The sequence below is a fragment of the Phoxinus phoxinus genome (assembly GCF_949152265.1).
Source record: "Phoxinus phoxinus genome assembly, chromosome: 25".
Classification (NCBI taxonomy): domain Eukaryota; kingdom Metazoa; phylum Chordata; class Actinopteri; order Cypriniformes; family Leuciscidae; genus Phoxinus; species Phoxinus phoxinus.
Genome location: NC_136900.1, coordinates 12,506,317 through 12,750,109, shown reverse-complemented (window position 1 = coordinate 12,750,109; position 243,793 = coordinate 12,506,317). Strand labels below are relative to the sequence as shown.

Below are 243,793 nucleotides of genomic sequence, written 5' to 3'. Positions count from 1 at the left end.
AATTAACACTTTTATTCAGAAAAGTATGTGTTAAATTAATAAAAAGTGATAAACTTATATTGTTAGAAAAGATTTATATTTTGGACAAATGCAGTTCTTTTGAACTTTATTTATCAATGAATCCTAAAAAAAAGTATCATAGGTTCCAAAAGAATATTAAGCAGCACATCTGTTTTCAACATTGATAATAAATCATCATATTAGAATGATTTCTGAAGGATCGTCATGTGACACTGAAACCTGGAGGAATGAGCCCAATTCAGCTTTGCATAACAGAAATAAATTATATTTTAATGTATATCAAATTAGAAAACCATTATTTTAAATTGTAATAATATTTCACTATATTATAATATAATATCATATTTTTCTGTATTTTTGATCAAATAAATGCAGCCTAAGTGAGGATAAGGCGACTGCTTTCACAAATATTAAAAATATAACTTTACATTTGTCTTTACACTTATCCATTTTACTGTAGTATTTCAATTTTTTTTCTAAATTACTAACAGTTTACAGTGTGGGTCTTCGGTTCTACTATTCTGGCGAGGCGAACGCGCCACAGCGCAGCACAGTCCCACTTGATGACGTCGATCAGTTTCCGCTGTCAGTCATTCCCCTCCTCGTGCCTCCTCTACTATAGCTAGAAGAGTCGCTCGGGCGAAAAAAAAGTCCGACTCATCGACCTACGGACTACAAACTTTCTCCTAACACCAATACCTCGAAGAAATGGAGCTGGGATTATGGAATTAAAGCCCGGAGCGCTTGCGATGGAGATTTTATTGCTGGAACTGCTGCTTTGTTGTAGTCTGACGGTGATTCGTGGTGAGTAAAATAGTTTTTGTGAAGTTTTTTTCCTACGGCTCTGAGGTGTTGAAGTCATTATATCACCGAGAACAATGTGATACAAAGTAAAACGCACGAGCGCGAAACAAACTAGGGCACGGTTGGTCTCGTGCAGGTTTTTGCCTAGTTTGTTTTGTTTCGCACGAGCGTGTATTTTCCTGAAGAAATGTAGTAGTGCAACAATAGTTTGAGAAGCAACTTTAGTGAGTTAACGTACGTCTGCGTTAAGTTGAGCTGATTTGATCTAAACCATAGTCTGCGTCGGCTCTGTTAACCCAGATGTGCACTTCTGGAAGTTGAGTTGAAGCTTATAAACAAAAATCAACATTTTGTGATGACTGCTGTAAGCATTTGACATGTTTGATCGGAGTTTTTTTAGCTCCCAGGACGAGTAAACTGCTCTGGTTGTGTGTTATGGAGGGCCTCGGTGGTGTCGGATGTCAAACAGCGAGAAAAGAGTGTAAAGTTATTAAGTGGGCTTTTAAAACTTTTTAAAAGCTTGTTGTTTTACCTGACGTTCATCTGAATACTATTATTGCCTGTTTAGCGGATAAACTAACGTTACGGTTTCAACGGAAACACTGCTGAAGTTCAAGAGTAAAAAAGAAAGACTCTCAGCAAGCCCAGATACCTCCTATATAAAGAGCCAGATTTGTTTTCTAACACATTTTTAATAAATTTATAACCTTAAATAACATTACTTGTGCATAGCAGGTAATTCGTCTGAAAGTTAATTGGATAGGATACGTTTAAGCCTATTGGTGTGTTCATATTTTTTTTTATTTGAACGTATATTAATATTATGTCTGTCTGTAATAGTCTCCATTTTCTAGTTTAAAATGTACCTGCATGGTAATGCATTAATTTTTAGAAGTAGTCTAAAAATTATATGATCAATGAGGTAAAAAAACATGTTTTTACATTGCTTTAACTCATGTAAATAAGTTGAAGTTATACAAGAATCAACTTCTTTTTATGTCAGTTTAATGTAATTTAAGTTGAAATCACTTAACATTCAAGTTGATTGTACTTAAATATTTAAGGCAGCAACTTTAAAATAGTAAGCAAAATAGTTTTTAGTGAAGTATATCAAATTTTTGAATGTCAACTCCCTTTTTGAATATACATATCAACTATGCTATTGGAACAAAACCTATTAATTAAATGTCTATTTAAAAAAAGCCTGGACACATGATTAATAGATGGTTTCATAATGTTATTGAGCAGCATTGCTGAAAACTTTGCTGTTAAAGTTGCTGGTGAGAAATGGGCGTTCAAACAGGGCCTGTGCTTAAATATTTATAGTTTTAGCACCATGTACTCATTATTGGTTTGCTGGGATGTTTATATTCACTCCTAGCAAGAGCGAGAGATTGAACTCTGGTTTGGTTTTATTTCTGGGGGAAGCAAGCAGAACCGTGTGAATATTTTAATTCAGATTCATTGAGTCACTATATGCAATGCAACAACTCCTCTATTTATATTGTATTCAAACTTTCTTAACTTTTACCAGCCACTACACATAGTCCTTCTATGTAAGACTACTAAACCATTCCAACAAACTTAATTGCTTAAATGATGCTTAAGATTATCAGTTAATATACAATTAGAAATGCTTTGATTTATTCAGACTTAAATGTACATGAACATTTGAGCAAATAGGTTTGCAAAAGACTTCTTATTAAAAGTTGTAATATAGTGTTACCAAGTTGTAAAAACAAATCTAGATTCTAGTCCATTCCAATCATTTAAAAAAGTAAAGATACAGATCTAAAACCTTTTGGAAAACCTTTAAGTTCCACAAAGAACAATTTGCTTAAAATTTCTTCATTGTACTATAAGGAAACCATAATTGTGTGCTTTTAAAGGGATGGTTCACCCAAAAATGAAAAATTTGTCATTACTTACTCACCCTCAAGTTGATCCAAACCTGTACAAGTTTCTTTCTTCTGTTGAACACAAAATATATTTTAAAAAATGTTGGTAACCAGAGAGTTGACGGCACCCATTGACTTCCATAGGAAAAAAATAATATGGAAGTCAATGGGTGCCGTCAATTGTCTGGTTACCAACATTCTTTAAAATATCTTCTTTAGTGCTCAACAGAAGAAAGAAACTCATACAGGTTTGGAACAACATGAGGATGAGTAAATGATGACATCATTTTTTGTGTGAGCTAGCCTATCCCTTTAAAGAACCCATAAACCAAGATTATAATAAAAAGCAAAATCAAGAATTTCCTGCTGCAAAGTACCATTGCAGAACCTTTAGTTTTCAAGAGTGAGGAAACAAAACCTCCTCCTTCTTGGCTGAAATGTAACTTAATTATAACAAGCTACTTTGTTTGTATTGTATGCTATGCAGCCGTTGTTGCATTATTGCAAGCTATTATATTGCAATTATGAGAACAGACCGTCATGTTATTTGTTCTTTTAGAGTGTGGGCTCGGTGTTCTTAAATGTTTGGAGGAAAACCTGATTTTATTCAGGTCACGTCAATAGCAAGTGGTTCATTTGTTGACATGCCGCTATGTAAGGTTGGTAATGTCTGCCAGCAAGCATCACTGCAAATGTCAGAGCCTCATCTCTGTAGTTTTTCTAGTAGTATTAATTCAGATTCAATAAGTATTAACTACTTATTTTGTTGTTGTTGTTATTGTGTATTCTAAGATAAAAGCGATTGAGGACAATCTGTTGCATGTATTGCTAATTTAACATGCGTGAACAACAAAAGGCCTTGTTACATTTTTGCATTACAATAACCACAAAACTTTTGATGCAGTTGTTAAGCTCCTACTGCCGATGCTAATCACTCCTTAAGCTAATTAAACAAGTTTGCATATGAATAAAAGGAGTTATGGGGGGAAAATGAAGGAAATGTAGCATCCAGTCCCTGTTTTTATCTTCTTATGAGTGTGTGTCTTTGCAGGACTTTTGTGTTTTAATGTTATTTTTATGTAGTTTAAATTTTTTTGTAGACTATATAAGATAGATAGATAGATAGATAGATGGATATATTTTTAAAAATGCATTTTGAGAATTTAAACATGTCTTTAAGTGTGAGTTATTTTATTAGGATCATAAGAAGGTGTCACAGAGTTCACCTTGGGTTTTTTTAAACGCTTTGCGTGTTTGCATACTTGCATGTTTTCCTTAACGCAATCTCTTGGCTTTACTGTATGGTCTCTTGCTGATATGGGTTGGAGGAAGTGAGCGACCGGGTTTTGATCATAATCAGACAGATCAGGTAGGTAAAAGGAGATTGAGGACAGAGGAAGAAAACAGATATGGTGAATGAGCTGCTGAGCAGCTTTTCATTTGAAGCTCTTTTACCCACTTTCCAGGATTCTTCACGTGTTCGTAAACCTCTAGCCGCCTTTGTGCTCCTCCCTTCTGTAGACGGTTAATTCTGGTGACAAGCTCAGACTCCTTCAGCTGTTTCTTTGTGCTGTTCCTCTACAAAGGAGGAGCCCGGTGGGCCCAGGTGCTCTCAACAACCCCTCCTGGCACTACAAAAGTCGGAGAAGAGCGGAAGTTCCTAAGTCATATGGGTGCTTGGTTATAGAGTGGAAATGAGTTCTCCTAGGGACGTCTGTTTAGAGAGATTAGCGATCTTCACGCTGTGGCTGAAATTTATTGCTGGACTTTTGCTGGATTTTGTTTCCTCTAGTAAGCCGCAGTGTTTAAATGTCCATTGAAATGAGACCTGCTTTGCTTTTGTTTTGTCCTCTAGATCTCTGGCCCGTTGACTCTAAAACCATTACGAAGTTTCTGGAGTTCATCTGTTTTCCCTTTTCATTCTCATAGTGCACCTCAGATGTGCACTGGGTAAAAGATTTGTGTCCACGGAAGTGCTGAACTCCTTAAACAAATCTTTGAGTGGCTTCTAATTATGTTATATCTGTCTATCTATCTGTCTATCTGTCTGTCTGACTGTCTAAAAGGAATTCTCCTATGGCTAACTTTCTTTATCATCACAAAAAAAGAAAAAGATTAAAAAAAGAAATCAAATGCCTTACAAATAAATCAAATTAGGCTATGTAAAATTAGGCTATCTAAATAATGCAAAAAAGTCATTGAATAGCCATTGAATAGTCATTGAAATTGAATAGCCTCTGTGCGGACAATAATTAAATTATTTTAATTTATTTAACCATATTGTTTATGAAAATTATGTGAGAAAAATAAAAGCTGAATGAACACCGGGAAACTGAAGTGCTTTGTTAGCGGGTTAATTAACCAAACGCATCCTATATAAGATTAACCGTATAGGATTTAGGGCAGGCTATACAAAATAAACATAATATTACAATTATATCTGCACAAAATGGCACAAATGCAAAAGTGAACTTGAACTAAGTTACGTGTTAGTTAGAATGTGCAACTCCTGTTGTGGATGCGCTCTTCAATGCACTGAAACACCGCAACTAACTAACCCAAAGAATTCACACCGTTTTTATTACTATAGTGCTTTAAATGTTATGTATTATGATGACAGTCCCAATCGTAGTTATTAATGTGTGCATTGAAGCTAAAGATGAGCGCCGATGCGCTTTACTACCGCGTTACTTCCTAACTAAATGCATCCTGTATGAGATGCATCAAATGTGTATACACACAAAATCCCTACTTATACTGGACCATTGAACAACCTTTATATTTTGTAATAAAGGTTACTCACAAGGGCTCATAATCTAATTTTCTTTAAATAAAGCCTAGCTATCCTTCAACTAATGTGTTTGATTTAGTCCATAACTGAAGGAAACGACACGGGGTGAGTAATCTCGTCTGTTTGAGTAGGAGATTGTGCTGGGTAGCGGGGGTGGTCGTGGTTGTTATATGCATCATGCTGGTGGCGGACGGTGGTGTATTTTCTTGCGCATTTGGGGCGCAGAGGTCTGTGTGATCTCATAAAACAGTGCAGCTGTTGGGACGAGGGTTATCTTTTTAATCCCCACTGCTCTGTGCTCGCCGGGGAAGGAGGTGGCTGAATCCTCCCAGGCTCTAGTGGACCATTCCAAAGGCTTTTCTGTGCAGATTGAAGCACATGCTGCAATTACACTGCTTGAATATGCATCGCCAATAGTCCCACCTAACTAGGGCTGGGCGATAAAACGATAGCGATAATTATTGCGATTTAGTTTTCTATTAATTATAACACAACTGAAAATGGGTCCTATTTCCTCTGTTGGTGGCCCATAACATCTGCTGGTGGTGGCAACTTTATTTCCAACTACTGCGGTGAGCCTTCAAAATGGGAATTTATACCATCTTGTCCTATGTTCTCAAATGAATGACAAAAGCTCAATATAATGTTTATGCACTATGCAGATAATGCTGTGCATGCTTGTTGCAGACCGTTGCACTGGTGATAATAACCCACATGCGCTGCCATTTCTGTTGCATATGATCAACATTAAATGCCAAAAGCAGAACGAAACAGAGCTGCTCGTTTGAACCACGCGCCACATGGAACATTTATCAGCTTGGCTCAAAACACACCACAGCGTGAGCCAAGAGCGAATGCATTTACTCGCTGACCATCTCAATCACACGACCAGTTAACAGCGCTGTGAGATCCTGTGAGAAGCATTCGAGTTCGGTGCAGCAAAGTTCTCCCATACAAACCACAAATGTCTTGTAATTTTAACCACTTTAAAGCCAGATGAAATGGCGCTGACTTTCTGAACAATACTGACACGGAAAACAGGGGAAACATTGAGCCAAAAAACCGATAGATGCCTTTTAAATCGACAAGTCGCCAACTTTTACCATGATTTACTATAGTAACACTAGCTGAAACAACGAGATTGTGGCCGAACTGTGGGATATTCATACCTAATTTTATTAAATTATTAATATAGACATTAAATGAGTAATGTAAGTGCAATGCGAAATATGGAGGAATAAGTCCTGCCTTCTAAAGAAAATCAACTGATATGAACATTTTTATCATGATGAGCTTTTTGTCCATATCGCCCAGCCTGACACCAAACTGTGTAATATGTAAATGGTTAAAGAAACTAACTGATAAGAAGAAAGAATAGACCTGCATCTCCTTTTCAGAGTGATTCGAGTTGGTTGGTTGGTCTCTGACTTTGATGTAGTTGGAAAGCTGGAAGAAAGGAGTTGAAGAAGTGGACCAAATGACTGAAGGAGCAATCTGTGGGCCAGGCGAAGTGAGGACAGGGGTTTTTGTTTGATGTCTGGGGTCTGTTGTTGCTTACAGCATGTGTACTTCACGCCTCTGTCACTGTTTAGTAGACGAAGTGCTGTGTTTGTATGAAGTGTATACAACTGTAAATCATGCTAAAGTTGCGTTTACACTTGCCAAATAATTGCAAGACACTTCCTGTGGTCAATGCCGGCCACACAAGTTTGTGAAAAACTGTACGGAAAGATCAGCTTAAAGCTGTTGTTTTGGATCATTTTATGTTTACAGTAAATTTGTCTTGAATAGTTTTATATAGCCCAGATTAGAGAGAAGGATTGATCAAATCTGGCTTCCTAGAGTGCTGTATATGGCAAATTACTAACTTTTTAACTTTTTTTTTTTTTTTTTAAGTAGTATTATCTTAAGGAGTTATGTTGCAATTATGTGGCTTAAATTATCTTCCTTTTATGCTCATCAATGTTTTACACACTTTTTAGTAAATCATATTAATGGCTTATTTATAGTTGCCTATAACTTAAAAGACCTTGTTACGTTATCCCTGCTGACTAGTGAAAAAATAACCCTCAAGCCCAAAATTGCTGCGGTGTTTGCTTTTAGATAGCACCAAATCACACATCGTGCGCTGTTTAGTCTCGGATGACTGCTTTCTTAGCGGATAGCATCACGTGATGGAAAATGCCACTTGAAGGACCATTGAAATCTTGAAGTAACAAATTGCTATTACTTTTGCTCGTACTTTAGATTGGCATCTAAACAAACCTCTAATCACAGGAATTAAACTTTGGCGTGTAACTCATCCTGCAAAGTTTTGCTACAGACTTGAGTGATATAGCTATCTGAAATCATTCAATTTGTTGAGGAGAGGCTATTAGCCTAAGCGATCAGACTTAGTTTTTACCTGGGTGAGGAAAAAACCTGCATAAAAAGTGTGCGTGTATATTTGTATTATTATTTTTAATGGAACTGTTTATTGAACAAAGGGCAAAGGATATAATGCAATACATAGATGAGAGCTGTACAAAAGGTTACTCAAAAGTCTGATGTATCATGTTTGATACTCAGTTTAACATGATATTTCTAAAAATAATGTATGGATAATCAACTAAACCTAAGTGGCTTCATTCCAGTCAGTGTTCGTTCACCTTGAAATATTACTGACAATATAAAAGTTATTCTTACATTTACGTTACAAAAAGACAATTATACTAAAAGGCCTTTTTTACTTGCTAAAAAAGTATAAACTATCAATCAGATGACAGAAGGCATGTAATAGATTATTTACAACAGGTTTTTCATGTTGCTAACTTGGAAGCCTTCGAAATTTGCGTATCAAATATGATAAAGTTGGCAAGTTTATAGGGTTAATATTAATCCTTGAGGAGTTTGAAGTGTTATTATTAATAGCATTACCACGAACATCAGAAACCCGCAGTTGCTTGCCGATGGTGACATGGTTCTTAGTAAAGCGGCATGCTGGTAAACCACAGCAGGACGTCCCAACCCTCAGCACACTCGCCATAGCCATTGTGTCTGCAACTAATGACATCATATGTCCTCCCCCCCCACCCCCTAGAAGTTATTGACTGCGACGTGAGTGGCACTTGCTGGCACATGCGGACGGGTGCGAGGTGCCAACTGGCAGTCCCGTGGAGATATCTGGGTGCCAAAATGAAGGGCAGACATTTCCGTTGTTTCCTCTGATATCCTTTCCCTAGAGAGCGTCACATGTGCCTCTCATTTAGCTCGATGAGTTTATGAAAAACACTGATTATTTAGAGACCGGGAGCCTGGATTGCTGCAGACAGACAGAGTGGATTACAAGCACGTTTTTTGAAAAGGCAGATTCCTTGGTAGCAAAAATGCAGAGTCATAATTTGTAACGAAAATGTTATTGTCTTGTTCCAATATTTTTTAATGATTTAATTAAATGAAACCTTGCCTTTGGTCACATCTGAACTTTCGCCACCAGGTTCTCCTTTGCTGCTCTTCGCCAACCGGCGGGATGTTCGTCTGGTGGACGCGGATGGGGGCCGGTCGGAGTCCGCTGTGGTCGTCAGTGAACTTGAGGATGCGGCCGCAGTGGACTTTCTTTTCTCTGAGGGTCTGATATTCTGGACGGATGTCAGTGAGGAGGCCATCAAACAGACCCACTACAACCTCACTACTATCTGTAAGATCAGTGTTTTTTCATTTGGAATTACTGTAGATGCCAATCAACTCACTCACACTGACGAAGGCAAAGAGACGAAACGTTTGTCAACTTTATCTCCTGTCTGTAATAAAATAATTTATTTTTTGCATTTTTTTAATTACTGTAGATGGCAATGTAGATATTGCTATTTTTTAAAATATACTCAGCCATGGGTTTTTATTTCTTTGAACACAATGCTGTTTTCCATACTACTAGTTATGCACTGATACTAACATTCTGGATGATACCGATAAGCTGATAAATAGAAATGGATATTAAAAAATAAAATGCATTAAATAATCAAAAGGTAATAAAGCAATGTTGTGATGCTTAAGTGAATATAGACATCACAACATAGACTACTGTTCAAAAGTTTAAGGTCAGTAAAAGTTTTAATGCACAAGCATTTTACTCTTTGGCTCACGAAGGCTGCATTTATGTGTTTAAAAATGCAGTAAAAGCAGTAATATTGTGAAATAGGTTTTCTATTTTAATATGTTGAAATATAACGCGATGCAAAGTGGAATTTTCAGCATCATTACTCCAGTCTTCGGTGTCACATGATCCTTCAGAAATCAAAAAATCTAATATGCTGATTTTTGGTGCTCTTATTATAATACATTTTTCCTGCTTAATATTTTTGTGGAAAGCATGACACATTTTTTTAGGGTTCTTTGAAAAATAGAAATTTCAAAAGAACAGCTTTTATTTTAAATTGATTTTTTTTTAAATAACTTAAAAAAAGTCTTTATTGTCTCTTGTGATTCATTTAGTGCATCCTTGCTGAATACAAGTATTAATTCCTTTTTTTTTTTATCCTACCCCAAACTTACAAATGGTAATGGATGTCTAATAATATTGAAATGTCATTGTTATAAAAGTGGTGGGAGCTTGTTGTAGAAAAGCTCTCTTTTTAAGAAATAGGACTGTTTTGGAGTTAAATATTTGCCATAATCTAGTGCTCTAGGTTAGCAGTAGATGATGACAAAAGTAATGTGAAAAGCAGTTACTAATAAATACAATTTTACAATAATTTAAATTAAAAAAATTGGCCAATAACTGCAATATAATCTTTCATGGTTCCACATATTCAAAAATGCATGTGATTAGTTTTGAGAACAACCGAGAATCAATGCTGTTTGGCATCATTTCTCAGTCAATTAGGACATTATTTGAATATGAATACATTTTTGCTGGCTGCAACTCTGCACAGCAAAAATGTTGGACCATTATCTAGAGGCAGAATAAAACATTTGAGGAATGCTTAAACTGATAATACTGTTATGGAACTGAATGGACGCCTTGTTTTTCAGCTATAAAGGAGGCAACACTGGGCAAAGGGCAGACGGTGGTGGTATCAGGTCTGGATTCTCCCGATGGCTTAGCCTGCGACTGGCTCGGACGCAAACTCTACTGGACCGACTCTGAGACGAACCGCATCGAAGTAGCCAACTTGGACGGCACCTCTCGTAAGGTGCTCTTCTGGCAAGATCTTGACCAGCCCAGGGCAATAGCGCTAAACCCTGCTCATAGGTGAGTTCCTTCCTCTCTGGTCTCATTTCCTCTTTTTCTCGTCCTCATTCTCCATTCAGTGGGTGGTCTTCGCATGCGTCCTTCCACCCTTGACCCCCCAGCATTCATTAATATATGCCCTAGTTTATTTATAGGCCATTACAACTTCTCCCCTAAAGGGAGATTGGGATGCAACGTAGCGTTCAGGCTGTTTCCTGTTGTTGTGTGGCGTGTAGATCCTGCATGACAAACCTTCACTCTTCTGGTGCCGTTTGTTCACCCCGAAGTAGATTCCACTTGTGTGTCTACTCTGACTTAGCTGGCGAGTTGGTTTGTTTATATGCAACATGGAACTTGAGTTCTGAGAGATCGCTCTCACTTACATTACTTAAGCCCTGGCTTAGCATGTACGCACGTACTTGGCTTGAGACATGTGCGGTAATGTGAGTCACAGTCTGTGCCATGTCTTATAGTTGGAGGATTGTAAAAGTTTTAAGAATATCAGCAAATGTACTTTTTTTGAGGATTTTTTTTTTGGGTGGGGGACTAAAACAACACAACGTACATTCACATCACATGTTAACGCAGAGGTCGTAAAGTGACAGCAGCCTTATAAACCTACTGCCGTTTGTTATTAATGTTAATCAAACAACAAAAGACAAAGAGAAAATCACTTACTGCTCTTCACTGCATAACATCAGTAGCTTTATTAAGAATCAGTGTATATATCATTTATACAGTAAAGTCTGTTGTGTTTGATTTTTACATTAGTTTAATTTCTTACTTGAATACTACTGTTAATACACCTACTGTGAAAAAAAACAAAACACTGTTTATTTCAAAATAGGGAAATTAATTTGGCTGTACAGTACTGCTCAGTCAACTGGAAAATATTAAAACCAACATAAAAAAGTAAAATCGTGAATAGTGATTTTATATTAATGACCCTAATATGAATTACTTTTGGGCTTTTTATATTTCTGTCAAGTTGTTTACCTGCATTTATGTATGTATGTAACATCATTTTATTTTAAATATATATAAATATAATATATATATATATACTTGTATAAGAGAGACAGAGAGAGAGAGAGAGCAGACAGAGAGAGAGAGAGACAGACACACAGAGACAGACATAGACTCTGGGCTGTTTTCTGCCGATTAAATATCAAGGTCATTTTAATCGTGACAGCTCGAGTCTAGGTTAAAAAAGCTAAATGCACTGCTGCTGAACTGTGCTTTTCACAATTTTATCATCCATCTAGTTGCTAGCCCAAAGCTTTTAGCTCATTGTGTATTTATGACACCCAAGAGCTAGGACATTTTTCCCAGAATGCATTTCACTTTGTACGGTGTATGATGAAGACATTAAAAATGGAGCCAGACACTGTTCCTGGCCTGTAGCCTAAAGAAACACCTCCATACCGCTTACTTTTTATCAAAACATTAGTTGCCTGTTTTGTAAAGTTCATTGCATTTGAAAGAAATTTTCAGAGTGAGAGATCCGTTCTCCAGCGCAAAGATCCTGTTATTTTGCAATCCAAAAAGTTAACGTCTGTTAACATTTTTGAGCAGATATATTTAATATAAGCTTCGTGCACTTTTATTTTCTTATTGTCACCGCCCGAGAGCTTTGAGTTGAGATTTACCGTGGAGATCCAAGACCTCTGTCGGGGCCCTGCTTCAGATCACTGAAAGGGGGCTCTGCTTTTCACAACCCCCTCAGAGTGAGAGCAACCGCATGCAGGGGCCCCTGAATTATGTTTGTCTGTTCTCAAGACACGTTCATTGTTTTCACATTCTCCAAAAGAGGCTTGGGAGGAGTGAAAAGATGAATTGCCATCAGATGAAAAGAATGGGTGTTTTTTTATTTATTGCCATGCTAAGTTTGCTGACTCTTCTTGAATTTTAAAGTATGACCAAAAAAATACAGTTTTTATTGCCAGACAGACATGGCACATCCAAATATCTGACAGAAGTGTTTTATTTGGAGTTATATAGCGATGAGGTAGGCCTACCTGATATTTAACATTTGGAGCCATTGTTCATTGGGTGGCTCCAGTCGATGTTCTCTGTTGCGTGGCCAAGCGTCAGGTTTATAACACAGACAAAATCACAACAAACTCGTTCCCACGCACTCCAGAGATACAGACGCTGGTTGTTTGTCAGAGACTGTTTCTTTAATGTGATATCTGGTTTTGGTAGCAACCGCACAAAGAGACTCAGCATTGTTATGGTACTTTACCTTTCTTCTGCAGAGTAAAATCTCTAGAAATGTGGTTATAAATATGGTCAAATATGTTAAATGGACATTTGAGTAATGCACTTCTTTTGGTAGCTAAACACATTAGCGAATTAGCTTTCAGAGGAGTTCTTATCTGGTTTTAAGCAGGTCTAAAACTGTAGGTTTAAAAAAAAGTGCTGATAACCATAGTAACATAAAATATATACATAGTCAGTCACATAGTAACATATTCCTATAAGTGTTACACTAACCTCTGCCAGACTTGCGGCCATGTTAGCGAAATCACAGCAAAAAAGGTAGTCTATCAGGGCTCCAGACTAACTTTTTTCACTAGGAGCACAGTGGCCCCCAACTGAAAATTTTAGGGGCACAACCAGAAAATTTAGGAGCACACATCGTAAATCAACATACTAACCAAATATTCACATTTCTACTAATTTCCAGTGTATTACTAATAAATATTTAGATAATAGATGCAGAAATTACAATGGCTTTGCACTCTGATTTAACGTTACATCCTCTTGTCTTCTAAAAGCAACCGGCAGTTGATTTATTAACATGTCACCGCCTACTCTGTGCTTGAGGCTAAGATTGTGTTTAACTAGCGTATTGCGTTTAAACTGTGAAGTGCCTGCACTGTCGGCAAACTTCGTGTTCCCCGCAGTTATGGGGTAGCGACTACAACATTCACAGTTCATGGAATTTGTCTTCTTACAGCACTACTACCTCAACCAGCTGAATTCTCGCAGCCAGTCTTCCAGAAGATGGTGGGTTCGGCCTTTTTCGCCACTAAAACCTCTCACTCTGAATCATCATCCGACTGTGACACTGTAGGGCTGCAACGTTTCAAATAGCTCACGGACACGGTTCAGTTTGTATCACGGTTTTAGGTTCACGGTTTCGGTATGATTCGGTATGTGCTGTGTTCAGGGGAAAAAAAGACTACTGTAAAAAAATATTAAAGAAAATAAGAACAAATAATCTAACCACTAGCAAAAGCACAAATAAATGCAATAGAGCAAAGATAGCCTACTAATAAAATAAACTATGCTTTTCAGGTAGGTCTAACATTAGTTTTCAGGTACAGAAATTGAATAAAATAATCAAATGTAAAATAACATTGAATATTTGACTTTATAAATTAAAGATTAATCCTTATTAAAGTTACAAAAGCTATTCAATTCAGAGCTGATTCTGTAGGCCTACCCGATACAGTGATAAATGTTCACTTAAGGCATAACTATAGGATACTCATCAAGACGGACATGTTGACATACTTTTTGTATGAATTTGTCCATTCAAGTGCAAAACTTGAAAGATAACTCAATATTTGCGCGCTGTCTGACATGAGTAGCCTATACGCATACACACACAGACACGCGCGTGCACGCACACACTCACGCGCGCACAAATCTAGACGAGAGTTCTCTTTCGCGTCTTCCTCTTGAATGTTTACATTGGCAAAACATAAATGATGAGTTTAGTTTAAACATCGATGGTAACGTCTGCAGGTCAGGTCTCGTCTGCGCTCGTGCGCTATCAACTCCCGGGTAATGACGGCGTAAATGACAGGTCGTGTTTGAGCATTTGGCACTTGCATTGAACCGTGTTTACAAAGAGTAATCGTTTTGTTCTCTGTTGTAATGTATTATTTGGGAAGCCAGCAGGTGAATTTAACTGGCACACTAGCCGCAGAACGAGTCAATAGTTCGCTTGCTCGTTGCTCAGACGCACATAGCAGGTTGTGATATTTGTCTCCGTCTCCTTCCCACAGACGTTTAAACGCGCGCTCGATTATCTCTAGGACCCTCCCCCTCCACACATTAGCCACTTACAGTGGCCATTCCCTATTCTTCTCGCACTCATTGGCCTGTGTGCGACTGGATGTAAAATTCAGTCGCACACACTCAAATTTTGGTCGCAAAATGCGACCATTTGGTCGCAGTCTGGAGCCCTGTCTATTGTTAGTGTAGCGATGTATGAACCACGGATTGAAAGTTACTTTCAAACTTTCTGTTGGTAACCTTGGCAAGGTCCACGTGGGGAAATCTTTTGAATTCCAGATAACATGGATTCCTATCGAAATGACTGGAATTTGAAAGCACAAATTTGTTAAGCAACAGTAAATGCGACCACGTTTCGCAGCTGAATCAGACCACATGATTTCTCTTATTTGATAGCTGTAGCAATGGTGTTTGAAGGCCATACATTTAATTTCTCAGAGGTTTCTTAGATGGCTAGTCAATTAGCCTACCATTGTGAGTGACTCATCCCTAGCTAATAAGTTGCTAAATTTGAAGGCAAAGTCCCAGTTATAAACCTCACTACAGATTGACATTCGAAGAGTTATTGTCCTTGTTACTGCCTTCTGCAAAACCATTGTTCAACCGCCTCTTTGTTCTGTCAGCCGTCAGATTTCGGCTGTGGTGTAATGCTAAAGTTCCTAATTGAGAAAAATACAGCACAACCGTTGGAGCCACAGGCAGGCTAATAGGATGCATCTCAGGGGAGGAAGGGGTGGTTGAGTTTTCACGCTTGGTCTCCCTGCTGGCATGAGGCTTGATAAGTGTTTCCGTTGGCGACACGCTCGCTGTCGTAGCTTGTACGCTACAAGTAATCACGGCTTCTCTGTTCGAATGCTTCCCTTTTATGCATTTTTTTTCTTCTTGTCAGTTGTCTTTTTTTAATCATTCCCCCTTGTCTTCATTCTCTTTTCTCCCCATTGGCTTTTTTTGTGTTGATTAGAAAACTTACATTACATTTTGACATATTATGGATGTAGTTTAGCCACACAACTGTAATATAACTTTTCAGATTCCCTGTTCCCTCACAAATAGGCTAATAGGGTATACTTTTGGATTGCGTGATTTTTTTTTTTTGTGTGTGTGTGTGTGTGGATGATTTTGATTTGCAAAAAAATTGCTGTACTTCTTTGTAGGGCTGTACAATTTGGCTGAAAATGTTGCGATTTATTTATCAATATGTCTAAATGAATATTATTACTAAATAATTATGAATCAAAATAAGAAATATTCGTATTGTAATATTTCACGTGAGGAGCAGCATGTGCAAACCGAGCTTCCCTTTTTTGGTATAAATGTTATATTTGACAGGTTAGTATAGCTAGTTTACGATCTTTTTTGTTTTCCATGCACATTTGAATTGACTGCTAGTATTTCCTGAAGACATAAAAAGGCTTTCTGCCAGCAAAGAAGATTAGAGTTGTTGAGCATGTGCTTAGGTTTGGTTGCTGTGTTGTGTTTCCCTCATATGAAGTGTTTCAAGCGAGACAGGCTCTGGCAAATATAACGCTGATATGATTTGCTTTGAAAACAGCCTGCTCTTGAAACGTTTGTTTAGTCTAACTCCAAATCCATGTTGCCTAACCTTGAGCAGCTTCCAGTCAATATGTAAACCGTTGCAAACTCAATGTCCCACCATACTTGCGTGTGTTTGTTCTGATTGCATGTTATACTCCTTGCAAATAGGGATGTGCAAACTACATATTTTCATCGTCTAGTCGGTGGGTTTTCTGAGTGACTGGTTGACTAATTTTGACTTTGTTTTCTCTCGGATAATGGAATCCAGCTGACTGACCTCTTTTCTTCTCAGGTACATGTATTGGACCGACTGGGGGGAGGAGCCGAGAATAGAGAGGGCGGGAATGGATGGCACCAATCGACAAATCATTGTACACAACCAAATCTATTGGCCCAACGGACTGACCATCGACCTCGAGGAGCAGAAGCTCTACTGGGCAGACGCCAAGCTCAGCTTCATCCACAAGGCCAACTTGGACGGAACGGCTCGGTCAGTTCCCTTATTCTTTCTCTCTTATTCTCAATTCATCTCCTTGTATTTCTTTCCCTTTACCATCCGGTTTGAAGCTGAATGGTATGGCGTCTGTGGCCCAATCCAAACACTCCCTGTTTGTAGGCCCTGCTCGGGACCCCCCACCCCACCACCACCACCACTTCCGCCCACTCTTAACTTGAGATGACCTCCGTGCCATATACCACTGTAACCCGATCCTGCTTGGCATTATGGGTATGATTTGGGCCCCAAAGCCAAAGGGTTACATTTCCTTTTGTGTATGTAGGATTTTGTAGCAACTTCAATAAAGAAAGGTATGTCGGACCCTCTGCTATGTTGAGATTTGCATTGCTAGTCGATCTGCCAGAGTCATATGGTCTGACTAGGCCTGTAGTTCAGCAGACGTCATTGAAAGAGGAAGCTGACCTATATCTGGAGACCAGAGTATTATAGAGATGTATGTGAATTTAGTCCTCTATATGACAATTGATTCCTTCATTTTTTTTTTTTTATGGTCTTCCATCTTTCATTAATAACCTAATTATTGAATAAAAATAACCTAATCATTTTAATTGAATAATATAAAGTTTTTTTAAAAGACATTAATAAACTTTAGGTGGCATTCCTGGTATTCCAATAATATTTATATATATATTTTTTTATTTGTTTATGAATAAATGAAGTGGCTTTCCTAGTTTGCATTAAGTGGTGCTTCTATTAATATAAAAGACAAATCAATTTAGTGGTTTAATTTTCAATGTTGATTATAAAATGTAATTTTTATTCAATTTTAATTCATTTAATAATTGATTCATAATTTTTTTTAATGCCATACCCAGTCTTACATTTATCAATTTATCAATCTTGAATTATTAAATTAATAGCTGGCTCCCTCATTTAAGTGAATTCCTTATATGCCAAAAAAGACAAATCAATTAGAAAATGTATATTTTTTTATTATTATTTTATAATTTCAATAAATAAGTTCATTTTGAAATGCCATTCCCAGTCATAGAGTTGTCAGTTTAAAAAGATTGTTTGATTTAAATTATTTTTCAATTATTATATTGCTAATTGGTTCCTTCATTCTTTTTAAATCGTATTCCATAATTTATGTACCGGTAGATGGATTTTTTTTTCTGTAAATTGCATGCTTTTTTCTATCCCTACTCTGTCATGTTTACTTTCAAGTAATAATTTACTCTGCTTGGTTATACTTTGCCCACATCAGAGTTGTGTAACAGAGATGGATGATTTGTTGTGTAACCTGGAAAACACCGGAGAGCATCTAGTGTAATGCTTTAAAAGGTATTTTCGTCTTACAGCTGTGGATCAGTGGTGCGCTCTTTATTCCGGTTTCTCAATGACACACAATCCTCACACTGAATTGGCTGGAGAACAGACACTTTGTAGGGATTCTGCTCACTGTCACATCTTAATTTAAAATGGTCAACATTTCTCTTTAAACGTTTACCCTTGTTTGTTTTTAAAATAAAAAGCCCTTCGAACACCTTCGTTTAGTAGGTGTTACAGATTGCTTGCTTCAAACGTTCCCGTTACTACCAAGAGTGCGTCAAAAGCTGTGAAAAATCTGGTTGTAATTACGTTTTGAGAACACTGACCCCCACACCACCACCAGCCCTCCCCTCATTCTGCTGTTCGTCACACGCTATTAAAATCGGGAGGGTGAACAACATGTCAAGTCTAACTCTTCCATGCACGCTCACGCACACTGACTCCCCCGACCTAACCAGGAAAATGTATCCACTCTCGACCCACTACAGCTTGATGATTGATGAACGGCATTTGTTGGAATGGCAGCATTATGGTTCTGAACACTTGTTGCTTTGATCCGCACCCGTTTATTTATTTCGGGTGGTTCAGAAGGCCATCGTTCGGCTGGACAAACGCGACAAGCGGCGCTCAGATGAACTCTGAAGGGAACTTCACTTAATAAGGGCAGCTGTACAGTTCGAGCACGGGGATGACTCCCTACTAACGACCGAAACAGATGTGGTCTTACAGGTCGATGACAGCCTGATTTGTTTAATTCCCCCCCTCCTCTTGGAAAAGAAGTCCTATGGGCCCCCCAAAGGGAGGTGGGAGGGGGTTCGGTTTCGCATGAGCTCCAGATTTCCTGAAGGGTCTAAAAAAGACTTCAGTCCTCGGTTGATGTTGTTGGCTTCTTGTTGTGGTCTTAAATTCAGGTTCTATATGCCTTTTTGGAAAGGGTAATACCTGTAGGCCTCTTATGTCTTTAAAATTGAGACATGTAGGACAACCAGAGTCCCTAACTTACATTTACTGGAATTATTTCCCATATAAAGAATTCCGACTGGATTCATAAAGCATGCTGGCTTGGAATGCGTGTTCCCTGCTGAAAAGACCAGCTTAGAGCATGACACACAAGCTGGTCCAGGCTAGTTTGTACACATTAGTGCTGGTATAACTGGTGAATCTTGGTTGACCAGCATGGTTCTGAACACATGAACACAACCTGGAAGTGTTGCAGTTTACATGGACACACACACACACACACACACACACACACACACACACACACACACACACACACACACACACACACACACACACACACACACACACACACACACACACACACACACACACACACAAACAGAGTCATCATTTATTGAAAACCTCATGTTGTTTGAAACTTGTATGACTTTGTCTTCTGTGGAACTGAAGATGTTATAAATGTTTTTGTTTATACCGTCAAAGGCAATGGGGTCCAAAACAATGGAATTTTCATATTATAATATTTTTTTATTTTATCAAAAAAAGTTTTTAAAAGTCTCTTATGGTCACCAAGGCAGCATTTATTTGATCACAAATACAGTAAAACAGTAATATTGTAAAAATATTTTTATAAAATAACTTATCTATTTTAACATTTTAAGATGTTATGTATTAATGTTTTCTCTCACTTGTGATCAATTTAATGCATCCTTGCTGAATAAAAGTACTTTCTTAAAAAAAAAAAAGAAGAGACCCAAACTTTTGAATGGTGTTCAAAACACCATTTGACATTTTCAAAAATGTCTATTGTACTTTAATAGCTTTAAACGTCCAAAATGCAACATATGTTGGCCATTCGAGCGGGCTGTCTATTTACATTTATCTGTTGACGCTTACAGAGAGGCCGTTGTGGAGGGTTCTCTCACTCACCCATTCGCCCTTACTCTTTATGACGAGACGCTCTACTGGACCGACTGGCAGACCCGATCCATCCACGCTTGCAACAAACACACCGGAGAGAAACGGAGAGAAATTCTTAATGGCATTTACTCACCGATGGACATCCAGGTGCTGGGCCAAGAGCGGCAGCCCAACAGTAAGTCTACACATCACAAAAACTCACAACAGTTGTTGATAGATAGTCTGGGGGTTTTTTTCTTTCTTTTTTTGTCAAACCAGAAGAAAATACTAATTTTTATCCCAGGGCTCATGAGTTATGTGCTGGCCCTGAGATTCAGACTGTTTTGAAGCTCTAATGCACAACAAATTTTAACAAATCATGATTGCGAAGGAACAGAAATGTTCAGTGTTGCGCTCAGGTCAGTTTCCCTCAAGAGATCCTTCACATTCCATGTTTCATTTTTTTTGTCCTTCTTTCAACACTTACTGTACAGTCTCTTTGTAAAAGTTTCAGCCTTTTGGCCCATGAGGCAATCTGGGTAGAATAGTTCTCAGGGACTGAAATTTTTCAAGTGTCCTGCATTCCACTCTGAACAAATAAACACAGCTCCTCAGTGGAGACAGGGAACAGTCCCAGCACGATCCCACCCCCACCTTAGTCTGTGTGTGAGGATGTGGGTGTGGATTGCTCCGAAACATTTAACAGCCTGCAAAAAGCCCAACTAAAATGTTTGTTGTGTTGGAGGTAAGATAATAAAGAAAGGATATAGGCAAGGCAACCATCATGCAAATAAAGAATGAAGATCTAGACCAGTGAAGATTGATATATAAAGTATATACACAGACATACATGCATACAGTATATATTAATTTAATTATATATATATACACACACACACATTATGTAAAAACAAACTTTTATGTCAGATGCGATTTAATCGTGATTAATCAATTTGACTGCACTAATTATGACTGTGTGTGTGAATATATATATATATATATATATATATATATATATATATATTTTATATTTTTTTATTATTATTTATTTATTATGCAACTGTGTCTTTAGTAATGCAAATAAAAGTCAATCGTTATTCTTTGTCCTTAAAAGTGTGCCAGTATCAATATTTTGTGAATTTCCTCACATGTCCCTGAACTGTGGACCGGTCATCAGTCAATGTGCTGCGTAGACACCACATCTGCAAGCAGCACTGAGAAGAGGGGGGATAACAAGTGTTGGGTCAGGGCCGCATGTGCTTTCCTGATGGGAGTAGATGCATTTTCTGAGAGGCTATGGCGAGCGGAGCGTGACCTGGTGGAAATGGGAAAACCTGTTACAGGAAATAAAATGTTTTTGCTGCCACCTGCTATTGTTCAAGGGTTGCAGTTTTGTTTAGGAACTGAGCAATGCTGCTTTTTCGAATCACAGGTGAAAAGGAAGTTCATGGCCGTTTGATACCAAATACTCCATCATATGAGGAAAATCTCTAGAGTTCCCCAAAAATAACATCACTTTTCAAACAAGTCCTACTGTAGGAAAGGAAAATCACAAATTTGATCTCTTTATTATCTGAATGGTTTCTCCTAGACATAAATGTAATTAAACTTAGACTGTTCCTTAAATCATCTGCTTCTGATATTCTTCAGATTTGCTGTGATAACCAGTTGATGTATAAATTAAGCAAAACATTACTACGAACACCAACAAGTCTCCTGAGCAACCTTTGAGCAGGGTTAATCTGTTCAACCATGGTTATTTAAATACCAGACCTGTATTTACAACATAATTCGCTGCTCTAAAACATTAATCGCCCTATCTGATGAACTTTCTCAAATATTGGTGAGAATGTGGTGAAACATTCACACATTCTTTGGATCGCTCTGTTTTCTGGTCATTTTTTAACCTAGAGGTCATTGCTCTTTGCAGTAATGTCTAATAAACAACAGTTTTATAGCTTTCCTCTTTCCCTGCCTTTGCTCCACAGTTCAAACTCCATGCAGTGAAAGAAACGGAGGCTGTTCCCACCTGTGTCTCCTCTCTCCCGTGCCGCCCTTCTACAGCTGTGCTTGTCCAACAGGAGTTAAACTCCAAGAGGATGGAAAGACTTGTCGACCAGGTAAAAAAAATAGATAGATAGATAGATATAGGTCTTTTAGGAGAATGGAAGGGTTGTTGTATTTATAATTTTATTATGATGTCCCTGCTCTCGAGCGTAAAATTAGATTTTTATGAACTGTGGCCTTTCATGGGCTGGTTTTGGTATGAGGATTGGCATACTTTGCATCTATAAAACATTTGCATGCCGTCCCGCGCAGAAAACTATGACAGAGACTAATGTTTGACAGATGGCGGCCCCTTTGAGTTCATCATTCAAAATCACTCTCCTCTGATTAAGCAATCATGAATCATAACCTTGTTCCATAACATCTGAACAGTTTCCCTCCGTTTTCTCATTCTCATAAGATTTTTAGCCTAGAGTAAGAGCTAGTAAACCAATTTTTGGGCTTTGGTGGTCCTGTGTCAAGTTAACCATAAGGGGGTGACCAGGTTAGACCAAGGTTAGTTTGAATTACTCAGGGGTTTGTATGTTCCCACGTCTCCACACAGTGCCCCTTTGCTCATTGTACAGCGCGTTTCAAAAAGATGGACCCGATTTGAAATCGCTACATCTCTGCAACCACGAACCACCCATGAATGAAACTCTCACCACTTGAAAAGGCGGGGCATAGAGTTTCAATGGCCACCACTAGATCCCTCTCCCAGCGCATCAACAGCCTCTAGCCTCAGTTGTTTGTAAGATGGTGAGATCTTTTTGAAACACCCTGTTAATTGTTGATTAAGTCATCATGGGGTGCTTGGAAGTAAAGGGAATTTCAAAATGACATTTTCCTGGTCTGTAAAAATCATTGAAATGGATAAAATCATGGGATTTATCCGTTTAAATTTGTTATTTTAAACTTAACTAACTTTTAATGAAAAAAAAATCTTATTTCATTAGTGAAATTTAGTCATTATAACAAAGTAAACTGTCAATAGCAGAAAGATCAAGTTGCCCAAAAATAACTTTTTCACAAAAGTAAAATGCATTTGACTAATTAAAATGAATGAAATTGTTATTTTGTTCTTGATGAGGATGTACATTAAGCATTAAGGGCTACTCTAAAATCAGGCGTCACCCCTGGCTTGCTTAAGGGTTTTTTTTCCCAGCCTCTACAGAACAGACTCATCCATTGTATCTGTGCACCCAGCCTGTTAACAACAGACTGCTCTTTTATTAGGAAAAAAAAGATACATTCGCCCCTTCCCAAGTTGCTCTGCCTTTCTACTTGAATTTATAACTCCTTCAAATTTGAGGTAGTGTATTCCCAGGCCAGGAAACAATAAGATGTATTCTTTAAGTCCTCATTCCAGTGGTGCAAGTGAAACATGTAGCTGTCCAGAATTGCGTTAGTGGAGGACAGGGGAGGTTGTCTGGCCAAATGAAACGTATTCCCACTGACCTCAGGATTAAGCAACCCTCCTGAAAAGTTAGACAACTAATCAGAACTCAAACAATACCCCATTGTACTGGACCTTGATTAGTGGCAAGGGCACAAGCGGGTCCAGTAGGACAAAGGATTAGCATGAGCAAACTTCCACACCTTGTACTTGTTTAGCTTGGTTGGCTAAATTGAAGGCATTTGTTTTGGTTTTGTCAGACGTCCACTCACTTTGATAACATGCAAGGCAGAACGAAGGACAAATTAAAACCAAAAGCAGCAAAAAAAGCACAAGAAACCCTAGAGGAGCTGTTTTTCCCTCTTCTTATTGGTGTCAGCGCTGATGGATGTCACTACTTATTGGGTGCCGTGGACCGCAGCTGGTGTTGTGGGTACTGAAGCATACTCGGTTACAAAGAGAGATTAAATAAGGACAAGGTTGGACCTAATTGCTTCCACAGATTGGGTCTAGACAGATTCTACTATTGGTATTTAAACCTGGCATGCGTTTTTTGCTATGGAGCAATGCGATCTCGCAGTGCAACGTCTGCAGGGAAAACTCTGCAATTCATGCTACTAATTGCTATTGTCAGCCTTAGTTTTCTTTGACGAGTTGAATTCATGCCCTAGGCATGGTAGTAGTCTTAATATACATCTTTGTAGACCCTTTTGCATGGTTTTACTAGATCCTGTCATCCTAATTAATGTAGACAGTGTAGGTCAAAGGCCACAGCATCTCTGGTACTTGAATTTGTTGCAGGATGGACAAAAGAACAGAAGTCTTCATTGTTCTCATGCTCAACCGTATGAGCAAATCTCTATCTTATTCCCAGGGGCAGAACAGGTGCTGCTTCTGGCTCGCCGTACGGACCTTCGGCGGATATCCCTGGACTTACCTGACTTCACGGACATAGTCTTACAAGTCAGCGACATCCGGCACGCAATCGCCATTGACTATGACCCGGTTGAAGGATATGTCTACTGGACGGACGATGAGGTTAGGGCCATTCGCCGCGCCCGAATTGATGGAAGCGACGCCCAGACTCTAGTCACCAACGAGATTAATCATCCAGATGGAATTGCGGTGGATTGGGTGGCACGCAACCTCTACTGGACGGACACTGGCACCGATCGCATTGAAGTGACCAGACTCAATGGCACTTCTCGACGCATCCTCATATCTGAGAACCTGGACGAGCCACGAGCCATCGTGTTGGATCCAATAAATGGGTACTAATGTTATGCACTTAATTTAAGGTAATTTCTGAGATTTCTAAGGAGATTCCCTTTGAAATACCTATTGATTCTGTTGTACAGATACATGTATTGGACTGACTGGGGGGAGATGGCCAAGATCGAACGAGCAAACCTGGATGGCACTGACCGGGTCGTGCTGCTAAACACCTCTCTTGGTTGGCCCAATGGTTTGGCCGTAGACTATGTTGCAGGAAAGCTTTACTGGGGCGACGCCAAAACAGACAAAATTGAGGTAAGTCAGCTAAAGTTTTACTTTAAAGGAGAATTGCTGTGCTGTGGTGTCACATTGTTGCGTGGGTTACTCAATAGATTTCTCTTTACTAAAATAATATACGAGTAGCAATGAGTAGTTCCATGCTCAACAAGGTGAATTGAGACTCTTGCTTTAGTGCTGATTGAATAGTCTGAATATGTGGAGTAATGAGAGGGGACCTGAGAACTGGCAGAGAATCCAAGGGTAAATACCTTGTCGAAAGTGAGCAGCTAGTCCTTCAAGTACTTCCTTGAAGTGATCATCGTAATGGCCTTGTCGAAGGCTCTTTCTCGAAAACATACAGTTGTTTATTTGAAACTACCATTTGAATTCCACCCCTATCCTGCAGTAAGTGAAATTGCAGGAATAATCTAAAGAGAGAGTCTTGAGACTTGAGAGTGCATTAAGTGCACATTCTCCATTGACACTGTCAGTTTATTAAGCTGTTTCAATGTGAAGTGGTTTTGGAATCTCAGACTAGTTTTGTAATATCTTAAAAAAGAGGGACACCAGACATCCGGTCAGTTCCCGAACTTTTGTTTTTGTACGAAAACCCAACCATTGTGTATATTTGAAAGGATTTCCTGTGTAAGGTTTCATATTTAGATGGATTTTTTTTTCTGTTTTAGCATTCTAACTCAGGCCTCAGTCCAAACATCTTGATTTATTCTGTCATAATTTTTCTCTGTCTGTTTTTGTTTCCTCAGTGTCTGTTCTTTTGTGGCACAGGCTTCTTGGTTTGGGCGTTTTCATGGTTTTGGCATTGTGCAATTAGTCAGCTACCTGTAGGCACAGGTCCCTGGGTGTCATAATACAGATTTTTTTTCATGCCGTCAATATGCCTGAAAGCCTGTCTTGTAAACACAAAAGAAGCAAAGGAAACTTCCCCCTCTTATTTTCTCGCGCTCTTTTGCTTTTCTCACGCTGACTCTCAACGATCTTTCCAAACATGCCTCTCAATATATTTCTATACTTGGACTAATATTCTCTTATGAATTCCATTAATATTAAATTTATTAACAATAGTTAATGCATTAGGTATCATAAACTTACAATTAACAATTTTACAGCATTTATTTAGTGTTAATTTATAAATAATTACTGTTAATTTATATTTTTTCCTAATATATATTTTATTCATAATATTTACAATATATCTAATGTTATATTTTACAATTTGAAAAATGTGTTTGTATGTGAAGTTAATATTAACCTAGATTAATAAAATAGTTGTTTGTTAGTTGATGATGCCTAATGTATTAACTCACATTAACACATTTTAACAAATGGAGTGCATTATAGATCAATCTGGAATTTGTCTATATAACAATACAGTCAATTACATGTTATGTAAGCCCATAAACCTGTTAACCTAGGTGTGTGGCAAGTTTGTGTAAGAGCACTCAAACTGTGCCTTTAAAGGGTAGGTATTATTTATTGATACACTGACTGAACTCCCAGCGAGCAGCCTGCTTTGGATGTTTTGGTGACACACAGCTAGCAAAATGCCATCACAACTAACCTGTTCGTAACCCAGGACTTTTTCCAGTCTGCCAGGTTTCCTGCTGTGGCGTTTTAAGAGAAGGGGCAGTAGGACAGGCGGGCCAAGGGTGAACAGCAGGGCAAGGGCGGCCTAAAAATCACCACGACACTGCGCGAGTCCCTGTTTGCGTGCACTCTGCTTTACTCTCTCTTTGAGATGCGGAGGTGTTTTCTGTGGCCGTCTAAGGGAGGAGCTAGGTGGTGTTTTCCTGTGTTAAAGCCAAGCTGAATGAGTTGAGGATTAGGGCACTCCTGCTGACAAATCGAGTTCGGTAAAAGGCCAGATGCTCATTGAAGTCCACTTGCAACACCTTCTAGAATAATTCTCTCCAAATCATCGCAATGAAGGACTACTGAGCACTGGTACTCTTTAAAGCTGTGTTTCCTATAAAATATATATATTTTTCCCCTTATCCAGTGGTTTATTTTTTTGTCTGAGCCGATAGCCTCGTAGGCAGCGCTCCGACATATAGCACGGTTGCGCTTCGGGCGACCCGGGCTTGAGTCTTGGTCCTTTCCTGATCCCGCCCCCCTCTCTCTCTCCCAATTCACTTCCATGTCAGACTTTTACACTCTCCCATCTCAAAGGCAAAAATTTATCTAATTTTTAAAAAACACGCTGTTTTAGCTGAAGTTTGTATACTTGACTGACAGTTTCATCGTGTTGCTCAGAGGTTGCCATTTTATACATCAAGAGTTGAGTTATATTTCATTGAAGTTACAATCTTGTCTCATATGTTTCTTCCTTACTTTCTTGGGAGAAATAAGAATAAAACACAAATAAGATATTTTTTTACTTAAATAAATGCAGGTTTCTTGGTAGATCTGATTGCAGTGTGAGACATTGTTGAGATCTTCTCTGAAACTCTGGAGGAGACTTGTAAGATTACTGTGGCCTTTCTTCTTTGAGGCGCAAGCAAATGTCTCAATCTAATCTCATTGCTGTAAATGACAAAAACGGTTGAGTTATTGCTCACGTTACTCTTTTATTAATCTTTACCTTAAATGTTTCAACTTTGTCTTAAATGTTACTCCTTAAGATAAATACAAAAATATTTTTTTTAAACAAATGAGACAATTGCTCAGATAATTAAGTACAGAATTCAGCAGTTATCTTGGCAGATCTGAGTTCTGCATGAGACATTGTTGAGATTCCTTCTCATTGCTCTGAGAAAGAGTTGAGACATTAAATAAATCTCATTTGTGATTGTTCTTTCCTATTGGGATCGTCACCCCAGTGGAGCATTATTATTGCTCATTTGTTGCTCTTTAATTGCTCGGTTATTTATCATTTAAGGCACAGTTTTTCTTTGCAAAGGTTTTCTCAGTTAATTTCATCTAGATGAATTTGATGAGAAATGTTTGAGGTCATACTGATATTTCTGACTTTTGTTTGCAGACTTCAATATCTTGGCAGGTCTGAGCACAGTTTGAGACACTGTTCTGTTGATACTCTAGAGGGGACAGGGTTGTTTTCTGAGGAGAAAAATCTGTTTAAGCAGAATTTAATGTCATTAATGTGTAGGAGAAACAATTGAGATATTAAAGAGTCCTCTCGTCATTAGTGATTTTTATGTTCCTTTTGAAAGTGTTTTGAAGGGAGATTCGGGACACACTCTTTCTCCTGCCTGGCTGAGGAGGGAAGCCCTGTGGTCATGTGTTCAGAACTGACCCCCCGCGTACTCCAGTACAAAAGCCGCACAGAATAGAGGCGAAACCTCGCGGAGGTCCTCCTCAATCCACGCACGCCACCCCACCCCTGCACCAGATGCACTTTTTGGGTGGCTGCACCACATTCCCCAGGCTCCAAGCAGCTGACAAGTGTGTTCTGTTCTCTTTTCTCACAAGGGTTCTTCAGATTCACCTTAATGGAGGCGGAGGCCATTCTTTAGCTGGCCCACTTACCCTCTGAAAGGAAGAAAAGCCCTTGAAGTGCTAATCGCCGGAGTTGCAGGACAGCCCGACCATCAGTAATTTCTCATTAAAGATTATCTTTTTTGCATACTGATGCTCGCTTACCTCATTTCAGCTGCCCTTTTTGTTTTGAAAGGGCCGATTCTGGACTGCCTCCGAACAGAGTCACATTTACATGTTACTGTTTGCCTTTTCTTTTTTTTTCTTACCCGCTTGGTTCCTTTTGGTTGATGGTGGGTATGAGGGAGGGCGGTTCTTTTTTAGGAGCTGAAAACAACATTAAGTTTTAAATGAGGAGTTTTGAAAAGTGCCTTCTGGCATTTGGAATGTGGCTGTTCACTGCCTGAATGGTTATAAATAGAGGAATGGAGGCTTTCGGGTCCTCCTCCCTCCCTCTTGCCTTCTTGCCCCCCGTCCCCCCCCTTAATACGGCTGGTGATAGGCCATGTCTGAAAAGGCCATGTCTTTTTTTTTTTTTTACCTTCCTCCTTGAAAAGTTGAATTGCATTTGGGGCTAGGGACATTTCCATTGTTCATTTTTCATGTTTGTGAAAGGACGATGTAGCAGTTTCTTCAACCTGTTTTTGAGACATGATTTTTAGGTTTGACAGAGTAATGTTTCTGTTAAAATAGTGTTATGTTTTTCTGTCATATATGGCTGCCATAATTGGCCTTATAGGGATAATTCGCCCAAAAATGTGTATTCTGTCATAATTGACCCTCATGTCATTCTTTTTTATTTTTCTTCCCGTGTTCTTCCTTTTTCTGAAATAATGGTGAGAATACAAAAAATTTATATATATATATTACAAAAAAACACAACAGAATACATTTTAAACACTTGACGCTCACTTTTTTCCTTGCAATTGCAATTCAATCGAGCATCGAAAAAGATGCAAAAGCACCATAAAAGTAGCACTCGTGCACTCGTCTTCTTAAACCATTTGATAGCTTTGTGTGGGAAACAGACATATATTTGCATTACTATTAACTGAAACTATTGAATAAATTAGGATTGAAGCAATTATTTATTTATTTTATTTTTGGTTTTATTATTGGTGATTCATCCCCTTTAAAGCATCACTGCTACAATCATGCACTTTCAAACGGACATCCGAGCTTCTCCTTGTGTGTTCATGAAAGCAGCTATCTTCAAATCTATCTTCACTTCACTAAGTGACCCGATCGCCCAGCAGTTAACAGCTCACTGAAGATAGTCAGTAAATAATATTGACTTAAATATCCTCGGACAAAGCTATTGACTTCAAAAGACTTGGTATGTAACGCATTAGTATTATGAACCACTTTTATGATGCTTTTGAAGGTATGATGCTTTTGATAAAAGGGTTTTTATCCTTACGTTTGACTACACTGAAGCACATCCAGGGACCTTTGCGTTCACAGTCAACCCCCTGGAACGTCCTCACCTTCACGATACAGAGCTGCAACTGGTGTTTCAGGTTCATGGGACGTTCTCTTAACGACCGTAGGATCATTTTGAATAAGTGCCAAGAGCATCCTCTTTCATCTCAGGTCCTGCACGCCTGAAAAGGAGGCTTGATTATTGGCACTTTTCACTGGAAGGTTTTTTCTTAAACCGAATGGGAATTGTGGGGCTTTCATTTCTGTCGCTCTCTCCGTGTGTTTTCGCCTATTTACTGTGCAGTCAAACTCTCCCCCTTCTTCACACCGCCCCTTTGAACCCTTTAGATGTCGCCGCAGACCCCCTCAATTCACCCCCTCGGTGTAGAGATGTTTAAGATAACTCGTTTGACTGATGTGCCGTCCTCGGTTTAGTAAGTCCCTTGCTTTGTGGGGCAGTTATGTAGATTCTGCTTTCACAGAGTCTTTTGTGACCCTGATTGTGCAGTGCCATGGGTGCCTTCTGGGTTCCCATAAAAGCAAATATGTAGAACAGAGTAAAGCAGAACTTGCGCAAAACAGGAGGGCTTTTTTTTAGGATTGTCTCAAGAGGAGATGCGGGTATTGTTGTGGAAAACTGTTTGTACACTGGTTTGAAGAGGATATCAGAGAGTAGTTTGCAGTAAGTTAGATTAGTTTATTTTATTTTAATATATATTTTTAATGGTATCAGGTGAGCCTAAAACCCATATATCTGTCTACTACTCGGTGGGTTGCCTAAACGGCTAGTGGACTGATCAGTCTTAAGGAAACTACGTAGTTTTGCACATACCTAAACCTAAATTTTTTTGTACATTTCTTGTGCAGTCTAATGATAAATGAAATGATTGTATACCAGTCCCTTTGCAAAACATTTTTATTCCGTTCTGTATTGTCTATTTGCCTTGCTTAAATAGCCTGTTAAGTCTTAATAGCTACGTTTTCCCCCTTTTCCCTTCCCTAAAAGTCTTAATTTTCCTCTCAATAAAGCCATTTGACTACAATGGTTCTTGAAGTGCATTTTGATGGCCCTTCAGTATGGCAACACCGTGACAATGAAAAGCAACAGCTTGAAAGAGGGCTTTTATTTGCAGCAGAACGATGTGAGGTGGCCGAGGGCTCGTCTACTGATGGATGCTGGCAAAAAAACATAAGTGTGAAGAGGATCAATAATGCTTTTCTCTAAAGTCCCCCAAAGCGTTTGCTCCAATGGCCCTGGCACATTGTGGCCGGCGGGAGCCGTGAAACTTGATTTGCACAGGGTTTTTCCAGCAAGGGGCCTCTCGCTAAAACATTGGCCATGCTAATGATAGTTCTTTTGTCTATGAGTTAGCGGCACATCCAAGGCCCATCAGAGTGAGGGCTGTTTTGATTTGGACGGTAGTGGTCTAGAATAAGCTGTTTTGAAGAGGCTGTGAGCTTCAAATGCATCTCCGTTTACATGGAGTTCGTACAGGTGATGGATGTCCCACACAGGTCTGGCAGACTGCCAGAGAACTTCCTTCCCAGCCAGGAAGTTGGCATGTTTATTTGTATACTATATTATTATACTACATTCGAAATAAGCGATATATAGCTAATTTCAGATGTTAACCTAAACAGTCATATAGTTTATTAGTTTTTTTTGTGTGTTGTTCTTAGTAGTAAACTAAACTTTAAATTAGCTTTTATTTTTGGCAAGTTTAAGTTGAAATCCTAAAATTACTAAAACTGAAAAAAAAGACTAAAGCACAGAACCATATTACTAAAACTTAATGTGAATTTAAATAAAATAAATTTGCACTGGCTTCCTGTTGAATTTAGAGTCCAAAATAAAGTTTTGACCATGGTTTTTAAAGGTTTGCATGGTCTTGCTCCGGAGTATATAGCACGTCTAATACAGATACAGCATCATTATTCCGCATTACCCCTAAGATCATCCCAGAGTTTGCTCCTACATGTTCCCAAATCACGGTTGAAAACCAAAGGAGATTGTGCATTTTCTGTGGCAGCCCCGCGTCTGTGGAATAGTCTTCCTCTGTTTTTAGACATGTACAGCACTTTGGTCAACTTGTGTTGCTTTTAAATGTGCTTAACAAATAAATGTTGATTGATTGATTTGTAACTGCTTGTATATATGTTAATGACGCAATTACACGTGCTTCAGGATTTTATTTACATAGAATCGATGCCCACCATGTAGGTACGATTAGTGGTCTCTGCTTTAGTTTTCTCACTAGAATCTGCTCAAATGCAACAGAATTGCAAGTTTGCGCCTTTGTGCGGGCCAAATCCAGCCAGTGGTAGTCCAAGCCAAACAGCACTATAGTTAATTGCCTGGTAACAGTTTGTTGCTGTTGCTGGCTGTTTCACCATTAAACTTTGATGTTCCAGGCTCCAAGGATACACGGTTTCACTTGAATTATAGGGGTATAAAAGACACCTGACTTTCGTAATATTTTCCATCTCCTGTGGCCAGCTCTGCGTGGACAATCCAGCAATTCTTTCACTCATGCAGTTTTTTTAGAAATTGTTTGAGAAAACAAAAACGCTCAAATGTAATATTTTTACAGGGGAGCAGGGCTTTGACCGACTGCAGAAATGCTTGAGATGGCTCTTGGTCATAATGTAGATGAATAGATGTTGTGTGTGTGTGCATATAGTGTCTTATGTGCTTAAATGGTAATAGTTGTTTGAAAAACATAACATTAGATTTTTTTTTCTTTATCTATGCACATTACATTGTGTTTTTAATCTGAATCGTCTGCTCTACAATATGCTATTTCCAATATTCTGTTTGTTTCATGTAGTAATAAGGAAAAACAACATATTTGGATTTTTTGGACCAATCATGGGGTGTAATTATCATATTAATAAATGGACAAGCATATTGTACCTATTGCATTACACTGTGTTGCATTAATCCACTAAACATGCACTTTTTAGAGCTGGTTTTCAAAGACGTGTTTAATATGCTTATGTTGTATTAGATAAGCCCTTTCTAACAATGTATGACACTACATTTCTTTAATGTTTTTATTACCTGTTACTGATATGATTATCATATTTTAACAGTAACAGGAAATTCACAATTTTCAAAATTAAAAATGTTAGATATATTGGGTCTGATTGTAAGCATAGTAAAGTCCAGTTTCTGAGCTTTCATGCAACACTGAAAGGGTTAAAATGCAAAAAGTAAATGAATCAGTTGTCTTACTGACCATAAAATGCTGTTTATTGTCAGTTATAATAATTTGCCTAGAAATGCTAGATGGGTGCTTCATGCTTTTGCAACCGGTTACTCTTTCCCTGTCTCTCACATTACAAGTGAGACTTGTGAAAGTGTAACGTCTGCCACCCTTGGCCTGGTTTCACTCAGCTGTCCTAGTCATTCCTGTCCTGTAGCTTGGTCATTGTCACCGCAATCCATCTCATTTCCTGAGGGATGTTCGCCACTGTCCCACATCTGTCAGCGGGAGGGTGGTGAAGGGGGAAGTCGCCCAGCTCTCCGCTCCTGTTCTGGAGATGTTCACGGATTATTAACATAATACAGCAGCAGTCCCAAAAACACAGCAGCAGCAGTGTTGTGGTAAGCAGTCACCGGCAGCTGTCGACTCTGCTGTCTGCTCACAATGCATCCCATATGTACCCCAGAGAAAACACATTGTTTCTGAATTTACAGCCAATTGAGACTTGTAGCTTTCTGCTCGGGTTAGATAAACCTTTGGCTGTCCCAGGCAGAACAGCATACTACTGTAGACAGATCAGCATGGGAACATTTAAATGTTTACGCGAGTCAAAGAACATTACGAATCCATTGATTTCAGTGGGAGTTTGTGGAAATGATGTTGGGTGACCAAACCATTACGGAAACACACACTGCTTCATCAGGCTAATAAGCAACTAGTTAATAGTGAGAATCTGACCCTAAACTAAAGTGTTACCAAATTATTTTTGCCAAAGAGAATATGAGTCACTTTTATTGTTTCTGCTGCCTTATTGCTGTCTATGAACCTAAATGTAGCATTTGTGACAGTTTTGGTAAGATGAATACTTTCCTCTCGACTGTCTGACCTTCTCATCTTACTGCTCTTTGTCAAAACATAAGAGCTCCACTCCCCGAGTCTGGGTGTGTGAGGGTTTTTTTCTCTCTCAAAGAAGCGTTAGGCATCTGAAAGTAATGGCAGATATCCACCGGATGTTGATGCATTTACTTATGTTGGCCTGTTTATGAATCGGGTAAACAGGATACAAACATTTTTGTGAGGTTGGTCCACGTGCCTCCTTAAATTCGGAGATTGTGCCAGCAAGATTTAAAATCATGAAGCCCAAATGAAAAGTGCCACATACTCAATAAAACTAGGATTCAACTGTTAATTAATGTTAATTTATTTAAACTTCTGTATTATGTATATGTGTGTATATATTTACAGTATTCAGTGTATATATATATATATATATATAAATATAGTATGTGCATATATTTATTATTTACAATTTATTTACATTTGTCTCAAGAATGTTAGAACATCTTATTTGGCAAGAAAAAGTATTTAGAATATCATTTTAATATCACTTTTATCTCTCAAGACGTCTAAAGATGATGTCTCAAATGTGGCTCTTATAATAAATATCCGAGTCCGACTGTTTAACATGCTGGTTTCTGTTGTATGCTGTCAGTTAAGGCCATGGGAATGATAACTTCCCTCTCAGGACTCCAGTAGCCCGTGGGAGTCGTCAGTAAGCGCATGACCTGCAGGAACATGAGTCAATATTTTTGCAATTTCACAACCGTCAAGTCGCATCTTTCATTCACTTTTTGATCCAGCAGCATTTCTCAGCGCTTGTCTCCCCGAGCTCATTCAAAGTCGGAGGAAGTGCAGACGCAGCGCCGAGCAGAATGGCGAGACATTTTTTTTTTTTTTTTAAGAGAGAAGCAGAGTGGCCGATCATTCTGTTTGAATTAGGGCAGTGCTGTTCTTGGCCCAGACAAGCAAACAACAGATAAAAAGATAATATCATCCACAGCTGAGGCGGCCTGTCAGAAGAGGCGGCCAAACCTCAGGTGAAATCGTATGATGTTTCAAAGCTCACGCAGAAAGGGGAGGTTATTTAGCAGGATTTTATTCTTGACTGGGTAATTGAAAAAATCTGGCAGGTGACTCCTCAGGGTTTGGCATCCAAGTGCAGATGTGTATGTTCTGTTACAAGGTTTCACATTTAGCGTCCGATCGTTTTGATGCGTGAACTCAACACACACTTTAGTCCTTTAGACAACAAAACTGATGTCTCTCTCTTTTGTCAATTGAGTTTATCAAGAAATCTTTTTTTTTTCCTCCAATGGAATATTTTGGTATACAAGTTATTTTTCTGTTTCTCTATCTGTCTGTCTGTCTGTTTCTCTATCTGTCTGTCTGTCTGTTTCTCTATCTGTCTGTCTGTCTGTTTCTCTATCTGTCTGTCTGTCTGTTTCTCTATCTGTCTGTCTGTCTGTTTCTCTATCTGTCTGTCTGTCTGTTTCTCTGTCTGTCTGTCTGTCTGTTTCTCTATCTGTCTGTCTGTTTCTCTATCTGTCTGTGTTTCTCTATCTGTCTGTTTCTCTATCTGTCAGTCTGTCTGTCTGTTTCTCTGTCTGTCTGTTTATTTCTCTGTCTGTCTGTTTATCTATCTGTCTGTCTATCTATCTGTCTGTTTATCTACCTGTCTGTTTATCTATCTGTCTGTCTGTTTATCTGTCTGTCTGTCTGTTTATCTGTCTGTCTGTTTCTCTGTCTGTCTGTTTCTCTGTCTGTCTGTCTGTCTGTCTGTTTCTCTGTCTGTCTGTCTGTCTGTCTGTCTGTCTGTTTCTATCTGTCAGCTGTCTGTCTCTCTCTCTCTCTCTCTCTCTCTCTCTCTCTCTCTCTCTCTGTAGCTCTCTCTCTCTCTGTAGCTCTCTCTCTCTCTCTCTGTAGCTCTCTCTCTCTGTAGCTCTCTCTCAGTAGCTCTCTCTCAGTAGCTCTGTGTTTTCGGAGGCCATGCTGTCACCTCACTCGCCTACATATTGAATTTGCTTGGCACCCTGGTGCCAGGACACTTTTTACAATCTGGCTTTGAAGAAACAAACCCAGCATCTTGACTTTTTGTCATTATTGATGAGATTTTTGGGGGGCTTTGTTGTGTTCGTTTTATGTTTTCCTTCATCAAAATTAGGGTTCGCACTCTCTATTCTCAGTGCATAATTCTCAGTGAAGTGGAAAGAAGGCCGTCAAAGAGGAAAAAAAGACACACCCTTCTTTCAGTTTCGATGGCCATGTCTAATTGTCTCTGAAAATTGAATAGCATTTTTGTAAGCGAAAAGAAAGACTCCCGCTGACGGGAGGACCATCAAAGTGCAAGTTTTTGTGGTACGATTTATTAGCCAGGGCATGAAATTAGTAGTGTGAGAAACAGAATATTTTGTAATTACCGAATTAAATTTTTTTTTTAAATTGTATTATAATATTATACATTTTAACATACATGTATACACTCTACCGTTCAAAAGTTTAAAATGTGTAATTTTGGGGGGGATTTTATTTTGATATTTTGAAAGAAGTCTCATGCTCACCAGTTCTGCATTTATTTGATCGAAAATACAGTAAAAACAGTATTCTTGCCAATGTACATTTGCTTTAATTTATATCCTACACTGCAAGCACATTTAGCTTCTCTGTAAGTGTTCTGTGTACTACTAGTTTTTATCATTGTATCTAAAGCCTTCAGTCCCCTCAGCATTTGCTTTTGTGTGTTTGTGTGACCTCAGAGACCTTCCTGGCTTTGCTGGGGTCTAAAGGGGGTTCGGCAGCTGGCCGCTCCTTAAACACACACAGCCTCTGTGTGCACTGGCAGCCATGCGTTTCTATAGGCCTACAGTTTCCCCTCATTTCACTCTCCCATCCCCCCTTAAATACTCCAGGAACTTTGCTGGGGTTCCAGATCGATCAGCTGCAAACTTGATCTCTTGAGCGAACATACATGGTTTTGCCAGAGATCAGCGAATTAGTTTTGTAGCACTCCACCCTTTCCCTTTCACTCAACTCCCGCTGAAACAAGCGAGCAAGTTTGATTTCATAGAACGGGATTTGAGGAATGCTGCTGGGATGCAGTGGTGGAGTGGACAGGAGGGGTCAATGCAAGAGGAACAATGTCCAATGCTGCGCAGCAAAGGGGAAACAGATGTCGGCAAGGTATGCCATCCAATAAAACTCCTGATTACACAAGTGGAAAGAATTCCTACCTCACTCTAAGGCGGCCATGGGAAAACTGGACCAAGCCTCTTTTTTTCTTCTTCTCAAGCTTAAGAAATGAATGTTACGTGTTTAAGACCATATAAACTGTATAAGATTGTGTATCCTGTGCACGTTTCGATTTGTTACAATTTCTTTTTGAAAGAAGTCTCACCAAGGCTTCATTTATTTGATCTAAAATACAGTAAAAACAGCAATTTTGTGAACCACACAAGATGCCTGATGGGCCTCCATGAAGGTCCATGGGTGTGTTTTGTGTCTCCGCTCTGCATTGGTGCCATAGAAACACCATTTTGTCACGTCATGTGTCGACGGCTTTGTGAAGGAGGTGGGAAAAACCAAACACTTTTGTAGTCTGGGGCCCCTCCTCCGTTGAAAACCCTGTTGTGGCCTTTTCAGAAGGCAGGAGGCTGCTTGAAACGCATGTTCATATCACCTCCTTTTGGAAATAAAGTATTGTGGTGGTGGTACTGTTATAGTTCTCAGATGCATAGCTGAGATGCGTCAAAAGTCCCGGGCCTGGCCCATCACATCGTGCTTCTCTCCTTCATGCACTGCTGTAGGCCTCTAACCTTTCTCCAGGGTTGAGAAAAGTCTGCATCCCGCAGGAAGGCGCCCGGGTTAAACCCTCGAGACGTCTATGTGCTAGGAGGAGTGTAAGAAAAATGCACCATTGTGGTTTCAGCCCACTGTCTGTGTCTGTTAGCATTCCTCCAGAGTGTCAGTGCCTCCGCAGTCTCAAACTGTGAGGAAAGAGGAGGTTTTCACAATAAGTTTAACTTTTCCAAGTATTAAAACACCTCATTCCATCCACAAGACCACCTTCTCTGACCAAGACAGAGGCAGTGTTCAGAATGCAGTGCTAACATAGTGCATGCTGCACTGTTCAGAATATATTGTCTACCTTTTTCTTTTTTAAGTAGTATGTATATGCATCGTGGAACAATAAATGTTTTACATAACAATATTATATGTTTTGTCTTTTGATTCTACTTGACCTCATTACTTGTTTTAGAATATCTCAGAAATGAATGATTATTTTACATTAAAATCCAGTATTGTTAAAAAATGTCTTGATGTTTAAAGAGTTAGTTTAGCCAAAAATTGTAATTATCCTATAATTTAACCCTCAAGCCATCCTATCCTCTGTGCTTCCGTGTTCGTCATACGTCAGGTCAGAAGTAACTATTCCGCCGGAACTAAACTCGTGTATGGCCGTTACCGGAAGCCGGTGGTTATAGTTATAAATATGGATATTTTTCTTACAAAAACACATCGCTTCGCTTCAGAAGGCCTTTATTAACCCCTGGAGCTGTATGGATTACTTTTATGATGGATGGATGCATTTTTTGGGGCTTCAAAATCTCGGCTACCATTCACTTTCATTATAAAGCACGGAAGAGCCAGGATATTTTTTTTTATATAACTCTGATTGTGTTTGGCTGAAATAAGAAAGTACGATATAGCTAGCATGCCTTGAGGGGGAGTAAATTCTGAGATAATTTTTGGGTGAACTCACCCCTTAAGTCAAGAGAGAAATGTAAAAAATAATATTTTCTGTTCATTTGTCACTCTCAAAATGTAATGTGTTGCATCATGGGATACAGTTGTAGCGCCTCTCTGGTTTACACAGTACTTAATGCAGTTTGCTCTGCTCTAAATTTACATTTGTGTAAATGTAATGGGTTATCTGGATTTTGCACAATATCAGAGCTTCATGGTTGCTTTTTTCAAATAGCACGTTCTCCCAAGTTGAAAATTATAGGAAATATTGTAACAAACTTAATTAATAATGCAGGACTTTTCATTATTAACACGCCCAACATACACAGACTCTTATTTTCATATGTCTATGCTTTACTTTTTCTGGCTGCAATCTACAATGTGTTCATTAAGATGTTTGGTATATCGTTTAAGATATTTAAGACTTTTTTTATAAATTTAAATTTCATAAAGCTTCATAACTTTTTAAGATAAGTGCATTTTACATTTCTTACATAGTCGCATAAGTGAGTGAAACTCTTGCACTGTCAAGCCCTGAGTATACATACTTCCTTCAGCTAAAATAATACTCGAACTGCGTTCTCAATGCTACATCCAACATAGTATTTGCCTTCTCGGGGGTGGCAAATGCACCAGCTTCCCTCCCAACCCCCACAAGATTCCACCATATTGCCAAAATTACTAAGAAAGGAAGGTGCTAATTTAAAATAATGTGCACTTATTTCTTTTCCATCTCTCTTCTTACTTTCTTCACGGAGGAAAGGCAGCCACTCCGCAGGCCTGCATTACAGAAATAAATCAGGTGGACACCCCTCCCTGGCAGCCGCTGACAACCGCCCCAATCCCAAAACCCCCTCCACCGGTCCTCACAGGAAGAACTCTGGGTTGGGAAAGACAGCGCACAGGAAGTCTTTGTTCGAAGAGCTACTTTACCCAGGAACAATATGCTGCATTAATACGCCCGCCACTCAATCTTGACCTGCTCGTTTGAGCGTTTATAATCTCATTCATCATTCAGGGAGAAGACATGATAGAGTAAACTGTCATGGGTTTCATTCTGCAAACAAAGACATCTGGCTGCAAGCGGTTTTAAAATAGTAAAAAAAAAAAAAAAAAGTCTTTGCATTTCTTAGTGTCTGATTGCACAGGTATAGGATGTCAAAAACTCCCAACATCTTTGGCAACACAAAAAGCATGGATGCTTTCCAGTAATGACTTCATATTGAGTACATTATGTGTATTATCAAAAATAATAATAATAAAAATAAACGCTTTTATCAACTCATAATATTAGTTCAGTGAAGTGGTGAAATGGTGGTTTTGGTTATTGGAAAAATAAATTGCAAATGTTTGAACTCAGATCAGTTGCAGGCCTTCGTAATAAGCCTGGAGAAAGTCGGTAGCTTTCGAGGTTTTTCTCGTTTCAGTTTTTGACAGTTTTTTCCAGAATGTATTTGATTAGGTGGGTAGCATTTACTGCAACTGACACCCGTTTGCTAAATGTGAAAAATGGAGAGCCGTCTATTTTGAGAAGTAGTAATGTCAGGACTGTTTCCAGAAACAGTAATTGCAACCTTTTCAGAAACAAACCCAATTCCCAGCAACCCACTTGGTTTCAACCTCCCATCTGTCACTTTCTCTTGCTTTCTCTCTTCTCTTCTCTTCTCTTTTTTTTTTTTTTTTAAGATTCAGGCATGTCCTGGCTCCACTCCCTATATCAGTTTGCGTTATTTTCCTCTCTGTAATGCAACCCTTGTGACTGGAATCTTATTTTGTCACGTTCACTGGAATAGGAATGATTGTGTAGCCTTTCTTTAGTGAAAAAAAACACTAACTAAACACTAAATGTAGAGATTCAAAGAGTCATGCTCAAGCTTGCGTACTCTGTAATGACTTAAAATAGCTACTCTTTTGGCAGTTACATATTTGGTTGGGGATTTTTTTTTTTCCACAATTGGGAAATCCTAGCTGGTTTGGATTAGGATACTGCAATTATGGCCGTTCAAATATCTGAGTATTTGGAGATCTGTCCAATGGTGCATGTGGTGTACAGCTGTTTGGCGAGCGTAAACAGATCCAGGCTGATTTGTTAGTTTGTTTCCTGTTTTGTGCTGTTAATTGAAATCGTTTGATCTGACCACACATACAATGTCAATTTCTTTTAAAGGGATAGTACCGTGAAAGTGAATGGTGACGAAACCCAATTTTTTTATTTTTTTATTCACAGGTCATAAATGTGGATGGCACTAATAGGATGACCATTCTAGAGGACAAACTACCTCATATCTTTGGTTTTACGCTGTTGGGAGAGTATATCTACTGGACTGACTGGCAGCGGAGGAGCATCGAAAGAGTTCACATTGCCAACAGCACCCGTGAGGTCATCGTCGAGCAACTTCCTGACCTCATGGGTCTCAAAGCCACTAGAGTCACAGAGACCTTTGGTAAGTTTAAGATAGGTTTAAAAATATTCTGACTTGAAACTGACTTTAATGGTCTACCTGAAAGGTAGTGTTTTTTTATATATTGAAATTATATCTCTATATAATTTTAATACAATCTCTATATAATGTTAATACAATTTTGTTTATTAATACCAATGTCTCATTTACTAAAACTATTAAATATAATTTTTGCTAATTGAAAATGCTGAAGTAGGTAAAGTATTTATAGGTATTTAATAAGATTTAAATATTAGAAAAAAAACTAAGGAAAATTAGAAATGTTGCCTTCATTTGAAGTACTAAAATTACTAAAGCCAAAACCAAAATAAAATGAAATTTAATCAAATTAAATAATAATAATAAAAATAGGGGGGAAAAAACATGACAAAAAAATGGCAAAAGCACTTAAAGTTACTAAAACTTAAAGGTATAGCGGAGGATCTTTCCTAATTTTAGAAAAGACCCGCCCTCTCCAATTTTTAAAAAAAATGCACATGCGCAACACTCTATTTGCTCACAAGTCATGCACCGTGTCTACGCTGTGCATGACTTGTGCCAGGGCTAGCATCGCTAATCATAGCTTACATTAACTTTTACTAGCAGTGATATTCACCCAAAATCACTCTGGTCTTGTTTCTATATTCTGCGGCCTTTCTCTTCTTATCATACACTTCGTATACATTTTTTCTCTTTCGACCCTCAGCCATTTTCAAAGGAATGGCTGAAACCGTAACTCATCACACATAATACACCTGAAAGTGCACATGCGCCGAAAGCAAAAACTACATAGGGACGAGCACGTACGACAGCCTTACGTAAACATATCACCAGAATGACACTTAGGTGGACCAATAGTATAGGCTACCCACCCGGAAAAAGAAAGTCCTCCGCTATACCTTTAAATAAAATGAAAACTAAACGTATAACAATAAAAGCTATTTCAAAAGCATATAAATAATATGAAAATAACACTAATAAATACTAATTGTAATGATTATAAGTGTTTATTATTTGATATTGAAGGCAATATTTTGTAATATTTATTTAATTTATAAATAGTCTATTAAAAAAAGAAACACTTTCTGCCTAGGCTAATAGAAGTGCTTCAAACAGCTTCAGTATATCCCTTTGAGATCAATGCATGTCCATGAAGCTGATGCGTAGATCTCCATTTGTGTGTGTTCAGGCACTAACGGCTGTGCGGAAAACAATGGCGGCTGCAGTCACCTGTGCTTCCATCGGCCTCAGGGTCTGACCTGCGCCTGTCCCATGGGCCTGGAGTTGCTGAGTGACCTGCGGACCTGTGTGGTTCCAGAAGCTTTCTTGCTCTTCACCAACCGCGCTGACATACGCAGCATCTCTCTGGGCACCAACAGCAATGACGTGCCCATCCCGCTCACCGGGGTCAAGGAGGCGTCCGCACTGGACTTTGATGTTTTAGAAAATAGGATCTACTGGACTGACGTCAGCACCAAGGTATGGACTACTTTTGAGTTCATCATGATTTTAACTTGATAATTCAGTGTGCCTCACCTCGTTTTAAAACAGAACGTTGTGGAGGTGAGTGATTCTGACATTTTGAGCGTATGATTGTACATTAAATTCAAAGTAACTTTAATACCCAGGATTATACAAAGTTCTCTATCAGTGGAGGATGATAAAACGATGCCATCAGCTTCTAACCCAAAGCAGCTGTTGAGCTCAGATATAAAACGTCAGAGGGAAAGACGTCCAAGGTGTTTCACCTCAAAAGATCTGAAGAAGCCTGTCTTTTTGTATTTTGTGAATATTATATGTGTTTATGTGGTTTTTCAGAAAGGCTGTTATCTTTCCTTGTAAAACCGTAAGAATGAATATAAGAAAATATTCAGAAACATTGTTGGTGAAAACAAACAATCGTGGACCAGCATGGACATTCTTTAGCTGGACTTTAAGGCTGTTGGGAAAATTGGGGACTAATTGTTTTTCGAATGTTACACTTGTGTTATAAGGGGCTTTCGCACCAGGTTGTTCTATGAACTAGCCACCAGGGTGGTTCCCCGAGAACTAAATGTTCCCCTAGGGCCTTTTTCCTAAGTTGCATTCGCACCGCTAGTAGGAACTCTGAAGTGACTCTGGATTCACTTTTATTTTGACTGTGCTGAGAATGCCAGAGCCCACAGCGCTCCCATTCTCCATTAATTTATTCGTGTTCGTTCGGTTCAGCCCATCAGAATACACTTACGTCACTGATTGTTCTTATCGTGCTGGGTTAGACCCTACTCTGAAGAACCCCGAAAAGCAGTTCTGAGAAATAAATCCTTCCCAGTTCCTGTGGTGCGAACACGCCAAAAAGTGGGTATCTGCCAATAGTTCTAGGAACTATGAAAAGGTTCCTCCAGTGCAAAAGTTCACAAGAGTTCGCAAAAGTTACGTTTCCCCTGGTGTCTGCGCACAATAAGTGGGCGGGCAATATACTAATGTTTCGCCTTGACGTCACAACGAAACGGCTTATGACTCGTTTGAAAAACAATTAATTTAACTGACTCAGAGTCCACTCTTACTTTTGAAAGACAATAACTTTATATACGGTGAACTTTCAGATGTAAAACTTGGATGTTTTCATTCACTTAGAGCTATGTTACACACTACATGAAAGGTCATTTTCAGAAATCTATAATAGGGGCCCTTTAAATGTATTTAAGAATCTTGCCTTGTGTAACAATAAAACCATAAGAATGGTTATGATAGAATATGGTTGTTGTTAGAAGATGCATCTAATCTGGCATAAACCTTACTAATCAATAGAGTGGAAACTGAAAACATTGTGTTTTATAAGGAATTGGCTGTTCTTATTGCTTTTAGCTTTAGTCACTTGATTACTTTTCTGCTTCAGACTATCAGCAGAGCCTTCATGAATGGCAGTTTGGTTGAGCCAGTCATTGAGTTTGGCCTGGACTATCCTGAGGGAATGGCCGTGGACTGGATGGGTCGAAACCTCTACTGGGCAGATACCGGCACCAACCGAATTGAAGTGGCCCGTCTGGACGGCCAGTACCGACAAGTGCTGGTCTGCAAAGACCTGGATAACCCTCGTTCTCTTGCTCTGGACCCTGCCAATGGGTAAGATCACTGGCTTTAAAGTCTGTCCTGCTCTGACTCTGACTCTTGTAGCTGCAATTGTGCCCTTTAAATTCATTGAATGCCAAGTACTTCTTTCAACCTAGTGTCTGCCATCCTGCACATTCACTACTGCACTGCATACATAGTGTTCACCCATCCATCTGTGATGGTTAACCATAGGCTTCCTACAATTTTTAGCCCTCTGGAAGTATGCTAATCGATAATTACCACTACTTAAAATATCTGATTTAACTCTCATACTCAAACACAGACACGCTTATTGGTATTACAGTGCTTCCTCAGGGCATCAAGTTGTATGTGTGGCAGAAGACAAGTGCCAACATGCCGCAGCCCCTGCGTGTGGCTCAGAGGAGTGAAGTCATGTCCTCCAGCGCCCAGCAGGCATTCCTGTGGCTTCTGAGGCACGACTGCCTCTATTAGCCGACACATTCTTCAGCATTGTCTCTTCTTACCTTAACACTGAGAGGTGTTGACTCAGTTGACTCTTAGCCCAGTGGTGTAATGAGTGGGTTGAGGGATTGGTCTCGTGTGCTTTTCACTGCTTGCTTACCCAATGGGGGGAAAAGTAACAATTGTGTTGTTTGACGCAGGCAGATTAGCCCTCCTATTCCTTTTTTTTTTTTTACCGTTTATTTCCTTTTGTTAGATTAAATATTTATCTATTTAGTTGTTTGATAAATATGATTAATTTATTGTTTATTAATTTATCGTTTTTAACGATAAACGATAACGTTTTTTTATTAATTAATGTATGGTTAATAAATATAGTTCATAATTATATAACTAATAAAATTACCAACAAATGAATAGTGTATATATTATTTTATGTATTATTATATATTTATTTGTTAATATTATATTTATGTTTTTGGTTCTGTAGCTAGATTAAACATAATTTATATATTAAATAAGTCATATTTTTTAAATATTATGTATAAATAAGCATTAATAACTTCGTTGTCTAAAAATGAATGTCATCTTTTTTATTAATGCTTAAATGTAAATAAATATATTTAACTATTCATTTATTAGTAATTTTTATTTGCTATATAAATTAATATAGTGCACATATTATTGTATTATTTTATATTTAGTTTTATTTGCTGTAGCCATTATTCATTCATTCATTATATTTTAATAAATTCATTTATATATAAATTAATTAATAAATATTGATATTATTTTAAAATATTACATATAAATAAATATTAGTAATTTAGTAAAATTTGTATTTTAATTATTTGTCTTTAATTTAAATAAATAAATTATATGATTTATATTGTTTATATACTTATAATTATATTTATGATTAGTAAATGAATAGCTTTATTTTTACATTTATTATTTTATATTTAGTATATGTAATATTTATGATTTATAGAATGTGTTTTCTTGTTAATATCAACCTGCCCAGGGACAGCAGATCAAAATAAATCAAATCCGTCAGTGTGATGGCTGATAAAGTTGATTCTAGTTTTGTTAGATATGCAGTGAAGTAAATGATTTGTGTTTGCAGGTACATGTACTGGACTGAATGGGGAGGTCGACCTAGGATAGCCCGCGCTCACATGGACGGCAGTAACATCGTGACTTTAGTAGACAAAGTGGGCCGGGCCAACGGGCTTACGATCGACTACATCGACCAGCGGCTCTACTGGACAGACCTGGACACCTGCATGATTGAGTCTACAAACATGCAAGGTGACAAATCATAGCTTTTGAAAACCATAAATGCCTCTTGAATCATAGACCGTATTACACCATCCTACCTCCTTTATTAAACTATAAAAGCATTGTCCTCAGGTTTGCAGAGGGAGATAGTGGCCGACGATCTTCCTCATCCTTTTGGCTTGACCCAGTATCGCGACTACATCTACTGGACCGACTGGAACCTGCGCAGTATTGAGCGGGCAGACAAGCGCAGTGGCTTGAACCGAACCGTGGTGCAGGGGCACCTGGAGTATGTCATGGACATCCTGGTTTTCCACTCCTCTAGACAAGATGGAGCCAACGAGTGTTCGCAGAACAACGGCCAGTGCGCCCACCTCTGCCTAGCATCCCCCTCCGGAGCCCAGTGCCGCTGCGCTTCCCACTACACCCTGGAGGCAAACGGACGCAACTGCAGCTGTGAGTTTTAAACGAGACATATAAAGTGTTCAGTGTTGTTAGATTTGTATCATTGTTCCTCCTTTGGCTTCTAACTATTTTTGCACTCAACAATTTAGGCAGGTAATTAAGATTTGTTTTGCCTTGCCAATTTTTTTTGCTAAATGTATTATTACTATTAATAGTAATAAATGTAATTATAACAATTGTTTATTATTCAATATTTTATAATTAATGTAAATATTATTGCATACAATTATTGCATAAAATCCAATCAATGCATTTATTATTATTATGTATACAATGTTTTTATGTATACAACTACAAATCATTGTTATTTATCATACTACTAGTACTACTGATTATTATTTAATAATAGTGTCCTTCCTTATTGTCAAACCCTGATTAAAACGCACTGTTTTGAGTTTTTATATTTTAGCAGCCATCAGGGCTTAAGTAATCTATGGTCTTTCAGCCATAAAGTTCACTAGGTTTTACTGCCATTAAAGTGAGTCATGGGTTTTAAGATGCAGTTGGCAGATTGAAATGGCATTAGAAAACAATGGCTTCCAGCCATGCAAAACTCAGTCATATGCATTTAATTCCTTATAAGCTTAAAAATGACTGAACTTGGATTAAACAAGCACGCCAGGGAGCCCGGTGAGAGCATTTGGCCAAGAGTGCAGAGGTCTTCTTGGCAATGCTAGTGTGTTTCTACTTGTTTTAGTCCCTCTTGTTTCTTCATTCTTTCATTGCCTGGAGGGAAAGGCTGATTGCGTTTAGTTATGATTGTGTTTAGCTGACCTTCACCTTCTGATCAGAGGAATGGAGCTGGCTTTGAATTGTCCATTGTTGACCTGTGCTCTTGTAACTTAGTTTTCATTCCTTATCCTCACCTCCCTGTTGTTTTGCTCAACAGCGCCCTCTAGCTTCCTGCTCTTCAGCCAGAAGAGCTCCATCAGTCGAATGGTCCTGGGAGAACAGAGTCCAGACATGATTCTACCAATCCACGTTATGAAGAACTTGCGTGCCATCAGCTTTGACCCTTTGGAACGCCTGGTCTACTGGGTGGATGGCCGACAAAACATCCGCAGGGCCCGGGATGATGGCACTCAGGTGACCGTTCAATCAGAGACTTTTGATGTAACTTGATTATAATACTCACCTAAACTGCTCTGATTGAAACAAATATTTATTATTTTCTTATGTTTTTACATTAAAACATTTAGTTAAAACAATAATAGTTATAATTTATATTATTATAATCATCATCATCACTGTCCCAAAAGGAAGATAATACAAAAATGTATCATTTTCAAATAAGAAATATACAAAATAAGTATGTGTGTGTATATATATATATATATTAGTTTAACATGTTTAGTTGTGTTGATGATAAATGTTATTAATAATATTAATATATTAACTATTCTTATTATATGATAGATGATGATAATATTTACTATTTGAAAACCGTTCATCCACTTTTTGGATCAGTTTTAAAAGAAATATTTTCATTTATTATTATTATGTTGATAATAAATATTGTTGTTCTTAATATAAAAATTATTAATAATATTAGTTATGATATATTCATTATTATTATTATTTAAAACCATTTCTTAATATCGGATCCACTTTTGTATTCTCTTCATTTTGGGACTCTTTTTTAGCATACTGATAGGCAATTATTTGTGATCAATTAAATTATTCAGCATACCAAATGTTGACAGTCCTAATTTAAAATGATGTCATCTGATTTATCAGACATCCACGGTGATGACCCCAACCAGTCTTCACCCGAAACAGCCTCATGACCTGAGTCTGGACTCCTACAGCCGCACCGTCTACTGGACCTGCGAGAGCACCAACACCATCAACATCCATGGCATGGACGGCCACGTTATCGGAGAGGTCCTGAAGGACGATGTGGACAAGCCACGTGCTATTGTGGTGAACGCTGAGAAAGGGTACGATTATTAATTAGCAGAATAAAGTATAGGGCATGATTATTACAACCTGCATTCAATTTTATTGCTCATCCAGTCCAAAACCTCAGGGCCAGATTTTGTTTTTCAGCTTTGGTTTGGCTCCTTTTCATAAACATAACAACACCTTATCAATTGTTTATTGATATATGGCCGGCGGACTTGAAATTACAGCATAGAACTGGATACCCTAATGACGGCGCACTTCGCCATTGCTTTCGTATTGTCGGAAAACTCTTGATTCCATCCAGGCCTCTCCAATAGCCAAATATGTGGAACAGATGGCCCTCTGTGGTCCCCGTGCTGCGGCGTTCGCTAGCGGCTCGACCAAGCACAGGCGTTGGCTGCATGCACTGTAATTGTGTGTCCCATTGTTAGTGTGACCGTCATCAGTGGGTTTTCTATTTATGTCTCAACCTCTCTTGGTGGGGTGGAGGGGGACTTCTCCCATAATAGTGGCTGGATAGAAGAATTATGTTTGTTTGTGTGTCTGAGATCAAGCTTGTTTTTTCACTGTTGCACTTAGATTTAGTTGCACATTTTATCCCTAAATTGTAGATGTCTGAATAGAATTAGTGCTTTGTCATGCCTGTCAGGGTTTTAATTTTAGTTCACGTTTTAGTAATTTTATGTGCTTTTGTCATTTTTAATTTTTAAGGGTACGTTTACATGACACCGATATAATAAAAACGTAAAAATGTTTCATTTTTTGCGTACAGGCGGCAGTGTTCGAACCCCGTTCACACGGATCCGTGAGAACTGTATTCTCCTGGCAGGCCAGTAGTTGGCGATGTCACTTTGTAAAGGAACACTAGGCACCTATAGACTGAACACGTTATATGCATGCGCATGATGTCACCGTTTTCACAAATCCGTTTTGTGGCTTACACGGAGACAATAATGATATGGTTTTAAAAACTTGCACTTTGAAACCCTTTTTCGGGCCCCCAAAATGCAGTTGTCATGTAAATGAACAGCCAAAACGCATTACAAGTTCAGTGTCGTCGTGTAAAGAATTTGTTATTTTAGCACTTATTTCAGTATAAAAAAGTTATATTTTTGTTTGAATATAATTAAATATAAGTTAATATATAGTTAAATAATATACAACTAAAGTTTTTAATCTAATTTATATTTTTATTTCAGCTAACACTGGCCTGTTATGGTTTGTTTTGTGTTTTAAATAATTGATAATCACCTTGATGTTAAAAAAAGCACAGATTAAAGAAATGTTTCGCTAATCGGTGGATCTGGATCCAAAATGCTGTCAAAACCAGATCAGATGACAACTCAAAATGCCGTAAAATTAATGAAGCATTGTTTTACCTAGTTTTTCAGATCGTTCAGGATCAAAACATCTTCAAAGATGTTAGCATAAGGTTTTGTTTAACATGCAGGTGGGAAATTTAATATGTGATGTTACATTCCCCACACTGAAGTCAGGCTTTGGCAGATGTTTAGTGAGTGCATTACACTCCATAGTGCTCTGACTCAGAGAAGGCATCTTCAGATCCATCAGCCAAACCAATGTTGGGGTTTATTCATTTCTTCTGTCCCCTTCTTAGCATTGGAAATGTATCAAATAAAATGTATATCGCCCCCAGACTTTTCCCAGAAGTAACTGTTTTTAGCTGTAATATTTTCTCCTTTTTAATGACACTCAGACACTGTATTGGCGTCTATCGCTGTTCAGTTTTTATTTATTTTTAAGCCGAACCAAATTGCTTACAGATGCAAATTGTGTTTCTCAGACAGCAACTGAAAACAAAGGAGCAAACGCACCTTTGAGAGTTATCAGAAACTAGTCTAGACATAACATTAGGGCTAAAGGGCTTTTGTGATGTGTGAAGATATACAATTCTCCCACACAGTCAAAGCAACATGGCCCCATCAAAGTAGTTTTTTCTGTTCAACAAATGAGTGTTTATCCAAGCCTACAGATCACATGTTGATTATTTAACGCAATAACATACATTACTACAAACACTTTTATTAGATGTTAAAACATCTTGAAAGATGTTGTTTATTGAATCCAATTAAAATCACTTTGCCTTTACTACATTTTACTTCATTTGGGAAATGGTATGTAACTTCCAAACCTTTTTTCCCCCACAGCTACATGTATTTCACTACTGTCCAGGATCGTTCGGCTAAAATCGAAGGTGCGTCCTTGGATGGGACGGAGCGTGAATCCCTGTTCACGACCGGTTTGATCCGCCCCGTGGCACTGGCTTTGGACAACAAGCTGGGCAAGCTGTTCTGGGTGGATGCAGACCTGAAACGGATTGAGAGCAGTGACCTGTCTGGTAAATACTATTACATTTTGGCTTGCATTTCAAATATTATTTGTATGTCAAACTTAATTTTGAACAGTTATCTAATACAATTAATAAAATAATAATATAAAACTAAAAAAATATATTTATTATTATTATTATTTTATTGGTATTTTTTATATTTATTTTTATTTGTATAATATATGCATCCACAAGTGAAAATGCTTCTGTTTTGCATTTTTTTCTGATTTAAAACAATTATATTAATTTTAAAATATGTAAGTAGGAAAGCAATGATATAAAAAATCTGGCCAATAGTGAATAGCCATTAATTATTTTGTTATGCCCAATATTAAAATATCTACACTATTTTATCTGAATATTTTTTTATAAGCTAATTACTGTGAATGTCAAATATCAGCCAGTACAATAGATAGAAAAAAAATCAGCCAATAAACTGTTGTAACAATCAGTGTTGTTATTGGTAACTAGAACTATAAAAAATAAAGCTGAAATCAAATCTCACAAAAAAAAACATTTAAGGTTTACTTAAATTTAATTAAACTTAAACTAAATATAGCTAATATATAGCTAAATATGTTAGAATAGAAATAATAAATAATACTAAATTAACAATTTATTGTGTCTTATTATCAGCATTTGAGTGAAAGTTGAGTTTTGTACAATTAAAAAAAAAAAAACATTGTGTTGTCCACCAAATGTCTTGATTTAAGACTTAAATTAGAAAAATGAAATGTTCCCATACAACTCAATGTTAGTCGTTTATTTTAAAGACCAATTTTGATGTCAAAGCTTTGCCAGAAAGATTAGGTCTTTTCCCTCACCACGTAATCATGTCACCGAATCTCATGCTCAGAATGTTTTTGTTTCCTGTCTTGTATTGCATCGCCCGCGGCCAAATTGATTGCGATCATTTTTGAAGTATTCTGGAACACCATGTGAAATAAGGACAACTTTCTGACCTCTCCACTCAGATTTGATCCTCTACACATGTCAAATGACAGCTATGGAAACCAAACAAATACAGACAGAGCACAGGCCAGGTTCAATCTAGATTTACGCTGTATATGTTCAATACCGCCTAGTCTAAACTAATCAAAACCGTATAGTCTGTGTTGTCTAAACATGGCCTATACATTGACAAAACTCTAATGAAGAATTTGATGGACTGTAACATAGTTCATTCAAGTCCCTTTGTCACCGAAAATCACTGACTTGTCTGATTTCTTATTTCCAATGAGTTGCCAGTAACCAAAGTCTCTCCAGATGCTGAGCTCTGATGTTTGATGTTAGCATGAGACAGATGATCACACCTTAAGCCACGGCTAATCTCCTTGCGCAACAGAATCCCTACGCAGCCAGATGACCAACACAAAGGCTGAATAAATATGATTTATAGCGTGACACAGGGGAAAACCTGAATTATGACTTTGCGGGTCTCTTTGTTTGCTTCCCAGGGGCCAATCGGATCGTTCTTCAGGACTCCAACATCCTTCAGCCTGTCGGTCTGACAGTGCTGGGCGATCACCTGTACTGGATCGACAAACAGCAGCAGATGATCGAGCGCGTGGACAAGCTGACCGGAGAGAAGAGGACCCGCATTCAGGGGCGACTCCAGTACCTGACCAGCATCCATGCGGTGGAGTACATGGAACCAGACGAGTTTGGTAAATTCACAGTTTCTTACATTTCTTACATTTCTTTGACTAAATCATTAGCTCTGTTCCAAAACTTTGTGAACTATGTGCAATTGTGCATAATATAATATAATTTAATATAATGATTTATGGTGTACAGAATATAAGATGTCAAGTTATTTACCCATTTGATTTAATGATCTACTATAGTATACAAATATAAAGATATTATAAATTTAAAGCATACAATTTGGCTTATTATTTACTTATTAACATATATATAAAAATGTAAAGATGTTTTGAAAATATTAATTACATTTAAGAAGGACTAATTCAAATGAATGGACCTAGCATACTATTCTATTATAATTACTTATTAAATTAAAATATTTATATATTTAAAATATTAATTATTTAAGAATGCTGTATAAATATTAAAGTATTTATCATATATATATATATATATATATATATATATATGCACATATGCCAGCAAAACACATGTATGTTTGTGCAAGTAATTGTTTTAACCTGCATTTCACCTTGTTTATACTGCAAAAATCATATGCTGGCAAAAATCTTTATAATTATGTAGTTAATGTCCAAATGGCTTCAGAGTTCCTATTATTAAAGAGTATAATTTGTTCTTTAATCTCCTTCACAGCATCCCACCCTTGTTCCCGTGATAACGGAGGCTGCTCCCACATCTGCATCGCTAAGGGTGACGGGACGCCACGCTGCTCTTGTCCCATGCACCTGGTGCTGCTTCAAAATCTGCTCAGCTGCGGAGGTACATTAGGCATAAATATACCAGTATATATAACCAAAAATGCACTAATCCGTTTTTTATGTATCTGTTAAACGCATTTTTACCTATAACCTCCATCAGAGCCTCCCACGTGCTCTAGCGAGCAGTTCACCTGTGCTACTGGTGAGATCGACTGCATCCCCATGGCGTGGCGCTGCGACGGCATCGCAGAGTGCGCAGACCACAGCGACGAGATGAACTGCCCCATCTGCTCCGAACTCCAGTTCCAGTGCGACAAAGGCCAGTGCGTGGACTCTCAGCTGCGCTGCAACGGAGAGCCAGACTGCGCAGACGGCTCTGATGAACTGGATTGCGACAGTACGTTCAACTTTTCCGCAGCAAAAGAGCAACACAAGCAACTCTCCTTTTCAAAAGGATGTGCAAAAATAATTTAACTTGCATTTTGAATTACTTTCATACTTTCAAATTAAATCAGCTCATATAAATCAATAGTTTGCTGTGTGAATCAGTACAATTATTCTGAAACAACTCACCAGTCAGTCAGACAAATCACTGAAGCTGTTTTAATTGGCCGTCTCTGATCTGTCCTCTCCCTTTTTTCCCATCAGCCATTTGTATGCCTAATCAGTTTCGTTGTGGCAACAACCAGTGTATCCTGAAGAAACAGCAGTGTGACTCCTTCGCAGACTGCACAGACAAATCTGATGAGCTTTTCTGTGGTACGTTGACCACATCATACCAAAAAAAGCATATGGTGTTTGACCATGCATGCATAACTTGGTGTTTGTAATGATGCTTGCAAGACGAAAACATCCGTTTGGTTTATTCGCAGATTTCCCTCCGCCCCCCAACGACCTTCCGCGTCACACCAGCACCATCGGACCAGTCATCGGCATCATCCTCTCTGTCTTTGTGATGGGAGGCATGTGTTTTGTGTGTCAGAGAGTCGTGTGTCGCCATTACAAGGGCCCCAACGGAGGCTTTCCCCACGAGTACATCAGCGGGACCCCTCACGTGCCCCTCAACTTCATCGCACCCACAAATTCACAGCACGGTACTTTTACAGGTAAAGGTCTACTGTTTGATAGCTGCTGCGGTCTCTTAAAGTGAATCATTTCTCTGCCTGTGATGAGTCTTGTGGGTGACGAGTCTGTCTCGCTGTGGCACAGGTATTTCCTGTGGGAAGTCCATGATGAGCTCAGTGAGTCTCATGGGCAGCAGCAGCAGTGGGGCGCCTCTCTACGACAGAAACCATGTGACAGGAGCTTCATCCAGTAGCTCTTCCAGCACAAAAGGAGCTTTCTATCCGCAGGTACTGTAATATTCATCAGTCTATTGTCAGTGTTTATTTATTTAATTCCATCTATGAAAAAAGGGTTTTGTATTTTAAGTTAAATGCTCATTCATATATTTTATATTGTCTGGTTTATTGTTGTTAATACCATAGATATATTTTTTTTCCTGATCTGTGTGTAGATGCTCAACCCTCCTCCATCACCAGCCACAGATCGCTCGCTTTACAACGCAGAAGTCTTCTATTCGTCCAACAGCCCTTCCACAACCAGGTCTTACAGGTGGGTTTTGGTATAGAGATCCTGGATGGATGGATGGATGGATGGATGGATGGATGGATGGATGGATGGATGGATATATATATAGTTAGAAGGATGGCTGAATATATGACTGTGCTGATGGATACATAGCTTCAATGTCTCCAAGTTACTGATCTGTGAGTGTTTCCTCTTGACAGGCCATATTTGATGCGAGGGGTCGCGCCCCCCACCACCCCCTGCAGCACAGACGTGTGTGACAGTGACTACACCACCAGCCGCTGGAAAAGCAATAAGTACTACATGGACCTCAATTCAGACTCTGACCCGTACCCCCCGCCCCCAACGCCCCGCAGCCAGTACATGTCAGCGGAGGAGAGCTGCCCTCCCTCGCCCTCCACTGAGCGCAGCTACTTCCACCTGTGCCCCCCGCCCCCCTCGCCCTGCACAGACTCCTCATGACACCCGGCAAACCACCACGCTCTGTACATAGTTTTAAATAGTTAAAGAAGAAACAAAGATTTTATTTTATTTTCCACACGCTTTGTTCAAGAAACATTTCAGCTTTTCGGGAGGAACAGGAAACGTTTTCCGGGATATTTTCACCCAGAGTTACATGAACAGCGGTCGTGACAGGACGAGGCTTGCACGAGTTAATTATATTATGACATTTTATAAGTCATCGTCCGTCCCCCTCAACCTCCCCCCTCCCCCAATCACTACAAGATCTTCAATATGTAAGAATATGATTTGAAATGCAACCGTGTCACTGTTTCAGGATGGTTATGATTTAATCATCTTTTTTTCATAATACCAATTATAAAGAAGTTTAATTGCGAACCAAATCGTCAATATAACACCAAAATCATCCGCTGCAGAGGAGTTGTACATATGTGTAATTAAGTAAATAATTAATGTTTTTCGTAATGGCAATGAGGTGTTGTTTTGATTATGTTCTATGTGAATATGATACTATTCCAGGCATATGTTTGGTTTGTCCTGTTTACCAAAAGTGTGTTTGCTGCTATTGTACATAAATCTTTTACTGTACATAATGACAAATGAAAACAACCAGCTAAAATGTTTTGTTTATATAATGAGAACTGACCATAGACCATTGTAAAATTGTTATTAATCTCTTATAGAAAAATGTGTGAAAAGATGTGAAATGCCATTGCTTTGAAGGAGTCTTGTTTTAAAGGGATAGTTCAACTAAAAATCTTGTCATTCCAAACCTGTATGACATTTTCCCCTGTGAAACATTAAAGACAATGTTTAGCAGAATGTCCAAGCTGCTCTTTTCCATAATGAATGTAGATGGGGAACAAAAAGTACTGTAAAAGCATCATAACAGTAGTCAACGAGCCTTCTAAAGCCAAACGATAGCTTTGTGAAATTCAAGTAATTATTAACTACCTTTTTTTGGCAGCCGTGGTCACCATTCACTTTCGTTATATGAAAAAGAGCAGCTTGGACATTCTGATTAACATCTCATTTTGTTTTATACAAAAGAAGGAAACTCTTATGGGTTTGGGACAGCAAGAGTGTAAGTAAATGTTGACAAAATGTTCTCATTTTAGTGAACTATCCCTTTAAAGAAGCGGAAAGTCACCTGCTTTGTAGTGAACTACATGGATTTGATCAGATCTCATGGACTGAACTCATTGTAGGTGTTTAGTAAAAAACTAAACAATAATAATTATAGTAATAATACAACAGTAAAACTAAGCTATGATTTGAACACAAGGATATGTGGTTAATTTTACTGTAATATTATGGTAACAAACTGCTTTTTTTAATTCATGACATGCAATTTTCCGACCCCCCCATCCCCCCCCCATGGTAAAGTTGAAGAATCAAACTGTATTTCCCTCTTTATAACGTTAATTCGATGGAGAGGATGTTTTTTAGGTTAAAACGTCTTGTAGCACACATTGAAATGTCATGTATGTGTGTTTAAAATTTACTTTTTTCTCTTTGCCAAATTGAGCACTTAAGGAAATTACATGTGCATAACTAGAATTCTAGATCTAGAAAAAACTACAAGCTTAAATGAGTTTCACAGATTGATTACATTAGTTGTTTTTACAGATAGCCATACAAAAAGACATATAGCAATGTCTTTTAAGGCAAATATTAGATGAAAGGAAGTAGTCATTCTAGGAAGCTCCGCAAAGACCAGTTTAACATGTGATGCAAATTATTTTCCAGAGTTATGGATCTCATTAAAATGCCCTCAAGGTAACACTATTCACCGTGAATGTGACTGAATGGAGATTATTAGGATTTTTATACCACTTTGGCAGGTCAGCGCTTTGACTGAATCTGTCTAGATCGTACCATCCACTCTCGCTGAGGAGCTTTTTGCTCTTCGGTGCACCACCAATGTCTTTGTTTTGTGTACAAAAATGCCTCATATAATGCACACTTGTGACAATTTTTGTATCAAAAGCATTTTTATATATAATAAAGGTTCTATTTTAAGAAATGCCATATTGTCTTCTTTAACATGGTGATTTTTAATGCAGTATTATGTCTCATAAGCTGTAAAAAAAAAAAAAAGTTGCTGCCTTTAAATGAAGTACAATCAAGTCATTTCAAAAAGTAAAATAAATTGCTTAACTTATTTTGATGAGCTAAAGCAGTGCAACAACATATGTTGTCATAATTTATACAAAAAAATCCCTTAGATTTACAGTGAACAAGGAGCCCACCCGCGGCTTCAAAAAGGCAAGCACGGCCCCAGTCCAGGTAAACCAACAAACATGACTAAGAATGCAGAAACACTTTGGATTACTCCAAACAGAGCTTTATGAAATGTTATTGTTGAATGTGACATTGCTGTAGTGGAATTGCGTGTTAAGGTAATAAAATAAATCTGTGTTCGATCACTGCCAGTGGTTCGGGATTTCAGACATTTTGTCTTCTGCTGCCCTCATGTGGGTAAAAACAACAAAAAAACACAAATGAGGTTGGTATGGCCCTCTTCCCCTCTCATATTTATATTAATATCTTATTCCTATATGGAAAGTCTTAAAATATATTTCCTTTAGTTTTTAGTCTTTAGAAAACATTCTTATTACCTGTAATAATACCATTCTCTTGAATGACATTTGCCCTTGCATCTTTGTTGTTTTTGAATAAATGTTTTTAACGTTTCCATCAGTTTATGAATGTATTACAAATGTCGCTTCACAAAGGCTATTAAAAAAATGAGACCAAATGCTACTTTACAGCAGTTGGGAACTACACGTACATTCCGCTTTCTCATTTGTCATCTTAAAGGACTGTCTTCAGCACTTGACAGAAGTGAACACATGTTGTGAGGCTCCTGACTGGGCTGAAGGGGGTGGGGAGATGTCGACACCCCTCCATGTACCCATCTGTCTGTCTTTGTTTATGATCCCTGTAGAGGAGTTAAAAACACGCCTTGGAAAAAAGGCACATGAGAGCAGGTTTATACATGTCAGGAGGGAAAGAACACACGACATCCTGGATCTCCTGATTATGAAAACAAAATTGTGTAGCAGGCCACGGTTTTGCCTAAAATGCCTGGTTTCATATATATATATATATATATATTAGTTTATTTTTTTATATTTTTTTATTAGTCAGCAATCAGGCACAGCAAAATACTTTCTTTAGGTCTGGTCAATTTTTTGGAGCCAATGTTGTTATTCTAAAACTATTTAAATGTGTTAAATTACATTAACAAGTAAAATCTAAAATCAAATTTAAAAAATCTAAAACATAACCTAAATAAAATAAAATAAACATTAGATTAGAAAAAAAAAAAAAACGTTGAAAATTTGAAACGTTGAAAAATATATTTTTTTCTTTTTTTCACAAATTTAAATAAAATAACACCAATTGGAGCCCAATATGTATATAAGCACCATGCAAACTAATCTGTGATTAATAACCCCTTGACAATTCTCCAGGGAATTCTTGTGCAGAGCTTCAAGTTTAATTCCTTTGAGTGTTGTTCATCTGAGAGCAGACAGTACATTCAGAAGATATATGAAGAGAACAAAATACCTGACCGAACTGTGTAATCGTGATAACTGCCTCTGTCTGATGAAAGATGGCATGAGAAACATCTTTCTCACAGTCCCAAAAGCCCACAGTGCTTCTTAACATTAATTTTACACAACTTTCATGACATGATATTTGATTAGTAGAGGCAGGATTTTGTTAGACAATTATATGCACATGTTTGATTTTTTACAGAGTAAAACCACTTCAGTAAATTCATGGTTTTTATCCTAGAAACCCACGTCAGCTCGTGGCAGTCCGTAATCAGAAACACAGTGGAATCATAGGGATAATTTGACACATGTGAAACACATTAAATATGGCTGCTTTTACTCTATACAATGAATCCATTGCAGATTTTGTTATGATTATGGAACATGCAACAGAAAAGAGATCTTGCGTGTCTGAAATACAGCCGTCATCAGCTGTAACAGATCAGTTCCACAGCCTGATGCTGTAGATTTATGCCTCACATTTACCATAAGGGTCATATGTCAGATCCTATTTGCCATGCTACACTAACCCCGTAATTGCCTGTCTGCACTATGGACAGGCTATAGAGCATTAAAATGGAGCCCTGACCTTTTGACCCATATTTTATCAAAGGGCGCAAGAAATAGAAACATAAAAACATAAAAATACAAAAATACATAAAAACAAAAGAAAGATAGATCAGGTTCTCTTAAAGGGATAGTTAAGTTCACCTGGAAATAACGATTCACTATTCGTTCATTCATTCATTCGTTTGTTTTTTTGCGTGGACTATATATTAAAAACACGCTTATTTTATACTATATGGGTTGGTGTGAATTAAACTCCTGTTTTATGTAAGCAATTTCATGTTGGTGAGCCATTTGAAATAATGCCTTTCTGGCAAATAATTCCAATCTGGATGCTCCATTCAGTAATATGTGGTTCACGCACTCGTAGCTGATTGGACCATCTGCATGTCAATCACCGTGACGTCTTATTGTTGCTAGGGCGTTGCAAGTAACGAGCCGGTCAAGGCAGAAAGCAACTCAGTGAACGAGGTGCTCTGGGTAACATTGTGAAGAAACTACAAACCCGTCGTCTTTATATTTTGGATATGATGATATTTAAGAACTCAGTTCAAGGGACAAGCTCTCACAAAGAAGGTAAGATAAAGCAATATGTGCGTTTTTATATCGCCGTACTTTAGTTTTGAAATCGGCACTTGATTGGCATTCTTGTGATCCAATCAGACGAGCGATTTTAAATCGACCTAAAATACTATTGGCCCTAGGTAGTGTGGGTGTGTTTAAATCATTAGTTTCACTTAAATATTCCTTATAAAAGATATGGTTATAACACTTTTCATATTTCCAACAAAGTGGATGGTGAACAAAAATCATACTTGTTTACATGACGTTTCTAAATCGAAGATTTTACCTCACACGGTCCGAGATTACAAAAACGATCAGCTTTAACTGGCATCCACTGTAGCCAATCAGCGCGCAGCAGTGGATTTTGATTGACAGGTCCTCTACCTTAGGTGGGGGTTGGGGCTGTTGAAGTTGATAACGCCGCCATCTTGAAAAGTGAACTCTGATGGTCTCTCTTTTCGCGCCTGTCACAATCTGTTATAAACACCTCATTTTCTCATACCTCGACCTGTTTTTTCTTTTTTTATTCCGGTGACCGTTTTATCCAAAGGTTCGCCCGTCTTCATGCCGGGCTTTGGCAGTATTCCGCTTTCTTAATCGGTACGTATTTGTGTTGTGTGTGTCTCTGATAGCTTAGCATTAGCCAGCCGCCACTTCTCTGTTTTGTCGAGTCAGAATGGTTTATATTTCCAGCATTTATCTAATTTAACTAAATAATTTTTTACATATAATATGGCTACGGCGTATTTAAACCAACCCAGGCTCTATAAAAGTGTCAAATCTTAACATTTCGCTGGCGGAAGCTCAGTGTCGGCTAATGCCGGGGCCCGACATACCGAAAAACTTCAGAAAGTGAGACACAAAGCCTGTGTATCAAAATATGTGTGAATTGTCCACTTAGACAACACTGTGGGGCAATATGAGTGCTCATGAAGATTCTATTGTAATGTTCGAACGGGCTTGTTGTGCCCAAAAATGCTGTCTATGTAGCTAGGCAGTTCACTGGGGTTTGAGACATCAACAAAACACCAACAGAAAACCAGTCTGCAAATGTTCTTTTTAAGATCATATTTTAGAGACCCTGCAAATCGAGTGTTTTAGGTACTGTTTTTGTTTTTATTAAAAAAAAAGTTATAAATGTGTTTCATAAGGATCTTTCAAGGACTTTGGTTATATTAATTAAAGGGTTTGTTTAAAAATGTCATTATTTTCTAAAATAATCTTATTTCACTGTAGATTTTAAACAGTCATCAAGCTTTGTGGATTGTGTTACTATATGCATTACTGATCTCATATATTTGTTTGCATTTATTTTGCCACATCCATATAAACAACACCACTAAAATCTTCCAGCTGTTTTATTTTATTTTGTGTGATGTGATTTTATATGAAAGCGCATACAAGACTGTTAGTATTTGCAGATCCCTCACTCTTGTAAAAGACAATCTAGTTGGTTTGACAAGGCAGACCATTTTTATAGTTCACTCAGGTCATCTTTGCAGGCTCGATTCTGAGTGCAACCGGAGGACTTGTGGTGTTGTGGCCTCTGGGATGCTGGAGAGGTTTGGCAACACTTTTTATAGCCCCTGAGAGGGAGTCACGAGGACTTCCTTCAGCTCAGAGTTGCTCAAACTGAATAGTACAGGTATCTAAGATCTAGTGTAGTATGTTGTTCTTAAACGTTTTGCTCTAGATAAAGTGAATCTGGAAAGATTTGTACCGTGTGTCAATGTCTTAAAAGATCACATCTAGCTTTGTGATGAAGGTAGAGACTAGTAAATCAGTTTAGTCGAGACTAGTAAATCAGTTTAGTCGAAATGGTCTTTTGGTATAAGGTGATAAAGATGACATTAATTTTAAAGCAAGTGTCTAGAATGGATGTTCTTGACAACCAAGATATGTTTACATTAAATTGAGACTTTTACACCAGTCAGTTTTTAAGTGCATGTGAAAATTTCACACTTTAAAGATGAAAAAGGAATGTGCCTGATTCTAGTTATGTAGACAAAGTAATTCTACTTTAAAATATTATTATTCAATATTATCATATAAGTTTGTTGACCAAAAGTATGTTATGTTTCTGTAATGTTTCGTATGTCAGCTTTTTGCATAGTATTATTAATAAAAATGGTTCAGGCGATTTAGGCTACAGAGAAAACCCTGTGGTGTCTTTTTTTTTTTAATGCACGCATATAATTATACATGTTCTATTTGGCTCGTCTCTAGACTGGCTACACATTAATTTAAAACTCGCACGTCACTGTTGACTAGTGAGTTAAAAATTAGAGGAAGTGCTGCATATAGGCCTAACCATGATCTGTCAATTTGATGGTGTCTATTGTTAGTATTCCAATTTTTTTTTTTTTTTTTTACATTAACGTTTAGGCTACATTTTTTGGGGGGTCGGTGGTATTTTTAAAAATGTTCTAATGCTCACCAATGCTGCATTTATTTGAACAAAAAGTACAATGTTATTATTACAATTTAAAATGACTGTTTTCTAATAAATTTTAAAATGTAATTTATTCCTGTAATGAATAAATACCAAATAATGGTAAACCTGAGTTTGTAGCTGTCTTCAGTTTCACAGGATCATTCAGAAATCATTTGGTGCTCAAGAAATATAAATAAATAAAATATTAAATATTTGTGTTTAACAGTTGTGCAGGATTCTTTGATGAATGGAAAATATTACATTTATTTGAAAACTTTATATAATGAAAATTTAAAGTCTGTCACTTTTGATCAATTTATTGCTTGCTGAATAAAAGTTTCTTAAAACGGGTGTACTGACCTGAAACTTTTGAACCGTAGTGTTTGCCATTTCATTTTGTGTGAAGACTATTTGGTATTTACCGGTAGTAAGCAAGTATCAATAGGCTATAAATTGTCATTTTTAATTAATGAGAATATGTGAGCACAACCCCCCAAACCGCTTCTCCCATGGATGTTGTTTGTACAATAGCACTGATCATTTATGCCTATATAATTTGAGTTTGTCTATAACTGCTTAGGCTTGAACAACAATAAATGTTAATACAGATTTAAAAGTAAATCCGGGTTGTTATAGGAAATTAAGTTCTCTTAATTAATTCGGTCACACTTTTGAATTCTATAGAAAACTTCAAGTTAATATCACTGTACAGTGAAATGTTTTAATGCTTGTTGTTTGTGACATTGATATCACAAGAACTTTTATAGCAATAGCTCTTTTTGAAGGAGTTTTAGGAAGAATTTGGGGTTGTTTGGGATGTTTTCAAAAGTCTGTAAATTGACGGAAAGCATGTTTGCTCGAGAATGGATGGAGGCCAATGTCAAAGCTCTTTCGAGTGAGCCTAGCTCAACTCCCTTAGTCTATTAATAAGCTTTCCTTCCTCTTAACCATTCATGAAAGTCCAGATGGCTGCTTGCCAGCATTGTAACCTTTCACCTCAGTGGTGTGTGTCCATCCACCTTGTAGACTGGAAAAACAGTTGGGTACCCTTAATAATGCATAGCTGCGTGTTGGTCTCTTCATTTATAATAATTTGATGCCAGAGCTGTCAAATGGTCATATTTGGATTTAACCTGTTATAATTTAATCTCTTATTTGAGATATTCAATCATCTGTGCCTTAAAACTAACTGAAAGGAAAATGAAACCACAAAGTCATGTGAACGTTGAGGTAGTGATAAAGACTGATCAGAGTAGTTAGTCTGGTATTAGTGCAACTGTTTTTGTGTTGCTAGGTTGTCAATTTCATAACAAGGAACTTGTTTGGTTTTCTTTTAAATTTTGAAAACTACAGTTGTTTTGTCAAACTGGTGAATTGTTTCTGTGTTTAATCATACTCTATTGATATAACTAGAATTGATGAAACATTTTGAAGTTGTGTAAATTGCCTATTTGAGAACCTGACAAACTGGAAGAGGGTCTCTCTTGTTAACAGCATGTGTTTTGAGATATATTCGTTTTTAATGCTGTGACTAATAATGACTAGCGAGGGTGATCAAAATCGGGCAAGTCTGTTTATAGAAATGACTAATCTTTGATTTGTTTGGGTTAGAGGAGAGATGCATTTCACTGTTCTTTACCGATGGCTACGGTATGTTAGATTTAACACTCTCAATCCTGTATGTTCTCTGTTGCAGGTGTGTGTTGAGTGTTCTTGCTGTGGCAGAGGACGTTTCTGCTGCATGTATCCTTTACTTGAGGGTCTGTCCAGTTTCTACCGCCTGTGGTGCCTGTAATGGGCCAGAAGTCCCAAAGAGCACAAGCATTATTTTATTTTTAATCAGAGTTTTTACTCTCTGGTCTCTGCTACACTCAGGTAAGCCTTTTGTAATTAGTCACCTTTTTAAATGTAGCATCTTCATAGTCACAATGCAAATAGAAAAACTCCTAGATGAACAAAACCTGACTTTGTTTTCAGTTCTTGCATCTGAAAACCACCCCCTCCTATTTATTTATTCCTCAGCAGCACCATGTTTTGGAAATTTGATCTGCACACGACGTCCCACATCGACACGCTCCTGGAGAAAGATGACGTTACGCTGACAGAGGTAATGGATGAGGAGGACGTCCTACAGGAGTGCAAGGCTCAGAACCACAAGCTTGTGGACTTCCTGGTGAGGCCACCGTGTATGGAGGATCTCGTGGGCTACATCACCCAGGAGCCCAACGATGATGTGGAGGAGAAAATCAAATACAAGTACGAATATGTTTGATGCTTGCTCAAACATTTGTGCTAAAAAAGACAGTTTGACCTATGTTGGATGTCTAGTTTTAGGGTACATTAAATTAAGGGATATTTGACTCCTTATTTAGATGTTTAATTGCATGTCTTTTTCATGGAAAGGTATCCCAACATATCCTGTGAACTCCTGACCTCAGACGTTGGCCAGATCAATGACAGGCTTGGTGAAGATGAAAATTTACTGATGAAACTCTACAGCTTCCTACAGAATGAGCCTCCCCTCAATCCGCTGCTGGCCAGTTTTTTCAGCAAGGTCCTGAGCATCCTTATTGGGAGAAAACCAGAGCAGGTACGTGATCAGACGTACTGGTTTGTGTTCAGGAGAGATGGAGGCATGAAGGTGAGCTAAATCTCCTTTCTACCTCTAGATCGTGGAGTTCCTCAGGAAGAGGGAAGACTTTGTGGATCTGATGATCAAACACATAGGGACCTCTGCCATTATGGACCTCCTGCTCAGGATGCTCACCTGCATTGAGCCACAGCAGCTTAGACAAGATGTGTTAAATGTGAGTTATCATACCTACATGAATGTATATTAAGCTTTCTAATGCTACGTCTCTGTTTTGTTGGGGTAAAGCGGTTTGGTTTTGTGCATGCACAATATTTCGTTTTGTAGATCTGGATGTTTTTCATTTGAATACAGCAGGAAATTCATCATGGATTACTCATTTAATCCACTCACTGTCATCATAATACCACCTCACAGTTTCCTCTTCATCTGTTCTCCTGCAGTGGCTAAATGAAGAGAAAGTTATACAGCGGCTGGTCGACATGGTACAACCATCACAAGATGAGGATGTAAGTGAAGTGAAGATGTAAAAAATTATATTTAAATTTTTATTTTAAAAAATTGTAGGAGCCAGTGGAAAGTTAAACTGAAATGCGTGCCTGACCGTCTCTTATTGTTGAGTCCTGATGACCCATCCCTACTCGATAGCTGCGTAACAGTAATTGTTTGTTCCCTTCACATAGAGGCACTCAAATGCGTCCCAGTCGCTCTGTGAGATTATTCGGCTGAGCAGAGATCAAATGTTCCAAGTACAGGGCTGCTCGGAGCCTGACCCCCTGCTGGCCACTTTGGAGAAGTAAGTTTGTCCATGTCAATACATTTCTTTCTATTGACTTCATAAAGTGGCATTTTTGGAGGGATTAAGGTTGATCTCTAGTTTCAGGCACGCTAATACTTTAGTACTGATTTGACTGTTTGTTTTCTTATTTAGACAAGAGACAGTAGAGCAGTTGCTGTCAAACATCTTCGACAAAGAAAAGAACGAGTCTGCCATAGTCAGTGTAATCCAGATTCTCCTAACTCTCTTTGAGACACGAAGACCAGCGTAAGTGGATTTTAGCACAAGTGCATTTGGGGGGCGGCATTTTCAGTTTGTCTGAAAATCATTCTTTGTTTTTTCTTTCAGGTTTGAAGGCCATCTGGAGATTTGCCCCCCTGGAATGAACCACCCGTCATTCTCTGTCAATCAGAGTATTCTAGATGCCGTCAGACCAAGACTGAAAGATTTTCACCAGCTTTTGCTCGAGCCCCCAAAGGTGAGTGAAAACACTGCGAATGTGTGTTGCAACTTTAGCACATTATATCAGCTGACCTCACTTAGACTGTAATCTCCAAATTCCTAATTACATTAAGCTTTAGACAACAAGACTTTGTTCCTGTACAAATATAACCTGGCTGAATCTTACCCTTTCAAAGAATAGCTTGTTATACGTACATATGCTGCGACGGTATCAAATTCAATGAAAACAGTTTAGCCTCATATTTCAGTAAATGTGAGAAATTATACCTTTTTTTTTATACCTTGTCTTTGCCGTTTTTTTTCTAACATTAGAAAACTGTCCTGAACACCACATGGGGAGTGTTGGATCCACCGGTGGGAAATACTCGTCTTAATGTGGTGCGACTAGTGACCAGCCTTCTACAGACCAACACTCATATCATCAACCAGGAGCTCATTGCCCTCAACACTTTGGGAGTCATACTAGTGAGTGTTGTAGACACCGTTAAGATATCTGCGATATCTTTTTGCTATGAGAAAAGCTTGAATAGCTATGAATAGAAATTTCTTAGAATTTTGTAGAAAAAGAACTACATTTATTTGAAATAGTATTTTTTTGTTAATGTCTTTACTGTTATTTTTGATAAATATAATGCATCTTTGCTGAATAAAACAATAATAAATAAATAAATCTTACTGACACCTACATTTTGAATGGTAGTGTAGTCGGCTATCTTGCTTTTTATACTTATTATATATGCCGTTTTATAATGGGTCACACTGAAACTACATACTCATTACAGTTTAGACTATTTAGGACAGAGAGGATGTTTATAATACAATCTGTGCTTTATAGCCATTAATGTTCTAAAATAAATTGTTCTTTTTTTTGTCTACAGGACATGTACTTCAAATACTTATGGAATAATTTCCTACACACACAAGTAGAAATCTGTACGGCGATGATCTTAGCGATGCCTTCAACCCAAAGTGAATCTCCTGAAATAAACAGAGAAAACGACCAAGAGCCCATAAGAGAAAACATCCTTATTAAACATGTGGGTTTTTCATCCCTTCCACCCGCTTGCTCTTTGAAACACAAGCTGTTTGCTTCACACATCAAAGTTTAATGTGTTCTTCTCCATTCTGACCTGCAGCTCTTTCAGAAGTGCCAGTTAATACAAAGAATTCTTGATGCCTGGGGATCAAATGAGAAGGAGCAGTAAGTAACTCCTAAATCTGATTGGCTACATGTGAAGAAGAGGAACTGTCCTATTTACACATCTTTGACTGTGATTTTGTCTGGAGAGGCATTTACTGAATCATCCTCCTTTCTTTCTTCAGGACCGAGGGTGGGCGGCGGAGAGGTTACATGGGTCACCTGACCAGAATAGCAAACTCTATAGTCCACAACAGTGACAAGGGCCCCAATGGGGCACAAATTCAGCAGCTCATCTCAGGTTCGTTTGACAGCATTAGCAACCTATTTTTCTGCATTTATTTTCAAAGCCATTTCCACTCATATTTCCTCACTTGCAGAGCTTTCAGAGGAGGACAGGGAACGATGGGAGGCCTTTACTTCAGGACAGCTAGCAGATACAAACAAGAAAAACACTGTAGACTTAGTAAGTGTGCTCAGTTTATTAACTGGTTTCTGTTGCTTTTGTTTTATGATGCTTAAAAGTAGCTTTTGATAGCATAATTGGCATCTAAACTATATTTTCCCATTGCTTTCCTCCATTCTCAGGTTAACACGCACCACATACACTCATCCAGCGATGATGAGGTAGATTTCAAAGACAGCGGATTTCATCAGGACTCATCCCTACAGCAAGTAAGTCTGTGCCTGGATGAGCTCATAATAGCTGATATCTGCATGCTAATGTTCATGGTACTGTTAAAATAAAACTAATTCCTTCTATTGAAACTGTTAATGCATTTATAAATTGTTTGTCTTTTTAATGATTTTTTGATGCAAGATGCTTAACTGCTATCAGCTGTTTTAAAATGAAGCTTCTTTGTAGTGTCAAGACTATATCATTATCATTGGTCCTGGGTTTGCCAGGCCTTTTCTGATTATCAGATGCAACAAATGACGTCCAATTTTATTGAGCAGTTTGGCTTCAATGACGAAGAGTTTGCCGATCAGGATGATGTCGGGGAGTAAGTACCCATCGTGCATGATGCTTTTCAAATTTACCGCCTTTTCTGCTGGTAACATTGGGGAGGGTTTAGAATTATTGGTGGGGCTTTGGTTGATTTAAGGTTGTTTTGGGACGTTATTTTGCTTTTCAATTAGGGATGCACCGATACCACTTTTTCCAGAACGAGTACAATATTGATTGGTTTTCACCGATACCTGTATTTCCATTGCATTGTTTCTTTCACTGTTCATTCTATTGCTCTATCATATTTTATCTTTCATTTAATAGCACAGCGCATATTTAGAGCAGCTCCAGCAGGGCTCTGTGCTGAAGATTGGGTCAGTGGTTCAAATGTTTAGACACCAGTGAAACGTCAATTCTTTTATTCCAATTTTGATACAACAAACTACTAGCCTAATTAATGTGAATAGAAAACATTAAAGACAAGTAAGCAGTCAGTAATAAAATAAGAACAAATAATCAAATTACAAATAGCACAAATAAATACAATAGGAACAAAGAAAGGCTACAAATGAAATAAACTGTTTTCTTTTAGAGGTTTTCAGGTAGATCTAACAGGTACATACATTTGAATAAAGTAATCAAATGTGAAAAAAAACACTGCATACTCATTACTGTATAAATTAAATACAGATGGATCTTTTTGCAAAGTTACAAAAGGTAGTCTATTTAGTCAAGAGCATTGAGTCATTTTTTGTCCTTTGTTTGATTAACATTAAAACAGCAACAGGTTTATTACACTACTGCCCCTTTAAGACCGAACGCACGGACCCCATTTGAATATACTGTATACGTTCACTTGAAATATAATCGACTTTGTTCACTGGATACTGTTTACATAATTTTGTGTGAATATGGCGTACAAGCGCAAGATGTAAAAGACAATTCAGTATTTGCGCGCTGTCTGAGATGCTGGTTTGCGGGGCGTGCGCTTTGGATGTTAGCATTTATTGAACTTCTTGACCTGCAAACGTCCTGTAATAATGTATGCAACCACTCATTATACATATATGTGGTATATACATAATGTATCATGTTTTACTTAAATATACAGTTTAGTTTTAATCCAAATAACACGTCCTGAGTGAACAAGCAATCAAGAGCAACAGAAGTGCGCTCTCTCTCTCGTCAGTTAACGTTAATAATAATAAGCTACATCCCTCGTTTTACTTTCTTTGCCATTGACATCCGACTGAACTACAAACTTTCCACTGGCATCTGTGAAAAAGGAATATGCTCGCGTCCGTGCGCGCTCAATCCACTGCGTACTTTTCTCTTATCAGCTCGCGCACTGTATTTCGTTTAATATTCCACTAATAAGATACATTTACTTAATAGACAGCCTTCTTTTTTTTAAATCTCCATTAAAGCCTACTCTCTGTTCTCAGTGTTTCTTTGTCTGGACACAAACACTGTACACACGCTGCCTGGTATCAGAGCATTTTTACGAGTACATGAGCTTCGTATCGGTGCATCCCTATTTTCAATGAACTCACAAAGCCTGTTTTGGGGGTTGCGTGTGTTAAAATCATGGATCATACAGTGTTTTTTCTGATCACTTAAATGTCTCCGTTCTGATTACCCATGTGTTCTGAATAGTCTGGTGTGGTGGCCTTGGTGATCGTAACACACTTGAATGGGTTCTTTTGTGTTAGTCATGCTGTGGGTGATGGGGTGCTGCTCTTTACCAGACTAAAACCTGTTCTTTTTAACCTTGCAGTATTCCCTTTGATAGAATATCAGACATCAATTTTTCCTTGAATACAAATGAAAGTGTAAGTATGTGATATATTTAATCAAATTAATTTTAATTATTAGCTGGATTTATTGTAAAGCTCATGATGTGTTTTTATAGTTTGTTCATGCTGTTCTCATAGGCAAACATGGCACTCTTTGAGGCCTGTTGTAAGGAGAAGATCCAGCAGTTCGAAGATGCCGGATCAGATGAGGAAGATATCTGGGATGAGAAGGATGTCACATTTGCCCCAGAAGCTCAGAGACGTCCCAGGTATTGTAACCAATGGAACATAACTTTTGAAATGCTTTTCATCATGTTGCTTTTGTTTTTTTTATTCTTCACATCTTACTTCCTACACAGGAGCTCAGGAAGTACAGACAGTGAAGAGAGTACGGACTCTGAGGAGGAGGATGGGAAGCGAGACGCGTTCGAGACCACTAACGCCACCTCTGACGACAGAATGGAAGTGGACTCGGGGGATGGTGAGAATAAAATTTCTCAGCTGCAATATATGCCACCGTTTAGCTGAAGTCCAAGGATCACACCTCCTTGTTCTGTGTCTTGCTTTGGATCAGGGCCGGTATGGACGGCAAATTTTGATGACATACCCATGGACACTGGCAGCTCCACGACTCCCAGCGCACCCGAGTCAACCACACCGGCTGCAGCACCTGAATCTTCAGGTTGGAGCTCTCCAAACGCAGATACAGAGACAGGTTGGGCCGACTTCTCCAGCTTCACACCCGTCAGGTACATTCACATGCTGTGTGACTGCATGTTTAAAATTAATTTCCACTGATTGTGCTTAAGGTCATGTGAGCGGTCAACCTTTTTTTTTTTTTGCAGACTTTATTTTTTTAACAGTCTTAAATTTTCAATGGTTTTGATTGTAAAAGGCTCCCTTTTCTCCTTTTTTAATATGTATATTAAATATTATGTATGTGTGTTAACATTTAAATACATTTTATAATAATAAATATATTATATTAATGTATTTAAATGTTAACACACATACATAATATGTGTGTTAATGGGTCGAATGCATTTTTATGAATTGTAGAAATGCATTCGACCCATATTAGTGAAGATGGACGTAATGCAGCTCTAAGCAAGTAAATGTGGAAAATTCATTAGATGTTCATCCCCCCTCCCCTTTTTTAGTCCCAAGGATCCTTTGAGGAGCAATTCCCCTGTGGCCATGGATACCAGCATAGAAGCGGTGGACCCTCTGGGAGTCAATGCGCCCATGCAGCAAGAAAGTAAGAACAGACCCTCTTACCATTCCTCCTGTCCATATGTCAACTCGCAGTGGTTTGAATAAAACCATCTTGTTGTTTAGACACAGATCAGTGGCTTTCCAATGAAACCACCCCAACTTCCCCGAGGGGGAAGGTAGGGGACGGCTCGGACCCTGAGGAAGAGCCTGTCAGTGACCGCATCACAGAAACAGTCACCAATGGCTCTATGAAGGAGACGGTCAGTCTTACTGTAGATGCCAAAACTGAAACTGCTGTTTTCAAAAGGTGAGTCCTGTAGGTTTCACACACAGTGCCTCGCATCACTTCCTCTTCTCCCCTTTGAGACACAAGCTTCACTTCACTCTGCATGTAGACCTGATTTTTCCTTGTCACATATCGTCGTCCTCCTCCTCCTGTACCTAGAGTCAGACAGGCCCTGGACCGCCCACTGTCTCTGTTAAGATGCAGAGCTTTGTAACATCTGTTTTGTCTGTTTGAGAATGCAAAAAAAAAAGAACAATCTGTCCTTCTTGAACTGCAACTCTTACAACATGAGCTTCCTCTCTTTCTTTGGTGTGCGTGTGGCTTCAGAGTGTTGAAATCGTATCGGTATGTACAGCCAATCAGGGGGCGTGTCTTGTTTTATTTGGTTTTTCCCATGTCAGCCACTGCGTTTTGGTTTGTAACCATGTTTTGTTTGTTCGTTCGTTTGTTTGTTTGTTTGTTTTTTCTTTTAAGCCGTAATGTATCCATCACCATTTGCATGTTAATATCAGATGTACAGGTTGTTAACGACATGAAATGCCCCATACATCCTTTTAGATGTAGCTCATTATGATTCTAAAAGATTTAAGCCCATATGTTTCCCAAATCAGCAGGTGGTGATTTATGGTTTTCCCTCATCCTCTGCTGAGGTTTGGTGCCATGGCTAAATTAAGGAGTATGAGCAGTCCCTTTAAAATCCAGGCACTGCGTGAACTTTAATTTGTATAAATCCGTCTTGATAAAGGAGGATGCTTTTCTGTAGACCTTACGTAGACCTGAAATATGACATAATTTTCTTTGCATGACTCTTTAGTGGAGGAAAAGTTGTTACTGAACCCTAATTAAACACCTTTTTACTGATGCCACCCCTTAAAGGTAAAAAATGGCTAGCTTTTTTACACCATTTCACCCCCACGTACTAAACGAGCTCATCGTCTAAACCAGTTGTTGTGTGGTTCATAGTCACTCCCGTCTCTGTAAGTCGGTTTGCTCACATCTCATTTGTCCATCGAATCCCATTTCAGAAAATTTTTCGTTTTGCCCCGTTGCTTTGAATGTGGTCCGTTACATTCTGCATGTTTGTCCAGGGATTTAAAATGTGGGTTTTCGTATTTAAGAGCGCGGCAATGAAAGCTCCTTAAAATGCTGTCCTCTCTGCTTGTCCTGTAGCGAGGAAGAGAAACGATCTACCTCTGAAGATGCATCTGCAAAGTTGTTTGTTGCAGAGAGTGGGGAACCTGAGAAAAGCAATTGTCCTGCTGGCAACTGTCAGAAACCAGGGTAAGAGTCTTTATTGCATTTATGAAGTCAGAGTATTAATAAAACAACTAATTTTCTTTTGGTAGAGTCTAGGAACATATAAACATGATGCAATTTAATTTTCATACGAGATGCTTATTCACATTCGTGTCGATGAATAACAAATACTTTCAGTAGATTTTAAAACGGCCTCTTCTGTTTATTGGCCAAAGGTGTCTCTAAGCAGCTGTTGAATGGATGAATATCTGCCTGGCTTATCACTACTATGGTTATTTATTATAATTTTTTTGTATTATAAAATATTAACCTAAAACATTTATATATTGTATATTTTAAAATACACATTTTTGTTGTAAAAATGTGCAGTTCTTCAAAATTACATTATAATTGCATGAGTGTTACTCATCTCTGCAGATGTCTGGTATTTTTAGGTTGTCATATTACCAAAAGTACTGGCTCCCCCTTGTGTAATTTCCTGAATCTACTGACAATCTTGGTAGATAAATACTGACCCATAAATATATTCACTGTTGTAATATTTGTGTTATGTATTTATAACACCTAAAATATGTATAATATATATTAATTTCAGATATTGTTCATCACTATAATTATAAGATGCCTTCCTAATTTGTCATGTATATGGACATTTCGGTTACACTTTAAGGTGTCATTGTTACAGTAATATGTATTAGTAATGTTAATTATTAACATGTACTTACTAGGGCTGTAAAATCGATTAATCGCATCTCACATAAGTCTGTTTACCTAATGTGTGTGTATATATATTATATATTTGTGTTTATATACACTGTGTATATACACTATATATTTATTATGTAAACACAGGACTTTTATGTTGGATGCGATTTAATCGATTTTTACAGCCCTAGTACTTGCTAAATTATGCATAAGTTACTGCTCTTACTATAGTTTGTACATGTGTAACAAGGACATTAATATTAAGAATTACAGAAATGTATTTTCCCCCCAATTTTTATGCTTATTTTTAATTGTCAATTTTTGTTTTCTCCTTCAGTCTAAAGCACTTAGAAGAGAAAGCAAAAGCCCCTTGCGAAGCTCTAAATGGTCCTCTTGAGGATGCGGCCACTATGGATGAAGCCAAGTAAGTTCTGTGCCCTCCCTTTTCTTTCCATTTCCTCTAGTTTTGTGTTGCTTCCTCCAATCACACCAAGCCCCTCCCCTTTTCCCAACCAGATCAGAGCAGCGCACGGCCAACCCCGAGGCAGCAGTGAACGGTCCAGCATGAGAGGGTAGCGCTGTCAGTCCGCTCCTGCCCCCGCACACCCCTCCTCCAGGGCCACCCGGAGAGGCCAGTGTCAGACTGGAGCCCCCAAGAAACCACCACCACCATCACCACCACCACCACCACCGCTGCTGCTGTCGTCTCTTACTCCAGCACTGCACTGACGCCACCAGATCAGGACCAGCAATATTCATATTAGACAGTTGTACAGAAAATTTGAACTGTTATGAAGAGAAACATACTCTAATGATTTTTTTTCAGTCGTTTATATACTATTGTTCTTATTAGGTGATCTGTCTGACATCTTGCCACTTAAAAGTGAATAGTCATGTTGCTAGTTAAAAATGATTGTATGAATAAAAAAAAATATTTTATAAAAGACAAATGTATACAGAAACAGAGGATTGTTAAAAACCGAAATATACCGATTGGAACGTTAAAGTGTGACCAAAACATAAGCTGTCTTTTTGATAGGATTTTCCTCTTGCACAAAAATCTGCTATTTAATTTCCAAGTAAAAGCAACAGATACCACAGAAATCTTAAATTGGCAACCCATGTCGGTCTGTTTTATTCTTAAACTTATTGTTGGGGGAAACTGATTTAAGATATTCTAAAATTGATTTATTTTGCCACCGGTGTTAATTGTAAATGTTTCTTGTATCCTTTCAATATGAGCAAGATTTGGATAAAAGAAACACATTTTGGTATAGTTTTTAACTTAATTTATTCTTAAAAGAGATGATGTTACATTACATGCCCTCCCACCCTTTGATGAAATTTGAATCTGGAGTGAATGAACAGATGGGTCTCCATTTGCATGTAGCTAGTAAGACTGATTCTTACCTATGGGCCTGCATTAAATACAGCCCAACTTTTATAACTATTATCCTCCCCAAACAAGTCAACCTTTCTACCTGAAGAGTGATGGGAATGCAACATATTCCTGGTAATGCTACAATGATCATGCATCAACTTTTTTTTTTCTTTTTGTAATAAAACGCTATCTGTGCCAGCAAGAAAAAAAAGGTTCTGTCTGTGAATCAAACATTTGTGAATGAGAGTTGATTGCCAGTGATCAGGGCAACAGGATCTGCTGATCAATATGGTGGGATTGTTTCCTACTGGCAACTGGGCTACTGTTTACATGTAGGCCTGCTTTATCAGGGAATCTTCAGGATAGGTCGCTTTGTGAAGGGAACAAATTGCATGGCTTAAATTTGTAGGTCAGTGAATTTTTGCTTTGAGTCCAATAGGTGGCAGTAAAATATTGCAAAATAGCATGGAAATACGCACGGTCACACAAGAAAGGCTTTAAATTCTTAAGTTTCATAACTTAATGTATTTCTCTTTATGTTGTGACTTATAGGTTGTGTAAACACTAAGCAATACATTTACTTAATATTATTTTTTAACTCGTGTTCCAAACTTACATATTTGGGACGAACTGTCCCTTTAAGAATCCTCTACAAAAGAGTAACAAACTGTCAGTAGCTGCTGCTACTCAATAAATAAGGTTTTAGGTAGTGAATGATAAATCAGCATACGTAATAATGATTTAAATCTAGCATTACAATCCGTCGCGTGTAGTGTTGATTATAATTGGAGCCATCTACATCAAATCCAGTTTTCTGCTGTTATCTGGTCTTCCTGGCTGGTTATGCTGAGAAGGTTTGTTCTTGGTCTCATCCGCCCTAGCAGCTCAATGACCTGAACTGAGACACCTCAAATGAGCAGTTCTGAGGGTCCGAGGAGCAAGAGATTGCTGAAAATCTATACAAAAAAACATTACTGCTGTTGATTATAGCCACTTTTCATAACTACGGTTGGTTACGGTCATACACGTACACAAACCTCTAACATTTGATGATAAGTCTTTAATGGGGCATATAGGTTTATGTTTTTTTTTTTTTTTACTTTTTCTATATTGTAGTTTTCCGTGAGGTTCGCTTATGATGTTGGTCATATTATTTCCATCATTTTGTCTCTCAGTCATGAAATAAAATTTGACCATTCTTATTTTCTTATTGTGTGGAATAGCCTATCTTAGTAGGCTATATATTATAACTGCATCTTTTTATTATTATTATCATTATTCATTTGCCCTCTTAATCTTTAATTAAACTAACTTCCGCTCCCTCTTGTAACTCTCTCTGATGACCTGTTTACTGGCGTAAGGGCGGGGCAACCTGTCACTCATGAGATCCACCAATAGCAAACCCAGTTATTCAACGAATAATAACATGCTGACTTCAATAATACGACTCTTGTTGTCACTATAGCTGCTATCTGATTCTGTACAGTTGGCATTTGGCCAGTGTGCTAGTTTTTTGTGTTTAATTTTGTTGTGCTAGTTTTATATGGCCTTGTTGATATCGCATCCTATACATGCATGACCAAACATTATATTTCCTCCTTTTGTTTTTGAAAAATAGGAGGGAAAATGATGAAATTCAAGTCAATGAACTGCATTGATTTGCACGCATTATCAAAACACTGCTAAAAATAAGATGATTATAGGATTCACTTTTGCCAGGCTTATTTTATCATAAAATTTAACAAGCCTTGCAAACTTCTTGGCATTTATGCTCTAGAGACTTATTCTGTATAAAGAGACTTATACATAAATATGTCTGACTTTTCGCTGTCAGCTCATTGAAGTGTTGCAAATGAAATGTTAAGCAACAAGCATACAATACCATCAGATATGCTCATGTATATCTGATGGTATCCTGCTCATGTAGAGCTCACATATGAAAGTAAGGGGTTCACACACAGAACAGATGAGTGTTATGACAGTGCTGATATCATTTGTTTCCTTTCAGCAGTGAGTTTATGTCTGTCATCAGAAGGAGGGTGAATGCAGCTCTTTGATGTGTATGTGTGTGCGTGTGAGAGAGAGAGAGAGAGAGAGAGAGGAGAGAGAAGTGAGAGACAAACACACATCACACACACACACTTTCACATTCTACACTGTAATACGGTGTAATCTGAGGACATCAGTCCACATAATGTGGTGGGTAAAACTAAAGTTTGATGGACTTGATTCACGAAATGGCTGCATCAGTTCTATCTATCTATCTATCTATCTATCTATCTATCTATCTATCTATCTATCTATCTATCTATCTATCTATCTATCTATCTATCTATCTATCTATCTATCTATCTATCTATCTATCTATCTATCTATCTCTGAATATCCGTCCATCCATCCGTCCATTTATATTCATTTGTTATTGTTATATGGCTGTATTGTAAAGTTTTTATTATCATCCTTTTTATTGGTTCAAGGTTTCAAATGTAAATTATGAATAGATTTAGTGACATTTTTTTACCCTTCTCCCAGACCCAGATTTTCTATTAAAATACACATTATTAAATGTACAAAGCAATGTTGTAATGAGAAATATTGATATTATCTTATTTACATATGTGATTATTTACATATACATTTATAATACTATGATGATAAGCTAAAAACCAATGTCTTATTTTTAATAATTATTATGGGAAAATATTTGTATGATTTTTGTAATTAATTTAGCCACTAATTAAGTTGTATTTGTTCCTACAAATACGTGCAGTTGTTTAACAACAGAGTCAGTAAAGAAGTCGTCAATTTTATTCCAAAATAAAAAAAGATTATAAAAATGTATTTTTCCACTGTAATTTCTATCAGAGAATAATTAGTCATTTGAGACGTGATGGAAATTATGTTTTTCATTGGGACAACAACAAAAATTACATCCTGTAATGCATTTATGCACTATTAAAAATGAAGGTTCTGTCTTGGCATCAATGGTTCCTCAAAGAACTTTTAACATCTATGGAACCTTTCCATCCCACAAAAGGTTCTTTATAGTGGAAAAAAATGTTCTTCAGATGATTCAAATGTTCTTTACACTACGAAGATTGGTTCTTTTAAGAACCTTTAACTGTTTCTTTGGAGAACCCAAAATAGTTCTTCAGTGGCATCACTGTGAAAACCCCCTTTAGGAACCTTACTTTTTGATTAAGTGTTGAATGTTGTCAGCAGAAAAACTAAAACGAGAGTGTGAAAAGTGTGTTTAATTTAGGGTAGGCCTATTTTAATCTCTTTAATTTAAGTTTAAGTCCACAGAGTCAAAAGAAACGACTGTCTGTGAAAGGAACAAACATGATTTTTCTTTATCAGTGAGTGACATAAAAAAACAAAGCTGTAAAATAAATGGGACATCTTGAAAGCATCGTAGGAACGATGTTATGACATGAATGGCCATGCATTGCTGCCACACAGAAGTTTATGAGCTTGTGCGACGTTCAGCGCGCATCACAGTAAGATAAACGTGTTCGCAGAGTGTGTGAGCTATTATGCCCTATCTTTCCAAATAACCCATAATTGCAGTGACACTATAATGTTTTGAAATTGCTAATGTTGTGCTCTTTTATTATTAAGGTAGTAAAGAACTGATGAATTGAGTGTAATTTGCACGTCAATGGTTTTTGCTAATATACTTCACGCCTTCTATCAGGTTTCTTTTGACAAAGAGTTCTTTGGACAAAATTAGACAAAATTAGACATTATTTTGTAAGAAAAGGACAGAGTAGAGTGTCTTCAGGTAGCTTCGTAAAATATATTTTGATATATTTTTAACATAAAGTATATAATATATGAATTAGAATAGTATATATAATATATATTTTTTAGTCAATGGTATATATTAGTCAATGGTTGTAGAAAAAATTATTTAAGAAATATTTGACAAGACTTTGTTTTTTAGCATTTAGCTTTATTTGTCCATTTCTGTGACTCACTGAGTTATGTGGCTCGTTTTTATCCGTTAGAACCGAAACTTTGACCTTTAACTCAATTTAAAGCAGCACAGAAGTTGAAACAACATTTGTAAAGACTGTTTTGTCGATACTGACAGGAGGCAGACACACTTTGGGTATTCGCTCAGAATTACTGTCTGACACTACACAATAAAGCTTTCGTTAAAGTCCAGAACAAGAGGTTTAGGACACAGGCCATGTGTCATGCAGGACATTGTCCTGATTCGATGACAAGGTTTGAATGTTCATAAAAGCTACTTCCCTAGGCCATATGCTTTATTTCTGACTAATAGCTTATGACCAATTTAAGCACCGTTCACATAAAAAACAAAACTATTTTGATAACTATAGTGTCCACACAGCGTACAATATCGTTCTGTTTATTCTACGTGAATAAACTGCTGTTTACTCACCCATTCCTAACCCGTCAGACTTTCGTTCAATCTTCAGAACACAAATGAAGATATTTTTTTATTAAATCTGAGTGATTTCTGTCCAATTGACATACACAACTACCACTTTGACACTACAAAAAGTTCAAGAGATCATAACACTAATCCGTATGAATTCAGCGGTTTAGTCAAATTTAAAAAAAAAGACTCAATCGCTTTATATGATGAACAGATTGAATTTAGGCTTTGTTCACATAGGGTTTTCACTACACGTCATCAATCCGGAAGTCGGCCATTTTGGAGGCACTGAACGTAAACAATGCCACTGAACTGAACGGACTCGCAAATTTGGCTGATTATTGCTGTTGAAAAATGGTCGAGTTTTGGTCTGTACTAATTGGTCGCACCGGAAAAAAACATTTCGAGTTCTATAGACTGTCAAAAGTTAAAGAGAAGAGATCTAAAATGATGTCCACACTGTGTATCGCAACTGTTTAGATCCGATTTGTGTGTCCATGCAGCTCTTTGGAAATATGGCAATGACGTTGCGTTGATGGAGGGGTTTGCATTTGCAATAGAGATGTTGTCTCATTTAAATTGTACAACATGGAAATGTGTAGCCGCCGCGCTGGACTACTGCGTCTTGAGCCTGCGGCAGAACTGTAGGAGGCGGTTATGTACAGCTTTATTTCCACGCTCTTTCAAAATAATAATTTTCTGCTTGTCCGGCACTTTGCAACAACACAGCATTGTTTCGGCAGCGACTTTCAGCATGTTTCCCATAACAACGTCTGACGTTTACATTTTACGTGGCGTGAGAGTCACATACCACGCGAAATCAATCAGAGCGTTCACACTGAAGCTGATGTCCTGATATGTGATTTGAAAATTATTTCAAACCACATATGGATGTCGCTTGAAACAGATTTCATGTGCTTTTTTGGACTGACAATCTGAACCTACCCTATGTGGGGATAAGAAATAGAAGGAAGAATTGCAGTAAGGGCTAGAGAAGCTAACGTTAGCTCGATCGGATCTTTACCACATTTACCACACCACATTGTTTTTTTCCGTGGTTTATTAGTGTAACAATGTACATAAACAGTGCAATCCATGCTGTTGTTTACATCCGAGTGCCTCCATAATGGCCGCGCATCCGGGTTACCACCCAGAACGTGACGTCGGGGAAAACCGAATCTGTACATTAAAGCTCAAACACATTATCAGCATTATATATGCAGTATATAGGCTAATATAAATCAAAAGAAATCAACCCTGATCTTTCCTGTCCCTTTTCATTTTAATCAATTTGTCAGTATGGCACGTAAAGACCACAAAGATCAATTTTCAGCTTGCCATGCAAAACTCCAGCACATGCTTTCCATGCCATCTCTTTGTGCTTATTCTGAGGGAAACTTGTAATGTGCAAGAAATATTTTGCAAGGATTTCTCTTCAGGTATCCTTAGAGTCGCACTGACCGGTTTCATTCATCACACCAGAAGTCATGACCATCCACTGAGGTGAAATCCAGTTTTTTAATACACATTTCAAACAACCTAATCCCACTCCATTATTCAAATAGCTCCCACACAAGGATTGTCACCAATCTACCATTGTAATGCTAATACGGTGTTATGTAGCTTTCGGAAAGATGGACACTTCTGGGAAGCAGAGTGAAATGGAGCTTCGGGCTAATGTCTCCCACTGTGTTCTTCGAGACGTCACCCGTGTCCCTGTGCTGTTTTTCTCATCTGACAATGGGTTGGTACATTCACCCAGCCCTCCTGATCTTAAGCCTCATCCTGCCTTATAACAGACCTAATCATTTATATTTTGTGATGTGTCCCATTTCCTTTGATGGTAGCGTCAGAGGAGATTGCTCTAAAAGCACTAAAAGTCAGCAGGCTTTAGCTTGTTATTGCAGGAGTGTGTGAGAGGATATGTGACACTGTGTGCTAGTGTGACCTGACATGGTGGAGATTTTCTGCTCATCGTGATGTATCCTAACAGAAGAAATGTGCGTCCGTGTATGTGCAGAAAATGCCCCTTATTATCGTCATCAAAAAGTTTCGTCAGTAATGCGATTACAAGCTGCAGAAGTTACATTTGATAACTGAACAATCAATTGAATAAATGTTAAATACACATTTTTTTGTGTAAAAAATGCGAGGGTTTTCTTTATGATAAACATAATTCATGATTTTTCTCTGCTGACAGCATATAGAAAAATACATAATTACTAATTTATAGTATAAACACACGCGCATATGAGCAGAGGTGAACAGTAACTTGAGTAAAATACGTTTTGAGAATAGATTGACGTCAACATCTAAACATCTGTCCGACGTTGGATTTTGGTTGGAAATGAAAGTCGGGTTGACATCAGATTTTCATTTTCAACCACAATACAATGTCTGTCCAACGTGGAGATTGACGTCAATCTGGCGATGGATTCTGACATCAACCTAATTTTCATTTTCAACGTTGGTTTTGGTCTTTTAAATGTGAATTTTGTCATTGTTTTGGAGCACACTAGCTTATAATAACAGTAAGGCTAACACATTCATACTAAAAGCCAAAAAACTTGAAATGGGACACTATTTGAGGGAACAGCCACTTGGGTGTCCGAAACCATTGTGGACGTTATTGAATGTATTGGTCTTTACAACTTTTACTTGTAACAGAGTCATTTTTGACCAGTAGTATCTGTACTTTCACTCAAGGAAGGAAGTTGTGTACTTTGTCCACCTCTGATTATAAAATACTTAAGTTGGCCTACTGTACTTCAATACATAGAGGCCTATCTGGTGTATTGACTTTTACTCCTGTGCAATTGGTAACTTGTAACTTATAATAATGGAGTCATTTTACCTGTAAGGTATCTTTACTTTTACTGAAGTATAGTTTTCAGGCTCTTTACACCTCTGAAAATGAGTTTTGTTATTTATCCCATGTTGCATAAATACGAGTCTTTCTGATGCAGTTCTTCTGAGCAACCCTGAGCATATCGTCTTGGAAAACAAACAATCTGGAGTGACTATCAGAGATCCTTTACTTAAACTGCCATATCTTACTATACTAACCAAATTATACCGTTGATTATGTTAAATTTCATACAAGCGTCTTTTCTTGACCATGTATACAGTATAACCTAATCACACCAACCTAATCAACTTGGAGTCAGACCAGTTTGGTACGAATTATCGTCTAAATTATTTGTCTGTATATGCCAAAGGGCAAGAGCAGCATAATAACCATCAAAAGGTGCACCTGGTTTACAATATTTAAAGATAATATAAAATAAATCTAAACGTAATATAAAAGTGGTTATTTTAAGAACTGTTCATTGAAAGGTTCTGGGGAACCAAAAACAGTTCTTCTATGGCATCGCTACAAAAAACTATTTTGGAAACTTTATTTTTAGGAGTGTAAAGCCCAATTTTCCTCATGACATTTTGACAAAAAGACTCGTCTCATTTGAATCACATTACCTTGTCTTGCACTTCTATTTCATCTAGTCCCTATAGCTAGCCTAAACACAACGTGACATCCACGCAGAGCGTATCTGTACCATCAGAAACACAGCAAGCATGTATGCTTACCAGAGGTGAGAAACTGAAAGCTGTGTGGAACCACAATAGGCTGTGACAATAATGTAAATGGCGCAAAAGGAGGAAATGCTCTGCAAGTTAATAGACTCTAAAATAAACTTATTTTACTAAAATAAAAAGGTTTATGGTACCTACTAGGTTGGTTTCCCTAGAGACAAATCTGAACACATAAAAAGAACAAACGTGTGACAAGAATAGAGAATTTGTTTGTTTTTGCTAACCATGACTAAAAGACAATATCTGAATATAGGGCTATACTGGATCTGAATCACTAAACAGGGAGTCTTCTTCAGATAAGAAAAGAAAGTCCACCACAAATCAGATAAGTAATAAGTATGAGTCAGTTGTGGTCATCAGGACATCATGCGTCATAATGAGTCAAATCATGGTTTTCTTTGATGTGATCTCATAATAGACCTTAGGGACAAAGAGAGTGTAATTATGGCTGTGAAATGCTAACATAGGCCTACTTATTTAGGACATAAAAGTCAACACTCAGTTCTTGTCGAATAAATGGGAAAAATAGTCTGACATTGATATGCTGATCACACAAGGAGAGGCTAATCACTCATCTGAGCTAATTGCTAATCTGAGCAGCTAATAATCACTCAGGCTAGTTGTATTACAGGTTAGTTGTATTGTACTAGGCTCAATAGTTGATTTGTAGGCCTACTTAAAAAAGTTAATCTAAATAAAATGTATTAAAAAAATGTACGGCATCTTAAAAGCTCATTAAAAATCTCTGTAAATAAATAAATAAATATTGATTTTAATTTTTACTTTTTTTTTTTTTTTTTACTAAGTATGGGCTTCTAATAAAGGCGTGATGCGATGATGGTATTAACCAATCAGAAACAAGTTACAGTAAATTACATTATGATTAAAATAGATGTCTTCATGTTTTAGGAAGGAGTTGTAGTGTTATCAAACGTTTCAATCTTCCCAAAAAGATGGATAACAAATTTGTTTACTGTATAGTCTGATAGGTTTAGTCAGAGAATGTCTAATAAGGGGAGAAGGTTCACTCTCGCTACACTTCCGGCTTCTGACTGGTTGCAGTTCCACTCTGATTCCATATGAGGGCGCTCACAGGACGAGTGCAGAATGAATGGAGGTCTATGGAGCTATACCCCTCAAAATCCACTTTTCTCAAGATATAATTTTTTGTCTAGTAATTTGAATGTTGTATTCGAAAGGAGATACAAAGAAATTGCACATTGCTGGGTGTTAGATTTTTTAGAGTCACTTATTTGCTTTAAAAAGTCTTTCAAAATGTCAATGACGTCATACACATCGTACGACCAGAGATACTGCTTTACGGCAATCCTTCAGTCACTGTGGTGCTTTCGCGCTCTGCACTTTATTTTCTCTCGAGGCATCGCCAGCACAGCTGACACAGGTAAAACACACGTGCTAGAAGAGTTTCTGCTAGAATACATTCTGTTCCCGCTTCGGATGCCATGATGCCGTCAAGCGGTATCTCTGGTCGTAACCAGTCCTTCACTGACCAATCAGCGTTCATTAGCAGAATGCTAGCGTGTTATGGGCAACAACAACTCAACCTGTAAGAAATCGAAAGGACATAAGTACTCGTTCATTCAATTTTCGATCTATAACCCATGTTGCACTTGCCAAACCTACAATCAAATCTGAGATTTCTCAACGGCAATCGGCTGAAAGGGACAAATTTAGCCGTCTAGCCCTATAGACTCCCATTCATTTTGCACTCGGGGGTGATCGCCCCCAGTGGAACTCTGGTGGAACTACAACCAAAATTCGGTACAATAGGACTTAATAGGGAGTGAACAGGCTCTCCGTAGACGGGCTCTGGTTTAGTTGACTTGCGTGAGAATGTCGCGTTCGACTGTGGTGGTAAGGTAACCATGGCAACACTAGGCCAATGATTTTGAGTTATGTTCCGGGATCATTCAACATTATTAGTGGTTTGTGTTGTGTCCCTTAGCAGCAGTAACGTTAACACGGAACAGACATGCAACAGAACACGGGGTTGAAAAAGCAAGAGGCAAGTGACTGAGTTTGATTTATTCTAAACACAGTTTATTAGCTTCGTTTCTCTTCTGATGTCTTCGTTTGAATTTGAGGTAAACGTAATAAGTATGTTAGGCCTAACGGTAGCTGAAATCAGGAAGCTAAGGAATCTTTTTTTATAAACACAAGTTGCACGTAGGCCTTTTAATAGCCTACTATGCCAAGCAGCGTTCAAACGTTTGTCTGAAGTTAGACAGAAGTTATAACGTTAACTTAGATTTCAAAAGCTTTCAAAGGTTCTGAATATGTCAATTAATCATGACAAGTAACGTTAACGTTAGGCTGCTATTGTAACTTAATTAACGTTATGCACCAGTCTCTTATATTTACGCATCTCAAATATCTAACAAAATGTCCTAAGCCTTTTTTTATTTGATCTATTGACGTTTAGCTTCGTCGGTTGACCCAAACGGACAGGCTATGCATTTCGCGAGACGAACCTCCACAGATCAGATTAGGCCTAACGTTACACGGTTTTTTAGCGTTTGAAATGCCTTTAGATAGCCTAATCGTGAACCCCCTGACAGTCAGTTTAAGTCACACAATAGCCGAAACTATACTGAATGACAATTGGAATGATATTAAAATGTCTGTCTCATAGGTCATTGAGACATCTTCGGCCACGAACAATGTCAAGTCCGACGGTCACTGCCGTTCTCGAGCAGTTTTCAGATTACTCATTAGTATGCATGGGACGACGAACCTACATTTTGACCAGGAACAGCTTGCAAGGTAGACTTCCTTTTCCTCTTTATATGAGTATGTTTCATTGATGTTCTGCTGAATATGTGCTATACACTGATATTGGGTAACACTTTATTTTAGTGTCCTTGTTACATATAGGCTATTTATCTCAGTAATAACAGTAAATTATGCATAATTACATGCAACTAAATCATAATCCTCCTACCCTATCCCTAAGTACATGTAGTTAAATAATATTACTCAGTACTTAAATAGGCCTAAATAACTGTAACAAATGGCACCTTAAAATAAAGTGTAACCTAATATGGGATCTAATGATTGTATTCATTTAATCTAAAATGTAAGCAATTTATTCCAGTGTTTTTTAAAAATTACAATAAGAAACCATAGGCCTACCACAAATGCATTAATTGATTTCTTTAGAAGAAAGAAGATGAATTGTGTGCTCTCTGTTCCATTTCATCAAGGACCTCATCACCAACAGCTTCCTCCGTCATCCATCCAATTGGTCAGGGACATCATCAGAAGAAATGCCAAGACACTCAAGAAGAACGTGGCTCTCAAGAAACCGAGAAGCAGATGGAGGAGACCGTCACACAGACTCAAACCAAACACACGGAAATAGGCAATAAGGAATCTGAGAGTCCTTTCCAACAGAAGGAACAAAGCCTTTTGAGAAGAGCTATCCGACTTCTATTCATCTTGTTCATTATTTTGGGAGTAATTGTTATTTCCGTGATTGCCAGCCAGTATGTTTACTTGGAAGCAGGACGTATCTCAAGGTCATGGGATCTTGACAAATGCAAGAATGGCTTTGTGAAACTGCGCTTTGTTGGAATGTACAATCCACCCATATGAACAAATGAACCCATATTGACTTCAGCACTCAATAAAGCTTTTCAAAATGGCCTCTTGTGGTTTGAATAGTGGGGAATATAGTGAACACGGAGAGTAATGTGAGCATATGTAGTGGACTTTATATTTTAGTGAATTTCTCTGACACCATAAATGTCACAGTTTTAAATCTGTCCTGAATGTCCTAAAGAGCACATTCAGGGCTTCTCAGAGATACCAAATATTTAGAGGACAACAACTTCTCCTTGGTTAAATGACTGACATTAATTAAGTGATCATATTTAGCACTCATATGAAAATATGATCATATTTTGTAATTATAATTTAAATCTGACAACTTTTCAAATTGTCATATTAAATCAACATCGCAGGAAAATGTTATGGGGTTTCTAATCAAAATAGGGCATTGATTTCATACATGTCCACTCTAGAGGACATCAGGACATGTTTATCAGGAATATGGGAGGAAATGTTATATCAATATTCCTATGAAATATTATATTATTATGAAAATGTTGTCTATTTCTCTATTAAATTTATTTTTCATTACACGTTGCCCCAATAACATTAATGTGCAAATTAGATACACTGTATAGTTAGATTGTATTAAATGGGACTACACATTTATGGCCCACATATTGCATTTCAAGTAAAATGGTCCACCTTAAAAAAAAATGCTGTCTTAAATATTTAAGTACAATCAACTTGGATGTTCAAGTCATTTCAACTTAAATTACATTAAACTGACTTGAGTTGAATTTTGTATGACTTAAAATAATTTAAGCAATTTTCAACTTTTTTTGATGAGATAAAGCAATGTAAAAACATGTCGTCATAATAACTTAACAGTGTGTATCAATTCATTTCTTGAGTTTAAAAATTTATGGAACAAATGCATGAATACATAGGTTGCATTTCTAAAACCTTAACGCTTTAGATTTAAAAAAAAAGATTTCACCATTTTATCATCTTGAGATCATTATTAGTCATTGACCCATAGGCTAAATAAAATGAACCAATTTATTGGTCAACAAAAACATCTGTGAAGCAAAATAATATTTCTGTTATTGTAAAATGTGTGAGTGAAGCTATGCTGAGCTGGGAATGTCAAACTAGATAAATGTCTAAAATCCATAATATCATTTGTGGTCGTTGAGTGGCATCTAAAAAAAACGTGACTTATACAATAATCAAAAATACGTTAATCAAATGATCTCATGGACATGGACTCGATTGGTAACTTGCTCTGTCGTCAATGATGAAGAGACTTTCTTTCACCTTTTGACGTAAATACGTCAGAGGTGAGACATTCCCTTTCAATAAAAGCCTCCGATTCCAGGAGGTTCAGAGCACCACGAGCAAGGAAGAAGCAGGAATTATTTTACCAGTGTTTTTACTCTCCAAAGACCCAACTGATACTACTCAGGGTAAGTTCTCGATCTCCCCAATTCTCCCTGTTTTCTTTGGTTCTGTATGTTTAACGCTTCAATAATGCTGTTTCAGATGAACAGGTGTGTCGCTGGAGTTTGTGTGTCTCTTATTGTATGTGCTTTTCTGTCGGAAACACTCGGAATGGTGATTGCGGTAAGAGTTACTTTGATTCAAATTATTCATTTTATTAATACTGTATGTATTCATGCAAATTCAATTTAAAAAAAGTTGAAAACTGTTGTGATTTCGAAAAGATCCTCGGGGAAATACCGTTATAGGGCAGACCGGGGCAAGTTGTCACTTTTTTTTCTTTTTTTTTTATCGAGTGAATTATTCTCAGGGTGGCTTTTTCTTGAAGTCAGTTCTGTTTAAACACATGCCTTAAAACGTCTAAGCTATTAAAAAGAAACATTTCCACTTTTGTTGCGTGAGAAAAGAAGAAGAAAAAGACTGCACGCAATTGACCTTGTGACAACATGCTCCAATACATGGACAAGTTGTAATAACGGGACATGGCATTGGTTTTTCTGTAAAAATAACAGCATACACGTAAATGTAACGTTAAATGGCAAGCAATCGTTTTGGACAAGCAAATAATATAATTAAAGTAGCCTACACTTGTTTTGAAAACAGTAAAAAATCTGAATTTTTTAAGCTAAAAAAATAAATTATATGATCAATAAGTTATGACAATATATATAGTTTACATTGCTTTAACTCATCAGAATAATATAAGCAATTTTCAACCTTATACTAGATTCAAATCAGTTTAATGTATCTTACGTGGAAATGACTTAAACATCCAAGTTTATTGTACCTGAAAATGTAAGATGTGTGAAAATATTTATAAAATGTATATTTCTATTATTTTAGTTTGGATTACAGATTTAAATATATATATATATATTAAGATTATTAAGGACTTTTAACCAACAAACTATTGCTAGAAAAAAACAATTTTTTAGTGGTTTTATGTTTAAATGTATTTGTATATTCTATAAAACAGGCAAAAGAGAAGAGAGGATGGACCCTCAACAGTGCTGGGTATCTCCTCGGTCCTCGTGAGTTCTCCAACACATCTTTTTGTGTCTGTCTCCTCTCTTTACCTTTCCCCAGCTGTTTATGAAATACAGTTACGTATGATTTATGTGGTCACCCGTGATTTTGCCAAGTAAGACATGTAAGTAAGACATTCTGGAACAACATTCCTGTCCGAAAATGTAGTCTTAACCCTATCCCAACCCATAACTTATCTTTAAAACCAGAAAGAAATGATTGGTGCATGGTTGCATGGTTAAACCTTGACATAAACTGTAATCTTGTCCCTCAAACTTGAGCTGTTTTGATGTATACATTCTTTTTCTTTATTTGCTGTTGGGGTGCACTGATGTTGAGCTGATGTTGTGTAGGTCAGTTACAGAAGCTCCCTGTGTTTCAGGTCGTATTGATCATCTTATACAGATTAAGGATTCTCCCAGTACAAGGGGGAGCGAAGATCTGCTTGGTCAATGTAAGATTGCTCCTGCAGGTTGTTGAAGTCAGATGAGGAATTGCTCTGTGATGTTTTGCTCTGTGTGCTATTTGCGGTTTTGCATCGCTGGCGATGGTTCCATTCATGAATCAAAAAAATATCTTTTCATCTAAACTGGAAAGATGGATTTATCATGCTTTGAAACGATTGCTGATGCTGTTTGGTATAATTTAGATCCGTATTTTATGTGAGGTGTGTGTATAAATGCATGAAGTATTCTTCTTCATGAACTTTGTAAAAACTGCTAGTCTTAAATGAATTAGTACTAACCCATTTAGCAGCAGGTTGCTTTTTGAATAAGCAATAATTTTCTTTAACTGTCTTGCATTAATGGTGACTATTAAGGGAGAGTTCACTCTTTCTTTTGCTTTACCCTCCGCCTTTGCTTTTCCACTCTTGCTGTGAGCTTCTGCTGTCATTTTTGCTCTTTTTGCCTTTGCTGGCGTTGTGAAAAAGAAGTACACTTTAGCATACTTTTATTACAGAAATGATGTACTTTTTAAAGTATATACTTAAGTGTGAACTGAATGGAATGTTTTCAGATATTTGATTGCATTTTATTTGCAATTAAATTAAAATGTATAATTGTTTACATTTATATTAAATGCAATTATCTGAACTTAAGGGATAGTTCACCCCAAAATTAAAATAGTAATTTACTTACTATCAAGCTGTTCTAAAATTACCTTTTTTCTTCTGTTGAACACAAAAGAAGATATTTTGAAGAATGTTGGTAACCAAACAGTTGGTCCCCATTGACTTCCATAAAAAATAAAATAAAAAAAATACTATGGAAGTCAATGGGGACCAGAAACTGTGTGTGTTCTTCTTTTGCTCATCAGAAGAATTCATTCTTGACGGTGAGTAAATAATGACAGAATTTTCTTTTTTTGGATGAACTATCCCTAGATTGTTTTTAGTACTTTAAAAGAACATACCAAGTGCAAACTGAAATTAATGTTTTCAGACACTTGATTGCATGTTATTTGCAATTAAATTAATATGTGTAGATTTTGTCTGTTAAAATATGGTTTAAGTGTACTGACAAGTATTTATGGTAAACTAAAATATACTAAAACATGTTATGTATTTAAACATATTTGTAATGACTTTAAAATGATTGAAATATGATAAATGTACAACTTTTAATTTGATATTATTATTACAAAGTGCACTTTTTAAACGTGTACTTAAACAGTCGTGGTAGTGGACTCTTTAAGTACACTTAAGTGGCCTTTTATTTAGGTAATATTATATTACATGCAAGTACAGTAAAAGTATACTTATAAGATTATGAAGTAGTGTATTTTCAATGCAATTAAGTGCACTTCTGTTTCACAAGGGTGTGAGCGTGTGCTTCGCATTGCAACAAAAAGCAATTCCATGACTCAAGTCCTGCAGGTTGCTCTACTCAATCTGTCCCAAAAAACAACAAAAACAAAAAAGATATTCCTCGGATAATGACTTGTCGCATTAGGAACATATGTGTGCCACAGGCAGGTCTATGAATATCAGCCGGGGCGTCAGGGTCTGGTGGCTCGGGTTCTCAGCGGGTTGTTCAAATGATCAATGTGATTATGTGTGGTTGTGCTTTGTGATCAGATGCCATAGACAGCCACAGGAGTCTGAGTGACAAGCACGGGCTGGCGGGGAAGAGAGAAATGCCCATAGAAGAAGATTTCAAGACAGGTAAGAAACATGCACCGCCAGTGTTAGTTGAGCTCAGTTTTCTGTATGCTTTATTAAAGGCTGGGAAGTGTATTTAACGATCCATGTTCATTAACTTTTACTAATGTGCTTTCACAGATGTTGTTGCAAGGCTTTGTAATTAAAATAATAAATTATAATGACCCTTATACAATCTTGTAATAACTGTTTCTGGTCCTTAGGAGCTCTGAGGATATCAGATGAGGAGGTTGTCCATACCATCATAGACTTTCTTTCTTATCTCAGATTAAAAGGTAAGTGCAATTGTTATTATTTTTTAGAGATTTCACTAGATTTACATTTTATGTGCTGATTTTGGGGAAAAAGGTTTTGCATAATAAACAGTACTGATAGTATACAGAAATTATTGAAGGAACTATAGTTTTAAATAAGATATAATTTATATATATATATGCGTGTCTTTGTGTATATATACATACACATATATATAAATAAATGTAATACACATATATAAACAAAAACCTTTATGTTAGATGCGATTAATCGATCTGACAGCACTAATATATACATATACTACAATTCAGAAGTTTAGGATCAGTAAGTAAAAAAAAAAAAAGATATCAATACTTTTGTTTAGCAAGGATGCATTAAATTGATCAAGTGTTATAAAAGACATTTCTAATGTTATAAAATATTTCTCTTTCAAATAAATACTGTTCTCTTGAACTTTGTGCAGTTCTGAATAACATCTCTGGAAAAAAACAAAAAACTCTTCACCTAATATATCCTGACTGCAAGAAAGTGAATTGTTCTAATTTTCCCATTTTTTCTTACTTCATCCTGCAGAAATTGGGGCTCTTGACAGTCTGCCTTCCTCTTTCACATCAGAGGAGATAAGCCAACCCTAATCTGGACCGAATTCAGCATTCACACACCCTGACCTCCAGCGCACTCGTCTCTATTAATGTTCGACGTCTTCTCCACCGCACTGTTCTCGACATGCTAACATGTAACTGTAATCTGTCAGAATCACTGATGTAGAGATGGATTCAAAAAAATAAAACTCATAAATGGCATTTGACTCAACTTATTTTGTCTTATATTTTATTTTTATATTAATAGAAAATGCAAAAACGATGACAGACTATTTCAGACAGGTTGCAAAAACCTTTTATTTTATTTTATAAAAATGTGTACTTCTTGGTTGGGACACACAGGTGGAGGCATGAATAATTAATCCCGCAGGTCTTAAGCTCCTCAGTGGTCACCTGGCACAATATGGAGATCACCAGGGTAAGCTTTCTCCAGTGTAGTCCACATATCCACCGTGATGTTTCTCCGTGAATCCAGAAATGACAGACAACACGGATACTATGCTTTCCTCTGGACTCAAAGGTGCCTGTAAATGGCAAGTAAATGAAACAATGGGTTCAAATTAGTAGTCCTAGGGATTGACACAATTTTCATAATTTAATGACAAGCTTGCGATTTGATTCAGATTCACAATTCCGACTCAATTTGATTGGATATATATCAGGTACAGTACACGTCGATTCTTCTCAAGGAAAAATCTAAACTTGTTCAAATGAACAACTGATTAGCAGTCATTTAAATTGCACATAAGGCTGTTTTTATAATAATGTTCTGAAACACAAACATTCAACCAGTGGCGGTAATGAATATGTAATCTACATTTTGCAAAATGCTCATTTAACTACGGAACTTTGGTCATTGAATGGCTTTTCTGAGGTAAATGTAATGTTACGTGACATTGTTTACAAGCTTGTCTTTTAACGACTACATGAGACTTGAAACATTTCGGTAACTTGTCGTTTCAACATGAACATGTTCATTCATGTTTATTTTGTGTTATGACAAGTAGCAAGATGCATCATGTTCAGGAACTCGAGATGCCGAGGAAAACATTCCACTGCAAGTTAAATGAGATATTACAAATAATAAGGAAGTAAAACAAAGACGCCTCTCACATAGTGGGCAAATACTGAATAGTGTTCTCTTTCAGATCTTCTTGCACTCGAATGGACAAATACACACAAAATTGTCAAAATACCCTCGTGAACAGTCAGTTTTGTCTTAAGTGAACATACAGTTGAGAAAGAAAACGCAGGTGTAACGTTATATTGAATCCGTGCATTTGGTCTTAAAGCGACAGCAGCCTAATATTCCAGCTGTCGTCTGTGTTATTAACGCCAATCTTACAACAAAAGGCAAATAGAAAATTCACTCGCTGCTCTTGACTTAATAACATTTGTAACTATTTGTAATGCATACTTTATTTATAAAGTGCAGTGTTATTTTACATTTGATTACAGTTTCTGTTCCTGAATCTCAAAACACTGTTTGTTTAGTTGTGTTTATGTGTGCTACTGCTAATTTGTTTATTTGTTCTAATTTAAATTACTGAGTGTTTACTTGCCTTTAATAATGCTTGACATTTATATGAGTTAGGCTAGTTGTTTTTGCTATTGTATTTTTAAACCATAGACAAACGTTCATTGTGGAAGTTTTCTTTAGCCTGTTGATGTTTGTTCATGGTATTCAGTTGCAACGAAATGTTTGGCAAAAAGACTTAAAATAAATGTTAATGATATCTAAGTTTTTTTTTTTTTTTTTTACCTTATTGGAATAAGAAGCAGAATAAGAATTGCTCAAATTCAAACAATACTTAATACTGTGGGACAATACTTGGACATTTTGTTCTACAACAAATAACACACAATCACAGCCCAACCGTTCTTATGTAGTTGTTTATTAGAAACATATATATTTTTGTAAATTAACAGCTTCAAAAGTTTCGTTTTTTTATATGGGTGTGTCAATTATATTGTAGAAGAAAATATCCAATTATTGTCAACTTATGTTAACCACAGTCCTTATCACACACACACACACACACGGTTTTGACTTCATCCCTGCATGAGAGGTGCGCTACAAATATTGTTTATTGAAGTTGTTCACGCAAGTGAAAAAGGAAAATTTTTTGATTCTTGGGATTTAAGAACCGAGATCAGTTGATCATCAGTTTAAACAGCCCTAAAAATGTATTAATTTTATCAACTGAAATTCATTCAAACACATTCATACTCACCATTGGTCCGCCCATATCAGTGCGCACCCAACCAGGGTGAAGGGCGACACACAAGATCCCATCAGCTTCCAGATCAATAGCCAAACACCTTGTAACCATATTCAAGGCACTCTATATAAAAAATAAAAAAAATTCAAAAATCAAAGATAATAATATGACAGAAACTGAATCATTTTACCCACAAAGCAAACAACAGGTGTTTTACCTTAGATGCCCTGTAAGCATAACTCTTGAAGCTCGCTCCTTCGCCCCAGTTGAGCTGGCAGGAGCCCAGGAGAGATGACACATTGATCACTGCGGCTCTGTGGATTCCCATGTTACTGCCTTCAGCTGCCGCCTTTCTCAACAACGGCAGGAAAGACTGGAAAAGACCATAGGGAATTCAATAAAGAGGAACAGGAAGTTTCTACAAAAACCTATCATTGCAGTTATAAAAAGTATTAGCATTAGATTAAAGTTGCCAGTGTTCAGCCATTTTACCTTGGTCACAAAAAGCGGAGCCACGGTGTTACTCTCAAAGGTTTTCATCATGGCATCTCGTGTGACGGTGTTCAGTTCCGAGGTGATGTTAATCGCCGCATTGTTAATTAAGCAGTTCAAGCCATCAGCACCCACAATGGATTCCACTGCCTGCACTGCTGCATCCACACTGGTGTCACTGGTGACATCTGAGAGAAAAAAACAACCGGTTTGATCCAATTCATTAAAAAGAATGGACCACACAAAATAAATATATAGCGGATGAAAAAGTACACAGAAGCATAACTAGAAAATGTTTTACAAAGACAATGTCTTTCCATTGTTATTCACAACCAGTGTTGTTATTGTTAACTAAAACTAATATATATATATATATATATATATATATATATATATATATATATATATATATATATATATATATATATATATATCAATCTCAGTAATTGAAATAAAATAAATATTAGATCAACTTAAACGAAAATTATATATTCTTCCTTGGACTAAAGGACTAAAACGACTAAAACCAAAACTGAAATAAAATTACGAACAACAACATTACAAATTACAAAAACACATACAAATACTAATACTGAAAACATAAAAACTAATTTAAAATAATAAGAAATAATATAATAGTTAATAATACAAACATAACGAAGCCGGATCCAGCTACTTATTCGTGGGTTACTTATTAACACATGAGTCTCCCCTTTTAAAAAACCCTGATATTTTCCATAGACAGTATATAAAGATTTTTTCATGATTCCCAGAACTGTTTGAATCCTTGTCATTGGTCTCCACCTAATGGACATATAGAAGAATTGCACTCCACTAGTAATATTTTGGGCGAATTCCGGAAGTAGGCTTCCTACTTTTATAATGAAGTTATGAAAGTATGCTTTAATTATGTGTGTGACTGTGTCCCCTTTTTTGCTTTGTAAAACTTGGTTTAAAAAAAACGTATACATTTCTTGTAACTTATTTAAACGTCACTTGACATGCATGACGTTCTCAAACAAAACAAAACTACTTCAACTGTTCTGTTTACGCTAGCTCGAACTGTCCCTCATCTAGCTTTAAAACGATTGGACACGTGACAGTAACTCACCTAGAGGCACAACATGAACGCCTGGATTAGATTTGGCAAGTTCTTGTAGTTCCTGACAACAGCAAACATAATCGCTCGTTAAGCAACTTTTTATTGTGAAAATGCGCTGTCTGTCGAGCACCGTGATAGCTTACCTCTGCAGCTGCTGGATTCCGGGCGGTTGCAATGATCTTTTTGGGTCTTTCCGGGGTAGCGAGCAGCTGTCTGACCATTTGCAGACCGAGCCCTCTGCTCGCCCCCGTGATCAGCACCGAGTGACACTTCGTGAAATTGATCATCATCTTCAAAACGTCGCGAGCACTCCACGCGCACTCTCTCTTTAAAGGGTTTCACAACTTATGTCAAACTGGAGGCGGGGTTAGTTTCATAAGCGTCTTACCTCCAAACATTTAGTGAAGTAATGCATTAGAAATTACGGGAAAAGTTGATGCCGCTAAATTCAAATAACTCGCTTTACTAATGTTTATATTATGATTCATTTACTAATTTACTTAAAAGTTTCATATACTTCAAATATAATTGAATCACCTAAATGTACTGTTCACCTAGCCGATTACAAAATAAAAAATATATAATTATGTCTTATGTGAAAAACAGACGCGCGCGACCTCTCGCGGTTTTTTACTGTTAATGCGCGTGAGCTCAAATGCGAGCGTATCACCTTCGAGCTATTTTACAGTATCTGTAACGTCGAAAACATATAAAAACTCTTATATTGTCTTATATAAGTCAAGTTTGTTTTTTTAAACGGTCAAAAATCCATACGTACTTATTTATCTGGTAAGTGTCTCGTAATGGTAGTACATTTTTATAATTTATCAATATCCTGAGGTAACGCAATGAGGTGATTAACGTTAACGTTAGCTAAATCGCTAGCTTAACAAGTTTACTTCAAAGTAAATAAACTAATCTAATTAACAATACTTGGTTATCTGTGTATATTTTATACTAGAGCCGAACAGTTGTAACGTTATGCCTTTACACTAATGAAATATGTTGCCAATGAAATAGTTGACAGAGAGTAAGTTAACGTTAACTAGAAAAAACGATATTTACGTTACATATTCAGGACCACTGTTGCTAATGTTAACTAAAACTAAATTGTTATTAGTATAATTGAAATAAAAAATATTAGATGAAACTATTAAAAACTTAATTAAAAAGAAAAGTTGAAGTAATACATTTAAAAAAAGGGAATGTTTAAAATACAAAAAAAAAAAAAAAATGACAAAAGCACATATCAAACTTACTAAAATTAAAACGAAAACTGTTTTATTAAATTGTAAATACAAAATCTAGATGAATATGCTTCTCTCTTTTATGTCTGTGTGATTCCAGCGGCATCTACATTAGCACTATAATATCAGGAGAATGAATGAGTTGGAGGGGCAAGAGTACAGCTACAGAAGAGACTTATCCGACGGGTCTCTGGTCCCCTTACACCACACCCATGAAAGTCCTAGAATGGCAAATCTCTTCAGTCATGGGATGCATTCAGGACCGGGATACTCCAGGATGGAAGAATCCCTGCGGGAGGACGACTACACCACCTACAGGATTCTTCATCCGCTAACATATGATCCTTTGCCTCCAGTAGCCCACTTTGGCTCGGCATCCTATTCTGAATACTTACTGGCTCCGTCAAGCCATTATCAGCATGCACTAGGCCAACCATACAGCTCCATTAGAAGCCCATGGCCATCCCAGGAGGCTTTTCATTATGGCATGTCATCAGTGAGTGTGCACAAATTGAAGTATTTATTATGTGAAATCTGTAATCTCATTTAATGGTAACTGAACGCCTTTCCAGTAAGTAGGTTATGTCTCTAACTCATTAAATAAGCCAAACTTGTCTTATTTGTTTGTTTATCTCACAGGCAGAGATCTGTCGAGCTGTCAATACTATCAGCTCTGATGGTGCAGATGATTACAGTATGGAGGGTTATTCTACACACCAAGGATTCAGACACGTTAATGTAATGTGCCGTCTGAAGATACTTGTGTGCATGTGTATGTGAAGCATACGCTCGGTTCAAAGGGAGTTAATGGATTGTTCATATATACTTTTGCAGAGAAATCAGCCACATGGTCTTCTTGTGTCACCTCATGACCAGCACAAGATGGGGGAGAAGCTTCCAGTTCAGACGTCCAATATTTGTCAGGTATTAGCTCTCTTAAATGCTCTCTTACAAATATTTGTAATTGGCAGGTTTTATGGGGCTTATGAACATTAAAACATTTCCCAAATCCCAGTTATCCATTTGTAAGTCGACTTTCTGAAGAGAAAGGTTCTCAACCTCTTGAGCACCAAATCAGCATATTACAATCATTTCTGAATCATTTCTGAGTAATGATGCTAAAAAATTAAGCTTTGCATCACAGGAATAACTCACATTTTAAAATATTAGGGTTTATACTGTCTCAAACAAATGCAGCCTTGGTGAGCATAAGATACTTTTAAAAAACATTGAAAAATTAAAAGACTGACCCCAAACTTGAAATCTAATGCAGGGGTGCCCAAATGATTTATTACTCTTGTTACAAACATTATAATACTAATGTGTATAAAAAATATTGTTATTCTCTAAAGTAGATTTTACAAAAAAAGAAAAAAAGAAATAATAATGTACAATAATAACATATTTGCCATTTATAATACATAGCTGCATTTAAATTACTCCACTAATTAATCTGTTCTTTTGAGTGTCAATGGAAGATTATGCCAATAAACTGGAGGTCTTTGATAAATAAGTGTCAATGTCATAATGTCATAAGTCTTAAAACTGGCCATCTTCTCTGAGATGTTACAGCCCGTGCAGGTTGTGTGTGATGTGAACGGTGGAGGGCAGGTCGTCGTGTTGAACCATTGCAGTCCTGATCAGATTCCTCACTCTATGATGACGGATCTCAACGCAGAGTCCCTGTCGAAGCTGTCAGTTCAGAGCTGCTCCACTGAGGACCAATTACCTCATGGAAAAGGTGAACTTCAAACTTCAATGTTTATAACACATGTAGATATTTTAATTGATTTAAAGGGGTCATATGATGCTTTTTTTTTTATCATTTATGTTTTCCCTTGAGCCCCATGTATAATACTCTATTCAAGGGTTTTTTTGTGCCAAAACTACATAAAAACTATATAGTCATAATTTAGTTTAATGCCCATTTTCCACGCTCTCCGTGCTCTTTGGAGTCGAACAGGCTTTTTTTGTTGCTGACTGTGCCTTTCAGTCTTCTATTTAATTCAAAATGAATAACAGCATTTACTGTTGTTAAAAAATAAATGTTGTTTCATGCTGTTCAATGTTGTTTAATGCTGACATACTTCTGACTTCAAGCATTTTTAAAGCTGAAATGTTATTTCTTATGATCTGAACCGCTTTCAGATGTTTTTGGGGTTCAAAGTAATGGACACAATTGACCGTTCGCAAAGACCCGCCCCCCTTAGTTACTGTTGCTATGTCCGACAAGCTACGCCGCTCTCACGCCACACCATGTTCTCACGCAGTGAAAAATACATTGCGGAGCAGAGGACACTGACAACACGCCGACAGACAGGACAGACGAGGTTACTTTTTTTATTAAACATATTAAACAAAGTCTCACCTTTCAAATTTGGTCATTTTTTTAAAGAAATTTAAACAATAAACACCGTTTTGTGGCTCTTTAATGTGTCGTGACAGATCGATGTAGAGCCTCAGTTAAAGCTGCTTGTGAACCGATCATCTCTTCCTTCTAGTTAATTTATAGCATCAAATAAACATGAATGAACATAATAAAGAATTTTGTTTTAACCGTGGAAAGGCGTCAGTAAACTCAGTTTTTCAAGTTCAAATCCTCCCATGTTAATTTACTAACTCGCCTGACTGCTTTGTCGGACAAAATGGTGGATGGCAAAGTATGATTGGCCAGATCACCTGTAAATCAAGCTCCCTGCGAAGGGTCAATTGCTTGGAATTTTTATTTTAAAATAGAATACAAGTTTAGTAGTTGTATGTACTGTTGAAGTCTTTGAATGTCCTGTCCAGCGTCAGATGCCAGAGATTCAGAGAAGAATGTGTTCACTGGGCTGCCCCAGACCCACAAGACATCTGCAGGTGTGACGTTCAACCTCACGCCAGGACCTTATGCTTCACAGGTAGTGTTGAAGGCAAACATCTCTGTAAATGTAAATGTTATTAATTATAATTTTTTCTCATTGAATTAATGAGAAAGTAATTTTTTGTATTGTAGAAATGGGAATTTGCAGAATTTTCATGAAAATAATGCCTCAAATCTTAATGATCCTAAATTTTCATAATTGTATTTATGAAAAATTATTTTGATTTTGGGGTAAAATATGACCAGGACATTTCTCCTTAGGTTTCCCTGTATGTATGTGTGTATTGTATGGTTGTATTTGTCTAAATACAAAATAGATAAATAAAATTGCATGAATATATATATATATATATATATATATATATATATATATATATATATATATATATATATATATATACAGTGCTATGCATAAGTTTAGACACCCATGCTAAAGTTGACTAAAAAGAGGAATAAAAAAATCATCTTTTGGAAATTGAACTTAATGCCTTAATTTAAAAAAATAGGAAAAATCCAACCTTTAAGGACACCAATTTTCTTTGTGAATGAATAATGTATCGTAAACAGTGTTGGGGCTAGTTACTCAAAAAAGTAATATATTACATATTACATATTACTCTCAAAAATAGTAATGCCTTACTTTACTTTATTACTCCCTGGAGAAAGTAACTAGTTATATTACTAGTTACATTTTTTTTCTTAATTACTTTATAATTGCCTGAGATGCATCAGATGGAGGGAGAACATACAAAGGAGGAGTGTTCTTAAGGGTCTTTATTACGCCAACAACAGACTGGCACTGTCTAGCACAAATAACTAAACAACTGTACTTGTGCAATCAAGTACAAAAAACAAGTATTAATTTACTCAATGTTTAACAAACACCGTCTGGTGCAAACAATCAATAAATTTGATTGTCAATTTATCCCATACGGAAATGTTAAATTATTATTATATATGCCAAACTATTTACTATTTAACTATTTATTTCAAGTCTACAGATCAAGTCTACATATCCACATTTCATTTTCGAATCTTTTATAAATAAAATGTATTATTTATTATTATTTTACCTCTTCTTGACCAGCTCATAAAAACAAAACAAATACTAAACAAATTATATTTGAAAACTGATAATTATATATATGTGACATGTATGTAAAAAAAAAACTATTATACATACATAAAATATATGGGCTGGTTTTATATGTCAATTATTCCATTTTCTAATAGGTTTTATATAGGCTATGGGCATATATATATGGTATATTTTATATATGTGGATATATTTCATATATGTATATTTCATATATGTACATATATTACATTTCCGTATGGGATAACAAGTCTAAACTTTTTGCTGCTTGTGGGGCTGCTCATTCATGTCACTCTGTCGCTTCGTAACGAGCTTGATGTGTCCGTGCTGTCGGAAGCGGTGGAGAGCAGCTTTCTCCCCGGGCAGAGTGTGCACTTCACCGTCAAGTTATTTTCCTTCCGTTGAACATATTCAAAATAATTACTGAATCTCCACCCGTCGAAACTAGCTTTCTGTTGCTGGGAACCTTCCTCAGCTTGCCGTTGTTGACGCTTCCATTTTCCCCCATCTGTCTTTGAGGATGCCGCTCTGCGGCTGACTGCCGGGTGTCGACCAATCGGTGATGGTAAATGATACCTCGTGCCAAACCCAGACCAATCACTGTTCCATTCACGCCCTCCTCCCCTTCCCTTCTGTTCTCTGTGTTGTGTGCCTTGTGTGTGATGGTGCTACTGGCAAATGTAACGCAAGTAACTAGCTCGGGAAAACTGTAATAATATTACCATTTTCAGACGAGTAATGCCTTACACTACTAGTTACTGAAAAAAGTAATATTATTACAGTAACGCGTTACTTTGTAACGCGTTACACCCAACACTGATCGTAAATAAATAAATGTTCTTCCTTAAAATACAGGGTGCATAAGTTTGGACACCCCTATGTTAAATTCCCATAGAGGCAGGCAGATTTTTATTTTTAAAGGCCAGTTACTATATGGATCCAGGATACTCTGCATCCTGATAAAGTTCCCTTGGCCTTTGGAATTAAAATATCCCCACATCATCACATAGCCTTCACCATACCTGGAGATTGGCATGGAGTACTTTCCATAAGAGCATCTCTCAATGTAAATCAAACCAGCTGTTAGGCTAACTGAAATAAAACCATGCCAATCTCTAGGTATGGTGAAGGGTATGTGATGATGTGGGGCTATTTTAATTCCAAAGGCCAAGGGAACTTTATCAGGATGCAGAGTATCCTGGATCCATATAGTAACTGGCCTTTAAAAATAAAAATCTGCCTGCCTCTATGGGAATTTAACATAGGGGTGTCCAAACTTATGCACCCTGTATTTTAAGGAAGAACATTTATTTATTTACGATACATTATTCATTCACAAAGAAAATTGGTGTCCTTAAAGGTTGGATTTTTCCTATTTTTTTAAATTAAGGCATTAAGTTCAATTTCCAAAAGATGATTTTTTATTCCTCTTTTTAGTCAACTTTAGCATGGGTGTCTAAACTTATGCATAGCACTGTATATATATATAATTCTTTATATATATTATATATAAACTTTTATATATATATATATATATATATATATTTTTTTTTTTAAATGTAATTTCTTTGAAATGACTTTTAACTATATATATATATATAAAATGTCATTTTTTTTAGCTGCATCAGACGCTTTGCCCTACTGCGACTGTAGAACAGGAAGAGGAAGGTCACACTAAAGGACGTGGACGGTACAAGTGTTCTTACTATAAAACCTCACATCTCGTGTTTATTCCTGAAAACTGAGCGTGCCTATCACTTTTATAAAACACTCTCAACTATGGCATAACTGTTCTTTGTTTATTAGTGTGAAGTGGGAAAAATCAAAAAGGCCCTGCAACTGTACAAAATCTCAGTGTCTGAAACTGTAAGTATCTTATTTGGTCAAATGTGTCCTCAACTGGGTTGTATTACCAAACAGCGTCTTTATTTAACACAATGATCTGTTTTGTACTTTGGTCATGATGACTAATGCTTCTGTACAAAAATAACCTACTATGTAAAATCAGTTTTACCAAATTACCAAATCATTTCTTTGACAGTTATTGTGAATGTTTTGCGAACGGAGAGGTCTGCAACAACTGCAAATGCGTAAACTGCTACAATAATACTGAGCATGATGTAGAGAGATCCCAGGCTATAAAGGTGAACCACATAGCAATGACCTCTTAAAACATACCAACTCTAATGTGTTTCTTTGATTAGATGCCACTGATAACCTCATTATATTTTGCATTTTTATTGCTCCTAAGTCCTGTCTGGAGAGGAATCCAGGGGCTTTTCGGCCTAAGATTGGCAGTAGGAAACAGGGGACTGTAAAGGGACGTCACACAAAAGGCTGCAACTGCAAGCGTTCAGGCTGCCTGAAGAACTACTGCGAGTGTTATGAGGTAAGCTGGGATGTTTTGGCTGATCTTATACCCCTTTTCCACCAGTAAGAACCAGGTGCTGGTTCAGAGCTAGAGCTATTGCCGGTTCGGAGTTGGTTCTACTGACGGGTCTTCTAAGAACCGGTTTGCCTTTCCACAGGCTAGAGAGCCACAACAGTGCCAGATCTTACGTCACTGTGTATACATCTCATGTTGCCCAGCAACGCTAGCGCGGCAGCGCCAAACAAAAACACACCAGGCTTGTTCGAGATGGTTCGGCTTCTCGCAGACCGATCGCCGCATGACATCAAAGCACTGCGAAAGCGATACAAAAGCAAAAGGAGTCGTATGCTCTCCAAATACTCCCGGAGCTCTGATCGGTCCGCGCCGCTCCGATGCATCTCGAACAAGCCTTACATCAACAATGGCGGTCGTTGCGTTACTATTCATGCTCATGGCTTTGCGAACCTACATCGGCATCCAAACACGGCGAATCCAACGCGTTCGTGCAGCTCGCCGTAACTTGCATAGACGGAGATTACAATCGAGCAGCTATTAGCTCGATTAGCAGCTATTTAAAAAATGGCGGTCACAAGTTTATTTTCGTCTTGTTGGTCACGGTAACCCCGCCCCCAGCCCCTGACGCAAGCGGTTCTTACTTCTAGCCCAGCAATGTTTTGGTGCTACTTAAGAACCACTTTTACTGGTTCGGAGCTGGTGCTTTGGTGGTCGAAAAACAAAGAACCGATTTGAAACTAGGCTCTGGCTCCGAACCAGCACCAGCTCTGCCTTGGTGGAAAAGGGGTATTAAATATTCAGTAGTGTGATTCTTTTGGAGCCACTCTACACTGCAATTCCACGCAGGCCAAAATCATGTGCACATCCACCTGTAAGTGTGCGGGCTGCCGAAACTATGAGGAAAGCCCTTCGAAGAAGAGATCAGACCGGGACAGGTCTGACTCCAGCATCTACTACCCGACCAGGTACATATGAGTCCATTAAAATACTGAACTGTAAAAACAGTACAATAATGACACATTTTTCTATTCAGTGTTTTTTTTTAAATATCTTTTCTCATGGGAGAAAAAAGAAAAGAAAAGAACACTAGATGTATATATATATATATATATATATATATATATATATATATATATATATATATATATATGCACACGCACATACACTGGCTACTGTAATAGGTACACCTTGCTTGTTCCATGTTGGACCCCTTTTGCCTTTAGAACTGCCTTAATTCTTCATGGCATATATTCCCCAAAGTGCTGGAAACATTCCTCAGAGATTTTGGTCCATATTGACATGATAGTATCACACAGTTGCTGCAGGTTTGTCGGCTGCACATCCATGATGCGAATCCTCGGTTCCACCACATTCCAAAGGTGCTCTATTGGATTGAGATCTGGTGACTGCGGAGGCCATAGAGAGCCTAAGTCCCGCCCCTCCGCTTCCGGCTCATGGGACCTTATTTCGGAAAAAATATGTATGGAAGTCAATGGCGAGAGATAACTTATCTTTTTATTCCGTCTGAACTGTCCCCTGAACTACACATATGATGTTTGTCAATTTAAAAGGTAAATATGAAAGTCAAGAAAGTCGCAGTTTGTCATAAAACAGAAGAGTAACGTTTAGTTGTATGTGAAAATCGCTCGATGAACTACATCTCTCGTCTCACACTATGTAGCCTACGTCACAAGATCCGTTGCTCGTATGTGTGTATTCTGGCTCAAAACACGAGTCAGGCATGACGGCGTAACGTTAGGATTATAATGTAAGACTATAGAAAAAATGACAGACGTTAGCTTCAGTAAAGTTAGCTTCATTCATTGAGAGAAAAGGTATGACGTCGCATGTGCTCCTTCTGGGTTTGTAGTCTTTGTAATTACGTATTTTCACAGTCTTATACCTCAACAGTTTTACATCAAACTGCGACTTTCTTGACTTTAAAATGTATCTTTTAAATTGACAAACATCATATGTGTAAATCAGGGCACAATTCAAACGAGATCAAAATATTTGTTGTCTCTCGCCATTGACTACCATACAATATTTTTCCGAAATAAGGTCCCATGGTGGTCGACCGGAAGGGGAGGGACTTAGGCTCTCTATTTGAGTGTAGTGAACTCATTGTCATGTTCAAGAAACCAGTTTGCGATTATTGGACATTTTGTGACATGGCGGGTTATCCAGCTGGAAGTAGCCATCAGAAGATGTGAACACTGTGGTCATAAAGGGATGGACATGGTCAGCAACAATACTCAGATGTTGAAACAATGCTCTATTGGTTTTAAGGGACCAAAAGTGTGCCAAGAAAATCCCCCCCCACACCATTACACCACCAGCAGCCTGAACCGCTGATACAAGGCAGGATGGATCCATGCTTTCATGCTGTTTACGCCAAATTCTGACCCTACCATCTGAACGTCTCAGCAGAAATCGTGTCTCATCAGACCAGGCAATGTTTTTCCAATCTGTTGTCCAATTTTGGTGATCTGTGAATTGTAGCCTCGGTTTCCTGTTCTTAGCTGATAGGAGTGTCACCCGGTGTGTAGCTCATCTGCTTCAAGATTTGACGTGTTGTGCGTTCAGAGATGCTCTTCTGCAGACCTCGGTTGTAACGAGTGCTTATTTGAGTTACTGTTACCTTTCAACAGCTTCAACCAGTCTGGCTATTCTCCTCTGACCTCTGGCATCAACAAAGCATTTTCACCCACAGAACTGCCACTCACTGGTTCATTTCTCTTTTTCAGACCATTCTCTGTAAACCCTTGTAATGGCTGAGCGTGAAAATGGCTAAGATTCAGAAATACTCATATCAGCCAGTCTGATACCAACAACCATGTTGTTTTCACTTTAATCACATTTCTTCCCCATTCTGATGCTCAATTTGAACTTTAGGAGATCGTCTTGACCATTTCTACATGCCTAAATGCATGTGATTGGCTGATTAGATATTTGCATTAACAAGCAGTTAAACAGGTGTACCTAATAAAGTGGCAGGTCAGTGTATGTCTATATATCCTATATATATATATACATTTATGGCATCACTGTAAACTAGTCCACCGAGATTGAGATTAAAGGCTGCTGCTTCTGTCGTGCTTTGTTGGTTGTTTTTCAAAAGGTAGTAAATGAGAGCAGTTTGTTATTCCTTCAGTCACCGAGGGTGTCTCTGTTGATAGGTGTCCTCTGGCGTGCATCACGCCTGATGTAGTGGAAGCCACATGCGGCTGTCTCCTCGCCCATGCTGAAGAGGCAGAGAAGGAAGGGTACATTTCAGCTCACGCTGAGAGAATGATTTTAGAGGAGTTCGGCCAGTGCCTGACGCAGATCGTCCGATCGATATTCAAATCCACCAGCGTGCAATTCAATGTGTAGCTCGGGAACAGACGCCCTGTGTTGTGATCGATCCAGATGTGATTTAAAATGGTTACCAACAAGTGTTTCTGTTTTTGCTTCCTTTAAATGTTAAGAGATGCTTTAAAACTCACATCCTCATGACTTTAATAGCATATTTTATTTATGTATTTATTTATATTTATTTATTTATTTAAATACAAATGCCGTAATTTTAAATATTATAAAAATGACTATTATTTATATATTTTTTTATTTAACCACCATATCACACCTGCTTGATTTTAAGTGAACATTTTATTTATATTTTTAAATGTACATGTTAATTATTATTTTTTTTTACTATTGTTTATATATTATTTCAATTTATTTACTTCTATCCATTCCCACCACTTCATATTCTTGTGATTTTAATTGATCATTTTATTTATATTGAACTATATTATTTAAAGAGTATTTACATTTTTATTTTAAAAATATGTATTATTATTTTTATTTATTTCCATTTTTTTTTTTTGTAGTAGTAGTAGTTAGTTGAGAATACCTTATATCATCTAAAGAAAAAACGTGTTTTTAAACGATTTAACCAGAAGCAATGTTTACATGTTTCTCCACGTTACTTGTTGCTTGTTCTGGAATGTTTTTTGCTGTTCTGAAATTTGATCTGGTTTCAGGGAATTTCTGTCAGGTTGTATGAGCAGTCATTTCTGTGCATTAAAAATTTAAAGTGGCATTTTCATTTAGTCATTTGCAGTTATGTTTATGTAATGGAGCTGTCACAGTGTGAGATTGACATCCTGATGTTTTTTTAAAATCTTGTTTATTTTCTCATTTTTAATCTTAACACCTACCCGAATCTGCTAGGCGTATACTCACTTTGATTAATAAAAATGTCAATTTTACGTCACCTTTTACACAAGCAACTCAATCAAGCCATTTTGGATTCGAGGTTGAGACGCTCTTCAGAAAAACATGAGTGTTTTTCTCATGTGCAGAATTTTGGAGACACATCTTTAAGGAAAGCCTCACCGTATTGATTTTCATTACATGAGACACTCTTGACGTCAAGCTTTTGTGCAGGTTAATGTAGAAAGCGTTCCCATGATAGGACAAGGTGCAAGCAAGTGATGTCTCTCGCAGGGGGTTGTATCGAACCTTGGGTCCTGTTGTTAAAGAAGGACATAAATAGAGGAGTAGGGAACTGGACCGTTCAGATTTGTTTAGTTCTTCTCATCAAAAACTATTCTTGATCCAACAAAAATGGTAAATATGCATACAGGTATTTTTTTTTACATGCATATACATTAGCATAGAATAAAAGATAATGTTTCAACTGTTTTCTCAATAGATAGCAAGAATGTGGAGTTTATGGACATGCACAGTTGTGATATTTTTACTGGTGAGAGAGTATCATTGCAATCAAAAGGTATGTTTTTTGAGTTTTTATTATAATTATTTATGCTGTTTATTTTACTTATTTACTCCAAATGTATTTTAATAGACCACGTTATCTAAGAACTGGGGACCACAGTCAATGCTTTATCTAAAGGGAAAACGTGAGTGTTGTCTGACCTATGATGATCTTCCGTTTGAAATGAAGTATGAATATATGTGGCCAGATTTTGATTTGTTGCTGTGTTGAATTTCCTTTTTTTTTTTCAGATGGAAGACGGTTTGTCCCTGACTTCGATGACATTATTTCAAATTCAGGGGTGAAAAGCTGGTACGCAGTTCTCAAAGGTGTGAATCAATAATTCTTGATTGTTGCAGATACTGTTCTTGAGTTGTTTCATGTCCAATGATCTCGACTGTTGTGTTTTTCTTCAAGGGTTTCAGAAACTGAAGTCGTCGAATGCAAGAAAACAATCAGGATTGTTCACAACACAGAACTTTGATATCCATTAATCGGAGTGAAGGGTTTGTGTACAGTGTGCCATATTTTGTAATGTTTAAGATTCAAAATAAATCTATTTATGTCAAATATGTGTCTGCTGTTTAAAATAGTTGTGTTGTTTCGACAAACTTTATATTTAGGAAGTGTCACACTTTTTAAGTCACTTTTTAATGTTCTTGACTGGTGGTGAGAATTATGTTTTATAAATGAAATAAATAACATTTACACTGAAGTTGAACCACCCAGTTGTGGTTATTTTATGCTTCTGCATTTGTTTCAGTTTCTTTACACTTTTAGTTGCACTTTTCCTGATAAACAGAAGTCATTGTATGCATAAAGACATAAATCCAAGGCAGCTGGGGTAATTCAGATGACATTAGAATCGCAGCCAAAGTCCAGCAGTTGCCAAAGGATATATCATATCATGTGAGCCTGACGTGTCGCCTGCTCAGAGAGCAATGGCTTCTTTCACTGCCCTCACTTGCACTTCAAAAACTATATGGGAATTATTCTCTCACAATATGTGTTCTGTTTAACCGTGTAGAATAATTTATCCTATACATTTCATTAAAAACTGAAGCACGGCAAAGCAAACAAGTGGATATTTTAAAGTCTTTAGCCAGTTTCACTTTCTCGAGGCCACATCATTTTGCAGCAAAGCATTCTGAATATGCCTGTGAAGTATTTGCACAATGGGTATATACTATAGACTTCTAGATATTATGCTCTGGTAAAGCACAGGCAATTTAACATGGTCAATTACAGCATGATTATTAAAACAGGGGCAGGGAGACTTGCAGGAAGCACATTAAAAGCTAAAGTTGCAGTCTAATGCATCAAAACATCCGAATTTGTCTTGTTTGTGCTGTTTTCCCACCAAATATGATGTCACTTCCTGAAGGATGATGTAATTTAAGAACTGAGAGGTATTACAAAAGACTATGAAGATCAGAATTCACTCCTTTGTACAATTTATTTTCATTATAAACTATAATTTTCATCTTTAAAGTTGTGTGTGTACTATTTTAGCCAATGCTATACACCGTGGTGCGTTCAAGTCATGTCGGAAATATCGTATTTACGAGCTGAACGCACATGAACGCCACCACATTCGAGTAAGAAGCTCGAGATTTTCTTAAGCCCAGTTCTTTACGAGTTGTGGGCATGTCAGTAGAAACGTGGCGGAATACAACAAACAGCCCTATTGGCCGCTGGGCACCGAGAAATACGGCCGCCATCTTAAACCGGTCGTACTCCTAGTTTCGTTGCTTAGCAGCAGTTAGATTCCAGAGCACTGTGGAGCATTTTCCTGTTCTAATCGGCGGACCAGCGCAAATAGGGCCCGGGATTACTTTTAACAAGTAAATTTTAACATTACCGTACGTTTGGTTGTATTTTGTGAATATAATATTACCAGATAATTGAGGAGGAGCAAGGATCTTTGATATTACTGTACTGAAATCGTAGCCAGCTAACGTTAGCTAGGCTATGTTTACTGCATCACTCGGCATGGAGAGGTGGGGTAAAGTAATAATTACAAGAGCTTCTCGGTTATCAGATACAAGCATTCAACGGCCCTGCAGTATAAGCATATATAAATATAGGTTATTTGTGTTTGCGCATGTGATATCAGGAAGCAATGTAACGTTAATAACGTTAACGTTAAGTTACCTGTGTAATACACACATGACGGCGTCGGCGATGCGCAAATCGAGTGTGTGTGAGAGAGAGAGAGAGAGAGAGAGAGAGAGAGAGAGAGAGAGAGTGTGTGTGTGTGTCACAAATCATTATTGTTTCTTCAACTTATTAAAATATCTTACTTTACTGCAACTCTGTTTCTGCTTCTTTGTCATATTTATAGTGTGTGATTTATAAAATACCTTATATCCAAACGTTACATCACATATTATGATTCTGGACGTCTGGTCACTTTATATCTTATATCAGAATATTATATTACTGTTAAGCCTACTATGAATATTAAAATATGCCGAACCATGTGTCCTGTATCATAGCTACATGAATGACATTTGCAGAAAAAACCCCCGCATGAAAATCAGTTCGGTATTCAGTGAGTTATGATTAATTAAATGCGCTGACAGCTCATTGCACCGGCCATACAGAATACACTGAGTGGAGCGGGTGACCGGTTTAAGATGGCGGCTCCACGGCTCGACCGCGCTAATAGGCAGTAGCGGTCGATAGGGCGTCTATCTATATGATGTCTATGATAAACACGACTTACCATCTCGTAAATAGGAACTTCCCAGGAGACTTGAACGCATCAAGTTTGGGGATCGGTAAGATGGCAGCATTTATTTAATTAAAAATGAATTAAAAACAGTAGCCTATATTGTGAAATATTATTACAATTTCAAATAACTTAAAAAAAAAAAAAAACTTTAATATGACTACATTCTAAACAGTAACTTAATGTGAGAGCGATGAGTTTCAATCTAGTCACAAACATTCTTAATCATTTTGCTGATTTGGTGCTCAAGAAACACGTGCGTAATGTTAAAAATAGCAGATTAAAAGTAGATTTTTTTGGGGGGGGATTCTTTGGTGAAAGTGGGAAAGAACAGCTTTGATTTATAATAATTCGTCAACTTAATGGGCCAATCCTTGCTGAATAAAAATCATATAGCTCCATCTTCTGGTACATTATTGGCGAGGCAGAAGGAGTGGTTAACCTAAGTTAATAGTTCATTATTGAACATGTTTTTCAACAGTAGGCTACAAGTGTTTTATGAGTTACGTATAGCCTACATTTTGAAATGGACCCATTTACTGTGAGCAAGGACATGGATTATCAGTATTGTCAGTATCAGTAAGCTAGTTATTTTTGTTACAATAGGCTACAAGTAAAAATACAATATAACACTGAAATGTAAGCAAACAAAGTACAATTTTGGATAAAAATGGAAATGAACAGATAACATATTGTAAATCTTGTTATTTAAAGATAACAAGAAGCATGGAAAACAAGCAGAAAAATACGTACGAAATAGGCTGCATTTTTGCCTTCTAACTTCTGTGGTTCAGTTCTTCCTGTTTTAGAGCACCGTAGAGAATAAATGACATTTTAAGACATCTTGCAGGTTGCATCCATCTGACTGCAGGCACGAAAAGACTCTCCATCTTGACTGCAGCGGGACAGCCAATTAAATAGACCGAGCTTATCACACTCGAAGCGGATTGGCAAACACACATTCCCTTTTATTTTTTCCTCGCCCTGACCTTAAATAGGAGTTGGCAGGTAGACAAGAAATTGCAACTCTCGTCTCGCTTTCTCTGTAGGGCGCATTACCAGTCGAGCCGCGCGCAAGTGGCGCATACTTTACCGTTTGGATACATCCAACAACATGACAATGTCAGCCTTTAATTGCTCTTTCAACCTGCTGAGGGGTGCGATGAGACATCAAATCATCCCCAAAGTCAACATTTCAGCCAAACCAGCCAAACATGTGCTGTCCATTGGGGTGAGTGTGGGTTGACTTTAACTGCGCACTTTACCACCAGACTGACTGCGCGCGCGAGGTGTGACGGTCTGTGAAATACGTTAAGTTATGGATACTATCGAGCAACTACCTAAATACATGAATAGGCGAAGTGGTACAAATGTTTAATTCTGTTATGAAAACCTGTGAATAATATCTTAGGCATGTATTAAAAGTCAGACGGGACTAATGCCGATAACGCCATTGATCCTGTTTGCGCGCTCACGTACAGTGTGCAAATGGCGCGCGGGGCCAGCTTTTATCATGTCGACATTTTCATAGTCATAAAATGAAGAAATTAATATTAGAGTCTGTAATGTAATGAATGTGTTTAAAAAGCTTCGTGCCCTTACACGTTTTTGGAAAGCAGCCAATTGTACGACCCTGTCGGATAAAATAGAGTTCACCCCTGTTTGGAAATCCAGGTTAGAATAGTGGCTTGGAGGAGCAGCTGTTTTTAGCAGGTCATTTGCTAGTCAGCCAACTAGACTTGTTTCTAACACCGGTTTTTTGCTGGTATTCTAGCCTGGACCAGCTTAAGACCATTTTAGACCAGCTATAATAGCTACCATGTCCCAAAACACAAATACCTCAGATTTTATCTCCCTGGGAAAGTTTTGCACTACTATTTTGCCCAAATAAAAATCACATTGAACTGTATTCTCTAAGGAAAAAGGCACCAAAAATACAACATGCTTGAGTTTAATGCATGGGAAAAAGTTTGGATAGTCTATTACTAAATACACCCCACCCCACCTAAAAAAATAAAACAAACAACCCCATTATAGACTAATATAGTTCTGCATCTCACTACTGTTACTGTGTTCTCAATGCAGGAGCAAGTCATTGCATTGGGGGCCTTTTTCGTGACCATCCTGGGCCCCTCTGGATGGATCCTGTCACATTTGGAGCACTACAAGAACCCTTCTGGCGCAGCCCAAGAATAAATGCCTATATATCTTTGAGCATTCCTCCTTACGAAGCCTATTTAACCTTTGAATGTTTTAATAAATGATTGTACTTGAACGCCTCAACTGTTGGCACCGGGTCTGCACAGATTAAAATATATTAAAATGTACATGGCTATGTTGCTTTAATGTTTGTTTGCTGTTAGATGATCACAAGTCAACTAGCAGAAGGACAATCAATTCTGAAAAGAGAATGGAAGGTAAAAAAAAAAACTTCCAATACAACTATATCATAAATAAACAATTCAAAGTAAAGCAGACATTTTAAATGTTTGTTGCAAGTAAAAAATGGCAATAAGGACACTAATTGCATGCACAAGTTAAAGTGACCATTTTTCTAAAATTATATATTTTCCATACTGAGATTAATCATGTAAAGCCTTTTTTGGAAATTATTTACATATGTCAGAATAAACGGTGAATGCATGCATGCTGGATAAACCAGTTGTATGCATAATGCATGTAACTACATGATAAACAAATCTGGGAAGGAATCCTCCAATTATTAAAACGAAAAAAAGTTATTGTTGATTGCAGATGAAGATAGCGATTCGATATTTGTAACAGATGCATATAAATGTACCTTGCATATGACACAGCAGAAGTGTGTTGCTAGGATACAAAATGAAATAAAGTGTTCAGGGAAAACATCACGTCATCTACTTTATCATGTAGGATGATTTTGGACTGCTTTTTTTTATAGCACGGGTCCATTGTTTCAGAGCAGGATGTGGGTGTAACTGCATTTCAAATTAGATTTTAGAGTTGCAATGTCACATTTCTAAATGCTCTTAAGCAATTCAGGGCTTCACTATGACAGTGCAATTCTCAATGGGCAATACAGATGCCTTATTAATCATTAAATTGATACAAATGTATATATTGATACTTGTAATTATGTTTTAGTGAGTAGAAAAAAAAAAAAAAAAAAAAAATCAGCCTCAGTGATAGTTTACGCAAAAAAATAATATTCTGTCATCATTTACTCATCCCAATATCATTCTAAACTTGTGACTTTTTTTTTCTGCAGAACATAAAAGATGATATTTTGAAAAGAGATTGTAGAATTTACAAAACCCCCAAAACAATGATTGTGAAAACAAGTTACTTTAATGACAATGAAGATACTGACACGCATCAAACAAAGAACTGAGGCTTGTGGAGAATGCAATGTAAGGGAACGTTCAGATGGTCGTGGTGAAGAACACTTCTAAGTCAGGATGTCCTGAGCCTGTTGTTCCACCAACATGGCCATGTCCTTAACATCCCCACACCAGACGTCCAGACGATCCTTCATGCCCTTAATCTGTGGAGATGGGGAAAAAAAAATCCTTTGTGTTGGGCATAGGAAAAAAACACAGACATACAAATAACAATGTGGAAACAACACAAAATGCTATATTTTAAATGTTTAATGGCATCTTTCTACTTAAGTACTATTAATAAAAGCTAGAATCTCTGGTCCGATACCAATAATGTCTCTACCGAATTAATTTTACCCATTCAACATTACAGTATAACAAACTCATAATTTTTACCATTTAAAGGTTTTCAAAATATAGAACTCTTAATTTTAGTGAATTTATTTATTTCTCTTATGTTCTTTGATCAACATTAATGACAGACTGCAGCAGGTTAAATAGGCTGCTGTCACTTTAAGACCTGATTTGATTTTCTCACAACTATTTACATTCACTTGAAATTAAAATTCTTTCATTTTCTCTAGAGATGCACAGATTACAATTTTCTAGGCAGATTACGATTTTTCATTGAGTTTGACCTGCCGATACCGATTTCATTTTTTCTAACCACTTTACAGCACACACAAATATTTTTTTTTATTATAAAACACCATATACTTTTACCCAAACTGAATAATAAAAACAAGTTTAAATGGGTACATTTTCATTTTCTTTTCTGACATAGCCTACTCCAGTCACTAGACGTGCAAATTCTGTGCAAATTCTGTGAAATCATATTTATTTTGTCCATTAAACGTGTGCTTTCACTTTAATTGAGCGTGAGCAGCACAGCAAAAATAGACTCGGCTTGCTTAGTTGGGTAAATTTAATATTCAACAATATTATTGATCTGCCTTCAGGTGGACGATGACGCAATTTTCTTCTAGAAACAAACTTTGTTGTATTACTTTCATGTTATTACTGTGAAGCAAATAAAGATGACTTGACTTGGTAAACAACTATCCTGTAAAACGTTTTAACTAATTTAAGACTGTGCTTACAAGGATACTCGCCAAAAACCGAAAATATATAGAGATTGTGGAGGTGGACATACCTGCTGCAAGTCCAGCACTCTGGGCTGAACCCAAGTCATGTGAACTTTCTTTTCCACCTCATCGATGCTTCCCTTGATCAGTCCGACAGACAGAGCCTTCATCACCAACAGCTCCACCTGAGGGAAAGGACAATGATAAGAACATCTCCCAGACACAGATTAACTCGAGTCCTGGATTAAATACACTTTATGGTGACTGGCCACAGAAAACACTTCATTACCACTAGCTGTAAATGTTATATATGTTACCTATTTAATGCAGTGTCTTCATATATATATTCATTCATATGTATATAACATATACACACACACACACTCAAAAGTAAAAGACAAACCTCGTTCACTTCTATTTTGGCACTCTGTCCAATTTCCTGGAACGTCAGCTGCCTGTGATTGGCTGGCCGTGTGAAAGTCATCTATGAAGACAATCAATCATTAACTGTGTTAGCACGGTTTTACTCAAAGTATTAACTCTTCCTGTGCCAGTTAATAATTAATTAACAAATAATGATGTACTGCTTAACTAAATAATACTATAAGGACTTAGAGTTTACCAGCTCATTACATTTGTAATAAATAGCATTTATACCTCCATGACACAGAGTAATTGGATCTTCTTCATGAGTTTGCCCTCATGAGCTGCGAGATCAGGCTTTGAGGAGGAAAAGAAAAAGTCATACAGGTTCACTTACTAACAATATATATGAATGTCTACCGGAAATCCTCTTCAACATATTTTTAGTGAAGAAAAAAAATGACAGCTTTTCATTTGCATTTAATAAGTCATCTGCTCACCTGTTGGCCCCATGCGGTCTTCAGGGACTGGAATTTCTCCACGTTTCCTGCATTAAATGCGTAGAGCGTGTCTATCAGCCACTGTTTATCTGTGTTCCTCAGTGACTCCAGGACAGGGTGCATCAGCTTGAAATATCAAACTCATGTTGTTAGAGCAAACAAAGCAGCCGCCAATGAAGGAGATATATCACAGTACAATGCAGTTCTTTTTTCATTTATTCAAAATTAAATCTAAAACTATTAAAAATTTCATTAAATGAAAAAGATGAAATAAAATAAAATCTATAATATACAAATAAAAAATTAGAAATGTTGATTTTACAACTAACTGATATAAAATGTATAAGTTAAAGCAGAGTTATTTTCATTAGGTAAAAGTAAAAAAAAAAAAAAATCTGTTAAATGAAATAAAGCTGAAATAAAATAAAACCCTAAACATTTTTTTAATGTTGACTTGGCAATTGAGGCACTAAAATTATTAACTGGAAATAAATAAACACTAAAACTGAAATAAATGAAACCTAAATAGCAAATATTTGCCTTTACAAAAAGTAATTATAAAAAAATATATAATAATAAAATGACAAAAGCACATCACGAAATGACTAAATTACTAAAAATCTAACTAAAAATAAAATCTCATTCAAAATATGAATAAAACTAAAATTAAAAAAATTTAAATTAAAATTTAAGCTAAATAGAAAAAAAGAACAAACAAAATGACTAAAACTTAAAATAAAATGAAAATGAATAAATCGTATGTAAATACTGACACAATAATACTAAAATAACACCAGTACAATGACAGGCACTAACCAGTTCTCCAAAGTTGTACACCCCCTCCCCGAGCAGGCCGGCCAGACCTAACGTGAAAGCTCGTTCTTGTTGCTCTGCTTCTGTGGTGAGAAAAGCACAAAGCTGGAGTGAGCATCACACCACAATCCCAACTGCATTTGCATCTTCTCATATTTTCACCAGAAATTATGCAGATCCAATTCTACTTTCTAAAGATTACAGTAGATGTGCTGAGCCAACACTAGAGGGCTCCGCTTTAAGTATCTGGTCAAATGTAAACATCATGCAGAAGTCAGAACACTTACCAGGCAAGTCTTTTGCTTCCACACACCCCAAGTACCGCAGGGCATCCTTGTAGTACAAAGCGTGGTTCCCAATGATGCGGTAATATTTGCTCGACAGATCGTAAAATCGCCCGTGCACTGATGTCACACCCGGGAGGTTGTTCAGCATCTCTTCCACTTCCTCTATTAATTTCTGCAAAATTATTATTCATAAGTAAAATTATATGAATAAGTCTAAAATACAATTGCCACTCTTGCCAATTTGTGAATAGATCACCTTGCAAATTCAATTTTGATGTGGGATGTAGTCGGTTTTAAAATTATTTTCAATAAGGTGTCCTCAATGTCTAAGTGTGGTGATGTTATGAATTTAGGGAAGGGAAATTAATTGTAGGCCCTAATATTAATTTGATAATAATTATAATAATAGCTAGCCTGTTAATAATAATATTATTATAATACATTAATGGGAAAACAAGCCAATTATCATCTTGATGCATCAGCCATTGGTGATATCTCTGACCATCATTGATTCACGATTGATCATTGATCAATCGGCACAACCCTATAAACCCGTTGAGGTCACATAGATTTCTATTGACATGGAAGGATTTCGCCCGTGAAAAGAGCAACTGCAAATGTGGCTGCACCTTAAGAAAAGAAATATATGCTATTATGACCTTTGTCGCTGGGAGATCGCTGATGTCGAGCTTGAGGCTTCCAACTGAGGTTTTGCAGAGGATGACGGCCTCATCACTGGATTTGACCTGAGAGTAAAATGACAACGACTTCAATATGTTGCCAATCACGTTGTAAACTCAAGAGCTGAAACACAGAACAACTCGCTACCTTCTCCTTTGTTTTCTCAAGAAAGGTGATGGCTGTGTTTGGATCTGTTTAAAAAACAGACATGTTATTAATATTACAACAAAGTAGCATTTTTTGTTCACTCTCTGTAGGCTTTGCGATGGAAGTCAGCAAACAACACTATTGGAAAATAATGATGTACCTGTCATGTGTTTTGCAACATGAAGGATGATTTCTACTAAGGACAATGGGTTGATTCTGTCAAGAAAAAAAATAATCATTTATTTTTGTATTAAATTGCAATAAATAGCTTTCAGAAGCAACAAGAGCATCACAATGAGCAGAGGGTGATCTACTGCTTTATTATTACCAACTGGAACATTCGGTTTTCACATGCATGGGGAAATCTCATCAGGAATGCTTCTTACCTGTGTTCAAAATCACTGAGGAAGTTTTCATAGAGCTGTGGGAAGCAAATGAGAGTTATGAAAGGTTTCACCTCACATTTCTGAAGTGTGCAAATGCAGCTGAATTGTGATCGGATACCTGAATGAGTCCGTCCCCTTTGGCGAAATAGGGGTCCTGAACAAAGTCTGTCAGCTTCAGAGTCAACTGATGCCACAATCTGTCAAAGAGGCAGAAAACAAAGGGAAGATGATATGATATTCATATTACTCTCAACATGTGGATTTAATCTATCTATCTATCTATCTATATATCTATATATCTATTCCCAATTATCTATCTATCCATCTATCTATCAACTGAAGGGCTGATATGTTCAGACACTCGAGCAGTCACTGATTTGATACCCATGAGTTGCACCCTTTAAATGAATAAAACATGGTTTTAGCAGTGTATTACATTGGGAAACGGTCTACTTTATAATTTTGTAATCCCTCAATAAATCTTATCTGAAACACTTGAAAACAACAAATGGGGCATATAACAAATAACGTTATATCTCACTTCAGCAATGAATTGCTAGCCACTAGAACTCATTTTACAATAATTAACTATATCAACAAATATAAAACCATTACGCAAATAAACGACCAACACGGTCTTTAAAACACAATTCAAAGTGGATAACATAGATTATTATTATCCATTGTGCAAGTAATATAAGTTGCCTTTAGCTTAGCATGCTAAATGACTCAGCTAGCTAAGACTCACACACTGAACAGACATCATTCTTACTTTCTGTTGTAAAAATCCTCCAGCGAGTGCCACTCCGCGGCCATCTCGGTCGTCGGGCTCTTGCTCTGCTGTTGTTTAAGGTATCCGATGACATCTTTCATCTTGAACGTAGATCTTTGACTGTTTGAGAGAGAAAAAATGAAGCTCTCGCTGCTGTCACGAATAAATCTGCACTAAAAAAATAAATGGACGCTGAGGTGAACAGAGCGCTACCGCCACCTAGAGCAGCGGAGGATACACAGAAACGCAAACACAGTTCCGTAAAGACTGTCTTTGGCACAGACGTCTTCCCCTTACATTTTTTTATACATTAATAATACAATAAAGAAATTGTGCTTTTTTGTTTGTTTGTGCCTCTATCCATTTTTATAATTAATAGAAAAGTATTTATATATATAAATATATAATACAAATGTATACGGATCAATATATGTGTCTCTATCCATTTTTGTATTTAATAAAAAGCATTTATATATACATAAATATATAATACAAATTTATACAAATCATATATATATATACCTTTATGTATAATATTATGATATTTATTGTGTATTATGATATATATATTTTTTAAATCATATAAATAGCAACAACAATAATATTAAAATATAGAAATATACAATTTAATTATCAATAGTGTGTGTATAAAACATTTCAAATGAGACAATGACAAATTCAGCTCTTTTATTATCATCTCACAATAAATTTCTTTTAACACAACGTGATACAAATCATACAACATTCCCTTCAGTCTTTCATACACAATTACACAGGCCACCAATAACAATATACAGCAATTCATCCCTTTACCACAAGGAACCAAAGAAGAGTTGATCACAGGAGGCTTTATATGCCCCAGTCCTGCATAAAACCAAAAAGTTGAACCGTTTTTCCTCGTAAAATATTATAAACTATCTATGTATCATAACTTTAAAAATGCTCCTGCTCAGCTCATCCTAAAATCAAATAAATAAATAAATATCAGTGCTCCATCACTGTCATCATCCAGTTTTCACATTGACATTCTAAATGAAAAATAATATCTGTGCTCCTGTGATGTATAATAAGTTAGAGTTCCATTCAATTAATAATTCTGTTATATTAGTAAAACTAGCACTGTGTAAACAAACCATGTTTTCACTGTCATTGTACAGAAAATATTACCTAAAGACAGGCCAACACAATAAACCTCAAATGAAATGAAATAACATTCACCAGGTGTTTTCCTTAGGAGTAAAAACCAAGCATTTAAATCCTAAAGTGTCAAAAGATTCAATTCCATAATATAATTAATCAAAAACGTTTGTTTTTGATTAAAATTTGATAAGCAATCCTATCCGTCCTGTTAAAAGACTCGGATTAGTTTGTGTCGCTGTCGCTGTCAGAATTATTGCACTCTCCGAAGTGTTGGCGGGCTAAAAAACGAAGCTCTTGTGGTTCCAACGAAGTCATTTTACCATCAGCTCCAATTTTCATTGGCTGGATCACCTGCTCCCTGAAAGAAAAGCATGTTTGCAATTACTTAACAGTTGACGTCATACTATTTTGAAGACACATTGAAAGTTTGGGGTTTTCTGACATCGCTTTAATACCTAGAGAGTTTGTCGAACATGTTGACCAGTTTCATGGCTTCGCATTCTTTCTGTTCTTCGGTCATTCCCTCCATAGGGTTGGGCTGCTCCTCCTCCACACGGCCAGTCACTGGATTGATACTGTACAACATAAACAAAAAAACACACACAAACATCTCTGATTTTTTCTATCCATTATGGCCATTCTGATATCTCACAGTGTTATTCATGACATACTGAGGTTTTGCCTCTCTGTACTCCTCAGTATCGCTGTCCTCATCTTCAGAGTAATGTCCAGGGTCTCGACCGCCTCTCATCAGTCCTCGAGCGGCCAGGAGCCCCGCCGCGTTACCATAACCCGTGTACTTGATAAACCTGGAAACTGATTCACAGTGGATCAAATGGCCATTATTATTTCTCTTCGACTTCAAAATAAATCAAATACAGTTCAAATACAGTAGTCAACATTTGAAGCGGATCAAAAAAGTTAATCGATGTTGTCCTAAGACAAGAACGGGTATCAAAATGCATGTATAACTTTGATGAAAGGTTTTGATCCACTTCAAATGTTGACTACTGTATATATGTGACCCTGGACCACAAAACCAGTCACATGGGTCCATTTTTTGAAATTGAGATTTAGGCCGTGTGTTCACCAAAGCGTTTTTTCACGCGGCTGGCGTGTTTTTTAAATTGTTTTCAATGGGAGCGCCGCATTTTTTACAGGTCGCTGAGAGTTGAAGAATGTTCAACTTTGGGTAAACCGCAGCGCTCATCACTGTGACTTTTTACCCAACCGTCCAATCACAGTGGAGGAGGGGCGGGACTAATAACACACCGACCAACCGCCACATTCTGCTTGTACAACGTCAACAGATGACAACAAGCAGCATAATAACGGAATAAAATTATATAAGAGCCAGAGAAAATACGTTACATTGTATCGGCATTTTAATATAGAATCAACACAGAAACAAAATATGTGTGATATGAGATACAAGTAACACTTTCGTGGATATTCCGTATCATAACAAGGAAAGTGTCTCACTCTCAACTGAAAAAAATGCTGCGCTGCCAAAATGCTCTCAAGCGCCCATAGCTAGGCGTTTTCAGCTGGCTAAAAACGCTTTGGTGGACACACGGCCTTATACATCGTCTGAAAGCTTAATAAATACTCTTTCCATTGATGTATGGTTTGTTAGGATAGGACAATTTTTGGCAGAGATACAAATATTTGAAAATCTGGAATCTAAGGGTGCAAAAAAAATCAGAACATTGAGTCCATTTATGTTCGTGATTGTGCTGCATTCACTCACAAAAATAAATGTTTTATATATTTACGGTAGGAAATATCTTCATGGATCTTTCCTTAATATCCTAATGATTTTAGGCATGATAAAAGAAAAATCTATAATTTTGGCCAACAATGTATTGTTGGCTATTGCCACAAATACACCCGTGCGACTTGTGACTGGATTGGTGATCCAGGGTCACATATCCGAGAGAACCGAACTACAAGTGTGAACGCACGTTTGGTGTACTTGTAATGATATTGTAGTGTTTGACGTACCACTCTCCTTGCACAGTACAAACAGGAACTCGGCTGCACAGTGCTTCACGTCCGTGTCTATGTGGGTCATTAGACGCACTATCTTGTTCCGTAAAGCGTTACCGACCTCAGGTCTGTTTTTGACATCTCGTAATGGGGGAAGCACCTGCGTAGACACACAACACAAACATACTCCATCATGACCAAAATGAAAATAGGCCACATTTACTAAACGGGGAAAATTAGCGTTGTAAAAAAGCGCAGATGAGAGAAAGTTCTGCGCGTGATCTACTGATGATGTGCAACCGATGATGCAACTGATGATGGGCGGTAAATAATGGCGCAAATACCAGTAAATTGACTAGCACAAAACTCAGGAAATCACCTTGCGTGATTCATTTAAATAATCTTCCCCCCATAAATTTTGCATTTGAAAGGGAAACTCTCAGTTTAGAGAGATTAAATAACCATATCCACACCTTTTCAGCGCTAATTTTTCACTGCGTGTCTTTAGTAAATCCTGACAGTAGTTTTTAACGCCGAAAGAGGGGTTGCGCTGGCGCATGCTGAAAGTAAATCCGGCCAATGTTTCAATGAAGTTCACAATCTCACCCTCATTCGTAAGAACTTCCTGGTCTCTCTGTGGATGCGAGCGCTCTCCGTTAGTAGATTTAATGAGGGCAGCAGGGTTTCCTTCAGCTTGTTTCCCTGGAAATACAACATCAACAGGTGGAGGAGTTCAATTGTTTAACACTGGAGCTCCAGCTGTGTCCTGGTCTAGAAATCCCTCAAAGTGTTCCCATCACACACAGCACAAAAACAATAACACACCAGCCAGCGCAAACAGGTCTAGAGCAGCTCTCGGAAAAGAAATAACTTCATTGCAGGTTTTTCACCTCAACCTAACCAGGTACGACAAGTCAAGTAAAGTCTCATTTATTTGTATAGCGCTTTTCACAATAGACACTGTTTCAAAGCAGCTTTACAGAAAATCATGGTGTTAATATTTATAACATCTTTATATCACACAATAGTTGCATTTAGCAGATTAGAGCTGGGCGAGAAAACAGTTTACATTTAGCGATAATACTAGCAATCAAGCAGTTGAGATATAAATACTTCAGGCGTCGCTTTGGATAACCGCATCTGCTAAATTATTAAATGTAAATGTAATACATCACTAAGTAGGATTTTGAACCAATGAAACTTCACTTTGGGCAGAGCTACCCATCAAATGACAAAGAAAATGTCTTTATGTGAGGCAATGTTTACATTTGCAACGGTCACTCAGATTAACATTGAAGAAATGCGATTTATCACTTCATGTCTTGTTCTGTCTCGTCTGCTGATGAACATTAAAACTGCTTTAAAATATGTTTGAACCTTTTTAAAGATGCTTTGAAAAATTAGCCGAATACTTGTTCAGGTGCTCACCCGGCCGAGTCTTTTCTCCATAAACTCCAGCAGCACCATAACGGCGTCCATGTTGACGCCCATGTACTCGATAGAGCCCTGCTGGACTTTAGGCATCAGCAGAACGTCAAGACACGGAAGCGGCAGGTTCCCCAGCAGGTTCACCGTGTGGCTGTAACACAAATTCACATCAGATTTAGTTTCCCTTTACAAATTGACTAATTAGTTGGGACTGAGGTCTCTGTGGATGTGCTCTAATTTGTTACCAATCAGACATGAGAATCTGTGCCAGTGTGTTAATGTGTCACACAACTTTCCTTGATTTGGTTGTGTTTTAGAACCGGTATACTTGCTTCCATAAACCATTCTGCATTTAGATCTTCTGGCCTGCTGTGTGTGTGTGTGTGTGTGTGTGTGTGTGTGTCCACGTTCCTGGTCAATCCTATGTTATGGTGATAAAATGTCCCCACAAAGATTGCAATACCAGAAGTATTTGACCTTGTGGAGAGATTTTTTGAGTTTTTTGAGAATGTAATCATTCAGAAATGTATCGTTGAGGGCTGTTAGGGTTAGGGGATAGAATATACAGTTTGTACAGTATAAAAACCATTATGTCTATGGAAAGTCCCCATAAAACATGGAAACCCACCATGTGTGTGTTTGTGTGTGTGCAAGGGCACCTGTGCATCTCTTCTGTGCGCTCCTCTCCCTCTGAGGTGCTCATGATGCAGTGTCTCAGTATGGCTCCCAGGTGTCTGTAAGTGGCTGCTTCTTCCTGCATCACACGCACGCACACACACACACACACACACACACACCACATTAGATCCGCTTGACTAATTAAACAGTGTTATTTACACTGAGAGAGCAGATCTAATTGCTGCAGTTATGTAATGCTTATTCAGCAACTTGTAAGAATGAAATGTACATGCCTTTTTAAAGATTATGAGAAAATTTAAATATTAAAAATGACTTATTAAAAGGCAAGCATCATAAAATAACATTATTACATGAAATAACAAAATAACATGCACAATATATCAGTATTTGCTTTTTAATTAGTACACCAGTCTCAATAGGCAGCTCAATATGAAATGCATCTTTGCTAGTACACAGTCAAATTGTTTGATGACTGATTTTCACTTGAAGCATTTGTTTGAGTTTGTGTGAAATATTTTGAATACATGTACATGAGAATATCCTGAAAATGTACTGTAATACTGTACATTAGTAATAATTTTTACTGTACAGGTGAAACCTTTACCTTTTAAGTTGAATTACTGAAATAAATGAACTTTTACACGATATTCAAATTTTTTTTTGTATTGCCATGAAAAGGGAAAAAAAGACATTGTTGTCTTCAAAGAATATACTATATGTATATTCTGTATATTATATTCTAAATATATTGTGTGTGTATACACACACACAGTATATTTTTCTTTCTTTCTTTTGACTTTAAAAGTCTCTTTCTTTAGGGTGAAATATGGCTGAACAAGTTCTTTGCCGGTTTCGTGAGATTCACCCATTGAAATTGGCCAAAGTTTCTATTGCTGCATATAATCAGGGCACTAAAATGTAGGAAACAGCAGCACTGTCACAGTTTGACTACATAATGTTTCCTGACACAATTAAATGTGACAGCAAACACAGCCTCACCTCGTCCACCTTGCGGCGGTTGGAGTCAAATGTGACGTTAAAGAGGATCTTCAGGATCTCCATGGCTCGTTCAGTCTCCTGCCTCCCCAGCAGGGGCAGCTCTGAGCAGCCGTCGAATCCCGCGCGGGCCACCTCGTACATGTCGGGCCAGCAGAGGCCAATGGTGGCGTCCAGAGCCTCCGACAGCAGGCTAACACCCCGCAGCTCGCGTGCCAGTTGGGCTCTCACGTCCACGCGCAGGGCCGTGAGCAAAAACGTGAGGCGCAGGTCGAAGAATCGCACCTCGTGGCTCCACTGCGGCTCGCGGCACTGCTTAAGCCTCTCGGCCAATCCCGCGATCAGCTGGAGCTCCGCCCCCGCCTCCTGAGCCGCATCGCTGTTGAACACGATGTTGCACAAGCACTTCAGGGCCTCTACGACCACCTCCAGGTCCGGGATCTCAGGCGTGACGCCCTCACCCTGCCCAAGGCCGGCGTGTCGGATCAGGATCTGCATGGCGTGGCGGGTGGCGAAGGGAGCCAAGCTCTTCTTGTCACGGGACAGGATACGGATGGTTTCCAGGCAGGCCAGCTGACAGGACGGCTGGAGGTCTCTCTCCAGGAAGCCCAACACTAACTCACCCAGACGCTGAGAGAGAGAGAGAGAGAGAGAGAGAGAGAGAGAGAGAGAGAGAGAGAGAGAGAGAGAGAGAGAGAGAGAGAGAAAAGAGAGAGAGAGAGAGAGAGAGAGAGAGAGAGATACTGTATAAAGAGTAGGCCTATAACAATATGAAAACTACAATATAAATTCAAAAACTATTAAAAAAATATAAAACACACTTTATAGTTCAAATGTTTCAGAAGTCTCTTCTGCTCTCCAATTTATTTGATCCAGTAAAAACAGTAAAGATTGTGAAATATTATTACAATTTAAAATATCTGATTTCTATGTATTTTGAGATGGTAAAGCTGACTTTTCAGCATTATTACTCAAGTCTTCAGTGTCATATGATCCTACAGAAATAATTCTAATATGCTGATTTCTTATTATTATCAATGTTGAAAACAGTCGTGCTCGTGCTGCTGAATTTTTTTTGTGTGTGTGTGGAAACAATGATACATTTGTTCACGATTTTTGGATGAATAGAAAAAGTTCAAAAGAACAGCATTTATGAAATAGAGATAGAAATGAAATATAAATCTTTTGTAGCATTATAAATGTCTTTGCTGTTACATTTGGTTAATTTAAAGCATCATCGCTGAATAAAAGTATTCATTTATTTAAAGAAATCTTCTTGACACCACACGTTTGAACAGTAGTGTCTATTTTATATTAAAATAGACGAATGAGTGAATGAGTATTCTTCTGGGTTTTGACGTCATCCCTGCACCAATCTATTTAAGTTCCTGAGAGGTATCATTTATTATTGTTATAGTGGACAGCTCGCTATAAATACATGGGTGGATGATTGACAACTCCTCAAATTCTCCCTGACTGTGCCTCACTGCCAAGACCTCCGACTGTCTCACTGTAGAGTTTAGTTACCAAATTGGAGTCCAACTGTGACACGTCCTTACATAACCCAGTCAAGCAATGAACAAAACCAGATCTGATCATCTGTTTGAAACCTGTCTGTGACATCACACACAGTGATAGCCGAATACAGTAGCAATGTAGTCTTTTTACAAGGGGATCATCATGTTTGGAGGTCGTTGGCATCAAATGGTTTGAAAAACACTAGTCTGTACATCTCATTGTGATTTACTGTATGGTGCTTTTTGTAAAGCGTTACATTGCTGCAGATGGGACTTTTGAAAACAATGATTAAAATGACAGGAGTCAGCCTTTATGTCAGAGACCAGAGTCAAAAACAGCAATGAAGGGCACTGTATGCCAGTTCATATTAGAGACAAAAGCAAAAATGTGCCCAGCAAAATGCAATTCAGGAACTAGACTAGAGTGACCACAGAACTGAACACTGAAAATAATGGTAACACTTCACAATAAGGATCCATTTTATTATTATTATGAATTAGCTTTATTTTTAAATCTTTATTTTCCACGTTCATGGAAAGTCATTTCATTATGTGTTTTTTAAGCAATGCTATTTAGTTTTAAATACAGTTTTTATTCATTCCCATTTAATAATTTACTTATTTCAGTTTATTGCCAAGGCAACATTTCTATTTTCATTAAGTTTTTATTGCAACTAACTAATATTTATATAATTTTTTATTTCAGCTTTATTTCAATTAAAATACATGTTTTTAATAGTTTTAGTTAACAATAATAACACTAAAAAACAGTCAAATCTGCACCAAAACAAAATCTCTTTTTAAAAGCTATGCTATTTTTGCATGAATATATGACTTAAGTTTTATTGTGTGGATTAAGAATTGATTTTATTCTGAACAGACCTGCGACCCATATTCGGGTTGTGACCCATCAGTTGAGAACCACTGGTCCTGATATTAGCATTGGCCATTAAAAAACCCATATCGATCGACCATGGGCAGAAATAGGAAAATATCACTGGTGTAAACAATGCAAATGAAGTGGGACAGCAGCATACAGATAAAGATTTAATTTCTGAACCACATTGATTCCCATGAAACATTATCCAACCATCTCAACACAGTGTCATGTTACAACACCCCAAAGAGTATTTCTTTATATTTTTGGAATGTTCGCATCATGTGAAGAAGTTATGAAACCTTCTTTGTTCAGTGGTCAATCAGTAATGAGAAATAGGCTTTGGGTTCTACGCTAATGCTATACTACATCCAAAACATTGAGCTACACATATACCTCTTTCAAATGTCCATCCTATCACAAAAGGCAAGCAAAAAAAGTGCACATAAAGTCAAAGCGAGGACACACATCACAACAGTGCTTTAAGACAAGATTCAGTTAATGTCATCTGATATAAGCACAAAAGCTTCTTACATTTATTGCAAATCAATTCAAGACATTTGGCAATGCAATATTCATGAATACTTAAAGGTCATGTTTTAACGTATCTAAAATGGCAAGACAAAGTATTAAGAAGCTTGTTCTTCAAGGTTGAATTGCTGACCGTTTGCATTATGATGTCGTGTAAGGCTTACCTCTCTGTCTTCCTCTTCCCCAGCGGTAAACAAAAAACACTGGGATTTCTAAAAGAGAGAAAAAACATTATTCAGACAACTGTGAAATACAAATAGATACATTTATGCATGAATACAAAAGACACTTTTAAGTTGCAGCTAAAATAAACTAAAGGGGTTATATAAGAATTTTCATGTATTAATCACTTTTTTTTTTTTTTGCCAAGTGTCAACAGCTTGTAGCCTAACTAAACTTTAAAAACGAGACCTTCTCCGACTTCCTAGGTTGGCTTTGAAAGCATGTTGACTGACTTTTTATGTGAACGGTTTATGACTCGGGTCGTTTTTGCCGGGAAAATCAAAAGCATGTGACGAGACCTACTCGTTCTAGACATGAAACTATAACGTTTAGGATATGCTGAAAGAGCCATTCTGTACTGTAAATAATGTCAATGTGTCATCAAAGAAAATGGATTCAAACTAGTCCCACATAGCAAGATCTATCTATAGTTACAAATATACTTTTATAATCAAACTATCATAATTTCAACAACCTCATCAGTCGACATGATGCTGGTGAATTGCAGAGTTGGTGTAGAATATCCATCAGAGGATTTCTCACACAGTGTTTTTTTGTGTGTGTTCGTTTTGATATTGAGAGGAAAGCGCCTCTTGGCAGAACTTTGCAGTGAATATATAGAGTAGAGGTATTGAATCAAGTTCAGTACGCTGTGTGTACGAGTAGTACGTTGGTGGCTGCAGTTCACTTAACAGCCACAGGTGTCGCTAATAACAATGGTTACTGAATTCCAAGTGGAATCTATTTCAGTTTTTTATTAAAACATTATTCTGATACCTGTGTGAACTTGTTTAACATACAGTACATCAGCAAAAAAAGTTTGTAGGCCTAGTTGGTTGAAATTAACTGCAAGTTTGGTATGTTTAATGCAATGAAACGTATATTTGTAAATCTGACCTAATGTGTAAAAAATGGCACATTTTTGGAAAAACATACTGTATGTGTACGTTATGCAGTGTAAAAAAACTAAGAAAATAGATCTAATTGCAGAGGCAATAACAAAAAAAGCATACATTTTTTTGCTAATATTAAAATATTAACTCATGACCTCTTTATGTATCACTGTCACATCAATTCTGTCCTAAAGTACGATTAGAGCGCTTAACTGCATGAACCTCGGTGATACCGGCTCACGAAGCATCAGGATCAGACTAAGAAATCTATTTGTGTTGCTTGAGTGCTAATCCAGCCGACGTCACAGAAAAGTTTTTCAAGTCGTATGACTTTTTAGGTTATACTGATTGAAATGTACCTACAAACCCATTTCCTATACGGATCATTTGTAAAGAATTCAAAGGCCGCGTGTCTTTTTGAGTCCTTTTGTTATGATTTTAGGAACAAGATCTAAAAAAAAGGACAAAATAAGGGTACATAACATATTTAGTTCATATGGGAGTCAAATGGGTTAATTATGTAATACGTATAATAATTATGAGAATATATTGCTAGAAAGGAATGTTTTTTTTAAGATAGATCGAGGGAAGGTCTGTATGTTGACATTGGATGATGAGTATGAGTCTGACCACAACATTAGAGCCCACCAGCTTTATTTGAGGCTGTTTTAATTGCTTTCCTAATGCCTGTCAGGACAACATGAACAAATCAATTTACTGACTCCATAAGGTACTTATTTTATTCTTTATTTGAATATGATATTTCTCTTTTATTATTTGAATATTCGTTTATTCTCCAGATAAACATCTATAAAGATAAACGACACTCATTTTATTTCTGTTACTATTGCAATTAGTACATCCCCACAAAACATAATGTATAATCTGACCATGGAAGCTCCTAGTCGATGGTGTTTTTCATGCAATATTTACAAAACTGAGGATCTATTATTGTATCATCCAAATGTCAGCGCAGCAAACTCTCTCCATATATAATATATTAATAATTAGTATTGAAAAAGAAACATTTCCCCTAGGCACAAAACAGACACTTCATTCTAGAAAATAGAAATGCATCATCTTATAACAGTCCTGATTTACATGTATCTGATATGTACCTCTTTATTATAGGTCTGTAAAGCTGTCAGTGCGGCGTCCTGCTCGCCCGTTTCCATCTTCTCTATGATGGCATTTAAGTCCATTTTCATCGCTGTTCCACCTTTCAGCTTTCAGGAAGAGCCAAAAATCATGTAAACAAAATCAGCTTCAATCCTCCAGCTTTATCCCAGCGATCCAGAAGCTGCTGGATGATGCGATTAAAGGAAGATTGCGAAGATCACTGCAGGGAATCATGGGATTTGTAGTGAAGCCTTCCACACGGACAAGACCCGGATTGTCTGTTGTGGTTGGTGCGGCTGTTTGAACGACGTCTCAACGGTCTAATCACAGATCGCATGTGAGAGCCACACACCAGCCAATCATGTTGCAGGAGGCGGAACTTGTTGGTATACTTGCTGCTGAGGGTGATGGATTATGTAGTCCAGAAAGACTATTTAAAATTCGTCCGAAACTCTAAATTAACTCTAAAGTAGATAGTTAAATAAATAAAATTTACATCGAGACTTAACCTTTTCATGCATGAAGACGAGTTACGACGACTTCAGTCAGGATTTTTGTGTTTTTATTGCTCTTTGGGCATGAAAAAGAAGATCTGAATTTTTTATACAAATGTTTCCCTTGTCGTTCCTCTTTCCAATTTATGTTTTATATGGTGTTATTGTGTTGTGTTATTTTGTCATTTTAGGCTACTATTTGTTTTACAGTGGCTGTATTTTTGAGCCCAAGACAAATTTCCCTCTGGGACAATACATAGCCTAGCCTACCTTAGCCTTAACCTTAAATAAATCTTAATCTTAATCTTAATTTTGGTTTGGAGAAGAAAAAAAATCCGCACACAACGGCTTGATGGCAGTGCATAGGATGATGCACTAGTGTCCACTGTAGTGGTTGATGTGCAGCTGTGCAATCAAAACCCATGCATATACGAAAGAAATGGCTTTTTGAATAGCTGGCCACTGTAGTGACCTATGCATGAAAGGGTTAAAGACAACAGCTGCTAAACAGGGATTACTGGTAGGCTACATTATATAGCCTATTGTCAAAAATCTTTTGAGATGTTATCTGAAATATGTGATTAATGTGTTACATGACATAATGCAATAAAAAAACATATTACAGATGTTGAAACATAATGTGTCATGAGTGACATTTCCCTGTTTCTTTTGAATCCCATTTGCATATTTAACATGTTTTTATTTTTAAGGCACTCGGGCTTATGTAGGCTAACAACTTCTTATCTAGAGTGTTTTGTTGAAATGATGGCAAATAAATCGCAACAGCTAATCTATTGTTTTTGTTTAAGTCACTTGAGTAAAAGATCTGACCGGAAAAGATTTGAGGAAAGCCTACATTTAGACACCTTAAAAAGCACCTTAACCTTCCAAACCTGCTAGGACATATTAACATATTTAACACAAAATAAAAAATACAATACATGGAAATGTAGAAAATGGTTGCATTTACCATACATTGAAAATGTGGATCAAGTTTCCTTTGTAAATTAAATGAAAAACAAAATAGCAAATTAATACAAATAGAGCCTACTGTTCGATGATAAAGGTTTCAGGTCTATTTTTGTTTATGAATTTACATGAACTGCAACAACAACAAAAAAGAGTATAATTTCACAATCTGGCGAATATTAACTATGACTTGTGATTCTTGTGCAGCTTCCACAATGATTACATTGTGTTTCTACAATCTACACTGACCTCTAGTGGCTGCAAATGGCGTAGCTCTCTTGATCCGACTGTCGCTGATAAGAAAATAGTTTATGACTCTAAATATGATTTTTTTTTTTTTTTTACATTGACAGTAAGTTAAGGAAACGAATTTAAGGGAATCAAGACCATGCTTTCCTATTGACATAGCCAAATTAATCTGGTTTAACCACAACAATCCACTTCCCTATTCTCCATTAAAGCTTTGTTTACACTTAAGATAGCTGGACATCTTAAGTGATTAATCGATTCATTCATATTTTCTCATTGGAGGAAGTTCCCTCTAGTTCTCATGGGTCTTTTTACGTGTATGACATTGTTAATTGTGTTTCTGGGAATATTGCCTTTGATGTGACTATGAATATATCTCAGTCAGAATATGGATTATAAATTAAAATCACATAAGAAACAATGAAACGAGTTTGTTTTCTTCTTAAACACCATATTGTGGGAAAGGGCGTCTCTGTAAATGCTTGCATGCTTTCAGCAAAAAGTTGTATAAAAAGATTGACATACAGCCTGCCTGCAAATATAACATGACTTTATATCCTCTGTCAGAGTTTAAAAATAAAAATTCTGTCATCATTTACTCAGTCTCATGTTGTTCCAAACCTGTATTAGTTTCATTGTTTTTTAGAACACAAAAGAAGATATTTTGAAGAATATAACCAAACCGTTTTTGGTCCCCATTGACTTCCATTGTATTTTATATATTTTTAATAACTGTTTGGATACAGGTTTGTACTATAGGTTCAGAACAACTTGAGGGTGAGTAAATTATGACATAATTTTTATTTTGGAGTTAACTATCTCTTTAAGGCAAGTGCGTTCACTTGCCTATATTCATAAAATAATACCAAAGTGACAAATTAAGAAGAAGAAATGCAACATAATATCTCATATAAACCTAACACCATGGGACTCCAGTTCCTTGCCATTTGTTAGTATTTTTGAGTGAAATAAAGGCATATTTGAGTCATCCTGACATAAATTGTCCCTTTATATAACTATTTATTTAACTATTAAGTTAAATAACACTGCTTGTCATTTCAAATCCGCTGTGGACTGAAACAGAAAGAAAAAAAATCTTTCACACATACTTTGCAGCCAATGTATTTTCTTCCTTTTTGTTATAATTATCTAAAGACTGACTGATGACTCGTATTAATGGATTACATTTGTCTCTTCCATCGTATCAAGTTCAGCAAAGTGTGAATGCCAACCTTTGTGTGATTGTCTCAAACATTTATGTGACTCACACTTAATATAGGTGTTTATGGTTACTGTCAAAACTCTGTTTGGGTGTCTAGCTCAAGAATAACAATACAAAAGTGAAACATTTGGTCCGCTTAATCTCAAAAGTTTTGAGACATTTGGTTCCCTCAAAGTCATAGTTTCAGTCTCATTATTGCTTTTCAGAACTTTACGTCACATTATTATCAACCTTTCAGGAAGGAAGAAATACCTCTGGTCAATTTAGCATTGTCGTTTTTGTTTCTGCGTATGTATATAATCATTTTTGATTTTCCCAAAGACTCTTGACCAGGAAATAAGTAGGCCTGGCTCTAATGAAGATATTTGCATGGTGGGTTAGTGCCTTTAAACCTAGTATGCAGGGGAAACCCCTCTCACTGGTATGAGGCTCTTACAGGAAACTACAGCTTCTCTGCACAGGTTTCACCTGTTCGGTGTGTTTGTCATCTTGAATTAAATTAAACAAACAATATGTTGAGTTTATATGTTAATATGATGTGTTGTTGTCCACACAAAATATGCAACAAATGTATATAAATAAATGTTACTCTATTGCATTGTTTAGTAATTTATATAAATATAAAGAATAAAATACAAAAAGGTTAATTAAACAAGTGTGATACCGGAGCAGGAAGTATGCCTGAAAAGCATATTTGACATATTAAGTAAATATTACATTAATTCATGTAACAATGGCGCTTTCTACTTTTACTGTAGATCTGCATCACTCATCCGAGTCTTAAATGTGTGTGTGTTTTTTTGTGTGTGTGTGTCATTTTCTATCTTTCTATCAAAACAATGTAATAGCCCTGTAACTCAAAGGGTTTCTTTAGAAGAATTCTTTCTTCTATTAAACTATTTGAAAAATAATGTGAAGCATTAAAAGTGAACGCATGCTGTCGGTAATTTACATTTACATTTATTCATTTAGCAGCCGCTTTTATCCAAAGTTTCTGGATGGCACATAAGTCTGAAGTAATGAGTTTAGGTAGGAGGGAGCAGAGCCAGTGGTTATTCTGTAGGCAAAAGTCAGTGACTTGAATTTGATGCGAGCAGCAACTGCAACCAGTGTCATTTTGTGAGGAGAGGAGTGACGTGTGCTCTCTTCGAAACGTTGAAGACCACTCTAACTGCATTTTGGATCAGTTGGAGAGGTTTGATAGTGCAAGCTGGAAGACCAGCCAGGAGAGCATTACAATAGTCCTGGATAGAACAAGTGCTTGGACAAGGAGTTGTGTAGCATGCTCTGATAGGAAGGGCCTGATCCTCCTAATGTTGTATAAGGCGAATCTGCATGACCGGGCAGTTCTAGCAATGTGGTCTGTAAAGTTCAATTGATCATCAATCACAACTCCAAGGTTCCTGGCTGAGTTATGGATGATGAACCTAGCTGAATGGAGAAGTTGTGGTGTAGTGGTGAAGTGTTGGGTTGGCCGGGACCACAAGCAACTCTGTCTTAGCAAGGTTTAGTTGAAGGTGGTGGTCCTTCATCCAGCCAGAAATGTCTGTCAGGCAGGCTGAGATGCGAGCAGCAACCGTCGGATCATCAGGCTAGAATGAGAGCTGGAGTTGTGTGTCATCAGCGTACCAGTGATAGGAAAAGCCATGTTTCTGAATCACAGATCCTAGTGATTTCATGTAGATGGAGAAGAGAAGTGGTCCCAGCATTGAGCCCTGAGGCACCCCAGTAAGCTAGATGTTGGGTTTTAGACACCTCACCCCTCCACGACACCCTGAAGGACCTACATGAGAAGTAAGACTTGAACCATTGGAGTGCGGTTCCCGAGATGCCCTTCGTCTTTAGGATTTAGGATCTGGTGGTTAACTGTGTCAAAGGCAGCAGACAGATCCAGCAGGATGAGAACTGAGGATTTGGATGCTGCTCTTGCTAGTCTCAGAGCTACAATTACCGAGAGCAGGGCAGTCTCAGAGTGTCTGAGTGTCTGCTTTTGAAACCAGACCGATTGTTGTCCAGAACGTTGTTCTGTGTAAGAAAAGAAGAGATCTGGTTGAAAACAACTCATTCAAGTGTTTTTGCGACGAATGGAAGAAGGGATACCGGTCTGTAATTTTACAGATGTGGTTGATTTAGAGTGGGTTTCTTAAGCAGTGGGGTTACCCGAGCCTGCTTAAATGTTGTGGGAAAAGTACCCGTGTGAAGAGAGGTGTTTATGATGTGCGTGAGTGCGGGTACAACTGAGGAAGAAATGGCTTGAAATAGATTAGTGGGAATAGGATCAAGCGGACAGGTAATAGGGCGATTGGAAAGGAGGAGTTTGAAGACTTCTGCCTCTGAAAGCAGAGAGAAGGAGGGTAGAATGTGTGTGTTAGCTGGTAAGATGTGTGTTTCAGTTTGTGGTTTGGTAAATTGGCCGCTGATGATGGTTGTTTTATTTATAAAGGATGTGACAAAATCATCAGCTGTTTGGGTTGATGAAGGAGGAGGAGGGTTAAGAAGAGAGGAGAAGGTTTTTAAAAAGCATGCGAGAGTCAGAAGAATTGTACATTTTGTTGTGATCGTAAGTCATTTTAGCAGTAGAGATATTAGCAGAGAAGGAAGAGATGAGGGATTGATAAAGACCAAGGTCAGTAGGATCTTTCGATTTGTGCCACTTCCTCTCTGCACCCCTGAGTTTAGAACGATGTTCGCGGAGAACATCAGATAACCAGGGGGCAGAGGGGGTGGCGTGGGTTGGCCTGGAGGAAAGGAGGCAGAAGTTGTCCAAGCAGGATGTTAAAGTGTAGAAAAGAGTATGAGTTGCACTGTTAGTATCTAGTGTTGAGAGCTGATCAGGTGGAGGAACTGTGGATGAGACCAAAGAGGATAGGCGAGAGAGTCAGAGTGAGCGTAGGTTTCGCCGAAAGGTGACCTGTGGAGGAGTTTGTGTTGTGTTCTGAGGCAGGTTGAGGTTGAGAGTGAGGAGGAAGTGATCTGAGGTGTGCAGCGGAGTGACCAGCGTATGGTCAGTGGAGCAGTAGCGCGTATAAATAAGGTCTAAACTATTTAAAGAGACAGCTAAACATATTTAATTTTGTCCTAATTTACTCACCACGTTAGAAACATTTAGGCCTACTTTCTATGGAGCACTAAAAGATAAATTATGAAGAGAAATATGCGGCTGGTTGTTTTCTTTCATGCAGTTAAAATGGATGGAAAACCTTAACATAGTCAGATTTACGAGCTATATTCAATATAGTTATATCATACGGCAGATTTAATGTGAGGAACAGACCCATGGCCATGACATAGTTTAACTCGAGAATCGGGTCAGTCCGATACAATAATAAATCAGAGCAGTTTTGCGAAAAGGAACCAGATCAATAAAAATCTGACTCTGAATTGTTATAAATGTAATGAATTATTATTATTATTAAATAGGCCCATCTGAATTGCTACATTTTAACGACACATTAATTTTGATATAAATATATATCGACATGAGGGTAAAAACAGACGTTTGATTACTATATGTGATTCAGTCACACTGAATCATATTTTGATTTGAGTTAAGGGCCATTCTCACCAAGTACTATAACTATAACAATATAGCTTTTATGTTATAAAGTTTAATATCTGTTCTAATTTTGTGAGAATAGGGAAGTCCACACCACAACTATAAGATAAACATCACAGAGGAATGATGTCGTTGGAATCTCTTTCATAATGTTTTTTTCCCCCCATAAAAACATTGACAGCCAATCAGAATCCATCCTTCTTTAACGAGCTAGACCATTTAAAGCGACAGACAACAAAACGCTGTATACGCTTTTATAATAAACAGAATGTTATCATCTGTTGGTGCTGCAAATACAGCGATAGTGCATGTTGTTAAACTATAGCAAACAAAATAGGGAAAACTTTTTACATTACACAACATGGCTGACTCATGCCTCTTAGCAATCGAGCCCTGCCATCATCAGCCGAACTAATGCGCCTCACATGAGACCTCAAAGGAGATTTTGAATGGGAAGCTAAGAGATAAGATGGATCCAGTCTACACAGAACAAACACAAAGCCTCCTCTGATCCAATATCAGCTGATAGAGTCCCATCTGTTGCCACTGTCTTTACAACTGTTGTTATCTGCCATCACTTCCTTGTTCTGGATGTTGCATCTGATGATCAACCTGCTTTAAATAATGAACCGTCTCAGTAAAACACACATGGCGCATTCAAATAGGTACATAATCAGTGTAGTGTCAAGTTCAAGCATGTAAAACAGAATGCTAATGCTATCGTTTGCTAAGGATAAAGGTGTGTTTGGGGTGAAATTTGATGAGACGTGCAAGTGTGTGAGCTGCAAAAATCCGTTTGTATTTCTTTCCAGTAGAAATATCCTTTAATTAAAATATCTTGAATTAAGTTTCCAAGTACAGATAAGTAGGTATAAATAGCCTACATTCAATTAGATTTAAAGTGAGTCTTTATTTGTATTTAAATCACACACTCTTGTCTTGCATGTAGTTATGCAACAGCTTTTCTGCCCCAAAAATAAGAATCTGTCGTGTATGTGGTCAGGTGTGACCCTCGGCCTAGCTCTGAATTTATTAGCACATCGGCCTGTGATTTGGCCAAGCAGCGTGTTGCGACATGCACCGAACAGCTGGCCGTCTTTCATTTTTACATTTTTCCTTCTCATTCCAACACCAGGCAGTGAGAAAGATGAAACGCTGTCAGACATACCATTCATTTTCTCTATCACAGCCTCTCTTCTCTCCATGCCATGGCCTTTGAGCGCAGTATCCATGGATTTCATGTGGAAAAGTTGTGTTTTATGTGCAGAAGCTCCATGCATTAAATCAGGGTTTCTCATGTTTTGTTTAAACCAAACGCTCCTTTCAGAATCCGAAACTGTTCACCAACACCACTATGAGAAAGAGGAAATAACAATATCAACAACAATAGACCAAATAACAAGCAATTCAAGATATTGTCATTGACCCATACAGCTAGTTACCCTAAAAAAATAGCCATTAAAAATTATCTTTTCAACCTTCACAGACCCTTCACCCAGACTAGCAGGTATAAAGAAAGCCAAAAATAATTTTATCATAAATTCATGTAACTCGAAGGTTATATGTTTACGAAATCAATTAAAAATCCAAAATGACATATCAATGCACAACATCTTTTTTTGATAATTTCAACATACTTAATTTAAATTATTAATATTTTAATTCAAATAAATCAATAAATAAGTTTTTTAAATTATTTATTAGGTAACGCATTATGGATGAACATGAATGAAAATAGTAATATTTTTAAATGAACTAACTACAATAAAATGTTAATAAAAATGGAGTAATGTGTTGGACATGTATTTGTAATTAATAAAAAACTAACAAACATTAAACTAGATTAATCAATAAATATGAAATAAAAAATTAAAAGCTAAATAGACATATATATTTTTTGAAAACGAGTAAAAATTGTGGTGGTTGATGAGATATTTCCTGATATGATTGTAAATCGCTTTGGGTGTACAGTACATGAAAGCGCCATATAAATGCCTCATTCTATTCATTCTATTTTCTAAAAATGACACAAACAAAAAAATAACTAAAATTTTAACAAAAATTATAATGAAAACAGAAACTGTAAAAATAAAAACTAATGCAAACTATTAAAAAAAAAACTATAATATCTTAATGATTAAAATATTTTAAGAAAGTTTTGTCTTCTGCTAAGTCCGTGCAGTTCCTCCTCAGACCCCCAGGGGGCCCTGGTTTGAAAGCACTGGCGCATTAGTCACAAAACGCCTCAACCAAAGGTTTATGATTCACAGTTACAGAAACTATATAGTCTTAAGTGCATTATCTTGACATAATACACTTGTTGACAAGCATTGTTCACTCCAGCAGCAACGCTTCAGTTATTCCCGTTTGCAGCTCCGGTGTCTTGTTTTACAGGTCCCCTTCCATGATAGGAGCCCGTTTTCTTTAGTTGGAGATAGGGAATGGAGAGATAACACAACCATACAGTGGCAAATTTTGTGGGTGTGGATAAAGATTAAATAAATCAAAATAAATCCCTGTGAAATCACGTTTATGAAGAGAACCATAATACTCTAGAAAGTGATGGGACAGAGTTGGAAGGTGAGAGAGGGATTTGCCTATGACAAATCAGACAGGAAGACAAAGAGTGAGGCCAGAGAGTGTCAGCGGCTCTTATCTCACGGAGCAGCAGGGAGCCGTTTATCTATTGTCCGGAGGTGGCAGCACTGTGGCCGTGACACGCACGATGGAACAATTAACTCGCTGGCATTTCGTCTTATCTAACATAACTCAGCACTGACAACATCTTTGGCCACAGCTGCTGCAAATCATTAGCTATCACTGCCATCCGAGCAACAAAAAGGAAAATAAAAGACTTGCTTTGACATCCAGCATTGTCCCCGTGTGTGAAGGGATGAGCCGTTCCCAAACTCTCCGGGACATTATTGGCCACTGGTTCAATCAGGTTGAAATTCATCTTCTATGTATAAGTCAAGTCTTTTAGAAAGAAAAAAGATTTTTGTGTCCTGTACTCTAAGGGCCCTATCATACACCCAGCGCAATGCGGCACTAGCCGCGACGCAAGCATTTTTTTGCTAGTTTCAGCCCAACGCAGTTATCATTCTCACGTCCTGCGCCACGTTGTTTAAATAACAAATGGATTTGCGCCCATTTGTGCACCCATGGGCGTGCTGGTCTGAAAAAGAGGTGTGTTCAGGCGCATTGTTGGCGTGTTGATTTTGAGGCAATTGAAATAGACTGCGCCATTGACCAACTGAAACCTGGTCTAAAGTCAATGACGCAGTATTTTTTTTTGTTATTTAAAGGGCACATTAGTAATATGTGCCTATATTACTGTTATTACGCACAGAGGGACGTGCACACAAACATGCCAAATCTTAAAAATAAAAGGATTACACTGTAAAATATTATTATTGTGTACATAAAGATGGTGGAATCCGGCGTGTCCAGTAGATGTTCTGCTCGCGCGCTTTAATCTCACGCACGAGGAGATCTGGCAATGCTATCTCACGACCAATTCGTACGAATTTGTACTAGTGATTAAAAGGTGGCTAATTCGTACGAATTCGTACGACCTCACTCGTACGAATTCGTATGATTTGTCTAAACCCACGTGATGGGTAGGTTTAGGGGCGGGGTCAGTGTTAGCCTAGGTAATTCGTACGAATTCATACGAATTTGGCAACTTGTAAAATATGTACGATTTAGCAAAAATCTTACAAATTCGTTGGGGTCGTATGAATTGGTACGAATTAGCCACTTAATAAAATTCGTACGAATTGTCGTGAGATCGGGTTGGATCTGGAGAAGCGTTCTGTCTTTCCGCTTACAAATTCTGCAATGTAAATATTGAATCCGCCATGGCGCAAGCGCAACTGGCTTTTAAAGGGAATGGGAGATGAGACTCTGATTGGTTTACTGCACGTTACACCCAAAACACACCCAAGACTCATTAAGAGAATAGGGTCAAAGATTTTAGACCATGCACCGGGCGGGCCGACCATTTTTCCGTCATTAAATTAGCGAAATTAAATTCTGACACGCTCTAAGTACACTTGCGCCTTGTGCTTTAGACCATGAGCTTAGATCGTTAAAATAGGGCCTATTGTCTTACAAAACTCCCTTACATTTAAGTACATTTTACAATTTTGAAATTAACTTTAATCTTTCTTGCATTCTTCGGTGAGTTCACAACTTGAATATATATATATATATAGGATCATATTTAGGATTCATGTAATTCATAGAAATTTTTTAATTTTCACCAATTAATTTGAAATAAAATGTAGCCATGCCATTTTGGCTAAATCTGGCAAAATGTATCAATCATTGTGATGTTAATTAATGTGTCCCTCACAGATAAATACAAAATTAAATGACTCAATTAAATGTTCTGTGTTCGCCCCGAGGAAATAAAAGCTTCATTCAGTGTTTAAAAAATGTTTTTATTAGTGTTTAATTGCAAAATGCACAGTCTATATACAAGCATTAATACAAACTTGACATTGTCTTTTTGTGGTTTATGATGTGTATTGACAGTCATATCAATAAAAACCACAACCTGCAATTGTTAGTGCTTTTATACATTTTAGTCCTTCATTTCAACTCCTTGCTGTTTTACTATGGTAAAAGTCTACTCAAAAAGTTCATTCTACTTGCATTCAAGAACAATGAAGCCTTTTAAAAGCCAAACTGGAGTTGTCCTCTGGATATTTCTCATTTTCAAAAAAAGAAAGAAAGAAGCTTTTCACGGTATATATTCAAAACTGTTACGCTTTAAATTCAAATTCATAAAAAAACATTGGTACATTTTTTATGTAAACAAAGTGTTAAAGAGCATCTAAAAATAGTCAAATAACAACAACAAGGTGACAGACGAGTACACAATTATTATAAACATAACATCATAGTCCCATCTCTTAAAATAAAATAAAAATAGAATGGCCATAATAATATAAATAAGAGTTTCACTTGGAAGCTACATGTAAAGACAAAGTCCTTCACTTCTCAGACTCTCTCCAGCCTCGAGCGTTCCGGCCAAACTTATAGACAAGTCTACGTCCATCCACCCGTTCCAGGATCTCTCGTTTATAATAATACCTTTGGAGGTGAAAACAGAGAGAGATAGAAACATGTGAGAAGCTCGGAATACTGATCAGAATCCTTTAAAAAGTTGCAAAACTCCAGGGAAGATGTTACCTCATGGCTCGACTGAGTTTCTCGTAGGTCATGCTGCTGTTATTTTTCTTCTTGCCCCAAAGCTGAGCCACAGCTTCCGACTTAAGGAAGCGGAAAACCCCTTCGGAGCGATCCTCCCATTTGATTAGGCCAGGGTTACGCTCGGGGTTCAGGAGAATATCTCGGATGAACTCCCACAGGTGCGTCCCACGAGGGTCTGTAGAAATATGAGATCGTGTAAATGTAGAGAGATGAGAAACCAAAGGAATCTAAAGCGGTTTAAAAAACCTGAAAAAGCACATCCACGTGCCAGAGGTTTCGGTATGTGCTACTGTCAAGTATTCAAAGATAACCGCTGGGTGAAGCTCAGAACACATTAAGAGAAAAAAAAACCTTTAGGGAAGTAAGATATTAATAACATGTCAACTTACTGTGTCTTTTGACTTGTGACCGTTTGGGATCTGATAGGAGAAAATGGAAATGAAACCATATTTATTAAAGGGACATCTCACATTTCGTTTTGGATCAAGAAACTCCAATAACTATGAATAATAACTCCAGTTTTGGCTTTAAAATATTTGATGGCTTTGGAAGACTAGTGCACGAGTCATATGAGCTGCGTCCTGAAGCTTAAAAATGTTGCCTTCAGAGGATGCATTCCAGGGTAGGAAGGCATTAAGGCACGTAGCTTCACTTCCTGTCTCCCGAGATACCTTCATCAAACAATTTTTAAAGGCAGCATAGATGTATCCTTCATTGCCTTTGATATCCCACAATCCTGTGCGTTCCATTCTGTGACAGTTATGCTTAAAAAATAAAGATGGCATCTGAAGGTACATTTGGTGGTCAGATTGTGTGTAAATGTCAATTTGTGACCAACTTTTTTCACCTTTGTTGTCTATTTTAGCAAGAAATTAGTAGTGAAGTGAAATTAGTTTCACTTCACGTCACTTTAAGGGTGCTTTGATGACCTTTTTGTAGTCCAGTTATTATTCATTCCAATGTAATTGTATTATAACTATGAACATTAGTCTGTAAAAATATTTATTTATGCATTTATATTCATGCATTTGGCAAATGCTTCTATTCAAAGCAACTTAAATAAATACATTTTTATCTGTTAATGCATTCCCTAGGAATTGAACCCATAACCATGTTGATTCACTTAATAGATTTTATATGCAACAGGATAATTGAACAACAGATATAAGCATTACCACTACCATACCATGATATCGGCATAGAGAGGAAGCAATACTGTTTTTAGGATTAGCTTTAGGAAATTTCATATTAAGATCATTTACCTGGGCTTGAGGGAGCCGGTGAGGCCAATGTGACGTTGGGCTGGAATGAGCTTTTGATATCAAACAGTTCTGAGGAAAGAGGAAATATGATACAATATTGTCAAACCATTAGATCAATATGTGCATACATGAACACACATCATCTTATTTTCATAGGAAACATGTAAATCACATAAAAATAAGTTTTAAAAAGTCATCAATGAATTTCACAGGTACCTGAAGGGCTGTAAAAGCTGGGTTCTTCCTTGAAGGGGAGGATTGAACATGGGAAATCTGCTGAGGAAATTGAAGCACTTGGTCACAAAATTGCGACATGAGAAGTCTACAATTCTTTCAAGAGAATCGGTAAACTCTGTTTTCAGCAGCAGATACGGGTCAATGTTAAAAGTCACAAATTATGTGATCTTTATGGATTAAAACGAAATCAAAAAGCTTTTTGATTATTTACTCACCATCTATTTCTGTTTTAATGTCCCCTGGTATAACCATATCTGTTTGACCATACTGACCTGTGAGACATTGAGAAAAAAAACAAAAACAAAATGAGTGTCCAAAAATGTCTTCAAAACAGAGTGCATGTTGTGCAATGACTATCATCAAATTTCCAAGACATTCCCGCATGATCTTAAACCAGTTTAACTTGCTGGCATGGTTCTCACATGTCACCTTTATATGTTTTTCTGGATTTTTATTAGGTTTAGTAACACACTAATGGAAACTGTATTAAAAGTATAGCCCTGACTGTTTATTAACCTCTGGGTCTTGTTAGCAGCACCCCTCTGGATTCATTATACTGTAGCATAGTACATGGAAATGTACAATACATTTCATATATTTGTTTCTCTAAAAACAATTTCATGGGAATATCTATGGGTGAATACTGGGTGAACAATTCCCATGAAGTATACCATAATGAATCCAAGAGGGACAAATGCTCAATGGCTGGACTTTCCAAGCTCATGCTTGTGAGATTTCACTAGAACAAACACTATTTTTTCCACAAAAGAATGCTTCTAGTGATTAAAATTGGGATCCCCTCTGACAAGGATACTTGCTGACAATTATAACACTTAATTTGAAAATGATAAAACACACCGTCATATTATTTTAGTTGAACACTCAATGGAATGTTCAATGTTCCTGAACTACCATCCTTTTTTTTTTTTTTTTTTTACTATTTTTGGCCTTTCTACCTTTATTTTGATAGGACAGTCAAAGAGACAGGAAATGAATAGATATAAGAGAGGAGAATGGGATCAGGAATGGACCACGAGTTGGGACTCGTGTCATCTGAAGTAATGTTGCACCATGCCCACAAGGCTATGGATCCAATCTGGATTATCATCCTTTAACTGTCTTGAAACAACATTCCTATAGCAAACAATCGAAAGATAAACCCACATAACCGCAACTCTTAGCCCTACCCCAAAACCCATAACCACAATATACTCCGTGTCAGAGGGAATCAAAGGGAAACTACTGATTGACAAGAAGACCTAACCCAAAGTCAACCCTTAAACCCAAACGTAACAATCTGATATCTGGTTGATCAAGGACCAACAAGGTTCTAAATTACATCTTACCGTTCCACTTGAGGTCAGTCAGGCTCTGGAAAAGTATAGCACCTACGGATCCGGCCGACCGGGTGAAGTCTTGGAAGCTCATGTTGCACAATTGCCTCCCGTCAAGGTCAAAGTTCTGGAAGGGAATGCTGGTGGCATCAATTTGGTGCATGTCCAGCGTCTGTTGGAGCCATTCCCACACCTGGTACTTGGTCCAGTTCTGTGGGTGATGATCCTGAGACCAGAGCCGGCTTGTGTAACCGGATGTTACCATGGAAACTGGGGATGCAAGTTGAAGCAGAATAGTTTCAAAAGGATTTAGCAAATGTCTCTACTGAAACCTTGTTTATGCTGGTTGGTCAAGTGGACCAATACTGCCACATTTGACCATTTTAGTGAAGTTGGTTGACCAAAAGAAAGACTTCATGGTTTAGAGTGCACAAGATAAAACTACTAACTGGAGAAGAATTAAGTGAGACGTTTCTATGCTGGTTAGGACCTGTTCAAACTGGAGGATAAGCACAATGAGATTCCTGGTGAAGTTGGTTGAAGTCTTTGTTGTAGCAGGTTGACTAAGGAAGTCTTACTGGTTTAGCCACAGCAGAGGTCTTCAATCCTGCTCCTGGAGACCCACTGACCTTCAATGTTTATTTCCAACCTGCTTCCACAAACCTATTTATGATTTTCAAGCAATCTTGAAGACCTTGATTAGCTGGTTCAGGTCTGTTTGATTAGGGTTGGAGCTAAACTTTGCAGGATAGTGGGTCTCCAGGAGTTGGGTTGAAGGTCTCTGAGCTAGACTGCTAGGACAGTAGCATCACATGTGGGGACCATCAGATCCAAAACATAATATATGCTGTTGAACAGCTAAACAAGTCTTTTCAGCAGTGGTGAAACTAATATTCACTGTAGAAGATTCAGTTCCACACTGTAAAAAGCATAAAAAGTACCTCACACGGTTTCTAGATAAGTATGAATCACTTTCACTATCTCTATCATGGTCCCATGTGCATGCAACTGATAACCTGGTAACTCCAGCAGTGACTGCTAGAGTAAATGATTAACACGCCAGAAAGAGTCCCCGCTGATTAGTGATAAACGAAACCTACAACCTAAAATCTTAACTGGAATTACTCTGGATGGCAGAATAACCATAAGTGCACCTTCTTAGACTCCTTAGTTCATGGTGTTTCAGATGAAAGAGAAATTTACCATCAGCACAGTTGTAGTGGGCCATCCATGAAGCAGGTAGCTGGTTGTCGAAACTCACAGTAGCTGGGATACTCATGACACCGCTGGCCTGACGGACCATGATCCAGTGCTGTTGAATACATGATATAGAAAAGAAACTTTACTTGTTGCCTTTATTCACCCAATGCAACTTTGGAAGATCAACATGGACTAGAAAAGTCTAACTTAGCCTCGGACATAAAGTTGATGCCTTATAGCATCAGAACTCCCTACAGCAAACTTGACCACATTCTTGTAATAGTAAACATACATATAGCACCACAAATGGATGTGGCATTAAAGTATAGACGTCATACTAGTTTCCAGGTTTGATCAGTAAAGGAAAACAAAGGTCTTGTATGTACAGAGGGGTAAAGGGAGGGAGGAGGGAGGTAAGTTGCGTGGGCGTCCTTCGTGCTACATTCAACCACACATGCAGATACATTTGCACAGGAATGTGTTAGTGTGTCTAACTGCTTTGCATACATAAAGGTCCACCTGTCCTTCAGTTAAACAGTTAGATCAATGGTACAGTCATACCGTGTTGTGTCAGCGTTATACAAAGCACTCTTTAAAATCATCTGTCGATATGAATGCATTTGTGGTGTAAGTTCCAGCTGAAAACTGCACAAGCATAATTTTGTTTGATTCTGAAGTTTTTGTAGCCTACGTAGGAGCCCAATGAAAAACTTGAGCATAATCTAATCCCAATCAAGTAATAAGTTCATAAGTTCAATGAAAAATCCAGGATGGTTGATGGCGCAAGTGAAATGTTTATTATAAATACACCTTTAAAATACAAATAGAAAAGTATTTTATGCAATATTTGTATATTTTATGTATTTTTATGCCTGAGTTTACACTGTTAGCTTAGCAATATGCCAACATAAACTCAAAAGAAAACTATTGTAAGTCGCATGAAGTGCTATTTTTGTAGTGCAGGGACTTGCTATTTATGTCACTGCTTCAAATCATTCCGTGCGATGTTCCATGATGTTGTTTTATGACCTTTATGAAACTTTATTTGTGGGGTCAAATGAGAAAAATAAGATATCATTTTATTTTCACTATAAGTTTCCTTGCTGCAAAAAAAAACATTTACTTTAACCCTTAAATTAGCATACAGTTGTCAAACCATAACTACACTTAACTACAGTATCTCACATGACATGGATCATGTGAGCTCCACCGATTGTAGAAGAATCAGGACGCTGCTCATTTGCATAAAGAGAAACCTTTCTCAGCTTTGTTGCATTGCTTGACATGCCTGAATCATCATAATCAACATTAACTTCCGCTCAAGTTGTTATGTCCGGTTGTTTTGACGCTTTGAGTCGCTGTAAGTGTGAATGTCCACTTACAAAGAAACCCAGATCTATAAAATTAGATAATGGTCATAATCACACAGAAAATATGTATGATATGAACATGGGGTGAAAACAAGATGCAAAAAATTTAAGTGTTGAAAAAAAAATCCCTCTTTCTTTTTTTGTGAATTTGTCAAAAAACAAACAAATAAAAAACAGATTCAGCAGGGTGCCAGTAGCAACGACTATAATCAATTATTTACATGGAGTTTATTGACATTCTTGGGAAGGCTAACCTGTTTAGTTTGATTTCTTAGTCAACCGTAGAAAATTCTCGTATGTGATAGAGTATGCTGTATGTGAACAACCTGTGTTATCTGCTCTGCTAACAGACTTCCTACTTGAAATCTGACCTATATTTGTCTTTTTATAGATCCAAAGATGACCTAGCACATCATTTTATGGAATGTTTATAAAACTGGGGGGAGCTATGCTAACAATAGGCCTAGATAATGTTCACACCTAGAGCAAATAAAGCAAATTAGAAACTTAGCATTTGTATTGTCCTAAAAAAACCTTTAACCACAGCTTAGTTAAGCTAAGCTCAAATTAAACTAAATGTTTCAATGTTCCTCCCACATTAAATTGATTTATTTAAGTTGCTGCCTGAAATATTTAAGTACAATCAACTTGGATGTTTAAGTCATTTCAACTTAATTTACATTAATCTGGCTTAAAAATAAGTTGAATCTTGTATAGCATAAATAAAGTTGAAAAGTGCTTTGATGAGTTAAAGTGATGTAAAGACATATGTTTTCATAACTTATTGATCATATAATTTTTTACAGTGTGTAAGTTGCTTATACTTAATTTTTTTTAATTAGTAAAGTAAGTAAAAGTAGTAGTAAAAGTAGTAAAAGTAATTACTAAAATGTATGAATTCATTTGTGACGCACAGAACTTTACCAGATCCCATGTTTCCCATGACGTATAATTACAATTTGTTTAACATAGCTAGTTGAATACCTTTTTCAACACATCGATCATTCAAAAATCAAATTACTAATGAGTTGCTCTTTGTCTTTTAACTGGAAAATCAGGTTGCCAGTTTCTTTCCACTATTATGAAACCCATCTGATGTATTCATCCCAGACTGGTGTGTTACTATGGTGATGTCTACTGTAATGTATGAGGAAAAGAATCTATAAACGCATATTTTGGTGTTTATGACATTCCTTATAGTGGACTGACATTTCCTTCACCTGTCATTTACAGCGCAATAGGGGCCATTTACACTCGATTTGGATGAGTTGTTTACAGCATGCAAAGGGTTTCCCAGTTACACATGTGCCCTAAAAGCGTTTAGAGACTTTCACACTTAAAAATGTATGAATGTCAGTGCATTACATAAAAATAATCAAACCAAATGCACCATCTGCAACATATGATGCTTTTCATAAAAGTAAATTCACCTTTTCAAGCAATTGCTTGACTTTGCTTGAAAATAGATAATTGACTTACATTTTTACAACCAACTTAGATGTTTAAGTCATTTCAACTTAAATTATACATTAAACTGACTTTAAAAATTTTGTTGAATCGTGTATAACTTATAAAAAAAGTAGAAAATTGCTGAACTGATTCTGATGAGTTAAAGCAATTTTATCACAGTGTATCAAATAGTTCTTGTTTTTTTTTTACCTGTTTAACGTGATTCTATGTAAAAAAAAACAGAGTTTTGAGAATGCTGCACGTATGCCAGTTAAAGTATAACATGTTTAAGCAAATGTTGAAAGAGTAAAGGCAAAAAATTCACAAAATTCACATTATTTTTAGACAACTATTGGTTAAACTGAATTCTTTTGCATCATGCGGGGCCATTAAGTGCACGAGTGAATGAAACCTGTTCTGCAGAGAATCAAAGAAAATTAAAGTGTGTCATATTGCTCACCAGAGATGATGAATGTGATCCAGATGGACTGCTACTTGTAGAAAGTTAAATGTCTTTTTTATTCTCTCTCTAAAGTTTTCAGCGTCTGTATGGGAGAGAAGATTTCAGTTTAATGGAGAGACTGCGTTATACCTGTTACACAGTTTAGGCCTGCCAAACTTCTGTGACGGAGTGTGATCTCATTCACCAATGAGGATTTTTATTCCGTCTGCTTCCTGTTGCCTTGATTGGCCTCTTTCATGTCAGGTTGGTTATAGGTATTTGCATACCGTAAGAAAGGTACTGTTGTAGCAAGTCACTTTCACTATGAACACACTATCAGTCTCTCTCCCTTCTCTCTCGCCCACACACTCTTACCCACATGCTTCAACAATCCTGCCAGTAATTAATCTATTGATGTTTAACAAGAACCAAACTATCCAGTCGTCCTTTTTGTTTTAACGTCACTTTTTTGTTTTGTTTAAGGGTAAAAATTTATAACAGCCTGTAAACAAAACTCTTTCAAATAAGTGTCATATAAGACTAAAATTATATAGGCCTTGGCATTATTTTCATGGCAGATATGCACATAACCCTGCCAAATATTTATTTTGAATCACCGTACTGTACATTAAATTCAGTAAAACTTAATTGGTTTTGGCATTACTGTAATGAGATTTTTTTTTAAACAATACAGTAATAAAATGGTAGTGATCCTAAAAATAAGTTAAATTTTCTTTATGCCATTTTTTTGGGTTACACTTTATTTTAAGTTGACGTCGTTACACTGTACAGTACGTACTCAAATAAGCACTTATTTAATATTATTAATATTAATTAATTACGTTAACTTATAGAGTTACGGCTAGGGTTTGGTTTAGGGTTATTACTACAGTAAGTACATGTAACATGATGTAACTATACGTCACCTTAAAGTAAAGTGTTACCATTTTTTTTTCTTTTGTCATGAAATATGATCTTATAGCTATACCGAGAGCTTTCCTGAGATTACACAGACTCACAACTTTAGGTTCACCTGTTCAATTCCTTGTTAACACAGATATCTAATCAGCCAATCACATGGCAGCAAATCAATGAATTTAAGTCTCATTCAGACTGTCAGCCCATAAATATAAACAGAAGCTAAACCGTATTTTCTTGACGCGACGTGAATGTTTGTGTGTGATTAAAAGGCTAAATTCAATCTGTTCATCATATAAAGTGACAGAGTCTCTTCAAAAAAATTTTGACCAAACCGCTCAATCTATTCTATTTGTGAACTTTTTGAAGCGTCAAAGTGGTAGTTGCGTAGCTGTCAATGGGAGGGACAGAAATCTCTCAGATTTCATTAAAAAGATCTTTATTTGTGATCCAAAGGTGAACGTAAGTCTTATGGGTTTGGAACGACATGAGGGTGAGAAATTAATGGCAGAATTTTCATTTTTGCTTGAAGTATCCCTTTAAAAGCTGGGGAAAGAAGAACTTCAATGCAGTAATAATCTCAAAATAGTAAAAAAAAAAAATTGAGGCCAACGCAACATCTGCACACAAAGCAGCTCACAATTTGAGACATTATAGCAAACATGTTTGCATTATTTGGAGTCTGATGAGATATGAACAGTGAATAAAATATGAACAGTGTTATTTACTTTAGCATTATTTACAGATTGTAGCACGACTTATTGGATTGTCTACATTTCACTTGATGTACATTTGAAAGACTCCAAGTGCAGCGAATTGTTTTAGTTTTATTTCATTGTACTGTTTCAAACACTTTCGAGATTAAATTAAGATCTAATCTACTGCAGCAAGGCTTAGATTTAAGATCAGTGTTTAGGCTGAGTCATGAGGAACCGTTGCCAGAAAACTCGCTTTGAAAAGCGAAACGTTCGCTTAGTCTGTGAAGAAGGGCTACAGCTCACACACTCATTTACAGATGAGAAATCCTTCTTTCCTTCCTTCCCTTCATTTTCCCCCGATCCCTTCATTAGGCTCTCATCAGCACGTTCAAAGCTGTCATCTTTAATATTTCACACGAGGTGGAGAAAGAGACAGAGAAAAGAAAGAGAGTGGATGATTTTATTAGGGTCAATTACAGCTACAAATGGCAATTTCTCGGGCTAAATTGCAATTTTACGTCCTTTTTGTGAGAGAACAATGACTATGTAATTAGAGTAATGAGCACCGCATCAGCCGAATGATTTGTGCTGAATGAAGGGATTCTTGTGTGTGTGTGTGCATATGCACGTGTGTCTATTTGTTGAACATCGCACATGATGCCTAGAGTAATTATACGTATTGTCTAATTACACCAGTTGAACTGGAGAGTCCTATGTCGCGGTGTGTTATGACCGTATGTGTCTGACTTCCCTTCTCCTCCTCCTCCTCCTCCGCAATTGCATTCTGGGAGGACTGGGCCAATGCAGTTCCTCTCCAGGCCACTTGATGGCACTGTGAGCTCACTAAAGTGACACCACATGGCTGGAACAGCACAAGTGCTTGTTTCAAATATGAAGGCTGTCTTGTAAACCACTACTTGGCATGTAGTTTTTTCTTTTGAGATATATATTTTTAATTTAACTAGTTTTTACTTTGTTTTACAATACAAAGACTTAGGCTACCATTCTTTGAATTGACCTATGAGAATGGTAAATGCTAGAAAAGGACTTTCTAAGTGAGATTGCACGTTTTGAGAAAAAAGAAGGAGCATTTGTCAACTCCAATGCTTCAGTGGTGTGGGCCGTTTCCATGGTGTTGCTAGTCACAAAGAGCCCAATGCTAAGTTTCTTTTCTTTCTTTTCTTTCTTGATTTAATAATATTACTTATTATTAAATCTCAAATAATTTTTTTTTATTAATATAACATATCTTTTTTTGGGGCAATATAATATAATTTTACTGTCCACCACAAATAATTACTGCTTTATTGGGATCAGTAGACATTTAATACCTATCATCCTTGCCACATGGTGCATCCCTAAATTTCTTTGCCCGTTTAATCACCCTCAAGGTAAAAATCGCAAGTCTGATCACTTAGAAACATAATAGCACACTTTTCTACAACAATATGCATAATTTGAGGTTTGTAGTGTGCTATAGTTATTACATTTTTTTTTTTTTTACTTAAAGAGATATTCACCCAAAAATGAAAATCCAAATTTCTTGTCCATATTATGGAAGTCAATGCTACCCATCAACTGTTTGATTACAGCCTTAAAAAAACCTCCTTTGGTGTTCAACATAAAAAAATAAATGTATACAGGTTTGGAATAACTTGAGGGTGAGTTAATGATGACAGAATTTTCATTTTTGGGTGAACTATCCCTTTAAGGTTAAAGTTCCCAAAATAACAAAAGTACAAGTGCTAATTATAGAAAAGCTTCATGATCTCTTCTAGTTTTTTCTGCAGGCCACCTGCAAGTCAGTGTTGTTGAATTAGCAATGCTCTCTATAGAACCATATAAACCCCTGTTATCTGTTACATGCCCGGCAGCCTGCAGGCTACGGCCCAAGCGAGTCTCCTGTGATCGGCATCTGCTGTCCAGCGCTGCCCTCTAAAACCACCACCGCCATGGATTTCTCTGGCTTTGCTTGGGCAGAAGGGCTCGGGAAATCCAAGCTTCTGATTGGCTGGACATCGGTAGCGAGGCTTAAACTGGACAACAGAGGCAGAAGCTCTTCTGGAATGATAGTTGCACTAAAAGCCACAGGGTGTGCTAAGGTTGTAAATACACAGACCGAGTCACAGATGGGTAAATCACACTTCAAATCATTTCAAATCGTTTTGGTGCGCTGCCCACATTAAGTCACGGGTTCCTCCGCAAGAACGTCGACAGGTTTTTGCAACAATTATAGCGCTCTTTTGTGTCTGTGGAGGGGTTTTTGGGGAACAAATTAATTCTGAAAGACTCATTCAGACAGAGCAGAACGCCGCTCCAGAGCGCAGCGGAGGGGAAGTGAGCTGTTGGCGACGACATCCTCTGGCAAACCGTGGGAATAATGATTAAAAAAACGCGAGTGCGCAAACAAACAAGCTAAATCGCGTGATTACACCAACAAAGCAGCACTTTTAGCTCGAACGTATCCCTCTTGCAGAACATGACGGGGATTATGACTCACTAACGCACTCACAGGTTCTTTCCCCCCCAAAATAAGGTTTAGTCACAGCCAGGGTCACGATGTGTCTTTAATTGTAGCGCTTTACTATTTCAGCATTAGTATACAGCACCGGTGACTCATCGCTTTGAGGTGACATGGTTAAATTGAGCAGTGTGTCTATTCCAGTGGCAGGTGTGGGAGCCAGATGCAGCCTTCTCCATAACCTTTGTAGTAGATCTCATTTAGCATCCTTCAACTCTAATCTTAACGTGAGAGACCTCGTTGGGTGCTCAAGCAATATGTATGCGTTTTTGGCATGAGCGTGCCTGTGTTTACGGCCTTTGATGAGCAGACATTTAGCTGACGCTTTTATCCGAAGAGATTCACAACAAATTACAGTGACAAGCCCCCTGGAGCAAGCTGAGGTTAAAAGAATAGTTCACACAAACATTCGTAGGCATTGTTTACGCAAAACCACATGCTTTTCTTTATTCTGGGGAATGCAGAAATAGGTATTTTGGAGAATGTTCACACCGTTCTTTTACAGTACAAAAGAAAACAGTGACTAAATCTGTCAAGTGTTATTACGGTGAATAATGACTTCAATTTCAGTTGGGTCCTTATATAAAGCTATATATATATATATATATATATATATATATATATATATATATATATATAAGCTATACAAAGCTATAATAAATTACAAAAAAACGATTGAAAAAAAAGTGAAAAAACAAAAAAAACACACAATGGAAATAACATACAAGTAAGATAATGTAAGATAATCAAATTACAAATAAATTGATCAAAATAATCAGAATAATGTTAAAATGAAAAAGAACAAAAAAAAGTACAAATAAATAAATAATAATAATAATAATAATAAAGAGATATAGCATGCCAGAAATAACAAATTAAATACTACAACAAAATAAAATAATTAATAACTAACAAATATTTATTTTTATCAGACATAGTTTGATTTTTATCAATGCACTTATGATGGAGGCTAACATAAATAGAATGAAAGAAAAAACAAAACAAAAAAGAATAACAAAATTGAAATTAAAAGCATAAACATAAATATAAATAATTAAATATATATTTAAAAAATAATAAAAATAATAAAATAAAATGTCTGAGGTTTGGAAACGTCACTGTTTCCATTAGACATCATAGTGTGATTTCTAGATTAGTGCACTTATGATGGAGGCTATAAAAGAAAACTGGGAAGAAAGAATAGAGCAGAGAGGACAGAAAAGAGGACTAGAGTGACAGTGACGGAGAGAGCGGCAGAGAGAACAGGGGGACAATTAGCATTGCTGTGGCCGTTTGTTTGACTAATTACATGTGAGCGATGTGACATGAGGCTGCTGGGGTTATTAATGGGATTCCTGCTGTTTAATGAACATGTCACACTCCTTTTGTACAAGCAAGAGGAAAGAGACTCCGCTGATCACACACTACTGTATTAGACTGCATTGATATACAACAAAACACTAACCTTAGCTTTTAGGGTTTACACGTTTTCACTCACCAAATGTTGCAGTAATGAATAATAAATATTTTTTAGACGCATGTTCATTTAACAGATAAATTAGGAAAGCAGTCACATGCTTCATATAGACCTTATGCGGCAGAGAACAAGCATGCAATCATCTTTAGAAATTTTGGTTTGAGTAATTTGCTGGTGAAGTGGATTTACTTCTTGTAGAGTTAACGAAAGTTTTCATGAGCATGCGTTCATGAGTTAAGTTTGAAGCAGAAATCATAACAAATGTCAGTATAGATAAAAAAACACACAAAAAAACTTTAAATCTCCATAAGATTTTACCTTCATGCTGTGGAAATACAAACCGGAAGCGCTAAAAAGGGGCGGGGCTAGAATATAACATGCGATGTACTAAAAAATGCATACTAATTTGACTCTTTCTGCCCTATATGTATATATATATCTGTACTATATATTTCAGAAGTAGCAAGAGCAGTATGCTGTTCCAAACATATATGATTAAGTGAACGAAAAAGAACAGTATATTCATAAAAACTATAATAGTATCTAAATAACACTAAGTAGCACACTAGTTTTGGAAGGGAGCTTTATTCAGCTACAGTCCCTCGTGTAGCTGAATCCATCCAGAATTGTGTCAAAATGGAAATAAAAATGATCTGTGGGTGTTTATTTTATTTTGTTTTAGTAGTTAAAAGTCAAGCCTTTCACACACATTTGTTCTTTCCACACACATATGCACAACACAATGGATTTGCGGTCCTCTGTTGAACACAAATAAATTCTCCCCATTGGCTTTTATATGGCGTATAATTGAAACCACTAGAGTTTGATTTTGCCCTCTGAGAGTCATTGTATATTTTCAAGCGAGATGGTCCATATTTATGAATTCATAAATCTAAACGCTCGCACACGCAGAAAACAAGATCATCACGACGCACAATGAGAGCGCCAATGGCTTTCCGTCCCATCATGTGTCCTTGTGGATGATCTTCATCTGTAGGCTATTCTTATGGAATAATGATGCTGTCATACAGCACTATGATGATAATGCCGATCGCGATAACGATAACGATTAGAATGGTGGTTGTCTAAATAAAAATTATACTGCAATCATGACATTTTGTTAGATGTTGTTTTTACTTTGGAGCCTGCAGTTATGGTGTTTTAAGTTTGATTTATCGATCTCAGCGGTATGCTGATTAGGTTTAGCTTCGGTTCATACATGTAAATCCCCCATGGATTGACTTTTATGAACCCTACAGCACACACTCTTACCCAGAATTCCTTGTAACAGCAGGAGACTTCTCCAGCAGTTATGGGGTGATGTACTTTTTTTTTTTTTGACAAGGGCACTCACAGTTTGCCACTTCTCTTTCAGGTTCAGGAACGCAGGAGAAGCCAGACTTCTAGGAGCTCTGAGAGGTGTAGAAAAAGAAAAGATGTTATCACAAAAAATAGACTTCAAGCTTCTCTGGTTTTAACATGAAAAATCACAAACACTTCATGGTGAGAGGACGCCATAAATATACCACTCGAGTGCAAAAAATACTTTTTTGGAGCGTTTACAAGTTTGTGGCACTACTAAGCAATAATGGTAAAAGATAAAAGAGTTCTCAAATATTGTTACACTTTTTAAAAACATTTATGATTAATCTGCTCAGAATTTAAACAATTGTGATGACGTCATGGTAAATTTGCATAGTGGTGTATTAAGGGACTTTTTTGGTACCCTTTATTACCCAGGTTGCAGTTATACTAATAGGTAGCGACAAGAATCAATCTTTATGACTGATTTATTTGAATCGTTCATTAAACTGATTAGTTTAAAAACACAGATTCATTGAGGAACTAAAAAAGTGACCGACTGAATTCAGAAGAGCATACTATTCTTACTAGCCATATAAAGATCTAAGAGAAATAATCAAATTAATATTCTACTTCAAATTTAGACAGTCTTTAATGAGTCAGAGAATCATTATCTTAAAAAATTTGTTCAAAACACTGATTCATTCAGAAAAAAAAATCTAGTGCCTTTCTTTGGTGAGTCAGTGAATTATTACCTTAATCGATTTGTTCAAAACACTAATTTATTCAGGTAAAAAAATCAAGTGCCTGTCTTGAGTGAGTCAGTGAATTATTCTATCAATAGATTCATTCAAAAATAATTGATTCAGCCTATGTGGGGTATGATTGAATGTAATTCAGCCACTGCCTTTATGAGTCGTTGAATAATTCAATCAGAGGATTTGTTCAAAAACACCAATTCATTTAGGAATGTTGCTGGAGACAAAACAGTTCATTCTACTTTTGGTTCTTTTGAAACTATTTCTGTTGGAGCACAAATATGCAAAAACTCTTAATATTGTGTTTTTGAATACCGTTTCTTTGAAACCAAATACACAAAATATTGGCACATTTAATTTACACAGAGAAAAAAAACTGAGCTTTCCTAAAATATTAACACTATTCTTTTGCAAGCATTGGTGTTTCCTTCTGGAAAAGCAAATCTAGTTTATACTCATCCCTCAGTTTGCAAAAATGAACAAGAAGTGTATTTACAGTAATCCACTTACAATGTAAGCCAAGCAGGGAAACAGGGGCCACAAACCTTTAAAATATGCAACTTTCACACTATTGTAGCACTCAAACATCAGGTTGAACCCTTTTAATGAGTGTTTTGTCTGTTCCAGGAAGTTCTTATGGGGATATTTCATGCCTTAAGGAAGTGTCAAATAGCACTTTGCCATGTCATCCTCAATTAGGGCTCAAAAAGGTTGTGGCAAAACAGAGTGCACTTAAAAGCGAGTGTGCTTCTCCCAGCTGGTGGTCAAGGATTCCTTTCACAGATAGTTGAAGGGAAAGGCCACTGCACCAAAACAAGCTAACAGTACTATGTCTCTTTTTCCTCTCTTCCTTCAACCACCACCCCAGACACACACATATCTATTTTACTCTTCATTAGGGGTGAAGAGTAAACTGCATTTCTGCAGCTAATCAAGGAGAAATGAGAAGAGGCGCTGAGGTGAGACAGCAGATATTACTATCGCTGGTTTCCCAGCACTCCCCTCTCGCTCACTCCACGGGGCTGTTTTACATTCACACCACATCACCTAGCAGAAGAAGCACTAGTCATGTTATGAGTAAGGCAAACCTCTCTTTCTCTCTCTCACACAGACAGAATATGAAGGAAATTGACAATACAGTGCATGTACACACTTGTAAAATACTGTAAAATGCTACAGTGAAAAACAGTTAATTGGTTAACAGAAAGTTTCCGTATATACGGTGAATAACTGTGATAGATCTAATGGTACATTTAATGTAATTTTAAAGAAAATTTTTGGAAGAGTTTTTGGAAGTGAAAAAGAACAAGTAATTGTATAATTTACAGTGAAAAAACGTAAATTGACATTCCCACAATTTCCTGCGTGACACTGTTTCTTCATAGTTTTCTTAGTTTTTTTCTAATCAGTTATGCACATTAGGGTTTTATGTTACATTTAATGTTGACAGCGTCTGGAGGGACAGAAATCTCTCAGATTTCATCAAAAAGATCTTCATTTGTGTTCCAAAGATGAACGAAAGTCTTGGAACGGTATGAGGGTGAGTAATTAATGACAAAATGTTCATTTTTGGGTGAACTATCCCTTTAAATGCGGTTGTCACCCCTGAAACTTTACAGTGTGGCCTATGTGTCCTCGTAGGAAATTTGAAGGTATTATGGTGTCATGGGAAATTTGAAAGGTTCTACGGCATTAAAGCAACTTTAGAAAGTTCTTCTACAACACCAAGCTATAAATCTCTTTGCAAGACCTTTATTTTTATACGTATGGTAAAGTTTAACTCTGCGAGTGCAGCAAACTAAGACTCACATTTTCTCTTTTCAAATGTAGCAAATAAATGACCATGATGTTTTCAAATAGTTCATTTTCAGATGCAAGAACACTCAGTTGCTTTTCATCATCAAAAACTCTGAGCTTGAGGGAGGCGAGCGGGGCTCTCGAGCTTTTGTTTATGCTGCAGTATACTTTGATCACGCGGCTTTGTTTGGGTTGATTGCGCTGGTGAGGGCAGATCCCACAGAGATGTATCTGCTCCATAGGGCTAAAGGAGAAAATACACGGAGCTGGACTGACCGGATAACAGAAACACATTAATTGTCTGGGTTCTGCTGGCTGTGGGGGTTTCATGGATCTGAGCTGAGGAAAAAAGATAATTTCAGTACAGATGTGAACCACGCACACCATGTGGTCCAGTGTAAACATGCTCCTACTCTGTTTCTTACCATTGTTATGCGCTTTTCTATCTTTGTTCCCACTCTTTCGCCATCTCTATCCATTCTATCATCCATTCATTGCTGCCTTTCTCTCATCCTTTTTCCTCTTGTGCCTCTTTGCCCTGGCAGCAATTCCAATGATGCAACTAAGAAAACAGATTGGAACAGCATAACATTAGATAATGATCCGAAAACTGAAAGGGAGAAACAGAGAGAGATGTGGACATTTTAGCAAGACAAAATCCGAGACATTTGAAGTTAGATTAGCAAGAATCTCTCATAGACGCACTAGATGCATTGGTTTTTCTCAATAACTGAGTTTGGCTCCAGAATGCTCTGGGAACATTAGTTTACTAAATTACACCCTAAGGTCCTTGTGCACACATTTTCGTGTGCGTTTTTTCATATTCGTCATTCGGTGGCTCTGACTAGTCAAAACACCTCTCAAAATGCTTGCTACGGATGTTTCGGACGAAGTGTGTAAACGTGAATGACACAACATGAGGGCGTATTTATTTTTTAACGTGCAAAAATTTCGAACAAGAATTTCGGACTCGAGGACCTTTGGGGCCCTATTTTAACGATCTGAAACGCAAGTATCAAACACGAAACGCAAGTAACTTTGTGGGCAGATCTCGGTATACTATAATACCAGCGGGATAAATTCGCCCGACGCAAATCTAAAATGGGGTGGTATGAAGTAGCTACATTACTCGTAGGTGTGGTTTGGGCGTAACGTGAAATAAACCAATCAGAGCGTCCTCTCACATTCCCTTCAAGAGCAGGCTCACTTGTTCCATGGCGGATTGCTATTATAACGACGGATTTGCCAGGCGCACGCAATTTACATGATGGTAACGGTGATTTCGCAGTCTTCAGAATTTTGTTTCCTGGTTCTTGACGGACAACCCAGTTTGTCAGATGTTGTTATATACCGATGTGTCTTGCCACTATTGCTCAAACAGGTTTGATCCGTCATTACTACAATCAGCCTGAATAATTTGGGTAAATGTGTAAGCTATAAATTTATGCATATTTTTTCACATCTTCATGGACACCACAATGGTTTCCCTCGTGTGGTAATATTTTTCCTTGTAATTATGTATGGTTTGCAAAAATATGAACTGCTGAGTCTGTGTAGATGCACACGCTACATTATGGCCAAACATGCGCCCTTAAAATACCATCTGAATAACGCGCCACTGTCTTTATACTAGGTTTTTCCTGGTCAGTGGCAGAATTGTTTTCTGAAACTGCAAAATAGCACCAGGGAACGTTTGCGCTGGAACACGCCTCCTCTTTTCGTTGAACCACCCCCGCACTCCGCAAGTTCATTCCCTAATTTACAGACGTGCGTCTGGAGGGAAAAGTCTGCTGTGTGTCGGGTGCAAAATAGGAATGATACATGCGTCGGCGTACAAAATCACTTGCGCTGGGTGCAAGATGGGGCCCTTAGTCTTAAACCATGCTCTCATAGAAACCTAATGACATTTTAAGCAAAATTTGATTTTTACATTTTTGTACACGTTCGCAGACGTTTAAAAAAATTCACAAACCCGTCCTCACACAAACCACGACACATAAACCGTGACACACGAACGTTCCCACCTCCTTCACAGCTTGCAGCTGCAGGCCTTGAGGCTGATCAACTGTTCTGACCCAACAATGACAGCCTCCTCCCTCCCTCTTTTACCAGATCGCTTCTCGCCTTGTCTCTCCATATCAAATCTCTCTGTGTGGCCACAGGCTGAAAGAGGTTCAGATGGTTTAAATGCTTCATTATCTTTTATTTTAACGGAGATTAGAGCGAGCCTGCGGTGCAAAGCGCTGCCTGTCGGGTCCGTTCTGCACAGCTTCATTAAACGTCAGCCACTCTCCTCCATAAATATACAACATGCCTGCAGAGGACCAACCAGCAGAGATCGGCCCCTCCTGAGTCGTGATGCCGCAATAAAGTTGTTATAGAGGATGATTGACAGTTTGATCTCTGCATGGAAACATTTCAACGTAAAATGTAAAAACCGTAAAACTAAATGTAAAATTAAAATGTAAAACTACGCAATCGTTTACACTATCGTTTAAAAGTTTGGAATAAATAATTGATCACAAAAATACAGCAAGAACAGTAGTAAAATATTATTATAATTTTTTTTTTTTTAATATATTGTAAAATGTCTTATATTCCCGTGATGCAAAGCTGAATTTTCAGCAACATTACTCCAGTCTTCAGTGTCACATGATCCTTCAGAAGTAATTATAATATGCTGACTTCGTGCTCAATTATTATCAGTTATTATTGGTGCTCAATTATTTAGAATGGTTCCTTATTATTATTCATGTTGAAAATGGTAATTGCTGCTTAAATTATAACTTTTTCCTTATTATTTGATAAGTATAAAGTTCAAATAACAGCATTTATTTAAAATATCATTTTTTTATCATTATAAATGTCTTTATTTTTCACATTTTATTATTTAAATGCATCTTTGTTGAATACAAGTATTTTCTTTCTTTCTTTTAATTTTGCTTACGCCAAACTTTGAATGGTAGTGTTTCAACACTTTTATTAAAAGTGATATTAATTTCTTGCGCAGCAAATCAGCATATTATAATGATTTCTGAAGTATCATGTGACACTGAATGTAATTTCAGTAATGATGCTGAAAATTAAGCTTTGCATTTGACATTTTTACATATTAAAACACAAAACAGATATTTTAATTTGTGATACTATTTCACGACCAGTAGTGAACTTCTCTCTGAAATGTATCTAGGAGAGAGAGATTTTTAGTGAATAACAAATTAAATAATTTTTTTTTTTTTTGGTGAACTACAGCTTTAAGTATGAGGTTTTATGTGCATGTGTGTAAGCAAACTTGTAGAGCTGACCTGCAACTCTCAGATCTTTTGCGCATTTCCTCTGAAAGGATCTCTTAGGCTTGAGCCCTGGAAAATTCAAAGAAAGGCAGCAAATCCTATGGGAGAAACGGAAAATGGAGGAGATGATCTGGTGAGATATAGAGAGGGAGACAGGAGAGTGTGAGGACTTTTTTTTTTTTTAAATCAATCAGTGCAGAGACATCATCACAACATACAGCACTTAAAATCACCCTAAACAACAAGTGGCGTCTGATTGGGCCGTGTTAATGCTCGAGCTCTTGCGGGATTTCACCGTAGCACTTCCCCACCTGTTTTCCAGAAATAATGAGTCTTCAAATCAGTGGGAAACCAACTGTGAGATGTTGTACACCTGTGGAACAAATGCACGTCCTATTGCTTTCACTGTATGGCACACAAACATGTAGGCCTATCTCTGTTGAATTTACAAAACAAACCAATCATTTAACAAACATACAATCCATTGTCAGTTGCAATACCTGGTAGCAACTATACAACAACAAGGTGTCTATTTGATGCGTCTCGTTTCATATGAAAGTCAATTTCAGAGCATTTTCTCATTTGTGATAGATTGCCGGAACATTCCGTTTGATGTTACAACTATTCAGCATGACATATATTCAGAAGAATCCATCCATCCATCCATCCATCCATCCATCTATCCACCCACGAACTCACGAGTAAATAAATGAAGATAAGGAAGGAACAGGTTACTGATGCCACCTCAAAATAAATACATACATTAATTAATTTAAAGGGGTGGTATAATGCCCTTTTTACAAGATGTAAAATAAGTCTTTGATGTCCTCGGAGTGTGTATGTGAACTTTTAGCTCAGAATACCCCACAGATATTTTATATAGCATGTTCAAATTGTCACTTTTTGAGGGTGAGCAAAAATGCACTTTTTTTGTATGTCCCTTTAAATGCAAATGAGCTGCTGCTCCCGACACAGGGGGCGGAGCTACAACAACTTGTTCTTAGCAGCTTCGATTACCTCACACAGACGTGCACTGAAAATTTCTAAAACTTTTAGCCTTTTATGTTCAAACCGGAGTCAGACAAAGATGGAGAGACTAAAGAAGAAGTGACAACATAGACAACATTTCTGAATGGTAAGTTGATGAATTTCTGTAGCTTAGCCTATGTGTAGTTGTCTTCAAGTCATTATTAGCATATTCTTGTATACTTAAAATACAATGTGATGCTTTCCAGATACACTTTCTCATACACATCTGCCAATAATTTAGTCTAAAACAAATATATAGCCTAGTTTCAAAATTTCAAAGAAAAATGTCATACTGTATATGCACTTATAAAATGTATGCTTATTAGAAGCCATTATAAAGCATTTGGAATAAAGAACAGTCCCTGTAAAGTGTTTCAGAATTAGGATACAAGCTTGAGAAAAATGGAAGTTTTCTCCCAGCGTGCATGCTGGGATATCCAGCTGTCTGTCAATGCCACATCCTCCCTGTGATTAATGTCCGCGTGCTGTGGGGAAAACCGGGGCGGAAGGCAGAAAGGAACGGCACTATGTCTTTGTCTCCGAACCCGCACGACTGCACATCACCAGAGCTGTTTGTACACTCTGTATCCTGCACAGATTTCCAGACAAAGAGCATTGAATGATGACTTTTGAAGGAGCTTTCTGAACTACATCCTTTCGTGGGAGGAAATTACTCTTTGTGGGGGACAGGGCTGGGATCATGGCATAATTATGACCCACGGAGAAGCTCGTAATTCATTAAAGTCTGAAACAAAACTAGAAATACCTGGAATCAGATGCGTAATCTTGCCACATCTCGTAAGGTAAATATTCAAAGCTCGTCGCATATTGATGTTTATTTTTGTTTTCTGAAGTGTCACCACACAAATGTACGCAAACAAATATGAATGTACGAGTGGTGCATTTTCTCAGCCTTGCTAATCTTTTTCCTAGAAAGGCTGATACGAGCCTATTCAGTGGCACGGATAAAAGCCGTGCTTTTGTGTAGCATGATAACGTGTAGACTGAGCTGACGCGTTATCTGCCTCCTCTGTGGCTATAGCCTTCGTTCCCGGGTTCTTACACTTAAGCCGTAGATTATTTAGGTGCCGTTCAATGTGTTCATTCACATCTCTTTTCTCCCACCATCATTTCCAATGCAGAGCGGCAAAATAAAGCTCAGTGTTAAAAATGAAAGCCCCTTAGAAAATGTCTCACCAGCCATTTCACTCCGTCTCGAGTCGACACAATTGTGAGTGCGGATTCCGGCGCACATGAAAACAGACGTGACACGGCGCTTCTCATTTTTAAATGCTGAGTCTTTCTATAACTACACTTCTTAAAATGAGTCTGAGCGCAAACAAATCATGGTGAAAAAATTACCTAAGGTTTGTTTTATTGTATAACTTTGTGATTGCACTAGGACATTAATTATTCATATGGATAGTTGATTTTGTCATCACTTTTGGCCGTTTATTGTTTGTTCTGCTCAAAAAACCTGTTCAAACCAGCCTAAGTTGGTTTTCTGGTCTACCAGCCTGGCCAAACTGGTGTTTAGATGGTTTAGCTTGGGTGGCCAGCTGGTTTCTCTGCCTGAAAAGTGTCCAAAACCTTGTTAAAACCAGCCAACGGACCATCTAAGCCTAGAAAACAAGCCTAAGCTGATTTGCTATTCTAAGATGGTGTCCCAGCCTGGCCTAACTGGTGTTTATCTGGTTTAGCAAAACCCCTCAAAACCAGCCAAGCGACCAAGGTGACACCTAAGGCTAGAAAACCAGCATAGGCTGGTTTAAGATGCCTATATATGAAAGGCCTAAGATGGTGTCTGGTGAAACTGGTGTTTGGGCAGCCAGCTGATTTCCCAGCCTGACCAGCTAAAAGTGCCCAAAAGCCCTCTAAAACTAGCCAATGGACCACACAGAAAACCAACAGGACAGGCCAGCCCTGTATTTGGGTTTACGTGCATTTGTCTCAAACCAAAGCATTTCTCACACCCTCGGTCTTCAAGTTCATATAAAGGAGTCCTGGAGCTCAGGCTCTCCCTGTGGCCTCTCTCTAGGCCCAAAAGGCAGACATGTAATATTATTAGTGGGCATCTGGAAAGGTTACCTCGTTAGAGAGATGGAGAGAAATTTAATTCAGGAAAGCTGTGTTATTAGCACAAAAGCCAGCCACTAAAGGGCATAGCAGAGTCCCTTCGGGGCCAATAGAAAGTACCTTATGACTTTTATAGGGTTTAGATGATCAGAATGTTCCAGAATCATATATATGGCTCTGTGTTTAGCAAGCGCACATGGCTAACATAATACAACAATGTGGTGTTAGCATGATACAACTGGAAAGAACTGTGTTAGCTTCCCTTTTTTTAGGCAATTTCTAACAGTCAACATCTAATATTAGCTATATAATACTAATTTGGGCAACAAAATCTTTCAAATGTGTTGATTTTATTGATGCTATAATCTTAAAGGGATAGTTCACTTTAAAATAAAAATTCTGTCATCATTTACTCACCCTCAAGTTGTTTCAAACCTGTATTAATTTATTTCTTCTGCTGAACACAAATAAAGATATTTTGAAGAATGTCGGTAACCAAACAGTAGTCTGTACCCATTGACTTCCATAGTATTTTTTTTCCTACTATGGAAGTCAATGGGTACAGTCTACTGTTTGGTTACCGACATTCTTCAAAATATCATCCTCTGTGTTCAGCAGAAGAAATAAATGAATACAGGTTTGAAACAACTTGAGGGTGAGTAAATGATGACAGAATTTTTATTTTAAAGTGAACTATCCCTTTAAGTTATGTCTTAAGTTATGGTAAAACCCTTGTTCCAGCAGTAGGGAAGACCGGGGCAAGTTGTCACACTGTTTACTCAACTAAATATTTCTCTCAGGATATATATATTTTTTGTATAACATTTTTTAGCGTTCACCACTGTTTGGGGCCAGTACGATTTTTTAATATTTTTCAAAGAAATCTCTTATGCTCTCCAAGGTTGCATTCATTTGATAAAAAATACAGTAAAAACTGTAATATTGTGGAGTATTATTACAATATAAGATAACAGTTCTATTGTAATATTTTTCAAATTTAATTTATGTGAAAGAATTTTAACAAAACAATAAACAACAAAAATGAGGAAAAATCTAAATATAAACTTGCTATGAACTTACAGACTCGTTTCATGTTATATCAAGAAAGCGAGCGATTCCAGATGTCCTAATGTTCCTGCAAATTGACCCAGGACTGGAATAAAAGGCTCCTTTTTCCCTCATCTCTCTGTGGCGGAATGCATTTGCATATGCAAACAGCTCTGATATCAGCTGTGTAATCTAACAGCGCACACTGAGACAGAATTCAGCGTTTGATGACATGTTTTAGTGTTATGCTTTACCACAGACGATTTAATGGTACCTACAGCCTTTTTAACCGACACCTACCAACCACCCTGATACTTGATCGGGTTGCCGTGGAGATGGTTCTATCATCATAGAGATGATGTTATCACCGTGGCAATGGTGCTATCTGCGGCGCCCATCTCTCTCGGTGGCCCCTGGTAATCAAATGAAGAATATGTGCTCGGTGGAGCTTTGTGAGATTAAGCTTTAAATGAAAGACGAGTTTTAGAGCAGGATGGAGAGGGAGCCGGGGGGACAGAGTATAGATTGCGAAGCCTCTGATCAGGTAGAAACACTCGAAGAGGTACAAGGAGATGTGCATTCATGTAAACACACACGTAAACATGTAGCCTGCAGTTGGGGCCCAAAAGTCAGATTCAACACTGAAAATGTAAGGATGCGAAATCAGATTTAAAATACACAGTTTTAGGATTCTGGACATTTTAAAACAAAGTAAAGTTTTGGTAACACTTTACTGAAAGCCTTTATGTATAATGCAACTTATAATTGTATGATTTCATGAATAATTGTTATAATACATTATAATATCTATTAATAGATTAATCTATTAATCTTATAATTCATTAATTTAATTAACATTAAATGAATGAATGAATGAATAAATAAATAAATAAATAGTCTTTCCAAGTTCAAGTTTGTTGTAAAGAGGAATATTATTAAAATATTTTTTTTCCTGAAAAGTATTATTAAAGTTTTGTCTGAAATTTTTTTCTTAATGTTTTTCCCTTTAAATTATATTAATATTTAATTATGTCATTTCATAATATTTGGCAACTTTTGCTCCGAGTAAAATGGCATCTAATGTGTTTAATATTTAATATATATATATTTATATTAAAGTGCAAACAACTATATTTATATGAAAAATTATGTATATTAAACACACATATATACATAAACACATGTATACATATCTATATTAAACACAATATTCAAATATTTTATATAGTAAATCAAACATGCATCAACATGATTGACTATGAGTGGATAATTTGAAACAATCATTTTTATTATTCTTCTAAAAAAAAACCCCACATTGTCAGTGCATTGTTAATATATTGCACTTGGAGTGTTATTATTAAATAGCATTTTAAATAGTTATAATTTAAATAATGTAAAACAATTTAATAATAAAAAAAAAAAAATGGTCTCAAACTTTTGGACCTCATATTCATGTACTCATCGTATCATGCAACTCTGCAATTACACACACACACACACACACACACACACACACACACACACACACACACACACACACACACACACACACACACACACACACACACACACACACACACACACACACACACACACACACACACACACACACACACACACACACACACACACACACACACACACATCATTCAATTACTGGAATCTGAGTCTATACAGCCTGAACACAACTGCAAACACTCTCTATGGAGTCAAAATAGGGCCATATATATCTGCAAAATAAAACAATGTTTCGCAAAAAAAAAATATGTTTTGCAAAAAAAAAAAATGTTTTGCAAAAAAAAAAAAAATGTTTTGCAAAAAAAAAATATGTTTTGCAAAAAAAAAAAATGTTTTGCAAATAAAAATAGAGTATTGAGAAAAAAAATGCTTTTTTGCAAGTAAAATAAAATAATTGCAAAAGAAAAGTTAACCACTGAGAGAAAAAATAAAGTTTAGCAAAGTAAAACTTCAGCAGCATTGACTGCAACACATATTTCCCTTTGCGCCGCTCCTTTAAATCCGCGTTTCTGTCATCCGTGCCTCTGCGGTGCACGCTTTCCTTTGCGCTTCCTTTTTCTTTGCGCCTCGCTTTGTGTCCCTGATTTGACGTGGGGGGTGGGGTCAAGAGGTTGGGGTGTGTACAAGGGACAAAGGCGCGTCCTTCTCGCCTACGTCATCAGCGCGAGCCCCAGACCGAGTGGATCGATCGAAATGGTGGAGCAGTAGTGATGGGATTTATGGCTCTTTGAGGGGATCCGTTCCTTTCAAAGAGCCGTTCAAAAGAACGGCTCTTTTTAAATATTTAGTCAGTTTTAAGAAGCCAGCTTGGGAGCATCTTAGTTTATCCTCACTGGGAGGAATGATGAGGTGAGATTTGTAGTCAAATAATTAAAACTCAGATATCACACACCAATAGTTGAATTATTCTGAAATATTGATTATTACCTCATTTGTCATGTGTGGACTATATTCCATTGCACAACATCCCTCTGCTTAGGAAGTGACATCACTATTTTGGATTTACCTTTAGTACAAAGTGTGTGTATGTGTAAAGCTATGTTGACTTATGTTATTCATACAATACCTAACGTTACTCACAAATAAACATCAAAAACAAAGCCGGCTGCAATGAATTTCTGTGCAAAACAGCTTTTACTACAAACACTTCCACACAAGAACATTTTGATAAAAAACAAAAGATATTTAAAGTTTTAAATATATACTGTAGATGAAATTAGAATAAATAAAATGGAAATGTCTACATACAATCCACTATTACTACTGTAAACTTTGCAAATAGGACATCACCCGATGATCGATGATGTAACTTATATGGTTATGTATGATCAACTCTGGAAATATTCCTTCATTCAAAAAACGTAATTTGATTTAAGGATGGAGATTGCACAGGAAAGTAAAGTGAGTGAGTGAAAGCAATTGGGACATTGCTTAATTTGTATTATCTTATTGGTGTCGTGCTACAGACATAATTTAAATATTATGCAGGAAACAGAAATCCGATCGGTTATCCAGATACATTTGTTAATATGAACAAATGTAAAAGCACGGTGTCCTGATTGGCTAATGATCCGATCTGCTTGATCAGATCATGGTGATCGCATGTTAATGCCAAGTGTAAACACAGCCTTTGTGTGCATCTGTGTGAAACACGCATAGGAAAAAAAGAACGACAAAGAACGGCTCCCCTCCAGCCGCGACTCGGCTCCCATCGTTCATGTTTATGAGCCGTTCAAAAGAATCGGTTCGTTCGCGAACGTCACAACTCTACGGAGCAGAGACATGCGGGTGATGGATCACAGGTATGTATTATTGATAGCTTTCTTATTATTATTATTAGACTCCTATATTATTAATAACAGATACTTCAGACCGGCTAGAGGGTGGTATTTAGCAGTATCTGTTATTAATAATATAGGAGTCTAATAATAATAATAAGAAAGCTATCAATAATACATACCTGTGATCCATCACCCATCCGCCATTTCGATCGATCCACTCGGTCTGGGGCTCGCGCTGATGACGTAGGCGAGAAGGACGCGCCTTCGTCCCTTGTACACACCCCAACCTCTTGACCCCACCCCCCACGTCAAATCAGGGACACAAAGCGAGGCGCAAAGAAAAAGGAAGCGCAAAGGAAAGCGTGCACCGCAGAGGCACGGATGACAGAAACGCGGATTTAAAGGAGCGGCGCAAAGGGAAATATGTGTTGCAGTCAATGCTGCTGAAGTTTTACTTTGCTAAACTTTATTTTTTCTCTCAGTGGTTAACTTTTCTTTTGCAATTATTTTATTTTACTTGCAAAAAAAACATTTTTTTTCCTCAATACTCTATTTTTATTTGCAAAACATTTTTTTTTTTTTGCAAAACATTTTTTTTTTTTGCAAAACATTTTTTTTTTTTGCAAAACATTTTTTTTTTTTTGCAGATATATATGGCCCTATTTTGACTCCATACTCTCTCTCTCTCACTCCTGCACAAGCAAGCCATCAATAAAATTAGCACGGAGGGCTGCAACATTGTTTACGACCTTCAAAATGACATTGCAGGCCTCGTCTGACTGCATTCCTCGTGCACAACACCGTAAATCTGAGCCCATCTTTGCTGCCTTTATTATAAACCAAGCCTAGTTGCGGTCATGATGAACGTAAAGTGTGGAGCTCCACAATATACCTGCACTTCAGAATCATTTCAATTACATTAGCTGCTCGGCTTTCATTTAAAACACCCCCCACCTCCTTGTCACCCCTTTAACAAGCACAGATGGACGGCTAAATAAATGATCATTATACGAGCACAAAAGGATGAGCATCACTGTAAACATTTTGATTGATGCAGGCTGGGAGTTATGCATCTAATAAGAGAGTCTGTGATTAGGAATCAGGACGTTTGGTATTATGTCAGTGTGTGTTTATCTTCCTGTATCTGTTCATGCACTGTTCCTGCAACTCTACTGGGACTTATTGACATTACTGTGTAACATCCATTAATCAAATAGTGCCTATAAAGCATCGCATCTGAATTTTTGGTTGGAAAAACAAGCACAAAACAACCATTATCTTTAAGTGGGAGTCAATGGCTGCCCTGGTTTTGCATATAGACCATGAATACTTTAGATCAGTGGTTCAGAACCAAGGGGCCGAGACCCACTAGGGGGCATCAGCACGCTTCAAAAGGGGACGCTAAAAGGCTTAAAATGGGTTAAAAAAACACTTTTATATAAGTTAAAACAGCTAAAAATCAAGATTCAAATTAACATCATATTTTTTCATTTCAATTCGTTTTTGACAACTGTGTTTTTTTTTTTAAAGGAACAGTGAACCGAAAATTGCATCCGATTTTCCTTAAGTATTGTGACGTATTTTCCGAGTGAAACAGAATATTGAATGAGAAAAAGAGGGCGTGGCTTGTTTTTCACCGCTGGGAATTGATTGGATCAGGAGAGGTGGCCGTTTCATTCAGCTCAGTGACCAAGTTCGCAGCAGACTGACAGTTGGAGGGAATGTTGCACTCAAGCTGTCAAACTGACATCATCAGAAAAAGAAGGCCATTCTAGAAGTTCATTTTCAGATTATGATCAAAGATTACAAAGACAAATACGATGTATTCACATATAAACATTGATCAACACACATCAGTTGTGGTAAACGGAAGCTTAAGCATGTTTGCTTGACGTGCAAGAACCAATGAGGTTCATTCTTGTGTGTTGCGCAGCACGTTTGAGCTTCAGCAAGAACCAATGAGGTTTGTTCTCGCGCGTCAAGAAAGTGTGATTTCGCTTCTGTTTATATTCGCTGATCAATGTTTAAATGCGAATAAAAGCTTAAATTCAATCTGTTCATCACACACAAGCGATCGTGTCTCTTAAGAAAATTTGGACTAAACCGCTCAATTCGTATGGATTCGTTTTACAATCTCTTTATGTACTTTTTGAAGCGTCAAAGTGGTAGTTGCGCAGCTGTCAATGAAAATTACTGGATCTGATTTGAACAAAAAGACCTTCATTTGTGCTCCGAAGAAGAACGAAAGTCTTACGGGTTTGGAATGACATGACGGTGAGCATTAATGACAGATTTTTCCTTTTTGGACGAACTATTCCTTTAACATTGTGATTAGAAAGATTAAATGCACAGTATATTCTTCTCACAAATATGAGCATTAGCAACCTGTGATGTGGTGCTGTTTAATCAACAATTCATTTCTAATTTTAAGTCTGTGTCCTTGGGAGATTCCTTCCAATGTGTTGTTTACTTGAGCCACACACATTCACACTCTGGATGCGTTCACCTCTCACCTAGAGCCTCCCCTGTGGTTGACAGTGTATCCTCGAGTGGTTACTTCCTCTTGTTATTTAAAGAAAACTCATAGCACACACTGAGCCACTGACAACTGCAAGAAAAGGCCATTTGATCTCAGTACCTTGGAGAAAACACATACACAATCATGTACACACATACTCACCATAACAAGAAGGCGACCGCGGATTTTTTGTACAGACATTTGTATCTGAGAGCGCGGACACAGGGAAACGTCTCAGGACGGGTCCGTCTTGTTGGTCGAGGCGTGTGGCGTCTCCTGTTCGCTCTCACCAGGGGTCAGTGGAAGGTTCTAATGAGGTCCATGGTGGCAGTGACTATATGACTCTACTGCTGTGGTCACCTTCAACTCGCAACTGTCATCAAGTAGTCCCACGACAACCCATTAGAAAACACACATACACACATGCAGAGACAGAAGTCTCTGAAACCGTCTGTCACCTATCTGTCGTCATCTCTGTTCCTCGGCTTTCAACTGCTTCAGACCTCAATTACATCATATTCAGTATAACATATCGTACTTTGACTACTCGTAATAGCATTATGGTATGGTAAAAATGGAACACTACGGCAACAGCTTTCTTAACTGTATGCAACAGTGTTTTGCTTCAGGCGGAACTGACAGAATGGCAGTTTCTTTCAGACTTCCCCCTTCATTTGGCTTAAAACACTGTGTTCGTGGCCATCCAGTTGGAAGTGTTGACTTCAAACACAGAGGTTTTTCTCCATATTTACTAGTCTTTGCTGCCATCAGCCACTGCTTACAACGCGCTGGAACCTTCATTGGAAATCAAAAGTAACTCACTCCCGCTTAAAGTTTACTCTTTGAATTCTTGCACCCGGGAACATTACAAGTCGAGACCATTAAAAAATGTCCTATGAAGTATTTCCTAATTCATACTAAAGGAAGGCTGTATTTGACTCCGGTCAATCATATTCATAGCAGACTGGTTGGAGTGGCATTGGATGGCAACATACCCATTGCGTTATGGGTGTTGAAGTTTTCCTATTTGGCAAAAGAGAAGACAACCGCCATTTTTTATCTAATTAGGTAGCACCATCTTCACTACATAAAAAAAACAACTATACTATTTTGAACTGAGATCAAAGCCCTACCCGAGACACCAAAGCAATGTCCAATTTGTGACCGAATCATTATTTTAAACTCGATTCTTCTAAATCTGTTGACAGAATGAATCATTCGTAAGACACCGTTTTCAATAAAAACGAAAAAACTTTTTTGTGTGTTTTGGCCATTCATTTACACGACAATGACATTTTTGAAGCCTGAAAACGCAAACTTTTGAAAACGGGTTTCTAAAAGACCGTTATCGTCTCAGTGTAAACACAAAAAAAAAAAGCAAATTTGTGAACACAGTGACGTCATGCACATGCATATAATATAATTAAACACATAATTAAAATAGACATTAATGTTTCATGTCTGAACAAGCGACGAAGCCGGAACTCAAAGCTTGCAAGTGCGCATTTAAACTAAGTTAGCCTACCGGTATTAATGAAGAATTGTAGTCTTGTTTGTTGTAACTCATATTTAGATTATTGATGGCAGTTTAAGATTGCTGTAGTGTAAAAATTGTATAACTGTAAATAGCCGTTGTCAGCCGTTGTCAGAATAATAAATCCTAAAATCAACACCAACGCACAATATCATTCTATTTTTTTTAAGTATGCGCTGGAGTTTTGTCGTCTGTGGCTATGTTCAATCTCTTTAAAGCAGGATTGATTCTGATTGGCTGTTATCATTGTAAATCATTGTGAAAGTGATTTCAGCGATACCGTTTCTGTGTCTTTATCGTTATAGTTATATGTGGTGTGGACTCTGTTTTTATTTTACATTTAGAACAGTTTTTAAAACTATTGTTATCGTTAGTTATTGTCCTTGGTGTTAACCAGCATTTAAACTGCAAATCTGAGCCGTTTGAGATGCGTAAAATTACGGTGTTTTTCTCCATTTCATCTCATTATCGGTCCGGAACATCTTACAAGATATCTTTGTCATTTTCTTTTCGAAATTCACACACACACATCTGACCCTGCAACAATCATCCAGCTGGGAATCGAACAGGATAGGGGCAATTTTCCTAAACAGCCAAAAAGCCAAAATACGGGTCATTATTGCTTAGCGTGATGTGTCATTTTAGACTGGGCGGCAAGTTCGCCAGAGAGAAAGAGTGGAAATCGGGGCAGAAAGATTACTTGAAATGTTACTCAAGTCAACCTATCACACTACATTATTAATACGTGACAAATGACATCCATTTTGCGACCATTAAATATACACACTGTGTAAAAACACATCTCGACCTATAAAATGAGGAGGTGAGAGTGTGATGATCACGGGAATCATTTTAAATCACTACAAAGTGACGGGGACAGTGCAGTGATGTGATATAAAATTATCATAATATCATACAATTATGTCGTTGTTTTATCACTGTACTTTGAAGAGCGACTTCAGTCCTACCTGAAAGAAAAGCACAGAGAAAAAGTGTGTGAGACAGTCTGAATCAAATCAAAGGCAAACACCTTCATTGGTGGTCTCCATAATTCAGCAGCTATTGCTGGGGTTCGATTTGAGTCGCGAACGTGTAGATGCATCTTTAATACAGGCCTTCCACAGAATAATGATGGAGTCAGCCATGAGGAACGTCTATTTGTGCGTGTAAGAGATAGATATTGAGAGGGTATATTGAGAAAGGGAGACACAAATGGCGGTGGGAGTTTTCTCAGAGGGTCTTTTGTGATCCGAGCAGGACAGTGAGAGAACATGCTCTATAGCCCAGAGAGCCCCTTCAGACTATTCAAACATTTACAAGTAGGATTTAATGAGGAATGAGAGGTTGATAGATTGAAAGACATGGAACTGTGGTACAAGACATTGCTTTCAGAAATCAAATTTCTGTCCCACTGCTCGTTCCCTTCATGTATTATGTAATGAACCTACTCTACTATTCTCTAGATTTTGAATACGAGTGCTGAACCCAAGACTTGAGGGATAGTTCACCCTAAAAATAAAATTCTGTCATCATTTAGGCCCGCTCACCCTCACGTTGTGGAACACAAATGAAGAAATAATACAAAATGCCAATAATGGGGGCTAATTAACCAAAAAAAAAAGCTCCATAAAAGTCATCCATATTACAACGAGAAGCTTCCGTCATAGTTCTCAAATCTCAATCATAATATTTAATACTATAACGGACATTCTAAAATGCTTAATATGAAAAACGGGTAACGTAATTCAAATATCCTCTTTCAATTTGGTTGCCTTCCTTAGCAGTGGGAGAGTTAATTACAAGAGAATTGTGAGAGAAAATAGTTTTTCACTGGTTGCTGTTTTAGTACATTAAGCCTTTTTCAAGTAAATTTAGCTAAGCCAATTACGAATTAGAAAGAATCGCTTACTTACGTGTGAAAAATTCAAAATTCAAAACAGGAATATGGACAGAAATTTGTTCCGACCTTCTTTTTAGTGATGAATGAAAGAACATTTCATAAAAATATAGCGTTACTTGAAAAAAATTGAGACCCGCTCAGGAACACGAGATGATGTCCGATTTATGAACGAATCGTTCTTCTGAACCGATTCTTTCCAACACCGATTCAATTAGTCTGATTCGACTGCAGCTGTTCGAAAATCATGGAATCTAACTCCTTGATTCAAATGATCCGGTCGGAGTGAATCTACACTAAACAAGTTAGGCTACTGATGTCGAATCTTAGTATTGTTTATTATAAATAAAAATCATATTTAGGTTATTGAATATAATGAACAATTGTGTTTACAATAATTTTCCATTTTCATTTTGGTTAATGATTTAGTACTTTAGTTTTTTTGCCTATAGTTTTATACAATTTTATTTCAGTTTTAATTTTAGCTATTTTAGTACATCAAATCAAACTAAATGAAAATGAGAATTAAAAAAAAGATAATTTTGTCATTGTTTTGGAACACACCAGCTTATTCATTACCTTAAGGCTATATTCATACCAGAGCCATAGAGAGAAAGAGTTGCGACACTCCCATAGACCTCCATTGTAAAAAATGGCGGCGCTTTTAACCGCCTACTTCCGGGATGTGGAGATCGGATTAGTTCCAAACACTGTCATTTGAGCGTTGAACCCCATTCACTTACATTGCAGCGCGTCGAGTTGTTTCAGAGGTAACTTGCTGAAATATCGACCTCTTTTGAATTGTCAACTGTCTATATTGTTTCAGAGGCCCTTTGCGATGCTTATACTGGTCTTCATTTGTATATGCACAGCGTAATTATTTATATTTTATCTTGGTTATTTCAACCAATTTTCTAGCATTGCCAGCGTGACTTCGCCAGCTGTGAAGGTAGCATATCTGATTAGTTCGGTAATTCATCGCTACCACCTTTATAGCAACTTTTATTTAATTGATTTTTTGGGATATACTAACTTTTCATTTATTGTCTTGAGTGAAGCGGCGTGAGAACAATGCTGGACCTCTAGGATTGTTATGGCCATCACCAGTCCTGTCTGTTTCATGGATCACCTGCCCCTGCTTTTTGTTTTTCTTGTTCACACATTTTTGTTGTCTGTCATTGTTTAATAAAACATATTTTATTTGAAAACCTTCATTTGTATCAGTCATGCGAATTCTGAACGGACCGCCACGGCAGACCTCTGCGTGATCACATTATAAGCAAAATCACGGGAATCAATAGTCTAATACAGCCCAGTTGTGCTAAAATAAATATCATGAGACGTCCATCATCAGATGAATGATATGGAAAAGTTAAGTTAGAGCCGCTAAAGCAAGTGCTACTACCCATGCGACCATGAACACTAAGCTTTTCCCTCCAAAAATATAGCCTAAAACTTATCTAAGTAATATACAGTACCTCGTTGCCCCTCCAAATGCAAAACTGATATTAACAAAATGCAATAACAGCTGAAAAAGTACTTGGGTGTGTGTTTTATTTTATATTTACCGTTCAATAATGCAATCGCTGCTGTCTGTCCCATAGAATAACATGACAGCCAGCGTATGTTTTGGAACTATTGGGGCTTACATGAACCACGTGACAGCCATAGCGGCGACATCAAAGAGTGTCGCAACTCTCTCTCTCTATGGCTCTGATTCATACTAAAAGCTAAAAAAAACAACAAACGGAAACGGAAGTTGAGATTGTCATTTTTTCCTTGTGACGTATATCCGAGTGAAACGGCTTCTGAAATTAGAAAAAAATGTAGGGCGTGGCTTGATTTCGTCCTTCGGGAATGGATTGGATCGTTGGAGGTTAGGCGTTGCAAACAAAATGGAGGCAGATTTGAATGCCAGTTTACATTCAGTTGTGGAGGATTTCTCTCCACCGGACTCCCCACTGTTACCCTCCCATGAAGGATTTTGTATTGAGGAGACCGGCGACGAGAACGAGGACGAGCAGCTAAATTTTCAGGCAGGAATCAGCCCATATTTATATTTACGAGACAGACACCGATAGCCGCACCCTCATCGGCTCTGGCCGCACCCTTTCGCCACGGCACGTGACTGAAAGAGAAGAGAGGTCGTTTCGAGGGGGGAGGGAAGGGTAATGTATTTGATTTGAAGATTATAAGGGTACATGTTTTTTTTTTTAAGTAATGAAGTGCACAGATAAATTATTTATAATAAACACAATATTACATATAAAAAAGATTTGTGAAAAAAAAAAAAATCATAAATCAACACAATTGGTGAGTATTTCCTCCACTGCAGCTCAAAAATGCGGTTTGAAATCGCTGGTGTTTCTAGAAACTACCTTGTAACCAATCACGACAATGTGTGATCATCAACGCGGATCTCTGAGCTGGTGAGTGGGTGCGTATTACATATTCATATGTGTATTGGGCCATCGCGTTTACTAAATGAGGCAAGGGTGTAGAGTTAATTTCAAGCTATTTTAAGGCATGAATAATTATTTTTTCAAGGAAATATGTCATTTTGGTGATCAAAGATGAGTTTTAAGTGATACAATTATTATATTATATTAGATAATAACCCTGTTTCAAATTATATGAATTGTTTCATCTTAAAGGGGGGGTACAATGGTGTTTCATGTATTCAGAGTTGTTTACAGTGTTAAAGAGATGGATTCTCATGCTAATAATGGCCAAAGTTTGAAAAGTTATTTTGAACGAATAACAGAGAATTTCTGTGCTGAAAATCATACTTCCGGGTTGCAACACGTTTCGGCTGTTTTTTTTCTATCGTAGATCTAATGACGTAGACCAGAGTGGAACTCCTTATATGAGCATTGCTCTCGGAAAAGCGCGTTCACGCACACGTCGACCAGAGGAGAGAAAGGCCGCGCTCATCGGCGCATAGACATCATATATCTCTATATAATATCTATGCATCGACGCGCTACTACCGGAAATCATCATCAGCAGCGCTAAATAGGAATGGTTGATGTCAAGAATGTCTCCAAAAAAGTGTGTTTTGGGATGTGAGGGAAAGTTTACCTTGTTCAGCTTCCCAAAGAACCCAGTGTTACTGGAACAGTGGATGCAGTTTGTATTTCCGGGACAGCAAAGGAGTGTGGCAAGTGCGGTTTTGTGTTCTGGTCATTTCAGTGACGAATGTTTTATTAACAAGGTCGAGGTCGTCGCTGGATTTGCAAACCAAATACTATATATATATATATAGTAATATGGCATACCGCACCACGATTGATAATAAGCAAACCTTCCCGGGCGCTCCCGCTTGACTAGCTCCGCCCACGCCCAGAATCAAGGACCTCGGCTTTTTCCGGTTAGAATCGGAAAGCTGTATTTTTATTTTATAAATATGATGAAACTAAAGACTTTTTGGAGATATGAAGGACGCACTATTACTCTATAGGTACTCAAGATTAACATGAGATTGACTGAAACTAAGTATTTTACCCCCCCTTTAACATTTTACATGTTTCTAATGCATGCAGGAGCTTTTTTGAGTTGATCCTAAATTTAGAATATTTTAGTAATTTAGAATGCAAACATACCTTCTCTATGAAAATGTTCACACATTGTTTGTGCATAACTGTCTTTTCCATTCAATTAAGGAACATAAGCCAACGCAACGTCATTTTTGTTTTACCAATAAAGAAAACAAAACAGTCTCGTATCAGTTCTGACAAACTCTTGGGGGCCGGTTTTGATAATGTAATCCGGTTGCTGCATCAAAGCCGCCTGTTAAAATGCCCACCCTGAGAATATGAGGTTTGCCTAGTCCCATTGTGTGTGTTACTACTCAGGCTAACATTAACTGTTCACTGATGGCAGAAAATTGAGCGTATACCGAGCTCAGTTCCACGCCTCCAGGGCCCCAGATCACTAATCATTTGATGCTGAAAGCAGCCGCTCCCTCTGCCGCAGGAACGAAGGGTCAAACGCGTGTTAGAAGCGAGCTGCTTCTTACGCAGGACACGTCTCTCCCCACGTGCCTCTGAAGCAGCAGGGGACCCCATCAAGAGCGGGAAGAGAGCAGTGCAGGAGATGAAATAATTTCATCTCCTGCACTGTAATGCTCCCTCTTAAATCAGCCTGTGAGGAGTGTGCCAAGGCTCAGGGAACGGGAGGGAGGCAAGCTGGAAAGAGAGACAACGGTAATATCGGCCCCAGCTTTGATGAAAGATCTCAGGCAGTGGACACACAGAAACGGATCTATAAACAAGTGGACAGATCTATAAATAGGGAGCAGGAGGGAAAGAGAGAGAGAGGAATGGAGAAAAAGATAGAAGAATAGATTAGGAATGAGATATTTTGTTGGTCATTTTTTTTGGTTCTGGAAGAACACTCATTTACAATTATTCATTTATCTGATGCTTTTATCCAAGCGATTACAAATGAGGGGACATCACAAGCAATTTGTCAAAGGATCACAGGTGTTTGATAAGATTCTTTAAAGGAAATAATAACTTTTTGCATAATTTTACAATTACAGCTTGCCTGGAAATGTCAGATAAATTTCTGTTCAGTGACATTTATCTAGATTTTTTTTGTCTTTGTCATCTTCACACATAATTTGGCACTTTTGCCTATTTGGAAATACAAAAAAAAGGGGGCAGAAATGAATAGTGTCATGGAAATCAATGTTTTGTTTATCATAGTTTGAACATTTTTGTTATTTATATTTAATTTTGGATTTTCATATTTAGGATAAAGCCTGACAAGACAATACATAAAATGAATATATTTATATATATATATATATATATATATATATATATATATATATATTTTATATATATATATATATATATATATATTTTATATATATATATATATATATATATTTTAAAGTTTTAATAGGAAAAAGGTTAAATTTGCTTGTATCACCAAAAATAAACTCAAAAGTGCTTGAAGGTCGAGAAACACCCACTTAGCACAAGTTGTTGAACCCAAACAAGCTTGCATGTTTAACTTGTGGTGGTATTCCTTCCAGCAAAGTCTCTCTAAAAAACCTGTTCCAACCGAATCTCTTCCAATTGGACTTTTTGGCCTGAAAAACATTAACATTACATATTCCTTCACACTAAAATATTACTATATTGCAATCCACAACATGTTGCAATAACATGACATTTGATTCAGAAACTAGGGATTTTTTTAATAGTTTGGATACTGAACAAGTATTTCAGGGATCTGAACTTTTTCCAGGAAACTGGCATTGGACTCGGTGTGGATTTGTTGTGTGTGGAAAATAGTGAATATTTAATTCTTTCCTGCATGTTGTTTAGTCACATCACATTGTGACCAATACCTTCCTCTGGGCCAATGAGATTACATATGTGAACAAGAGATAGCCCACACATCTTGACACAGTTTGGCACAAGTATGTAACCTTAAAAAAACCCAGACATGGTCAGATGAATCTGCCCTTCTTTCGAGGGTCTGATTCCATTGGCCCGTCTTAGCCGAAATTGGGTCACCGAGAGCTGGGAGAAGGTGCTGGCATGCTGCTCACTTGGACCCAAATGAGCTGTAAAATGGCAGTAAATGGGCTTGAGAGAGGGAGCGGAAAACTGGAGCCTCTCTAAACGCACAAACCTACAAACAAGACAGAAAAAACAGACAGCTAGAGAGAGAGAGAGAGAGTTGGAAAGCTCTACCAGCACCCCAGTAGGGTCTCTGCAGCCATTCCTAATCTGGCTCTTTTATCCGGTCCCTGTGGTCAATGCCATCTGTGTGGAGTCCCAAGTCAACTTCCTCCAGACCAACACGCATATTTTGAGGAGCAAAACAACCTCTCAGCCTGCAGATCTCTGGTTTCTTGGAGAGCTTTTGGAACTAGCTTCTCAGTTAAAAGAAAATGGATGGCACACTGAGGCTGAAGGGCTGGCAGACTCTGACTAGTTATCCGCCACATCAAAGCGCCCATCCACAGCCTCTTCCACATAATGAGATGTTTTTTGGGGGCCGCGTGTGAAAAATTCAACACCTCACCTTTGAAATCCAGAGATCGTGCTATAGACGGACTCCTGTGCCCTGGTCAAGACTGGCGTCAATCCTTTAAACCCCAACAAAGCATTTCAACAGCTTGTTTGGATTCATTTCCTGTCTAAACAATCAATTACTGGTGACCTGCATAGTCAATAATCTCTCACTTGTGGTATACAAAAACAGGCAGGTTTGAAACTAAGGCTCTAATCCAGCACTATACTCAACTCTGTTTCGTGACAACCACAACTGCAATAGTAACAAACATGTCGTCTAACCCAGTTAATAAGAAGCAAGACTGAAGGGTACAGTATGACTGTATACCAGATAATGGTAGAACTGACTAGTAGAGACTCTGCTGTACACTGTTAAATGATCAGTTGACTTAACTTAAAAAGTGAGGAATCCCGTTGCCTTATATTGTTAAGAAAATTAACTTAATGCGTAACTGAAAAAAGTAAGTTATGTGAACACACTGAAATTAAGTTTCATTTTCATTTAAGTAAATAAACGTAATACAGCGTAATTGGAAAAATTAAGCTGTGTTCACATAATTATATATGATTGGATGTTATTGAGCTTACATTTTATATTAATGCAAATTCTATTTTCATTAACCTTAAATAACTGCACATGAATGTCCATTAAAATGCACATTCAAATCTATTTAAATGCAATTAATCTATATACAATACAAAGTGCATTAAATTGATTAATGGGCATTTATATTGTGAATATTGTGAACTATTACAGAGTATTTCATGCACATTAATATAGAATTCATTGTTCATTAATTAATTCTAAATTACATGAGAATAACAATAACATCAAATTGAAAAATTAATGATTTTGACATTTATTACCATTTATATTGAATTTAATGCGCTCTACCAGAATTTTAGGTACATTGTGCACTAATTTAGTTTAACTGTGTGTTAAAGGAACACACTTTTTTTTTGGAAACAGGCTCATTTTCCAACTCCCCTAGAGTTAAACAGTTGAGTTTTACCATTTATCGAAACTCTTTGGTCATTTTTTTTGAGAGAGATGCTAACGGTCTAGTCAGATTCAATGATCTATGCTAAGCTATGCTAAAAGTGCTACCGCCAGACCCGGAGATCGGCGGAATGGATTCGAAAACGGTAAAACTCAACTGTTTAATCCTATTTCCAAAAAGAAAAGTGGAGTGTTCCTTTAATGTGCTAATATACTGTAGAGTTTGATGTGTAAAATACAAAATAATAAATAATAATAATTAAAAAGTACCTTTCATTTGTATTGTCAAAAAATAGGAACTATGCAACAAAGAAACAATCTGTCGGATTTTCAAACTAAAAACATCCTGCTTTGCGGCCCATGACCTTTCCAGAGTTAAGTATCACCGCAGTATTCATTCCAAATGCTGAGTCCTAATCTAATTCGGTCTTCAGCTATCCATTCAGCTCTTTATGAGAAAGGAATATTGAGCAGCTGAACACATAAAAATAGGCCATACATACACACGTGCAGAATGGGTTGCGGGGAGGAGGAAAGCGAGGAGGGAGGGGTGGGCTATCAGTTCTCGTTCAGCACAGGCATAAGCATCTCACGCCACCACAGCTCATTCGCTCAGCACACCTCATTACCGGGCCACATCGACTCCAGCTGATTGGCTGAAACCAATCAGATGGTGAAATGAGTATCTAAAGAGGGGGAGAAAAAAAAAGCCTTTCTCTCTCCCCTCTCTTTTATTCCACTCCCTCTATCTTATTCCCATTCCTGGTGCAATGAAAAATTAACTTGCCCTGTATGGCGTCCTAAAGAAATTGCAGATGCTGTGCACACACAAAGGCATTGCATGAGTGCCATTACCTCAACTTAATCTGCGCTATTTTCTCCGCTTCCGTTCGCCTCTCTCACCTGCAGGAAAAAAACACCCCAAATCAGGCAGATCTAAAATACGAACAGATGGAAATTCATATGGATTAGCTGGAGCTTCCTGGAGGGGCTGAAATCCTCGTTTGAGATTTGGCTAATGCATCATCAGCATCATCAAAGCCTCACTGATGAAGTCTTCAGGGGCTGGAGGACAAACGGCCCTTGACCTGCCACTAATGGATGTAAAATTCAGTGAAACAACAATTACAGCCTGTGCTTTACCATGACAACCAGTAGGCTACTATAAGGACATTACTTCTATTACAAGGAAATCACATCTATAATATTAGCAGCTATACTCCAGTGGTGAACAGCAAAATTTAAGGCTCCGCCCATTAGCAGTTACATTATGAAAGTTTATATGAAGGCGCAATAGTACTGACAGAAACAGTGTAGATTTGGATAATCCTCTCTTCAACAAGTTGTTTTATTTTGCATTTTTTTAAACCCCAGATGGTTTCTCTCCATGCACCTTTAATGGATTCCTGCATTTAGAAACAATTGTATCAGTATTTTAGTATGACTACCATTCATATTGTTTTATAGTACTATGTATATGCGTAAATTGACAATAATAAGAAAAACAGTAAATTCATCAAGAAGAAAAAAAAAAGGTCAGGCAGTAATTAATTAATTGATTGGTAATTGATTGGATGGTAAAAAGTAGGCATTACATACCAGATAAGAGTCAGACGTGAGTATGCAAAAAAAAAAAATGTTTAAGTAGCCACTGTAAAAAAAAGTTGCTGCCTTAAATTTTTAAGTACACTCAACTTGGTTAAGTCATTTCAAAACTGAGTTAAAGCTGCAGTCCGTCGTTTTTCCTCTTTGTCGCCATCTCTGTTAGAAATCTGCAATTGCAGTTATTCGCGGAATTATTAACTGTGCGTGGGTAGTAAATCGGCATGAAACAGCGCGGATGAACACAATGTATTGAGGCTGCCGCGTCGCTGTGGATACTGTAACGTTACTGTCATCAGCAATCTCAGAGTATACTTTTTGAAAGTGTCAACATTAGAATTTTCATCGGAAAATGTCATCGAACAAGTAAGTAACATTCACTTTTGTTCTGACCAAATTCGGGGGGTGGGGGGAAGCATTGCAGTAGCTATATCATGCTGATTAAATCTAACGATTGCTTATATCACGTCAAAACGTGAAAAATATATTTTTTCTGTAGCCACTCTGAAGTCCGAAGTCTTTGGGTTTTACAACTGGTGAATCTCCAGTTGTCACTGGTGATTGTCGCTTTAAACTTTCGGGATCCGCCATACCAAGTGCTAAGCTAAATCTTCTCCACCTCCATCATCCACACACGCTAGCCGGGGACTCCTTCTCTATGTGTACAGAAGTGACGTAATGACGCAAAGACATGCTCGAAATTCCCGCGGAAATCCACCAGTACCACTGGAATTAAAATCATTATTACATGCTTACCGTTTTGAATCGAGGTAAGGCAAGCAGATCGTTTTGAACACTGGGTGGTTATGTTTTTTTTCAAAAATGTCTTTTTTGATATTTTTAAACCCAAAAAAGTGCCGGACTGCAGCTTTAAATACTGTATAAGAGTATAATATAACATTTTATTTTGATGAGTTAAAGCAATGTAAAAAAATATGTTGTCATAACTTATTATGAACTTCTTGATAAATTATTTTCATAAAACGTTTTGGTTAACATTATTCAATAGCCTAAGTGACATAATCGGAAACAAATTTCAGAACAAGCACAAATTACAATTTAGAAAAAAAAAAGTACTACTTGAAGTTTTTTTCTTTCATCACAATAAGACCAGGAACATTGTTTATACAATACCAAATAACCTAATATTAAAAAAAAAATTGGGACAGTATTTTTTTGTACTTAAAAAAAGTACAAAAAGGATTAAAAAGTATTAAAAAAGGATGCATTAAATTGATCAAAAGTGTCAGTAGAGACATTTATAACATTACAAAAGTAAATGTTAAAAAAAAAAAATGTTTAGCTTCAGTATCACTTCTGTTATGAATTAATCCACTGGAGGCAAGCTGGTTGAGAACCCAAATGCAACTTTACTTCAAAACATAAAACAAGGGCAGGGCAGGGCAGGGCAGGGCAGGGCAGGGCATGAAACTCGGAACAAGAACAACGACAGGAAACATTCAATACTAGACAAAGACACAGGGCAAACATGAGGGCTTAAATACACAAGACTAACGACTAGACAAGAAACACCTGGCTGTGAACAATTAAACAATGAACCAATAACAACATGACACATCAGACAAGGGAACACATGGCAGGATCACATGACTAGAACAAGGGATCACATGACATACATGAAACAGGAACAACATTGATAATAATAAGAAATGTTTCTTGAGCAGAAAATTAGCATATTAGGATGATTTCTGAAGGATCACTGAAGACTGGAGTAATGATTCTGAAAATTAAAGGAATAAATTCAATTTTGAAATATATTTATATAGACAAAAAGTTACTTTAAATTGTAAAAAATATTTCACAATATCAAAGATGTTACTGTATTTTGGTCAAATGCCATCTTAGTGAGCAAAAACAAAACAAAAATAAATCTTACTGGCCCCAAACTCTTGAATAGCATTATATGCAATGAAAGCTTGCACTGTAATTTTGGTTACAGCTTGTAATCCTACTATTCTCAATTTACCAGCTATTTCCTATTTCTTTCTTTTCAAGTGGGCACATAAAAACAAAACAAAAACAATCCAAGTTCTATCTGTGAAAATACAGCCATTCAAGAGCACACGCACTGATATCAGGTTTTCAACACAGGAACAAAGAGGGAAATATTTCAGACTGAGACGCGAGAAGGCTATTCTCACAGATGATTGCAATCACACACTTTAATAGACTCTCTCCATGTACTAAACCCAAAACCCGTCTTACAACAGTCACCTGCTTTCTCACCTCTTTCTGATTGAACATTCTTAGAAAAGTGCTGCTTTACTACTTGAAAGAGAGATTGAGATAGTAAGGGAGTAATAGAAAGAGATGGGAAAAGGAGAAGATAGGCGAAAGAGAACGGAAAGGAGAGAATAAAAGTCTTGGCTGCTGCGCACCGTGAGGCTTATCAGAGGGCAAATAACAAGGGAAACTGCTAGCGCCCGGCGCTCTCTTTCACACAGTTCCCTTCCCTCGCTCCCTCCACCCTTATTATCTTGTTCATCTCACACTAATGCCTCTCCCTCGTTCCAACAAGAACCCTCACTGAGATGCTGAGCCTTCAAAGGATTATTAGAATTCATTTGTTGACGGTAGGCGAGAGACTGTTTTATGCATACCACGCATAAAAGATGTGAGAAAATCATGAGATTAACAGCCTACCGCCTAAGATTTCACACATGTGCACACGAACGGATCTTAATTCATCATGCCATTATGGCCTCTGCGCCTCCATCTTCCTCTCCTAGATATTTGTATTGATGCTGATGAACTACAGTGCATTTAACCATTTGTAAACCCTCGGACTGCAAGAAGACTTCCTTATTCTGCAGCTCCGAGATCAGTTGTCACGTCATCTTGAGGGTCCTCGATCATTGTTAAGCGACGTCTGCCCCTAAACAACATATATTAAGCAACAACTCTTGATAATAATAAGAAATTAATCTTAAGGGATGCTTTCTGAAGGACCATCATGTAAAAGATAATCTGCATAAAAGATGTTAAAAGTTTAACAGCCCACCCTCTAATATTTCACACATGTACTGTAAACACAAACCGATCTTAATTCATGGTGCCATTACGATGGCCGGTCCTTGTATCTTCCTCTTCTGGATATTTGTTAAGGTCTGAATTATCGATGCGTATTAATTGTAATGCGCTCTTCACAATGGTGTCAAAAGTGCCGTTGGTTCCACCATTTATGAACTCTTAGGGCCCTATTTAAACGATCTAAGCGCATAGTCTAAAGCTCACTTTTCCTAAAAAAATCCACTTTTGCTAGTTACCAATCACTCATCTCACATTGCCTTTAAAAGCCAGTTGCACTCGCGCCATGGCGGATTCGCTATTTATATGGTGGAATTTGCAAGCGGAAAACCGGAATATTTCTCTAGTGAGGAAACGGATCTGCTCGTGCGCGAGGTTAAAGCGGGACAAAGACATCTACGGGACAAAGTGTACGCGCGTTGTGGACCCACCTATAGACGCATGTTACTTAAAGGGTTTGTTTAACCAAAAATGAAAATTCTGTCAGTAATTACTCACCCTCATGTTGTTCCATCAGATTTCATCAAATATATCTTAATTTTTGTTCCGAAGATGAACGAAAGTCTTACGGGGTTGGAATAATATTCATTTTTGGGTGAACTATCCCTTTAAGCGCTCTTTAAATAACAAAAAATATTGCGCCATTGACTTTAGACTAGGTTTTTGTTGGTAAATGTCGCCTCAAAATAGCAACGCACCAACACAACAGCAGCCTGAACACACCTCGTTTTCAGACCAGCAGCCCATGGGCGCACAAATGGGCGCAAAGGCATTTGCTATTTAAACAACATGGCGCAGAACGTGAAAATGATAACTGCGTCTGGCTGAAACTAGCAAAATACACTTACATCGCACCTGGCGCCGCATTGCGCCAAATATATGATAGGGCCCGTTGACTGCGAGATGACTCCCTCATTCTGCAGGTCCGAGATCAGTTGTCACGTCTTCTAGAGTTACTTTTTGGTCCTTTTATCAGTTTTAAGAGTCATCTTCCCTTCTGTCACACAAGTTGAAGCCATTAGCAATAGTTTCCCCACAGGCTCTGCCGTTTCAGGGGATCAAGGGTATGACCTAGCTTGCCTTGCCCTTACGAAAGCACTCCGGCATCAACACCGGCCCAGCAGGACCCCCCCTTTGACCGGAAAGTGAGAGATCCACCCGCTGTGGTGAGAGTGTTGTTTTAAAAGAGCAAAGGTTAAGAAGTTCACAAATAAACACTTCTCAAACCTACTCTATCACAAGGACTTCCCATGGACACAGTCAGAAAGAAAGAGCTCACGTGTACAAACCCGTGTTTCACTGTTGAAACGGTTTTCTCTAGAAGTTGGGGCTATAATCATCATTCTGTCAAAGTCAAAACCTGTCCATGTGCCCATGTCAGAAAAGTATGGATTGGTGATATAAATGTCAAGGCGACCCAATAATAATGTTTTTTCCATTGATTCTGAGTCACACTGGAGTGGACCGGATGACTCAAGGATTGATGGAGTTCTGGTTAAAGTTCATTCATGCACTTGTTCAGTCTTTGTCAACCCATCAGATGCTATCAAATAAAACTAAAAACTAGAACTGGCTCACTCAAGCTCTATAAATTCTCTTGCTTTTGAAAGGCATACAGCAAAATGGTCACATTGAGAAGTGTAAAGACCGAAATGATTGTCTTCACAGCGATTGTTCTCTCAACTTCTCAGCTGCTGGTGAACTTGATTTAGCACCGGAGGCTCCATGGGAAATGTAATCTCTCGAGGGGCGTGCGCCATTGGGAAATCCCTTCTAAACGTTTTTACAAGGCTGGATGGGAAAGAACGGCTTTGAGAACATTACAAGAACAGCCAGAGTATTTGCTACTATGTTCAAATCTCAAACATGTTAGATAACTATGAATTAAAAACACAAATAATTTAATTAATCACGCTTGTCTGATTAAATCCAACTTCTCAGCTGATGGTGAACTTGAAAACCTCCATGAAAATTGTCATCTCTTGAGGGCCATTGAAGAATCCCTTCTGAAGGTTAAAAGAGCATTGTTGCTTTAGAGAAACCACATTTCATAACATAATGAATAAAGACAGTCTAGTTTGGTTGGCTTTGCCTTCTATGTTTGAATCTTGACTATGTTCACATTGGGAAATTTGATGAAATAAACAGAAACAGTCCAATATAAAAATGGATTTCTGACTAATTCCTACTTCTCGGCTGCTGGTGAACTTGATTTTGCAGGCTCAATGCGAACTGTCATCTCTCGAGAGGCGTTGAGGGATCCCTTGAAGGTTTGAAGAGCAATATTAGAGAAAACTAATTTCATAGTATCATGACAGTCAAGTTGAACTTACCTGCTGTGTTTGAATCTCATCCATTTCCATGACAATGAACTTTATGAATTAAAGACAAAATGTTTAGTATCCCAATAATAGTGGTTTAATCTTGTCAGTTGCCAGGGAACTTGTTTTCTGAAAGAACACTGTTGCATTAGAGAGAGAGTATGTCATACCATCATGAATATACACAGTCAAGTATTGTTGGCCTTACCTGCTATGTTTGGATATCAGCCTAGAGCTGACATATCAATAAAATAAACCTCAGAATACACTCATGCTCAGGAAGGTACACTAGCTGTGTCTTTGCTTAGAGGTGCATAAGCATGCTTGTGTTTGTGAGGTAAAAATCAATCCATTTGAATCACTTCGCAGCATTGGATTTTGCCAGCGTTCTCAAGACTTTTTCTCAAAAAAGACGTGTGGATGAGGGTATTGACAAAGGAGTGATGCATTTTCTTGGATGTCTCTCTTTAGCTCAGCCACATGAATGCCATTGGATTCTGATGGCGTTCCCAACCCATCCAGCAGAGGGAAACATAGCGCTTCTGTTTGACAAAGCCAGCGGGAAGAGAGCCTGATGCAGTCTCACCACACACATAACAAAGAGTGTTCCAAATCAACAAAGCGTGACTGTGTGGAGCCTCAGTTCAGCCACCAACTCATTTCAATCCTCAACGGGGGAAATTACGATTATTCCGTTATTATTGTTTGTTTTGTCTAAGGCGATCGAAAAACAGAAGCATGTGTGCTCATCAGATGGTAGGGAGAAAAATGTTGAGGGAGAGCCGTTTAATACTTCAAAGCTGGGTATAATTGTATTTTTACGGAAGTTTATTACGACAATATGAGGAATCTCACGAGAGCGCCAGGCTCAACTGTCTCTTTGTGATGGAGCTTCTTTTCTCTAACATATTAACATGGCCTTTCAGGCCCTGCATATGCGCCGATGCTCTCTGTAACAAGGGAGCACTTACTATAACATGCCGGCGGGCCCTCGTAGAACAGACAGCGTCCCATCTGTTAGGAATAGAGTATGTGTATGCGCTCTTTTTCCACTTTCCAGGCAGTGTCACGGTGCTTACCCTTAAATGAAGACCTGGTTCATATGGGGGGGGTGGTCACTTTTGAGAGTCGAGTAACTTGTTGCGACAGCTGCCAATGCTCATCATATCATTGTGGATGTATGCAGGATTGCAATGTGGTCAGCTTCTCCATCTTCTACGCAGACTCCTGGGACGCTAAAGATGAACTGACTGACTATTTACTGTTGAAAAGGTAAACGGGAAGAGAAGACACAGCTCTCTTCTTGTGCTACTGAATGCAATGATGAGCACTTGATGTTGGTCATTTTTCAGGATTAACATTTGAAATTTACAGCAAATGAAATTAATCAGGAGGCGTAACACTGAATAACAAAAGCTAAAATGAATTACTGATATCTGAAATGAAAGGTCAGGACAGTTTTTCTACAGGAGAAGTTCAAAATCGCAGCCCTTCTGATGGACGCCCAAACTTTTCAGCTACAACTAGTCTAGTGAAAAAAACATGAACCTTTAGCAGTTATCGAAACCTGTTGTTAAAGGTTTATTGTGTTTATTTGTATAAGACTAGTTGGTTTGAGATAGAGACTATCCAAACAGTGTACACGTACACACACACACACACACACACACACACACACACACACACACACACACACACACACACACACACACACACACACTCTAGAGCTGCATGTCCTCATGAATGTAGGTTGATTTCAGGGGTAGCACTGCTGATACTGGGCATACCTTCCATTAGTCAAGAGATACCTAACTGCATAGCTCAACTCCTTATTTTTAACAAATAAATGCAGTTTTTTCCCCTCCATTACCTTCAAACTTGGAAGGTGAAATTCTCATTAAGCCCTACTGATGGGAACAACCACAACTCTTTTTTTTTGCGCTGTTTTGCATTTCACAGGTTTGTTTGATGTTTTTTTATTTTTACCCATTCATTTTCTCTCCCTCTCTCTCTCCACGTTTGGATGGTTGTAGCAGCAGAGAGAGTGAAAATCATATGTTGGCTTTAAAACAGTCTCTGCATGGTACAGATAGCGCAGAGAATTAACGCCCATTTCACGGCGTCGCAGCCGCGGCTGGACAGGGCCGGAGAGGTGCGCATCAGCCTGCCAATGAGGACGGGAGAGGCCAGCCGCCCCGGAGACACTCAGTAATTGTGCTGCTATGAAGTGCAGGTAGGTGTGCAAATTACCAAATGTGGCGTGTAAGCCCATTCGCCGGGGCTCCATCATTGTCATGCGTGTCCAAGTTTGCAACGTTTGGCGACAGAATATTATGTCCATTTTGTGGTTTTGCTTTGGCATGGATGGTCAGAGCACAAGCTTTTAGAACAGGTGCAACCTCGACAAAAACACACTCAGCCAGCTGGAAGAGGTCCTTCCTTTACCACGTCATGGAAACTGGTCATATTTGTCTGTGTCATGACTCCTTAAGGTTCAAAATCAAGCAGAATCACTGGAGCTAAAGATCTATGCATTAAGGCAACTATGAGAATGACTCAATCTTGGCACTGTTTTCTTACAATTAACGTCATCAAGATTATATAAAAAGCTCATGGATAATCAAATTCCCCATTATACGCTTGGATTTCTTCTACTTCTTCTTCTTACTATTATTATAATTGTTCAAATGAATTGTTTAATATTAGATGTATGTTAAATTAAAGTGAATTTGAGAGGTAATAAATGTTATATAAAAGTTTATTCAAGCATGAAGTTTATATACTTAATATTTTTAAGGCAACGGGTTTCCTCACTTTTTTAAGTTAAGTCAACTAAACACTTTTTACAGTTTACCTACTGTATATATTGATACCTAAATTGTATTTAATACCTTGTAGCATTTTCACGTGCCTCTTTTTTTCACAGATCTTTTCGAGTCATTAGCCCCATTCTCTCCCTCTCTTTAACTGACACCTTTCCTTCCTGTGATGCATTGCCTTTATTTAAGAACGTGGCACAGCAGCGTCCACATGAAAGATTGCAGCGTGTCGGGTTGAAGCCGAAGGGCTGGCGAAAAATACCCACTGTACTGACTAGGGTTCCCTCAGCAAGGTGATTGCCACCACAGGGACTACCTGTCTGGGCCGAGCAGAGGGGTGAGATGGCCAAGCTAGAAAAATGACCCGCTGCTTGACACATATAATGGCATTGGAGGAAACAGAGATACTAAGACTGAGGAAGTAAATGTCCTGAGATCCCCCCCAAGGCCCCTTTCTTTGGCATGTCACAATCTTGGCTTGTCACATGGGTTAGACTCACCTGGACCTACCGAAGCTTGTAGGTCTGGAAGGTCGACAGTTTTGTGCCGCCAACACGTCAGCCTAAAAGTGAACAAGATGACAGACAGAGTGATATATATATATATATATATATTAGGGGTGGAGCCGAACCCGAATACGGTATTCGGAAAGGCACAAATAATGTGTTTTTTACAAATACTTATTTCGAACAAATACTTTAAAAAATATTTGTATTCGGGAACAAGAAAAACTTTATATCAAAAAGCTGCGTTTCCTCATGAGACCGCAGTGCGTGCCCGGATGAGTGAGTGAGTGACGGACACAGGCTGCTCCACACAGCAACAGAGAGGGCTCGGCTGAGCGAAAAAACACTTAACTCCATCACTATTTCTGTTGAATAGATGTTTGTACCTTAACTGGGTTCCTGAGGCAGTTTATAACTTTCGAGAAGCGGAGTTTGATCGGGAGATTATTCCATTACGCTGCATTATTGACGTCTGTGCAGTCGGGTGCTCTCATGCTCGCTCTGTTTACGTAACGTCAGCTGTTTAGCGCGGTAATTTAGACAATAGGCTGTTGACAGAGTAACGTTAACGTTCGGTTAAAAAGTTTAAAAATGCTTGTGTAGTTGTGTCGAATCGTATGCACGTGTGGGAGTTATATGGTACGTTTAAGTATGTCTTTTGCAGCTAGACAGCAAGATAGGCTGTAGGCTTCATAATGTTCACAATGGTATTTTATTAGTTGTTGGTTTAACCATGGATGAGGTAATGGCTGTTATGTTATTTTCTTTTCAATGACATTCCTTGTTTCATTGCTGGATTTATGGAAAAAATATCAACCAATATTGCATATCCATAATTATTATTATGGATATAATTAAAGAATACTTGATTACACATAACGTAAATTAGAAGTGTAACGGAATTTTTTTTTTTACGATTACGATTTTTACGCCTATTTTTTACTCGAATACAAATACAAATACAAATACTTTTCCCCCCTCAACAAATACAAATACAGATACAAATAGCGGCTGCTTTGCACACCCCTAATATATATATATATATATATATATATATATATATACTGCATAATTGTTAAATTCTCAGACGATTTTCACATGCATGACATTATTTTATGCATAATCCTGATTTTAAGGTTAGAATTATGGCCAGAGACTGAAGACGATGAAAACATGACCCAACTTTTTTTCCAATACATCTGTAGCTGTTTTACTATATCCTGCTCACCACTATGTCTAGTGGTTTTCCAAAGTTACTAGCCACTCAGCATTTTCACTGGCCAAAATGTTCACACACCATGGGGGAAATTGCCATATACTTATTTTCAATATTATCTCAAAATTTGGCAAAAGGTAAATTAGGCTGCTGTCACTTTAAGATCTGACACACGCATTTTCTTTCTCAACTGTTGACGTTCACTTAAAACACAACTGACTGTTTAAGTGGATACTCACCAAGACCAGCATTTTTACATTTATTTGTGTGTATTTGACTGTTTAAGCTCAATAAACATTGAAAAAAATAACTACATTTGGTGCTTAGAGGTGACTTTATGTGCGCGCACTTTGGGTGTGGGATCACAAAATCGGCAGGAATGAGTAAAATTATGCGCAATACGCGCAATCCCACAGTGAAATTCAAACCCTGTAACACCAACACTATTTATCCGGAGCAAATTAAACGAGTGAGTGAGGAGAGGCTGGTTTATGATTCAACTAGCTGTTGGACAGATGAGAGAGCGAGAAACAGCAGCTGGTATTGTATATTCTGCGGAAAATGCGTTTTGGAAGCGTTTCCGATATTCCGGTATCGATACGTGCAAATAGATATTCTTGATATTATTTCAGATGCCTTTTTAAAAGGCTACAATTGAAAAATTTATAAATAAAAAAATCAATCCACCAAAGTGGTTAGTAGGAGTAGGAGGACAAAAAGTCCTTCAGCCAATCACATACAGTACAGTATGTAAATGTAGTGATGATTTTAAGAGGACAGCTCACCTTAAGCAGACTGCCAGACGCTGCTCCAGACTGATTGGTTCCTGGAAGTTTGTGGTTTGTCTCGTCAGATTCACTGTCTGAAGGAGCTCCTAAAATTGTCCCACAGACATCCGAAAGTAAGTGCGGAACCTGCCATGAGAAAGTTTTAGCTCTTGTACAAGATTAGCATACTCCCCTTCAGACTCTCTGTTCCTTAAGACTGGGTGTACCCAAAAGCTTCTTTTTTGTCTTTTAAATAAAATGAAAAGCTTGACTTCACTGGATGATGATGATGATGAAGTACAAATTCACGTCGCGGCTGATGTGAATGGTTTTCTTTTGACGCGAACTATTCGCACGCGAACTATTCGGTTTTTCGTTTCGCTTTTTCGTTACGCGTCCGGTGTGAAAGGGCCTTTACAGTGTAGTTTTTTTTTCATCAGCTAGTGAACAGAACACACAGATTTTTAGGATATCACAGGCCGCAAAAGAAACACCTGTGCTTCCTTAAAAAAAAATGACAAGACGAAGGCAATATAGTACACAGGATGAACTTTAACACTATTTTCGGATGTGCCTTTATTACCTTCCTACTTCTCAATACTCTATATTTTTTTGAGTTTTTTTAACATAGCCAATGTATTACAGAAATCCCTGAGCCAAGCTTCAGACCACCTCTTCTCAAGATCCCCGTCCAACAATTGATTTCTGTGGAAAGGTTCAAGGATTCTCCTTAAAGTTGCATTTAAGCTGTGAGGACTATCCTCTTGCCGGTTTGATTGAATGAATAATGAAAAACCACGTATCATATATCATATATACTGTAAGATCCATTTGTGCTCTTTATATCTGAAGTGCTCTGTTCCGCTGTAAGGAAAGACATAGCAGAAGACACTTTTACCAGGACTTAGATATTGCAGTCACATTTCCACAAGGTTACAGTTATCGGTTCGCCAATTGTCAACGTATTACCCTTATGCTTCCATCTATTTAGAGAAAAACTATATGCGACTGGAATAATAGCATCATAACTGTCTTTTCAGATGACATACGTCTCACATTACAATTCTGTCTGCTTTGACATTGGAAAAAAATTAAAAACACACTTGTCATGACAATCTGTTATATGCGCTGTCACATTGAAAAGACGGATGCCTCCAAGGTAATGAATCTGACAGCAGAGGTGTAAAAGAGAAAAAAATAAAACAAATACTTACTGACACCATCTCAGCCTGGGTCAGAGCCCGTCAGCGAGGCACGTCTCTCTGAAACCCGGTCCAATATGCCAGCAAACGCAGCTCAGCTGTGAAATTAGAGCCCACACTGTCTCGAGAACTCCTGTGCTGCAAACCGTCCATCTTTCTTCGGTCGACCTTCCTGAAAATCACAGTCCTGTCCTTCTCTCACACGGAGAGGGATGTCAGTCATGCAATCGGAATTGAAAGAACACCGCTGGGGCCACCTGTGGATGCTGTGTATCAAAAGATGTCAAGATCTCTATTTCTTCCATGGCGGGCTGGTATGACGGGGAAGTGAATTCTGCACCCTGTTGGTTTTGAGATTTGATAGAGTGCTTCTACACACTCCGAGATCTACTGTCTCCTCAAATACTGTACAGCATTTGCTTGTTTTCAGTCTGCGAGCGGTACTCATCGCACCTGATGTATGAAAACAAGTACGCAGGGGTAGGTGGAAGAACAACGGATTTATTAGCGTGCTCTATAGTTTGATGAAACGACTGAAAAAATGCTTGCTTCACTCAATTTTTTTAAATTCTGTCGTTTATAGCCAACTTTTATCTTTTTTACTTCTACCGATAGTATTTAGGCTTCAAAAGTCATACAAGTTATGTTAATTTGATGTAAGAATCACACCTTTTGTTGGTCACAGAGCTTATTTTCTTCAATAATCCAAAAGCCAATGGAAAAATCCAGTCAGTTTTTCGCCAAGGGCTTCAGGGTGATGCTACCTTCCGGGTGGGCCTACAATAATACGCACTATGTTTTGCACTATGTTTTATTAATTTACATAACTGAGTCAAAAACATAGCAAGGAAAATCATAATTTCAATATTTTCCACCATCTGGAGTAAAAAAAAATAGCAACTTGATAATTCAATTGGGGTTTTTTCATTTTTCAAGGGTTAGCGATCTTCCCAAAACACTGATCATGTTTAAACTTAAAGTCAAAATCAGTTTCATTCAATACTCTGAATAAAAAAAAAAACCTACCTGAAATCCAGCAGTTTGAGTTTAACATTTCAATTTCCCAACCTTATTTGTGGAAAAACAGTGTGCAGGTCCACTAAACACGACCAGCACCTGTAGATCGCAAAGCTTAATCCATACGTTATCTAAATATTGCATTAACGAACCCCTGAGCAATGTTTCAACAGAATTATTCTGGCTAAGCCTTGCTTAATGGCTAAATCGATGGATAGAGCTTTACTGTCATCATTTTTTTTGGTGCTAGGAGCGAAAGGAAGAGAGCATGGCCCCTTCAAAACACAGCCACCAGTCGAAACTTGATTAATAAAATATTGGCGAGGGTTAGAGATATGAAGGCAGGAAATTAAACACACTAATGCCAGGGAGAGAGGACAGGGTGATCAGGACTTAATTAAGGACTTTGCGAAGGCCACGGTTCCAGGCGATGGATATACTGTCTTGCTGACAACAGTGATGAGACAGGGGATTATGGGGGCACGATGACCGAGAGGGAATTGGAGACCCCTGCACTCCGCAAAAACCTCCATTATGAAGTATGTCTTCAGAGGCTGATAATTAGCAAAGCCCTCATGTTGACGCATTGTAAGTGCTTTACCTCGGCCATATACGGCCTGGAATACCAATAACGGCGTAATTGGGTAAATGGCGGTACTAGAACTCGCAATGAGAAATAAGATCAACATAATTTCTTCCTGCTTGGCAGATGGGAGCGTATCGCGGCCAGCGTATCAAGTTGGCTCTGACCTCAAGAGGAAAGTAGTTGGAAGAGTTTCTGAAGGAGTCTTGGAGGGGGTGATCCATTTTTTTTTGTGGCAAGATACCACTCTGTGGTTTTTCAGCCTGGTTTGTAATATCCGTTTCTTTTCATGAAAAATACCTCCTGTACAATTAAAAGCACGTTACAGCACGATGAAAAATATAGCATATTATATTTAGCCGAGACAAAACAGCGAGGTCTCCGCGTCGCGTCTCCTCTCAGTTCAGCTGCGGATCTCTCCGGAGACCCGTAGAGAGAAATTGCCCATCGCTGCCGTACATCTACGCTGAGCTATTTAGTCTCACATTTATAGCACAGCGGTGTCAAGGTTAGTCCTTAAACAACGGTTACTCCAGAATCTTTACACACATTTCTCACATTTGCGCTCGGCACTTGCTCCGCTCAAAACTCATTTTTGCCAAGATGAAGTACCTCAGCTCGCTTAGCTAGCCCATCTATCTGTAGTTCCTAACAAATTCAGACTGTTAAGATCAGAAAAAACAGCAATGCTGTAGATTATGTTGTCAATATCTCTCTCTCTATTCTAATTTATTATATAAATTAAAAATTATGTTACTATATCTATCTATCTATCTATCTATCTATCTATCTATCTATCTATCTATCTATCTATCTATCTATCTATCTATCTATCTATCTATCTATCTATCATCTGATTATATAATTTAGAAACAGAGTTTCTAGTATGAAAACAACAAAGGAATAAAATATCTGTATTTACTTACTTGAGTCATAAATGTAGAGAAAAATGAAACAGACTTTCCAATGCTACATATGAGATAAAAAAAGACTTATATATAAATAAATAAATGTCTTGACTAAACCTAAATTATCAAGTTGGCATGACATACACTCTGCCATCAGATTTACAATTACCTATTTAGATTCAGACTTTCAAAATGATTTGATTCTCGTTATTTACATGTTTTTCAATTGCATAATGTTAACTAAACGTGACAACAAAATAGAACATCAACTGTACAAATGAAACTGCCAACCGATCAAAGGATGCAACCACATTAATTATTCATTCCCCAGTGCATGCTGGGAAGAGTGAAAATGGAACCACAAAACTATGTTTTTCAGATTAGGTCTATTTGAACTTGCATGAAAAATGCATCAATCCAACTCACCCACTGTGCTTGTTAGGTCAACTTTAAAATCTGAGTATATCGTCAGAAAAGCTGCGTCTTACTTATGTTCCTGAAAGAGAAAAGAAATTCAGAATAGTATGCAACCAAAACAAAACACTTTTTTGGATATTTCTCACTTTTGTTTTACACAAGTGTAAGTCCTTGTTTACTACATTGATACAATGTTCTTGTTCAACAAATCTCTCATCAGCCTTCATTTTCCTCGTCGTCTTTGGACAATTTGAGTGCCATTGTCTCTGTTCTTGCTCTTGTCTTCTTTCTGACTTTCTTTTCATTCTATTCCACTCAGACTTTCCCTTTATTTCCTCTCTCTTGTGCTCTCTCTCCAACAGCCCCTCTCTCAAGGATGTGAGGTTGATAAATGGAGCTAATTGTTGTAGTGGCGGGCTCCTCTGATGCAGGTGGTCTAATCAGACTGAATAGGAAAGGCCTTAGGGAGGCCATTACCCTTCCTATTGTCTGAGAGGACAGCGGGACACAGCGGCGAGTCTGCTCTCTCCCGGGGGGGCCGGAATCACTCTCTGACACTGTCCTCGGGCTTCTGTAGAATATCAGACGGCACCATGTGATCTACAGGTCTCCTCGTGACTCACTGCGCTCAGATCAGCCTTTGCCCTTATTGCACCCCATAATAGCTGAAAAGGAAGAAAAAGCACCCTGGGCCCTTTCACCACGCCGTTTTGCTGGGAATCATGGGGAATGTCTATTTCCATCAGATGTATTTTTAACAGGGGGCCCGTGATGTGTAATTTCATCACCGAATCTGTCAAGATTCGCAGTGTTAACCTTGATTACGAGAGTTCGTTTGACTGCTCCAGTGCACTTCTGTTTGTGACCTTGTGTAGTCTTTGTATGTTTTAATGGCTGGTTTGAGTACTGATGTAAGGAAAACACATTAAATTGCAATTTATGTGACAAAACAAGCTGCAAATTACGGGCCTCAAACCTCTTATAAATAGTCCATAATCATCTGTTTGCACAATAACTATTATCATCCACAGTGTTTTTAACCAGCGGATTCCAAACAGTCTGATACAACTTATTACGTCAATAATTACTAAGCATTATTAGGGGTGATGAACTGAGAAATCAAAATTTCCTTGACCTTTTGACATGTAAGAGGTCATCATATAAGAATATGCTATACGTTTCAGAACTGAAAACTTCCTTGTTAGTCCAATACAAGCTTTTATTGACACCAGACCCAGCGTAAGTGGGGATCTATGACGTCAAAGGGTATCAAACACCGCCTCCGCAGAAGAAGATCAACGCCTACTTCAACACTGCCTGTTTAGCCCCGCCCACCGATTCACGCATTACATGCAATAGCCAAATAACATAGGCCTACGAGGTGATAATTGCTAAACCGGATCGAGCTACCGAGCAATAAACATGCAGTTTACAAAATATTATGCAGTGCCTGGTTGTGGAAGAAGACAGTCGCAGCGATTCCTTTGGATTCCAATAGGAATGCGTGGTGGTTAAACTTTATTAAATCAGTAAATCAGTCACAATTTCAGACACAGGCTTTGCAAACAAACTTTTAAGACATGGATCTGCCAGCAACGCCACAAACATGTAAGTATGTTTAGTCTAATGCCTGATCTGTGATCAGTGATTTCTGATGTGTAATTATTCAAGAGAGAGTTCCACATGTAATGCTAGCTATTTCATATGCAAGCATGTCAGCCAATCACAGCAGTGAGCGTTTACACTGAAGTCTCACAGCAGACACGCCCCTTAAAACAGTGTTCAAATCAGAAGCTAAAATCAGGCTTGGAAAATGCCTTTTATTTCTAAATTATGACAATTTTTTTTATAAAAAAATCATACTAACATTAGGGCACCCCATGGCAACATTATAAAATAATGAAACAATACAGTTAATGACCCCTTTAACAAACAACATGCTTATAATGAAATTATAGTGGAACTGCATGTATTTTCTAATTACTTCCTTCCCTGCTATTGTAATCAATTATGTTCAGAAAATTACATATGAACACTATAATAAAACTTACTGTAACTTAAAGGGATATTTAACCCGTTTCCAGGGAACATAGCGATGTTTAATGATCATAGCTGTCCAAAAAGGACCCCCAAAAATAAAAATAAAATTACCAAAAATAGTTCAGCCAAAAATGAATATTTTGTCATTATTTATTTACTCTTATGGCGTTCCAAACCCCCCCCCCCCCTGTGAAACATAATTAGCGATAGTTTATATGACAGCTGTCCCAAAAGCACCAAAAAATAACCTTACCAGATAGTTAAATCAAATTGTTTTTGTAATTATTTACTCAACCTCATGCTGTTCCAAATGTGTATAGTTATTTTTATTTATTTATGGATCATCATCTACAGCTGTTCATAGTGATGAAAGGTGTCCAAAAAGGTCCAAAACACCAAAATAACCAAAAAAGTAGTCAATTTTAATTGTGTGCTAAACACTCCACATCTTTTCAAGTCATACAGTATCTATTTGTAAATAGAAAAATAAATGTAATCTATTAACTGAGAATATTCCTTGCTGCTGCAGCTCTCCAATGTCATTTGCCATCTAATTTTTTTAACTGCTCGTCAAGTTCGCTTTTAACAAACGTGAATTGATCAGCTTTTGGTGTCATTTACATAAATTCTGGCACAAATTCGGATCCTAAACCCAATCTTGATTGAGATTTCAAAGCTTCAATAGTAGGGAAGGGAAAATAAGAAAAAGCTATAAACACTGTCAGACTTTTTCATTTTTGGCTGAACTTTTCCTTTCAATCACTTAATTAACCATATGAAATAATACAAGTAAACACAAACCTTTTAGATCCATCCACAACATAATCATTTAACTTTTTTAAACGTCTGTCCTGACAAACAAGTCAAAGAAGAAAAAGGACCTATTATGTTAAACACTATTAAATATGACATTAAATCGATGCATAAGACAAGACAGGGGAAAAATAATCACTCAAGCCCAAAAAGCTCCAAATGACCTTGCAAACATATTTTTGTGTGTGTGTGTTGTTGTGGAAAGCCACTTCTTGTGCCTGTAAAGCAAACAGCAATGAATAACTGTGACCGGCAGCATTGAGGCAGAAAATGTGCATACTAAACTACATAAATCTGCAAGTCGGTGAGCATTACAGGGTAATTGGATTTATCTATACTGTGTTCATGCTAATCCAGCTATTAGCATTATGAGTTACTGTCATCATGTTTTGCTTTTATGCCATGACCCGTTCCTTCCACCTTCCACGCACACAAATCCTTCCCTAAAGTATTAATTTACAACATTATAGGCCTTCTGTTAAGCAGATACGTCCATTTAAAATCACCACGGTAGCGTCATCTGCATGCTTTGAGAGTCCTGCCACATCTGTACGGCCCACTTTGCTTTAAAGGGCAAACGTGAGGGTGGAACTCTCACACTGACTGTTGTTTATTGTCGGTGTATTGAACAAACACGGTTGGAGGCGAATGGGAGACCTCTAAAGCAGTGAACTGTGGGGGCTTTGAGAGTTTGCAGCCATCTGTCCAATCTTTATACAAATACTGCGACTCAGCACCAACTGTTTTTATTGGGCCACCCAAGCTTAGCCCCCCATAGTCCAATCATGTGAATGATTGGTCATAGTTCATTGGTTTCACAACGCCAGCTCATATGATAGAGGTTATTAATTTGGTTTGCAATCAAGACGGGATGGTTATGCTTCACTCTTCGGTCATGTTCGCGTAATGCCACCACGACTTGTGGTTCTCCAGCATCTCATAAGGGACAAAAGGACAAGTCAAAAGACGTAAACATTAATAAAACAAGACAAAATGAGAGGTTGACAATCTATTGTTGGGGAGCACGCGGATAGAGCCTCATTCGTAACTCTTTTCGAATATGTGCCAGCTTGATGTATATTGATGACTTTGACAAATGATAATGACTCCAGTTAAATATCCCATCAGGGTTGCTTCTCAAATGTCTTGACTGACTTCTCTGGATCACAATAGTCACTTGAGAGGACATGGTGCTGTTAGTCTTCTGACAATAGGAGAACAGCTCACCAACCTGTAAAGGAGATTTATTCGTAACCCTACGGGCATTTTGTGCATTGTGCAAGGAATCGAATTGGCGGAACATTGAATCCGAGGGCAAGAAAAACAAATTACAGACACATTTCGTGAAGTGTCAATCACCAAAATTAGGCGAACCATTTATGAATTACCATTTTAAACGCTTCTGTTATTGGGGCGCGCTTGTTAATTATTGATGTGGAAAGTCACGGCGTCAAAACAGCTGACAATCTGGCCACGCTGACGGATGGATTGCTGAGCTTTGCATTCAGCTGTAGATATTGAACAATGGGTGAAATGTGGGTCCCGTGGCTCATGCTGGAAAGTGTTTTTTTGTAATTATATGCACAACTTCAGCCAATGTCCCACAGCGTTCTGACAGCTATACTTCACATCAGCAGTTCTTAACTGAGTCACTTTTAAATTTCCAATTCAATGCCTGAATGTAAACTGTGGTAGAAAATAGGACACTTAAATGAAATTCGAATTTGAATGTAATAAAGTAGAACACTGTAGAATAACTGTAATTTTTTATTAGAGATTGTCAAGCCTTGTTTGAAAGTTTCAAAAAAGCCCTGAAGTTTGAATAAACAGATAGATAGAATAGCAAGACAGATAGATTGATACAATAGATAGATAGACAGATAGATAATTACCCAGAATGCATTACCTGTGTTGAATTTCTTTGAATTACAGTTCAGTAAATTTCTCTTCCTCTCATTCCAGTTTAACTTCACGTGGGGTGTGGCCTATTCAATTCAAATGTACCCTCAAGAATTGACAAGGAGCCGATTCTGTCCTTGAAACACCTTGTTTGAAACATTGCTTTACATTTCATAGGTTCCATTCTCCATCAATGTCTTCTCTTATCCCCCCTGAGTGTTGAACCGGACATTCTCGAAGTCAGAGGCGTTTTATATCGACGGTAACTTTCGCCAGTCTTATTAATGAGGGAGCACAAGGCTGCCGGCATCTTTCCCAGGCCTGTTTGGGGAGAAACCTTGCACGGTAATTGCTATCGACAGTGCCATGAAAGTAAACCTCAGCAGAAATCCCTCAGGAGTCAGGGGTCCATCCGTTCTCTTCCTCATCCAAACGCGCATTTGCATCATGGGAGAGACAAAAAGGTGGTAACATGACAACAAAAACAAAGACTACATAAATTTACCAAAGTGATTCCGATCTGCTTTGGTTGTGCTGAGCTGGGGAAGTTAGCCGGTGGTCCTGTAGGACTTCCAGGGGATGCGAGGCGTAGCTGAAACAGATTGTCAGGGACTTTGGGAGAACGCAGCCAAAAATCGCTGAGGATTATTCAAAAATGCACCGTCGATCAATACAAAACAGTTAGGAGTGGAAGGAAGCTCAAAAACGGAGTCCCCTGGTTCCTCTTTACAGACAACTAAATTAACATCATTTTTGAGTTTTCCTAGCAGCAGTATCTGTTGAGAAATCCTTTTATTTGTTCCATCTGTTTCCCATTTTACTGCCTAAATGATATGCCTGAGTAACTTTCTTCCTTCCATTTTTTTGTGGCTATTCCAAAAAAAAAAACAACAAACAAAAAAACAACAACAAAGAGAATCTACATTTAATCAAGAGGGTGTAGAAATGAGTAGACCACATGCTCCACTAACTTCAAAGCCAGTCTCAAAAGTTCACACCGCCGTTTTATTATAAATGACAGTGACAGCTGCCTAGACAACTTATTGTCTAACTACATTCTCGTGTGTGTTCTGGATGTTTTCATGTGTGGTTTTGGTAACTTACAGAGACCTCATTGTGGTAACTTATGAATTGGGTGTCACAGTTTCAGATGTAGTCACTCACTGCGTCCGAAATTGCATACTACACCCACCATGTTGTTACTGTCACATGACCTACCAGCATCAGTTAAATCCTCTCCTGTGGCCTCATTGGAAAGTGTCCATCGAATACGCACATTAAAATCTCAGCAGAAGTAGTAGGTCATCTGGGGACTTTTCGCCTACTGTTTTTCGAATACCATATAGGGAACAATTCGATTTCGGACGCAGCTTCTGCCATCCATGGGAGTTGCTCCCATATCAGTTTTGTGGCTTCTGCCAACTTTTTTATTGGTACTCCATTTAGTGGCCGATTATAAATAAGACAAACTGTTTTATACAGTATATTTGTTCTTAATCATACACAATGTACATAACATGTCTTTTATGCATATCACATTGTATTACCAAAGCTAATTAAATATTTACATTTCTTTGGGTTTTCAATAATCCTTCAGTTAGCAAGCTAACGGCTTAGCCTACTAAATTAGCACTAGCTGCTAAATAAAAACATTAATATTTAGCTAGAACAAAATATCACGATAGCATGTTATGTTTTAGCACTGTCACAGTTATTTCTTGACAACTAAGAGAACAGAAAAGCTAATTGGGTTTGGTTATTCGTTCAAACATCATTTGCACGCTCCATATAAACAGGACAATGCAAGTCACACCTGTTAGCAAATTCGACTGTCAATTTCAAACACTGACTGAAGAAACATCAAACCAATCACTGTCTCTATTTTTCCTCTTTCTCATCCCTCTCTCATTGGGTCGAGGTGGACTGTGGGAAGACGCAGCCATCCAATTTTACAACAGATGAACCTGTTCAGCAGATGCTGCTCATTTTCCCCCGGGCCTTAAGGAGCGCGAACAGACAGATAGATTTCTGCCTGACTGCGTCTGACACCTGCTCACACCTGCGTGGCTGGGACTGCAGGAGACATGCTTCAGAGAACTGCCTGACCTTTAATCTGACCAAGCGAACATCGCTGCTAATTAGACTGATTCAGGACTGTACTGGTTCACAGGTAAGACTGGAAACATTTTCTGAGGTGTTTTAAATGTTATTTTCTCATGCTTAAGTTGCCAGTGTGCTGGTAGAGTGTTATAGGTCCAAAGAACGGATAATTTGGACAAGACCATAATATTTGCATGTGAATAAACTCTACCAACCAACACTGTGGAACATGTATGCATTTCAGAAGGTCACACAAATGGATCTGGAGATTGCACATGTCATGGGATCCAAAAGACTCAAATCTAGGATTTTTGTTCCATTTTCACATGGAAATAAACAGATTTAGAAGGAATTAGAAAGTTAAATATATAGGCAAATGTAAGATTCTGCACTATTTATAGAGTGACACACGGCATAATTAGGTACTAACCCTAAATAGAAATGTCAACATTAATGGTACACTGGTACAAAATTGATAGTAAAACCATTTTGGTTGGACGTATGAACGAATAAATGAAATGCTTGGTCAAAATTCCCATTTCGGTGACATTCAATTTAAACAGTCAGTTTGTCTGTGCAGTTTTTACTCATTTAAGAAATACCTAAGGCTATTTACCATTGTTTTAAATGTAATTTGTTAATATTATTATTACTATTAAACTTTTTAAATGATTGTGTTCAACAGCGTTTTTGGTAATTGAGTTGGTATTGAGGATCATTGAATTTCACTTGAATTATTACCAACTCTAATCATAAAATACTAGATAAAATACTTTTGCGATTTGTATAAGTGCATAAAGCCTCTATGAATCATTTTTCTATTGAGGTCACATGTAAAAAAAAAATTACGACTTTTTCATCAATTTTGTTCCCCAAAGTAAAGGTAGGTCAAACAAACACAACATCAGAAACAACTCCCATACGTGAATGCAGATTGCTTTATGACCGTCTGACTAGTTCTGCACAGCATCTGGCGTCTCCTCACACCATTTGCCACACCCTCACAATAAACGCGCTACACAACGTCAGCGCCAATGACATTTCCTCGGTTTTGTGGGTTATTTGAACATACTGATAGCTAGTGAAGTGGTCCATTAACACCCCGGATAAAGGACAAACCTGATGAGCTCTAAATGCAATAAGACGGAACGTTATCACATCCCGCAAGGGGAACGTGAACACGGGAGGTTGACATTTAGTCGTCCTGCTAGCACACATGGATGTCCTTAATAACAAAAGATGTGCGTGTGCATCAGCGGGCTTATAAATTAATTGGACATAGACAGTCCCCTCTATTAGGATTGCAGATTGGAGAACACAAACAGAGACGTTATCTCAAGCACATTTTCAGCTGTTTCGTGACTCTCCGGTGGACCTCATACATTTTGCTAACATTCCGGCATGTGATTAATATTTGTTTTAATTTTCACTGTGACTCAAAGTTAACACGGGTCAATCAATATTTAATGTTTTGGTGAATATTCATAATTGAATTGGGAGAGAGTAATTGGTTAGCATTATGGCTTCGATTTATTCCACAGTGAGACATGAAGGCTTTCTTTTGGAGTATGGCCTTGGTGAAAAAGTTTTGCTGCAAGACAGATAAAGTTACTCAACTTCATTAAATGTACGTCACGCGGAAGCTTTACAAAGTAAATGCATTATCATTCTTAGTAGTCAGCAAATTGTATTTCAAAATGGCAGATTTTGTTTTCTAGAAGACCGACATGAGGGTAACACTTTACAAAAAAATTATATAAGTTAACTAATGCAATAGCTAACATAAAATAATTTACAATCGTTTTTTTTTTTTTACAGAATTTATTAATCCTAATTATTGTTTTCTACATATACATAGTAAAAATTAGCAACAGTAATTTTACTAAATGCTGTAGATATTAATGAAACTGTTTACAGGATTTCTCAAAAAATACTTAAATTATTTATTTAAAAGACTTAAGGTATATTTATTAAACGTACTATTATTATTTTTTTTTTTACAACTTTAAATACATAATGGAAAAATAAATCATAATTAAATCATTTAAAAAAAAGTGCATTGCAAGAATCATTGTCTTTGCATTTGAATCATTGAAAATATGCTCTGAACTAAAATAAACTGACCGATGCTACAGAATGTACACGTACAGTTTATTTCTGGTTTTAAGAGTTTAATGCCTGGAAGTGACATGCTCTATATATATCCTAGAGGAAACATTCTTAGGAAGTTGTTGGAAGATTTAACGCTCAAAAGAACGTAAGGAGATAAACCTGCACAAGTTTCCGTGGCATTTTACACACTTCTCTATCCCAAGGCACTTTTCTTCCCGGGAGTGTATTTGGTTCATTCTCACGACCGCATTACAAATAAGCTGCTTTCCCCTCCATATAGCCAAGAGGAGAATTTATTCTTCGGCTATCCGGAGCAGTCCTGCCCAACTTTTAAACAGTGATGAAATGGACTTGACACCCAGGGCACACTTAGAAGACGAGCTAAGTTTACAGCCTCCCTGCAAGCGATTTCCCCCCCGCTTTTCCTTTTTTCTTATTCCTCTGCAAGGTCAAGCACCTCAGGCGGTATTTTGGGTTTACCCATGTGTTTACTCCTATATGATTTGCTCCTACTGTATATAATGCAAAAACGGATTCAGGAATGAATGATTTACAGATTTTTTTTTATAAACTCCAGAGACATGACGTTTGCACAAGCTTTTGGAGCCACATCCATTTGACGTCAGAGTTTGGTATGTTTCTTTGGAAAGCGTGTCAACTCTGGTAGGGTTCGCAATTGGTATGAAAGTAATACCCTAAAGGCCCGTTCACACCAAGAACAATAACTATATTGTTATTGTTAAATGTACAACTACATTAGCATCCACACACCAAATTACGTTAACGTTATTTTGTTTATTAGCATGCAGGGTTTTGTTTGAATTTTAACGATTCAGATTCCGCTTATTGATTCCAATACTTATCGATTCCTAATTTCGATTCCAGTAAGGAAATAATTTAAAAAAACTTGTAAATAAGCATAATTAAACATAGTAAATAAGTTGAATCAACCTTAATAAATTAAGTTGACCCAACATAAGTACATTAAATTGGAATAACAGAATTGCATAATGCTGAAATAAAGCAAGTTAATCATGTGGAAATCCTTTCCATGATTTTGTTATGTTCAGTCAAAGAGTTATTTTTTTGAGTGTAACTAATATTTCAAGCATTATTAAAAAAGAACAAAAAACCTAAAACAAATGAGCAATCGCACAAATAAATACAACTGAACACAGATACGATTGAAATAAACAGTATTTAAAGGGGTGGTAAAATGCCCTTTTCACAAGATGTAAAATAAATCTCTAATTGTTGTTTATATAGCATGTTAAAGTTGTCACTTTTTGAGGGTTTGCAAAAACTGACCATTTTGTGCCTGGCCCTTTAAATGCAAATGAGCTGTTGCAGAGGGCGTGGTTTCAAGAGCTTGTGTGTGTTAGCAGACACACTAAAACAACATAAAATGTTTGCCTTTAATGTTAAAACGGAGTCAGACAAAGATGGAGAGACTCAAGAAGAAGGGACAACATGTAGAATGCAACAGGACGTCTCTGAATGGTTAGTTGATGAATTTATTTTGCTGATGTGGAGTTAGGAGTCTCAACATGGACTGCGTGTTCCCGGGGGAGGGGTTTATGTACATTTTAGGGTTGGTGATGTCACTAACCCGGGAGGAATGTCGTGCAGTCCATACCAGCTGTTTGTTGTAGTCCTTTTCTTTAAAAACAAATATCTTCCTTTGCTTTGAACTTTGAGCGGTGTAACTTTGCAGATGTTGTTTATGCTCAAACAACAACATTTCACACTAACTAAAGTTAGAAAAGTGATATACGTTTTCTTTGTCAACTGTTTACTTTCCCTTAAGACATGATCAACTGTGTTTACGAGGATATTTTTTACATATTCTTGTGTGTATGTGTCCGTTCAAGTGCAAAAAGAAGTGGAAGGGGTGCGCGGGTCTTATTGCGCTTGAAAGTTATATTAAAATGACCACAAATTAATCGATAAGAGGAATCAAAGTTTTAATTTGATAACAAGTATCCTATTATTAACTAAGTATCCGATTCCAAAACCTAAGTAGGCCTATGTGCTGCAGTTACGTCATCTGCCAATTTAAATAATTGATCTCTTTAAAGTCGGTGGATTCTGATTGGCTGTTAATCTTCTGATCTAAACCTTTTCTTTAGCAAATGCCCTGGCCCCCGATTTTTATCCACGGTAATTTTGTTTGTTGGATGGTTCATGGCATATTTACGAGCAGATATCTAAATATCATCACACCTTTAAAATATTCAACGGCCCAAACTGTGAGGTGAAAACCTGAACTCTTCTGCTCTCATCATGCTAATGCATTACCTCCGTATCGAAGCTGTCTGCTCATAGAACCACAGTTTGCAGAGTCAGAAACAACAGGCCTGCTGTGAATAAAGTTGTTAAAACAAAACCAAACCAGGGATATGCCAAGACAAGTTTCCTGTATTTCACGACCCCTCTGAAGAAAACTAACACAATTGCCAAGTGAAAGAAAAAAAAAATCTTCAAAATAAAATAAATAATTTACAGGTGCTTCCGCTCTCCGACAAAGATGAAGAGGAGCGGCAGCTCTCGTCCGCGCTGATGGATGGATGGTGTAATGCGCACAGTCTTGTTGTGGTTATACATGTGTGATATATTGAGCAGAGGAGGAGATCTGGCCACCATCCAGCATCACATTAAGCCAAGTTTGATTGAAGATGACTCAGCACTTCGCTAAAATATCTCACGACGCATGAATGTGTTTGTAAATAAGTATGCTGAAGAGTAGATTACAAATAAATACTACAATCTTAAGTGAGCTGGTTATAAAAATTGACATATATGATCAAAAACTAGATTTCTTATAGTAAATTGAAAAAGTTAAAGGGCACCTATTATGGAATTTTGAAATTTACCTTTCATGTAGTGTGTAACATAGATCTAAGTGAACAAAAACATCCTGCAAAGTTTGAAATATGAAAGTGCACCGTATATAAAGTTATTGTCTTTCAAAAGTAAGAGTCGACTCTGAGTCATTTTTATGAATCGTTAGAAGACCGAAGCTTTTTCTCTGACTAGATGACGTCAACTTGTCAAGTTATTTGAATATGACACGCCCACTTATTGCGCTCCAAGGCAAGCAATCATGAAAATATCATGGCGACGAGACGCACTGTGTTCTGAAGTGCGACTCAAAAGCCAACTTTTTTCATCTGCCCAAGGAGGAGCATTTGTGGCTACAATTCATATAACTATACCACAGAAGTATAGTCCGAGCCTTGTGCTTTGTTCGCGCCATTTTGAAGACGATATTGCTTTTTAAATGCAATCAAACTTGGATTCGCGAGCCGGCTGATATTGAAGGAAGGTTCAGTTCCAAGTGTATTTGCATCAGCTTCCTCCTCCGTTTCACAACCTGTAAGTGTTATTAATAATTGTTGCTTTTATGTTTTATGTAGCATGCTTAATAATTATTTTGTTTGTTGTGTAAGCACCGTTTAGCTTCTAGGTCTTCAATGACAATTGTATTGAGAGATATGTGAAGTGTTTGTCGTTGTTTTCGGAGTTGTCTTAAAGAATAGAATAATACCTCGTAGTAACGTAACTGCATTTTCTTTTTTTTGTAAAAACGTTATGTTTATGCATCGGGCTAACGCAAACAAAGACTGATTGTGCTTTTACAATATGAACTCTAGGCTATGCTCGCTAATAACATTAAATTCTTTATCTTATTTTTAGTTTTTACTACAAACTACAAAGCAGTGGACAATAATCATTATTATAACACGATTTAATTGATAAAAGCATCACTGTACTTCGTGTTAAACAATAAGTATTATCTCTGTAAACACTGCTGGGTCATCTGACCAATCAACGCAGATTAGCGTCGCGCAAAGGAGGGGTTTGGGAAAACGAGTCGTTGAACGAATCATTTGGGAGTCGGTGAGCAAATCAGGTAAAAATAAATGCATATTATACAAAAACAAAAGTGTTTTTTGACATTGCATGCACGTCAAACTGTTGTTGGGGACTCCCTAAACAACATTAGGAACATTTTAAATGTCATAATAGGTGCCCTTTAAGGGTGCTTTTTCGCAATCACTACTATGTGGCAGCTAAGGTGTTCTGATTGGTTGCTATGCGGTTGCTGGGGGTTCTGATTGGTTGGTAGTGCTTTGATAAAACCGTAAATCTAATCATGCAAAAAAAAAAAAAAAAAAAAAGGAATTTGAAGCTGCACAAACAGAGGGATTTCTAGAACGGTTCAAATGTTTGAGTATAATATTTTTTTTACATATTATTCAACCAAAAAGAAAGTAACAAAACCTTTTCAACATTTTCAATGAAAACAATCAACAAAAGGGCAGGGTTTCGGGAGTTAAGCGTGAGAAATGGCAATAACAGGCTCTGTGTGCGTTGAGCAGTTCATGATGTTGAGCCATCTTAAGTGGATTACAGTTGACTTAGCACTCCACCTTCACAGCAGGACGTCTAACTCTGCTTCACAAGTCATGAGAAGCCTGTCCGCTTGTACTATAATGCGCCAGCTCCAATTAATCCAAGAACACTAGTCCTGTTTTGTCATTGTTAGTCATTTTCTGCTAATATGATAATGAGGCTTTAAACACATTGGGTGCAGAGTTCACTGCAGCTTAAACGGTCGTTCAATGGTGGAGCAAGCTTCACTGTGGTTCTAGTTCAGGGCTTGTGTTCATGCTGCCATTAAATGAGTAAACGTTAACTACAGAGGGCTGTAACAGGGAATATGATGAAGGCAAGAGAGCTTTTAATTACTTTATATAGTTTACATGAGTAATTTGCTATTTAATGCTAGCTGCGTTAATGCTTTTTGTTGATTTTATTTTTTATTCCATACATAAAATGTCTCTAATATCTAAATAGGTCACTATCAAAAGTTTTTTTCCTGACAGCAACAAGGAGTCGGTGAAGTGTCCTTCCCTTTTTATCCAATCAGAAAGCATTCTCTGCCTGTTCGGTTGGCTGACGAGTTTGGAGGGCGGATTTTCAGAGAAATGGAGTGTCTTTAAACTTTTTTTAAAAAATTCATGATCTTACTGTGTACAAATCATCCAATAATTTTTTTTTTGGCCCTCATAATTAATATTTACAAAGTCAAGTCGATCTTCTGAAATTAATAACTAATGTTTTTTTTTTAAAGAGAAATGAATCAACGCTGAACTCACTTAAAGGAACACTCCGACTTTTTGGGACTTTAGCCTATTCACCTTATCCCCCAGAGTTAGATAAGTCCATACATACCTTTTTCATCTCCGTGCGTGCTATAAGTCTGTTTGACACACCCACCGCTAGCCTAGCTTAGCACAAAGACTGGATGTAAATGGTTGCAGCTAGCATACTAATCCAAATAAGTGACAAAATAACGCAAACATTTTCCTATTTACATGTTGTGATTTGTATAGTCACAGAGTGTAAAAAAAACAAAGTCACATGAGACACAGACATATTTTAACCGTATAAATACTGGGAACTATATTCTCTGAAGGCGAAGCACTACTTGGGCGGAGTGATAACCGCAGCACCTGAGACGCGCCGTGGTGAGGAGCAGAGAGTTCGTTCAGAGTTTGGGTAACGGAGTCAGCAATTTATAAATAGTAAAAGCGTAGTTTACAATCATGGATTTTCGCTGTATTGTATAGAACTGTGACAATAAACAGGGGAGACCAGGTAATACCATGATGTTTCATAGAATTCCAACTAAAAACGCTGACCGGATGAAGAAATGGCTACTTGCTCTGGATATTGATCAAAACACACCTAATGAGATTATCAAGGGACATTATGTTTGCTCGGTACATTTCACTGAGGACGACTATTTTCAAAAAATTGAATTTGCCACAAGGACCATGAAACGTGTGCTGAAGGATACAGCCATCCCATCGATCACATACAGGACAAAGTGGAGCGGCTGCGGTAAGTGTTCCGTTATATTTTTTAAATGTTTAGCCTAACCTTACTGTAACAGTGCCATTAGCTAACTTAGATCTAATGTAACGTTAGTGACACTATTATATGAATAGGGTGGTAACTACTATTGCAGTTGTTTACGGGCTCCATGTATCCCCTGTAATGTTAGTATTGTTGCCTCGAACGCGCTCTGTCGTCCCCCAGTAACACTTGAGCGGAGCTAGAGTCACTCACGTGGTTTTGTTGACAGAAGAAACAACGGGGCGCGTCTCAGGTGCTGCGGTTATCACTCCGCCCAAGTAGCAGTGCTTCGCCTTCAGAGAATATAGTTCCCAGTACTTATACGGTTAAAATATGTCTGTGTCTCATGTGACTTTGATTTTTGTACACTCCGTGACTATACAAATCACAACATGTAAATAGGAAAATGTTTGTTTTATTTTGTCACTTATTTGGATTAGTATGCTAGCTGCAACCATTCACATCCAGTCTTTGTGCTAAGCTAGGCTAGCGGTGGGTGCGTCAAACAGACTTATAGCACGCACGGAGGTGAAAAAGGTATGTATGGACTTATCTAACTCTGGGGGATAAGGTGAATAGGCTAAAGTCCCAAAAAGTCGGAGTGTTCCTTTAAAGTGGACAAGGACTTTCCTTTAGATCTGCTGTACAGCCAAACCATTTTTTTTCTGCATTAATTTCCTGTTATCACTGCAAAGCTGCTTTGAAACAATCCGTATTGAAAAGCGCTATATAAATAAGGGTGACTTGATGGCTGACGTATGGCTGACTTATCCAATCATTTCATCCACATAAACTCCGCCCCTTTCGACTGCAAACTTGTATTTGGCTCAGGCTCCATCCAATCAACAACCGATAGAAAGAACCAAGTCCCCGCCCTACATTTTTTCTTTTACAATAATTCACTCAGATATACATCATAATAATAAATGATCTGTTGCTACTTCTGTTACATTGCGACTTCCAGAAAAGGCTAGTAAAAGCAAAATGACTAACAACAGCTTCAACTGAATTTGTTTTGTTTTAATAGAATGATTCTGTGTATTATTTGTCCAAAAATACATACTTATAGCGAATACACTTGTCTTTTGTAAGCCTACGCATTAAAAAGTAGAGTGGCTTAAAGTTCTACTTTACCATCTATGAATTGTCACAGAGATGAGGCGTCACTCACAGAGATTTTTTGTTCTATCTGTGTAGGCGATATGAGTGCAAAGAAGCTGTATTCTTTGTCAGAGCAAATGTGTGAAGGTGTAGTACGGCGTCAATCAAATTCCGCCATCCTCGATAAAACCTGGCATGGAGGTGAAGGTGACAACAAGCAAAGCTCTTTCTTACATTACACCTGCTTTCACTGGATTAGATACCCACTCAAAATATGCAAATTCAGAGCTGTCAGCTCAGGAAGATCTGTAGAACGAGAAAAGAGTGTGACAAAGTTTATGTCAATGTCAAAATACATCATCTGCATTTGTTCCAGTTGTTTGGTCACTCTTTAAAAAAAATAGTTTCCAAAAATAAAACTTCTGTCATTATTCAAAGCGCACACATCTTTGTTCCAAACCTGTATGTGGCTATTTCTCTGTGGAACACAGAATGAGATCAGATTTTTTTTTTTTAACGACATAAGAGTAAATAATGACAATCCCCCCCCATCCCAAATTTTTTCTGCTTTTCAGATTCCCAAAATAACTGCAAAAATAGAGCTGTAGTTTATCATGTTTGGTCATAAGTTACCGTTTTAGAGTCCGCTGTTGTCCTACTCTTGCTAGACAGCAATGGACGAGGCCTTCTTGCAGGTGAGTGAGTCAGAACCATATGTCATCTTCTGCCTCGACACGAGAAAGAGTTCTGGACCAAATATTATGTTTCTTCAATATCGCTGCCCTCCTCTGCTCCTTTATGAGTCAGTCAGTAGCAATTTTCCATCAGCCAGTCTAAAAAAAAGAAGCACTTTAAAAAGGTAGACAATGACTCTTTCTTGGGGACACTAGAAAAGACGTTACTGGAGAGAGATTTGGATTATGATTAATATTGAATGAGTCCCTAAACGTGGGGATGAAAGATCTTTTTGTTTTGTCCATGGCTAAATAATCAATCTCTTTTCTTCCGTACTCCATTACCTGTGTCCCTGCAGTGTCTATGTTTTACTAGTAGTGTTGGGGAAGCTACTTTAAAACTTTATGCATAATATAACACTTTTTTTTTTTTTTAAATGCTCTACTGTACAAGCTACTAACTGAAACACTGAAACTTTTTAAGGTGAAATATGTAATTTATTCTGTTAAGATAGTTTCCCCTCAGCTTAATGTCAAGAGACAACTATAAATAAAACAAGCTGTGGTGCCATCAAAACATTCCACTGTTTCTTTGAGTATTTCTACCATTCTGACACAACAGTGACTCAACCAATGTGAGTTTGTGTGCAGGGCCATCTGCTTGTCCAACCAATGGCAGAAGAGGGAGCAGCGTTCAGGAAACCTGTTTGGTGCCAACTTACACTTTACGTAATTACACTTATCACTTGATGTGAGTATACTGTATGCATGCAGATAAAGTTGTATATACTTCTATATCAGACTTCTGTGTGTGATACTATACAGTTGTTTAAATTTGCGATGTGATGCTACAAACAATAATGCAGCCAAGATTTGCTATACAGGTATATTTTGCTTCACATGACTGTACTGTGGGTAAAGTTAGACGTATATACAGTATCCAACTTTAAATATATCGCCAACCATAGCCACTCTTAAACAGATTTCTAGACTCTTTCTGTTACCTCCAACGCATTTGTACAAACAAAGCTGTGTCCTTCTAATATTAGAGTCATCTCGCTGTGCTGATATACGTAGAACTCCAATTACCTTTGAGTGACAATCAACTGAAAGTACCTCATATGCTAAATGGCGAATGAACACAAGTATCTCCTACTTCCATTTGCCGGGTCTCAGTTACGTTGCTGTTTATTCTCTTCTGCAAATTACGCCAACGAGAAGGCCATTAATTGCAGGGGGTGAGATCAATTGTTAGATTGTTATTTCATCCACTAGCTTGATGAAAGGCGAGGGAGGGGAATGAGAGGGTGCGAGGCCGGGCTACTCAGAGAGCGAGGATGACACCGCCGACTATAACGAGTTGTGTCTCTCCCATTAATCAATGCCTTCCACGCAATTTGCCATCTGTGAATTGGGACTGACCTGTCTCGGGGGTCACTGGCCAATTTTCCGCAGCGGTCGGTCTGCGTCGGGCTTAAATCCCTGCACATGCCAAGCGTTGCTGGTGAGTGATTCGATCGTCCCTTAAATGGCTGCAGGCATTGACACTCAGAAGTTTTTGCCTCCCACACCTAAAACTTTTCAAGGCATGAATAACATTTCATCATTTGCATTTGACATTTGATATTACTGTCGAATTGATAGAGTGCTACACTACTCTACAGGTACTACAAAGTCCTCTAATGCGCATTTGCAATTTTTAATATATAAAAACCATCATCCCTTTTTTTAAATTTGCTTTGACAGAATCTATTTGTCTTTGTCATAAACTAGAACAATAATTTGACTCGATAACAGTTCCCTTTGGCATCTGTCAGGTTTTTGACTACTTAAAGCTGAAGAAGCGTGTACATTTTTAAATGTTTAAATACTTTCTCCTTTCCCACAGTATTAAAAATGAAGGTTCCATAATGGCATTGATGGTTCCATGAACAACCTCTAACATCCATGGAACATTTCCATAGCACACATGATTCTGTATAGTGGGAAAAGGTTCTTCATATTATTGAAATATTTTTCACAAAAAGAAAAAAAGTCTTTTAAGAACTGTTCACTTAAAGGTTATTTAGGGAACCCAAAATTGTCTACGAAAACCCTTTCTACGAAAACCCTCTTTTGAGACCTTTACGTTTAAGAGTGCAGTTAAACTTTTAAACATTTGCCCAACCAATGTTTGGGGAGGGTCTATCCGTATAGCCTGACCAATGGCAGATGGAGGGAGTATTAACGTGGAACTAGGGGCATAGAAACTACACATTTCACATTCACCAAGTTTTTAAGACATAATGTGGAGATAAATAATCACTTCTCAAGATAAATGAGTGGATGTCTTCTGTGGGGAAAACACACACATATAAATGCACACATGTAGTCATCACCTCACCAACTGGCAAATAACCCATAATTGCTCGTCTTAAGAGGGTCAAGCACCACGCCGGGCCTTCCACCATTTTACCCTAACACTGCTAGCGGGAGAAGAGAAGCGCACGTTCCCAGGTGTCTTTCTTCCTGTCTGCTTCTCGTCCATGATGAAAGAACTTCTTCTCGCTTGTTACCACTACCGTAATTGGTTTCAGTGAAGAGCTGCACCATGGTGGTAATTGTATTTTATGATCATTGAATTTCATTAAGTGTCTAATTGAAACATTGTGCCCTTGTGCTAGAGGGAAGCTAATTAAAAGGAGGAGCCCCAAACAATCTGCTACCAATGGAGTGGGAATTGAATAATTAATTAAATACACAAATTTGCCACAAAGGTGGATTAACTCAGTGAGAATGTAACGTGATGGTTGTTATAGGTTGTTTTTTTAAATGAAAGGTCAGTGAACCCTCAGCCAAAATGACATCTGACATATACTGTATATGTAACAGATGTAAGAGCTGTGCGTGTAAATCTCACTCCCGTGATCTCAAGAGGCGTGTTAACGCCTGCGATCTTTAGCATCCTTGTTAGCATGCCCACCTTCCACACAAGAGACCCTGCTTGGACTGTGACCTGGATGGGAGTGAGGTTTATGGGATGGGTTAGTGTAACGGACGTAGGCCAGTAAGAGCTGTGCGTGTAAACCTCACTCCTCTGGCCTCAAGAGGCAAGCTTGCAACTGACGCTAGCGGCTATGGTCTTTAGCGTCCTTGTTAGCACGCCTGCCTCCCCCACCGAGACTGCTTGTCGAGTTGGTCCAGTTGCATATATATATATTTATTCAAAATGCCCCCCTGAAGTAATTCATTTATCGACTGGTAAAAAGCAAAAAAAAAGTGCGCCTCCAGGGTTTGACTCCATTGATTTACTTGAAACGGATTCCCATGCAGCCCACATCTACCAAAAGGAGGAAACCAAAAGGATATTGCAGTTTTGCAAGAAGAAGGTGAGCGTTGGGGTTACGAAATAGCAGCAAAAAGACTTAGCAGAGAGTTCACGAGAAGAAAATCTAATTATAAACCTCAAGTCCAAATTTCTCTCTCACCTCTTAAGCTTACCGAGCCCAAAAGACACTTGAGGGGGAATCTAATTTTTTGTGTCAAAACACCCCATTCCGTCTTGTTCCTCATCCCTCTAGAACAAATCAATGAGATTCATTAGGTTCAAATCCCTCGGGATTAGTTGTTGCACAGTCACCAAGATAAGGAGGATAAGAAGGAGATGGCGAGAGAGAGAGAGAGAGAGAGTGAACGAGAAAGGAGGAGAGGCACAAAAAAAAACAGATTAATGGTGCTCCATCATTGCAGCTGAACTAAAGATAGTGTGCAGCCAAACAATTTTGCTGCAACAAACGTCACAGTATTGTACTGTATTCAATAAGAGCTTCTGCGCATTGATTTGGCTGTCTAACCATTAGTGATGACTGGCTTCACGTCTCATTGTTTTAAAGCCCATAAGCTCTCCTTATCTTCCCAACATGATGGTGCAGGCTGTACTCAAAGTCATTGGACAATGTGCTGCTTGTCTGCCTTTTTGCACCTTCATAAACTCATGTTTGCTTGTCTAATAATTGGCCTTTCAAGTGGACATTTTTTTGTGTTAAAAGACATGTTCAAGAAATGCATTATGAAAAAGTTTATAATGTTCGTGATCAGCCATGCACATCACTTAAAATGTGGCTATATATAGCCATGTCATGCGTCAACTCCACCTAAAATGATTTATTGTTTTCTCAGGGTGTCTTACTGACTGACATGCGCACCGTGTTGAGTTATTGGACAGCGACAGCTCTGGGGGCCCACGAGATGTCATTATTGACTGTTGAGGTGAAAGTATTTATAACCCGCAGATGACGGCCCCACTCACCTTCTTCTGGTCGGGGCGTCGCGTCACTTTGGGATTCCCGAGATGGTCTGTGACGGCACCTTTTTTGAGGTGAGGTTTTATTGCAATTGATCTTTCCTCCCCCCTCCCACAAGAATTGAGGTTCTTGAAGCACATCGGAGGAATTTCAATTCTCACGGCCTTCCCAGCGACAAGCAGGCACGGCCTTCGAGGAGCAGATGCAAAGGCAGTCAGTTGTGAACTTTACATTTGCAATTGTCAAAGGCACGCCGAGGCACAAAAACTTGAGACAACTAACACATATTGGCTAATGCATTGCAGTGGATTTCGAGCGTGGGTGTTGGGGGGGACAAAATTGAAACGAGGACAGACTTCAAAATAAAGGGGGGGGAAAAAGAGAAGACATGGCACTCTCTATGTTTCACATGAGGGAACAGATTGGGCCAGTCAATGTAATCTTTTCTCTGATGGGAATGAAAGGGGAAAAGAAATGCACTGTGCCTTCTACAAATGGCAAAGGCCTCTAAGAAGGACCATTTGAAATACTGAGGCTTACCCTCCAATCAAAACGCCATTCATGTAGCGTTAAGAAGGAAGGTGTAATTGGTGCTGACACAAAAACACTTCAGAGATCAGGCGGCTGTGAGAGCCCTCGCCTTTGCCTGCTTTAATTAAAGAGAGGAATTAGTGGGACGGAGACACTCCACACATTTCAGCTTCATGCTTGAGTTCTACAACTAGCTTGGGTGGAAACAATGACCTCCACTTGAAATGTTCAATTTTGGGATTTCTTCTCATGGTGCTCGGTGACATTTAGTAATGGTTTGTCTCTCTGCGGTTTGTAACATAACATTTCAGTCTTCATTCAAAGGGTGCATTTTACATTCCGGAAAGACGATTTTTAAAGCAAACTTCTGTAAGATTTTAAATATTTAACCAGATAAGGTAAGGTAAATTAGTCAAATGAATATGTTGGTGTCAAAATGTCCATAAACTACACTCCTCTCTAATCTCTGCGAGGCTACTGTGGCTTTATGCAAAATAAGTGTTTGCACAGACAAAAAGCAACAATTGTTGAAATGGGCTGAAGCAACAGTAAGAAAACAATGGTTAAACGAAATTGGACCAGAGTTGGGTGAACATATATCAAGTGGAAAAACCATTTATAAAGCTGTCAGCGGCCCTTCTGACTCTCTCTGTGCCTCATTTAGAGTCGTGGTTTTAGCCTGCTGCTCGCCCGCCTGCCACACTCAGGGATTAACACAAAGAAAGAAGAAATGAGAAGGAGTGGGGGATTGAAGAAAAGTAGTAACACGCCTCACATCACTTCCTGTGGCCATATCATGGGACAAATATACTTTGTATATAAATTTTTTTACTGTTGTCCTCAGAGATGATACGGGCCATTCAGGGGAGTCTTTGAAGATGCTACAAAGCCAAAATATTGCAATATATTTTGGCTTTTTTGCCATTTTTATTTAGAAGAAAAGAGTTGGTGTTGGTGGGACAGGAGCTCAGTTGTTTTAAAAACAAAGTACAGTAGGTTTTAACAAGCTAATTTCTTTTCCAAATTGTAGTTATTTCCTCAATAAACCACATTCCATTTTTTTTTCTCATTTGCGCTACAATGCGTTAAACATTATAATAAACCTGACTTTTATTTAGTGACAAAAGGTACACTGCTATTTTTTATACATTGTATTCAACGCACAGCTGACCTGTAAAATGTCCACCTCACGTAACTGAATTCGGACAGGCTTCTGAGGGAGCGTAACTGATTAATTATCTATACAGCAAAATAGAGACAGCTTTACTGATAATTAAGTTACTACAATAGTAATTTCTTGCCAGAAATGACATCAAAATTGACTTTCACAGCAAAATGGAACACATGGGATTGTGGGATATCAATGGCATACATCTATCAAACATCTATCAAAGGATATATATATATATATATATATATATATATATATATATATATATATATATATATATATATATATATGCTGCCTTCAAAAATGTATCAAATTAAGTTATCTCAGGAGACAGGAAGTGAAGCTACGTGCCTTGATGCCTTTCTACCTTGGAATGCATCCCGCGGAAGGAAGCATTTTTCAGGTTTCGGACACAGCCATGGTTTCAAAGTAGCTTCGCCAACACTGGGGCTAACCACTAAGCTACAACTCCAAACCCAGGAGCTATTTAGAATGTTTTCTGGCCTTTTTCCATTTTCATTTCTTTTTGTGATATTTGAAAATATGAACTTGGAAATGGCTTCATATCGGAAATACAGTAAATCCACTACTCGGCAGACCACTACAAATTTTGACTTCTATCACATCCTCTTCATTACTACTGTTAGTGCACCAAAAGCCAGTATGTGAAAACCAAATTGAAAACTGTTGTTCATACTTCAGAGCAAAGGCACAGCACAGACTTTATGTTTGACAACCTGAACGTTTGTTGAAGAAGAAAGCTGAAGACATTTCAGGCTCGACATTATGAACCCCACTCTGTCCTGAAGGGAAAATTCAAGGCTTAAACCACAGTCCCCCATCAGCCTTGATATATAGTCCCATCGAGATGGTCCAGCTCTCTTGCCGCGGCTCCGCAGAACCCGCTGTGAGCTGTCCAGGTCGGTAACAGTGACTAAAGGATTGTTACATTTAGCCAAACTGAGGCAAGGCTCCCCATGCGTCACTTGTGATTCAACCGCTCCTCGGGAGAGCTCGTCAGTGTGTTTTCTCAAGTCACGGAGCTCAGACCCCATTACCCCCGTCCCCTCGGCCGCCCTCCCCCCTTTTATTAGCTGGGTAATGGCACAGATACATTATCAAAGCTAATCAGAGTCAAATGAAGAAAAGTGGTGCAGTGTGAGTGCAAGAATTGCCATTTTCTCTACAAGGCAAGACAGTGCAGTCAGGGGCAGGCGGCTGTGAAACACACACTGATGCACACAAACACACACACAAGACTCGCTCCATCAATGCCACCACCGTATCCAGCCTACAAACACACACACCTCACTGACAGGAGGAGCTGTTTTACATTCCTGTGGTGTCGGGAACTTCAAGATGGCTTAGAGCGCGGACAGGCCTCACAAACCAGCAGAATCTATAGGGCAGCAGTTCAATCACTCCACAGAGCGCAAAGAGACCACAGAGAGAGAGCAAACATACAGACTAAAATCGAAACAAATATGTAAATCATAATCTGCCAAAATGTATTGAAAAATGGTTTAGAGTGAAAGGTGAAGTGTGTTTAAATTCATTGGTTGTTTTCCTTAAAATTTGTAAAAACTGTGATTTTCTATTTGTCTGACCAGTGGAAGATGGATGAATTTGCGTCCCCCTCCAGATTCCACTAGGACAGATTCCTAACAAATGATTGACTTCTATGAAATCATCTATGAAATCACAACTTTACATTAAGTAGCGCTTGAGTTAAGAAAACAAATCCGTACAAAAACAAAACAAACTAGCAAAATGATTAATATAATACAGATGCAAATCTAAATTCTGATAGGATCATCCACATTTGAACAACTTCCTTTCTCATTTATGTCATTTACAATAATGCTAACCAATAGCCAAATAAATGAATAAAAATCAATACAAAAATCAACAAATTTGCTTCATTATTGTACAGAACACTTATTTTTCACCACCCAATAAATATCCAATTAATAAATGTCTTGTTATAAATTTTTTCACTTTAAGGCTGCATTCCGTAGCTTTTCCTCTTTGTCGCCATCTCTGTTTGAAATCTGCAATTGCAGTTATTCGCGGAATTATCAACTTTACGTGGGTTGTGCCTCGGCATGCACAGTGCGGATGAATCCAATGTTTTGAGGAGAATGTACGGCTGTCAGTCACCGCGCCGGTGTGAATACTGTCATTCAGAATCACAGATTCTACTTTTTGGAAGTATGACCAAAATAATCATTTTCACCGGAAAATGTCATCTGATCAAGTAAGTAACATCTACTTTTGTTCTGACCAACTAAGGGGAAAAAGCATTGCAGTAAATCACACCGATTAAATCTAACGATCGCTTATCATATCACGTCAAACCGTACAAGTTGCCTTAACAACATCTATAACAACATCTAGCCAGTTTGTGTGTGACGCCTGTGGACGGCCATGTGCCTCATGGATCAGCCTCTATTCACATCGTAGGACGCACCAACAACAACAACAACTGTGAAGAAAGCTGTCGTGTCGACAGCTCAGACCAATATACTTTGTTCTCAAATTGTTAATGTTAACAACACCAGCATTGCGTGACTACATGTATTTCAGTTGCCTACTCTGTAACTGAATGAATTAAGCGAACAAGAGCGCTACTGTTACATAATTGAACCATTGAAATTTCGTACTTGTCCAGCTGAAAAAAAGCCGTCGCTGCGTCCGTTTTGAACCTCTTCAAAACAGATTTCACGCCACCTTTCAAAAGCCCTTCCGATTTTTATCCTTGTTTTGGCATGGGCCCGGTTGCTGTCTCTTTTTTTCTGTAGCCACTCCGAAGTCTTTTGCATTTTACAACGGGCGAATCTCGTCACTGGTGATTGTCGTTTGAACCTTTCTGGATCCGCCATCAAATTGAAAAGTTTAATTATATCAAGTGCTGTGAGAAAAGACTATAAATCTCCACCTCCGACATCCTCAAACGCAACATAGCCTACTAGCCGAGACTCCTTCTTTATGCGTACATATGAGACGTAATGACGCAAAGACATGCTCGAATTTCCCGCGGAAATCCACCAGTACCACTGGAATTAAAAACATTATTACAAGCTAGCCGGTTTGAAGGCAAGCAGATACTTGGCTGGTTATTTGCTCAATTTTATTTTGGATAATTTTTAACCCAAAAAAGCTACGGACTGCAGCTTTAAATAACGTTTCACTCGGAAATACACCAAATTAGTGCAAACACCAATTCACATTGACTTTAGAAGTTTCTTGTCCTGCTTCTTATTTTCATATTACACATCTGTGATTTCATATGATCATGAGTGAAAGTAAAGCACCTGATAGCCGTGCAAATGCCACAGTAAATATGGCCAGCTCTAATGATTTCATAAGTAATTTTGACTATATATGACACCATTACTTTCAAAAGGTCTTGATTGAATTCTCAACCTCTGTCCTCTTCGGCTGATAATAGCACAATTTGTCTGCCTGACTTAAGTTGACCTCCACCATCTCGCTCAACCCCTTCAGAACCTACAAACGATCGCGGCTCAAAATTACAGATCCCTCACGTGAATGAAATAAAATTAGGGAGTCCGTTTGGGCTTTTCTTTATTGGATCAATGCTTTGCTCTTCCAAGGTGGATGCAGAGCCATTGTCTGCAGGATACAAATGGGAACATTTAGTCCATTTCGATCTGTTTAGGCAACCCAAAGCCTATTGATCCATTGCCCTCTCATCAAAATGTTTCACGTAAAAATGATACAAGCTGTAATCTTCCCCCCGAGAGAGGAGACCACACAAATAGTGCGCTGCGGCTGGAGTCATTCAGATGCCTGGTGTGTTGTATGAACATGTAGTCAGTAAAGAATGCTCTTTTCAACAGGGAGCAGGCATCGATCCGCTCAAGTCATTTGCTGTAATTGAATACAAAAAAATGTATTCCCATCAGCCGAGAGGTGAGGAGCAAGCGATATTAACTGTCAGATACGTGTCTGGAAGTATCCACTGATTACAAAAAAGAAGGATCAGCAGAAACTAATGGGACAGCCGGGACTAACTTCCAGATGCTAACTGGACTATAAAACAGCTCAGCGTTAAGAAAGGTATTTTCCCGTATATGTAACAAAATGGACCAGAAATCGATATTAATATTCTGTCCCTTACATATATATTATTAACTTTAAGATTTGCTAATGTTTAAGATTACCAGTGTAAATTTATATATCAGATTTAATTATACGCATGTCTACATGCAATAAAAATATGTCTAAAAATAAATGTTTAAAATGAAAAATATTATGTATATATATATATATATATATATGTAAAATACATATTTTATTTATATTTTTATTACATGTTTGTATTACAGTATGTTATTTATTTATTAAAACTTCGGGTAAAATATGGCTATTTTTTTTTACCTCATGCCAAAAAACCTAAAAGAAGAAACAAACTATGACACATTAAACTTGTGCACTAATGTGAAAATTTCCTCATCCCAATCCTCTGTCATTTCCTTTTATATCTCCATATCAATAAAAGCGTCAAAAAGGCCAAAACACATTTTTAATCTTAAAGTTCATTAAAACCCTTCGCTCTCAGCACAAGGCCCTTTTCTAGCTGATGGGGTTTTACATTGCAATCATGTGTCATTATCTTTGTATCAGACCATCAACAGCGTAGTTAGTAAGATACCAATCACCCTTCAGGACATTCGCACGCTTTGCCGCACTAAAATCCTCAATTCTAGAGATTTTAACGTTAGCCCACCACAAGCATACAGATGCGTTATCATCCATGCTAGAATTCCCTCAGGCAGTTAAATTAAAGTCGAAGGGCTGTCTTACACCGCCAGATGGAAAACATCTTTTCAGATGTATTGTGCTTTTCAGCATTCTGCCCTTTACCACTGCAGAGTGCATCTGAGCTGTCACTTTGAAAGCTTTATCTCAGCATCTACAAGTGCCTCTGTGACAAGGACAGTAGATCTACCATTAAAAAAAAACGGTCACTCTACACACGCACTCTCTTTCCGTTCTTATTTCAAACTCCATTTCTCACCCCTTTGGTATTTTTACTTTTCCCTCCTTGTGTATTTTGCATGCATATATACGGACAGACGCCGCTAAGCAAATCCCGCGTCAAAATGTCATCTGCAGCCCGCCGAGATTGCATGTGCGAATGGAAATATGACAATTTTATGCATAATCTATCGTCCGATATACCCTCTTCCCTTTCTGTTCTCCTTCTGTCAGGCTCCCGTTGCCAACGTTTGAAATGTCTGACTTTGAGAGTGCATTAAAACGTCCTGAGCGGTACGGGCATAAGGGAGAGAGTGACGGATGGAAAGTGCAAGCGTACGACTCCCTTTGAGAGCTAATGATTGATGTTGGAAGCACAGGCCAAAAAATGGGCAAGAGGCCTGATGTCTACAGTGTCATCTGTACTGACTGTCCAACTGAAAAAGACAAGAGAGAATGATCTATCTATCTATCTATCTATCTATCTATCTATCTATCTATCTATCTATCTATCTATCTATCTATCTATCTATCTATCTATCTATCTATCTATCTATCTATCTATCTATCTATCTATCTGTCAAACACATTTTAAATACTATTTTGCATCTGCTTTGGCACAAAGCTTTGGGTCTGTGAACAAGGCACACTTAACTGTATAATAAGTGTAATTTACATAGAAAGGATGTTTTTTTTTTAATGTATCTTTGAATATCCAGTGCAGCACTATTTTTTGCATATTTACGCCTGGTTAAACTAAAATGCAGGTATTCAGCATTGCAAATAAGTCAGTTCAGTGAATTTGCCTCATAATGTTGTATTGGAAAGAGCTGTGGTGCACAAAAAAGTTTTAAAAATTCCCCTACACATATATTCCCCAAAAATGAACTTTTCAGCCTTTCTATCTATCACATAAACAAGCATTTTTAGAAATAATATATTATCAATATATTCTTTTATTATTATAATAAACATTTTACTTGCATTTTGAACTTAAAATAGTCCATACGGGGATGTTTTATATAGGATGACGTGACGTCAATTTGGCTTACAGTAACTTTCACCAAATCTGCATCTCTTGACCTTCAGCTGAACAAGAAAATGTTCATTTGTCAACTGTGTAACAATGAGCAGCTCGGCGAATGTTGTAGAGCAATACAAACAGCACAAGAAATAAATTACACAGCTCTGTCAACAATGCTATTTTTACATGGCAGGACCGTTCTGATTAAAATGTCATCGGCCAGGTTCATTTTCTATGATGTTTCTGTTGAACTTTACACACTTGACTTGTTCTGTCCTGGAAATTGCAGGTAATGCTCTCTGGGTGCACTGATGCTCTAGGCTCATTCTGAAGCCATCTTGGATGTTGAGGTCAGGAGACAAAATGTCAGACATGGAAGTTCAGTTATGTATGTTACTCTAAGTCTGTCCGTGACATATTTGATCTGTAATGGTTTGAGCATGAAGGTGTAGTGATCCACAACAGATCGCTTGAGGTTTGTATTTGTTGATGAATACAGTCATACACAGTATACAAGTGATACACAGCTCACATTTCACCCCCAAAATTAAAAGAAATTATATAATTCATAAAATGAAGCCCATTGGACGACGATTAGATTTTTTGCACATAGGGGCGTGCGAAATGTGAGATTTAAGCACATTTCTCCCCAAAATTTGTGCTTAATAATAATAATAATAATAATATATACATTTACAATAGATTCCCCCAAGTTTCCACTTTTCTGGAAAAGCAACATACAAACTGGCTAGCTTAGCTGTCACTGCATATTAATATATCCTGAAATATTCTTGGCAGGTTGAAATTCTTTCGAATAGCAAACTAATAGTCAAAACCAGAAACCAGAAAGAGACAATAAAACAAATAAACCCACAGATCTATATCACTGAGCTTAAGTTTACAACTGAGAGATTCCTGTAGACAGACAGCAAATGAACATTCATCTGGATGGTTCCATCTCTAAGGCTTTCAATGAACGTCCTTTGACTTCACAATGTTCTTATCCTCCGGGTTGTAAGTGAAACTCAAAATGTCTAACAGAAACATCTATCATCACTGGCAAGGCCAGTATAATCACTAAGAGTAGCTCAGTTATTAGCGTAACTACATTTTTTATTAGTGAATCGGTGGAAAATATACTACAAATCATGTAGATTTTAAGTAACAAAGCTATTTTATTGAGTGAAGTAGCACTTGCATTTACATTTAACAATCAAGTTGTGTAAATTAATCACATTTTGAGCCTGTTCTTTTCAATGAAGCAATACAACAGGTTAGCAAAATGGTTCACAGAATCATTTAGACAGTTCATTCTCAATCTGAATCATTTGCAGCATTTTTTTCACATCGTTAAACTTTGTTGACTATAACAGTATAACAGAGATTACAAAAAATTAGGATAAGAAGTGGATATTCACCTACAATCAACTGCAACAAACCTGCGAATACATCCTATCATTTACAATTTCAAGCTAAGAAAAATGCGAGTTTGTGAAGATTCTGTACGGCAAGGGAAGACATTTTCCAACTTTTGCTATGTAGCTTGTAACGAAAGGAATTTCTCTGAAGGACTCAGAAAATACTCTTAAAAATAAAGTGTTCTTTATTACCATATGATTCCATGAAGAGCCTTTTTAACATCTATGGAACCTTTCCATTCCATAGGGTATTTATAGTGAAAACGTTTTTTTTTTTTTTTACATTTTTAAAAATGTTCTTCATACTAATAAAAAATAGAGGTCCCACTTTCCTCAGACGGTCCTCGGTCGTTTCTGACCGAAATATTTTCTGTTTAGAATTTTTAAAAATCACAGCTTCATCTGAATGTTATGAAACTTGGTGACTTTTATGGCATTAGGTATGTGAATACAAAAAAAAATTGAGGTCATGATCCGAGCATGCTAAGTGGTCGTGAAAAAAATAGTCACACTTGTGGTCTTCGGTCAAAAATGACCGACCCATAGGAAATGAATGGGAAATTTACAAAAATTCAAAAATTCTCCGCATTTTTGTGTGTACAATCCACAAATCGGACACAATCCTAAAAAAAAGTACACCGCAGGAAAGGGGGGAAACTCTACAACATCAAGAGTGCAAAACAGACACACCCACCCACACACACACACATACAAACACACTTTTAGACACATACACACCAATAAATTCAGATTACAAAAAATACGTTTTGAATTTTTAAAAATCACAGCTTCATCGGAATGTTACGAAAGAATATATATAAAAAAACTGGTTCTTCTATGGCATCGCTGCGAAAACATCACATGTTCCAATTTGTATATCTGTCCTAAATGGTATTCAGAATTAGAATTAGTGTGTCCCAAATTGTTGTATGTTGAAATAAGTATTCCAAAAATACCCGGATTGTCTACTTTTTCTGGTTGGAATCCAAAGTGCAGATCCATGCATACTGAAATGGCTAATATTGCCAACAACCCATTGCACGTTGGACAAGGATTTGATTACAACTACAAACACAAGTAAAAAACTACAAACATGGAGGATGTGCGAGACCAGTAGAGAGGTTTACATCAAGGGGTTTGAGTGATTAATAATCAGTATCTAACCTGATGAAAATATATTTATTCCATGTTATCCACAATATATTTCATCTGCAAAAGCATTGTGAACTTTTTATAAAGATATGTTTGGTCATTAACTTTTAAATGCCTCATTATGCAAACACACGATGAAAGACTGGCAGATTAACATGCCACTACATTTCTCTCTCTGATATGGTAGGAAATTAAATTTAATTGAATGTGGAGGAGTTTAACTGTGACAAGATGATTGACAGGGCAGTTTATACGGTGACAGGATGCACGTAATTAAGCAGTCCGTTAAAGACGCAGTTGTACGTCCCAAAGCGGTATACTCTTCTGCTACACCCGCAAAATATGTACTTTTTCTTGACAAAAACAGTACGTAATTTTAGGGCATAGTATAAGTAGGCCAATTGGGATGCAGCATTAGTTTCAGGACGTTTCATTTTTAAAAGTGTAGCTTAGCTAATGTTTGGTTATCTTAGCTAGCTACATTTTCTTCCCTAGCTTGCCCAACACTGATCCTAACAGACAAAAACCAGATGACGCTGCTTGCAAGAAACTCTAAATGATGACATGATTTTCTATAACCTCAAACACAAGAATAGTCTCTTTTGAACGCCAATGCTGGATGACAGTTCTATTGGAAACCATCTTGAATTAAAGCGGCCAAGAGCGTCTGATGATATTTGACCCGCGGTCTATAGATGACAGTGAATTTGTTTTCAGATGATGTTTTCTCAAGTGTGCCTTGAACAGCCATGGAAAAAGTATGTCGGAGAGAGGCTTATACTGACAGATCAAATGGAGCAGATGTGAGCTGGGGATTGTGGGATACATCAAGGGGGTTGTAAATCTCTTCGCTTGGACTAATGAGTGTGACAAGTGTGGGCTGCGACGTGTTCTCGAGACTGACAGAGGTAAGTGGGGTGGCGTTGACAGGGCAATGATGTCAGCAGCGCGCGTGCGTATGTGTGTGCGCGTGTTAGAGACCGCACTCTATCCGAAGGAACCTCATTAACATCAAGGTCAATTTTATCAGACCCCAAGCTGTCGTTTTTCTCACATTACCAGCGGGTATGAAAGAAGAAGTGAGGAAAGAATGAGGGGTGAATTAGGCTACATGCATGGATACACACACACTGGATGATCCCATCGCTAACCGTGCAAAGTAAAGTGCATGCGGTGCTGCACGTGCTGAATACACATTTCTGTTCACGAACAAAAACAATTCAATTGTTTATCATTGATTTTTTTTGTGTGAGGACCTTCTGAGAGACTCTTCAAGTAATGGTTATGAATGAACTTTCATATAAAGGTCTCAAAACAAAAGCTACGTTTGACTTCCCTGGCATATCATGCTAAATTAACATAAAACAGTGTTTGCAGTCCATTTTAAAATGGACTCTTCAAGAGGGCAGGACTTGCTTTATACTTTGGGAGCTGATAAAAAGTGGGAGTTTCATATTTAAACCAGGCAAAATAATGTAACATGGAACACAATAAAAGTTTTCCTGTGTATTTCAGTCCTAACCAACAACATCAATGACTGACAAACTTTGCCGTTGCCAAGTAGCTCCACCCACATGATAACTAATTGGATAACAATCCCACACCTCATGAATATTAAACATCAATCAATGTTTGGTGTCTGGGCACTAAATAGCCTATTTAGTAATTTTTTTATTTATTTTTTTCGTTGGAAATTTACTTGCCTTGGATTCAACATTTTCGCAACTATCTAACACTTTTGGCGCAGACAATTTTTTTTTCTCAGAAATTGGTATAAAATTTCACAAACAATTACAAAGAAATTGCAAGCAGCTGTAACCAAATGCAAAGAAAAATATTACGTTTATTACATTTAAAATTAAAAATATTAAATTTAGTTTTACAAAAAACGTTTGTTTTTTAAAAGATACAAGCAAATTTTTTTTTACTGCTAATATTGCAACATGACGGCTAAAATAATGTTAACACTTCTGTCTTATGGCATATGATACAGCGTATTACTGACTGGTTAGTAATTTTAAACCCATTAACAAAGCCCAGACCAGTAATTTCAGAATAAGCTATAATAACAACGTAGAAAGTGGAATAAGTCGGTTTCCAAACTGTTCATTTGCTAACACTCAGGAAATGCCTTCTATATCATCACCAGAACAAATGCCACCATTTAACTGTCAGTCTAATGTCAGCTATGTGAATTAAGACGGCTTCTTCTCTCCGAGTAGAAGTAAAATTCAATTCAGGTCTCAACCCCTCTCTTCACCCTTCCTCTCAAGGACTGTGTCTGGATGTCCCCTTCTGTTTTAATGTGAGTATATGTGGGCAGGAAAAGAGAAGCTGACAGAAGCAATTCTCTTCCCATCGCTTCGTTAGGCCACCTAAAGGTCGCCATTAGTCTCCGTGTTCTGCCCCGTAGAAGGCTCAAGGCACGCCGATGGGTAGCGGCAACCTGCAGCCACGGCCAACATCGCGTCGCTGAGTGATTCATACTCTTACATAATCAAACTATGGGGATAATATATCTTTTTTAGTGCTTTCAGGTTAAACTCAGACTTATTGCTGTCTGCTGTCCCATGAGACAATAGGAGGAGGAATCTGATAGCGGCGGCATGACGGTACGTCTTCAGCCTTAGATTTGGGTGAACGGGTACAGATCAGTCTCCTCTTATCGATGGAAATGATAATATGTTTTGAACTGACTGGGTTTGCTAACACTAGGATACAAACACATTGGAAATTTGGGAATTGATATCTGGAAATAAAGATTTAGGATTTAAAAAAGAATAATATTACAGCGTGTACAGTACCGGTCAAAAGTTTGGAATTTTTTTTTCAAGCCTGCATTTATTTGATCAAAAATACAGAAAAACTGTAATATTGTGAAATTATTTCTGATGGATCATGTGACACTGAAGACAGCAATGGCTGATGAATTATTATTATTATTATTTTTTAATTGTATTCATATTTAATATTATTATTTTATCAAATCAATGCAGGGTTGATGAGCATTAGAGACTTCTTTAAAACATAAAAAATATAATGATTCCAAACTTTTGAATGGTACTGTATATGTATAACATACTTGATAAAGTGATTTTGGGGATCATTAAAAGTTCTGGCTTTGAAGATTTAGGCGGACTGAATTGTTCAATGGAAGTTCAATGGTTAACTTCCAATGTGGATTTCTACACATTTGCTACAGCCCATTGCCTCTTTTACACTAGGACACCTCTAGTGTGTTTGCTGTGTGTTATCTGTTTTCTTCACTCTCCTGGTGCTTTTTCTTTGAAAAAAGGTTGAAAACCGCCAGGAATTTTTTAACTTCCATCCTCAGCAAAGCGGTAAAAGGTTAGTTGGCATGCCCAGTGAAAGAAATTCAACTTCCAATCAATTGGAGGGTGACCTTTAGAGAAGGCCCTAATCAGTTTGAACTCCTGTTGTATCGGAGCGACTCTTGGCAGCCACCACCGTCAGTAACTGTCCTCTTTCATCTCGTCCTGTCTCTCTCTCCAGCGCTCTGTCTCTCTCTTTCCTGTGCTTATCTCTGAACAAGGTCATTATGTTTTGCATTAGCTGTCTCAGCTACAGCTGATTGCCAGAAAGAACGATTGATTTTCTCTCTTCCCTCGCTTCAAGGTCTGTAGCACTGTCCAAGATCAAAGTATCATCTATCAGGGGTCGCCCATGTCAGTGTAATGTCACATTAATGTGACGAAATTGACCCTAAAGTCTAATCTGAGCTAACATATACACGGCCTAAGGAACAGGTGTCAATGAAGGATGCACTGCCATTATTGCAAACAGATACAATATGAGGAGGAGGCGGAGACAGTCGCAGAAGAATGAAGGAGAAATCACTCAAAATGGCAGCTGTAGGAAGTCAACACTATTACTGTTGCGTCGTTTACACTTCATAAATGATACCTCAAATCGTGCAACTTATTGAGGAGATACTTTTCAACGTGATTGAAATACAGAATCCCAGAACAACTCAGTAGTTCTTCCATTTTATTAAGTTCATTCGTATGGTGCCTGCTGGAGAAAGGACCCATTAAAACAAGCTAAAAGAAAACAGAACAAAAACACTTTTTTTTTTTTTTGCAAATCACCAAAGCTTTCCTGAAAAGGTCAAAGCCTGTTCCTGTTGGTCTCAACATATTTTTCAAGATCAATGCTCCACTTTCCTTGTTTCTTCAAAGGCGTTTTGTTCAAACAAGGTTTCATATTTAGAGTCATGCCAGTTTACTGCAAAAAAAAAAAAGTAGTTACATAAAAATTGCAGGACTGATGTATCCTTTTAGCTTTCAAATACACAAAACACTCCCGAATCTACCCAAATGTTCAACAATTAGTATAAATATAACCCACAATGCTAAGATTCATTGTGTAAAATGAGCCTTGTCCTAAGAAGCAGACTAGTGAAGGGAATATGCACTAAGATAAAATGGTAGGGGACAATATAATTTATTTCTATTCCAATTCATTTTTAACGAGTCCATTACTCACTCCGGGGCCCCTGGGGCCCCATGAGTCGAAGTGTTGTGCATTTTTTAAAATAGAGCTGTGATTGTTTTGCCATGTTTATTCACAAGCCACGGGTCAGCGGTCGGCTGTAATCTCCTTTTTCTCCCAAGGACAATTTAGAGAGTGAATAAAAATGATCATAATAATATGACACAAAAGAACCCAGAGCCACTATGAATATTATTAAGTTAATATCTGAATCGGTTTGTGTCAAAATGGTATGTGAGCAACAAGGTGGAGCTTTAAGCCAGACTATATTTTTGGCACCCTCAATTAAAATGTTATCCCAGCATACACAGAAACTGTCACGCAATAACATGTACACACTCTAAAAACAAGTTCAGATGGCCTTCTATTGGCAGACTCAGGGAACTTTTGTACTTAATTTTTGCCTCTAGTGCCGCTCGAAGCCTGAAGCACAAACATGAGTACCAGAATAGTGCCTCGCACTATAAAGTACTGTTAAAGTTTACACGGCAAACACTATCTCAAAAAACACAGGCCGGATGCAGGGATGAATACTGATTAGCCTCTTTGCAGAAGTGAGAAGGGAAAGTTCACCTAAAAACAAAGATTCTATCATCGTTTACTCGCCTGCTCACTGTAAAAAAAAATTGTAAATATAACATTACCGGACTTCTACTTAGAAATTTCATGTTTTAACTCATGTTACTTACCATTTCACAATTTTGAAATTGAGATATACATCATATGGAAATTTTATAAAAAAAGCTTTCCGTTGATGAATGGGGATTGTTAGGATAGGACAATATTTGGCCGAGATGCAACTTTGAAAATCTTGAATCTGAGGGTGCCAAAAAATCGAAACATTGAGAAAATTGCCTTTATAGTTGTCCATTTATGTTCGCGATTGTGCTGCATTCACTCACAAAAATAAATGTTTTATATATTTATAAAATATCTTCATGGAACATGATCTTTACTTAATACCCTAATGATTTTGGGCGTAAAATAAAAATCTATTATTTTGACCTAATGTGTTGTTGGCTATTGCGACTGATGTGTGACTGGTTTTGTGGTCCAGGGTCACATATTTATAGCAGAAAGTCGAGGCTTCTCTTTTCCATACAGTGAAAGCAAATGTAGATGACTACCAAGGAAAAATTTCAGTTAAAAGTAGGGTGATTTCCAGAGAACTCTGGAACAAGATACCCTGCTTTTAATAATAATTTAAGCTCAGCCTTTTCCCCATAGAAAACTATCATATGGTTTACTGTAATATAACTTGGAAACAGGCCAAAAGTCATATGAACCACTTTTGTGATGTTTTTATTGTATTGTTTGTTGCATTTTGGCTTGACTTTCATTGTACTAAAGAGAAGTTTGGACATTATGCTAAACATCTCCCAAAGAAGGGTGAGTGATTTATGACCAAATTTGCAGCCAAGTTAGCAAGAATATTAAAGTAAAATTTCTTGTATAAGGTCACAGAGGTGAATTATAATAAAGCGAACATTAGCATGATAAATATTTAGGTTATTTACATCACGTTAATGTTAGATTTATGTATCCTATGCAACTTCCTTCCCGTTGATGCCCTTGACCCAGATGGTGGACGTCCAAAGGGAGAGCGAATTAAAAAGGAAAGAGAAATACAATTATATCAAATTTAGTATTTTCCTTGAACTGCCGGATAAGGGGACCACTGGACCCTTGCAGACTGAGCGGTAAGCCTCGTCCTGGGTCTTGTATCTGGAGACACGTTCTCGGGTTTCAGACATCTCGCGGGAATAGAGATCAAGAGAAAGGTAGAGGATTTTGCACAAATTACATATACATTTATTAATAGCTCAGTTGAGTAAATGTACTTTGGAATCAGAGGTGGAGGGAATGTAGCAGCTGTTGGATTTATTATCACACATGGATCATAGTCCTAACTCCGATCGTGGTCCATTTCCATTAATGTGGGGTAAGATTTATCGGGAGGCTGTGCCACTACAACCCTGCCGTGGTCAAATGCACTTTTTTCCCTTTTAATTCGCACTGACCTTTGCAGCGTTTTCTGTGATGTATCTTTTATAAGCTGATGACTTTGTAGAAGGACATTATTAAAACAATACTTCAGGATTTCAATAAAAACATCCTTGCAGCGATAAGCCACTGTTTGCCTTTGATCGTGTTTTGCAAGAATTTCAAGTTCAAATGTAGATTTACCTCATCAAGGAAGTTGGCTGCGGCCGGTCAGATCCCAGTCTTTCTGCGTGCAACAATATGACAGATTTAGTCATACATCCAATTTTTAATGGCATGTCAAAAGCTTTGATATTTCTCACATTTACAGCATATTTGTTCTTTTATTGACATCTTGATACAGTATTGGAACATTAATGATGAACAGAAATGTTCAAAGTTCTTAAACTACTTTCCTGACTTCTACTGCAAAGCCACACTGCTCCACTTAATACCTAAAAGCCACACACACACACACACACACACACACACACACACACACACACACACACACACACACACACACACACACACACACACACACACACACACACACACAGGCCTACGTCCGTTACATATAATGTCCTTCTCATTTGGTTTACATGGCAGGTGATAGGAATATTCAATACAAATTTGCATAGACAAGGTCACACTGTATCACACTAGGCTCACAATAGCACACATTTAAATCATGTTGCTATACATTCAAAGTCCACAGTACTTATTTGATCATAATACCAATTGTAAGTGCCCTGCTGTAACCTCTATTTTAATGAGGGAATATTTTTTTATTAAACCAAATGATCTGTATGGCAGTATATATGGCAGTTCCCTATCAGTCTTTCACGTTCGACGTAACATCTCCCGTTCCCTCCTTCAGGGAACAAGGGTTACATTAGTAACCGAGACGTTTTCCCAGTGGTATCGTAAATGGTATCGAGTATCTATGTTTTTCAAGGTATCGTATCGAAGTTGGAAATTCCAGTATCGTTAGCAACTAATAGCAACTCAAGAACCCTAGAGTCATAAAAGCCCTTCGCTGAACCCAACAATCCAAACACACATAAATACACACACTTCCAGACACAAATTTCTCACAGCATCTCCTTCAGTGTAAATCCCCCTCCACGTCCATACAAACACTATCCACCCAGAGTCTTTAATGGTGTGGATTGAATCTCCTTTTTGGTGGTTTATTACAGCTGGAGTCTGGGGAGAGAAGCTTTGTGAGGGGAGAGGTGGATTTGAGTGGGGTGTATTGATAAAACCCTCGTCTTAAAGGCTGCCACATCTTGGCTGGTGTTCAGGAAGGAGAATGGAGAGTCTAAAACCCAATCCACTTCTTTTAACCACTCCATTTGAAAACAGATCAAGTGCTGAGATTTCAGATCTATCGATATGGACGCTCTACTTAGATGGGTGTTTCTTTAACTATGAGCACTTTTGACATTTTTAACACACTCTTAGTTTATTTAAGAGTTTATCTTTCCACCAACAATGACCAACAGTCTGTATACACATGCCTCACAGAATAATTGTGTTAATTTTTGTGTGCAGTTAATATTGAACCACAAATGTCATTCCCACCACATCTCAAAATAGATTTCTGTGGTGGAAAGTACATTTGAAAAATTTTTTGGAATAAAATGACCATACGTTTTATTTTGCTAAGGCTGACCTCATAGCTAACATTTTAAGTATCCTAAATTCACACATAATAAAACAATATTTTCACCCTTTACCATAATTCTATAAAGTTACAGTTTGAGTTGAAACTGATTGAGACAAAAATTACAATGGAAATTACATGCTAAATTGTGATACATCATTTACAAAATATTGTAATGATTTATGATTGTTTCATTGTTCATCTGGATTATTAAAGATAAAAAAAAAAATCATATTTAAATGACGAATTTCATAATTTAAGAATGAAAGCCTGGGACAAGGGTAAAACAACATCTATTTGAGGAATTTTAACTAGCAAAAATAAATGAAGGTAAAAAGTCAGAAAATGAATAATGCCCAAGGCACTCAATATCCTGTTGTAAAAAAACACTATGGTTTCTATGTATGTGTGTTTCTGTTACTGAAGAGGTGTGAAACATAGATATTTTGGCACTGAGTTATAGCAATTATATGGCATGATTTCCAAATGTCTAAATTATACAGGAAAAAAAAAGTAAATTATACAGGAAAAGCCTGAGGTGAACAATACATTCTATAGAAAGCATGCCAACGAGAAAGATACAGGGCCAGAGAGAAAAGCAGCAAGATGCATTAGATATGAAGGAATTGTGATCCGGCAGAACAGCAGGCTCTCGAACAAACCTTTTGCTCTGCCTCAGACTGTCGCCACAGCCAGATGGTGACTGTACATACAATTATACATCTGCCTATCAGCAAGAGCATATATGCACAGAGACCATCTCTCCGCTCCCTAAGTTTGTCAGCATACATGGATTTCAACGTCAGCTTCACTCGAGCTGCGCAAATTTAAACAATGTGGATGAAGGGAATAGACTGGGAGATATGTGTTATTTCCTTTGTTGTCACAAGCAGATCTTTATTCCTTGGTTCTAATGCACTGGAAAAATCATGTTGAATTTTAGTAGGCAAAAGGAGAAAGGTCATAGAATACACACCTATAAATATAAACGACTGTCGGCTTCTATCATTCATTAAACACACATTAAAGGGATAGTTCAACCAAAAATGAAAATTCTGTCATTAATTACTCACTCTCATGTCGTTCCAAACCTGTAAGACTTTGATGTGAAAAAAAGACGATCGAGTCTCTTCAGAAATTTTTTCACTAAACCGCTCAATTCATATGGATTATTTTCACAATCTCTTTATGAACTTTTTGAAGCGTCAAAGTGTCAGTTTTTGGGTGAACTATTCCTTTAAACACAAGCAGAAAATGTTAAATTAAATATGATCACCATATTACATTGGATTCAATGGAGCAAGTTTCATAAGAATGGCTTTAGAAGCTTACCGTTTAAGCTTACCGTTAAAGTTTACCGTTTGATTTTCACCACCGCCACCAACAACAACAAAAAAGGTTCTCTCAGAGTTCTCTCTGAGAACATGACTCTGAAAAAAAAAATCAGGGCATATTACAAATGTTTTATTTACGTTTATTTGAAAACTTACAACGTTTAAATACAGTTAACAATGGAAAACCTGTGACAACAAAAGGAAAATAACCAATGGCCAAATATTTAACTTTTAAATTGTGATTATTAATATAGCATTCAATTACCTTTTTTATCGTTTTATATAGAAAGTCACAATGAAATCAAAATGGACAATTCTTTGAAAAATTTCAAAATGAAATATTACAGTATTTATTATAAATACTTTATCTGTGCAATTCATGTGACCTTATGATCTTTAATGATAATAACTTCCCCTCCCTCTTGCAGCAACATCTCTTCTCTTGTCTGATGATGTTTACTAGCACAAGGGCTCTAAGTAGCACTATCGCAACATCGTTTCATGCCGACTTTAACATATTTTTTTGCTGGCACACACAAAAAAAATACTGACTAGCAACGTCTACACGGCGAGTCTGACAGGAGGTTTCAAGAGGTAAGTCAGTTTTACATCAGGACAAATGAGTTTTGTTATGAAAATAACATACAGGAATAATTCTATTTTATTCTTTTATCACAGCTAACCTTCTGGCAACAAATTGGCAAACACAATCAGCGCAGTTATAAAGGGTACAGGCAACCCAGATGACAGAGCGCAAGATAACCCCCCAAAAAGTAATCAAAATGGAGTCTTCCTGTGAATAAAGGTCACGGCGGGGTCAGACGAGAAAATGCCACAGAGCATCTCTCATGCAGTTGCTCTTCAAAAAGCATTTTGGCGCCGATGCTATACCTCTGCCGCTGGAGACGGTCTCTCTTATTTCCTTCCTTATTTGATCAGATTGAAGTTCAGAGGAAGCAATGTGGAAGCTGAGGAAACGAGGAAGGCTGGGATAAGCAGAAGTAACAGGGTGAACTGGAAGTTCAGATGCAATTCTCTTAGCCACCTGATACTAATATGAAACTGATGGGAAGGGGGAGAGACACGGAAAAGCCAATTTGTCTCCGGTGGCTAAAAGAGCTTGATATGAACAACGCACAGCTTGAATTTAGTAAAAACAAGCCTTGATTTATTTACTGCTCGTCCATAAAATGCTCCACAATGTCTTTTCACCCATTTGCTTGATCAGTGGATGTAATATTTGTCATTTAGTGTAAAGCTCAATTAGCCTTGAGGTCCTTGTTCATTTTTATAGTGTTATAGAGCATTGCAGTTTTTAATTTGGTATTGTGGTTTTATTAAAGTGGACTTCATTTAATGTCCCATTAATCTTAAAATAACATCAAGACAAATGTGTTCTCATGTTTTGCTGTCTCCTGGAGATACACACACGCACAATGTGTAGGTGGGCTGACTGGAGCTTAGTATATGTGAAACGAATGACTCAGTAATTGGTTTTTACTCATTCTGAGATGAGTTTAAGTTTACGTTCTTCCTCATGTTTTCAGCTTCACCATATCGGCATTGAGACCGTTTCAGAGATGCCAGGAACCATTGCAGTCTTTTGCAAAAGCCAATTTTTTCCCTCCACCTTATGAAAACTTCATGTTTAAAATGAGGGAAAATAGCTATCTGCCCGACTGGCTACTTTTCTCGAAAAGAATCGCTACTTTTTCAAAAAGAATTGCTACATTTCTGAAAAAGAATCGCTACTTTTCTAGAAAAGAATACCTTCTTTTTCTAAATGAATCTCTACTTTTTCAAAAAAGAATCGCTACTTTTCCAAAATGAATCTACTTTTTCGAAAAGAATCGTAATAAATGTATTATAACATTGCAGTAAATGTAAAACTACAATGTAACAAATGTATAATTAAAGATTTTAAACATTTCTTGAAAAGAATTGCTACATTTATGAAAAAGAATCGCTACATTTTCAAAAAGAATCGCTACTTTATTAAAATGAATCGCTACTTTTATAAAAAAGAATCGCTACTTTTTCGAAAAGAATCGCTACATTTCTGAAAAAGAATCGCTACATTTTCAAAAAGAATCACTACTTTATTAAAAAGAATAGCTACAAATTTAAAAAAAGAATCGCTACTTTTTCAAAAAAGAATCGCTACATTTTTGAAAAGATTCGCTACATTTTCGAAAAGAATCACTACATTTCTTCTCATATATACACTAAATAAATGTATAATTACATTGTAATAAATGTATAATAACACTTTAATAAATGTATAATTACATTGTATTAAATGTATAATTATATTGTAATAAATGTAAAACTACACTGTAATAAATGTAAAACTACACTGTAATAAATGTATAATTACACTGTAACAAATTTATAATTAAAGATTAAAGGAAAATTTACAGTTACAATCTCGAAAAGAATTTCGAAAAAGTAGCTTTATATTTTCTCATAAGAATCTCTACATTTATTAAAAAGAATCACAAAATTTCTCAAAATGAATCGCTACATTACCTGAAATGACACGCTACATTTCTTGAAATGATTTGCTACATTTCCTGAAATGAATCACTACATTTCTTAACAAAAGAATCTAAACATTCCATTAATATCCTCTGGATTACATTGTCTATCGCGAATTTGTTGCAAATAATGAATAAAACGGTGCTGGAGTTATAATATATTAGGGTTTGTTTGTGCTTACCCAACTCTCACTATACTGCCACTCTGACTCTAACATCACATTAACACGAGGTAGGCACCATGATGACTGATGTTCATAATATATTACTATATGAATGCAAAGATACATGAAAGTGTGAATGAATTAGAGGATATCTATGTAAATGGGAAAAATGAGGATGGGCATTTTTAAGATATTCTAGATATCACGCTAAAATTTAAATGTTGCCCAGTCTCGATTTAACTCCGATCGACAGCCAATTCTCAGTAACAACAACTGTCCGATATAAAGGAAGGTTTCTATACATCTTTGCAGATCGAGCCCCCCACTTGTCTCATTGCATGACACACCAGGATGGCTTTCCGACCCAGCAGGCCCTACGGTCATCAATCATACACACACTCAGAATTAAGAGCTCTGTTTACCTGTGCCTAGCCAGCAGATTTTAATGCTGACTATATGGAATAAGAATACAGACCATACACTTGTTATAAAGGGCTGGTCTCTCGCAAGATCATTGGGGAAAAGAAATGATCTTAATAAAGGATAGATGGTACATGTTTCATCCTTCTCTTGAGTAAATGTCTGTGCATTAGAAATGTTCTCAAGGAGAAGATGCAACAAATCAAACTCAAAAGAGATTTGGTAACATGAAAGACACATTTATCTTGACATCACATTTTTGTTTCCATCTATCAGTGAATTCCCTCTCCGTTCTTCAATGTTCGAGAAACACGGCATGTTTTGTATTTTTGTCAAAACTTTAGTACTTATCTAAATAAACCAAGAGAGTCCTGTCAGCCAGAATCATTGCACATTGAGACCATATGCATCACTTACATCCAGCATATTCATAATTCAGTCATTTGTCCTCAAATTTTAATGTTGTGGCTTGTTAAGTAAGTCATCATTAAGTAATCATAAATTCCACGTCGTTTCATTGGTGTTGTTATCATCCCTCTATGGTGCTGTCTCGCATGCTGCCTCTCGGCATATGGGTATAACACTGCATTATTATGCTGATATGCCTGTTCAAATTTGTAAAAATTTCTGAATTACAACATAATTGCACATTCTGCTGTGTATAGGGATCTGTGTGGCTGCAGGTTGGGACTCACTGTTGAACATTAGAGTTGTTGTAAGTTAGTGTGAAATTAGCTACATGACAAGACTGAAATTATGCTTCCATTTCAGATTCAGAATAAGAACTTAAACGTGAATTTTTATCATCTTTTACTCACCCATGTTGGGCGAAAAATCGTCTCAAAGTCAATATAAAATTGAATTCTCAGGCCATTTTGCTTATATATAATTGGAGGGAGTGAAGTTCGGCCATTAATTGTATTATACTGAACGACTATAAAATTTGACTT

At 37.6% G+C, this 243,793-nt stretch overlaps 10 protein-coding genes across 42 annotated transcripts; 6 read left to right on the top strand and 4 right to left on the bottom strand.

The window, feature by feature from the left end:
* Positions 1–543: 543 nt before the first annotated feature.
* Positions 544–55,178, top strand: lrp5 (low density lipoprotein receptor-related protein 5). 2 transcript variants are annotated; one of them, XM_079603532.1, is made up of 24 exons: positions 544–825; positions 8,990–9,190; positions 10,525–10,744; positions 16,581–16,778; positions 19,940–20,136; positions 21,929–22,060; positions 24,257–24,653; positions 24,741–24,912; positions 40,765–40,981; positions 42,168–42,457; positions 43,857–44,083; positions 45,621–45,805; positions 45,908–46,231; positions 47,130–47,326; positions 47,978–48,180; positions 50,314–50,504; positions 51,953–52,162; positions 52,797–52,922; positions 53,022–53,258; positions 53,510–53,620; positions 53,734–53,967; positions 54,071–54,213; positions 54,378–54,475; positions 54,652–55,178. In XM_079603532.1, exons 1-24 carry the CDS (start codon positions 744–746, stop codon positions 54,911–54,913), a joined length of 4,854 nt encoding a protein of 1,617 aa, XP_079459658.1. In that variant the 5' UTR covers positions 544–743; the 3' UTR covers positions 54,914–55,178. The 2 variants fall into 2 exon arrangements, with proteins under 2 accessions (XP_079459658.1, XP_079459657.1); XM_079603531.1 differs by having other exon boundaries at positions 47,130–47,353.
* Positions 55,179–59,421: 4,243 nt separating this feature from the next.
* On the top strand, positions 59,422–75,032 carry ppp6r3 (protein phosphatase 6, regulatory subunit 3; the record flags this gene model as incomplete). Of its 16 annotated transcripts, none has more annotated exons than XM_079603625.1 (26): positions 59,423–59,622; positions 63,741–63,919; positions 64,067–64,300; positions 64,448–64,634; positions 64,714–64,851; positions 65,078–65,143; positions 65,318–65,430; positions 65,566–65,679; positions 65,761–65,890; positions 66,187–66,339; positions 66,753–66,911; positions 67,011–67,075; positions 67,198–67,313; positions 67,393–67,478; positions 67,601–67,687; positions 67,970–68,016; positions 69,739–69,793; positions 69,896–70,026; positions 70,117–70,238; positions 70,332–70,506; positions 70,918–71,015; positions 71,096–71,279; positions 71,586–71,603; positions 72,429–72,539; positions 73,558–73,644; positions 73,737–75,032. In XM_079603625.1, exons 3-26 carry the CDS (start codon positions 64,074–64,076, stop codon positions 73,786–73,788), a joined length of 2,721 nt encoding a protein of 906 aa, XP_079459751.1. In that variant the 5' UTR covers positions 59,423–59,622; positions 63,741–63,919; positions 64,067–64,073. The 16 variants fall into 16 exon arrangements, with proteins under 16 accessions (XP_079459759.1, XP_079459751.1, XP_079459762.1 ...); XM_079603636.1 differs by having other exon boundaries at positions 67,937–68,016; XM_079603631.1 differs by having other exon boundaries at positions 67,919–68,016.
* Positions 75,033–83,481: 8,449 nt separating this feature from the next.
* On the top strand, positions 83,482–87,078 carry LOC306993623 (uncharacterized protein). Of its 3 annotated transcripts, XM_079603528.1 has the most exons (5): positions 83,482–83,596; positions 84,441–84,475; positions 84,570–84,626; positions 85,254–85,384; positions 85,825–87,078. In XM_079603528.1, the coding sequence occupies exons 3-5, from the start codon at positions 84,594–84,596 to the stop codon at positions 86,213–86,215; spliced, it is 555 nt and encodes a 184-aa protein (XP_079459654.1). In that variant the 5' UTR covers positions 83,482–83,596; positions 84,441–84,475; positions 84,570–84,593; the 3' UTR covers positions 86,216–87,078. The 3 variants fall into 3 exon arrangements, with proteins under 3 accessions (XP_079459654.1, XP_079459653.1, XP_079459652.1); XM_079603527.1 differs by lacking the exon at positions 83,482–83,596 and having other exon boundaries at positions 84,218–84,475; positions 84,567–84,626; XM_079603526.1 differs by lacking the exons at positions 83,482–83,596; positions 84,441–84,475 and having other exon boundaries at positions 84,487–84,626.
* Positions 87,079–87,090: 12 nt separating this feature from the next.
* On the top strand, positions 87,091–91,920 carry gal (galanin/GMAP prepropeptide). Of its 2 annotated transcripts, XM_079603529.1 has the most exons (7): positions 87,091–87,639; positions 87,716–87,796; positions 88,650–88,704; positions 89,082–89,153; positions 90,777–90,863; positions 91,064–91,135; positions 91,689–91,920. In XM_079603529.1, the coding sequence occupies exons 2-7, from the start codon at positions 87,716–87,718 to the stop codon at positions 91,748–91,750; spliced, it is 429 nt and encodes a 142-aa protein (XP_079459655.1). In that variant the 5' UTR covers positions 87,091–87,639; the 3' UTR covers positions 91,751–91,920. The 2 variants fall into 2 exon arrangements, with proteins under 2 accessions (XP_079459655.1, XP_079459656.1); XM_079603530.1 differs by lacking the exon at positions 89,082–89,153 and having other exon boundaries at positions 87,097–87,639.
* A 76-nt stretch (positions 91,921–91,996) lies between these two features.
* Positions 91,997–95,823, bottom strand: LOC306993622 (C-signal; the record flags this gene model as incomplete). The annotated part of the gene is made up of 6 exons (XM_079603525.1): positions 91,997–92,241; positions 93,952–94,062; positions 94,157–94,312; positions 94,432–94,619; positions 95,543–95,594; positions 95,677–95,823. The coding sequence occupies 6 exons, from the start codon at positions 95,821–95,823 to the stop codon at positions 92,128–92,130; spliced, it is 768 nt and encodes a 255-aa protein (XP_079459651.1). The 3' UTR covers positions 91,997–92,127.
* Positions 95,768–108,207, top strand: tesmin (testis expressed metallothionein like protein). Of its 6 annotated transcripts, none has more exons than XM_079603520.1 (14): positions 96,189–96,322; positions 96,881–97,276; positions 97,420–97,518; positions 97,615–97,704; positions 98,344–98,521; positions 99,571–99,680; positions 102,359–102,429; positions 102,546–102,605; positions 102,781–102,883; positions 102,991–103,128; positions 103,972–104,090; positions 106,305–107,742; positions 107,828–108,035; positions 108,142–108,206. In XM_079603520.1, exons 2-12 carry the CDS (start codon positions 96,914–96,916, stop codon positions 106,498–106,500), a joined length of 1,527 nt encoding a protein of 508 aa, XP_079459646.1. In that variant the 5' UTR covers positions 96,189–96,322; positions 96,881–96,913; the 3' UTR covers positions 106,501–107,742; positions 107,828–108,035; positions 108,142–108,206. The 6 variants fall into 6 exon arrangements, with proteins under 6 accessions (XP_079459648.1, XP_079459646.1, XP_079459647.1 ...); XM_079603521.1 differs by lacking the exon at positions 108,142–108,206 and having other exon boundaries at positions 107,828–107,905; positions 107,981–108,035; XM_079603522.1 differs by lacking the exon at positions 96,189–96,322 and adding an exon at positions 95,768–95,899 and having other exon boundaries at positions 106,305–108,035; positions 108,142–108,207.
* A 3,428-nt stretch (positions 108,208–111,635) lies between these two features.
* Positions 111,636–112,951, top strand: cox8b (cytochrome c oxidase subunit 8B). The gene is made up of 2 exons (XM_079603188.1): positions 111,636–111,855; positions 112,710–112,951. Exons 1-2 carry the CDS (start codon positions 111,739–111,741, stop codon positions 112,818–112,820), a joined length of 228 nt encoding a protein of 75 aa, XP_079459314.1. The 5' UTR covers positions 111,636–111,738; the 3' UTR covers positions 112,821–112,951.
* A 981-nt stretch (positions 112,952–113,932) lies between these two features.
* On the bottom strand, positions 113,933–119,295 carry psmd13 (proteasome 26S subunit, non-ATPase 13). Its single transcript, XM_079603187.1, has 13 exons — positions 119,018–119,295; positions 118,364–118,442; positions 118,246–118,280; positions 118,020–118,075; positions 117,860–117,903; positions 117,691–117,777; positions 117,032–117,203; positions 116,748–116,827; positions 115,932–116,057; positions 115,726–115,788; positions 115,472–115,552; positions 115,137–115,253; positions 113,933–114,147 (listed from the first exon to the last, which is right to left on the bottom strand). Exons 1-13 carry the CDS (start codon positions 119,116–119,118, stop codon positions 114,052–114,054), a joined length of 1,137 nt encoding a protein of 378 aa, XP_079459313.1. The 5' UTR covers positions 119,119–119,295; the 3' UTR covers positions 113,933–114,051.
* A 390-nt stretch (positions 119,296–119,685) lies between these two features.
* Positions 119,686–130,648, bottom strand: ric8a (RIC8 guanine nucleotide exchange factor A). Of its 4 annotated transcripts, none has more exons than XM_079603079.1 (11): positions 130,368–130,592; positions 128,299–128,346; positions 128,000–128,017; positions 125,213–125,839; positions 124,234–124,328; positions 123,575–123,725; positions 122,753–122,848; positions 122,162–122,306; positions 120,829–120,973; positions 120,613–120,732; positions 119,686–120,515 (listed from the first exon to the last, which is right to left on the bottom strand). In XM_079603079.1, exons 1-11 carry the CDS (start codon positions 130,455–130,457, stop codon positions 120,380–120,382), a joined length of 1,671 nt encoding a protein of 556 aa, XP_079459205.1. In that variant the 5' UTR covers positions 130,458–130,592; the 3' UTR covers positions 119,686–120,379. The 4 variants fall into 4 exon arrangements, with proteins under 4 accessions (XP_079459205.1, XP_079459207.1, XP_079459206.1 ...); XM_079603081.1 differs by lacking the exon at positions 130,368–130,592 and adding an exon at positions 128,832–128,861; XM_079603080.1 differs by lacking the exon at positions 128,000–128,017 and having other exon boundaries at positions 130,368–130,648.
* Positions 130,649–141,663: 11,015 nt separating this feature from the next.
* On the bottom strand, positions 141,664–175,726 carry ehf (ets homologous factor). 6 transcript variants are annotated; one of them, XM_079602845.1, is made up of 16 exons: positions 175,553–175,721; positions 174,557–174,607; positions 172,268–172,478; positions 172,101–172,195; positions 162,149–162,234; positions 159,269–159,405; positions 156,259–156,398; positions 149,391–149,475; positions 146,115–146,223; positions 144,924–145,181; positions 143,793–143,849; positions 143,557–143,616; positions 143,341–143,409; positions 142,468–142,497; positions 142,058–142,253; positions 141,664–141,958 (listed from the first exon to the last, which is right to left on the bottom strand). In XM_079602845.1, the coding sequence occupies exons 9-16, from the start codon at positions 146,212–146,214 to the stop codon at positions 141,859–141,861; spliced, it is 870 nt and encodes a 289-aa protein (XP_079458971.1). In that variant the 5' UTR covers positions 146,215–146,223; positions 149,391–149,475; positions 156,259–156,398; positions 159,269–159,405; positions 162,149–162,234; positions 172,101–172,195; positions 172,268–172,478; positions 174,557–174,607; positions 175,553–175,721; the 3' UTR covers positions 141,664–141,858. The 6 variants fall into 6 exon arrangements, with proteins under 6 accessions (XP_079458971.1, XP_079458975.1, XP_079458972.1 ...); XM_079602849.1 differs by lacking the exons at positions 172,101–172,195; positions 172,268–172,478; positions 174,557–174,607 and having other exon boundaries at positions 143,557–143,613; positions 162,149–162,266; positions 175,553–175,676; XM_079602846.1 differs by lacking the exons at positions 159,269–159,405; positions 162,149–162,234; positions 172,101–172,195; positions 172,268–172,478; positions 174,557–174,607 and having other exon boundaries at positions 175,553–175,726.
* Positions 175,727–243,793: the final 68,067 nt, after the last annotated feature.

Bases quoted from the DNA above. Each gene is read 5' to 3' on its own strand.
- lrp5 (XM_079603531.1), top strand. From the start codon at position 744: ATGGAATTAAAGCCCGGAGCGCTTGCGATGGAGATTTTATTGCTGGAA. The intron at 45,806-45,907 runs GTGACAAATCAT...CATTGTCCTCAG, and splicing joins TGAGTCTACAAACATGCAAG to GTTTGCAGAGGGAGATAGTG. The intron at 52,923-53,021 runs GTACATTAGGCA...AACCTCCATCAG, and splicing joins AAATCTGCTCAGCTGCGGAG to AGCCTCCCACGTGCTCTAGC.
- LOC306993623 (XM_079603528.1), top strand. From the start codon at position 84,594: ATGCAACAGAACACGGGGTTGAAAAAGCAAGAG. The intron at 84,627-85,253 runs GCAAGTGACTGA...TCTGTCTCATAG, and splicing joins CGGGGTTGAAAAAGCAAGAG to GTCATTGAGACATCTTCGGC. The intron at 85,385-85,824 runs GTAGACTTCCTT...CATTTCATCAAG, and splicing joins GACCAGGAACAGCTTGCAAG to GACCTCATCACCAACAGCTT.
- gal (XM_079603529.1), top strand. From the start codon at position 87,716: ATGAACAGGTGTGTCGCTGGAGTTTGTGTGTCTCTTATTGTATGTGCT. The intron at 89,154-90,776 runs GTAAGATTGCTC...CTTTGTGATCAG, and splicing joins CGAAGATCTGCTTGGTCAAT to ATGCCATAGACAGCCACAGG. The intron at 90,864-91,063 runs GTAAGAAACATG...TCTGGTCCTTAG, and splicing joins AGAAGAAGATTTCAAGACAG to GAGCTCTGAGGATATCAGAT.
- tesmin (XM_079603522.1), top strand. From the start codon at position 96,914: ATGAATGAGTTGGAGGGGCAAGAGTACAGCTACAGAAGAGACTTATCC. The intron at 99,681-102,358 runs GTAGTGTTGAAG...CATTTTTTTTAG, and splicing joins CAGGACCTTATGCTTCACAG to CTGCATCAGACGCTTTGCCC. The intron at 104,091-106,304 runs GTACATATGAGT...CTCTGTTGATAG, and splicing joins AGCATCTACTACCCGACCAG to GTGTCCTCTGGCGTGCATCA.
- cox8b (XM_079603188.1), top strand. From the start codon at position 111,739: ATGACAATGTCAGCCTTTAATTGCTCTTTCAACCTGCTGAGGGGTGCG. The intron at 111,856-112,709 runs GTGAGTGTGGGT...TTCTCAATGCAG, and splicing joins AACATGTGCTGTCCATTGGG to GAGCAAGTCATTGCATTGGG.
- psmd13 (XM_079603187.1), bottom strand. From the start codon at position 119,118: ATGAAAGATGTCATCGGATACCTTAAACAACAGCAGAGCAAGAGCCCG. The intron at 117,904-118,019 runs GTACATCATTAT...TTTTTTAAACAG, and splicing joins TGTTGCAAAACACATGACAG to ATCCAAACACAGCCATCACC. The intron at 116,828-117,031 runs GTAAGTGTTCTG...TTCTCACCACAG, and splicing joins GGAAGCAAAAGACTTGCCTG to AAGCAGAGCAACAAGAACGA.
- ric8a (XM_079603079.1), bottom strand. From the start codon at position 130,457: ATGAAAATGGACTTAAATGCCATCATAGAGAAGATGGAAACGGGCGAG. The intron at 123,726-124,233 runs GTGCCCTTGCAC...TTTGTGTTACAG, and splicing joins CGCACAGAAGAGATGCACAG to CCACACGGTGAACCTGCTGG. The intron at 122,307-122,752 runs GTGAGATTGTGA...GTGTCTACGCAG, and splicing joins GGAAGTTCTTACGAATGAGG to GTGCTTCCCCCATTACGAGA.
- ehf (XM_079602846.1), bottom strand. From the start codon at position 146,214: ATGGTCCGTCAGGCCAGCGGTGTCATGAGTATCCCAGCTACTGTGAGT. The intron at 145,182-146,114 runs GTAAATTTCTCT...TTGCATCCCCAG, and splicing joins CCACTACAACTGTGCTGATG to TTTCCATGGTAACATCCGGT. The intron at 143,617-143,792 runs GTGAGTAAATAA...CAATTTCCTCAG, and splicing joins CATTAAAACAGAAATAGATG to CAGATTTCCCATGTTCAATC.